Raw genomic sequence first — 288,358 nt, 5'->3', positions numbered from 1 at the left:
GGAGAGTGGTGGTCCACACAGGCCCAGTTGTGGTACCGGGGGGAGTGGTGCCTGTCGTCGATGTTGGCGGGAGAGTGGTGGTCGACACAGTTTCAACGGTTGTGGAGCCGGGGGGACTGGTTCCTGAGAAAACACAGTGCTTTATTGCAAACCGGCAAACGGCGTTTGGTATTAACCTCCATGGCTTTCCAGCAACCTCAGGAAACGCCATCAACCTGAGCAGAGGAAATGCCGACAGGAATAAAGCAGCACCAGTTCTCCGCGTGGCTCTTGCAGAAGAACGTGGGGATCACAGACCGAATCTCCTACGGCTTGCATGGCACTCAGATGCCAACACTTCTGCAGGGAACAGCGCTGCATGCAACAGCCCTCTGGAGCCTGAAAACTCTACACTGCACAGAAGAGCTCAGCACTCCCAAATCCAGACGAATTCACGGAGTTCGTCAGCCAGCTCCTTGCTTCCTTCCCTATTGCTCTCACACTATACGCCATGGACAGATCCCCGCTCCATGTGCGTGAAATCAGGGGGCGTGTTCACTCCAGAAGCCCTTCCTCTTTGTGGGCCTTGGCTCCTCTGAGGCTGAGCAGCTGCTGCAGCAGAATCTGCGCTAGACCTCAGCCAGCCCTTTGGAAACGTCTCCCCCACATATTCCCATGCTGGGCTAGGAAAGTCGGGCTCACTGTGCTGCTTCATCCTTCTCTTGTGAGCACGCAAGCTCTCGCTCTGGGCCTGAATGCCACAATTGCTTTCCGTTACCACTGTTAGAAACTGTTGAGGACACACAGAGGCCTGCCTCAGAACCGGCTACCTTTGTGCTAGTACAGCGAGCCGTGAAGATATGCGTGGGAGATGCAGGAGCACTGCATACACCAGAAGAGCACAGGGCTAATGCAGCACAAGAAAGGGAAGGACGTCAGCAAAAGCAGCGTCCCAACAGCGCCTGGAACCACATGGACGCAAAAGACAAGCCCCCCTGGCCTCGCACACACCACCTCCCGCTCAGGACGTTCTCTCCAGCTGAAGGACGAAGCCCCGCAGCAGCAAACGCAAGACTTCCACTCCCATCCCTATCTGACTCAGCTGGCCAGAGGCCCCAGGCTGGAACGGCATCCACAGAGCCCTGCGGCGTCGGGCAACACCACAGCTTCTGCCCAGGACCCCTGCACCCTCCTCACCTCCACACAGCCAGCCCCAGGTCAAGCACTGGGCACCAGCGCTTTTCGAGAAGGCTCAACAACTCCTCCCAGCCCTCATGCCACACAGAAAGTGCACACAAGTCGAGGTGCTCACAGACCTTCATTTCTCCCCCTACAAGGAAACCCGTGTCCCCATGGCCTGACAATTACCTTTGCTTGTCGAGGACGGTGGTGTCAGGGAGGTGGTGTGTGTCGGGGTGGGCGGGGATGTGCTGGTAGTAGTCAGGGTAGTCGGGGACGTGGTCGGTAGAGGAGTAACAGGCGTTGTCCCCGGGGTGCTGCTGCTGGAGGACGTCGTGCCACTGGTGGTACTGCTGGGACCTGGCGTCGATGTTGGCGGGAGAGTGGTGGTCCACACAGGCCCAGTTGTGGTACCGGGGGGAGTGGTGCCTGTCGTCGATGTTGGCGGGAGAGTGGTGGTCGACACAGTTTCAACGGTTGTGGAGCCGGGGGGACTGGTTCCTGAGAAAACACAGTGCTTTATTGCAAACCGGCAAACGGCGTTTGGTATTAACCTCCGTGGCTTTCCAGCAACCTCAGGAAACGCCATCAACCTGAGCAGAGGAAATGCCGACAGGAATAAAGCAGCACCAGTTCTCCGCGTGGCTCTTGCAGAAGAACGTGGGGATCACAGACCGAATCTCCTACGGCTTGCATGGCACTCAGATGCCAACACTTCCGCAGGGAACAGCGCTGCATGCAACAGCCCTCTGGAGCCTGAAAACTCTACACTGCACAGAAGAGCTCAGCACTCCCAAATCCAGACGAATTCACGGAGTTCGTCAGCCAGCTCCTTGCTTCCTTCCCTATTGCTCTCACCCTATAAGCCATGGACGGATCCCCGCTCCATGTGCGTGAAATCAGGGGGCGTGTTCACTCCAGAAGCCCTTCCTCTCTGTGGGCCTTGGCTCCACTGAGGCTGAGCAGCTGCTGCAGCAGTATCTGCGCTAGACCTCAGCCAGCCCCTTGGAAACCGCTCCCAAACATATTCCCAGGCTGGGCTAGGAAAGTCGGGCTCACTGTGCTGCTTCATCCTTCTCTTGTGAGCACGCAAGCTCTCGCTCTGGGCCTGAATGCCACAATTGCTTTCCGTTACCACTGTTAGAAACTGTTGAGGACACACAGAGGCCTGCCTCAGAACCGGCTACCTTTGTGCTAGTACAGCGAGCCGTGAAGATATGCGTGGGAGATGCAGGAGCACTGCATACACCAGAAGAGCACAGGGCTAATGCAGCACAAGAAAGGGAAGGACGTCAGCAAAAGCAGCGTCCCAGCAGCGCCTGGAACCACATGGACGCAAAAGACAAGCCCCCCTGGCCTCGCACACACCGCCTCCCGCTCAGGACGTTCTCTCCAGCTGAAGGACGAAGCCCCGCAGCAGCAAACGCAAGACTTCCACTCCCATCCCTATCTGACTCAGCCGGCCAGAGGCCCCAGGCTGGAACGGCATCCACAGAGCCCTGCGGCGTCGGGCAACACCACAGCTTCTGCCCAGGACCCCTGCACCCTCCTCACCTCCACACAGACAGCCCCAGGTCAAGCACTGGGCACCAGCGCTTTTCGGGAAGGCTCAACAACTCCTCCCAGCCCTCATGCCACACAGAAAGTGCACACAAGTCGAGGTGCTCACAGACCTTCATTTCTCCCCCTACAAGGAAACCCGTGTCCCCATGGCCTGACAATTACCTTTGCTTGTCGAGGACGGTGGTGTCAGGGAGGTGGTGTGTGTCGGCGTGGGCGGGGATGTGCTGGTAGTAGTCAGGGTAGTCGGGGACGTGGTCGGTAGAGGAGTAACAGGCGTTGTCCCCGGGGTGCTGCTGCTGGAGGACGTCGTGCCACTGGTGGTACTGCTGGGACCTGGCGTCGATGTTGGCGGGAGAGTGGTGGTCCACACAGGCCCAGTTGTGGTACCGGGGGGAGTGGTGCCTGTCGTCGATGTTGGCGGGAGAGTGGTGGTCGACACAGTTTCAACGGTTGTGGAGCCGGGGGGACTGGTTCCTGAGAAAACACAGTGCTTTATTGCAAACCGGCAAACGGCGTTTGGTATTAACCTCCATGGCTTTCCAGCAACCTCAGGAAACGCCATCAACCTGAGCAGAGGAAATGCCGACAGGAATAAAGCAGCACCAGTTCTCCGCGTGGCTCTTGCAGAAGAACGTGGGGATCACAGACCGAATCTCCTACGGCTTGCATGGCACTCAGATGCCAACACTTCCGCAGGGAACAGCGCTGCATGCAACAGCCCTCTGGAGCCTGAAAACTCTACACTGCACAGAAGAGCTCAGCACTCCCAAATCCAGACGAATTCACGGAGTTCGTCAGCCAGCTCCTTGCTTCCTTCCCTATTGCTCTCACCCTATAAGCCATGGACGGATCCCCGCTCCATGTGTGTGAAATCAGGGGGCGTGTTCACTCCAGAAGCCCTTCCTCTTTGTGGGCCTTGGCTCCTCTGAGGCTGAGCAGCTGCTGCAGCATTATCTGCGCTAGACCTCAGCCAGCCCTTTGGAAACGTCTCCCCCACATATTCCCATGCTGGGCTAGGAAAGTCGGGCTCACTGTGCTGCTTCATCCTTCTCTTGTGAGCACGCAAGCTCTCGCTCTGGGCCTGAATGCCACAATTGCTTTCCGTTACCACTGTTAGAAACTGTTGAGGACACACAGAGGCCTGCCTCAGAACCGGCTACCTTTGTGCTAGTACAGCGAGCCGTGAAGATATGCGTGGGAGATGCAGGAGCACTGCATACACCAGAAGAGCACAGGGCTAATGCAGCACAAGAAAGGGAAGGATGTCAGCAAAAGCAGCGTCCCAGCAGCGCCTGGAACCACATGGACGCAAAAGACAAGCCCCCCTGGCCTCGCACACACCGCCTCCCGCTCAGGACGTTCTCTCCAGCTGAAGGACGAAGCCCCGCAGCAGCAAACGCAAGACTTCCACTCCCATCCCTATCTGACTCAGCCGGCCAGAGGCCCCAGGCTGGAACGGCATCCACAGAGCCCTGCGGCGTCGGGCAACACCACAGCTTCTGCCCAGGACCCCTGCACCCTCCTCACCTCCACACAGACAGCCCCAGGTCAAGCACTGGGCACCAGCGCTTTTCGGGAAGGCTCAACAACTCCTCCCAGCCCTCATGCCACACAGAAAGTGCACACAAGTCGAGGTGCTCACAGACCTTCATTTCTCCCCCTACAAGGAAACCCGTGTCCCCATGGCCTGACAATTACCTTCGCTTGTCGAGGACGGTGGTGTCAGGGAGGTGGTGTGTGTCGGCGTGGGCGGGGATGTGCTGGTAGTAGTCAGGGTAGTCGGGGACGTGGTCGGTGGAGGAGTAACAGGCGTTGTCCCCGGGGTGCTGCTGCTGGAGGACGTCGTGCCACTGGTGGTACTGCTGGGACCTGGCGTCGATGTTGGCGGGAGAGTGGTGGTCCACACAGGCCCAGTTGTGGTACCGGGGGGAGTGGTGCCTGTCGTCGATGTTGGCGGGAGAGTGGTGGTCGACACAGTTTCAACGGTTGTGGAGCCGGGGGGACTGGTTCCTGAGAAAACACAGTGCTTTATTGCAAACCGGCAAACGGCGTTTGGTATTAACCTCCATGGCTTTCCAGCAACCTCAGGAAACGCCATCAACCTGAGCAGAGGAAATGCCGACAGGAATAAAGCAGCACCAGTTCTCCGCGTGGCTCTTGCAGAAGAACGTGGGGATCACAGACCGAATCTCCTACGGCTTGCATGGCACTCAGATGCCAACACTTCCGCAGGGAACAGCGCTGCATGCAACAGCCCTCTGGAGCCTGAAAACTCTACACTGCACAGAAGAGCTCAGCACTCCCAAATCCAGACGAATTCACGGAGTTCGTCAGCCAGCTCCTTGCTTCCTTCCCTATTGCTCTCACCCTATAAGCCATGGACGGATCCCCGCTCCATGTGCGTGAAATCAGGGGGCGTGTTCACTCCAGAAGCCCTTCCTCTTTGTGGGCCTTGGCTCCTCTGAGGCTGAGCAGCTGCTGCAGCAGTATCTGCGCTAGACCTCAGCCAGCCCTTTGGAAACGTCTCCCCCACATATTCCCATGCTGGGCTAGGAAAGTCGGGCTCACTGTGCTGCTTCATCCTTCTCTTGTGAGCACGCAAGCTCTCGCTCTGGGCCTGAATGCCACAATTGCTTTCCGTTACCACTGTTAGAAACTGTTGAGGACACACAGAGGCCTGCCTCAGAACCGGCTACCTTTGTGCTAGTACAGCGAGCCGTGAAGATATGCGTGGGAGATGCAGGAGCACTGCATACACCAGAAGAGCACAGGGCTAATGCAGCACAAGAAAGGGAAGGATGTCAGCAAAAGCAGCGTCCCAGCAGCGCCTGGAACCACATGGACGCAAAAGACAAGCCCCCCTGGCCTCGCACACACCGCCTCCCGCTCAGGACGTTCTCTCCAGCTGAAGGACGAAGCCCCGCAGCAGCAAACGCAAGACTTCCACTCCCATCCCTATCTGACTCAGCCGGCCAGAGGCCCCAGGCTGGAACGGCATCCACAGAGCCCTGCGGCGTCGGGCAACACCACAGCTTCTGCCCAGGACCCCTGCACCCTCCTCACCTCCACACAGACAGCCCCAGGTCAAGCACTGGGCACCAGCGCTTTTCGGGAAGGCTCAACAACTCCTCCCAGCCCTCATGCCACACAGAAAGTGCACACAAGTCGAGGTGCTCACAGACCTTCATTTCTCCCCCTACAAGGAAACCCGTGTCCCCATGGCCTGACAATTACCTTCGCTTGTCGAGGACGGTGGTGTCAGGGAGGTGGTGTGTGTCGGCGTGGGCGGGGATGTGCTGGTAGTAGTCAGGGTAGTCGGGGACGTGGTCGGTGGAGGAGTAACAGGCGTTGTCCCCGGGGTGCTGCTGCTGGAGGACGTCGTGCCACTGGTGGTACTGCTGGGACCTGGCGTCGATGTTGGCGGGAGAGTGGTGGTCGACACAGGCCCAGTTGTGGTACCGGGGGGAGTGGTGCCTGTCGTCGATGTTGGCGGGAGAGTGGTGGTCGACACAGTTTCAACGGTTGTGGAGCCGGGGGGACTGGTTCCTGAGAAAACACAGTGCTTTATTGCAAACCGGCAAACGGCGTTTGGTATTAACCTCCATGGCTTTCCAGCAACCTCAGGAAACGCCATCAACCTGAGCAGAGGAAATGCCGACAGGAATAAAGCAGCACCAGTTCTCCGCGTGGCTCTTGCAGAAGAACGTGGGGATCACAGACCGAATCTCCTACGGCTTGCATGGCACTCAGATGCCAACACTTCCGCAGGGAACAGTGCTGCATGCAACAGCCCTCTGGAGCCTGAAAACTCTACACTGCACAGAAGAGCTCAGCACTCCCAAATCCAGACGAATTCACGGAGTTCGTCAGCCAGCTCCTTGCTTCCTTCCCTATTGCTCTCACCCTATAAGCCATGGACGGATCCCCGCTCCATGTGCGTGAAATCAGGGGGCGTGTTCACTCCAGAAGCCCTTCCTCTCTGTGGGCCTTGGCTCCTCTGAGGCTGAGCAGCTGCTGCAGCAGTATCTGCGCTAGACCTCAGCCAGCCCTTTGGAAACGTCTCCCCCACATATTCCCATGCTGGGCTAGGAAAGTCGGGCTCACTGTGCTGCTTCATCCTTCTCTTGTGAGCACGCAAGCTCTCGCTCTGGGCCTGAATGCCACAATTGCTTTCCGTTACCACTGTTAGAAACTGTTGAGGACACACAGAGGCCTGCCTCAGAACCGGCTACCTTTGTGCTAGTACAGCGAGCCGTGAAGATATGCGTAGGAGATGCAGGAGCACTGCATACACCAGAAGAGCACAGGGCTAATGCAGCACAAGAAAGGGAAGGATGTCAGCAAAAGCAGCGTCCCAGCAGCGCCTGGAACCACATGGACGCAAAAGACAAGCCCCCCTGGCCTCGCACACACCGCCTCCCGCTCAGGACGTTCTCTCCAGCTGAAGGACGAAGCCCCGCAGCAGCAAACGCAAGACTTCCACTCCCATCCCTATCTGACTCAGCCGGCCAGAGGCCCCAGGCTGGAACGGCATCCACAGAGCCCTGCGGCGTCAGGCAACACCACAGCTTCTGCCCAGGACCCCTGCACCCTCCTCACCTCCACACAGACAGCCCCAGGTCAAGCACTGGGCACCAGCGCTTTTCGGGAAGGCTCAACAACTCCTCCCAGCCCTCATGCCACACAGAAAGTGCACACAAGTCGAGGTGCTCACAGACCTTCATTTCTCCCCCTACAAGGAAACCCGTGTCCCCATGGCCTGACAATTACCTTCGCTTGTCGAGGACGGTGGTGTCAGGGAGGTGGTGTGTGTCGGCGTGGGCGGGGATGTGCTGGTAGTAGTCAGGGTAGTCGGGGACGTGGTCGGTGGAGGAGTAACAGGCGTTGTCCCCGGGGTGCTGCTGCTGGAGGACGTCGTGCCACTGGTGGTACTGCTGGGACCTGGCGTCGATGTTGGCGGGAGAGTGGTGGTCCACACAGGCCCAGTTGTGGTACCGGGGGGAGTGGTGCCTGTCGTCGATGTTGGCGGGAGAGTGGTGGTCGACACAGTTTCAACGGTTGTGGAGCCGGGGGGACTGGTTCCTGAGAAAACACAGTGCTTTATTGCAAACCGGCAAACGGCGTTTGGTATTAACCTCCGTGGCTTTCCAGCAACCTCAGGAAACGCCATCAACCTGAGCAGAGGAAATGCCGACAGGAATAAAGCAGCACCAGTTCTCCGCGTGGCTCTTGCAGAAGAACGTGGGGATCACAGACCGAATCTCCTACGGCTTGCATGGCACTCAGATGCCAACACTTCCGCAGGGAACAGTGCTGCATGCAACAGCCCTCTGGAGCCTGAAAACTCTACACTGCACAGAAGAGCTCAGCACTCCCAAATCCAGACGAATTCACGGAGTTCGTCAGCCAGCTCCTTGCTTCCTTCCCTATTGCTCTCACCCTATAAGCCATGGACGGATCCCCGCTCCATGTGCGTGAAATCAGGGGGCGTGTTCACTCCAGAAGCCCTTCCTCTCTGTGGGCCTTGGCTCCTCTGAGGCTGAGCAGCTGCTGCAGCAGTATCTGCGCTAGACCTCAGCCAGCCCTTTGGAAACGTCTCCCCCACATATTCCCATGCTGGGCTAGGAAAGTCGGGCTCACTGTGCTGCTTCATCCTTCTCTTGTGAGCACGCAAGCTCTCGCTCTGGGCCTGAATGCCACAATTGCTTTCCGTTACCACTGTTAGAAACTGTTGAGGACACACAGAGGCCTGCCTCAGAACCGGCTACCTTTGTGCTAGTACAGCGAGCCGTGAAGATATGCGTGGGAGATGCAGGAGCACTGCATACACCAGAAGAGCACAGGGCTAATGCAGCACAAGAAAGGGAAGGATGTCAGCAAAAGCAGCGTCCCAGCAGCGCCTGGAACCACATGGACGCAAAAGACAAGCCCCCCTGGCCTCGCACACACCGCCTCCCGCTCAGGACGTTCTCTCCAGCTGAAGGACGAAGCCCCGCAGCAGCAAACGCAAGACTTCCACTCCCATCCCTATCTGACTCAGCCGGCCAGAGGCCCCAGGCTGGAACGGCATCCACAGAGCCCTGCGGCGTCGGGCAACACCACAGCTTCTGCCCAGGACCCCTGCACCCTCCTCACCTCCACACAGACAGCCCCAGGTCAAGCACTGGGCACCAGCGCTTTTCGGGAAGGCTCAACAACTCCTCCCAGCCCTCATGCCACACAGAAAGTGCACACAAGTCGAGGTGCTCACAGACCTTCATTTCTCCCCCTACAAGGAAACCCGTGTCCCCATGGCCTGACAATTACCTTCGCTTGTCGAGGACGGTGGTGTCAGGGAGGTGGTGTGTGTCGGCGTGGGCGGGGATGTGCTGGTAGTAGTCAGGGTAGTCGGGGACGTGGTCGGTGGAGGAGTAACAGGCGTTGTCCCCGGGGTGCTGCTGCTGGAGGACGTCGTGCCACTGGTGGTACTGCTGGGACCTGGCGTCGATGTTGGCGGGAGAGTGGTGGTCCACACAGGCCCAGTTGTGGTACCGGGGGGAGTGGTGCCTGTCGTCGATGTTGGCGGGAGAGTGGTGGTCGACACAGTTTCAACGGTTGTGGAGCCGGGGGGACTGGTTCCTGAGAAAACACAGTGCTTTATTGCAAACCGGCAAACGGCGTTTGGTATTAACCTCCATGGCTTTCCAGCAACCTCAGGAAACGCCATCAACCTGAGCAGAGGAAATGCCGACAGGAATAAAGCAGCACCAGTTCTCCGCGTGGCTCTTGCAGAAGAACGTGGGGATCACAGACCGAATCTCCTACGGCTTGCATGGCACTCAGATGCCAACACTTCCGCAGGGAACAGTGCTGCATGCAACAGCCCTCTGGAGCCTGAAAACTCTACACTGCACAGAAGAGCTCAGCACTCCCAAATCCAGACGAATTCACGGAGTTCGTCAGCCAGCTCCTTGCTTCCTTCCCTATTGCTCTCACCCTATAAGCCATGGACGGATCCCCGCTCCATGTGCGTGAAATCAGGGGGCGTGTTCACTCCAGAAGCCCTTCCTCTCTGTGGGCCTTGGCTCCTCTGAGGCTGAGCAGCTGCTGCAGCAGTATCTGCGCTAGACCTCAGCCAGCCCTTTGGAAACGTCTCCCCCACATATTCCCATGCTGGGCTAGGAAAGTCGGGCTCACTGTGCTGCTTCATCCTTCTCTTGTGAGCACGCAAGCTCTCGCTCTGGGCCTGAATGCCACAATTGCTTTCCGTTACCACTGTTAGAAACTGTTGAGGACACACAGAGGCCTGCCTCAGAACCGGCTACCTTTGTGCTAGTACAGCGAGCCGTGAAGATATGCGTAGGAGATGCAGGAGCACTGCATACACCAGAAGAGCACAGGGCTAATGCAGCACAAGAAAGGGAAGGATGTCAGCAAAAGCAGCGTCCCAGCAGCGCCTGGAACCACATGGACGCAAAAGACAAGCCCCCCTGGCCTCGCACACACCGCCTCCCGCTCAGGACGTTCTCTCCAGCTGAAGGACGAAGCCCCGCAGCAGCAAACGCAAGACTTCCACTCCCATCCCTATCTGACTCAGCCGGCCAGAGGCCCCAGGCTGGAACGGCATCCACAGAGCCCTGCGGCGTCAGGCAACACCACAGCTTCTGCCCAGGACCCCTGCACCCTCCTCACCTCCACACAGACAGCCCCAGGTCAAGCACTGGGCACCAGCGCTTTTCGGGAAGGCTCAACAACTCCTCCCAGCCCTCATGCCACACAGAAAGTGCACACAAGTCGAGGTGCTCACAGACCTTCATTTCTCCCCCTACAAGGAAACCCGTGTCCCCATGGCCTGACAATTACCTTCGCTTGTCGAGGACGGTGGTGTCAGGGAGGTGGTGTGTGTCGGCGTGGGCGGGGATGTGCTGGTAGTAGTCAGGGTAGTCGGGGACGTGGTCGGTGGAGGAGTAACAGGCGTTGTCCCCGGGGTGCTGCTGCTGGAGGACGTCGTGCCACTGGTGGTACTGCTGGGACCTGGCGTCGATGTTGGCGGGAGAGTGGTGGTCGACACAGGCCCAGTTGTGGTACCGGGGGGAGTGGTGCCTGTCGTCGATGTTGGCGGGAGAGTGGTGGTCGACACAGTTTCAACGGTTGTGGAGCCGGGGGGACTGGTTCCTGAGAAAACACAGTGCTTTATTGCAAACCGGCAAACGGCGTTTGGTATTAACCTCCGTGGCTTTCCAGCAACCTCAGGAAACGCCATCAACCTGAGCAGAGGAAATGCCGACAGGAATAAAGCAGCACCAGTTCTCCGCGTGGCTCTTGCAGAAGAACGTGGGGATCACAGACCGAATCTCCTACGGCTTGCATGGCACTCAGATGCCAACACTTCCGCAGGGAACAGTGCTGCATGCAACAGCCCTCTGGAGCCTGAAAACTCTACACTGCACAGAAGAGCTCAGCACTCCCAAATCCAGACGAATTCACGGAGTTCGTCAGCCAGCTCCTTGCTTCCTTCCCTATTGCTCTCACCCTATAAGCCATGGACGGATCCCCGCTCCATGTGCGTGAAATCAGGGGGCGTGTTCACTCCAGAAGCCCTTCCTCTCTGTGGGCCTTGGCTCCTCTGAGGCTGAGCAGCTGCTGCAGCAGTATCTGCGCTAGACCTCAGCCAGCCCTTTGGAAACGTCTCCCCCACATATTCCCATGCTGGGCTAGGAAAGTCGGGCTCACTGTGCTGCTTCATCCTTCTCTTGTGAGCACGCAAGCTCTCGCTCTGGGCCTGAATGCCACAATTGCTTTCCGTTACCACTGTTAGAAACTGTTGAGGACACACAGAGGCCTGCCTCAGAACCGGCTACCTTTGTGCTAGTACAGCGAGCCGTGAAGATATGCGTAGGAGATGCAGGAGCACTGCATACACCAGAAGAGCACAGGGCTAATGCAGCACAAGAAAGGGAAGGATGTCAGCAAAAGCAGCGTCCCAGCAGCGCCTGGAACCACATGGACGCAAAAGACAAGCCCCCCTGGCCTCGCACACACCGCCTCCCGCTCAGGACGTTCTCTCCAGCTGAAGGACGAAGCCCCGCAGCAGCAAACGCAAGACTTCCACTCCCATCCCTATCTGACTCAGCCGGCCAGAGGCCCCAGGCTGGAACGGCATCCACAGAGCCCTGCGGCGTCAGGCAACACCACAGCTTCTGCCCAGGACCCCTGCACCCTCCTCACCTCCACACAGACAGCCCCAGGTCAAGCACTGGGCACCAGCGCTTTTCGGGAAGGCTCAACAACTCCTCCCAGCCCTCATGCCACACAGAAAGTGCACACAAGTCGAGGTGCTCACAGACCTTCATTTCTCCCCCTACAAGGAAACCCGTGTCCCCATGGCCTGACAATTACCTTCGCTTGTCGAGGACGGTGGTGTCAGGGAGGTGGTGTGTGTCGGCGTGGGCGGGGATGTGCTGGTAGTAGTCAGGGTAGTCGGGGACGTGGTCGGTAGAGGAGTAACAGGCGTTGTCCCCGGGGTGCTGCTGCTGGAGGACGTCGTGCCACTGGTGGTACTGCTGGGACCTGGCGTCGATGTTGGCGGGAGAGTGGTGGTCCACACAGGCCCAGTTGTGGTACCGGGGGGAGTGGTGCCTGTCGTCGATGTTGGCGGGAGAGTGGTGGTCGACACAGTTTCAACGGTTGTGGAGCCGGGGGGACTGGTTCCTGAGAAAACACAGTGCTTTATTGCAAACCGGCAAACGGCGTTTGGTATTAACCTCCGTGGCTTTCCAGCAACCTCAGGAAACGCCATCAACCTGAGCAGAGGAAATGCCGACAGGAATAAAGCAGCACCAGTTCTCCGCGTGGCTCTTGCAGAAGAACGTGGGGATCACAGACCAAATCTCCTACGGCTTGCACGGCACTCAGATGCCAACACTTCTGCAGGGAACAGCGCTGCATGCAACAGCCCTCTGGAGCCTGAAAACTCTACACTGCACAGAAGAGCTCAGCACTCCCAAATCCAGACGAATTCACGGAGTTCGTCAGCCAGCTCTTTGCTTCCTTCCCTATTGCTCTCACCCTATAAGCCATGGACGGATCCCCGCTCCATGTGCGTGAAATCAGGGGGCGTGTTCACTCCAGAAGCCCTTCCTCTCTGTGGGCCTTGGCTCCACTGAGGCTGAGCAGCTGCTGCAGCAGTATCTGCGCTAGACCTCAGCCAGCCCCTTGGAAACCGCTCCCCCACATATTCCCAGGCTGGGCTAGGAAAGTCGGGCTCACTGTGCTGCTTCATCCTTCTCTTGTGAGCACGCAAGCTCTCGCTCTGGGCCTGAATGCCACAATTGCTTTCCGTTACCACTGTTAGAAACTGTTGAGGACACACAGAGGCCTGCCTCAGAACCGGCTACCTTTGTGCTAGTACAGCGAGCCGTGAAGATATGCATAGGAGATGCAGGAGCACTGCATACACCAGAAGAGCACAGGGCTAATGCAGCACAAGAAAGGGAAGGACGTCAGCAAAAGCAGCGTCCCAACAGCGCCTGGAACCACATGGACGCAAAAGACAAGCCCCCCTGGCCTCGCACACACCACCTCCCGCTCAGGACGTTCTCTCCAGCTGAAGGACGAAGCCCCGCAGCAGCAAACGCAAGACTTCCACTCCCATCCCTATCTGACTCAGCCGGCCAGAGGCCCCAGGCTGGAACGGCATCCACAGAGCCCTGCGGCATCGGGCAACACCACAGCTTCTGCCCAGGACCCCTGCACCCTCCTCACCTCCACACAGACAGCCCCAGGTCAAGCACTGGGCACCAGCGCTTTTCGGGAAGGCTCAACAACTCCTCCCAGCCCTCATGCCACACAGAAAGTGCACACAAGTCGAGGTGCTCACAGACCTTCATTTCTCCCCCTACAAGGAAACCCGTGTCCCCATGGCCTGACAATTACCTTCGCTTGTCGAGGACGGTGGTGTCAGGGAGGTGGTGTGTGTCGGCGTGGGCGGGGATGTGCTGGTAGTAGTCAGGGTAGTCGGGGACGTGGTCGGTGGAGGAGTAACAGGCGTTGTCCCCGGGGTGCTGCTGCTGGAGGACGTCGTGCCACTGGTGGTACTGCTGGGACCTGGCGTCGATGTTGGCGGGAGAGTGGTGGTCCACACAGGCCCAGTTGTGGTACCGGGGGGAGTGGTGCCTGTCGTCGATGTTGGCGGGAGAGTGGTGGTCGACACAGTTTCAACGGTTGTGGAGCCGGGGGGACTGGTTCCTGAGAAAACACAGTGCTTTATTGCAAACCGGCAAACGGCGTTTGGTATTAACCTCCGTGGCTTTCCAGCAACCTCAGGAAACGCCATCAACCTGAGCAGAGGAAATGCCGACAGGAATAAAGCAGCACCAGTTCTCCGCGTGGCTCTTGCAGAAGAACGTGGGGATCACAGACCAAATCTCCTACGGCTTGCACGGCACTCAGATGCCAACACTTCTGCAGGGAACAGCGCTGCATGCAACAGCCCTCTGGAGCCTGAAAACTCTACACTGCACAGAAGAGCTCAGCACTCCCAAATCCAGACGAATTCACGGAGTTCGTCAGCCAGCTCTTTGCTTCCTTCCCTATTGCTCTCACCCTATAAGCCATGGACGGATCCCCGCTCCATGTGCGTGAAATCAGGGGGCGTGTTCACTCCAGAAGCCCTTCCTCTCTGTGGGCCTTGGCTCCACTGAGGCTGAGCAGCTGCTGCAGCAGTATCTGCGCTAGACCTCAGCCAGCCCCTTGGAAACCGCTCCCCCACATATTCCCAGGCTGGGCTAGGAAAGTCGGGCTCACTGTGCTGCTTCATCCTTCTCTTGTGAGCACGCAAGCTCTCGCTCTGGGCCTGAATGCCACAATTGCTTTCCGTTACCACTGTTAGAAACTGTTGAGGACACACAGAGGCCTGCCTCAGAACCGGCTACCTTTGTGCTAGTACAGCGAGCCGTGAAGATATGCATAGGAGATGCAGGAGCACTGCATACACCAGAAGAGCACAGGGCTAATGCAGCAAAAGAAAGGGAAGGACGTCAGCAAAAGCAGCGTCCCAACAGCGCCTGGAACCACATGGACGCAAAAGACAAGCCCCCCTGGCCTCGCACACACCACCTCCCGCTCAGGACGTTCTCTCCAGCTGAAGGACGAAGCCCCGCAGCAGCAAACGCAAGACTTCCACTCCCATCCCTATCTGACTCAGCCGGCCAGAGGCCCCAGGCTGGAACGGCATCCACAGAGCCCTGCGGTGTCGGGCAACACCACAGCTTCTGCCCAGGACCCCTGCACCCTCCTCACCTCCACACAGACAGCCCCAGGTCAAGCACTGGGCACCAGCGCTTTTCGGGAAGGCTCAACAACTCCTCCCAGCCCTCATGCCACACAGAAAGTGCACACAAGTCGAGGTGCTCACAGACCTTCATTTCTCCCCCTACAAGGAAACCCGTGTCCCCATGGCCTGACAATTACCTTCGCTTGTCGAGGACGGTGGTGTCAGGGAGGTGGTGTGTGTCGGCGTGGGCGGGGATGTGCTGGTAGTAGTCAGGGTAGTCGGGGACGTGGTCGGTGGAGGAGTAACAGGCGTTGTCCCCGGGGTGCTGCTGCTGGAGGACGTCGTGCCACTGGTGGTACTGCTGGGACCTGGCGTCGATGTTGGCGGGAGAGTGGTGGTCCACACAGGCCCAGTTGTGGTACCGGGGGGAGTGGTGCCTGTCGTCGATGTTGGCGGGAGAGTGGTGGTCGACACAGTTTCAACGGTTGTGGAGCCGGGGGGACTGGTTCCTGAGAAAACACAGTGCTTTATTGCAAACCGGCAAACGGCGTTTGGTATTAACCTCCGTGGCTTTCCAGCAACCTCAGGAAACGCCATCAACCTGAGCAGAGGAAATGCCGACAGGAATAAAGCAGCACCAGTTCTCCGCGTGGCTCTTGCAGAAGAACGTGGGGATCACAGACCAAATCTCCTACGGCTTGCACGGCACTCAGATGCCAACACTTCTGCAGGGAACAGCGCTGCATGCAACAGCCCTCTGGAGCCTGAAAACTCTACACTGCACAGAAGAGCTCAGCACTCCCAAATCCAGACGAATTCACGGAGTTCGTCAGCCAGCTCTTTGCTTCCTTCCCTATTGCTCTCACCCTATAAGCCATGGACGGATCCCCGCTCCATGTGCGTGAAATCAGGGGGCGTGTTCACTCCAGAAGCCCTTCCTCTCTGTGGGCCTTGGCTCCACTGAGGCTGAGCAGCTGCTGCAGCAGTATCTGCGCTAGACCTCAGCCAGCCCCTTGGAAACCGCTCCCCCACATATTCCCAGGCTGGGCTAGGAAAGTCGGGCTCACTGTGCTGCTTCATCCTTCTCTTGTGAGCACGCAAGCTCTCGCTCTGGGCCTGAATGCCACAATTGCTTTCCGTTACCACTGTTAGAAACTGTTGAGGACACACAGAGGCCTGCCTCAGAACCGGCTACCTTTGTGCTAGTACAGCGAGCCGTGAAGATATGCATAGGAGATGCAGGAGCACTGCATACACCAGAAGAGCACAGGGCTAATGCAGCAAAAGAAAGGGAAGGACGTCAGCAAAAGCAGCGTCCCAACAGCGCCTGGAACCACATGGACGCAAAAGACAAGCCCCCCTGGCCTCGCACACACCACCTCCCGCTCAGGACGTTCTCTCCAGCTGAAGGACGAAGCCCCGCAGCAGCAAACGCAAGACTTCCACTCCCATCCCTATCTGACTCAGCCGGCCAGAGGCCCCAGGCTGGAACGGCATCCACAGAGCCCTGCGGCGTCGGGCAACACCACAGCTTCTGCCCAGGACCCCTGCACCCTCCTCACCTCCACACAGACAGCCCCAGGTCAAGCACTGGGCACCAGCGCTTTTCGGGAAGGCTCAACAACTCCTCCCAGCCCTCATGCCACACAGAAAGTGCACACAAGTCGAGGTGCTCACAGACCTTCATTTCTCCCCCTACAAGGAAACCCGTGTCCCCATGGCCTGACAATTACCTTCGCTTGTCGAGGACGGTGGTGTCAGGGAGGTGGTGTGTGTCGGCGTGGGCGGGGATGTGCTGGTAGTAGTCAGGGTAGTCGGGGACGTGGTCGGTGGAGGAGTAACAGGCGTTGTCCCCGGGGTGCTGCTGCTGGAGGACGTCGTGCCACTGGTGGTACTGCTGGGACCTGGCGTCGATGTTGGCGGGAGAGTGGTGGTCCACACAGGCCCAGTTGTGGTACCGGGGGGAGTGGTGCCTGTCGTCGATGTTGGCGGGAGAGTGGTGGTCGACACAGTTTCAACGGTTGTGGAGCCGGGGGGACTGGTTCCTGAGAAAACACAGTGCTTTATTGCAAACCGGCAAACGGCGTTTGGTATTAACCTCCGTGGCTTTCCAGCAACCTCAGGAAACGCCATCAACCTGAGCAGAGGAAATGCCGACAGGAATAAAGCAGCACCAGTTCTCCGCGTGGCTCTTGCAGAAGAACGTGGGGATCACAGACCAAATCTCCTACGGCTTGCACGGCACTCAGATGCCAACACTTCTGCAGGGAACAGCGCTGCATGCAACAGCCCTCTGGAGCCTGAAAACTCTACACTGCACAGAAGAGCTCAGCACTCCCAAATCCAGACGAATTCACGGAGTTCGTCAGCCAGCTCTTTGCTTCCTTCCCTATTGCTCTCACCCTATAAGCCATGGACGGATCCCCGCTCCATGTGCGTGAAATCAGGGGGCGTGTTCACTCCAGAAGCCCTTCCTCTCTGTGGGCCTTGGCTTCACTGAGGCTGAGCAGCTGCTGCAGCAGTATCTGCGCTAGACCTCAGCCAGCCCCTTGGAAACCGCTCCCCCACATATTCCCAGGCTGGGCTAGGAAAGTCGGGCTCACTGTGCTGCTTCATCCTTCTCTTGTGAGCACGCAAGCTCTCGCTCTGGGCCTGAATGCCACAATTGCTTTCCGTTACCACTGTTAGAAACTGTTGAGGACACACAGAGGCCTGCCTCAGAACCGGCTGCCTTTGTGCTAGTACAGCGAGCCGTGAAGATATGCATAGGAGATGCAGGAGCACTGCATACACCAGAAGAGCACAGGGCTAATGCAGCAAAAGAAAGGGAAGGACGTCAGCAAAAGCAGCGTCCCAACAGCGCCTGGAACCACATGGACGCAAAAGACAAGCCCCCCTGGCCTCGCACACACCACCTCCCGCTCAGGACGTTCTCTCCAGCTGAAGGACGAAGCCCCGCAGCAGCAAACGCAAGACTTCCACTCCCATCCCTATCTGACTCAGCCGGCCAGAGGCCCCAGGCTGGAACGGCATCCACAGAGCCCTGCGGCGTCGGGCAACACCACAGCTTCTGCCCAGGACCCCTGCACCCTCCTCACCTCCACACAGACAGCCCCAGGTCAAGCACTGGGCACCAGCGCTTTTCGGGAAGGCTCAACAACTCCTCCCAGCCCTCATGCCACACAGAAAGTGCACACAAGTCGAGGTGCTCACAGACCTTCATTTCTCCCCCTACAAGGAAACCCGTGTCCCCATGGCCTGACAATTACCTTCGCTTGTCGAGGACGGTGGTGTCAGGGAGGTGGTGTGTGTCGGCGTGGGCGGGGATGTGCTGGTAGTAGTCAGGGTAGTCGGGGACGTGGTCGGTGGAGGAGTAACAGGCGTTGTCCCCGGGGTGCTGCTGCTGGAGGACGTCGTGCCACTGGTGGTACTGCTGGGACCTGGCGTCGATGTTGGCGGGAGAGTGGTGGTCCACACAGGCCCAGTTGTGGTACCGGGGGGAGTGGTGCCTGTCGTCGATGTTGGCGGGAGAGTGGTGGTCGACACAGTTTCAACGGTTGTGGAGCCGGGGGGACTGGTTCCTGAGAAAACACAGTGCTTTATTGCAAACCGGCAAACGGCGTTTGGTATTAACCTCCGTGGCTTTCCAGCAACCTCAGGAAACGCCATCAACCTGAGCAGAGGAAATGCCGACAGGAATAAAGCAGCACCAGTTCTCCGCGTGGCTCTTGCAGAAGAACGTGGGGATCACAGACCAAATCTCCTACGGCTTGTACGGCACTCAGATGCCAACACTTCTGCAGGGAACAGCGCTGCATGCAACAGCCCTCTGGAGCCTGAAAACTCTACACTGCACAGAAGAGCTCAGCACTCCCAAATCCAGACGAATTCACGGAGTTCGTCAGCCAGCTCTTTGCTTCCTTCCCTATTGCTCTCACCCTATAAGCCATGGACGGATCCCCGCTCCATGTGCGTGAAATCAGGGGGCGTGTTCACTCCAGAAGCCCTTCCTCTCTGTGGGCCTTGGCTCCACTGAGGCTGAGCAGCTGCTGCAGCAGTATCTGCGCTAGACCTCAGCCAGCCCCTTGGAAACCGCTCCCCCACATATTCCCAGGCTGGGCTAGGAAAGTCGGGCTCACTGTGCTGCTTCATCCTTCTCTTGTGAGCACGCAAGCTCTCGCTCTGGGCCTGAATGCCACAATTGCTTTCCGTTACCACTGTTAGAAACTGTTGAGGACACACAGAGGCCTGCCTCAGAACCGGCTACCTTTGTGCTAGTACAGCGAGCCGTGAAGATATGCGTAGGAGATGCAGGAGCACTGCATACACCAGAAGAGCACAGGGCTAATGCAGCACAAGAAAGGGAAGGATGTCAGCAAAAGCAGCGTCCCAGCAGCGCCTGGAACCACATGGACGCAAAAGACAAGCCCCCCTGGCCTCGCACACACCGCCTCCCGCTCAGGACGTTCTCTCCAGCTGAAGGACGAAGCCCCGCAGCAGCAAACGCAAGACTTCCACTCCCATCCCTATCTGACTCAGCCGGCCAGAGGCCCCAGGCTGGAACGGCATCCACAGAGCCCTGCGGCGTCGGGCAACACCACAGCTTCTGCCCAGGACCCCTGCACCCTCCTCACCTCCACACAGACAGCCCCAGGTCAAGCACTGGGCACCAGCGCTTTTCGGGAAGGCTCAACAACTCCTCCCAGCCCTCATGCCACACAGAAAGTGCACACAAGTCGAGGTGCTCACAGACCTTCATTTCTCCCCCTACAAGGAAACCCGTGTCCCCATGGCCTGACAATTACCTTCGCTTGTCGAGGACGGTGGTGTCAGGGAGGTGGTGTGTGTCGGCGTGGGCGGGGATGTGCTGGTAGTAGTCAGGGTAGTCGGGGACGTGGTTGGTGGAGGAGTAACAGGCGTTGTCCCCGGGGTGCTGCTGCTGGAGGACGTCGTGCCACTGGTGGTACTGCTGGGACCTGGCGTCGATGTTGGCGGGAGAGTGGTGGTCCACACAGGCCCAGTTGTGGTACCGGGGGGAGTGGTGCCTGTCGTCGATGTTGGCGGGAGAGTGGTGGTCGACACAGTTTCAACGGTTGTGGAGCCGGGGGGACTGGTTCCTGAGAAAACACAGTGCTTTATTGCAAACCGGCAAACGGCGTTTGGTATTAACCTCCGTGGCTTTCCAGCAACCTCAGGAAACGCCATCAACCTGAGCAGAGGAAATGCCGACAGGAATAAAGCAGCACCAGTTCTCCGCGTGGCTCTTGCAGAAGAACGTGGGGATCACAGACCAAATCTCCTACGGCTTGCACGGCTCTCAGATGCCAACACTTCTGCAGGGAACAGCGCTGCATGCAACAGCCCTCTGGAGCCTGAAAACTCTACACTGCACAGAAGAGCTCAGCACTCCCAAATCCAGACGAATTCACGGAGTTCGTCAGCCAGCTCTTTGCTTCCTTCCCTATTGCTCTCACCCTATAAGCCATGGACGGATCCCCGCTCCATGTGCGTGAAATCAGGGGGCGTGTTCACTCCAGAAGCCCTTCCTCTCTGTGGGCCTTGGCTCCACTGAGGCTGAGCAGCTGCTGCAGCAGTATCTGCGCTAGACCTCAGCCAGCCCCTTGGAAACCGCTCCCCCACATATTCCCAGGCTGGGCTAGGAAAGTCGGGCTCACTGTGCTGCTTCATCCTTCTCTTGTGAGCACGCAAGCTCTCGCTCTGGGCCTGAATGCCACAATTGCTTTCCGTTACCACTGTTAGAAACTGTTGAGGACACACAGAGGCCTGCCTCAGAACCGGCTACCTTTGTGCTAGTACAGCGAGCCGTGAAGATATGCATAGGAGATGCAGGAGCACTGCATACACCAGAAGAGCACAGGGCTAATGCAGCAAAAGAAAGGGAAGGACGTCAGCAAAAGCAGCGTCCCAACAGCGCCTGGAACCACATGGACGCAAAAGACAAGCCCCCCTGGCCTCGCACACACCACCTCCCGCTCAGGACGTTCTCTCCAGCTGAAGGACGAAGCCCCGCAGCAGCAAACGCAAGACTTCCACTCCCATCCCTATCTGACTCAGCCGGCCAGAGGCCCCAGGCTGGAACGGCATCCACAGAGCCCTGCGGCGTCGGGCAACACCACAGCTTCTGCCCAGGACCCCTGCACCCTCCTCACCTCCACACAGACAGCCCCAGGTCAAGCACTGGGCACCAGCGCTTTTCGGGAAGGCTCAACAACTCCTCCCAGCCCTCATGCCACACAGAAAGTGCACACAAGTCGAGGTGCTCACAGACCTTCATTTCTCCCCCTACAAGGAAACCCGTGTCCCCATGGCCTGACAATTACCTTCGCTTGTCGAGGACGGTGGTGTCAGGGAGGTGGTGTGTGTCGGCGTGGGCGGGGATGTGCTGGTAGTAGTCAGGGTAGTCGGGGACGTGGTCGGTGGAGGAGTAACAGGCGTTGTCCCCGGGGTGCTGCTGCTGGAGGACGTCGTGCCACTGGTGGTACTGCTGGGACCTGGCGTCGATGTTGGCGGGAGAGTGGTGGTCCACACAGGCCCAGTTGTGGTACCGGGGGGAGTGGTGCCTGTCGTCGATGTTGGCGGGAGAGTGGTGGTCCACACAGTTTCAACGGTTGTGGAGCCGGGGGGACTGGTTCCTGAGAAAACACAGTGCTTTATTGCAAACCGGCAAACGGCGTTTGGTATTAACCTCCGTGGCTTTCCAGCAACCTCAGGAAACGCCATCAACCTGAGCAGAGGAAATGCCGACAGGAATAAAGCAGCACCAGTTCTCCGCGTGGCTCTTGCAGAAGAACGTGGGGATCACAGACCAAATCTCCTACGGCTTGCACGGCACTCAGATGCCAACACTTCTGCAGGGAACAGCGCTGCATGCAACAGCCCTCTGGAGCCTGAAAACTCTACACTGCACAGAAGAGCTCAGCACTCCCAAATCCAGACGAATTCACGGAGTTCGTCAGCCAGCTCTTTGCTTCCTTCCCTATTGCTCTCACCCTATAAGCCATGGACGGATCCCCGCTCCATGTGCGTGAAATCAGGGGGCGTGTTCACTCCAGAAGCCCTTCCTCTCTGTGGGCCTTGGCTCCACTGAGGCTGAGCAGCTGCTGCAGCAGTATCTGCGCTAGACCTCAGCCAGCCCCTTGGAAACCGCTCCCCCACATATTCCCAGGCTGGGCTAGGAAAGTCGGGCTCACTGTGCTGCTTCATCCTTCTCTTGTGAGCACGCAAGCTCTCGCTCTGGGCCTGAATGCCACAATTGCTTTCCGTTACCACTGTTAGAAACTGTTGAGGACACACAGAGGCCTGCCTCAGAACCGGCTACCTTTGTGCTAGTACAGCGAGCCGTGAAGATATGCATAGGAGATGCAGGAGCACTGCATACACCAGAAGAGCACAGGGCTAATGCAGCAAAAGAAAGGGAAGGACGTCAGCAAAAGCAGCGTCCCAACAGCGCCTGGAACCACATGGACGCAAAAGACAAGCCCCCCTGGCCTCGCACACACCACCTCCCGCTCAGGACGTTCTCTCCAGCTGAAGGACGAAGCCCCGCAGCAGCAAACGCAAGACTTCCACTCCCATCCCTATCTGACTCAGCCGGCCAGAGGCCCCAGGCTGGAACGGCATCCACAGAGCCCTGCGGCGTCGGGCAACACCACAGCTTCTGCCCAGGACCCCTGCACCCTCCTCACCTCCACACAGACAGCCCCAGGTCAAGCACTGGGCACCAGCGCTTTTCGGGAAGGCTCAACAACTCCTCCCAGCCCTCATGCCACACAGAAAGTGCACACAAGTCGAGGTGCTCACAGACCTTCATTTCTCCCCCTACAAGGAAACCCGTGTCCCCATGGCCTGACAATTACCTTCGCTTGTCGAGGACGGTGGTGTCAGGGAGGTGGTGTGTGTCGGCGTGGGCGGGGATGTGCTGGTAGTAGTCAGGGTAGTCGGGGACGTGGTCGGTGGAGGAGTAACAGGCGTTGTCCCCGGGGTGCTGCTGCTGGAGGACGTCGTGCCACTGGTGGTACTGCTGGGACCTGGCGTCGATGTTGGCGGGAGAGTGGTGGTCCACACAGGCCCAGTTGTGGTACCGGGGGGAGTGGTGCCTGTCGTCGATGTTGGCGGGAGAGTGGTGGTCGACACAGTTTCAACGGTTGTGGAGCCGGGGGGACTGGTTCCTGAGAAAACACAGTGCTTTATTGCAAACCGGCAAACGGCGTTTGGTATTAACCTCCGTGGCTTTCCAGCAACCTCAGGAAACGCCATCAACCTGAGCAGAGGAAATGCCGACAGGAATAAAGCAGCACCAGTTCTCCGCGTGGCTCTTGCAGAAGAACGTGGGGATCACAGACCAAATCTCCTACGGCTTGCACGGCACTCAGATGCCAACACTTCTGCAGGGAACAGCGCTGCATGCAACAGCCCTCTGGAGCCTGAAAACTCTACACTGCACAGAAGAGCTCAGCACTCCCAAATCCAGACGAATTCACGGAGTTCGTCAGCCAGCTCTTTGCTTCCTTCCCTATTGCTCTCACCCTATAAGCCATGGACGGATCCCCGCTCCATGTGCGTGAAATCAGGGGGCGTGTTCACTCCAGAAGCCCTTCCTCTCTGTGGGCCTTGGCTCCACTGAGGCTGAGCAGCTGCTGCAGCAGTATCTGCGCTAGACCTCAGCCAGCCCCTTGGAAACCGCTCCCCCACATATTCCCAGGCTGGGCTAGGAAAGTCGGGCTCACTGTGCTGCTTCATCCTTCTCTTGTGAGCACGCAAGCTCTCGCTCTGGGCCTGAATGCCACAATTGCTTTCCGTTACCACTGTTAGAAACTGTTGAGGACACACAGAGGCCTGCCTCAGAACCGGCTACCTTTGTGCTAGTACAGCGAGCCGTGAAGATATGCATAGGAGATGCAGGAGCACTGCATACACCAGAAGAGCACAGGGCTAATGCAGCAAAAGAAAGGGAAGGACGTCAGCAAAAGCAGCGTCCCAACAGCGCCTGGAACCACATGGACGCAAAAGACAAGCCCCCCTGGCCTCGCACACACCACCTCCCGCTCAGGACGTTCTCTCCAGCTGAAGGACGAAGCCCCGCAGCAGCAAACGCAAGACTTCCACTCCCATCCCTATCTGACTCAGCCGGCCAGAGGCCCCAGGCTGGAACGGCATCCACAGAGCCCTGCGGCGTCGGGCAACACCACAGCTTCTGCCCAGGACCCCTGCACCCTCCTCACCTCCACACAGACAGCCCCAGGTCAAGCACTGGGCACCAGCGCTTTTCGGGAAGGCTCAACAACTCCTCCCAGCCCTCATGCCACACAGAAAGTGCACACAAGTCGAGGTGCTCACAGACCTTCATTTCTCCCCCTACAAGGAAACCCGTGTCCCCATGGCCTGACAATTACCTTCGCTTGTCGAGGACGGTGGTGTCAGGGAGGTGGTGTGTGTCGGCGTGGGCGGGGATGTGCTGGTAGTAGTCAGGGTAGTCGGGGACGTGGTCGGTGGAGGAGTAACAGGCGTTGTCCCCGGGGTGCTGCTGCTGGAGGACGTCGTGCCACTGGTGGTACTGCTGGGACCTGGCGTCGATGTTGGCGGGAGAGTGGTGGTCCACACAGTTTCAACGGTTGTGGAGCCGGGGGGACTGGTTCCTGAGAAAACACAGTGCTTTATTGCAAACCGGCAAACGGCGTTTGGTATTAACCTCCGTGGCTTTCCAGCAACCTCAGGAAACGCCATCAACCTGAGCAGAGGAAATGCCGACAGGAATAAAGCAGCACCAGTTCTCCGCGTGGCTCTTGCAGAAGAACGTGGGGATCACAGACCAAATCTCCTACGGCTTGCACGGCACTCAGATGCCAACACTTCTGCAGGGAACAGCGCTGCATGCAACAGCCCTCTGGAGCCTGAAAACTCTACACTGCACAGAAGAGCTCAGCACTCCCAAATCCAGACGAATTCACGGAGTTCGTCAGCCAGCTCTTTGCTTCCTTCCCTATTGCTCTCACCCTATAAGCCATGGACGGATCCCCGCTCCATGTGCGTGAAATCAGGGGGCGTGTTCACTCCAGAAGCCCTTCCTCTCTGTGGGCCTTGGCTCCACTGAGGCTGAGCAGCTGCTGCAGCAGTATCTGCGCTAGACCTCAGCCAGCCCCTTGGAAACCGCTCCCCCACATATTCCCAGGCTGGGCTAGGAAAGTCGGGCTCACTGTGCTGCTTCATCCTTCTCTTGTGAGCACGCAAGCTCTCGCTCTGGGCCTGAATGCCACAATTGCTTTCCGTTACCACTGTTAGAAACTGTTGAGGACACACAGAGGCCTGCCTCAGAACCGGCTACCTTTGTGCTAGTACAGCGAGCCGTGAAGATATGCATAGGAGATGCAGGAGCACTGCATACACCAGAAGAGCACAGGGCTAATGCAGCACAAGAAAGGGAAGGACGTCAGCAAAAGCAGCGTCCCAACAGCGCCTGGAACCACATGGACGCAAAAGACAAGCCCCCCTGGCCTTGCACACACCACCTCCCGCTCAGGACGTTCTCTCCAGCTGAAGGACGAAGCCCCGCAGCAGCAAACGCAAGACTTCCACTCCCATCCCTATCTGACTCAGCCGGCCAGAGGCCCCAGGCTGGAACGGCATCCACAGAGCCCTGCGGCGTCGGGCAACACCACAGCTTCTGCCCAGGACCCCTGCACCCTCCTCACCTCCACACAGACAGCCCCAGGTCAAGCACTGGGCACCAGCGCTTTTCGGGAAGGCTCAACAACTCCTCCCAGCCCTCATGCCACACAGAAAGTGCACACAAGTCGAGGTGCTCACAGACCTTCATTTCTCCCCCTACAAGGAAACCCGTGTCCCCATGGCCTGACAATTACCTTCGCTTGTCGAGGACGGTGGTGTCAGGGAGGTGGTGTGTGTCGGCGTGGGCGGGGATGTGCTGGTAGTAGTCAGGGTAGTCGGGGACGTGGTCGGTGGAGGAGTAACAGGCGTTGTCCCCGGGGTGCTGCTGCTGGAGGACGTCGTGCCACTGGTGGTACTGCTGGGACCTGGCGTCGATGTTGGCGGGAGAGTGGTGGTCGACACAGTTTCAACGGTTGTGGAGCCGGGGGGACTGGTTCCTGAGAAAACACAGTGCTTTATTGCAAACCGGCAAACGGCGTTTGGTATTAACCTCCGTGGCTTTCCAGCAACCTCAGGAAACGCCATCAACCTGAGCAGAGGAAATGCCGACAGGAATAAAGCAGCACCAGTTCTCCGCGTGGCTCTTGCAGAAGAACGTGGGGATCACAGACCAAATCTCCTACGGCTTGCACGGCACTCAGATGCCAACACTTCTGCAGGGAACAGCGCTGCATGCAACAGCCCTCTGGAGCCTGAAAACTCTACACTGCACAGAAGAGCTCAGCACTCCCAAATCCAGACGAATTCACGGAGTTCGTCAGCCAGCTCTTTGCTTCCTTCCCTATTGCTCTCACCCTATAAGCCATGGACGGATCCCCGCTCCATGTGCGTGAAATCAGGGGGCGTGTTCACTCCAGAAGCCCTTCCTCTCTGTGGGCCTTGGCTCCTCTGAGGCTGAGCAGCTGCTGCAGCAGTATCTGCGCTAGACCTCAGCCAGCCCCTTGGAAACCGCTCCCCCACATATTCCCAGGCTGGGCTAGGAAAGTCGGGCTCACTGTGCTGCTTCATCCTTCTCTTGTGAGCACGCAAGCTCTCGCTCTGGGCCTGAATGCCACAATTGCTTTCCGTTACCACTGTTAGAAACTGTTGAGGACACACAGAGGCCTGCCTCAGAACCGGCTACCTTTGTGCTAGTACAGCGAGCCGTGAAGATATGCATAGGAGATGCAGGAGCACTGCATACACCAGAAGAGCACAGGGCTAATGCAGCACAAGAAAGGGAAGGACGTCAGCAAAAGCAGCGTCCCAACAGCGCCTGGAACCACATGGACGCAAAAGACAAGCCCCCCTGGCCTCGCACACACCACCTCCCGCTCAGGACGTTCTCTCCAGCTGAAGGACGAAGCCCCGCAGCAGCAAACGCAAGACTTCCACTCCCATCCCTATCTGACTCAGCCGGCCAGAGGCCCCAGGCTGGAACGGCATCCACAGAGCCCTGCGGCGTCGGGCAACACCACAGCTTCTGCCCAGGACCCCTGCACCCTCCTCACCTCCACACAGACAGCCCCAGGTCAAGCACTGGGCACCAGCGCTTTTCGGGAAGGCTCAACAACTCCTCCCAGCCCTCATGCCACACAGAAAGTGCACACAAGTCGAGGTGCTCACAGACCTTCATTTCTCCCCCTACAAGGAAACCCGTGTCCCCATGGCCTGACAATTACCTTCGCTTGTCGAGGACGGTGGTGTCAGGGAGGTGGTGTGTGTCGGCGTGGGCGGGGATGTGCTGGTAGTAGTCAGGGTAGTCGGGGACGTGGTCGGTGGAGGAGTAACAGGCGTTGTCCCCGGGGTGCTGCTGCTGGAGGACGTCGTGCCACTGGTGGTACTGCTGGGACCTGGCGTCGATGTTGGCGGGAGAGTGGTGGTCGACACAGGCCCAGTTGTGGTACCGGGGGGACTGGTTCCTGAGAAAACACAGTGCTTTATTGCAAACCGGCAAACGGCGTTTGGTATTAACCTCCGTGGCTTTCCAGCAACCTCAGGAAACGCCATCAACCTGAGCAGAGGAAATGCCGACAGGAATAAAGCAGCACCAGTTCTCCGCGTGGCTCTTGCAGAAGAACGTGGGGATCACAGACCAAATCTCCTACGGCTTGCACGGCACTCAGATGCCAACACTTCTGCAGGGAACAGCGCTGCATGCAACAGCCCTCTGGAGCCTGAAAACTCTACACTGCACAGAAGAGCTCAGCACTCCCAAATCCAGACGAATTCACGGAGTTCGTCAGCCAGCTCTTTGCTTCCTTCCCTATTGCTCTCACCCTATAAGCCATGGACGGATCCCCGCTCCATGTGCGTGAAATCAGGGGGCGTGTTCACTCCAGAAGCCCTTCCTCTCTGTGGGCCTTGGCTCCACTGAGGCTGAGCAGCTGCTGCAGCAGTATCTGCGCTAGACCTCAGCCAGCCCCTTGGAAACCGCTCCCCCACATATTCCCAGGCTGGGCTAGGAAAGTCGGGCTCACTGTGCTGCTTCATCCTTCTCTTGTGAGCACGCAAGCTCTCGCTCTGGGCCTGAATGCCACAATTGCTTTCCGTTACCACTGTTAGAAACTGTTGAGGACACACAGAGGCCTGCCTCAGAACCGGCTACCTTTGTGCTAGTACAGCGAGCCGTGAAGATATGCATAGGAGATGCAGGAGCACTGCATACACCAGAAGAGCACAGGGCTAATGCAGCACAAGAAAGGGAAGGACGTCAGCAAAAGCAGCGTCCCAACAGCGCCTGGAACCACATGGACGCAAAAGACAAGCCCCCCTGGCCTTGCACACACCACCTCCCGCTCAGGACGTTCTCTCCAGCTGAAGGACGAAGCCCCGCAGCAGCAAACGCAAGACTTCCACTCCCATCCCTATCTGACTCAGCCGGCCAGAGGCCCCAGGCTGGAACGGCATCCACAGAGCCCTGCGGCGTCGGGCAACACCACAGCTTCTGCCCAGGACCCCTGCACCCTCCTCACCTCCACACAGACAGCCCCAGGTCAAGCACTGGGCACCAGCGCTTTTCGGGAAGGCTCAACAACTCCTCCCAGCCCTCATGCCACACAGAAAGTGCACACAAGTCGAGGTGCTCACAGACCTTCATTTCTCCCCCTACAAGGAAACCCGTGTCCCCATGGCCTGACAATTACCTTCGCTTGTCGAGGACGGTGGTGTCAGGGAGGTGGTGTGTGTCGGCGTGGGCGGGGATGTGCTGGTAGTAGTCAGGGTAGTCGGGGACGTGGTCGGTGGAGGAGTAACAGGCGTTGTCCCCGGGGTGCTGCTGCTGGAGGACGTCGTGCCACTGGTGGTACTGCTGGGACCTGGCGTCGATGTTGGCGGGAGAGTGGTGGTCCACACAGGCCCAGTTGTGGTACCGGGGGGAGTGGTGCCTGTCGTCGATGTTGGCGGGAGAGTGGTGGTCGACACAGTTTCAACGGTTGTGGAGCCGGGGGGACTGGTTCCTGAGAAAACACAGTGCTTTATTGCAAACCGGCAAACGGCGTTTGGTATTAACCTCCGTGGCTTTCCAGCAACCTCAGGAAACGCCATCAACCTGAGCAGAGGAAATGCCGACAGGAATAAAGCAGCACCAGTTCTCCGCGTGGCTCTTGCAGAAGAACGTGGGGATCACAGACCAAATCTCCTACGGCTTGCACGGCACTCAGATGCCAACACTTCTGCAGGGAACAGCGCTGCATGCAACAGCCCTCTGGAGCCTGAAAACTCTACACTGCACAGAAGAGCTCAGCACTCCCAAATCCAGACGAATTCACGGAGTTCGTCAGCCAGCTCTTTGCTTCCTTCCCTATTGCTCTCACCCTATAAGCCATGGACGGATCCCCGCTCCATGTGCGTGAAATCAGGGGGCGTGTTCACTCCAGAAGCCCTTCCTCTCTGTGGGCCTTGGCTCCACTGAGGCTGAGCAGCTGCTGCAGCAGTATCTGCGCTAGACCTCAGCCAGCCCCTTGGAAACCGCTCCCCCACATATTCCCAGGCTGGGCTAGGAAAGTCGGGCTCACTGTGCTGCTTCATCCTTCTCTTGTGAGCACGCAAGCTCTCGCTCTGGGCCTGAATGCCACAATTGCTTTCCGTTACCACTGTTAGAAACTGTTGAGGACACACAGAGGCCTGCCTCAGAACCGGCTACCTTTGTGCTAGTACAGCGAGCCGTGAAGATATGCATAGGAGATGCAGGAGCACTGCATACACCAGAAGAGCACAGGGCTAATGCAGCACAAGAAAGGGAAGGACGTCAGCAAAAGCAGCGTCCCAACAGCGCCTGGAACCACATGGACGCAAAAGACAAGCCCCCCTGGCCTTGCACACACCACCTCCCGCTCAGGACGTTCTCTCCAGCTGAAGGACGAAGCCCCGCAGCAGCAAACGCAAGACTTCCACTCCCATCCCTATCTGACTCAGCCGGCCAGAGGCCCCAGGCTGGAACGGCATCCACAGAGCCCTGCGGCGTCGGGCAACACCACAGCTTCTGCCCAGGACCCCTGCACCCTCCTCACCTCCACACAGACAGCCCCAGGTCAAGCACTGGGCACCAGCGCTTTTCGGGAAGGCTCAACAACTCCTCCCAGCCCTCATGCCACACAGAAAGTGCACACAAGTCGAGGTGCTCACAGACCTTCATTTCTCCCCCTACAAGGAAACCCGTGTCCCCATGGCCTGACAATTACCTTCGCTTGTCGAGGACGGTGGTGTCAGGGAGGTGGTGTGTGTCGGCGTGGGCGGGGATGTGCTGGTAGTAGTCAGGGTAGTCGGGGACGTGGTCGGTGGAGGAGTAACAGGCGTTGTCCCCGGGGTGCTGCTGCTGGAGGACGTCGTGCCACTGGTGGTACTGCTGGGACCTGGCGTCGATGTTGGCGGGAGAGTGGTGGTCCACACAGGCCCAGTTGTGGTACCGGGGGGAGTGGTGCCTGTCGTCGATGTTGGCGGGAGAGTGGTGGTCGACACAGTTTCAACGGTTGTGGAGCCGGGGGGACTGGTTCCTGAGAAAACACAGTGCTTTATTGCAAACCGGCAAACGGCGTTTGGTATTAACCTCCGTGGCTTTCCAGCAACCTCAGGAAACGCCATCAACCTGAGCAGAGGAAATGCCGACAGGAATAAAGCAGCACCAGTTCTCCGCGTGGCTCTTGCAGAAGAACGTGGGGATCACAGACCAAATCTCCTACGGCTTGCACGGCACTCAGATGCCAACACTTCTGCAGGGAACAGCGCTGCATGCAACAGCCCTCTGGAGCCTGAAAACTCTACACTGCACAGAAGAGCTCAGCACTCCCAAATCCAGACGAATTCACGGAGTTCGTCAGCCAGCTCTTTGCTTCCTTCCCTATTGCTCTCACCCTATAAGCCATGGACGGATCCCCGCTCCATGTGCGTGAAATCAGGGGGCGTGTTCACTCCAGAAGCCCTTCCTCTCTGTGGGCCTTGGCTCCACTGAGGCTGAGCAGCTGCTGCAGCAGTATCTGCGCTAGACCTCAGCCAGCCCCTTGGAAACCGCTCCCCCACATATTCCCAGGCTGGGCTAGGAAAGTCGGGCTCACTGTGCTGCTTCATCCTTCTCTTGTGAGCACGCAAGCTCTCGCTCTGGGCCTGAATGCCACAATTGCTTTCCGTTACCACTGTTAGAAACTGTTGAGGACACACAGAGGCCTGCCTCAGAACCGGCTACCTTTGTGCTAGTACAGCGAGCCGTGAAGATATGCATAGGAGATGCAGGAGCACTGCATACACCAGAAGAGCACAGGGCTAATGCAGCACAAGAAAGGGAAGGACGTCAGCAAAAGCAGCGTCCCAACAGCGCCTGGAACCACATGGACGCAAAAGACAAGCCCCCCTGGCCTTGCACACACCACCTCCCGCTCAGGACGTTCTCTCCAGCTGAAGGACGAAGCCCCGCAGCAGCAAACGCAAGACTTCCACTCCCATCCCTATCTGACTCAGCCGGCCAGAGGCCCCAGGCTGGAACGGCATCCACAGAGCCCTGCGGCGTCGGGCAACACCACAGCTTCTGCCCAGGACCCCTGCACCCTCCTCACCTCCACACAGACAGCCCCAGGTCAAGCACTGGGCACCAGCGCTTTTCGGGAAGGCTCAACAACTCCTCCCAGCCCTCATGCCACACAGAAAGTGCACACAAGTCGAGGTGCTCACAGACCTTCATTTCTCCCCCTACAAGGAAACCCGTGTCCCCATGGCCTGACAATTACCTTCGCTTGTCGAGGACGGTGGTGTCAGGGAGGTGGTGTGTGTCGGCGTGGGCGGGGATGTGCTGGTAGTAGTCAGGGTAGTCGGGGACGTGGTCGGTGGAGGAGTAACAGGCGTTGTCCCCGGGGTGCTGCTGCTGGAGGACGTCGTGCCACTGGTGGTACTGCTGGGACCTGGCGTCGATGTTGGCGGGAGAGTGGTGGTCCACACAGGCCCAGTTGTGGTACCGGGGGGAGTGGTGCCTGTCGTCGATGTTGGCGGGAGAGTGGTGGTCGACACAGTTTCAACGGTTGTGGAGCCGGGGGGACTGGTTCCTGAGAAAACACAGTGCTTTATTGCAAACCGGCAAACGGCGTTTGGTATTAACCTCCGTGGCTTTCCAGCAACCTCAGGAAACGCCATCAACCTGAGCAGAGGAAATGCCGACAGGAATAAAGCAGCACCAGTTCTCCGCGTGGCTCTTGCAGAAGAACGTGGGGATCACAGACCAAATCTCCTACGGCTTGCACGGCACTCAGATGCCAACACTTCTGCAGGGAACAGCGCTGCATGCAACAGCCCTCTGGAGCCTGAAAACTCTACACTGCACAGAAGAGCTCAGCACTCCCAAATCCAGACGAATTCACGGAGTTCGTCAGCCAGCTCTTTGCTTCCTTCCCTATTGCTCTCACCCTATAAGCCATGGACGGATCCCCGCTCCATGTGCGTGAAATCAGGGGGCGTGTTCACTCCAGAAGCCCTTCCTCTCTGTGGGCCTTGGCTCCACTGAGGCTGAGCAGCTGCTGCAGCAGTATCTGCGCTAGACCTCAGCCAGCCCCTTGGAAACCGCTCCCCCACATATTCCCAGGCTGGGCTAGGAAAGTCGGGCTCACTGTGCTGCTTCATCCTTCTCTTGTGAGCACGCAAGCTCTCGCTCTGGGCCTGAATGCCACAATTGCTTTCCGTTACCACTGTTAGAAACTGTTGAGGACACACAGAGGCCTGCCTCAGAACCGGCTACCTTTGTGCTAGTACAGCGAGCCGTGAAGATATGCGTAGGAGATGCAGGAGCACTGCATACACCAGAAGAGCACAGGGCTAATGCAGCACAAGAAAGGGAAGGATGTCAGCAAAAGCAGCGTCCCAGCAGCGCCTGGAACCACATGGACGCAAAAGACAAGCCCCCCTGGCCTCGCACACACCGCCTCCCGCTCATGACGTTCTCTCCAGCTGAAGGACGAAGCCCCGCAGCAGCAAACGCAAGACTTCCACTCCCATCCCTATCTGACTCAGCCGGCCAGAGGCCCCAGGCTGGAACGGCATCCACAGAGCCCTGCGGCGTCGGGCAACACCACAGCTTCTGCCCAGGACCCCTGCACCCTCCTCACCTCCACACAGACAGCCCCAGGTGAAGCACTGGGCACCAGCGCTTTTCGGGAAGGCTCAACAACTCCTCCCAGCCCTCATGCCACACAGAAAGTGCACACAAGTCGAGGTGCTCACAGACCTTCATTTCTCCCCCTACAAGGAAACCCGTGTCCCCATGGCCTGACAATTACCTTCGCTTGTCGAGGACGGTGGTGTCAGGGAGGTGGTGTGTGTCGGTGTGGGCGGGGATGTGCTGGTAGTAGTCAGGGTAGTCGGGGACGTGGTCGGTGGAGGAGTAACAGGCGTTGTCCCCGGGGTGCTGCTGCTGGAGGACGTCGTGCCACTGGTGGTACTGCTGGGACCTGGCGTCGATGTTGGCGGGAGAGTGGTGGTCCACACAGGCCCAGTTGTGGTACCGGGGGGAGTGGTGCCTGTCGTCGATGTTGGCGGGAGAGTGGTGGTCGACACAGTTTCAACGGTTGTGGAGCCGGGGGGACTGGTTCCTGAGAAAACACAGTGCTTTATTGCAAACCGGCAAACGGCGTTTGGTATTAACCTCCGTGGCTTTCCAGCAACCTCAGGAAACGCCATCAACCTGAGCAGAGGAAATGCCGACAGGAATAAAGCAGCACCAGTTCTCCGCGTGGCTCTTGCAGAAGAACGTGGGGATCACAGACCAAATCTCCTACGGCTTGCACGGCACTCAGATGCCAACACTTCTGCAGGGAACAGCGCTGCATGCAACAGCCCTCTGGAGCCTGAAAACTCTACACTGCACAGAAGAGCTCAGCACTCCCAAATCCAGACGAATTCACGGAGTTCGTCAGCCAGCTCTTTGCTTCCTTCCCTATTGCTCTCACCCTATAAGCCATGGACGGATCCCCGCTCCATGTGCGTGAAATCAGGGGGTGTGTTCACTCCAGAAGCCCTTCCTCTCTGTGGGCCTTGGCTCCACTGAGGCTGAGCAGCTGCTGCAGCAGTATCTGCGCTAGACCTCAGCCAGCCCCTTGGAAACCGCTCCCCCACATATTCCCAGGCTGGGCTAGGAAAGTCGGGCTCACTGTGCTGCTTCATCCTTCTCTTGTGAGCACGCAAGCTCTCGCTCTGGGCCTGAATGCCACAATTGCTTTCCGTTACCACTGTTAGAAACTGTTGAGGACACACAGAGGCCTGCCTCAGAACCGGCTACCTTTGTGCTAGTACAGCGAGCCGTGAAGATATGCATAGGAGATGCAGGAGCACTGCATACACCAGAAGAGCACAGGGCTAATGCAGCACAAGAAAGGGAAGGACGTCAGCAAAAGCAGCGTCCCAACAGCGCCTGGAACCACATGGACGCAAAAGACAAGCCCCCCTGGCCTTGCACACACCACCTCCCGCTCAGGACGTTCTCTCCAGCTGAAGGACGAAGCCCCGCAGCAGCAAACGCAAGACTTCCACTCCCATCCCTATCTGACTCAGCCGGCCAGAGGCCCCAGGCTGGAACGGCATCCACAGAGCCCTGCGGCGTCGGGCAACACCACAGCTTCTGCCCAGGACCCCTGCACCCTCCTCACCTCCACACAGACAGCCCCAGGTCAAGCACTGGGCACCAGCGCTTTTCGGGAAGGCTCAACAACTCCTCCCAGCCCTCATGCCACACAGAAAGTGCACACAAGTCGAGGTGCTCACAGACCTTCATTTCTCCCCCTACAAGGAAACCCGTGTCCCCATGGCCTGACAATTACCTTCGCTTGTCGAGGACGGTGGTGTCAGGGAGGTGGTGTGTGTCGGCGTGGGCGGGGATGTGCTGGTAGTAGTCAGGGTAGTCGGGGACGTGGTCGGTGGAGGAGTAACAGGCGTTGTCTCCGGGGTGCTGCTGCTGGAGGACGTCGTGCCACTGGTGGTACTGCTGGGACCTGGCGTCGATGTTGGCGGGAGAGTGGTGGTCCACACAGGCCCAGTTGTGGTACCGGGGGGAGTGGTGCCTGTCGTCGATGTTGGCGGGAGAGTGGTGGTCGACACAGTTTCAACGGTTGTGGAGCCGGGGGGACTGGTTCCTGAGAAAACACAGTGCTTTATTGCAAACCGGCAAACGGCGTTTGGTATTAACCTCCGTGGCTTTCCAGCAACCTCAGGAAACGCCATCAACCTGAGCAGAGGAAATGCCGACAGGAATAAAGCAGCACCAGTTCTCCGCGTGGCTCTTGCAGAAGAACGTGGGGATCACAGACCAAATCTCCTACGGCTTGCACGGCACTCAGATGCCAACACTTCTGCAGGGAACAGCGCTGCATGCAACAGCCCTCTGGAGCCTGAAAACTCTACACTGCACAGAAGAGCTCAGCACTCCCAAATCCAGACGAATTCACGGAGTTCGTCAGCCAGCTCTTTGCTTCCTTCCCTATTGCTCTCACCCTATAAGCCATGGACGGATCCCCGCTCCATGTGCGTGAAATCAGGGGGCGTGTTCACTCCAGAAGCCCTTCCTCTCTGTGGGCCTTGGCTCCACTGAGGCTGAGCAGCTGCTGCAGCAGTATCTGCGCTAGACCTCAGCCAGCCCCTTGGAAACCGCTCCCCCACATATTCCCAGGCTGGGCTAGGAAAGTCGGGCTCACTGTGCTGCTTCATCCTTCTCTTGTGAGCACGCAAGCTCTCGCTCTGGGCCTGAATGCCACAATTGCTTTCCGTTACCACTGTTAGAAACTGTTGAGGACACACAGAGGCCTGCCTCAGAACCGGCTACCTTTGTGCTAGTACAGCGAGCCGTGAAGATATGCATAGGAGATGCAGGAGCACTGCATACACCAGAAGAGCACAGGGCTAATGCAGCAAAAGAAAGGGAAGGACGTCAGCAAAAGCAGCGTCCCAACAGCGCCTGGAACCACATGGACGCAAAAGACAAGCCCCCCTGGCCTCGCACACACCACCTCCCACTCAGGACGTTCTCTCCAGCTGAAGGACGAAGCCCCGCAGCAGCAAACGCAAGACTTCCACTCCCATCCCTATCTGACTCAGCCGGCCAGAGGCCCCAGGCTGGAACGGCATCCACAGAGCCCTGCGGCGTCGGGCAACACCACAGCTTCTGCCCAGGACCCCTGCACCCTCCTCACCTCCACACAGACAGCCCCAGGTCAAGCACTGGGCACCAGCGCTTTTCGGGAAGGCTCAACAACTCCTCCCAGCCCTCATGCCACACAGAAAGTGCACACAAGTCGAGGTGCTCACAGACCTTCATTTCTCCCCCTACAAGGAAACCCGTGTCCCCATGGCCTGACAATTACCTTCGCTTGTCGAGGACGGTGGTGTCAGGGAGGTGGTGTGTGTCGGCGTGGGCGGGGATGTGCTGGTAGTAGTCAGGGTAGTCGGGGACGTGGTCGGTGGAGGAGTAACAGGCGTTGTCCCCGGGGTGCTGCTGCTGGAGGACGTCGTGCCACTGGTGGTACTGCTGGGACCTGGCGTCGATGTTGGCGGGAGAGTGGTGGTCCACACAGGCCCAGTTGTGGTACCGGGGGGAGTGGTGCCTGTCGTCGATGTTGGCGGGAGAGTGGTGGTCGACACAGTTTCAACGGTTGTGGAGCCGGGGGGACTGGTTCCTGAGAAAACACAGTGCTTTATTGCAAACCGGCAAACGGCGTTTGGTATTAACCTCCGTGGCTTTCCAGCAACCTCAGGAAACGCCATCAACCTGAGCAGAGGAAATGCCGACAGGAATAAAGCAGCACCAGTTCTCCGCGTGGCTCTTGCAGAAGAACGTGGGGATCACAGACCAAATCTCCTACGGCTTGCACGGCACTCAGATGCCAACACTTCTGCAGGGAACAGCGCTGCATGCAACAGCCCTCTGGAGCCTGAAAACTCTACACTGCACAGAAGAGCTCAGCACTCCCAAATCCAGACGAATTCACGGAGTTCGTCAGCCAGCTCTTTGCTTCCTTCCCTATTGCTCTCACCCTATAAGCCATGGACGGATCCCCGCTCCATGTGCGTGAAATCAGGGGGCGTGTTCACTCCAGAAGCCCTTCCTCTCTGTGGGCCTTGGCTCCACTGAGGCTGAGCAGCTGCTGCAGCAGTATCTGCGCTAGACCTCAGCCAGCCCCTTGGAAACCGCTCCCCCACATATTCCCAGGCTGGGCTAGGAAAGTCGGGCTCACTGTGCTGCTTCATCCTTCTCTTGTGAGCACGCAAGCTCTCGCTCTGGGCCTGAATGCCACAATTGCTTTCCGTTACCACTGTTAGAAACTGTTGAGGACACACAGAGGCCTGCCTCAGAACCGGCTACCTTTGTGCTAGTACAGCGAGCCGTGAAGATATGCGTAGGAGATGCAGGAGCACTGCATACACCAGAAGAGCACAGGGCTAATGCAGCACAAGAAAGGGAAGGATGTCAGCAAAAGCAGCGTCCCAGCAGCGCCTGGAACCACATGGACGCAAAAGACAAGCCCCCCTGGCCTCGCACACACCGCCTCCCGCTCATGACGTTCTCTCCAGCTGAAGGACGAAGCCCCGCAGCAGCAAACGCAAGACTTCCACTCCCATCCCTATCTGACTCAGCCGGCCAGAGGCCCCAGGCTGGAACGGCATCCACAGAGCCCTGCGGCGTCGGGCAACACCACAGCTTCTGCCCAGGACCCCTGCACCCTCCTCACCTCCACACAGACAGCCCCAGGTCAAGCACTGGGCACCAGCGCTTTTCGGGAAGGCTCAACAACTCCTCCCAGCCCTCATGCCACACAGAAAGTGCACACAAGTCGAGGTGCTCACAGACCTTCATTTCTCCCCCTACAAGGAAACCCGTGTCCCCATGGCCTGACAATTACCTTCGCTTGTCGAGGACGGTGGTGTCAGGGAGGTGGTGTGTGTCGGCGTGGGCGGGGATGTGCTGGTAGTAGTCAGGGTAGTCGGGGACGTGGTCGGTGGAGGAGTAACAGGCGTTGTCCCCGGGGTGCTGCTGCTGGAGGACGTCGTGCCACTGGTGGTACTGCTGGGACCTGGCGTCGATGTTGGCGGGAGAGTGGTGGTCGACACAGGCCCAGTTGTGGTACCGGGGGGAGTGGTGCCTGTCGTCGATGTTGGCGGGAGAGTGGTGGTCGACACAGTTTCAACGGTTGTGGAGCCGGGGGGACTGGTTCCTGAGAAAACACAGTGCTTTATTGCAAACCGGCAAACGGCGTTTGGTATTAACCTCCGTGGCTTTCCAGCAACCTCAGGAAACGCCATCAACCTGAGCAGAGGAAATGCCGACAGGAATAAAGCAGCACCAGTTCTCCGCGTGGCTCTTGCAGAAGAACGTGGGGATCACAGACCAAATCTCCTACGGCTTGCACGGCACTCAGATGCCAACACTTCTGCAGGGAACAGCGCTGCATGCAACAGCCCTCTGGAGCCTGAAAACTCTACACTGCACAGAAGAGCTCAGCACTCCCAAATCCAGACGAATTCACGGAGTTCGTCAGCCAGCTCTTTGCTTCCTTCCCTATTGCTCTCACCCTATAAGCCATGGACGGATCCCCGCTCCATGTGCGTGAAATCAGGGGGCGTGTTCACTCCAGAAGCCCTTCCTCTCTGTGGGCCTTGGCTCCACTGAGGCTGAGCAGCTGCTGCAGCAGTATCTGCGCTAGACCTCAGCCAGCCCCTTGGAAACCGCTCCCCCACATATTCCCAGGCTGGGCTAGGAAAGTCGGGCTCACTGTGCTGCTTCATCCTTCTCTTGTGAGCACGCAAGCTCTCGCTCTGGGCCTGAATGCCACAATTGCTTTCCGTTACCACTGTTAGAAACTGTTGAGGACACACAGAGGCCTGCCTCAGAACCGGCTACCTTTGTGCTAGTACAGCGAGCCGTGAAGATATGCATAGGAGATGCAGGAGCACTGCATACACCAGAAGAGCACAGGGCTAATGCAGCACAAGAAAGGGAAGGACGTCAGCAAAAGCAGCGTCCCAACAGCGCCTGGAACCACATGGACGCAAAAGACAAGCCCCCCTGGCCTTGCACACACCACCTCCCGCTCAGGACGTTCTCTCCAGCTGAAGGACGAAGCCCCGCAGCAGCAAACGCAAGACTTCCACTCCCATCCCTATCTGACTCAGCCGGCCAGAGGCCCCAGGCTGGAACGGCATCCACAGAGCCCTGCGGCGTCGGGCAACACCACAGCTTCTGCCCAGGACCCCTGCACCCTCCTCACCTCCACACAGACAGCCCCAGGTCAAGCACTGGGCACCAGCGCTTTTCGGGAAGGCTCAACAACTCCTCCCAGCCCTCATGCCACACAGAAAGTGCACACAAGTCGAGGTGCTCACAGACCTTCATTTCTCCCCCTACAAGGAAACCCGTGTCCCCATGGCCTGACAATTACCTTCGCTTGTCGAGGACGGTGGTGTCAGGGAGGTGGTGTGTGTCGGCGTGGGCGGGGATGTGCTGGTAGTAGTCAGGGTAGTCGGGGACGTGGTCGGTGGAGGAGTAACAGGCGTTGTCTCCGGGGTGCTGCTGCTGGAGGACGTCGTGCCACTGGTGGTACTGCTGGGACCTGGCGTCGATGTTGGCGGGAGAGTGGTGGTCCACACAGGCCCAGTTGTGGTACCGGGGGGAGTGGTGCCTGTCGTCGATGTTGGCGGGAGAGTGGTGGTCGACACAGTTTCAACGGTTGTGGAGCCGGGGGGACTGGTTCCTGAGAAAACACAGTGCTTTATTGCAAACCGGCAAACGGCGTTTGGTATTAACCTCCGTGGCTTTCCAGCAACCTCAGGAAACGCCATCAACCTGAGCAGAGGAAATGCCGACAGGAATAAAGCAGCACCAGTTCTCCGCGTGGCTCTTGCAGAAGAACGTGGGGATCACAGACCAAATCTCCTACGGCTTGCACGGCACTCAGATGCCAACACTTCTGCAGGGAACAGCGCTGCATGCAACAGCCCTCTGGAGCCTGAAAACTCTACACTGCACAGAAGAGCTCAGCACTCCCAAATCCAGACGAATTCACGGAGTTCGTCAGCCAGCTCTTTGCTTCCTTCCCTATTGCTCTCACCCTATAAGCCATGGACGGATCCCCGCTCCATGTGCGTGAAATCAGGGGGCGTGTTCACTCCAGAAGCCCTTCCTCTCTGTGGGCCTTGGCTCCACTGAGGCTGAGCAGCTGCTGCAGCAGTATCTGCGCTAGACCTCAGCCAGCCCCTTGGAAACCGCTCCCCCACATATTCCCAGGCTGGGCTAGGAAAGTCGGGCTCACTGTGCTGCTTCATCCTTCTCTTGTGAGCACGCAAGCTCTCGCTCTGGGCCTGAATGCCACAATTGCTTTCCGTTACCACTGTTAGAAACTGTTGAGGACACACAGAGGCCTGCCTCAGAACCGGCTACCTTTGTGCTAGTACAGCGAGCCGTGAAGATATGCATAGGAGATGCAGGAGCACTGCATACACCAGAAGAGCACAGGGCTAATGCAGCAAAAGAAAGGGAAGGACGTCAGCAAAAGCAGCGTCCCAACAGCGCCTGGAACCACATGGACGCAAAAGACAAGCCCCCCTGGCCTCGCACACACCACCTCCCGCTCAGGACGTTCTCTCCAGCTGAAGGACGAAGCCCCGCAGCAGCAAACGCAAGACTTCCACTCCCATCCCTATCTGACTCAGCCGGCCAGAGGCCCCAGGCTGGAACGGCATCCACAGGGCCCTGCGGCGTCGGGCAACACCACAGCTTCTGCCCAGGACCCCTGCACCCTCCTCACCTCCACACAGACAGCCCCAGGTCAAGCACTGGGCACCAGCGCTTTTCGGGAAGGCTCAACAACTCCTCCCAGCCCTCATGCCACACAGAAAGTGCACACAAGTCGAGGTGCTCACAGACCTTCATTTCTCCCCCTACAAGGAAACCCGTGTCCCCATGGCCTGACAATTACCTTCGCTTGTCGAGGACGGTGGTGTCAGGGAGGTGGTGTGTGTCGGCGTGGGCGGGGATGTGCTGGTAGTAGTCAGGGTAGTCGGGGACGTGGTCGGTGGAGGAGTAACAGGCGTTGTCCCCGGGGTGCTGCTGCTGGAGGACGTCGTGCCACTGGTGGTACTGCTGGGACCTGGCGTCGATGTTGGCGGGAGAGTGGTGGTCCACACAGGCCCAGTTGTGGTACCGGGGGGAGTGGTGCCTGTCGTCGATGTTGGCGGGAGAGTGGTGGTCGACACAGTTTCAACGGTTGTGGAGCCGGGGGGACTGGTTCCTGAGAAAACACAGTGCTTTATTGCAAACCGGCAAACGGCGTTTGGTATTAACCTCCGTGGCTTTCCAGCAACCTCAGGAAACGCCATCAACCTGAGCAGAGGAAATGCCGACAGGAATAAAGCAGCACCAGTTCTCCGCGTGGCTCTTGCAGAAGAACGTGGGGATCACAGACCAAATCTCCTACGGCTTGCACGGCACTCAGATGCCAACACTTCTGCAGGGAACAGCGCTGCATGCAACAGCCCTCTGGAGCCTGAAAACTCTACACTGCACAGAAGAGCTCAGCACTCCCAAATCCAGACGAATTCACGGAGTTCGTCAGCCAGCTCTTTGCTTCCTTCCCTATTGCTCTCACCCTATAAGCCATGGACGGATCCCCGCTCCATGTGCGTGAAATCAGGGGGCGTGTTCACTCCAGAAGCCCTTCCTCTCTGTGGGCCTTGGCTCCACTGAGGCTGAGCAGCTGCTGCAGCAGTATCTGCGCTAGACCTCAGCCAGCCCCTTGGAAACCGCTCCCCCACATATTCCCAGGCTGGGCTAGGAAAGTCGGGCTCACTGTGCTGCTTCATCCTTCTCTTGTGAGCACGCAAGCTCTCGCTCTGGGCCTGAATGCCACAATTGCTTTCCGTTACCACTGTTAGAAACTGTTGAGGACACACAGAGGCCTGCCTCAGAACCGGCTACCTTTGTGCTAGTACAGCGAGCCGTGAAGATATGCATAGGAGATGCAGGAGCACTGCATACACCAGAAGAGCACAGGGCTAATGCAGCACAAGAAAGGGAAGGACGTCAGCAAAAGCAGCGTCCCAACAGCGCCTGGAACCACATGGACGCAAAAGACAAGCCCCCCTGGCCTCGCACACACCACCTCCCGCTCAGGACGTTCTCTCCAGCTGAAGGACGAAGCCCCGCAGCAGCAAACGCAAGACTTCCACTCCCATCCCTATCTGACTCAGCCGGCCAGAGGCCCCAGGCTGGAACGGCATCCACAGAGCCCTGCGGCGTCGGGCAACACCACAGCTTCTGCCCAGGACCCCTGCACCCTCCTCACCTCCACACAGACAGCCCCAGGTGAAGCACTGGGCACCAGCGCTTTTCGGGAAGGCTCAACAACTCCTCCCAGCCCTCATGCCACACAGAAAGTGCACACAAGTCGAGGTGCTCACAGACCTTCATTTCTCCCCCTACAAGGAAACCCGTGTCCCCATGGCCTGACAATTACCTTCGCTTGTCGAGGACGGTGGTGTCAGGGAGGTGGTGTGTGTCGGCGTGGGCGGGGATGTGCTGGTAGTAGTCAGGGTAGTCGGGGACGTGGTCGGTGGAGGAGTAACAGGCGTTGTCCCCGGGGTGCTGCTGCTGGAGGACGTCGTGCCACTGGTGGTACTGCTGGGACCTGGCGTCGATGTTGGCGGGAGAGTGGTGGTCCACACAGGCCCAGTTGTGGTACCGGGGGGAGTGGTGCCTGTCGTCGATGTTGGCGGGAGAGTGGTGGTCGACACAGTTTCAACGGTTGTGGAGCCGGGGGGACTGGTTCCTGAGAAAACACAGTGCTTTATTGCAAACCGGCAAACGGCGTTTGGTATTAACCTCCGTGGCTTTCCAGCAACCTCAGGAAACGCCATCAACCTGAGCAGAGGAAATGCCGACAGGAATAAAGCAGCACCAGTTCTCCGCGTGGCTCTTGCAGAAGAACGTGGGGATCACAGACCAAATCTCCTACGGCTTGCACGGCACTCAGATGCCAACACTTCTGCAGGGAACAGCGCTGCATGCAACAGCCCTCTGGAGCCTGAAAACTCTACACTGCACAGAAGAGCTCAGCACTCCCAAATCCAGACGAATTCACGGAGTTCGTCAGCCAGCTCTTTGCTTCCTTCCCTATTGCTCTCACCCTATAAGCCATGGACGGATCCCCGCTCCATGTGCGTGAAATCAGGGGGCGTGTTCACTCCAGAAGCCCTTCCTCTCTGTGGGCCTTGGCTCCACTGAGGCTGAGCAGCTGCTGCAGCAGTATCTGCGCTAGACCTCAGCCAGCCCCTTGGAAACCGCTCCCCCACATATTCCCAGGCTGGGCTAGGAAAGTCGGGCTCACTGTGCTGCTTCATCCTTCTCTTGTGAGCACGCAAGCTCTCGCTCTGGGCCTGAATGCCACAATTGCTTTCCGTTACCACTGTTAGAAACTGTTGAGGACACACAGAGGCCTGCCTCAGAACCGGCTACCTTTGTGCTAGTACAGCGAGCCGTGAAGATATGCATAGGAGATGCAGGAGCACTGCATACACCAGAAGAGCACAGGGCTAATGCAGCAAAAGAAAGGGAAGGACGTCAGCAAAAGCAGCGTCCCAACAGCGCCTGGAACCACATGGACGCAAAAGACAAGCCCCCCTGGCCTCGCACACACCACCTCCCGCTCAGGACGTTCTCTCCAGCTGAAGGACGAAGCCCCGCAGCAGCAAACGCAAGACTTCCACTCCCATCCCTATCTGACTCAGCCGGCCAGAGGCCCCAGGCTGGAACGGCATCCACAGAGCCCTGCGGCGTCGGGCAACACCACAGCTTCTGCCCAGGACCCCTGCACCCTCCTCACCTCCACACAGACAGCCCCAGGTCAAGCACTGGGCACCAGCGCTTTTCGGGAAGGCTCAACAACTCCTCCCAGCCCTCATGCCACACAGAAAGTGCACACAAGTCGAGGTGCTCACAGACCTTCATTTCTCCCCCTACAAGGAAACCCGTGTCCCCATGGCCTGACAATTACCTTCGCTTGTCGAGGACGGTGGTGTCAGGGAGGTGGTGTGTGTCGGCGTGGGCGGGGATGTGCTGGTAGTAGTCAGGGTAGTCGGGGACGTGGTCGGTGGAGGAGTAACAGGCGTTGTCCCCGGGGTGCTGCTGCTGGAGGACGTCGTGCCACTGGTGGTACTGCTGGGACCTGGCGTCGATGTTGGCGGGAGAGTGGTGGTCGACACAGTCCCAGTTGTGGTACCGGGGGGAGTGGTGCCTGTCGTCGATGTTGGCGGGAGTGTGGATTTTGTTGTTGTTGTAGTGGAAGGAGTGCTCGTTGTCGTTGTAATGGTTAATTCTGTGGATGTGGAATGTTTGGTTGTCGTTGTAGTAGATGTAGTACACCACGGTGGTAGTTCAGGCACACAGCAGACTTTGATCTGGTAATTGATGCAGACTGGCATGGGAATCATGCCTCCTGGCTTCTGATCCTCATTTTTACAGAGGAGCCCCGTGTTAACGTTACATTCCACTTTTTGCCCTAAATCGGAAATGGGTTTGTCAGGATATTTCTCTGCTCTGCATGAAATATTCTCAACCTTCGCACAGTTCCATGGAGGCCTATTTATCTGAATGCTCTCAAAGGTCTCATCATCACCACCGTTTGAGCCATATTCTGGGTAACTCTCATCAATCCAGTCAGTCCAGGTGCAGCCCCCTGGTGGGACTGTGCACGGTTCTAATGGGGAACAAAAAGAAAAGCAAACAGTTAGAAAGCGGAAGGAAGGAATCACTTCAGACAGGTTTAGACTGATCTAATGGTCAGCCATAGCAGCATATATTAGACATAAGGGCTGCCCTAGAGTCCGAACCCTAGCAAAAGGTGGGCTGCCATCTGAAACCTTCTGCAGAATTCTGACAGGGAATATCTACCTTCCCAGAGCCACACCTACACTTCAATGGCAGTAACGGCCACAGAGGAAATACAAGAGAGGAAAGGGAAGGAAGTAGAAAACTTGTACGGCAACACCACCAAAAATGAGAGGCGGAAAAGAAAAAAAGACCCACTTCATTGGAAAACCAGGCATCAAACCAGGGTGGATATTTGTGTACCAGTGAAACCAGTTGTCGTGGAGGAGGTGGTGATGGAGGACGTCGTGCCACTGGTGGTACTGCTGGGACCCAGAGTGGTAGTTGACAGAGGCACAGTTGTGGTACCGGGGGGAGTGGGACCTGTCGTCGGTGTTGGCGGGAGAGTGGTGGTGGACACAGTTTCAACGGTTGTGGAGCCGGGGGAACTGGTTCCTGAGAAAACACAGTGCTTTATTGCAAACCGGCAAACGGCGTTTGGTATTAACCTCCGTGGCTTTCCAGCAACCTCAGGAAATGCCATCAAGCTGAGCAGAGGACATGCCGACAGGAATAAAGCAGAACCAGTTCTCCGCGTGTTTCTTGCAGAAGAACGTGGGGATTACAGACAAAATCTCCTACGGCTTGCATGGCACTCAGATGACTTCCACTCCCATCCCGATCTGACTGAGCTACCCAGAGGCCCCAGGCTGGAACGGCGTCCGCAGAGCCCTGTGGCATCGGGAAACACCAGAGCTTCTGCCCAGGACCCCTGCACCCTCCTCACCTCCACACAGACAGCCCCAGGTCAAGCACTGGGCACCAGCGCTTTTCGGGAAGGCTCAACAACTCCTCCCAGCCCTCATGCCACACAGAAAGTGCACACAACTCAAGGTGCTCACAGACCTTCATTTCTCTCCCTACAAGGAAACCCGTGTCCCCATGGCCAGACAATTACCTTCGCTTGTCGAGGACGGTGGTGACAGGGAGGTGGTGTGTGTCGGCGTGGGCGGGGATGCGCTGGTAGTAGTCAGGGTAGTCAGGGACGTGGTTGGTGGAGGAGTAACAGGCGTTGTCCCTGCGGTGCTGCTGCTGGAGGGCATTGTGCCACTGGTGGTACTGCTGGGACCTGTCGTTGAGACTGGTGGGTGAGTTGTTGTCCACAGAGTTATAGTCGAAGCAGTTCTTGTTGTTGTGGAGAGTGTTGTGGGCCTACTGGTGCTGTATTCTGTACTTGTAATGCAAGTCTCGTTCTGGATGCAGCAAATACTAATCTCGTAATTATGGCAGTATTTATTATTGCTGTTTACCTGATCTTTATTATTGCAGATGAGCCCTGTGTTAACATTACATTCCACTTTCTGCCCTAAATCTTCAAGGGAAGTGTTCGGATGCTCTGTTGCTCTGCATGAGATATTCTCAGCTTTTATGCATTCCCAGGTGTTGTTGTGGTTCTTGATATTTTCAAAGGTTTCGTAGTCACCACTGTTTACATCAGAAATGTTTGGCTTACTCACATCAATCCATGGTGTCCATATGCAGTCACAACTAATTACTGTGCGACATCAGAAAGAAGAACAATTAGGAACAGCAGGGACAGAAACAGCATACTCATGAGTGGTGCAATTGTCCTCCACCGCACACAAGGGTGCACCTTGGGCATTGCCACTCACCTACATCCTCCCCCTCCCTGATTCAGAACACTGGCATTGTCAACCCACATGTGATTCCCTCTCATGATAAGGGCAATGTGCTGTTTGGGGCTTGTTGTGGCAAGAAACTGGTGTAAGTGAAAAACATTAAGTGGAACACAACCAAAAAGACACTGCCAAAACTCTTGCACCTTCTCTTCCCCATCACAACACCTGTTCTATCTCAGGGCAAAACACGGGAGAGGATCATGACCACAAAGTGAGAAGGAAGGCACAGGACACACACTGCTGCCAAAATGTCAGGCTGCTTTCTAGCAGTGTGAAGAATGGTCATAGGAACTCTGACAGAATCTGTCTGCCCAGAGTCTTGGTCTGTAGCAAGGGTCTAGCTATGGTCTAAAGCCTTTCCTCAAACCTACCACTTAAAACCTGCCTTCCTAGAGCTAGAACTGCAGGTGAGTGGCAGGAACAACCACAGAGTCAATGCAGAAGAATTAAGGGAATAAAGTCTGAAAAGCCATGCCCCAACTGTGTCTGAAATGACAGTGCCACAAAAAACAACCCCACTGCCATTGCACACCACACATCCTGCTGTGCATGTCCTCTCCAGCTGATGGATGAAGCCAAATATCAGTGAAAGCCAGACATTTCATCAGCACAGCTGCCTAAGATGGGCAGAAGCACCATGAAAATAATATCCTCATGCTTAAGATAATCAAAGAATTGGAACTGAGACACAGAAATATGTTGTGCACTCTCACTCCTAAATAGAGAGCTTAGTACCCTAGAGCTCAGGAGCCTTTTTTTTTTTTTTTTTTTTTTTAAATCTACATCAACAGCTTTCTGCAAAGCACCACAGTGAAGACATATGTTAAGGAGCCAATAGATCTTTTCCCCCATACTAAGGCAACACATGACAACACAGAGCAGAGAATTACTTGGTAGTTTAGTTGGAGGCGGCTGGGTTTGAGTTCTTATTGTTAATGGGACCGTGCTTGTAATAGTTGGAGTGGGTACTGATGTGCCAGGAACTGTTGTTGTTGTCCCCAGGGTGCTGCTGGTGCTTAAGGTGCTCAAGGGTGGCGTGCTGGTGGTTGTGCTGCTGGAAGACTCCGATGAAGTTGGTGTGGGAGTAGTGGTTGGTACTGGGAGACATCAACAAGAGGAACAATTATGAACAGCAGGGACAGAGACAACAGGTAAAGGTGGAAGCAGATGCATGAGTAGGACAGAGGATTTACTGAACAGAAGGTAGGACTTTGCCACAAACCTACAGTGGTCAGCCCAATCTTGCTGCAACAAAGGTCTATAGGTCTATATCACTAGTCCTTTTCTGACTCCAGAATGCAGACTAGGAAAATCAGCCAAATCAGTATACAGACATGGTTGAGACACCCCTTAACTAGTGAAGACAGTTGGGATGTTGCTCTGGTCAGCTTCTCACTAGATGAAATGTACCCCACAGTAGGTAAGACATGAGGAGGAGAAAGGCCCTGTGGTTCTTCCCACCTTTGCCTTATCATTCTGAACACCTCACTATCTCAGAGATATCTCAGTGAGAGCTAAGAGGGGAAGGTGTAGTCAGTGAAGGAAGTACACACAGGGATATGTTCCTGTCTGAACTTCATGACACCTCCCTGTGGTGCAATGGCAGTCTGAGTAAGAGATTCAAAGAAGTACTAGTGAGTCTCAATAGCCAAAGGCCACAGCTCATGGCAAGTGACAACTGGCAGGGTTATATAGTTCTGTGAAGGCTACCAAGGCAATTCTTCCTCCCTAGACCTACAACCACAGTCAAGTATCAGTATTGACAGAAGGAAAGCAGGATAAGGGGAAGAAATTCTGCACAACCCTGCACAGATGATGCTTAAAATGATAGTACTCCAAATCAAGGTCTATTCTAATCTCACACAATGGGTCCTTCTGAGAATGTTCTCTTCAGTGGAAGGATACAGCTCAAAACCAGCAAAGTAAGATTTCACACCAGCTCAGTATCTGTCACAGAGATGGCATGCCTTAAGTAGCTGACAACGTGCTGTTTATCCTATGGCAAGGCAAGAAAAGAGAGTATTGGTCTGCTAAATACCTGTGGAGGCTGAAGTTACTGGGCTGGTAACAGATGGTGTGGTCTGGCTTATGGTGGCTGGAGTGGTTATTGGTGGGCTGGTAGTTGATTTTGTTGGCAGGGTTGCAGTAGTTGTGGGTATTGTTGTTCTGATGGTGACTGGACTTGTGGTTGAACTCACACAAGAAGTTTCCTTCCACTCACAACAGCTTACTCTGATTTCATAATTATAGCAAAGACGCCAGATACTTGTTTCTTGCTCCTCATTTTTACAGATGAGTCCATATGTAACATTACACTCCACTTTCTGGCCAAGTTGCTCTAAGCTTAAATCAGGCTTATCTTTAGCCCTGCATTCAATGTTTTCAGGATGACCACATATTTCATGTCCATGTTTATTTATTTCATCATAGGTTTCATAGTCACCACCACCTTCTTCAGGTTTACTAACATCAAACCACTGAGACCAATCACAGATTAATTCAAGGCATGGAGCTGCAAGAAAAGACAGAGGTTCAGCATCTGAGCTCACAGAGGAAATTCTGAGTAGGTTCATTTTGTATTGTACTCCATTAATGATTAAAGTGATGCATTGCAATTTGTCATTTTTGCAAGACAAAAGAATTCTAAAACTGGTTCAATGTTACCAGTTTCTTCAACAGGAAGCTTTACATAAAAATAAAATCACCAACCTGGAGGCTTTAAAGGTCTTTCTTCTCAGTATACTTGTCACATTTTTACAATTTCAGGTCTTTAAAAACAGATATTTTTTGGTTTTAAAACCAAACATTTTAAAAATGTATTTCTGTAGTAGTCATCTTCAACTTACTAATCCTTTAGAAGTTCTTTTGACATTTTATAGGAACTTTTTTTTTTAATTTATTTTTATTATTATTTAAAACTTACTTGTAGTTCCTGGAGTTGTAACTGAAAAACAAACAAACAAACAAAAAAAAACCCTTCATCATCTGCAACTTTTAGAAAACCATATAATACTAGTTTTAAATATTCTAATTACGATCTTTTTTGCTGTGACTACTAAGACAATTTCTATTATCAGCAGGATGCTAAAAGGAGGGAATCCTGTACATTTATAGTCACAATTTCTTCCACAAAATGTAAATCAATTCAAAGTATTAAAAATCTTTCTTAGTGCAGTGTGATAAAACTATCCGTAAGTATTGCTCTAGCTGTGTCAATTATGGTAAGCAACTATGAGAAGTATGATACTTGCACATTCTATCTTTAAAATATTTTCCTTAAAGAAAGTAATTTATAGATGTGGATCTCTGTTGAATATTTACCTATGGTTGTAATTGTAGTTGTACCACTGCTGGTTATAATGGTTGAAGTTGAAGAATGTGTTGAAGGTGATGTCGGTGTCGAAGGTGAAGTAGTTGATGGACAAGGAACAATCTTTCCAGGAACTATAGTTCCATTTGCTGCACAAATATATATTGTGCACATGTCGCCATCCTGTACTACTGCCACAGTTTCTTCCACTTCGTATCTCGTTCCATTGATGACACAAGGACATGCTGCAAGAAAGAGCTTTTATATGCAATTTGTCTACTAATGCTATCAGAAGACAAAGGCAAAATACTTATGGACCTGCCAAGGATACAAATAAGCATTTAAATGCTGTGTCATGCATGCCCATCTCATAGCTATACCTGAAGGTTAGATCTAATGCACTGATTTATCTTTACGTTTAGAGGAATGTTAAAACATATCTAACAAAGCCCTATATAAAGTGACTTGGAAGAACAGACTTACAAACCAGGCTTAAAAAGACATTGAGAGAAACTGCAACTTAGGTTTGTATCTGACACTTTTTAATAATACTACGTGGTCTGAAAGTGCAAACTCTTGTAGTGAAATCCATTAGTTTGGATATGGGACATGGGAGGAAAGAATACAGGGACATGAGAAAAAGATTGAACAAGTACTAACAGCTAGGTTCAGCAAAAGTGTTGCCCAGATTTCTTTGGCCACAGCTTTCACTTGCACTGGAAAGAATTATTCCAAATCAGTACAAAGCCTTTGTAGAAACAGACATAGCAGTTCTATGCATTTATTTCTTCCTGTTTTTCTAAAAACAAACAGACATTATTTACCTGGGAGTGGTACACAATCAATGGATCCTGAGGGGCCACAGACACTAAAAGCAAGAATTTCAAAAATTAAAATGTTACATATGTTTTATGTCTCCCTGCTAGCAGACCAAGAATACAGAAGTGTACAAATTTGTTGCTTAGTCTTCATTCATACTACTGGATACTTTTCTGTATAACATTTCTCAATATTGCCTATCACGATTTCATTCAAACTAAGTTATTACTTGCATTCTTTAAGTGCAGCATCTTAAGCTATCGTAAACTGCTTTATATTGCAAGTTGCAACATGGCAGTAATAAAAGACATTTGTCTGAGTGGTAAATGTTCAGCTAGATCAGTGTTTTTTTTGTTTTTGTCTTTTTGTCTCTGGTCATCATGTAGAGTCACAGATGGCAATTCTACCATTAATAAGGTTCTAGGAATGAGCAGTTAAGACTCAGCTACCTCCTGCAGGGCTAGTACAGATCATTTCAGATTACAGTAACTTTGAAATCCTAGTCTTAAATGAGAATGCAAGGCAAACTAGCCCCTCTCTTCCCAAAGAGTCATGAAAATCAAAAGGTTGTTCTAGAGACACAGCCAGGCTTCATGTCACTGTATCACTTATGACACTTCTAAGAGTATATTTAAAGGTTGTTTGTTTGTTTGTTTTACTAATAGACCTATTGGAAAGACACTATCAACTTGAAATCTGTATTATTATGGGTCTGTAAAATTATGGATGAAAAATTTTGAATCTGTATGTATTGGAAGTGCAGCATTTCTTAAGTTTATGTCTCATCTAGAATAAATGGCATTGTTACTCTGACTTGTATTAATAAATGTTAGAATATATCAGTTCTTCAGTTGAAGTTGTATCTCTGCTTATTAAAATACATGCTTAAGGCACGGTAAAGTAAATGAGGTGCTCAGCATACATAAATTATTTCCTGAATTGTTGCAAATATTTTTGCATATTTACACACCACTTTGTACAGTTTTCTGTAGGTATTTCTTCACCAGGGCGAACAGGACTACCATTGACATAACACCAACATTTATCTGAAGTCACACATTCCTTTGTCTCTTCATTATAAATGGGTGTCTTCTCAGGGCATCTGGGATAGCAACCTGTTGATGACAAGTAGCATAGAAAACAGAGTGAAGAAAAGTATAAAAAGTTAATTCTGTAACAGGACATCTTCTGAAAGTAAATGATTCTTGATGAGTCAGGCATAGTGAAAGGCCTTGCAGAGAGATCTGGACTGATTAGAGAGCTGGGCGATCACCAACCTCATGAAGTTTAACAAGAGCAAATGCTGGGTCCTGCACCTGGGATGGGACAACCCTGGCTATACGTACAGACTCAGTGATGAGACGCTGGAGTGCAGCCCTGCAGAGAGGGATCTAGGGGTTTTGGTTGATAGCAAGGTGATGAGCCAGCTGTGTGCCCTGGCAGCCGGGAGGGCCAACCATATCCTCAGGTGCATCAAGCACAGCATCACTAGTTGGTCAAGGGAAGCAATTGTCCCACTCTACTCTGCACTGGTGCAGCCTCACCTCAAGCACTGTGTGCAGTTCTGGGCACCACAGTACAAAAAGGACGTGAAACTATTAGCAAGTGTACAGAGGAGGGCTATGAAGATGGTGAAGGGCCTAGAGGGGAAGACATATGAGGAGAGGCTGAGGTCACTTGGCCTGTTCAGCCTGGAAAAAAGGAGGCTGAGGGGAGACCTCATCACGGTCTACAGCTTCCTCATGACGGGGAGTGGAAGGGCAGGCACCGACCTATTCTCTTTAGTGACCTGTGATAGGACCTGCGGGAATGATGTCAAGCTGCAACAGGGAAGGTTCAGGCTGGATATCAGGAAGAGGTTCTTCACTGAGAGGGTTATCACACACTGGAACAGGCTCCCCAGGGAAGTAGTCACTGCACCAACCCTGTCAGAGTTTAAGAAGTGTTTGGACTGTGCACTTAGTCACATGGTCTGAATTTTTGGGTAGACCTGTGTGGTGCCAGGAGTTGGATTCGATGATCTTTGTGGGTCCCTTCCAACTCGGGATGTTCTATGATTCTATGAAATCGAAAATTCCCAATTCAAATGAATCCTTGGACAATTAGCCTCTCCAAAAGACTTAAAATTTGATCAATTTTCATTTTTCATACTAAGGTGAGGAGAACTAAAGAAGAGTCTACTTATGAAAACCAGAGAAGTGTATTTTTTCCTAGTTCAAAATATCAGAGAAACCCTTATGTCCTACGGGTAGCTAGTAATTTTAAGACAGAGAAACATACCGATTTTCCTACAGATATTAAAATGTCATCACTATCTCAAATAATACTTTGGGGAAGAATATGGAAGTGGATTCAATAATGAACAAGTTTTTACTACATTTATTGGAATACTAGGTCTTATTTATTTGCCCTTAATAAACCAGGCATTTCCACCCCAAGCAGATCATTTATCTGCATTTTTTTTTTGTATTCTCAGTCAGTGACACAAACCCCACCTGCAAGGAGTAATTATCCATCAATCCCCATTGTATTTCTCATGTAAATACACTTTAGAATTATGTTCTGCTTCCAAATAAACTCTTGTAAAATTTAAGTCATGGTTACACAAAGACCCCCTTACACTGTAACTTCACACTGTAAGTCTGTACTAAAAGTGTTCTGCCATAAATAAGTCTGTCCTATGTTTTAATAATCTAAGACAATCCATTCCAAACTATAGGGTCAATTTTCTTTTTATATTTTATTTTTGATTTTGTTCTTTTCAATTTTGTACCATCAGTTCAAGGAGTAAAATAATGAAGTCAAACTCTGGGCATTTCTTTGCAACACCTAAACTGGAGATAAGTTCAGACCATAAAGACTGTGTGGACAAAAAATAAATAAAAAAATTAAAAAATTTAAAAAAGCCTATTTTCTTCTCCTTTATGACCCAGTAAAACTGAAAATACTTGTAACCTCATTGACATTTTTGGATCATTGCAGTTTCCATAACATGAAATCCTTTTCAGTTATCGAGCATATAACTTGACAGTTATCAAGTTGTATCATAATTATCAAGCAATGATCAGATTAAAAAAAAAAATAAAAAGAAACAACTATCAGTAACTTGCTTCTTTATCATGTAAAAGACTTTCCATTTCTTGAAACGTTCTTAGAATGTTGTTAAAAATAATAATGGTGTAATAATTTTACATGTTTCAGGATATTACCCAAGCAGAGACTTAGTTTTGTATCTAACATCCACTGGTGTTAATAAATAATAAATTAGGTTACATGAAAAGTTTACATGTGACTGGAGACACAAATTCAACATAACATATTTAGGAATATCTTGTCAAGATGAGTGACTTATCCATAGTTGTTAAACATACTTGGATGAAGTTTTATGAAATAGAAGACCAAAATTGCAAGGAATTTATTACCTTCCAGGTATGGTATTGAAAAATTGGTGCTGACATTATTAATCATCCTGCAGGTCATGACATCACTGCCACAAGGCTCATAGTGCCACTCACACACATCAGGAGGGTTATAGTAGTCACAAAATATTGCTGATGAGAAAAAAAAAAAAAAAAAGAAAGTTGATTAAAAATACAGTTGCCAGAATGCAGCTCAGCCCAGATGTTTAAAGGTAAAAGCTAAATGAATCTGCAAGTTAAGCTGGCAAAATTTCTCTTAAGGTATGGGACCTAGATTTTCTTCTACTACACACAAACACGGGATACACTCAAAATTTGGGGTCAAAACTCAGGCCTAAGATTTTGATATTGAACACTTAAGCTGAGGGGAAAAATGTTTGATTCAAACTACACACACACACACACACACACACACACACACACAAAAGTAAGAATTTGTATTTATTTAAATTTAAAACGAAGGGTGACATTCTGATTTTTTTTTTTTTTCTAAAAGCAGCTTGCTACTAAAAAGCTACTAGCAAGCTTCAAAAATCTCTTGCAGTATGTATTCAAAACAGTTCTACTTGGTATATCACATAGACAGTCACCTCCAGCAGACCATGAACAAGCATATGAGACATTATGAATACAACTTAAATGTAATTCAACTTAGTTGACTATGGACAGAGGTAGGAGCTTTCATAAACCTAGAAATAAGAGCTAACTGAAATTTACAACTTCTTACACTTGGAAACCTAAACTAGTCTTAATTCTGAATCAGAATGAATTTTTACAATTCAAAAATTTAACATTTCTGGCACTTTTTTGAGAGGGAAATATGAATTTAAATGTTATTTCACACATAATGGTACGAGCATTAGCACCACTAGTGGATGCTGCTTAATACAGTCAATACTGATTAAGTTAATGTACACAGGAGTACTTCTATGTACTTTTGTTAAAACCAAATTCTGAATAATTTGCAAAAAGGAACAAGAAGAAAGGAAACAGGACTTACAATTCACCAATTACCAAGCAAAATGGAAGGTTCACTTAACACCTAGCCTTAAAACAACCCCACCTCCTTCCCATCCCCACCCACCAAAAAACAAACAAACAAACAAAAAAACCTAGGCTAGATAAAAGATAATTGATATACATAAATTAGTAGTTCTATTTGTTCCCTTATGTGCTGTGAAAATAAATCACGCTGCACAGCTAGCACAACCCTGCAGAGGACAGTATTACAGTATTCATAGTTTATTTAATAGGCTTTCTGACAGCAGACAGAAAGATACAGTTGTGTTTAACTGTTACTCACGACATATATCAGGAGTTCTCCAGAAAACACAGGCCTCAGCCTTGGTACATTCTTGAGCATATGCAGCAACTGCAGAACAGAAGCAATCGCAGTCTCCACCACTGTCACAAGAGCAGGCATCATGAACACAAGCATCATAGAAAGGAGTTGGGTTTACCTGTTGGAGAAAGGAATGATGCCCCAGTTCATATCCAAACTAATAAGCTTGAGATACCTCTTGAGATCTGGGAACTGAGCTGGGCAGGAATGAGGCTGTTTCTACGAATTACCAAACATTATAGGCTAGAAACTGCTTAATGTATTTTGTATAGAAATGGACTTAAAGTAATATAGCACCTTTATAAATTGTTAGGATTAAAAATAAAAGTCTTTTGCAGTGTTCACATCTTCTGAGTTCCATTCTATTGCCCTTAATAATGAGTTGGATTAATGCCAGTGAAATTGTTGTTTTGTTTTGTTTTGTTTTTCAGCAAGCTTTGCCAGCCAAGTTGTGACCAATCTCAAAAAGGCTGCACTCAACAGGAAATACAAAGGAAAGAATTTTGTGTTTGCCAGTTTTTGGAGTTTATCTCATCACACATTTCAATGTTTTTGTTTGAGACTAGAAGAGGAGAAACTTGGATTGGATTTTAGCTCCTGAAGGAATCAATATAGAAGCTAAGGCTAGCTGAACTGTCCTAACACCTCTAGCTGAACTGAAGACTTAGCTGAACATCAGTCTACTTAATTCTCTTCATTCATTTCTGATATCTCACTGTTCCTACAGCAACAGAGATGCACTGTGCAATCCCATCACTTACTGCTCTCTACAAACCTTTGAGTGACACATTTTGAAGACATCACCCAGGATGAGGCTGCATTCTTTCTCTGCCCAGGACTTGCGATGTGGTTTCAAATCACAGGGCTTAACCTCTTCTGTGACATCTGGACACACAGAAGACTGTTTCCAGGAATTCCCAAATGTCAGAGCACTAGTCTCCTGCAGCCCACTCCTGGTTGTAAAATCATTGTTAGACTTGTCATCAAAGTTGCCACACAGGCCACACACTTTGCCCTGGAAAAGGAAATGAACATATCCACAGCTTTTAACTATATCATGCAAGTGAGAAGCAGACTCACATAGAGTAAGAACAAAACATTGACATTAAAAAGGACAATTGATTCTCCCTGTAAATGATGTATTTTCACCTTTACTTCCAACTCATTCATACAGAAATTAAACTTTAATTTGTCTGTGTACTCAAATTAAACTTTAATTTGTCTGTGTACTCAGCAAACTACAGCTGCCATGTCTTCCCTCTTTGAAACCAATTATATCCACCATATCTCCATGCCTGTGTCCCTTCATCCCACTTATAACACTGAAGAGTGGCTAAGCTTCTTTCAGCTGAGAAGAATGAATTTATTTTCCATTCTTCTCAATTTATTGTAACTCAGTTGAATGAACATTATTAATGTAAACCTGAGAGAATTGAATTCAGCTCAAAATTATTTTTTTCATTAAAAGCATCTGATGTATTTAACATCATTTCTTTATCCATGAAACAAAAAAAGCCAGGCACTCATTTTTCTTGAAAGAAAAAAAAAAAATAGCAACCTACACACAGTAGTGAAATTTTGGTAGTGATATACATATACTAAGGTATATCAGACCCATGAAGAATTATGATCCTGTTACTTAACCCTGCACATCCTCATTCAGCCCAGTGAAGTTAGTACTCTATAATTCAGTGCCCTGATTTTCAGAAATCTGAGCCATCTCCTGACATTGCACAGGGAGTGTGGTTTTGACTTGGTGCTGAGATTCTATGCAGGTTTCCAAGTTCTTATAAAATTGATTAACATCCCCTAAAATACTCTGGATGACTGGCTCTTAACATTTGCAAACTCTGAATGTCTTAGACACATAGCTTTATTGCAATCGTATGCTATGCATCCTCTGTGATGCACATTAATGGACTATAAGAAACCTTGCACCCCTGCAAGCTGTGATAGTAATAACATAAGCTAATCATTCATGTGGAAAAGATACAGGATTAAATTCAGAGTCAGAATAAAAGATTATCCATGTTTTCTTATCTCATTTGTCTATTCATACTACTATTTCAAAAAAAGACAGAGAGATCCTAACTTTGTAATCAGGGGTCAGCTTGATGAAAACTGTGGTCTTCTTATCCCAGATAAGCATCACACCATTGCTAGCCTCAATAACGAGGTAGAGGCCTACTGTCTTGTTCCAGTAATACACATCACCACCAACATCTCGCGGAATTTCTTTATAATCTTTGTTCTCCAACTTCAGTTCAATATTCTGAAAGTTAAAAAGATGAGAAATATTATAAAACTTTACTGATGAGATGAAATATTAGACATTTGTGACAGTACAACTTAGCCTGAAACTAAGAACTCAAAGTCTGTTGGATGACTTTCCAGGATGACAGAAAGTGGTGTAGCACATTTCCTTGAGATTACTAGAACAGATTTCAGTACCTAAAAATCTATACCTTAAATCATTTGATAGGGTCTCTAACCTTTACTTATTATAGCTGACTTTAATGGCTGGCTAGATATGGCTTTGTATCTGTATAAATTCGGAGCATTACTTTTTTTGAAATACTTGAATATTGATATACACTCATGAATATCACTACTCACCCCCAGAAACATTTTAATAGCCTTTGAGCAGGTGACACCTGTAGTTCCACAAGGGACGTTCTCTGTGATGATACTGAATGAGCCAACAGAATTTTTGTCACCACAATAATCCTATGGGAAAACAAATAAATGAGCATATGAAAATTGAGTAGGATATTTCATTTTTATTTCAATCTAATAATAATTGCAAACACTTAAATGTCCACAATGTATAAATAGTTCCCACTGCTTCATATATAAGATCCTACATACCTATATTTTTACAGATGCACTAACAAATATATTTTATGTATACAGAAATGTATGTATATATGTTTGGGCATACATATAGTATGCAGAGTCTCATGTTTGACAGAACCTGGGAAACAAGTAGTGCAATGAAACAAAATAAGCAATTGTCTTTAAATAAAAAATGTTTTTGTTTTGTAAACTCAGGATTTTCACTTATTTCAGATTATGATTATGAGCTGTTAGCGCTCACTCTGAGCTAGTCCTTTTGCATACAATTTATATACACTGTATCAAAAGAAAACATTCACAAAGCTTGCCTGTGCTAAAAATACAGAATTTATCTTGGCATAATCTGCAAACAGCTCAAGAACAGTGATGACAGCCAGTAAGAAATGGCAAAACCAAAAAGGAAATTATATCTTCAAGGCAATTGGAAGGCACTGCAAGATGCCAGTTCAGTGCAGATGAGCATTACCTGAGTAGCCACATATTCACAACTCCCATCAAAGTCATAGAATTTTCCATCAAATGTGATGTAGTGGCCACTGCCATAGATCATACAAGTCCCATAACATGCTGTTTCAGTGCAGCTCCAGACTCCTTTCTGACAGGTACTAGAAGAGAGCAGAAAAGTTGACTTTTCAGATCTCACCAACAGTGTGCTCTTGGAAAACTGCAGAACAAACCAAGCAGCTACCTTATACAATTTCACAATACCCACTTTGGTTTTATTGAGTGTCTTAAGTCTCAGCTTCAATAGTTTAGCCTGTTTTTAAGTTTACAACAATTTTTAGCTCTGACTAGCTACCTTTTTTAGATTGGTTAGTAATTATGCCTAAAAAATGAGTGCACTTATCCTATAAGAGATGCTTACTGAAAACAGAAGTAGCTAGTTACCCCAATATTTTCAATACAATCTCTATTTCCTCAGGCAGCAAAAAGTATGCCAGAAAATAAAGACTACATACTTGCAGCTATCATAGCTACTATAGTACTTAAGTCTAGGTATGGCTTTTAATTTAACACCTGGAATATATTCTAGAAGAGAACACAAAATAATGACTTACCAGGTGTTGCAGTCCACTGCTATGCTCCGTCCATGATTATACCACTCATTGTTATGAAAACATGGGCAGTCTTCTTCTTTAACACAGCCCCCTCTGCCATCATCAAACAAACCTTCAGGACACACACAGCCTGAGACACACTCTGCTTGGTACTAAGGAATAGAAGGAGAAATTTCTACCTTATTTAAAAGTATTCAATTTTTCTTCCACTTTTTTTTTCTTCACTTCACTCTGGCACAAACAAGCCTCACATTTATTTGTTTTTTAAGGTTTTTCTTTGTAGGTTCCTAACATTTTTAATTCTCTTTTTTGATTGTCTGAGAACCTGAATTGTATTTGCTTGGGAGGTACATCTCTACAGAACACTTAGTGAAAACAAAAACGAGAGGCTAAACAAGAGTAGAATCACCATTACTTTGGCAACAGATTAAAATTATTGGGGAAAAATAAAGGAAGATAAATAAGAAAGGGAAACAAAAATTTTTAGTTACAATTACTTTCTCTGAAATACAGTGTTGCATTGTGTTATTTATAAAATAGAGAATAAAGAAGACATGGAGAAAAATAAAGCACATACATGATCGGTTTGAGGAGTACCACAGCGAAGTTGTATAGGCGTTTGTGAAGACCAGTTCGGGAAGGCGTTGCAGTCAAAGTAGGTTTTGTTAGAAGGGCATTCTGTTATACCTGAAAGGTACATTTTTGGTTTAGGTTAACTGAGAAAAGGAAAAACAAATGTCTGTGAAGAGTGGCAGTCACTGAGACGGAAACCCCAAGGAATGTCTATCCTTATGAAACAAAAGACTCAGTAAAGACAGAATAAAGCAAAAATGTGTAACTCTTTTCCAGAAAGAGAAAAAAACACCAAGCAAAATAAATGGAGAATTCAAGTTGAAAGTACACTGTGGGGCTAGGAGGCTTGGGTTGTTTTTTTGTTGTTGTTGTTGTTTGTTTGTTTGTTTTTACTTTATATAATGCCACTTACTTTTCATTCTCATGTACATTGAAGTACACTGGACCTTTGCATTTCGGCAAACACTAGGAAAGAAGTGAAATAAGACAATTTCAGAAAAATGTAATCTCTGTATCTTTAATTTAAATTTAAGGATTTTAAAATAAAAAAGAAAGTATGTATCACAGACATCCTGAATAATTTCTACTGATATTTCAAGGTAAACTCTATTGAGGTGCACTTATGAATATTCACTTGGTGAAAAGGTGTGGGAAGATTTTAGTCATAATGCACAGAAATATTATGTTTTAAGGAATGAATGTTACTCTATTAATCCTTAATACAATGCTTCATAATAACTCAGTAAAGAGATAGTAATGAACATTTAAATCAAAGCATGCACAATGAATTTGTATGCCCATTCATGTCATATGCTGTAAATCTGTTGGCCTGTACACTTCTTCTCTCATTTCAGTCCTCCTTGGGAGAGAAGGAAGTATTTCGGAGTTTTCACTTATGTTTGCAGCAAACAGTTGTCAGAGTGTTCATGATAAAAAATACTAGACCCATGAAAACTGCTTTCAAAAGCCTATGGTATAGCAAATACCTATCAAGGGGACCTTCCTCCAGTGGAAAACATGAGCAATCAGTTTCTGACAGAAAAGAAAACAACAAAACATAGTAGCTGGCCTCTTATTACCTCATTTTTTCCCTTTGTTTAACAAAATCCTAATGACAGTGCAGCTTAAGGGGCATATTATTTGTGAAGGCTGGTAGTCGCAACTCCAAACAAAGCTGTACCTCTCACTTATTAGAGAATTACATTGCAACAGGATGATATTTTGCTCAGCATAAAGATAGTGTGAAACATTACAAATGTTCATTAAAGTACCACTAGTAGCCTAATTACTTACACTTAATAAGTAAATTTAAAAAGGGCTTTTAACCCTATGAATGAGAAGCCACAATAAAACATACCAACGCTCTCCATCTTTTATGACATATTCCCCTGGTTCCAGGTATGACCCCTTGTAATAACACGGGCATTTGGAGATGGGCACACATGTATCCTGGTTATCCAAGTATGTATTATCTGGGCAGCCACAGCCATCCACGGGAGCAAAGTCTTGCAAGCAGTGCTTTTCACCATCAGCAATGGAACGACATGTTTGCTCACACATTGTAAGATTGTAAAGGAAGATTTGGTTTCCTGAGCAGGCAGATAGTTCACCAGCTGGAAGGAAAATAGCAAACTGATATACTAGAAATGCAGGATAGACAATTTAATCTTCATGTTTCTATTTTGGTTTCTTTGGCTGTGCAGCAAGTAATGGTAAAAATACTCCGTTAGATTTTACTAAAGTGAAAAATATCATAACTCATAAGGAGTGCAAGCCTAACTTTGTTTGTCAGTTGAAGATTTCATTTTAACTGGTACTAATAGTTTAACTGCTACATAATACCCATATGTTTCACATACAGATAACCAGAGAGAGAACCTGTTATAATAAACTCCTATTCTCAACAATACTGCACTGCTGATTAAAAGGAAAGACAATGATAAATAAATACACTGATAGGCAAAGACAACGTAAAAGCAACGATGGCTGGGACTCCCTCAGTCAAAGATGGAAATAGCATTATTTAAAGTGGGGAAAGAAGGTGAAAGTGAAAAATACTGCTTTCTGAGTTTGAAATGTGTGTCATAAAAAAAAATGAGATCTAAAGAACACAGCATAAATTAGTTAACACTATAAGCATTGTCTATTTTAATTCCATTAGTCATTCCTAAAATACCCCACATCTCTTAACATTAAGATCATTGACAACCAAACTCAGAGAAAACCTACTCGTTTCTGATGGCTAATTAATTTCATGGGGAATACAGTTCCACTACTTACTGCAGATGCTTTGTCGCCAGCCTCCCAGTATGATCCCTTTGAAAGCACAGGCTCTTGAGTAAGAGGACAGGGCAGCACACAAGCATTCTTCATTGTCCTTGCAGAGGCAGGTGTCATATTTACATCTCTGAAGAAGGAATGAAGGGGTCAATAAGCCCGTAGGGTAACAATTAGCTATTCCAACTCAGTCGCTATGAAATATCCTGCACCTTTCTCTCATGTCATTTTTATTAATTCCCATGATCAACAAACAATAGAAGGAATGGACAAAGCTCAGAGACTGAACACGCTGCTTCATTTCATCCAGAATAAAAATGTTTGTATGCTTATCCTAACCTAAGCAAAGCCTCTTGAATCTTTAAAAAGCAGCCAGCTCCCTAACAACACCTTCCATAAACGATTTTGATACCACTCTTTCTTGGTTACCACTTAGAAAGCCAGAGATCCACAACTACAAAAATCATAATGGCAAACTATTAACCAGATTAATGAAGATCTTCACAAAATTTGAGCTCAGATTGAGTTCCAAGTATATGTGAAGACTTAGGAATTTCTTCTTTTTTGCTCAGGTAACCTTCACTTACACTTCTGTATATACCTGCATCTGTTGAATTTTCTTTCCAGTTCAGAAATCCAATCCACTAAAATGTACATTAAATACAAATCATAAATAAGACAGAAGAATAAAGTTACCTTTTTCTAAAGGAGCACACCATGAAAATCTTGTTATAGAAAATACTTGAATACACACTATACTTCCTCGGTTAATCACTGCAAAAACTTCACCAGCTCTTACAGCCAAGCCACTCAGTAATGTCTAAAACATTTGAGCAATGATGTAATCTGTATCATCCACCTGAAATAAAGCACTACTAAAAAGAGTGCAAGATTGCAATACCTTATAGTATTCTGAAGGATCAATGACTGAGTGACATCTTGCAAAAGGGCCCTCTGAGTTTTTCAGCAAAGAACACCAATGCTCAGCATAATTTGCTGCAAAAAAGGAGGAAAATGACATTACATAATCATATTCATTACATTCACTTATCTTCCTTATGCTGTCACATCAATAAATGCAATGCAACAATACACTCTGGGGAGTGGAGAAACTACATGCAGTCACTGCAGATGTATTTCTGTTCTATGATTCAGTTATCTAGCAGTAGACACACAATCATAAAATCAAAAATCTTACTGCTGCGAGTTGTCTACATAGAATCATGACAGCCCTTTCCATTTGGGGACCATAAAGCTAAGTTAAACATAATAAGAAATAATACTAGGAATTACGTGATGCCTTTGCAGGTAATATAAATTAATGTGATTGGTTCCCTGTCTTCCAACTCAGGATTCCTCTCCAACTCTCCTTAAACTTTCGTTCCAATTTGTTGTGAAATCAGTGCTGTTATGTATACATACTTGCAGAAATTAATTATTAATTTAACAGTCCTCCAAAACACATCAACGCCACAGTGTAACTCCTACATGCCTGTTGCAGCAATATACTGCAAAGACTGCTCTTCCTGGCAGGAGCCAACCATCCGACTTATTAGTGTGCTTACCACTTTCAATGCTGAGACTGCAGGGATCTTCCAGCCTTTCTGCCTGGTCTGCACAGATAGACTGAGCTTTCCATGTGTTAGCAAAGGCAGTTCCTGTAGCTTCTACCAACCCACTGGTTGTTTTAAAGTCATCACCTTCCATTCCATTAAAATTTCCACAAAGACCTATTGAAAAAGGAAACATTTTTCCTAATTATTACTCATTCTCATTCTGAAAGGTCAAAGATAAAGGGACAACCAATCTCAAACACTGGAGACAGAAGCTCATATAGCTGATTCTTCTACCTCAGCATTAATGCATACTGTAAGTACTCAAAATTTAGAAGCCCTGTTTTAAATGTTAAATCTCTAAGAAGAATAATCTTCTTAAACATACCTCTGACTCAGGAGATCACCCCCAAAATCTGTATTTTTTTAATTCTTTTTGGTGAAATTAAAACCATAAAGTCTACTAAGAGCCTCTTTGGGTGGATAGTTTGAAATTAAACTGAATAAAGAAATAAAGATGTTCTAAGAAACTTTAATTCACTGGCACAGGAATGATAAATGAAATTCAATATGAAACAATAACATATTTCTAGTTTGCTTGAGTCAGCTCTTTTCTAGTATTCTGGTTTCTGTCTTTACTCTTCTGAATTCAATAAATAGCATGACAGGACAAGGGATAGCAGTTTTAAACTGAAAAAAGGTTTTAAACTGAAAGAGAGTAGATTCAGATTGGATATTAGGAAGAAATTATTCATTATTAGGGTGGTGAGGCACTGGAAGAGGGTGCACAGAGAAGCTGTGGATGCCCCATCCCTGAAGGTGTTTAAGGACAGGCTGGATGGAGCTGTGGGCAAGCTGATCTATTGGGAGGTGTCCCTGCCCATGGCAGGGGGGTTGCAACAAAATGATTTTTAAGGCCCCTTTCAATCCAAACCATTCTACAATTCTATGATTTACCACCCATGTAAAGAATATATGACTCTTCAGCTGTGAAACAGCATGGCTTTGCTTCCCATTTGAGTGGACACTCACCTTGAAGATTTCCCTGAACTGATTGATCAACAGTCACAAACAGCTGCATGATTGGAAACAACTGGATCTGCAGCTGAAGCCCAAAAGAAGTTTGTACAATGAGGTAGTAGGAAGATGGCTTGAAAACTGAGAAGCTCGCTGAAAAACAAAAAATGAACTGTGTAGTAAATACACACATAGGTTGCTGAAAGAAACATTTTTTATTAGCTTCTGAGATATTGTTTATCATAAAAACTCCAGAGAACAGGATCAGAATTTTTTTTTTTTCTCTAAAAATCATTGGCCAGCTAGACACAATAGACTTACTAACTTAACAAGTTAATTACCTAAAATGACTCAGCCCTAAGATCAGAACCAAACTGAGGTTTTCTGCAAGGCAGATTCAATACAAACTCATTTATGATGTGCAATCTGAAAAGGAAGAGATTTTTTGAGATAGTATTATCCCAGCACTGCTGTATGCACAGAGTAATGGATGTGTCTCTACAAGAGATACACAGCTATATACTGCTTCTAATAAAATCTTAGATACTCTTTCCTGAGCAAAATATGGGAAAGATATAGACCAGTGGTCCTTCCAGTCAAATTCTCTCATAAGCTGTTGCTGCATACTTCTGGAAAGGAAATTAAAGCTGCATAATATGCAAAATTATAAACCCTATAACATGCAATATATAATAAGCCCCTGCAACATGCAGTACTATCCAAGAGAATGTCATTTTTTAGCTAGCAATCAACTTATGCCCTAATCCAGTGGGATAAGACTGCTTTGCCCTATTTTAAAAACTGCACACACAATAATATTAACAAAATAAAACCACTTAATTCTAAATGTTGTTTTAGTTGTAAGGTATTCAGAAAAAAAAAGGCTCTGGATTTTCTTACATTTTACACAGACAATAATCAAGCCATTATAGAAAACCCAGAAGAATTATGTATAAAATCAGCATAGTAGAAGAACTGGGCTCCCTAATTCCTGATAAATAATTTCTTATAGCAAATCATTTATTATATGCCCTATTTATCTATTTAATCCATTTATTAGATGGTCTACTTTATTGCCTAGAACAGTTTAATTTCTCTAAATGTTCAGCTAGACACTGCAATTGTTTTAAAATAAATATTCACAACCGTCTCCTCCCATGAATGCTTGTCCTTTCAGACAAAAAATTACTTCCTTGTGAGTATTTTATCATCTGCAGATAGGCTGGTAAATAAGAAGCAACACATACTGTGTCAGTGTGCTGCCTGAGCATATTTAAAAAGGTCTGATAAAGAGAAGTTCTACATTGCTTTCAGAAGTTACTCCGGGACCTCACAGCTGCTGTTTGATAATTACATCCCAACAGAAGTTAGGGTCCTTCATCTGAGTCAGTCTCTGGAAGTGTCTATGTCCACTGATTATATAAAAATATGTTGGTGTCTCAAGCGAGCTAGGAAGATAAAAGGGCGCTACATAGCACATCTCTCTTTCCTGCCTTGGTTGACCATAAAATATGGCAGTTATCTTGTGCTAGGCTTTCTTTCCACAGACAAAAGGGCATGGGGAAGTGGTAGGGTGGGGTCCACATGCCTGAGCCTTACGATGACTGAGAGCTAGGACATTCCAACATCGCATACCCAGACTTTGAAAGTGCTAAACGCTGCTCTTTATAAGTAAATTAATCATCTACTTTAAGTTTAAGCCATGACAATTCCTCTTCCTAAGTCACACGCCAAAATATATTCAAGCTGTATGAGGAAAGTTAAGGGACATTTTTTTAGTCATTCTCTGCATACATATTGAATCTGTCCATGAAATTTTCAGTGACAACTATCAAATCAAATTCACCTCAAAATCATTCAGAACACATTCAGTTCTTTTTTCAACATTTGAACATATTTCACATGCCCCTCTCCAACTTTTGTCTCTGAAAAAATACATGAGAAGTCAGCTGTGTGACAACACTTAAGGCTGTATCCCTTACCTGATACATGAGGTACATTCACTGTCATCTCATTCAGTAACACACTGCCATCTGATTTGAAAACTACCACCTGTACAAAAGCAAATAGGATCAATGAGCTTCCAGGTACTAAGAGGAACATAAATTGATAACAAATAATTTTATATGAGGGGGGAGAAAAAAGCCAACATCTTGCACATTTAGACTGTGGCTAGAACTTAAAATCTAGGACAGGAAGAATCTGTCTTAAAATTAAAGTGGAAGCAGGCCTGTATAACATGAGCAAAGTTTGGTCTTGCTATTCACTTGCCTACAACACTTGCCTACAACAATTCATGGCAGTAACAAAAAGAGTTGGTTATTGCTCTACAGTACAGGAAAAATGCTAATTTTCAAAATATTCAGGAGAACCCATGCAACACTTACATTTTTTTTGGCATCTACTAACAGCACAACAGTCTTCAAACAGGTCTGCCCATCTGTGGAGCCACAGGGAGCCAGCTCTGCCAGGAGGGCATGAGTATCATTTACAGTACCCTACAATGACAAGGAAATAAATGTCCAATCAAACATCTCACATACAAGATGATTTCCAAAACAATGACTAAACTCATCAGTCACAATAAAAATTACTGTAGAACAACAAGATCTTTGTCATTCTCTGGAAAACCAGGCACTAGATATTTTAGAGACGAATGAAATAGCTGCCAAGCTCTTTTCTCTAGCTGGTTTTGACACTCAAACACAGAAACAGTTATAAAGATCTGGCTGAGACATTTTTATCCTGACAACTGCCAAATTTTTGCAGTATACCTATCCAGGTAGCCAGCACGCTGCTTTGCTTTTTTCTTATACATGAAGGACTCCATTGGGTAATGACAGCATATGTAGTCTGCTAAGTAAGCCACCCATTGCAGCAAGGGCCCGAGTCCTCCCATGGGGCTCTTATAGCCAATCCTGAAATCTTCACTGAGTCTTTTAACATTTCTTCTTCCCTCATTCCATAGAAGTGGAATAAAAGAACAATTTACAGCTGTTACATGAGTGCACAGACACTTACTTGCCTTTATAAGAGTAAAGCCTTACAGTACACAGTACCTTGGCCAACACATAGTAACAGTCTCCATGGAAGGTGTATTTCTTCCCATCAAAGGTAGTAATATGGGAACCTCCTTCCACTGAACACATGCCTGCACAGGGTAAATCTTTGCATGTCCATCTGCCTGAATCACAGGTGCTATAAACAGAGAAATAAATAATCCAGAAATGCATGTTGGTATTATAGCAACTGAGAGCACTGAAAGCATCCGTATAACTAGCAAACAGCAACACATCCCCAGGTGTTTAAAACTGTTTATTTGACCATTTCCTTAAGATTTCTCCCTCTCATAAGCTATAGATACAAGACAACTTTTCAGAAAACTGGCTGTATAGACAGTCAACATACACATAAGTTTAGAATGTTTTCAGGAATTTTACAACTAAGTGGAATATTGAAAAGGACGGACCCATATACAATCATTCGAAAAAAGGTGTATAACTACGATCCTTACCATTCTTCACATTCATTGGTAATGCTTTCTCCAGGAGAATACCCATTTCCATGGAGTCTGCAGTGGCACTGGCTAACAGGTATGCAGCCTTTTTCAGTAATATCATCATACACAGTTCCTGTAAAGCACAACAATAAACAAACCATTACAGCTCCTTCTGAAATGATCAGTTTCCACAAAGAAGAAAATCTGAGAGTAGGGACATTCTCAACTTGGCACAGAAAACAGAGGCTGAGGTTAGCAAAACTGAAGAAAAGTGTTTCTAATTTTTTGTAATCTAAGACCTATGGAAAACACTTTCATCCAGCTTTGAGAATCTAAGCCTAGCCATTTGCACAACTATACACAAATGAAAAGATTAATAAAAATATAAAATAACAATCTCAAAATTTTACCTCTTCAACTTTTCAGACCTTCTGGCATACAGCTTACACTGTCATAGTAATCTTTTTTTCTAAATTTGACAATAAGTCCTAGAATTTAACTCAAAATAATGAATTGCAATAATAATTTTAAGGTACAATTTGATGACATTTAATATTTTAATTACACCTTCTTTGCTAGAGCTCCTAGATTTGTTCTTGTTTTGCTTTCTAATGCAAAATAAGTAAAAATAATACAGATGCATGCACATACAGGAACTAGAAATACACTTGCCTTCAGGGCAGAAACAACCATCCATGTAGTGCTCCTCACAAAGGCTGCTGATCTCCAAGTGTGAGCAAGTATCCATGCAGGGTGAGCCACTTTCCCTATAGATCATGTTGCCAGGACAGGTCTTGGCTGAAAAAATGAGAAAGACAGCAAGAGTTATTTGAGTGAGAAGTCCATTATTCCTCAAAAAAATACAGATCATATGACCCACTCCCCTCAAGTTGGTGGTGTCCCAAGGCAGACTCCATTTTGCAAAGCATGTTTAAGGTTTGTTTCTGAGTTACTTTCCCTACTTTTTACATTTTCTCCTTTCAGTCTTGAATAAATCAAGTTATCTCACTTACCTACAATATCAGAACATGAGTTTTTTAATGGGAACAGAATTTCTACCTGCTGAAAATGACTTCTTTATGATAAAGGTAATAGAAGAAGAAAACAGCAAATCCATAGTGTTTAGTTTATTGCCCTACTGGTATGCAATTCATTGTATGTGGCTATAACTTTGTAAAGGAGAAATTAATTTAAATGTTTCACAGTGCTGATTCATGAGATATTTGATTTTGTAAAATTGATATAGCTGCTTACGGCAAAAGGACTCTGTCCTCCATTCACCCGGCCGGCCACCTGCATGTGAACACTGACGAGAATACTCTGAGATGGTGCTGCAGAGGCAGAAGTTGTCCTCGTTTCCATTACATGCACACTTGTCCTGCATGCAGGCTTGGATGTACATTTCCAAATTAAGGCGTGACTGACAGTCATCAAATGCAGAGGAGGTCAGCAGCCTCTCACACTCATCACGCTAAGAAGGAAGAGCAAAATTATTTAAGAGATTTGTAAGCACCTGACCTCCTAGACACTTCTTTTCTGGTCATAAAAACTGTATTCTCCTGAACAGCAACAATTACTCAAACAGGGAAGAACCCTAGAATGGTAAGCCTTCCCATCTCCTTGCACACAAACTCTCCATAGTGCCAGGATATCTCCATGTGCCCATGAAAGTGAAGGTCACAAGTAGGATTACTCACATGCTCATTACAGCTTGGAAGAGCCAGAGTTTCATCAGGGTCTTCACATTTGTCATTGGGTTTGCTGATCTTCTGTAAATTCCCGTATGTAATTGCATTGTAGCTTGCAACTGTGAGAAAAAATTAACAAGAGGCTTTGCTAAGACCAAAAAATTGATAACAAGGAACATCTGATTCCTGTGACTCTACTGATTAAGAAAAACAGTTACTATAATACAAACTAGGTCTGTCAAATGCAGATCTCTGTTCTGAATTATCTCTATTTGACTTGTAGTTAGAAATTTAAACAGGTAACAAGAAAAGAAGGCCGGCAGAGAAGAGAAAAAGATGATGAACCTGGAATAAAGCAGGCTTAGACCAGGAATGCAGGACTGTAATATAATGCTTACTCTGGGACAAACACAGAGATATCAGAGGTAAAATATGTTCTCTTGTGATGCTCCTATACACAATGCTTATGATCCCATCTTTTGGGATAACTGTCAGTGTGGTATGATGACTCACCTCCACTGATAAACTCATTGTAGATTGGAATTCCATTGTAATCCCCACAAAGACCACAGGTCTGGTTGCTAAACTTGCTGTCCAGCTCCACCTAGGTAATGGAAATAAAAGGGGAAAACAGAAAAGAATTACTTTTTTTTTTTTCCCTACATACATAAGATTTAAGTCTTGCTGGAAATTCAGTAAATTGATGATAGCGGTCCTTTAAAAGGCAAATAAAGGAAAATGCAGATCAGATTGTGGAGTGTTACAGCAAAAACTTTAGCTATTTCTCAGGAAGCTCCCGTTCCCTTTCTTTTGACTAGTAAGATCATCTGCATGCCATACTACTACCTCTGTCACATTGCAGAGAAAGTAACTTTACCTTTTTAAAATAAGGTACACTAAGAGCCAGCTGGATGAGTCAGCCTAACACTGTAGCTCTGTTCAATCCACCAAATTCTACTTCTGTTCAGCCTATAGTAGTCTGTTAAACTCAGGAAATGCTAGATAAAAAGAAATGGATTATACATACCAGCAGTGCATCTTCCTGATTCCATATCAGAATTAGGCCTAACTTGGCATAAACCTTGGTGTAAATGTCACTGCTCTCAATAAGCAAACCAGAGCTGTAGTAAGGTGTTTTGGCTCTAGGAAAAAAAATAAATTTTGAATTAGTACAGAAACATAAAGGGTGGTGTGAATATCTGTGATAAGCCAAATACCCTAATGAATGGAGAAACCAGCCTCTAGAGAAAACAAAGCCTCAGGCCTGTCAGTGTTCAAGTGGCATTTGGATACTGCCTTAATGATATGCTTTAATTTTTGGTTAGCCCTGAAGTGATCAAGCTGTTGGACTTGATGACCTCTGAAGGTCCCTTCCAACTGTACTATTCTATTTTATTCTATTTTATATTCAATATTTCTATCTATCTGATCCTAGCTGCACAGGATTTAATGAGGTATAAAAAACTCCTTCTCTGACACTTGACAAGAAAACTCATTGCCCTTAAGTTGTAAAGCAACTTGAGAGGCAAAAGGCTCCTTGAGAGCACAGGTTCTTTAATTTAAAGAGAAAAAAAAAAAAAAAAGCCAGATTTCTTCAACATCATTATCACTGTGGTATTAATAGAGGATATTCAAATGCTCAGTAATCATTTACTTTTACCAAAGAAATAAGATCATAAATAGAAGCTTCTTTGTTTAAAAAAAAAAAAAAAAAAAAAAAAAAAAAAAAGGCAACCATTCCAGAAAGAAATTAATGTTCTTTTGAATGGATTTTCCTCTTCAAGAGAGAATTCAAAAAACACAGGCAGGTATGGGGACTGACAACAAAATTGTTAGAAAAATGTGTAGAGAAGGGAGCATGTTAAGAGAAATTCAGTAGTTTGTTTCAGTAGTTAGTCCAGTAGTTTTCAGTTGGCAGGACCAAGCTTATTAATGGTGACAGTAATGTATGTTAACGTGACAGAGGATATTTTGCACAAGGCTGAGTTTGGATGGTTTTTGTCTGATAAGGAATCAGTTCATGGGACATCTTTCCTATTTGTGTATATCTGTCTTATGGCACACTATAGAACAAGTCACACCGCTGAAATTCATTCAGCAATAAAGGGATTGTGTCAAGCAGCCTCATCCTATAAAACTGAAAAGGCTGAGTCTGTTCAAACAAAAGTAGTGTACGCTGGAGTCCAGTCAAAATAACCCGTACATTTTCTACAGATTTGCCAGTGGTAATTGTTATCTATTAGGATTTATATGTCTATGAATGTCTCTACTTAACTAGTGTCCTGCCAGGGAGAATTTTATCTCCTCATCTCCTGTCACTGGGATCTTTCCCACTGTTTACCTCAGGTATTTTTAATATGGCCACATGACACAGGTATCTAAATACGAGGCAAGAACTCAGAGGCCATTATTTCTACTTCTGGCTGCATTGTTTGTCCTTCACAATGAAGCCTTACTTGATCATGTTTTTAGAGAGGATTATAAAACATTGGGCAGCTTTTCACCTCTTAGATATCACAGCATGGAATATTCCTATTTCTTCTAATACTACAACATTCAATTAAGCAGTGGATCAGGCACCAAAAGGCAAATTCATAGATTTATCTGCTTCGCAGGTTTCACTTCAGTGGTGTGAAATGGTATTGTATATGGAAATGGATCATACCCATTTAAAGAGCAATATGGGAAATTAAGTTCTACAAAAACTAAATCCTGCATGCAGCAAAAACCTGTTCTACAAGCCTCTGTTTATAAAGAATCTATTGTTTTATGAACAATACTTGAGATAAAAAGAGGCCTGGTTCAAGAAAAACAATTTTTAAAGGATTTCTAAACATGTTTTTCATGGAGTTCTTTTTAGGACCTGAGTACATGGTGAGGGGCTTTTTCAGTTTGGGGCAAGAATGCATTCTGTGTAACTTCATGTTATTTTGTTATGCATTCTGGTATGATCTCTGGAGAACAGAATGCTATTTTCTGTCTTTGAACAGATTTTTATCACAGTAAAGCCCCTCCCCAAAGCAACTTTTATGCTGGATTTTCAATGTTTTTTGGCTTGTAGAAATGGTTTTAGCTATTAACTTAAGAGGTATACAGACAGATGTGTAAAGAATCACTCTTGCTTTTAGCTTCCCAGCAGTATTACACTAAAGGTACTTACATCTGCCCATCCACCACAGTCAGTTTTGGCTGGAGGTACACTGTGAAATCCTGGGTTGTTAATAGAATATACTGGATCTCAGGGTGGTTATTGCTGTTCAGACCACGCTGAATGTGGACAGAGAACTCCTTGTAAGTCTCTTGGCAGTCAGAAACAAAATTATACTCGCAAATGCCAGGAAATTGATAGATGTCTCCATCAAATGTTTTGAAGTGGTTGTTCCCCCACGTGCTGCAGACATAGTTTCCATGATTTCTTGCCCTTCCTGTTAAGTTATTAAAAAGAAGTACTCAGGAAAAAAGTGAAATGAATAAACTAGAGTTAAGAGAAAGCAAGTGCTGCAGTATACAGTAGAAGCCATTTGCAATTAAATGCTTGGTGACTCCATATCTCTAGCCTAATCAAATATCTGCCTATTAAGCAGAAGAGATGTGAATATCTGATTAAAAACAAGACATTAACAAATATTGCTGGGACCTGTGTATATCTTGCAATCCTCACTGAGGTGAAGGAATCTGTGAGGTGGGGAAACTTAACCCTCTGACCACTAACAAGCTGGCGCATAAGTACAATAGAGGTTGCTTTGCCAAATATATGAATTTATTCTGAATCACAGTGATATATTAGCAGTATTTAGTATTTCTAAGAGTTATTTCCTTCCCTGGTGCCACAAGCACTAGAAAAGAAACAGTTAAGAAATCAAGCAAGTGCCACTACTACTCTGGAGGACAAATAGGTAAAATCTGTGCATAGCAGGAGTTTTTAAAGAATTCTTCATTTTCCTAACTGAAATAGTGATTTCTGTTACCACAGATAGCTCTGCAGAAGATAGGGTAGAGAATAACTGTGGTAGTAGCAGCCAAAAAAAAAAAAAAAAGTAAAAGAAAAAACAGATAAAGGTGATGCTCTGAAATGTATTCCCTTTCCAGCCATAGTAAATCTCAAGATGCTGCAGATTAGAGGTGAGCATAGAAGCTGAGCATACTTGGGCAGTTTGCCAAGACCACAGGGTTTTCGTGCAGTGTTTAATCTGAGAAAACAGAACTACCATCGGGACCTCAAAGTTACTGTACTTTGATGGTATTGATAATATCAGATGCATCCAGCCATGATGGTACTAACCAAGCTGGTATGCTTCTCTCCCCAAAATGAAGGCTACACAGAGATTTGCCCACAGCTCACAACTAGGATCCAAAATGCAAGATAATGCTTTCCTCCTAGTACTAAACTCAAGACACAGCAAACCAAGATCAGTATCCCAAACTCTAACACTGCACAAAATTCATCACCTATTTCTCTAAAATAATTATCAGTACAAACATTCAATTTCAACACTTCAAAGTGATAACATATAGAGTAAACTGGAGTTTGTAGAGAAGGATTATTCATGTCCTGAATGACAAAATAAGCTTTGTCCAATGTCAGTATGCTCACTTCTGAAGAAAGCATTTATGTTGCTCCAAAGTAACCAAGTAATGCACAATCATATGTTTTCTTCATTGTGTAACAATGAACCTAACAAAATTCTGTAATTTCTTTCTGTCAAGTAGTTTTAATGCCAAAGAAACTCTCAACACATGGAAAGAAAAGTAATACTAAAAATATTTTCCAAGCACTTCATACGAGGGATTAATGCTGTAGATATAGGCACCAACCTCTCCAAAGGAAGAGAACAGTATCTGCCTATGTTTGGCTGAGCCATGCAGCCTCAGCATTTGAAAGTTAAAGAAATTCAAGACACCATAGAACTCCATTGTGATATTTAAATACACTGCCTCCTTCTACCTTTGCTGTAATATTTAAATTCTCTCCTCTCTCTTTTTCAGGAAGTGATCTACCACCATATCATTTCCAGAGCTTACCTTTTCTTATTTCATTTGTGTTGGCAAGAGCCAGCCAGAGCATAAAGAGGCTGGCAATTCTTAGCCCCATGGCGGCTAAGGTGGGTGAACTGTGAACTCCACTGAAAACTTTTCTTTATATAATATCCACTGATGCAATTGATTCTATCACAGGGGAGGAGATGCAAAGGGAGGGGGAAAGAGGAGGGGTAACAAAAATAGGTGTGATATTTACAGAAGATAAGAAGTAAACAGGCAGGTATTTTTCACTGTAAATGAAAGAATTTAGTATACAGGAAATGGCATAATATTGATTCATTAATCATTAAGTTTTTTATTGCTCTATTTCTTTCTCCTACAGGATGCTATGCTTTTAAATCCTTCTAATGCTCACGCCAAGTTTAACCTTCAGTAACTCCTAAAACAAACAGTGAATTTTGGAGTGGTTGAGAAAGGAAATCCCTTGAATGAATTTTAAAGTGAGATACCCTTAAACAACAGCTTCAAAGCCAAAGGACTTTCATTTTTCACCATCACATAGGATGATTTCCCTAAATATGAAATATGTCTTGTGAAGCTCCTATTAGACAACTGTAACCCTTATAAATAAAAATTATGACACACTATGCATGGTAAAATTATTTTGCAGACAATTGTTGGACTTTTGTTGGAATTTTAGAGCTTTGGGATGCATTTAAAACAATATACAGTCCATATGTCATCATATTGTGCCCCAAACATAATTTAAAATGGGTATCAAGAAAAGTTAAAGAAATTCACAGTACAAGAGATGCTCTACTGAGCATTGCTGCGATGCAACAGTAAGTCCATCAAAAATTGGTAAAGTATCTCACAAAACACTAAGCTTTAGTTAAAAAAAAAAAAAAAAAAAAAAAAAAAGGAAAAATGGGAAAACATTATTGTCTATACTGAATAAAATTGCATGCTTGTTTTCAGGCAGAATCCCCCTGAACAGTTCATTCTTGCTTACCTTCTACACGAACAATAAATATCCAGTGTACTGTCCCATGCCAGATCCTACAAAAAGCTATAGGTTCAGCTTTGCTTTGTGCAGAGAAAGATGTAGAGGATCCTTGGGAGAAGAAAAAAGCAGAAGATGGACGCAGGAACCAGTGCAGAATGCTGCTTCAGAAATAAAAGTTTTCACATGCACTGCACTTTGCTCCGAAAAATTCCTCCGGGGAGACATTTCTGCAACTCTCTTCAGAAGATATAACACAGGTTCCTTGAAGTACAATATATTTATTTAATCAGACCTTTAAACATACTTGCTTCAGAGCACTAAAAGTTTACTTCTTCCAGCTCCCAGGCCAGGCTCAATTTTCTTGTCATAAGTTTCTCATTGCAGTGTCATGAAATCTCTAATCCTCTTAGTTGTTCAGAGTGTTCCTTACTTTCATTGCTCAAATTACAACTAAGTAGAACTTCTGTATTTTGTAAAACTCTTCACTTAGCCCTTTTGGCTTCTCAAGTCAAGTAGAAACACCCCTTTGTCATGGAAGCATGGTTTTTAGCTGTTGTTTCCTTTTATTTACAATTTTTGACAAACAGATGGCCTAGACTCACGCCTAACATCTTACTGTTTTCCCTCAAAAGATCTTAGGCATTCTATTTTTCCTATTTGAGGATGCAGATTTGCACTTCTCTTACCCATATACAGGGTATCATTCACTTAACAGGCCTAACTGAATTTTAGTAGCTACCCTTCTCTCCTGTGGGAGTCTATCTCTAGAAGGACATAGAACTGATTTTCCCTCATGGAAAATAATAATAATAATAATAATAATAATAATAATAATAATAATAATAATAATAATAAATTCAGCAATATCCAGTTAGGGTAAAACATTCAAAGAAAAAAGAAGTAACCCTATAGAGATTTCTCCTTGTTGGTTATTGTAGCCGGTCTAACTTCCTATGTCACCTCAGAGGCATCCTCTGTCTTAGAATTTTCTTTCTTTTATGCCACCAAAGTTCTCAGTTCAGAAATGTTTTCTAAAAGTACTTAGGATATTCCTGAAGTACTTTATTCTCAGCTTTTCTTTTCCAGATAAACTCCTGTCTGGTATTGCTGTTGTCCCAGAAAAAAAAAAAAAAATAGGTCTCAATGACTAAATTCATATACAGTCTGGCAACTTTAGCAGAAAGTCCACATACAAAACAGACTTGACCTTTTTCACATTAAATTGGGTCTATAAACTGCAAACTTGCATATTTTCAAGTTTCTTTGCCACAAAAGTTCCTGATGTAGAATCTGCCTCATTTATTTGCTATGACTGTGAAAGGTAATCATCTTTCACAAAATGTAGCATGACTCAATTCAATATGCTGGTGGTTTTTTCCTCCTATGCATGGTGACAGATGCACTTTTCTTTGGGTTGTAAGGATAGGTCTAACTCCCTGAAGAGCTGCTCTGAGCCAAGCACTACTGGATTTTAGCAACTGATTTTCTCTGCTCGAGCTCTCACCTGTCTGTACAGGAGGCATGATCCCATTTTGGGCTATACAGATAAAATAACACTACTTCCCTTCTCCCATCTTTTCTTCTCAGCATGAACAACAACTTCTCACTGCCTGTCCTTTTGACACATAGGAAGCAGTGGTTCACTGTGACATCCCAACCTTGGGAACAAAGGAATGCTTTTTGAACGGAGACCACTCTTACAGAATTTGTACTTAGACCAGCATAGCTATGACAACCTGAGAATGGAGCACAGCTCCTTATCTTCATAATTCATAAGCATCCATACTTTTGCTAGCATTGGGAAGTGAGCTAAACTATACCATCTCTGTTTCCTTATTGTCAGAAAGGTAATGCTCCTGTCTACCAGCTGCTTTATATGCCTCTCAGAAATAACAATATTTGAGATACACAATCATAGCTTGCTTTATGTCATGATCAACTAACTTGCTTTACGCATTTTAATCCAGATGAATCTTAGTGGTAATGCGCAGATGAAGTGCATCCATAGTTTACTATAAATTGTTTGAGAATCTAAAGTAATCAAACCATTTTAGAACGGAGATAACTCTGCTCTACCAGTAGCATCTTTGCTTAAAGCTTATCTGGGTTCTCTACTGCTAACCCACATTTTATTGCCTCATAGCTGAGTTGATCTGTCTGCAAAATTTTGTGCTGTTACTTGTTTCTGGTCATCTTAATCAGAAGTCATCTTTCCTCTTTCCAGTACCAGCTGTTCATTTGCCTTTAATGCCAATGATATTTCTTAGAATTCAACATTGCACTCCAGTTCTCTCCCATTAGGGACACAACAATTGAGAACATACAGTAATCCTAACTGGATAAAAGCTACCAATGCAAGTGGTATCACCAGAACAAGTTACGAGCTTTTCATATTTAGGTCCCACTCCTGAGCCTTAACACAAATAGTTTCTTAAAAGTTCCTCAAGTCCATGAATAGAAACATATGTTTCCACGATCTTCCCCAATATGCCTGAACTAGGAGCCCCAACACCAGTGCCCCAACAGCAACAATAGCAACAGGCAACAATTAAAGTCAAAGTTAAAAAAAAAAAAAAAAAAAAAAAAAACTCCAGTGCTGAAGCAAAGGGCAAGGATCATGTCCTTTATCCTGCTGACAATACTCTGTCTCAGACAGCCAAGAATACTGTTAGCCCTCTTAGAGGCAAGGACTCACTGCTGGCTCGTGCTTATGTTCATTACAACTATATCTGGTCACTGAAATTTGTTCCATGTTTGGTTTTGCGTTTCTGACTTGCTGCCCATCGCAGGCTGTCGAGCATCATCCCATCAGTGAGGTTACCCTGCAGGAGCAGTCATGGGAATTCATTCTGCCACTCTCCCATCTATCAGCATTTACCAGAGCACACAAAGACTTCCACATGCCCATCTGCCTGCACAACATACACTGCACTCCATTTGTCTCAATCACAGAGATGGGTTCCCTGTCAGCCATCCTGAAACAGCAAAATACAGGCAGAGTATGAATTAAGAGATGCCTGACAAGCAATCACAGTGCTTCCTTCACCGAGGTGCCAGCAAGTACTCTATTGTGCACCTTGACAAAAGGAAAACAGAAAAGCAGCAGAATGCTGAATAGTGGGTGAAAAAGAGAGTTAAAGTGATGAAGCAGAAGTAATAAGGATGCATTTCATTTTTATATATATGTAGTCAACAGATTAACCTAGAATTATGAACATGAAATGGCCTGTCTTTATATGGAGGTATAACTGTTATAAACTCACTGTAGATTTATGTTTTACATGTTATTAAATAATTAAAAATAAATGGCAAAAACGTGCCTGTAATCAACTTTCCAACCTCTCAGACGTTCTAATGGGGAAATCACTAGTTACTATTTTTACAAACCACTTTAAAGCACAAAACGCCTACTTAAACATACTCAATTTCTTCATAGAAGTCAGACTTCTATGTTAAAAGAGCAAAGGAGATGTTACAAAAAAACACATACCTTTGACTGATGTTAGCATCAGTCTATGACCTCATATCATGTAATTAATTATTTTAATTTTATCCTAGGCTATTTAATGTCTGGTTGGACTAATTGCTGCACTACTACTAATTTACTCACTGCGACCTTGAGCAAGTCTTTGGTTCTTGGCATCCTTTTATTCAAACAAATATAATCGTGCAAGGTATCTACTGATGCTAGCTGGAATATACTATTTTTACATACCTTAAATGGTTTTGCACAGAAATTTTAAGATTAGCATCTACTTTTCAGTCATAATACTTCCTTCTTCTAGTCAGTAGCCCATAGTCTATTTGAGACAGAGGTTGCAAAACTTTTCATTCTCTTCTAGTTAGGTACCAATTAGGATAAATGTGTGACACAATTACTGGGGACTAGGAGTGGAAGTAGTAAGTAATAATTTCAACTAGTAAATTTTCCTGCTAACACGTCCTTTCTAGAAAAATGTATGTCTGGGAGAAGTCTCAGCATGATAGCTTCTATAGCAATACACATGAAAAAATAACTAAGCATTCAAAAAATGTTAGAATGGTTCTCCTTTGCTTGAGCATGAGTGGGATTTACTACAGGGAACTGGACACAGTGCCAAGAAGGGGTGACTTAGAAAGGGCATAAAGCAAATCACACTCATCATTCCCTTCACCCTGGCAAATTTTGTCTCAGTGGAGTGGTATTTTCTAAACCTTTTATACTCTCTCTAGGAAACACTGGAAAGAAAAGTGATGGCAAAATGCATTTTTTTTCCTTCCACCCTCTTAAGAAGTGCTTTTTCCCCCCCTGAAAATGCAGGTTGCTAAGAAGCTGGGAAATGTTCTATGCAAAGCATGTGCACCTAAACTTTTGTCCTCTGAATGGAGTCTGCAACTTGCATCAAGGAGATGTTAGGAGTTTGAACATGAAACAAAGTGAGCAGATAAGATTTAATATCAAATACCTGAGCTATACAAAAATATACAAGCCATGGTATGACTGTGGTGATAGTTTCACGGGAAGCTATGGAAACTTGAGTTCACCTGCATGAAACTTGCATTTCAGCTAAAACTTTGTAGTCTTCCTCCTCCCACTACCACATATTACAATCCAGCTGGTACAATATACTACAGTTGCCATAGCTATAGTAAACTTTAACTTCACCTGTTATATAAGCAAGCAGTTACATAATTTATAGCACCTTCTATTGCTTGTCGGGGGAAAAACTACGTCAAATGGAAGAATATATCTGATTCATATCCAAGTCTTCCAGCTGCCATGGACATTTTTTAATAACGTTACTTTATAATTAACTTTTGAATCATCAGAAAGACAATACTGTGAATAACAGAGTGCAGTATCATGGAAACATGGTGAATATACAGGTATACATTGAAGAACACTGCAAGTTGCTGCCTTCCTCACAGCAAATGAAGGAAATGTTAGGCAACCTAACATTTTCCTTCACAGACATCCACAATATTTTGCCCTGTTTGTATTTATTTTGTGTGCATTTGCAAAATTTAAATTGGATCACAGTACAGGTCTCCATGAAACTCCTGTCCCAATATTTACAGCTGCAGAATTAAACACACAGCCAGCGATACGGAGCAACAGAAGTACTTAGACAATCTACAGGATGGACTCAAAATCAGATTTACATAGCCAGCATCCTGAACAAGTTGTTGCCTGGCAAATCTCCCCTACCCCCTGCCAAAAAAAAAAAAAAATAAAATCTAAATTCTAGCTTTTTCCTGTCAACCATGGCTAATAGCTTCATAGACATAAGCTTCTTCATAAACACAACATTTCTTTACCGAGTGGGTGATGGAGCCCTGGTACAGGCTGCCCGGAGGCTGTGGGGACTCATCCTTGGAGATCTCCAAAAGCCACCTGGATGTGCTCCTGGGCACCTTGCTCTGGATGGCCCTGTTGAAGTAGGGGTGGGACCAGATGGACCCAGAGCTCCCATCCCACCTTATCCATCCCGTGGTTTTGTGACAGCTGCTTCATGAGTTTCAAGGAACAGAGCCATTTCTTCAAAGCAATTCCAGAGGAGAACCCTTCTTTCATCCTACACATCAACTGAGTACTCATTCAGAAAAGAATGATGTATCTAAATCTGTACTGGGGACACCTACTCACATCTCCTGTGAGAATATCTATATCCCTGGGCTCTAAGGCTCCCTCCTAATTTTGAAACTGTTCAGCTTTGCACAGAATATGTAAGGGTTTAATTGTTCTGAACACCAGGAAAGCAGAAGTGAGGATAACTACAAGGCAGAAATTAGAGGGACTTGCCCATGAGTAGAGGGAGGGTTTTGGCTTCGGTTAATCCAAACGTTTGTTATAAAATACTGGTCATGTCCCGGGAATAGCAACCTTGGTATGGATCAGATTCTTTTAAGATCATTTACAAAGATGTTTCTGAGTTTATGCAAAGGGAAAGATTAAACAAAAATACTTAAATTTGTATCTTGACCTAAACAGTAAGACTTATTCGAATACACCACAGCAGACTGTTGTTGATGCACTGTGATATGTGTAAGAGAATGTGCAAGTAACAAACTGAATGTAAATAAATCAAAATCAGCTTCCTCTGACCAGTTTGTAGAACAGTTATTTTTGGCAATGCTTCCGTATGTTAGAAGCATTACGGCGAAAAGTATTTCATAACTACTCAGTAAGAGATGTTTGCTGTAAGCAAACAGCTTAATAAAAATGCTAAATCAAAAGCAGGTCCAGGAGATAGATGATAATATCTTCTCTGTACTTTTCCAAGACAGAGCAAAGTTCAGAATAGTACCTCATCAATTTCACTTTAAGCTTTGCTGTAGTCAAGCAAACCTACAATTAGATAAAAAATTTTCTTCATTTTTCTGAATGTGGTGGGATAATCTTGGCTGGCTACCAGACACCCACCCAGCAGCTCTCTCACTCCCCCTCTTTAGAGGGGCAGGGGGAGGAAATAGGATGAAAAAGCTTGTGGGTTTAAAAGAAAGACAGGGTAATAAAGACACTTACGAATTACTGTCATGGACAAAATGGACTTGACAAATATATATACATTTATTGTGAATTAAAAAGTAAGAGTAGGATGCTGAGAAACAAAGAAACTAAAACCAACTTCCCACACCACCCACCTTCTTTCCAGGCTCAATTTCCTTCTTTCATTCCTGACTTTTCTACCTCCTCCCTACCCTTACTGGCATAGGTGGGTTGGAGAACGAGGAGTGGTGGTCAGCTCCTTTCTGACAGTCCTTCCTCCTCACAGTTTTCCCCTGCTTCAGTATGGGTCCTTCCCACAAGCAGCATTCCTTTGCAACCTGTTACAGTGTGGAACTTCCATGGGCTCAAGCAAAACCTGCTCAAGCGTCACCTCCTCTCCACAGGTCACAGTTCTTGTCAAGAGCCTGCTCCAGCATGGTTACTTCCCATGGGCTGCAGTTTCCTTCACAACATAGCCACTTGCTCAGGTATGGGGTTCTCCATGGGCTGCTGCAGTGCGGATATCTGCTCTGAGGTGGTCTTCCACCTTATCCATCATTCAGAAGTTGTTTAAAACAAGAAAAATGATAAAAAACATTCAGACCTTAAGGCAGATTTAACAGTTACCTTGAACAAAGTGTTCAAGTTAACTTTGGATGCCATGGAAACAGAAAAACTAAGACACATGAACATGAGCTCTTGAAGACTATTTTAATAAAACAACATGTATATATCATACTTCTGTCATATGAAAAAAAATATCTGGTAATGTCATATGTATTTTGAGGTAAACTGTTCCCCTTCTTTTTTCTCCAAGAAATTTGTGGGAATCTAGATATGTCAAAGAAAAACCCTGTTCTCAATTCTTTATTCTCCTAAACTCTTCACTTTCATCATCGTTACAGGGGAATTCAATGAATTTGGAAAGAGTGGTTCATTTCATCCCAAGATGGGATGCATAAACAAGATCTGCATGAATAGTGCAGACAATAATTTTGAACTAAGGGAATTTGGTTTTCCAAAGTTAAACAATATTTGTATAATCCTCTATATTATCTTGAATCCTGCTATATAAATCAGGCTATAACAAGCTGGTAAACAAAGTGAACATGGAAGTAATTGGTGCTTAACTTATGGCATTTACCTTTATTGTAAGCTTTTTAATTGACTAAGAAGGTGTATCCTCTTTGTGTGAATCCTGAGAAACTACCATACAACCTGGTAACTCCCATTTTACAAAGTGAAATTAAAAACTATAAAAGTTGACTGATGTGAATAGAAGATTAGTGTGTATTACTGAGTCACTGAGTGTACGCAAGTTAGGTATGCACTGTCTACATGAGTCTTAGGAAGAAGCTTTCTTATTTGATTAGCTGGAAGAGAAGACGACAAAAGAGAGGTCACGATACAAAGTGAAAATGAACAAAAAGATTTCAGTCTCTAACTTCCTATACAATCTGTAAACATGTATTTGTATTTAATACAAATCAAAGAACAAGACAGATATGTCAGAATAATGATTGTCTAAGTATTGCCATTGGACAGGAAAATGCGCTGGATTTTAGCTCCTACAAAATTGTCTTTGCTACCATTCATCTTCTCACAAAATCTCACAGATAACTCATGTCTGGACCTACCTGAAATACAAACACCACTAAAAATATGAGCCAAAAATTGCAAAAGAGCAATAACAAAAATTAAACAAAACAACAAAAAAGTGAGAGCGTGAGGAAAGAAAAAAAAAAAAAAAAAAAAAAAAAAAGCCTGGTCAGCACTATATAATACCATGAAGCACACAGCATTGAAATTGCATTTCCCGGGAACTTTTCTCTTGATTCCAGGGAAAACCTAGTGAAGACATTCAAACAATCCTGAGCATTGCTAGTTGCAGACATGTTTCTGGAGAGACAGCCTGATCTTTCTGTACCTGCCCAGATATACCACTATTTAGTTTGCATATGTTTTTTTATAATATAAGTCATGAAGTATAAGAAAAGGCAGATGATAGATCTATAACACCTAGGAGCCTATACCTCTATGTATATGCTATATACCTGCTTCAGGAAGTTGACAAAGTATCCTCTTTCTATTTCAGGTTTATGTCTCATCCTCATGGGATGTCAATTTTTCAGCTACTAAAACAGAAATAGTTTTGAGGCAGAGTTATTTTTATCTATATCAGCAACATGTCTTTTCACAGACAACTTTTGGTCTGGGTAGATTAAAAAATTCTAATATGTATGGGGACTTGTCCACTGTAAGTAGGAATGGAGATACGAGATGCTGTAATAACGCTTTAATATAAATAATTCAACATCTATAGGATTAGTAGAGCCATTAATACCAAATGTAACAAACTGCCAAGGCTAGATGGCATTCCTTAAATGTTCTAAAGAAGCTCAAGTATAAAACTGCTGAAATTCAATAAAAGCTCTTACATGGACAAGCTCAAGCTCACATAGAAGAGCCTGTTGTCTCCTGGATTAGCAACCTTCTTACGAGATTTATACAAACCGTAGGAAATTTCACAATGGACAGCAATAACTGATGGGTTTCATCAAGGTTTAAGAGAGAACTGTGAAGTTACACAGTTTGTTAAAATCCCAGATTATCCAGGATAGACAAAAATAAACTGAAAGAGAATTGAAGAATTATCCTGCAACACTGAGAAGGAAAAAATGACAGATAAAAATCAGTGACTACTTGTGTAAAGCAATGAATGCAACAGAAGAATTCCAGTTCACCCATACTGTCTTCCTATCTTCTGTGTGTGCATGGATGCCCGTGCACATGCAGGCACAATATTAGTTATCACCTCTCAGGAAAAAGGTCAGAAAACCAACATGACAAATATCAGGAAAATATCATCTAAGTGACCAATGACAGTCAAAATGTTAATATAATGATCATTTTAATCAGTCCATCCCAAAAAGCCTATCTTAGAACTAGTAAAAGTAGAGAAGGAAAACAAGAGTCAGGACGGGATACATTCCCAAAAGTGTCAGAAAAGTTGCCCTGTAACGTTCCAGCTATGATATGTGAACTGCTTGTAAGAACGCTGAAAGGACCAAATAGCTGTAGCTGCTTGTCTTCCACACCATTTTTTCCCTTGCTAAGTGTATATGTTATATATTATTAAGTGCCAGTGAGTATGGGTTACACCATTAAAAGGCTATGAGCTAGATAATGGTGAGATCCACTGATGTTCTGATAGTCAATTCTAAAAGCACAGTATTTGTCTTTAAAGATTGTTTCCTTAAAAAAATTTTAGACAGAATAAATTCAGCTCAGTGTAGCACACAGCAGGCTAGTACAGAGAACTGTATTTTATCCCTTGTCATGCATTTGACACAGAAATACTAATTCACCGTGTAACAGCACCAGGACAAGAAATGCACTAAACAATGTATTTAAAATGGGCAAGAGAAAAGCACTGAGCTTTAGAAAAATCTTATTATGTGCCTGACTTGCTCACCATGAACAACAGTATCTCCTGTTGAATACTCCTGAGATGCTTAAATGATGGCTATATCCTGAAAGGTATCATAAAAGCATAGCAAATTCCTCAGGCTTGCTCTTGCATTTGTGACACCGCATTTATTCACATAGCTTTTTTCCTCTGCTGGCCACAGACAGCCAACATTAACAACAATGTATGAGTCACAGATGAATTCTGCAGCCAAAACAGAAATGTCCATTCAATCAATGCTAGTTATGACTGCAAAAAAAAAAAAATGACCAACATGACAGATAAATGCAATGGCCCGTGGCAGCCTTTAAACAAAATTTTCGAATTCGTGACACGATTTGGGGGAGAACTGTAAGGACATGTAAAAGAAAAATTAAGAGTGATTTGAACATGAATGAAACACGAATGGAGATGTATACATGTATAAGCAGTGGAAAAAGCAGTAAAACAATGATAATGAAGAACATTGTTCCCAAGATGCTGCTGCCAAGCATAAAGCAGAAGAGCATTGTTTACTTCAAGAAAAAAGGCCTGCACTCTGCTAAGACCACAGTAGAGGTTACCAGCAAAGATGCCGCATCCTGCTCTCAGGAGGCTGACAATGAAGCAGCAACATGTTACATAGACCACTAATTTTCCTGCTAGTTTACCAAAAAAAACTGGCTAAAGACATAATCCAAATGAAGAAAAAAAGACAATGAACATTAATCAGATGTAAGATTCAGGAAAGTTGAGAGCAGACATATTCTATGGAAAGGATCACAACTGCCAATGATTCCAAAAGGATATACAGATCTGTCCAAAGCAGTTTGTCATCACCAATCAAGAAGAAATCCAGAAATGCAACAGGGATTGGACAGTAGTGTCTCTTGTCTACTTTGCACACCTGGTCCAACCTGACCACACTTAGTTTCCCAAGCTTAATGCTTGCACCTATGTAGGTGTGTGAGAGGAAATGAGTGAAACTCAGAAGAATATGAATGTAAGAGGATAAAATAAACTCATTTAAAGATTTTTTTTAAATAAGTACAGCCTGTCTTTTCCATAAGATACTACATTTTATCGTATAAAATTTCCTGCAGAGTGATTAAAAACCAATTTGTGGAGCAAGCTGAGTTAAGAAGACCATTATTACAATTGCAACTCTGAAGTAGAAAAAAAGACACTGGCATGCACATGCTTCATATTCTTTATTCACTTCCTGAAGCTGAACTACACCTTCAGATTCAGCTTTGAGTTTCTTATGCTCACTGTGTTCTCAAACTTGGAACAGATTTCCTAGGATAAACATTTGAACTCCTGATTTGTGGTGCTAAGGAAGAAACTAAACAAAACACCAGTGAAGAGACCGCTAGCGTAGTTCCCTTTGGGCCTATTTATAGTCCTGAAAAATCAATACCATCTTTCCCTTCAGATAAAGAGGTCATGAATGCTGCTGCAATTCACCTTACTTGCTGGCAGCTCTGATTTACAGGAGAGACGTACTGTTGACTATCAAGAGGAGGGAGCAAAAATCAAGCAGATTTGTGCCTGGCAAATCTATCTGACCATACAGTACTGATCATCCATGGGAAGTACAGCCAGAACCATACCAATGGCATTATAATTTTTTTTTTTCTTTTATTCCTAATGGTTTGAATATTCTGGTTGGTTTTGTTCCGCATTCCTGGCTTTGGGCCCTGCCCATGGTGCTGAAAAGAAAATCCCGCCAAGGCAAATGTGTTCTGCAAGTTTCTGTACTGCAGGAATCAAACACAAGCTCCTCACTGATGGAGGTGTGGGACTGAAATCTCAACTGGAGTAGAACGGTAAAGTTCACTGGTCCTACACAATTCCACACCACGTTGCACTCAAAGGCTTTAAGAACGTGTGACTAGTCTCTAGACAGTACTCTTTCTGAAGGTTTGACAGTGACACACTGTCATTTGCACCTGAAGAACCACAAACTGCAAGAATCCAGGCAATCCAACACTCTTTAAACACCCTGTCTCAGCCATTTCAATTTATGCAATTCCCACAGTCTTTCTATGAAAAGTGAGGTATACAAACACCCTAACAAGGTAATATAATAATTAGGACAGTCTTATCTCATTTCACAGATGATTTTTGATAGGTATTCTTTTCATCAAGACTTCTCTTCATCAAGGCAGCATACAGCATTGTAATGTCTGCAGCATAGGCACGCAGTCTGACTGGATTTTCTGATTTAAAACAAAACAAAACAAAACAAAAACAAACCAAAAAGAAAAAGAAAAAACAACACACACACACACACACAACACTGCCATAAAGTATTGTTTATGCAGGAGAGACATTCAGAAGTCACGTGCAGGATGAAAGAAGACTATGCAAGTAGTAATTAACCTTTCCTTTCTATGCTCAAAAAAGTAGGAAATAGTTGATCACGAGTAGAAAAGGGCTGGCTTGAGAAGTCACAGAGTAAGATGAACAGTCTACAGAAAGTATGTTTATTTAGTAATTAATTTTCCAAAATCATTGAAAAGGTTGTGGGCCTTTTGTTTTGTTTTGGTTTGGTTTGTTTTTTTTTGGGGGGGGAGGGTGCTGTGGGAGGATGTTGCAGGTCTATGTTACCAAGAGTTCATTTCCCCATCTTTGGGAAGAAAAAACAAAACAAAACAAAACAAAACAAAACAGAACAAAAAAAAAAAAAAAACACATGAGAAGAAGCAGTGCCAGTTCTTTTGAACACGTAACTGCTGTGCACATATACTACTAAGCAAACATGTACTCTCTGTCATATCCACTTTCTCGCTTCTGATTCCTTCCTCCATTTCTGCCTTTTCCTATGCTGTATGTATAATCAAAAGCACATGAACATAGTCTTAACATGTAACCAGCATCTTACATAAAGTAGGATCTGATTCTGTGCCTGATGTTAGTACCATGATTTCTGCTCATTTCTAGATTTCACTCTTTGGAGAAAAAGTGCTGAACTCCTCTTTGTGATTATCAGAAAAAAAATGCATTATGTAGGAAGAAAAAGATGCAGCAATATTTAGCACTTTCTGGCAAGACTGGACTTATGAAATAAAAGCCCCTATTTGCCCCATAATAAATACATGTGCTTGAGGCCACCAAGCAGTCCTCTCAGTCTGAGTGCTTGACAGCTTATTCGTGTCTCTTCCTTTGCAGTAATTAACATGTACCTTGGTAGCCTTCTTTTACAAGTTTCATTTCTTAGACAAGACTTGCCACTTCACCTCTACTTACCTACTTAGTAAATGTACCCTTTTTACAAACTAAGCTACTTATGTACACAACAGTTTTATAGACACTAGTGCTAGTTCCTTCTTACGTCATAGAAGTTAATTCAAACTATTGAAAAAAAAAAAACCACAAATAAATGTCACATTAAACAAAAGTCAATATAAAACTGTACTTTATTGGTCATATACATATTGTTTTTTTTCATATCAGGAATACTGACATTGATTGAAAGATATTGGCCAATTAATTGGAATGCAGAGACACACACTTCTTTTTATTGCCTCTGTTTTTTTTATGCAAACATGCTTGCTTTCTGAAATATACTTTTTATTTCCTTAATTCTAGCTGCAAATGACTCAAGTGTTGACATTTCCAGGAGCTTCCTTATGGTTTCCTTATTTCTGAATTCCAGAAATAATTTACATTCCACTTCTTGGCACCTTTAGACTTTCAGCAAGTGTGAGCAAGTGTTAAATTCCCCTTACAAATCTACAGTTGCAATGTTTCCTTAATCATCCCGGTACATTCAGTCATTATGTCCTTTCTAGATATATGGCCTGCTGTAGTATGTAATAAGCATACAAATTTTGACAGTAACAGTAGTAACATATATTGTTGATAACAGTATTACAACAGATTGTTAAGAACAATCTAATATTCTTCAGCAAAAAGAGAAGAATATATGATGTTGATGACTGAATTACAACAGAATGGCAATTATTTGGGGAAAAAAAAAAAAACTTGTAATAATTATATATGCATTTATATGCATATATAGTATAGTCGCTTCAAATTTGGAACCATTAGCACCACAAATCTCCTATCAGATTATACTGATTTCTGTTTTTTAAAGCAACAACTGAGATGGAATTAGGGCTGAGGGGTAATAATAGAACATGTCTTAATATAACTCGGTGGTTATATTAAATTATTTAAGCACCTAGATATAGCAATTTAGTCTATTCCTTAATAATATTGGTGCTTAGGGGACTGTTGGACCAGATGATCTTGGAGGTCTTTTCCAATCTTAATAGTTCTATGATTCACACATTTGCATGCGTTAATTTTTAAAAAAAAAATAAAAATTAGAAAATTATTACTAACTGTGCACAGAGCATGTCCTTCCAGTTCCACAAGTACAGCTTGCTGCTTGTACAGTTACAAAATCAAGCACCACAACTCTGTCCTTTGCAAAGTATTTCTGCCTTCCAGAATTGGACTTCAATAAGCTGCACTAGCATACAGCTCAACAGGTGAATGATATTTCATTCACCATAACACATGTACACACTTTCAATCTATTGGACAAAACACCTATTTTTCATTGTTTTGATTCTCAATCAAAAGATAAGGCCATTAACAGTCATCAAACTCTTTGTGGAGAGAAGCATCTCTGAAATTGTATCATTTGGTGCAGAAAAATCTCCAGATCTGGGGAAGAACACCGAAAAGAAACTGACAGTTTTCAAGAAGCAGGTTTCAGTTCTCAGAACACTGCAGCACTACTGAGATAATGAAAACGAAAACTCTTGTTGCCATGGGGTGAAAACAACATTCACACTGAAGTAGCTGCCTGGCCCAAGATTAACAGCTAGTAAAGAAAGACATTATTTAATCTCTGACCAGTTTCTTAAGGGAGCAAGCAATAAATCTTCCAAGTGTTCTGAAGAACTACCAACAGCTGTTTGCCACAGATGATAAAAACATAATGACTGTGGCACTGCCTACAATGGAGTTTGCACCCATCTCCATGTTTGTGACAAGATTTATGGCAAGTTCCTGGTGCAAGGGACAGGAGTTCCGGTTTTGTAAACAATGCCCTTCTCATAACTATATGAATACAGCACTCTACTTACCATTTCCTAAAAAAAAAAAAAAAAAATCAGCTTTTGCTGTACCATGAATTAGACAGTTGTCACACACAATAACATAGTGTATCTATGCCATCTTTCCATGTAACAGAGCATGTCAATGCGTTTTGAACAGGACTCCAGGTTAAAATGCCACAGTCAGTTGCACTGAGTATCTTGTTAGCTGAGTGAGGTCATTGCTAAAATGAAGATTGAAAGCAAGACTAAGAACTTGAAAATGTGAAAAAAAAAAACAAAACAAAACAAAACAAAAAAAAAAAACAGTATTATTTAGTCTATAATACAGTCTAAACTTAGGCTGTACTATACAATATAGGGTCCACTTAAAGATCTTATTCAGTATATTTAAGCGCTTAAGTATATTTTATTTTCTAACACTTATTTTTTAACCTTTTAATCTATGTGCCCTATTGCTGTTAAACTCATTCCTAAATTTACGGGAGGTTTGCCATTATTTTTTAATGAACACTTTGTTACTACATCTGTTGGGGAAAGACTTAGACCAAAACTTTAAAAGTACTTTAAATCTTTGAGTTCAATGTTGACATTAAGAGCATTCATACAGTGGTACCTTTCCCATTCTATGTATGAATTCATGAATTCTAGAGCAACTGATACCAGTGAATAAAAATGAATTTTGGTATATTCCAAGTATTCTGGAAAAAAAAAAAAAAATTGTAGAAGAAACTATTTTGCTTAAGTTTGACTGTGTACTGCATTTTATGTTGATGTACCTAAGGTATTTTAGCTGCTGTGGCCATGGCTGACAGCTGAAACTTCATAAAAGATTCCAGATGAATATAGCAAGAGAAGAATATTGGAAATGTAAGGCCATGTAAGGAGCTGTGGTAGAAATATCCCTAACAAACACATGGAATATTTTGGAACTCCTCATAGCTTTTATGAAAAAGAGTAAGCATCTGTCATTTGGAGAAGGATCAATTTTTGTCATCAAAAAGGTTCTCTTGACAAGCCATACACATTTCACCACTTTTTAAAAAAAGCTGTGATTGCCAACTTCAAAACACTCTTTTATAGAATTTGGCTTCAGATAGCATAGCAGAGAATTAAAGTCCTGAGTGTTCATATGCAGTGTAATTAACACCACCACCTCTCCAAAAAATAAAAATATAAAAAAAAATAGGGGGGTGGGGGGAGCTAAGTAAATCTTAGCTTCAGCAGGAATAAAATGTTATACACGAGTATTTATAATGCAAGAGACAATAAATAAATACAGGTATTTGTGCACAGCATTTAGTTTCTGCTGAGGCTAAATAGCTGTAAGGAAGTCAGCTAGTAAATTTTTATTTCTGTACGTATATATTTACATACACACACACACTCCCCCCACATGCAAAGATATGTGCACATACACACCCCACACACATTCCCACAACTCTGGTCACAAATGCACTCTCTCAACACTTATTTTTAAGTCTTCTTGGACTGCAGCAGACCTACGACATCAGCCCAACGTTTTCAGACTCAGTGTTGGCCTGAGTCCGACTGCACAGGCAGGAGGAATTAGGTGTGTTCAGAGCATGCCAAACATACCAGTCTTGTCTGGGAGTTTAAATGCAAGATCACTTAGTTCCTGGATTTATAGTACAGAGGCAGGAGATGGGACAGCTTAAAGTCACTGATAATGAAGCATGTACGTTAACACATCGTTAAGTATGGGGTCAGTTCCGCTGGATATCTCAGGCACAACACAGCATTTTAGGCAGGACTCGTCAGACTGAAATATTTTAGTGGCCTGTGTGCTATTTTAGAGTTCATCCTCAACCTTCTAATGTCATTTTATAACATCACAACAAACCTCAGCAGAGGTATCACTGGGCTGCAGTTCACCATATAAGCTCCCTAGGTACAATATTCCAACAACTGCAGCATTTCCAACGAAGAGAATAAGTTTATTTGCTGGTCTGCCAAGAAGAACATTGCACTGAAGTGATAACAAGTCCCCACACTGTTTTAGCAGAGTACATGATAATAAGGATGCCATAACTGGAGTAGTGTCTTCTAAACTTATGCAATGAGTCCACACATATATATGTTCTGCTGATATCAGTTATGGACTCACTTCTAAAAGACACAAGGAATAGTACTCAAGTTCTAGCTAAGGCAGACTGGCTAACTCACAACAGACTTGTTTAAACAACATAAGCAAAATAGATAGCATGATCCAAGAGGTATGCCTTTCAAGGACAAAACAGAAAAAAAAAAAAAAAAAAAAAAAAAAAAAGCTTAGGCATTATAACCTACCTTGAAACAAAACAAAATACAGGAAGATATGGAATAAGATTTATCTGTCATTCATTTATATTAAGACATTTTTGGGTGCTTCCCACAAGAGTCTGTCTTCAAAAAATTAATATGGGGAATTTGCACAATGAGCTCGTAGTTCTTAAACCTCACTGACGTTATTGCTAGTCTAATAGGTATTGCCACAGCTTAAAGCTGGAAGGATCCTATCTACACGCACACACAAAAACTAATCTCTATTAGACTTCACATTAAGGTCAGACATCTTTCAGTAAACTCATAGTAAGTGTCAATAAGCTTAAATTTGCATGAATGGGAAAACACACTGAACAAATATGAGTGAAAAGCACCAATACAAAACAGCTGTGCCCCAACTGAGAAGGTGAGAAAATAGAAAATAATAGTAACCTTAAAGTAACCACAAGAAAACAAGAGTACTGGCTATGCAAGGTTTTCAATTACAGTAACTGTATCGTAATTGTATTGTCAGTGTAACATACGGAAAACACATTGAACCAAACTACAGAAAGATCATAGAAAGGGTTTTTAATCACTGTTTTTGTCTGCCTTTATTTTCCCCAAGTCCCCAGTACTCAGACTTAACATGGCTGCAGAACAATCGACTCTCCAAAATATGGAGAAAAAAAGATGACTTGGACTTAAATAAAAGAGGCCTTAATGTAAAATTATGTTACAGAAAGAGACAGAAAAGTCTGCCTAGGACAGATCATCAAGATCATTAGTCTCTCCCTCCCATCACACAAACTCTAACTCGTTCTTTTTTTGTTCACCTCACCCCACTTATTAATTCCCCCCAAATTAACCTTACATGCTTTAACTTCCTGCTTAAACTCTGATGCTCCCGCTATCCTCCTCCAACCTCAAGGACCATCCACCTTCCTCCTGGGCCTGGATTTCCAATGATGGCAGACAGCTTTCTCCATCAACTACCTCTGGGGGGTCCCCTCTTCCCTTTTGTCATCCTGCTATTAGGAAACCGAGAGGAGGGAAAAGTAAAGGGAAGTCTGATTCATTTTCAGCCACATGGGGGAGTGGGGTGTGCAGGAAGGATTACTTTCTGCATTGCTTCTAATCATGTCTTTTCTTCTCTAGGAGGTTTAACACTTTTTCTCCAGTATAGACTCATCTAAATGCTATTCTGTTCACTAAAAAAAAGTTAAAGATGATTATTTCCTTCTTATGAAAAGAAACCATTTCCTCTAGTCCTTCTTTGCTATCACTACTCCTAGGAAGCAGCCATTGAGTGTTGCTTTGCACTTCCAGTACCGTTTGAACACCATTTTTTTCCTACCTCCACTGACTCCACCCCTGCTGTGTTAGAAACTCAGCAGGAGGCTGAAAAGGGATTGTTCAGGCAGTGTCTGTCAAGTGCTTCAGCTCTGAATAACATCATGGTAGGCTGTAAGTTTGTCGAGGTTTGGGCCTTGCTACTCCATGACATTTGCATGGTATGACTCTTCCACGATGGCAGTGGGCAGATTAACCTCTGATACCCAGGTCCTTTGCTTGGTTTTGCAATGCAAATAAGCATTGCATCTAGTTTGGTTAATGTATGCACTGCCTTTACTGACTATACCATACTTTCCATGCCAACAGTAGGTGGCATGTTTGGATAAGAAATGTAAGTGCTCTGCCTCAGTGGTGGAGGAGGGGTGGGGACAGGGGAAGGAGCACAGGGAATGGGAAAGAAATAATGCATTAAGATGCTCTCTCACTAATTTTCCATCATAAACTCAATCTGCCACTAAAAAGTTAAATTCTAGACGGGCAGCTCTTCTATGTCTCATTAATGCTGGTCCATCTGGAGGGGAAGGGTAACATTTTCCCTTACAGCAGCCTGGTAAAGATGCTCAGATACCTCAGCACCTGCCCATGGGATGGAGTGAGAATATATCTATTTTGCAACGGGGGGTTGCCACAGCTGATGTTTTCTAGACCTTTGTTGAGGTGTGATGGTGAGAGCCCACACAATGTACAGAAAGAAATAACAAGAGGAGCTAGGAGTGGACACTGGGCTGTAATTACTTATGTGTTCTCATTTGAGTAATGAGTTAGACCCTGCTTTCTCACATCACTCATATGTAGGGTCTGAGATGACAGACATTTAATGCTTCTGATTTTCTATACCAGAAGCGGACCCAAATTATTTCATAAATGAGAGGAACAAAGGCCATCCTCCCGGACAGGAGAGGCAAAAGCATCTCCAGAAAATTCATCTCATTCTTATTGAAATACACTCTGGGTTTATGCAACCTCATGATGAACAGCACAGTTTAGAGCAGGCCTTACCTGAACAGGCTATTTGCAAGCTCCCAGCCAGGAGTCTGGCTTTTTCCAGGTATTCTAGGTCCTGCAGCAGCCTTTGCTCCCCACAGCATCATACCAGTGTAGCTTAAGCCTAATCTGTCTCATGTCTGAAGCCTTCACAAAGGACACAAGGCTCATCACAGCCATTTAAGCCTGTGGCAAGGAACAGAGCTCAAAAAAGGGACAGTACAGAACTGAACAACAGGGTAGCAAATGTATATTTTCTTTCTGGGAATCTGGCTTGGCTTGGTTGTATGCGTGGGAGTTGATTTCAGTGGGGCAGGGTCAAGGAGAGTTAATTCTTAGATAATCAAGCATTCACATCTAAACACATGTAGCAGTTATAAATAAAGAGAAAGAAAATACATGTAGAGACACGGACATATTAGAACAAGTCCAGAGGAGGGCTGTGAAGATGATCAAAGGGCTGGAGCACCTCTCCAACGAAGACAGGCTGTGGGATCTGGGGTTGTTCAGCCTGGAGAAGAGAAGGTCCTGGGGAGACCTTACAGCAGCCTGCCAGTACCTAAAGGGGGCTGCAGGAAAGCTGGGGAGGGACTCTTTGTCAGGGGGTGTAGTGATAGGACAAGCAGTAGTACTTTTAAACTAAAAGGTAGGTAAATTTAGGTTAGACATTAGGATGAAAGTCTTCACTCAGAGGGTAAAGGCCCTGGCCCAGGCTGCCCACAGAGGCTGTGGAGGCCCCATGCCTGAAAATGCCCAAGACCAGGCTAGATAGGGCTTAGTGCAAACTGGGATGGTGAGACATGTTCCTGCCCATGGCAGGGGGTTGGAATTAGACGATCTTTACGGTCCCATCCAACCCAAACCATTCTATGATTCTCTATATGCGTTCTCAAAAAAAGGACTGTACGGAAGTGAGGGACAGGGAAATCCATGTGTATATATAAGCATAGATAAATATAGACACAATTTTCAGCAACACCAAAGAATCAGTTGTCAGAACTGTTTAAACACCAAGCAGTAGGCAGGAGTCACATCATTGGGTAAACTAATGCCTTTCTGTTAGAAATGAAGAGCCAAACTCAGGCTGCTCCAGGCCAAAGGACCATGCTATCTGCAGGCAGGTCAGGTGCTTGCATACTTCCTGTTAGAGACAAGCAAAACAGTCTATGTGGGAGAAATTATTCCCAGCTGCTGTCAAACATCACAATCTGTAAACAAAAACAGCCCAAAGTGCCTGCACTTATGCTGTGGTTGATGACAAGGATAGAAGGAAAGACATGTTGAGGATTCACTTTACTGTGTCTCTTCTCCCTGAAATGCTAAATCATCCCCATGCCCTTGCCCTGGCACCATGCAGATGTCTGCAAAAAAGGGATATAAGGATAACATTTGCTTGTTTGTTTTTATATATGATCCTTTGATCCTCCTGGGCATTTGCATTTTCCCGATTCTCATCTCTGGATTTGCAAACCTTCTGTGTTTACCTCCAAAGAAGAAAATTTATGAGCGATTAACTTAGTTCTAAAAAGCCAAACCGGTCTCACGATAGTGAAACAGAAGGGTCACAGGAGAACAGGGTTCTTTGGATACCAGACTATCTACTTGCCAGTAGAACCCCTCTCATTGTCACTGGATGACCAAATATTCCCATCCCCACCTTCCAGATCAGCATAAACTGCCACTAAAATGGAGGATTGGGGTTGTTCATCCTTCTTATGAGGATTTTTCAATGATATGATTTTCAATCTGATCTCCCCCAAATTGTCATGAGATTTTTCACAACCATTTTCCTCCTCTGATATTGTTTCATTAAACCTGGAAATCAGATTCTAATTGTTCAATTTTTCTTTATAAATCATCTTTATCATTCTCAGACACCCTCCAACAGCAACACAGGAGTTCGATCAGACCTTCCTTTTTCTTTGCCTAATTTATTTTTCTGGCATTAATGTCAGCCCACAGATTGTTCCCAAACATTAGCAAGGTCAGAGCAATTTGATCAGGTCCAGTCCTGACTACAGGACAGTCCCTTCCAACATCCCTTTAGACATCTCCTCCAAAGCATTCCATTTATCGTTAGTCATTTTGTGCCTGGTATCCTTCCCACTATGCCAAAAATGTCACAGCACAACAGGGTTCTTTGGATACTAGACAACAAAGGGGCAATCAACTGAGTGCCAAGTAGCAGCGAGTTTATTGTAGCAGTGAGCCTTAACTACACAAACAGCTATATCTAAGCAAAATGTAAATGATTTAAGCATAAGCATCCTAAACAACATGCAAACAATCCAAACATGAGTGTACTCAATTAAATGCAAATAAATAAATAAATAAGCATAAGCATACCAAAGCATAATACAGCAGGGAGAAAAGCATGTCAAACTGACAAGAGCTGGCTCCTTTAATGATTAATCTCACCCACTGATGAGCTATAGTCGGGGAAGTTGTCAACCTCTCCTATTCCCCATCATGTTGGATGAGATTCCACCTCATAGTTACTGGATCAGGCACCAAATAAATTGCTGCTATTGCTACACAAAGTTGCTTAGCAGAGATGCTGTTTTCTTCACTGCACACACATACAAAAAAAAAAAAAAAAAGTATATACACATATAGGTAGTATTACTGCAATGGAGGCTCATTGTAGGATTCAAGAGTCAGCTATGGTAGGAACAACAGCTGTAAAGCTACCTTCCCATATTAATCTGCCTGTATGCCCAATGGTCCTTTTAACAAGGCCAATGCAGCCTTAAAGCAAAAGGGGAAATAATCTGGGTTCTGAATCAGGACCCTGAAAATTGTATTCTGTTCCTGGATCTTCCTTTTACCCCATCTTAAGCAAAACATTGAGCCTTTGTGTGCCTGTACATGGCATACCTGCTGAGCTATCACATTTGGTCCATGTGTGGTTGGTTATGGGTTTTTGTCCTAGACTGGCTTTGCACTTTAGACCCTTGTAACATGGTTTTGTTAATATATACATATCACTGTTCTTTCTTACTCATGCTTTATCTCCTCCCCAGCCTTAAGTTACTTAAAAACAAACAAACAAACAAACAAGCTTTTCTGTCTCCAAGCATGGGCTTCAGACACTGCAATGCTAGAGATTTTTGAAATCCAAATACAGATTCTCATTTTAAATTTCTCTGCAGCTCCAAGTATTGCTGACACACAGATACATCCAGCTTTATAAATACATAATTTGTTGTTAGAACTATTACCTTGTGATAGGACACGTCTGTGAAATGGGATAAGTTATGTCTGTGTTAGCAGAACAATTCTGCCATAACTGCAGGCTTTGATCTCCAATGGATGTTCCTCACATATTTGGGGGCATTGACTGCTCTCTCTAGCCTGTTGACGTACCTGACATGTCTTTGAGGAACCTGTCCTCAAGGATACCTGGAGTCTTTCCTTATCCTTTTTGATTTATGTCTTCTACCTAGTTTTTGTTTCACAGTCAATTCTCTCTCACTCCACAGTTACAAACTAACAGAACTGCTTTTTCTTATTAATCCTCAATCTATTTTCTGTGAAATGACAGATACACTGAGACCTGTGGAAAAACAAACACTTAAGGCCGATAACAGCTTTATGTTGTCAAAGCTTAGCAGGCACACTGAGTTTCACTTACGTTTATGTAAACAACACAGATAGAAACTTGTTTTATAGACAGGAAAAGGATCTACATGTATAAGGCCTTAGGTCAAATATTACATAGAATTTAAGTTGATAGTGACTTAAATGGGTCCCACTTAAAAGAGAGAAAATGCTGGTAATGCTGAGGATTTCAGTCTTTCTAGACACCTGAGTTCCTGAGTTTTGGAAGATAGTACAAGTATAAAGCATTTCTGGGTTTCTGTTCATTCATGTAGGAGAGACTTATGAATTGTCTGATCTCTTACATTGCATGCTACAGAGTATCCTTCCATGCAGAAGAAATACCACGTAATAATCCTGTCTAGTTTTAAATATTATGAAATATAATCTGACAGATTCCCAAAAACAAAAACAGTTGCTATAATGTGAGTGAGAACATGCTACTCCAATCAAAAACCAACCAAACAAATCACTAATCCACTTTCAAAAGAAGTAATTCAAAGCATTTGAAACTACTTTAAATGACGCAGAAAATAGAAAAGAAGTGAGAATTCTTTTTAAAATGACCACCACTTACCTTCTTCAACCAGAGGTAACCCTTTAGCAAAATTGGAAGAGAAGATGCTGTCTCTTTGTCAAAAGCCCTCTCCATAGTTTTATGAACAAGGTGGAAAGTCAGCCTATGCCTCTTCAAGTTTCCTTCCCCAACCTTAGCTGCAGTCATGTCTTACTGAGGTTGCAGCAAGGAAATCCAATCCTCTCTGTTTTAAGACCGTGGAACTTTTGTCCCTACACCTGTTGGTCATTTGACAGCGCTTGAGCTCTGAAAAGCAATTCTGGGGTTTGACTGCAGATGTCTGAGCGATTCTAAGCATTTCCAGTGAACACTATTTCTCACAATGCCCATGTCACGACAGTGGGCTCCCAAGAGCACATATTACTTAATCTTTTCAACCCAACACCAAATCCCAAGTCTCTAGGTTTGATCCTCTACGTGTATTATCAAGGAGAAGTGGGCTTCTGTTCAGTTTGGCTGTCATTTTAACTTCACCTGCCTGACAAAAATACATTAAAAAAAGAAAAAAAATACAGATCTCATCCAGTCTAGCAAAACCACAGAGGTTAACGCTATGAAGTCCGACTTTTTTTTTACAGATGCTGACAATGTTGTGGTGGACTCTATAGTGTAGTAACAATTGTAATCTTGAAGACAATCAATTTTCCAATCAACCCCTTCACCTCCTTTCTCCGTATATTTTAAAATAAAAACAAGCAGAGAGCAACGCTATCCTTACCAAACAGTATCTAAAACAATTGTGACACTGGTTAGTTATCTCTACTGCAGATGATGAAACATCATTGTTCATAAAAAAGGGCTGCTAATTGAATTTTTTAAAAGTATTTATTATAAAACAAAATCCACAAAATCTATAATACAAATGCAGAATCTGTTATCCTTACATATATTTATACAAAATATCAGTTAATTTTAACAAGACTTCAGTTTTGTTAACATAAAGAAACATGGCAGTTTCATGACTGGAAAATTGTTTATGTGTAATTGTCTTAAATGAGGAAAGCCTCAAAAGAAGTTTTTCTTAAGACTTTACCACTAGGTTCATTTGTATGCTGGAAGGCCATATGTGGAAGAACAGTTGGTAAAGACTTTCTGTAACACAATAAATGGCTTTAATGAACAACACTGCAGTGACAATCTGAAAATAACGTCAATTTAATCCCCAAATACATAAGTATCACTTGTTGGCGTTTCTTTTTAATGTTATGCATTTAACAGGTGTCGAGATTGTTGTTGAAACAGATATGAATATATAAAAGTCCACTTGAAATAATGCATTTCAGACAAATTCCAAAATATTACAAACTTAAGATAAATACGCTCAAAAAAAATCAAAAGTTGTCAGCTTTCACATCCACTTGAGGCTGTACGTATTTTAACTGAGGAGAACCCTAGCAGTAACAAGATGCTGTGTTAGAACCAGTGGAGTACAATAAACCTATGATTCTAGGGACATTTGTAATTTAAGGCTTTACTTCTTTCCCCAGTTAATGTTTGAGCTGTTTAAAACACACAAGGCACATAAGTATTGGGTTTGGTTGTCCTTTGTAGTAACAAATTCTATAAAATGATACACATATAAAGCTGTAATTATTGGCTTTTTGTAGAATACACATTTTAATATAAATATAAAAAAGATTGTGTGGGTTTATCATAAAAATTCTTCGTAGTCTTTGTATATTCATGTACATTTACAATAGCAGCAATTACAATACAATTAGATAAGTATGAAAGCAGTCTGGGTTAGAGTTTTTCTTTATGATGCCCTCCAAATTTCACATCCAACAGCAAAGCAGTCCTCCTGTTTTCAACAGCTTTTGTTTTTATCTCTTTAGGCTGATTAATTCCATTTACAACTATTGCAGCTGTAGTTGCAACTAAAACACTTCCATACTTATTTACACGCTGCAGCATCTCTGTACAATCCAAACTGGAACATCACTCCCTTTGTCAAACGGAGTTACCCAGGGAATGCTGTCACAAGAGCAGTATTACTCTTTTCTTAGAGAAATGGGCATCAGTGGGAGTACTCGCTTTTCAAAGACATGAACGCTGGTGAATTGGGTTGTCACTTACTGTAGCTGTCAATGTCGCTTTTCTCCTCTGATAACTCCTTCAAGGCATGTTCTCTGCATTCATTTCGTGAATATAAAACGTCCCATTTAGGAATGGAGATTGTGGTCTTTTAGCCACCAGGATTCTGGAGAGAACCAAGCCCCTAACTCCTGAGGTGGGCTGCAGTGAGGGCTGTGGGTTGTTGTGGGAACAGCCGAGGTAGGGTGACTTGCTGCCTCGGGCAGCTGAGAGCATGGTCAGCATGAGGCACACCAGGGATTTTGCTGTGGAATGCAGAAGCTGCTTGTATCAGACTGGTTTCCATCATTCCTATCAGTAGGCTCATTTAAAATCAATTTCTCCTTTCCCCCACTCCCAACCACCCCTTGCCCAGGGGATATGATTTTATGTGAAGAGACCCACAGCATAGTTGGCCAAGTGCAAAATAAACGTAGTAAAGATCTCCTTTACATAAAAAAAACTTTTGTAAATTGTTCTCCGGAGGGAGAGCTAGCAGACATGACAGAACTGAAAACACCTATGTATATGACTATTTCTTTTTAACATTTGACAAATACCTTGAGCTGTTTAGCTAAACTCCTAATAAATGAAGAAAGGGCTCTTTACATTTAATGATGAACAGAAAGCATTGCAATGCATAATGGAAGAGTAACAGAACCAGCAGGCACTTTCAGCATTTAGGACACAGCCTTCCCTGAGCCTTTTACAGAGAAGTCAAACTTCTGGTGAGGACTGCACTCAACATTTATAATGCACTCATAATTGATAATGGAAACAACTGAATATGTGATCTGTAAACGACTGTCATCTTTGACTGTGGCTTGTCTAAGGCTCAGTCCAAACATTGAAGTTTATAAAATGTCCCTCAGCACTGTAGCAGCAAACATTCAGGGCTCCATGCCAGGCACTCTTGTGTGTTATTAATTATTGGGAACATGCCTGCCTTCTGTTTTCATTTCCTGACATTAATGGATATCACTTGTAGTACAATTATAAGCACAGCTACTCATTTGGAGTGACTCAACACATACCCCAACAAAATGACTGACATCAGAAAAGATCTGCTTCTGATAATGCTTGAAGCAAACAAGATACACACAACTTTTGTGAAGTCTGACTGACCACACTCATAAAGTACTACAACATGCTCCACAGGCTCTGATGAAGGGCAGCACTGGAGTTCTCTCTAGTAAAGGGATCTACCCTGCAGGCAATGGAGAAACGTTTGTGTGATTGACATCGGCCCAGCACGACCAGCTTTGAGAAGAATCAGAACTTTTAGGGAAGTGCTTGCACTCTTTGCAAACCAGAGTGATCAAACTTTATTACCAAAAAGTCAAACCCATAATTGAAAGAGAAGAAATTTTTCAATTATTTCACCTTTCCTCTTTAGATCATGATGATAATGGCACAAGTTCATTTTTGGGACATTTTGTACTCTGACGTTATCCTAAAGAAAACACAGTTTGTTGTACATACAGACTTAATCTTAGCTTGAGTGCTCTTTAGCAATCTGTCCAAGCAGGCAAATTGAAGCACTAAAACAACTACGCAGTGCAAACAAAGTTTACTCAAAATCATCCAGCAGTCGTGAACAAATCAATGACACCCATTGTAAATTTCAGGGTGCAGTGTCTGTTGATCAGTCCAGCTGAAGTCCATGCATAACTTACACAAATCCTTTGCTTGAAATTAAAGGATACTTCAGTTCTGAAGACCATGATTTAATTTTAAGTCTGCCTATTTACCTTACAGCTTCACACTGCTGCTACATCTGTTCTGCGAACAGGACAAAAAGAGAAGATGTCCCCAGCAGCAGCTTTTATGACTGCACTGGAAGGCAAATCAGCTGCTAGGACTTCTGTCCTTTCAACGTGACACTGAACCAACCAGATCATTTGCCTATCACTAGCTGCCATCCAGACACTGTTCTATATTACATCCTGAGCTACTTTAAGTGGTGATATGTAGTCATAATGGGCTTGGAAAACATTTGAATAAACTGATACAAGTACTCACAAGTTCACACTGATAGTCTAGTTGCATGCATTCCCCTGCAGGTTCTCAGGGCAGAACTCCTGGGATATTTCAGCCTGCTTTCTCAGACTACATTTTTGCAATAGTAGAATTATGCTTAAACCTCAATTAGACAGCTCTTCCCCACTTATTTCCTGTTTAGCCCTGAAATGCTACAATTCATCATATGCATTCAATAATTCCAAACAACTCTTTCCCTCGTCCTGATCTAGAAGAAACTAGTATCTGTTTTTGAAGTTTTAGCCTGAAAGTTCACAGGATAGAAACCACACTTTCCTAAAAATTTGCTGAGAGATACTTCTGGGGAGAAGTAGCTCCTCTCATTCAAATATATTTTCTGACACCAGGAGTGCATTAATCCATTATATAGTAGTAGGCCTACAGCAATTCAAAAGTAATATTTTAGTATTTAAATGTTTTGATGCTAAATTTGCATACAAGTTCTTTTTAGAAAGGCTTTTAATCAATAGTATGGAACAGAGTGGGACTTGGACTCTGATCACAAAACCTCAGGTCCCTCAGATGAAGTAATTTCTCGGCAAATATCAGCAGCAAGAGGATCTGAATGTCCAACTGAAATAAAAGATTTAATTCATTCATGCTTAATTCATTCCATTCAGAAAGTGATTGCTTCCTACTGAATACCTAAGGCCCAAAAGAATTTGACCCTTAAGACAGTTTAATTCTCAGTAAGACTGATAATTTTCTTGGACTCAACTCCAAACTTTGTACTAGGATACAAGATGAAGTGGTTAGGACTGCTACAGTTGTGGCTCTTTAAAATGACCAGTGGTTTAATTAAAAAAAAAAAAAAAGTCATTTTTCATCCAGTGTCATCACAGGAACACAGGAAAATTAATGATGTGGTCCTAAGCTAGAACTCTAACATGAAACAATTAATGCATTCATTGTAAGTGGTAAATGGTTATGCACAGAACTACAGATGATGTGAAATTAGACCAACTGCTGTAACGCAGAACAAGTATTCCTTCATATGATTGACGTGATACATAAAATATCTGTGGATCTAAAGTCACGATTTAGTTCACTGAAACATGATCACATGAAAGTGCTCTTTTTTTTTTTTTTTTAACCAAATCATTGACACTTTTTCAGAGGTCTGCCAAGTCATCCTAAGAGTTACAAGCTATGACCTTGTCTCTCCTGGCATGCTATAGTTACTAATGTTGACAGGGGATGGGAGAAGATAACCCGTTCTTAAACTCCTATCTCCAATACTGTATTCTCCAATTCTGTATTTTTCTCCACAAAGAAAATGGTGGGCATTATCTTTTTGCCAAACGTGAATCTCAGAAGTTTAGCCATGAAGTTAATAAAGGCTACTTAAAAAGTTTCAGTAATACACCAGTGCCAGTACAAATATTATCCTTGAGCAACGTAGGTCGGGAGACAGATCTGGACTAACAAATCTGTAAACACAAACTGGATCAGAACACTGTAGTCCCAGCCCCTAAGACCCCAATTCAATTTTGAACTAAATTCAAAAAAGAAAAATTTTTCATCATTGCCACCAATATTAAAGCTGTCAAAGACCCAACACGTCTGTTATTCAGCAGCTGCAGAAACAGGTGCAGGTCTGCATATTCAGATCTTCCTTCAGATGTCCAGGTAGGCACTCACATTATCATAATCAGAGCTGGATTTGTGAGTGACACGCAATACCCAATCCTTGTTGTTACAGCAAAAGAAGAATCAAAGCAAAATATACATACATATATATATATATATATATATATATATATATTGTTAAAGGCACAGATTCTAGCCCTGCATTCACAAAGGGGTTTTTTTGTAGGAGCTGGAATCATGAGCACTTCACTGATTGTGGTGTCCTGAGGATACAGCAGTTTGTTGGAGAGTTTTGTTGTTTTATTGTTATTAAGAGAATTAGAAATATGTCTTCTCTAATTCCTGTGCTTTTTATGTTTCTAAACCTGAACTAATTTGGTGGAAAATTTTGATGACATGACTAAATTGTTCAAATGGCAGGCGTTTTGTTTTTGAGCTAGGCAGGTAATGTTTTCTACAAACACAGATTAATAAGCAACAGCTTTCTCATTTAAATGAACACAGGTCACTGTATCATCCCACTTTGTGAAATGAACATCAAAGACGAAGCAATTCTCTGATCAGTTCAACACACGTAAACACCTCAGAGACACAGCACAGTGAATTACTGGTCTTTTGGATAAAAACTGAAGTACCACTGGTTTTTGAGAAGCAGTTGACTATCACAGCTCCTTCTCAGACAACTCACCAAAGCCTCACAGAGAAGTGGCTGCTAGGAAAGGATGAAGGAGCCTGGTTTCATCACCATTAAAATGGTGAGTCTGAGCAAAGCTGCAGCTCATCAGGCATTTCTCTCTGCTTAAAAACTACATTAAGAGCCCCTTGATCTCTATGACAGGTCAGTGTAACTGCTTTTACTACCACACGTTCAAAGTGGGGAACTGACTGGAGCTAAAATAAGCTTTTGGGGGCTGGATATCTTTTTAGCTAGAATCAGTTCCAGAACTGAAAACATGCACTGTTGGCATCAGTTAGGACATAACTGTGGGCATAATTAAGCTGGAAGGTTTGGCTAAAATGAGGACTCTTTCAGTTCAGTGCTGAGCAAATGGAGAGTGAGGTTCAAAATCCAAGTCTCTGTATACACGTTCTGCTGGGAAGCATTCAGCTCACTTGAAATAGGAGCATTTGACGGCGGTACTCTTTGCATGTTTTGACCCAGTGGTGGAGAAAGGATGAGATACTGACAAACAATTCTATTTAAGCATGTCTTTTCCATGAATATTAGTCTTTCTTTAGTGTCCTCCTCCCACAAGCCACTTAACTTTCTTTTCTCACATTAGCAAAAATAATTACACACATTTTGCATATAAAAAGGTGACAAAATTCAAAAAAGCTCAACATCCTCCCCCCACCCTCCAGTCCTTTGGAGATTAACTCAGTTCCAAGATTTCAAAAGGCAAATATGGCACAAAAGAATGGAAATTAAGTTAAAAAAATCAATTTTATAAATATTCTTCCTCTGTACAATTTTCACAGCCCCATCCCTCCCACCCATTTTTATTCACATTTTTAAAAAAAATGTCCCACCCCTATTTAACTTTAAATCATAAAATATATATTTTAAATCTGTTCATATTTAAAAATATTTACAGGAAAAGTTCCTTCTGTTGAGGTCATGAGGAGTCTGTACAAGGAGAGGGTGGAGGGGGGTAGAGGTGAAAATAGCTTCGTTCTGTGGCAGGAGATGGAGGGCAACTTTCTTCTGCCGACATATACTGGCTGCGAGGTGTGGGTGGAGGGGGATAAGGGTCTGAGTCTGAATTTAAATCTATATAGTATTTGTTGGCCTTCCATCGGCTGGTAGTATAGTCACTGTCACACACATCTGTGCTGCATGGGGTTGTGGGTGGAGCTATCCCTCGTATAAGGTAAGGCCTGCAAAGAAAATGAAAAAGAAAATGCACGGGCATTAGTTGTAATTTGGGGAAAAGGGAAACAAAGAGATTGAAAACGAATGCCTTTGTGTTCCCAGTCAAGAGAGCTGTTTATTCATTCTATATGAGCCATAACTATGGCTTTCATAGAAACCAAACAAGAAGTACTTCCACTGTGCTAAATTTGAATGGCACAGTCACCCACAGCCAGCAGAGCATTATGATAGCCCCTGACCAGATGGATCTATAGATCTGGACAGCCAGAGAAGACCACCATGACCATTTAGTCCAGTCACTAACAAATAGGTCAATCCACCAAAGTTTTAACAGAAAACACCGAAATTCTCTACACAGGATGCTAAGGCACCATAACAAAGCAATATATACATTGCACATGTTTTATTCTTAATCAGCAACACTGTGTTGAAAGGTGTTAAACCCTGTTATATCAAAATAGGATGCAAATCTATTGTTTAAGGTCACAGCTGGCATAATCTAAATTTGAATGGTCATTTATGAATGGAGGGAAAGATGGCATTTTTACCTTGTTCAAAACAAACAAACAAAGTCCAAACAAGAACATTTTGCTTAAGATCCAAAACTAAAGGACGGGTCAACAGAAAATTTATCTAAGCTGTACCTGTAAGATCTCGTGGTTGAAGGAATGTTTGAGGAATAAAACATCTCTGCATTATACAGGGAGCGATCAGTAGCTGGGGACGGAGGTGGGTTCAAGATCTAGGAAAAATAAAAAGCAGTATGTAAGTCTGAGTTCATTATACAGCTCTATTTATTTTGAAAAGATTACTCATGTCTTCAACAGGTCACTCTGCCTTATTTTGGTTTCATTCCCTTGCTGTTTGGATAGATTAATGCATTTTTTAAAGGTCACATAAGTTCACTATGAGAGATTAACTCTGGTCTTAGGTACATTGCAGGTCTTCTGTGTTCTCGTGGTAAAGGGAATTTTCTTCCTTGCTGCACTCACTGTGCTGCTGGAAGGCTGATGTAAAGCTGGAAACTGGACCCAGTTTTTATGAATCTCAGTGCAGTTCCTTGGACGTAAGGACTGACATCATCCTCAGCAAATGCTAATAGGAAAAAAGTCTGTTCGACCTCCAGGTCTTAAACTTACCACCATACAATAGTAGGGTCAGGAGGCCCAGTTTGGCACAGTTCACAATGCGAAGAGCCTAGGAGCTAAGAAATAGTCACAGCCTGCCCTAGCCTGTGCGCGCATGTACATGATTGCTGATAACCCTTAATCTATGAAAACAGCTTGTTATGATTCAGGATAAATAGAATTCCTTTAGGGTTCTTACCCCTCTAGCAGGAAGCAGAACCTGTGACATGGCCAGCAGGACAGTGGCCTAAAACTAAGGAGAGTGCTTCATCCCTTCCAATGCAGAAAACCATTGCATCGCTGCTGATGGCAAGGCCTTGCTACTGTTGTGAGCATCTTCTGAGCAGCCTTTCTAGGGCATTCTGCTGAGCTACAGCCTGCCACAGTAACTGTGACAGCATCCTTCCTCAGCCTCTGTCCTTCTCTCGCAGTAATACTGTAAGATCACTGGAACAGAGATCATCCTTTACGTCTTCACTGTGCAGTGTCTATCAAAATGACTCCTGGCCATTGAGCTGAGCTCATCAGCACCTACAATAATACTGATAATGTGACTAATAATGTCAAGCCCAGCATCCAGACTTCATGTGAAGGCAGACAAGCTTGAATACCACACATTGCCAGCTGTGGGGGATGATAACTAATTGCCCCAAGAACCTCATCCAGAATTCTACTTCTGAATCCTCTTGGTCTATCCTGATCTGCATCAACAACACTCCACATTCAGATAAAATACAGCAAAAAGTGTCAGCCAGGATGCCTGTGGCCAGGTTCTCAGATATATAAACTAGCATAGTTTCTAATTCTTCCCTAGTCTGTATCAGACTATCCATCAGTACTACTAAGGTGTATTAAACAAATATTGGGCAGTGAGGGGGAAGCCAAGACATCTAGACACTCAGACCACTTGTCTTTGTTGTCAACATAAAGCTAGGTAATTAGTTACCAGGTAGAACTGACCAAAACATTTGGATCAGCAGTAAAGCCCTGACAACAGCCTCTGTATAAGAATCTGGCACCCCACCTTTCCTAAACAAAAGGCTGATATTGTCCCTTAAAGTCCTGGCTCACAAAGCCCTGAACTGAAAGGACAGAAGAATTACCAGTAGCAATCAGGTTAGTTTAGGCCAGCAGCCTTATTGAAGAGTCTGGGTCAAATGTAGATACTATATAAAGGCAGAGCCAGGATCAGCTTTTGGGCTTCTTTTGTCTTTCAAGATTTAAGATTTTTTCTTTTCAATAAATCCACCTACATTTTTTCTATTCATCCTTTTTAGTGTGGCACTGACACAACAACCATGTACTAGCATGAAATTGTTCAGCAAGTTTCAGAGATGCTGGTGAAGCATGAAACAAACTAAATTAGGAGGTCCGCTGAATTCCAGTATCTGCTAGCCATGACTAGCCTGGCTTCACTGAGAAGGTAACGTAGAAAATACGTCTAACCAATTTTACCTTTTCAGTTAATAAGCTCATCACAGTCATCTCTCCTCCATCTTTACCCTTCTTTAAGGGGAGACAACATGCCTGTCACTAGGCAAAACCCCATCAATCAAAATGCCCATACATAATATAACAGTTTACATGTACACAAAGGCACATACATGTACACCCACACGATATGTGGGCTCCCAATTAAACACTAATGAAAAACCACCTCAGCAGCTAGAATATTAATTTTACAAACTTGTGCAAACAGAAAAGTGAATGGATTTACTGCTCAAAAGCACTAAGGAAAAAACTGTCATATGACCAAATACTGGCAATGAGTAAACTTAGATCTCTCCTATGTATTCTTAGAGCTTCTTTTCCATTCATACTATACATCTTTGAAATCAGGAAATTGATTTGGGGACTAAAATTCTGTCACTTCCAACAGTTAAAAGCCACAAGCAGGTTAAGTTAAAACTGAAAAAAAAAAAAAAAACAAGCAAACATAACCACCTCTTCAGGTACCAGCATTTTCTCCCAGTGTGAACACTTGGTTCTTTGATTCAATAATCATCACTTCAGGTAAAGAGCAAGCTGAGCTTATTTCTTATGCATTTTCATTCTACTCTTTGTCTTTTCATTCCATGTGTGCCTGCTGTATTATACAGCACAAAATGTCATTGGGCCACTGACATCAGTTCACAAAGAGCAAAAGAGGTACAAAGGTATCTCAAGACAGAAGAACAGAAATGCTCAGGAACAACCCAACTGAGTATCACTCTAATAACAAAACATTTTAGACATTATATAGTATTGTGTAACCTTGGTGAAATACAACAAAGCCCTTTTGTGAAGTTCAGCAGGTGTTGGACTAGGCCTGTATTTTTCATAAACAGTACCACCCAAGAACAACTGTTATTAACTTCCTATGTAGTAGCAAAAATTTTCATCTTCATTTTCTTGAGAAGTGGATCTAATTCACATCTATATTTTCAAGACATACCTGAGGGTAGAAAGTGGCTTTAGTGCTGGATGAGCTACTAGAAGAAGCTCCAGTAACGTGATTTCTGTCATACAAGGGGGCACCACTGCTTCCTCCCATGAGGCTCATGGAGCTAATCATAGACTTTCCACAAGAGATGCCTACAATGAAACAGAGACAAAAGCAAGGTTAGGCAAACCACAACTTCATAGAATCACACAATCACAGAATTGTCTAGGCTGGAAGAGACGTCCAAGATCACCTAGTCCAACCTCTGACCTAACACTAACAAGTCTCCCACTAAACCATATCACTAAGCTCTACATCTAAACGTCTTTTAAAGACCTCTAAGGATGGTGACTCAACCACTTCCCTGGGCAGCCCATTCCAATGCCTTAACAACCCTTTCAGTAAAGAAGTATTTCCTAATATCCAACCTAAACCTCCCTGGTGCAACTTCAGCCCATTCCCCCTCATCCTGTCACCAGGCACGTGGGAGAACAGACCTATTCCCAGGTCACTACAGCCTACTTTAATGTCCCTATAGAAAGCAATATGGTCGCCCGAGCCTCCTCTTCTCCAGGCTGAACAAGCCCAGCTCCCTCAGCCGCTCCTCATAAGACTTGTTCTCCAGACCCCTCACCAGCTTTGTCACCCTTCTCTGGACTCAGTCGAGCACCTCAAAGTCCTTCTTGTAGCGAGGGGCCCAAAACTGAACACAGTACTCAAGGTGCGGCCTCACCAGAGCCAAGTAAAGGGGGACGATCACCTCCCTCGCCCTGCTGGTCACGCTGTTCCTGATACAAGCCAGGATGCTGTTGGCCTTCTTGGCCACCTGAGCACACTGCTGGCTCATATTCAGCTGACTAAACAGCTTTCCAACCACTCATCTCCCAGCCTGTAGCTCTGCTTGGGCTCTGCCCCAGGTGCAGGACCCGGCATTTGGCCTTGTTGAACTTCATACAGTTGACCTCAGCCCATTGATCCAGCCTTTCCAGATCCTTTGCATCTACCGATGCAAAACAGCAAACAAGTCCACAGCTTGGCAAACCCATGCAACTCGGTCATCACTTTTGGAATGATCTTTTATATAAAAACTTCAGGATCACAAGGAACAACATATTTTCAAATTTATGTTTTGTAAAGAAAACATCTCATCCCCAGACCACCTATTGTGTCTCTGCAGCAGTGAACTCCTCAAAAACAACCGTCACAGTGCCGAGGAAGGGATCTCTAGAACAGCTGATCCAAACTTTCCACAAAATCGCTAATTAAAAAATTTTCCAATTAAACAAACTCATGCATTTGCCAAAAACAATCAAAACAAACAAACAAACAAACATTATACATTGCTTAAGAGAAAAAAGGCAGAGACCTACAAAGTTTTAATTTTTTTCATTTCCATCCAAAGAAATTTAACTGCAAATTCATGAACAAGAGCAAAAAATAATTAACCTTACTGAAAAAAAATATCATTGCTTAAACTGAAAATCAACAGAAGAAAAAGGAAGGAAATCTGGGTGACAGGAAAAGGGGAAGAAAACATCCTCCAATCTGTTTAATTCCATGATGCACTTAAATCAGGCAATAGATTTTCAGCTTCTTCCTATCAGAATATCCAGTTCTAATGAAAGAGTTTAGTTTGGAAGTTTTCAGAAATTTTTGAGACTTGGGACATAATATATTACAAGCAGTGAGCATTTGTGAGCATCTTTTATGGCCACTTTGCTTTTTTGAAATGCCATGCTATTAATAAATTATGTCTTCTCTTTAGAATTAACATCAATGATAAGATTTTTCAGATGTTGTAATTAAAAAAAACAAACAAACAACAATACAGAGACAAAAATCTATGGTAGCAGGATTAGGAAATAAACCCAACAAATATGAACAGGGATCAGAATGACAACTCAGATCAGCACCCACGGTGCTACAGATTAAAAACCACTAATACTTTCTTTAATTAAAAAAGCTTTTATATGAAGTCCAATTCAGAACACCACTGCAAAGATTTCACCTGCAATGATTTCATCTTCAAATTTTATTTCCTACCACAAAACCTCCTGATAACCATAAAAGCATAGTTTAAACAGGAACAGCTGACCACAGTCATTAAAAAGCAAAAAAGAGTATCTGGTTGTCTTCAAAATCATGGCTAGAAGAAACCAACAGTTAGCACATCTCAAAATCTTGTTTATATGAAGAAATGCCACATCTTTTCACTGGTCTGTGAGTTTATCATTTATCTGATTTTAAGATGACAGGAAAAACAGACTCTAAGCACTCTGAAATATGGATTTCTTGCATTCTGACCCAGTCTGGTAGGTTTACAGGTGACCATTTACATTACAGCTTCCTGAATAAGAAATATTCTTTCTTCTCAGGCCTTTATAGTTAGGAAATTATTATTTCCTCTATGAAAAGTATATTTTATATTTGTAAAATCATTCAAAATACATCACTTAATTGTTTACTTTGGGTTGTTATCTATTAGCTGAATATCCCAGCCTTTTTAAGTCCTTCAGTCTCATCTTAATATCTGCATACAAGTCTCTGGATCGGTGTTTTGATTACTTTGCAAGGTAGAGAAGTTTTGCTGTTTTACAGATGGAGGACTGAGACACAGAGAGAATACAAATACTTTGTCCAAAACAAACAGGAAATTTATCTCAGAGATGGACTAAACCAGAGGGGATGTTTTCGTTACATTTCAGGCACTGAGCAGCCAGACTGCAAAACCACACCCAGACTGCTTATGTTCTTCCACATTTGTTGTTGTAACTTTGGGGAGGGATGTTTAGCCCCTGCTTTAATGTATTACATTAGCCTAAGCTTCTTCACTTCTTTTCTCTGGTTCTTTCCACTGCGAAAGAACTTATCCACCCTGAGCACACAGGGGAAAGCTGTGTGAAGACCTTTGAATGTACAGGACAGAAACAAGGACATCGGAGTACAAGGCACAAAGAACAGAACAGAGCTCTCACTAAGACCCTGAATGGCACAAAGCATTCTTAGTTTCCAATACTGTGCATGGTTCACTACTCTTCATAGTGTTTTGCAGGCCTCAAGTAAGAAGTATTATGCAAAACACAGACTCCATTACATACACCAGGAAGTTAAAGGGGGTGTTTTTCACAGGCGAAGTATTTATATAGTGTCTATCTTCTTTGATAAATGTGTACATGCAATCTAGGGAAAAAATGTAGTTAAAAATCTAGTGATTTTCTAGGTCCATAGTGAACTGCATCTAGTAGTTTTTGCAAATTTGATCCAAATCACAGATTTATACCAAAACCACAGAGCAGATCAACAACACCATTTCTGCTCTTTGAAATCCCTACCTCTAGGACGATTAACCTGCAAAACCTGTAAAAAATACATATATCTAGACAATGTAACTCATTAGGGTTCTTACCATCCTTACCAGTAAAAGTGCCATGCTGAGAACTTCCTGGAGCGATAAAGTTAAGAGGGACGTGAGGGGTTCCACTGACGTACTCATGTGGAAAGGGGCTATTGGGCCCGGCATAGCGCTGACACACCACTCGCTGGCAAACAAAGTACATTCCTCCCATGACAAATAGGGACAGTATTATCCCAATGACAGGACCGATGGCACTGCTGTGGGGTTGTGGTTCATCTGAGGCTGGCTTTGTTTTTTCTGGAAAGAGAAGGAAAAAACAAGGAGGTTATTAAACATGGCACTACGTATGACGCTGTCCCAGAGCATGTGCAGCACATCAGTCAGCTCCCAGTCATTCACACAGTGTCTTTGAAAGTCTCTGCACCAAACTCAGGCATAATTTTATCTATTCTGATTTAACACACAACACACCACCATGCCCTTCCTTACCCTCCATGTACTTAAAGAAGTCATACCAAGCTACTCTCCTTTCTGTCTAGCAATTCATCTCGTAATAGGATTCCTTATCATGTTGATATAATAATAGCCCATGCAGTTTTATTTACTCTACACCCTCAAAATCTGTTAGAGGACGCTCATAAACAATTCCTTATCCATAGAGGAATCTGGTCTCCCAAAAGCCATTTGGACTAGCAATACCATTAAAAAAATAAAAGTCTTCACTGGTGGGGAAGCTATGGTGGATCTCTTCATACCTCAAATATCCCTTAAACAGAATACTTTTCCCTCCTAAAATGTCACTAAGTAACTTGTTTTCTAAAAGGAACCTTACAAATTGGAGGAAAAGCACAACTCAAAATACCTTTAATACTTTCTACTTTTTATTTCTTTTCCTCTTATTTACAGCCTAGTGTTAAATAATAAAAAGTGCTGCAGTATTTGAGATGAGTTTTGTACTTCATCTCATATTGACTATGGGCAACACATTCCAAATTATTCCCAAATTCTTGCCTTTCAGTTGAAAGAAATGCAGAAGAACTGAAATTTGAGAAGGAGGATAAAGGAAATACAAAGATCTATCAATAAACTTTTAACAGCTCAACAAGAATTCATTTCTGTTGTACTTATTAGTTCATAACAGCTTTTATTGCAGCTGAGGACGTAATCTTTAAATAGGCAGATTAGTTCAGATATGATACCAGAAAAAAGCGAAGACAAAATTAAAACATATTCCTAATTTAAAGCACAAAATTCTCAATTCTAGCTTTTTTTTTTTAATGCAAGATTCTTATCCTGAAAGTAGCAAACATTTTTACTACCTACTTGACTACCATTATACGCTCCCTTAATCTGCCCCACTGCGTGAAACTTCATGCACTAGTCACCCAGATGACACAAAAAAGGGAATATGCAAGCAGAGCAGAAATAGGTAACTTTTACTGTTAACTCCAGACTGTACAATAAGATCCAGCTAAGGACTAATACAGCAACTGCTGTCAGCATGCCTGTAACTTGCATATACCTCCTACTGCCCTGAGAATTCAAAGTAACATTTTTGTCCAGAAAAATCTAGGTTTCTCCTTATATTCTTTTCCTACCTGCACTTTAAGAGACCAGCTTGTGGTCTTTGTGGACACTTGCATGTTAGTTGCTCCACATAATTAGCCTCCAGCTCGAGTCTGTAATTGCAGTAGATAGGGCTGCATATTTTTAAAAACTACCCCAAGCTTAGCAGCAGCTGTGCATGTTCCAAAGAACTCAGTGGAATAGCACATAGTGGAATCAGGTCATTCTGGGTGTAGATCTGAAGGCATATCCAAACAAGGCAGCATTATCCCATACTGGATTTTAGAACTAGCCTGAATTAACACTGGGATTTCTGTTTATCTTCACTACTGCTATTATTGCATTATCTTGAATAATGGCACTGCAGACATGCTGTGCCATGCTGCAACCTCACACTCTTTTGCCACACAGATCAATGGAAGAATGTGGGTATGTATAGCAGCCAAATACAACTGCGAGAGTATAGGGCCAAGACTCACTGGGTTTCCCTGAAGGAATATTCCTACCCAGAGTCTGAGGTTCTGCATATAGTTGCAAGGTATTACGCCTGAAAACAGAACTCTTGAATCTGAAGCAAAGACATCTCACCACAAATGAGCTCATCAGATCCATCGATGCAATCTGGAAAGGAGTCACATTGTTGCTTCAGGAGGATGCACTGGCCACTGGCACATCGAAACTGATTGGGCAGACAAAGTGCTGCACAGAAAGAAAAAAAACATTAAGCACTACTGGCATGGCAGCACCTTAAAAAAAAACAAAACATGAGACATGTCAAGCCACAAATACGAACAGGTATGAACCAGAACACTTGTTTTGCTGCAGTAGGTAAAATGCAACTGCATTTCTCTGATTCTTCCTTCTTCTTATACATCCTACTTAGTGGGACTAAAATAAAATTCTGATCCCAGTAACACCACATCCTTTGTCAATTTGGTCCCATTGGTGCAAAATTGGGAATAAATCAGCAAGGATCTTTTACAATAATTAAGAAAGTGTAACTGATCACCTGCCATTTAAAAAATGCAGTAACTCGATATATTATCAAACATTATATACTCTATGCTATCTTATGCCACCCTATGAACTCTTACTCAGCTAAGTAACTGTTAAACTTCTTATCTATATACAGAAGTCTCCATTTTAGTAAAAAGGGCTTGTTAATTAACTCTGGAATCTCTGTGATGTCAAAGTATATTAAAGGATCAGTAAACAGAGTTCTTATAGTAACCAGCACCCCTGGAAGGTTCACTGTATAGAGAAAAACAGAATCATTTGATAGCTTAGCTAGGCTTATGGGTAACGCTTTTTTTCCCAATTTGAAACTAAAAATCATAAATGTACATCAGGAATAATTAGAATCCCAAGTAGGTGCTTATGTTAGAGCCAAGAGGTAAGGAAAATGAATCTTACTATCACAGTCCACTTCATCAGATTTATCTTGGCAGTCAATTTCTCCATTACACCGCAAATGTGCATCAATACATTGTCCTTTCTCACACTGGAACTGGGATGCAGAGCATATGGGGCAACTATCTTCATCACTCTGGTCATCACACTCTGGAAATCCATCACATCGCCACGCCATTGGGATACAGTCAATTTCTCCAGTTGCACAGGTAAATTGGTCTGGGGAACAAGTTGGAGGTTCTGGAGAAAGAGGAAACAAAGCACATGTGTGCATTCAATTTTAGCCCTTTTGACACAGTAAAATGAGATAGACTTTTTCCACAGACGGAGAAAATCATGCTTATGCATTCACTTAAGTTCTTCTGTAAAAATGCAAGCTATTTTTAAAGTGCTGCTATCCTCCTTCATTAAGGAAGAAACGTTCAAGAATGAGACGAAGTATAATCAAGAGCTTGAAAAACAAAAATGCAAGTAAAAATCCAAATGTGCTTGATTTTTCAAAATCCTATGATTTCTAAGTTTATGAGTTACGATTTGGTGTAGCAATACTGAGGACTGCAAATAGAACCAGTGACCTGGCAGCTGTAGGTAAGATAAAGATTCCAAATATACACATCAAGGTAGTTCTTGAATTAATTTTGATAGGAACGTCCTGTTCAGATAATTCAACAGCCAGATTACTAGTTCTGTCTGAATCAAGAGCCACATACGATTCTATCACAGAATCACAGAATCACAGAATTTCTAGGTTGGAAGAGACCTCAAGGTCATCGAGTCCAACCTCCAACCTAACGCTAACAGCCCTCCACTAAACCATATCCCTAAGCTCTACATCTAAACGTCTTTTGAAGACTTCCAGGGATGGTGACTCCACCACTTCCCTGGGCAGCCTGTTCCAATGTCTAACAACCCTTTCAGTGAAGAAGTTCTTCCTAACATCTAACCTAAAACTCCCCTGGCTCAACTTAAGCCCATTCCCCCTCGTCCTGTCACCAGGCACGTGGGAGAACAGGCCAACCCCCACCTCGCTAAAGCCTCCCTTGAGGTACCTAAAAAGAGCGATAAGGTCACCCCTGAGCCTCCTCTTCTCCAGGCTGAACAAGCCCAGCTCCCTCAGCCGCTCCTCGTAGGACTTGTTCTCCAGGCCCCTCACCAGCTTCGTCGCCCTTCTCTGCACCCGCTCAAGCACCTCGATGTCCTTCTTGTAGCGAGGGGCCCAAAACTGAACACAGTACTCGAGGTGCGGCCTCACCAGAGCTGAGTACAGGGGGACGATCACCTCCCTCGCCCTGCTGGTCACGCTGTTCCTGATACAAGCCAGGATGCCGTTGGCCTTCTTGGCCACCTGAGCACACTGCTGGCTCATATTCAGCTGACTATCCACCATCACTCCCAGGTCCTTCTCTGCCTGGCAGCTCTCCAACCATTCCTCTCCCAGTCTGTAGCTCTGCTTGGGGTTATTGCGCCCCAGGTGCAGGACCCGGCACTTGGCCTTGTTGAACTTCATGCAGTTGACCTCAGCCCATCGGTGCAGCCTATCCAGATCCTCCTGCAGAGCTTTCCTACCCTCGAGCAGATCGACACACGCACCTAACTTGGTGTCATCTGCGAACTTACTGAGGGTGCACTCGATGCCCTCGTCCAGATCATCAATGAAGATATTAAAGAGGACCGGCCCCAGCACCGAGCCCTGGGGGACGCCACTAGTGACTGGCCTCCAACTGGACTTGGCTCCATTCACCACGACTCTTTGGGCCCGGCTATCCAGCCAGTTTCTAACCCAGCGAAGCGTGCGCCAGTCCAAGCCAAGAGCAGCCAGTTTCTTGAGGAGAATGCTGTGGGAGACGGTGTCAAAAGCCTTGCTGAAGTCAAGGTAGACCACATCCACAGCCTTTCCCTCATCCACCCAGCGCGTCACTCTGTCATAGAAGGAGATCAGGTTCGTCAGGCATGACCTGCCTTTCATAAAGCCATGCTGACTGGGCCTGATCGCCTGCTTCCCCTGCAACTGCTGCATGATGACTCTCAGGAGGATCTGCTCCATGAGCTTTCCTGGCACTGAGGTCAAACTGACAGGCCTGTAGTTTCCCGGGTCTGTCCTCCGGCCCTTCTTGTAGATGGGCGTCACGTTTGCTAGCCGCCAGTCGATTGGAACCTCCCCTGATAGCCAGGACTGTTGATAAATGATGGAAAGTGGCTTGGCCAGCTCCTCTGCCAGTTCCCTCAGTACCCTTGGGTGGATCCCATCCGGCCCCATCGACTTGTGCACATCTAAGTGCCGTAGCAGGTCACCAACCAGTTCTTCATGGATAATGAGGGCCACATCCTGCTCCCCATCGCCTTCCACCAGCTCAGGGTACTGAGTATCCAGAGAACATCCGGTATTGCCGCTAAAGACTGAGGCAAAGAAGGCATTGAGCACCTCCGCCTTTTCCTCATCTCTTGTAACTAAGTTTCCCCCCGCATCCAGTAAAGGATGGAGATTCTCCTTAGTCCTCCTTTTTGTGTTGATGTATTTATAGAAACGTTTTTTGTTATCTTTAACGGCAGTAGCCAGATTGAGCTCCAGATGAGCTTTGGCCTTCCTAATTTTGTCCCTGCACAGCCTCGCTACTTCTTTAAAGTCCTCCTTAGTGGCCTGCCCACTTTTCCAAAGCTTATAAACCCTCTTTTTCCTCCTAAGATCAAGCCACAATTCTCTGTTGAGCCAGGCCGGTCTTCTTCCCCGCCAGCTCGTCTTTGGGCACGTGGGGACAGACCGTTCCTGCGCCATTAAGACTTCCCTCTTGAAGAGCGCCCAGCCTTCCTGGACCCCTCTGCCCTTCAGAACCACCTCTTCCTGGCCTCGCCAAGAATAGTGAACTCCACCATTGCGTGGTCACTCTGCCCAAGACAGCTCCCGACGATCACGTCCTCCACCAGTCCTTCTCTGTTTGTGAAGAGAAGGTCTAGCGAGGCACCACCCCTGGTAGGTTCACTAACCAGCTGCATGATTTGCTACATTACGGTTTCTTTTGGCAGGCACAAGCTTGCATTTAAAAGCTCGACAGGAGTGTTCATGAGGGTACATGGACAAATATTCTCTAATCAAAATAGCTACAAATCTGCTTGGAAATACTTTCTATGGGCTGCTACTACTGCAGACCAGATAGATCAAAAAGCTGTTGCAGGTTTACAGAAGGATTAGAATAAAAACAAACAAACAAAAAACAGAGACTGAAAGGAAGGCCCCTTAATTTTTACATTTATAGAAGATAAAGTAGTGAGATATAATCTCCCATAGGCCATGTTTTTGTTTTTAAACAAAAGTACAGCAACAAATATAAGTAGATTGTTTTATTTTCCCTCCTGCAGATGTAACAGCCACTACTCTGAAACCACATAGCATGTTGTGGTCATGGGAAAGAAAACAGTTTATAATAGAAAGGACTGTCCCATGGGAGATCAGAGCTCAGCCAGAAGAATGAAACCCACAGCAAAATGAGTATGTAAAAAAGCCAAGACAACCAAAAGGGACAGATGACTGAACACAGGATACCACCCAAAAAATAAATATTTTTTCCCCATTTTAAATCCCCTCTACAAGAGTAAGGTAACAATTTTCAAAAATCCTGGGACTGGAAGATCGAAGTCTAAAGGGAAAGCCACATGGAAAGACAAGAGCTACCTTAATTAAAAAGGACTACAACTGAGTTTTTGGCCTCTCATTAACTAGACAGAACAGTGTTTCATGTTATCAGGCCAAATTCATTTGAAAGACTAGAGTGGTGTGGGAATCACATGCACAGTTTCTGCTACTAGGTTATCATGGGTTGATTCAGTATGATGTTATAAGCAGTTGTTCATAGCACAAAGCTGCCACATCATAAAACCTTAAGAAACTCTCAGTGGAAGATGCAACTGTTTTAAGGTCTAACACAAGTATTCTGCATGCAACGAAAAGTCACACGTCCAAAAACTTAAGCAGAAAATCAAAAGGTCACATTTAAGACACAATGCAGCATATCACGTCTAAGAAAACACTGTGTGTAAATTCATGTTCTGGATTTGAATGCAACCTCCTGCAGAAAGTTCATATAATTTTATACCATATACAAGTCACAAATACCCTGGTGGACAAGTTGCTTGCATCAGTTACCAACTGATTTTGATCACTCTGACTTCGTTCATTTAGTTATTTTTGAAAATATCTTATTTTAGAGAGAGAGTTCTCAAGACCTATCAGCGTATCAGCTTGTGACATAGTCAAGACCAATTTTCTGATGGTTCTAAGATCTCCTCAACCCCATCTTTTTTTTTAAATTAATATTATTTTTTTTAACCTTTAACAGTTGTGCTAAGAAATTTACATAACTCACCTCCACAAGTTAAGAGATTCTGTAGAAGCACAAGGTGCTCTGGACATGAACATCTTGGAGTCCCATCCCCTTTGGCAATGCAGATGTGCGAACACCCACCATTGTCACGGGAGCATGGATGTGCAGCTGCAGAAACATACAAGAAGGAATATTGGTATTAAAAAAAAGCCTAACTACTAGCTAAAGCAAGCTCACAAAACCACTCATAAAGCACTTCTGTTTTTAGTAAATAAGATTTCACTAAAATTCATAGGATGATAATTGCAGGATTTTTCAGGTCTGTGCTCAAAAGCTGATTTACTGCTACACAAGGACTACGTTTCTCCCAGACACAGTGATATGGAGACCTTTAAAGGACTTCTAAAACAAATTTGGGAGCTCAGGTGAAAAGAAGTGAGAAAGCAGATTTGAGAAGGTCACACTTAAGACGTACCTACATATCCCATCTGTACTTCTAGGGTAGTCAGGCATGAAGAATTAACATATATTACTGCAGAATGCCACCCTCCCCCAAATCCTCAGGAACTCTCCTCTAATTTCAGAGACCTCTTAATATCCAGCCCTACCACTCAGCTCCTGTTCCCCCCAATAAGCCCTCACCACTTCCCTGTTACTCACAAAACTGCAGTGTAAGAACACACACCTGGCGGAAGACACATGGTTGTGTTCCCAAATCAGTTATTCAGAAGCACCGAGTACCCAAGAGCTTGTAATGGAATCAAACTAAATTAACATTAGTTGGATGAGAAACAGGCACAGAGAGGTGAAGTCACTGTCTGAAGACCCCAGCCCGTCTGAGTGAGAACAGAGCCAGTCTCCTGCCTGCTTATCTCATGTCTTAAGCGTGCTGAGCATCTGCTGGAGTGATCTGTGGAGCAGGAGCCTCTGTTATTCTTGATGCCACCGAACAATGCATTCTTTACTACTTGTGAGGAGCAAGAATTTCCACAGGGAAGAAATAGTATAAATATAATTATTTCTGTGCCAAAGTTGTTTTCCATCTGTTCAGACTTCTCAGTGGTCTGCTTTCGCCCTTAATAAATTCATCAATTTAACATAGGGATGGAAACATTACTATGTGAGGCACAGGTTAGCAGGTTTTCTGCTAGCAGAAGTGCATGCATATACTTGTGTGGGCATGCACACACACTCAAGTATTTTTTCCCCATTTGTAACAGAAGTCACCTATATTGGATAGATTTCAGATGTAAAAAGTGATTTGCTTCAGTGCATCTCTGAATAAATATTACTCTTGCTGTAAAAAACAGACATTTTAGAAAACACATTGATATAAAGTCCTCTTTTTTTTTTTCTTTTATTAAACATAAATGTCCCCCAAGTACCCTTTACAGATTAATCCTACACAGGGTCACCATACAAGTTCAACTCATCACCGTCTAAAGAGGCCTTCTGTTTCCCACATCTTGTGCTTCTATATTCTCAGCAGGCCTGGTAAAAGCAGGAGGAGCTGCAGGTTGCCACCCTGAGGAGCGACTGCTTCAAGGGGATTCTGCACTCTCCCTCAGGGCACTGGAACTGAGGCACTAGGCCAGAAAAATAAGGTCCAACCATCAGTGACCCCTGTCAGAAGGGATCAGCTCCACCTCGATAGGAGAGAAATTCCACAACCACTGAAGCTCGTTTTAGGAGCTTCCCGCCTATTCCCCCTCCCTTACTGGAGGCTTTTATGTTATCAATTGTGCTGAGTCAAACCAGTCACATTTTAGAAATGGGTCTGAAATGCTTCAAGAAAAGGCAATTACTATCCTCTCCTTTATTTTTAAAGATTTTTTTGAACTCTGTTACTTGGTTGTACTTATATATACACATAAAATTAAAAACCGTAATTCCAAACAACTTTTAGAGTGAATTCAGTATCACGTGAGCTCGTGGAAAGCAACTAACTAAGGTGTTGTGAAATTGCACAGTCTAGCTGAACAGGAGGACTCCTCTGGACAAGAGTAAGAAACTTGTTTATCTTTCTGTTCTAGAGTCCCAGCCCTCCAAGTTGAAAGCACTCCATGTCTTAACTTGAAGCCCACAGGGCAGTATTATTAAAACACACGGCTGGATGAGGAATTTGAGAGACAGTGGCCAAGAGTCACAGAGAGATATTTAAATAAACTCACAGAATTCCTCCATATCGAGTTCTTCCACAGCATGAATGCCTGTTAGGTGAGCGATTCGGCCTTGAATTCTAGTCCTTTTGTACCCATTAGTCTTCTCCACTCTCTCAATCATCTGCTGCTGACGATCAATCCAGTACAGGTGATTCCCCAGCACCGTCAGTCCCATCGGCTGAAGGATGTTGGAGTCCTCCAGGGTCACGCGGTTAGCACCTGAGATCAACAGAAACAACTTTTAACTCATTTCAACAACAACAAAACCAAACCAACCAACCAAAACAAAACAAAAAACACACAAAGAAAAAAAAAAAACACTACATTCTGAAAAATGCTCTGACATGATTTTGGGGGTTTCTAAAACCAGCTCCAGTACATTCATTTCAGAAGGAGCTCTTAGGTTAACGCTCCACTTGTCTTGGCAGACCATGGCAGTACTTGTTGAGTTTCATTTCAGGTAAGTGCAACAAATTATTACAAGGGCAAGCAGATCCAGTATGAAGCACAGCTCATCCTTGGGTACGTTGGCTCGTCAGCCAGCCATGAAGAGCCTCACATTGGCATGGTCTGTTATAAATAACTGTGAGCAGTTTTGTTATGGTTTTGGCTGGGATAGAGTTAATTTTCTTCATAGTAGCTGGAATGTTTTGGATTTAGGATGAAAACATGTTGATTATACACCTATGTTTTAGTTGTTGCAAAGCAGTGCTTACACTAAGTCAAGGACTTTTTGGCTTTTCATGCTGTCCTGCCAGGGCGGAGGCTGGGGTGCACAGGGAGCTGGAAGGGGACAGAACCAGCACTGCTGACCCAAACTGGCCAAAGGGATATTCCATACCATGTGCATCATGCTCAGTCATCAAATTGAGGCTGCCGTTGCTTGGGGACTGGCTGGGCATCATTCAGCAGGCAGTGAATGTGCATTGTGCATTGCTTGTTTCATTTATTTTTATTATTTTTAATCATTTTGCTTTCCCTTTTTCTTTCTTATTAAAATGTCCTTATCTCAACCTGTGAGTTTTTGCTTTTTGCAGTTATCTCCCCTATCCCACTGGGTTGTGGGGGGTCTCCTCTCTTGGAACTTTTTTTTTAAAACAATACATTCACACACCTAGCAGTAAACTTTGTTAGAATGTACAAGCAAGAGTGAAATAGAAGTAATTACCTTTACTGCCATTCCTCTCATAAAACACAACACACAGTAATCACACAAAACAAGAATCGAGCAATCAAATCATGTCATATGCTGTATCACATCCTCAGAGATGATTGCAAAAAAAACCCCTTATATTCCAGCAAGCGTACTCCTTTCTTCAATTTCTTTCTTTCTTCAGTAACCAAGCAGAAAACCCAAGTTCCATGTTTAGCAAAAGTGAAATGTAACTCAAGAGGCTTTTAAACAAGATCATCATCAAATGTTCAGATTTACTGCTCTACAAAATAAGTCTCAATCAAGGTGTAAAAATCAGGTTAAACAAAAATGAATTTTGACTGCTTTTAATTTTAATTGCTTGCAGTCTTCTATCATGTGCTGCACTACTGTTAGTGGCACTTAATTGTTGCTTTTGTTATGCTTGCCTAGGGTGAACAAGAGGTCCCAGATTATTCTATTAATTCACAGAAAACATTTTTAGTGTATACCAGACACATTTGGTTTCAAAAATGAAGAATACAAAACAGAATTATAACTTGGTGCTACCTCTCGTCTGCTGTTTCATTTTGGAATAAAGGCCTTATGCCTGCTTGCATTTTACAAAAAATTGAAGTTTTAAATATCTACTCAAAATGAGATTATTGAATCTGGATACATAATAAAAATGCTAATGAACAGTAGATTCAACTAACTTGCTGCATAAATTATGTGGAGCTCAGCCAAGCATAAGAATATGACATTTATTTCAATTACAGACTATTAATTTTGCACATAAACTTACTGCCCACAACTCTCGCTTGACTGCCATGTTGAACGTTGCCCAGCATACATTACCGTGAAATTTAGAAAACAGAATAAAGAGAGGTCAGAAATTCTTGTACTTGCAGTTGGTGTTTTAGTTCTTTATCCCTGAATATATTTTGCTTTCAAACCAATGAGCAAGAGACCTGTTTTGTTTCATTTTCAGAAGGAACACTCACAAGTGTGTCTGATAGCACAGTCCTGGTTGTAATCTGATGCATCTTTTATTGTACATGCTTCCACTGGATTTTACTCTTGTAAGGACACATGTAGAACAGAACCAACGCACTTGCACTGGTTTCACTAAATCAGACCCTTAGTACTACTCTCTAGGAGTGCAATTCCTGGCATGTCCTTTGTCTTCTCTTAAATGTACAGATCTTAAAAATTAGAAATACTGTGAAACATAACATTTTGACAAAAGAAGGTATACAGTGAAAAAAACACAGGCTATTTTGTTCATTTGCTCTGCAGTCTGTGAGCACCCTTAATCCCTATGAACTTCACCAACGTTGGACCATCAATGATAACTGTTTTTCTGTCAGACTCTGGGGTCAAACTTTGAAAAAGCACAAGTTTCAGATGTATTTAAAATAAGTCAAGAATGGGAAAACCTAATTTACAAATTATATAATGAAATCCTCCTTTAATTTTCTTAAGTGCTAAGTTGGTAACTTCCATTTAGAAATAAAAGGCAAGCTGGTATCCTGAGGACATCCTAAAACCATGAAGACACAAGGTGTCTAGTGACACTTGCAAGCTAGCAGTCCTGCTACAACCCTAGCCTCTTTGAACAGACTCCCAGTCAGGCTACATTTAACGGTTTTTGGGATATACCTTCAAGCATCATCTTTTTCCTCCCTCATCTATAAAAAGCTGAACATTGGTGATTTGTGAAGCTCTGGAGATAGCACTGGAGGTGGTGACTGATTTATATTGAACTATGCTGGATTTGATCTTAAGTAAATGACAGTCCAAATAGTAATACTAAAAGGAGAGGCAAAGAGCACTGATAGCACTGGATGACACCATTAGATTGTTGTTTAGAAAAATGAATAAAATGAAAAACAGAGTGAACAGAAGGATATTTTCAGCAGATACGCTTAAAAAAAGGTAAAGAAAACATGCTACAAGTGTTGAATTTCCACAGTGATTAAGTATTCTAGTTACCAAAATGAAACAGATGTGTAGTCTTTTCAAGACTGAAATTAACACTTAAATGTAAATAACATTAAGGTGGAAGGACACCAATTGCTGTATTTAAAATATTTGAAATTAAAGCATTTTTATAGATTTTTCCAGTCACTTCAACGATAATATAAAATGCTACTTTTTAATTGACTGATATCACAGACAAGTTATTTGCAAATGTTTTATGAGTGTCTGAAAAGCATCAATAGCTCCAGCTGAAAAATCCAACAACTTTGCAAGTAAGTGTTCACTCTCTGGACAGGTTTGTAGTTCTTTCATCCCTCTCTGAAAGTTAATAAGTTGAGTATTGGTCAGCCGAGCATTTAGCAGGCTGCTATTAACTATCAGGGTATAGGGAAAGCTTCAGAAACATATAATCTCCCCAAGTCTGTGAGGGAATAAGATTGTTTGGAACTGTCTAATTAGCAAGGAGGACACTACGTAGAACTTCAGTCCATTTTTTTCAGCAGCCTCAATTTACACTAGAAATCCTTTTGCTAGCATATGACCTATTTAAAAGTGACAGCTCAAGAAATACTTTTTGAGGAAATAATTCAACCCAACCTAACTTCGGCTATCAATTTTTTTCTGAAGCTGTGATACAAGACTGCAAAATATACAGAATATTTTAAAATAAAAACGTTAACTTCTAAAAAAAACAACAAAACAACTACAAAACAGCTCAGTGGATCAAACTACAGCGAGCTTTAGCTAGATCAACCATAACCATAGTTCTCTGGCTACATGATACGTGGCTTCCAGTTATTGCTTTCGTTTAGTCCTGTAGCTTTCCTCCCCTTTATCTTGCGTTTAGGGTTTGATTCTTCAGTTGTAACCCCATCGAATAAATGTGCATGAAAAGCTTTGTTTCAATATTAACCAGAGAAAGTTTAGTTTTCTCTGTAAATAAATGGATTAAAATATAAATCCAGTATTCAAACCTATGCTTATATGGAGTTTCTATGCCACCAAAAGGAGGAATGCATACCACATACAAAGGAAATGGCAACCACAGGATACAAACTACCAGAGTGTGATGGCCTAGCTGCTAATTTACTCATATATCACTTTACTGAAGCCCTTTTGCCTTAGACTTAGATCTAAAACAGTAATCTACAGACTGCTTCTGCCTTTTATGCTCTACCACGCAAGGACTCAGCTTGTCTCCAGCAAGAAACACCCACCTCTTGTGGTCCTCCTTGCCTGCTAGCTGTGACTCAGCCTTGCATGCATGCTAAATCCAAGGGGAAAAAAGGCATGCTTTTTTACATATATGTAAAAGCCACAGCTAGGTCCACTGTGTGCTACAGCTTCATTAAATAATACGGCTTTCTGTTACATGGGGGTCATCTTTTTAATCTATAGCAACACTAGTTACCAGCCCTCTCCTCATCTCATTAAATGCACTTCTCACAGATGCATCTACCCTCTCCGAGGCCATCAAAGTCTCAGTCTCTCAGTCTTCCTTGGTACCTCTTCTCTCCCTCCTGTTCTTGTAAAAAAGTGAACAATTTTCACCTATTTTAGTTCATTGCCTCACAAGGGAAGGGATTAAGAGAAAGTCCATCAAAAATTGGAGGCTCAGCTTTTTATGGCAGCTGCCAATCACTAGAACAGCCCAGTTTCTACTCCCTGACACTCATTCACTTCTCTCTGTACTTCCTTTAGGAGTTTAATTTTTTCACACAAAGGAAGAGAGAAAGAATCACAAGTGACAAGACACAGACATTGGATCCTCTGCACTATACTGCCCATTTCTCCATTTTTCAGCACTGCCAACTGCTTTAGAATTCAGTGATGAACAGCGCTCTGTAAGAAGCACGTGGTGCTACTGCTATAGATGTGGAATAATGCCTTATTTTACTAATATGGAAAAAGTGCAATGAATTGACATCTCTCCACTGTTTTACAACACTGGTGTTCCAGGTGAGCTGCCTTATCATCCTTCTTAGAAAAATGTTGCTACCCCTTCCATTTGTTCTTCTGGTTACCTTGATTTAGTAGGCTGTAACTTCCAGAGAAAAAATATTGAAGAGTTATGCAAACTTCTAAGCCAAAAGAAAATAAAAAGCAGGAGTAATTTAGTGGTGCCATGACTAGCAACACCTATTTTAATCTGATCTTCCAAGAGTTGCTTTCAGAACATATCAAAAATCAAATGTTCCTCTTGGAGGGTAGCAGTCATTACAGACACATTTATTCCAATCACATCAAAGACAGAAGCCCACCAGCAATTGTTAGCTGTGCCTGCCTGCACAGAACTGGCAACTGTGGAAGAAGTTACTGGGGTCAGTATCAAAGAGGGAATGATGTCCTATACATCACACACGCTGCTCCAAATGTTTAACTGCATACCACATACCTGACAAGTCACAGCTTTCGATGCGCTTCAGATCTGCATCCACCCAGAAAAGCTTTCCAAGTTTGTTGTCAATCACCAATGCTACGGGGCGGATCAACCCAGTGGTAAAAAGCACTTCTCTCTCTGTGCCATCGAGGGCTGCACGCTCAATTTTGGGAGCTCGCTCTTGCATGTTGGTGAAGTACATGTACCTGAGAACAAAGCCACCAGCTGATTAACTAAAAGCTTCAGGAGTCAAGGGAAGCAGCTCACCTTCACACACAGGTTCTCAGTTGTAAGTGGGGATGGTGTACACAAGGATGACTGGTGACTATTGCTCCCAACTGCAAAGATCCAGATCTACACAGCTGCAGAAGCTCCAACATTTGCTAAATGGCATATTGAGACAGCCTAAAAATAACTCCATTTCTCCTGAATACACCAGGCCATAAAATGCTTCAGCATTCAGCACTGCTGCCCTGCAATATTCCTGCAGTGGAGGTAGGGATTGTAAGAGGCCAGCACAGAAGACTTCCTGCAACTGTCCTTGGGTAAAGCTCTCCCCACCTTCTTTCTGACAAAAAAACAAATTAACAAAAACCCACAACACAATTACCTCCTTTCTGGGGTTCCTTTCTTCACAGCAAGTGTAAGTTCCTACTAAACTTAAGAGGAACAGTGATCACAGAAGAAAGAACAACCGAGAATGTCGTGTTCCTGATGGCATAGTTCCATGAATACTTTATATCTGCCTAAGCCAGCTCAGCTGCAAACAGGAGCAGCTTCTGCTCTCCTCTGCATAATTAAAAAAAAGGCTTGCACATCCACACAGTGAACTGAGAACTCCCTCAGGGAAAAATCTACCATTTCTTCAGTGATACATAACTTGGGCAGATTCACTGCTGCATAGGCATTCCTGATGGCATGAACGAGGAGATGCAGCAGTGAGAACGAGCAAGCCAAGGGAGAGCTGGAGAGAAGGATTTCTGGAACTAAGGCAGGACAGTGCACAGATCTGATTCAGCCCTCCCAGGTAGCCAGTGTGTTCTTCTACATTGTCTCTTTCCCATTTTTACCTCTTTTAATTTAAAAGCAGGTTTATCTTTAATTCATTTTAAAACCCGACCTGAAAAGTTGAATGTTTTAGTGATCAACAAACCCAAACTCCCATTTTAATGGGGAATGAGGAAAGTTTTTATAAATACTAACGATGTCCAAGTAAGTTAGTCCCAATCAGATTAGAATCTTTTCTCTAATCCCCCTCTTCCCACAGCAGCTTTTGAACCATGCAGTGAGCATTGTACAAAATAACAGTCCCACAAATGTTCCACGTAGGGTCTCTGAGTACTATTGTGTCCACACAGTTATGAAATATTGTCATCCAACATCTGTCAAACACATATCAAAGCCACCTAAGAGTAAACTGGGGTTTAAGCATCTAACTTATTCGAAGGAACAGCAAAAGGGCCATCTTTGACCTCTAAGTATAAAGTTACCTGCCACTTGAAGTGGAGATGTGGGTCTGCTGAATCTAAACAGAACTGCTTTACAGCAAAACTACAAATTTTCTTCCTGTGGGAAATCACTGCACTGCCTTTACCTGTCTTAAATCATTTCAGCATTTTTTGAGATACACATCAAGGCAGAATGGACTTTAAAATGTCTAGAATGTAAGGTTATTTTGATTTTTTTTTTCAACCTCTATACTATTACATTAGCAGGAGTATTTCTATCATATGAAAGATCCCTTTTTTCTGGAAATACGTGTTTTATGGTAACTGAACATTTACGAGGTGGATCCTCAGCTGCTGTAAACACAGTTTATAGCAGTTCCTGTTTTTTCTGGATTTGGTGGTGAGGTTGTTGCCTGCGCACTCACACAGTGAACAGAATAAGGTTGTTTTGTTGTGCTTTCCCCATCCATCTCAGTTTCCCATTTTAACGTACCACACGGCTGTGTGAACATCTAAGTTGGCACACCAGAGGAGGCAGAAAAGGAAAGAACAGGAAGAGAAACTTGGATAACTTTAAAACCCAGAATCAGGCTATCAATCACCTATAACCTGAGCAATTAAATACGCAAAATTTCTCCTTTTTAAAATACACAGATGCATCACAAGATTTGCACGCAGCTGACATATCCCAGATGTGCTCTGTGTGAAGAACAGAAAGGAATCTCACCCTCGCTCTGCATTCACCACAATGGCTCTGGGCTTGTCGTGATCTCCTCGCAGCACCATCCCAATTGACTCGCCGTTCAGTCTGTGGACATTGACTGAATTTGTGGCCTCACAGGTCCAGTATAAGGTATGGCTGTATATATCAATGCTGAGGTCATGTGGCTGCTTCTCGGGATTCTGGCTTTGGTTTGGAGAACTCATGACAGTAAAAGGCTGCAAGACAACATATAAGGAATGACTTCTAATAACTGTTCTGTATGAACTCTGATTGCACAAAAAGCACAGTTTACCTATGTGAAAGGTCCAGAAATACCTAAAATCACAAGGAAGCAAGTACAACAAATGTAACAAAATACACAGGATTCAAACTGTGGATGAGAGGGAAAATATCTAAAGAAAATCTGTAAGGTAACTGTAGAACACACTAAGGTCTCCCCTGAGCCTCCTTTCCTCCAGGCTAAATAACTCCAGCTCCCTCAGCCACTCTGGAGTACTTGAGCATGTAAGAAGTCCCAAAAGGAAAATAACCTTTCAGTTTGACATTACAGAGGCTCCACTAGTCTACTGCTAATCCCAGTGCCATTGGGATACTAATACCACTGGCAGGACTCCCAGCATCAAAGTAGGTTTCAAAGGTGACTGGTTTTGGTCACATCAGAGTGGTCACGGGAAAGTGGTGTCTTCTTTAAAGCGTCCTGATATGGCATTCTCAATCCAAAAACAGAAACAGCAGCGAAACAAAAGGTTGTATGGGTCAAGAAAGATGCATACACTATTTCACACTCAACTTAAGCGAAATGAATTACTCAAAACAGAATTACGTGAGAAAATTACAATATATTTCTATAGTTTGGTTTTAAGCCACCAAGTTCTACATTGTGATGGAATGTTTTCTTTTTATTTAAATCTTTATCCCTATCTTTTCTTGTCAGCATGCCCAGAAATAAAAAGAAGTAATTCTTATCTTGAAATCGATGATAATGTTATGCAAGTATATCACGTGCATTGTTTGCAAGAAAACAAGAGTTAGCAAATTTCAGTAAAAATAGTTAGTGAAAATTGGAAAGTTAAAATTTGCAGGGGATCTGCATCTTCAAAGCTGTCCGCCAATGTAGCGGAAAACACAGAGCAGACAAATCTCCATTGCAATTTACACCTAGCAAGTACCAAAGAGAAGCTAGACTGCAACAATTAGCACCTAGCACAATCCAAAAGAGCAAAAGAAACACTCCTTCAAAATTCATCCGCAACCCAGCTAGCTGCTTATCCTAAGATACCTCTTCCAATCTTAAAAGAAATTGCCAAAAAATCAAACCATCATCTCTTTTGTTAAAGGGCACTGTAAGATCACCAATTCCCCAGACACATGAAAAGACCAGCTCAGTTCCACTGAAAACACATTACATTGTTTAGATATGACTGCCCAAAGCTAAGAAAATATACCTCGCCCATTCTCCATTTCCTTTTGTATTCTTATTCGAACTACAGCTTTAAAAGAATCTGTTATTCTGTCCTGGGAGTTAAGCAATATTAATGCATAACACTGCCCAGAAGAACAGCACACTTCTTTCCACTGTTGTATGAATAACTAGCAAAGAAAAACATTTATGCACCTAATTCAGTAAAATGATTTTGTATGCACATAAGTCTACCCCTATGTGACACAACAGTCGGCTTACTAAAGGTTTTAACTACAGCTTGGATAGCTGTGAGAGTTTTCATTTTGTGACAGCTTTACAATGATGACAATATGATCACACAACTGTCATGCACAATATTGACTTTAGAATACAATTTCTGTTTCTAGTATAATTCAGAGATAGTGAGCCTGCCTTACTTCATTGCCCACCCTTAGCTAAATATCACAGTTTAAGGGTTCACAGTCAGGTTGGAAATTAGGAGGAATTTCTTCTCAGAAAGAGCAGTGAGGCATTGGATTGAGTTGCCCGGGGAGGTGGTGGAGTCACCATCCCCTGCGGGTGTTTAAGGAAAGGCTGGACGTGGTGCTTAGAGCATGGTTTAGTGGGTGACAGTGGTAGGGGAACGGTTGGACCAAATAGTCTTGGAGGTCTTTTGCAACCCTAATGATTTTAGGATTCTAAGGCTCATCGTTTCAGGTACATATGATATACATAGACTATTACACTTCCTGGTGTATAACTTAAAATCAAAATCCTAAAAAACAAACAAACAAAAAAAACAACCCTCCAGTAATCTTTACATATAAACAGAATATACATGAATAAGCACTAGCAAGAGTAAAGTTTAAACTGATGACTCCCTGGTGCAGGGGACAGGAGGGGAAAGTCAAGCATGAATTGCAAAGAAAGACCCCTCCCCTCTAAAAAAAAACAAGTATGTACACCATGTAAACTTGCCTGAGTGCCATCATCTTTGGCTCTTTTTATAATATTCTGACGTCCATCTACCCAGTAGATCAGTTTATCTAAGGGATCATAATCAATAGCCTTCACGTTCCTTAGACCATGCATAGGCAGGATGATATCTGGACTTTGCTGATCATCTGGTATCATTCGGCTGATTGCAGACTTCTGACTAAATAACAGGAAACTGGTAGGGGCTGAAACAAGTCAAAAAAAAAAAGAGTATAAGTAACACCAGCAATATTGAGAAATACAAAGTTGCACAGTTTTCCTACATTATCCTTTTATCTAGTTGAACTTACACAAATACGCATAAACTTCCACAAACTTCAAGTGCATGTGCATGCTGCTCTTCAGACTACCAAGAAAGCTGTTTTTTGAGTGCTATCTTTGTTGACTTCAACAACATTTAAGACAAAAAGAATTTCTCTTCCACCCACCTACACACTTAGTTAAAGACTGGGAAAGCTTCAATCACACAGTTGAATCACCTGGAAAGCACTTCCAGCAAAACAAGTAGGACCAGACTTGACAGTGCTGTTATTTCTAAGACTTTAAATACAAATCTTCATCCCTAATCCATATCACAAAAATGGACATAAAACTCCACATTCTGTCCTCATATTTCAGATTACCTTTAAAGACAGAACCTTTGAAATGGATTTCTGCTACCCCTTCCCTTTCACAGTGGTTTAGGCAGGAATGGCTTGCACAAACTGCTTTTGCTTTACCCATTAAACTGTCTTCATTTCAACCAAAAGGAGTTTTCTCACCTTTACCCTTCCATTCTCTTCCACATCCCACAATGGGAAATGAGTGAGCAGCTGCACGGTGCTTAGCTGCTTACTGGGATTAACACACAACAGTCCTTTCTGGTACCCAACATGGGGGCTTGAAGGGTTTGAGATAACAAATTTGAGTGGAGTGGCCTAGACTGATTTTTTTAGTTCTTAAAGCTTTTTAGCTACTAATTGGCAGGCTGCTGCGCTTGCCACAGGACTTGCTTGCTTACTGTGTATTGCAGTGCTTGGCAGTTAGTTGCTTTTTGCTTTCGCTGTTTGCTGCAGTCCTTATCATCTTACTTTGCTGTGTCTGGGAACATTTTGATAACAGCAGCAGCCATGCGCCTGGGCTGGCAGGTAGCCAGGGAACTGCTTCTGTTCCCGTGCTCCTGTACTGGACAGGCTAGAATCCCAGGCTGAATTTGAGTCAGAGGGACTGTGACCTGTGGACATCGTTAAGTCCACACTGGTATATCTCAGGTATACCTCAAAGCATCTGTGGCTATGGAAAAGGCCATCCTAGATCACCTCAAGGTGGCTGTGGATAAGATTATGATGCAGGAAATGTGCCCCTCAGGGGATTGCAGCCCATGAACAAGACCATACAGGAACAGCTCCACCTCTACCCATGCAAAAATCCATGCCAGAAAAAGGGCAAGGGCAGAAGTACATTGCAAAGTTAAACCCTATACAATGGTCCAAACAGACCAGGGATGGAGATTATATATACCTTTAAATGGTTGTAACTCATGATTTGAGTTGCATGTTACAGGAAATATTATAGCAGGAACCATTCAAACAAGCCTCAAAGAAGCAGCGCAAATGCAGCAGTGACCTGAGATGATCTGGTTTTGACGTCCAAGAACTCCACACAACACTGTTTCTCCTGTCCTGAGTGACCACCTTAACACACAGAACCCAAGTCATGGGCTAAATGAACTAATTGGACGTTTTACGGACATCTTTATGTGGGAAGCCTGTAGACTAAGGGAGTAATATCAATGTATGAAAATTACAGGACAGAATGGGAGATGGTTGTTAATGGAGATGTCTTGGATACTGCTGGACCCAAGCACGACAAAGTGTATGATGTAAGGGGTGCAGATTGTCCTGATTTTGGCTGGGATGGAGTTAATTTTCTTCACAGCAGCTCATACAGTGGTATGTTTTGGATTTATGACCAAAACCGTGTTGATAACACACCTATGTTTTAGTCATTACTGAGCCTCCGGGCCCTTTCTGCTTCTCATGCTGCCCTACCAGCCTGGGGCTGCACAAGAATTTGGGAGTGGACACCATTTGGGAGTGGACACCACTGACCCAAACAGACCAAACACCAAATGGCTATTCTGCATCACATGGTGTCATGCTCAGCAATAAAACTGGGGGAAAGAAGGAGGAAGGGGGTGGCATTTGGAGTTATGACATCTGTCTTCCCATTTAACTATTACACGTGATGAGCCCTGCTTTCTTGTAAATGGCTAACCGTCTGCCTGCCAATGGGAAGTAGTGAATGAATTCCTTACTTTGCTTTGCACAGCTTTTTCTTTAGCTATTGAACTGCCTTCATCTCACCCCAAAAGTTGTCTCCATTTTATCCTTCTGACTCTTTCCCTCAGGAATTAGTGAGAGAGCAGCTGGGTGGTGTTTAGCTACCTACCAACATTAACCCACAACACTTTCCTATACTGAAAGAAATCACAAGCACATGGCATCCACAAGCAATGAGGAATAAACTAGCAAACAAAAAGGCTTACAACTACAGTTCCTGCTGTTGGGATCCAAGGTATAGTGAGCAGCACAGCCGCACCTAAATCCGTTTGGTATGGCAAGGCACAAGTGACCACAATGGCCATTATTTTGCACACAATCATTCAAGCCATCCTGACGTGAAGAATGAAAGACCAATATATCCATCACAAAATCCAGATGGCCCTGAATAAGTGTCCGGTTCTTCCCACTGGTCTTGTCTGCTCTTTCTATGCTGTGAAGATTCCAGTCTGTCCAGTAGATGTAGTCACTGTATTGAGTTAATCCGAATGGATGAGGTAGATCATCTGCTATGATTTCTCGTTCTTGTCCTGCAAAAATAAATATAATCAACTTAAACACAATTCCCAAGCCATGAAGCAGAGTGTGATGGACACTAAGAAAAAGTTTTTTCTTCCCCTTTTAAAATAAAACCTCATTTCACCAGTCAGCATCACGGGATTCATTATTAAGCAGTACCTGCTGAATAAGTAACCTGAACAGCACTCAAAAATGTTATCCTGGTAACTTCTTGCCTATAGAGCAATCTGAAGCCGTGCCAATGTGTTGCCATTTAAATAAATATTGCTCTATTTCTTACATTTAACATTGCAAATAAATACTGGAAGAAATATTCAAGAATGTTATCAGCTCCAAGACTTAGGCCAAGAATAATAATAATAAAATAATATATACAACAGCAACATAAAGGAAACTTGGGATTCGAAGAGAACAAGCTTTTAGAAATTACAGTGTTTCACTCAAGAAACAAATTATTTGCAGTGCAATTCAACATACAGATACCTCAAAGGATTTGGAAACCATTTGTTTGGCAGAAATCCCAGTACTCTCACACTCAGTGGTTCAGTTAGCAACATTCAAAACAGATTTAACACCTCTAGAGCATTAGATGGCCTCTGCCAGAAATTCACCACTAAAGTAAGGTCTTCCTATAAATCAGCCTCCTAAACATTTTCAAGCACAAAACACCCTGAATCTCTGCCACTTTATATCAAGTGAAGATTCATCAGCATCATCTCTCCCTGCCTCAAACAAATATTCAAATGCTATATTTTACAGAACATCACCTCTTTTCCCCCGCTTCACTTTACCTTTAACCCTCTCTCATTCAGACAACACTGGAGAAGGAATGGAAAGCATACAATAAAACTAAAAACCCATTAAGCCATTTTTTTCTATAAAATACTAGAACTAAGTATAGAGGCAAACTTCACAACTACTTTTAGGCATCTGAAGTGTCCAAGTTAAGAGCACAGATATCCTGAACACTCTCAGGTACTTATATCAATCCTGGTCTATAGTGATGAATTCAGGGTTGAGGTTCTTTTGAGGGAAGCAAATAAACTACCTGAATTTTACTAGGCACTAGATGGAGAAAAATCTCCCAGAACAGTGATTTTGGCCTGCTGGGTAACATTTATAATGCCTAAGAATAAGCTGGGACACCATTCAATCATCCACTTCAGAGTACATTATTTATTGCTGGTAGGGTAGGTGCTTCTATCACCAGCTCCCATGCATATCCATCCTGGCCAGGAGGCCAGCAGTGCATAATACAACTCAAGTTCTAGTCCAATAACATTTCCTTAACCGATAAGTCCACATGCTAGAAGCCTACCCTACAATCTGCTAACTTAAAGGACAAGCATACAACGTTGTTAGCTTCAGCAGTCCTCCTCTCCTACTTTCTCACCACAAATTAATGTTAACCATAGGTTCAGCTTTAGAACTAGTTTAATTTACCACAGATTATTTGAATATTGTGTTTCTTCTCGATACCACAATCAGTTTCTAATCCAAATTTGCCTCTGGCTATTTTGTTTCTCCAAGTATAATGCAGAAGCTTAGCTTTGATAGATCATGCATTAGATGAAAATAAACAAACAAACAAACAAACAAACAAAAAAAAACACCCACAACTCTAGATAAAGAAAAAACCTTCATGCAATTTCTAACTGGCATCACCCATTCAAGCAGTTCTTATCCCAATACAATGAATACAAGTGATGCAAAATCACTGTTAGCCTTGGAATCCAAAACTGCATAGCTTTGTTTTCCAGAGATTTCATCCATTTTTGTTATGGCTTTTCAGAATGTCCTTTTCCTAAACATCCTACTCGAATGCCAACTTGTGAATAAACAATTTTTTTTTACCTGTAGATGGAGAGCATACATAAGCCAAAACTGACATACAGTCACATCATCAGAAGAGTATGTGGTTCTTTCTAACGCTTCTTTTTCTTGGACATACACAGTGGCCTAAGAAGCTATCAAAACAATTACTTCAACTCATTTAGGTCATCGGCTAAAAATGAAGTCCTGCAGCTCAGTATGTGTACAGAAGCATAAGAAGGTGCAAAGGTTAAGTCAAAATGCTGATACAACTTTTTTTTTTTTAAATGTTCATTCAGAACATGTGAGAAAGCCTTTTCTCCATTAACAGATTTTTCCATTTTTTTCTCTCTCTCAACTATAGAGTAAGATCTTCAAATAAAAGCATAAAAACCTTGTAGTAGATTCTCCATACTCTGAAGATATGCACACACAATAACACCTTAAAAAAACATCTCTTTGTAATACTAGCTTTTCACAGAAGATTTAAAAATAAGTGAGTGAGTTGCAGGGAAACCGCGTGTGTCATCAACCAGAGCATTGCTGCAACAATCCTGTATGAGTTTTCTTAAATACTGTATGTTTTTCCACACAAACCCTGCTTTTTATATTGGATTCCCAGAGGTGTTAGTTAATTCCCATCTAACAAAGACATCTCTTTGGAAATGGGACATACGACGTCAGGTCACAACCTTCTGGATTCCATCTCTGACGGAATGCCAAGCAGTACCTTGGTTTGGATTTCCAACTAATAAAATTAGTTGGAAGCTGGAAAGAGAGACCTGGATAATAGTTTGACAGAAAATCAGCATCAGGACTGGGAAGTCAGAGCTGGTTTATAATGAACCTGTTAGCCGTGTTCACTTTCTCAGAGGTCATATCTCTAATTTTGTAAAGTGCACGTAATTTCATGACAATGCAGAGAAACAAGATTAAAACAGTATTATATTTCACTATCATTATTAAAACTACCACATGGTTATTAATTTAGGAAGCTTTCATTATTATTATCACTGTCATCCCCTCAAGCATTTAACTTTCTGCTTACTCTCACAATGAAAATATACATGCAGATTTAATATAAATCATATTATTTCAATCTTTCAAGTTACTACTTACCACAAATTGGTACGTACATGCTTTAAGTCTAATAAATTTAACAGACTTAACAATTTAGAGAAAAAGACAATTGATTTAACAGTTCATTATGGAATCACAGAACTGTAGGGGTTGGAAGGGACCTCAAAAGATCATCGGGTCCAACCCCTCTGCCAAAGCAGGTTCCTCAGAGCAGACTGCCCAGGTAGGCATCCAGACAGGCCTTGAATATCTCCAGAGAAGGAGACTCCACAATCTCCCTAGGCAGCCTGTTCCAATGCTCTGTCACCCTCCCCGTGAGGAAATCACCACTCAAAAAAAACATCAGGGTTAGTCTGGAGACAATCATTTCAAGAATTTAATTAAAACACTCTAAAAATCTACTCAATTGTTTTACTGTGGCCAATGCATATTTCTGTACTGGATGGAGTAACACTGATGTAATTTAAAGCCAGAATACCTAGCATATTTGATGATTCGATCATGCTGGTGTCTAAGTCAGTCCAATATAGCCTTTGGTCTGCATAATCAATAGTCAGGTCATTGGCACGACCCACTTTATCCACCAAAGTGATGCTGTTTGTTCCATCCATATATGCTCGAACAATCCTAGGTTTACCTCCCCATTCTGTCCAGTACATGTACCTGAAATGAGAAGCGGAACAGAAAGATTACAACTAGGTGAGATTTGAGTTTGATTTGAGTTTGGCTCTATGTTTTCATTTTTCTTTTTTGTTTTTTTGTTGGTTTTTTTTTTTTTTTTTTTTAAATATTTGAATATCCCATGTGGTTATAGGCAGTTAATTACTGTATATTAGAGCACCCCTTTTTTTAAACATAGAGAGAAAAACATGATCAACAACTCCCAAATTTTCATTGAAACCTGTAGGGTTGTGGAGCTTACGAAACCTTCATTGTGTTTTCAGGGACCCTGAAGAAATGAAGCTATATAAACTGCCAAGTATCCTGTCATGTAAGAGTATGAGCACACAGAATTTTGAAAACCAACACTATCCCTTACCCTTTGGTAGGATCAAGAGCCAAAGACCGTGGGTTGTCCAAGTCCTTCCACACAAGGACCTGCCTATACTGTCCATCCAGGCGGGCTACTTCAATTCGGTTGGTTCCAGTATCTGCCCAGTACAGGTTCTTTCCCATCCAGTCTACAGCCATTCCCTCAGGATAATCTAGCCCAAATTCAATCACGTGTTCAACAGAGCTCCCGTTCATGAAAGCTCGGCTTATAGTCTGGAAAACAATCATGTAAAAATATTTCAGCATTTATAGATACTCAAAATGAGAAGTTATTATGAAGCCTGGCATACAAAAAGAGGTTAGTAGTAAAAACAACAATCAGTCAGTGTTACATTTTTAAAATAAATGTCTGTTTAAAAGAAAACTGTACAGTAATTCACAGGATAAAAAGACCTGAATATTCCGAAAAATTAACAGTACAGTTTCTGATGACCAGTTTAAAGCATCTTAAGAGGACATGACTTTCAGAAAGCACTGTATATCTGCAGATTCTTCCTTGACCCATCTTCCTCTCTGCCACTTGCATATAAAAGTATTTATTTTTTAAAAGTATTTAATTCTCTCTAATGTGTTAATTCTCGTGAATGCATCATAATTCAACAAAACCTGAATTAATTTTTCTCTCATAATCAGTCACCTTGAGCAAGTTAATTGCTCTCATCTACATTTTGGTTATATACAGTCAGCTAAAGAAGCCATAGGGTAAGGACTGCGTACATATAAATAAGCTCCTCCTACCAATGAACAATGCCCAAATAAACCTTTGGGAACATCCAGGACCAATGTACAATTACCCTCCCTTGTTATCACGTTAATGCTGAACATTTTACATTTATTCCAAACTGCCTGCTAAAATTTCAGGTATTGATTTCTTAATCGTTTAATAAACGAACATATAAGAATAAGAGATGTTTTACATTTTTAAAGGTAAGTGTCAAAACCATAATTCATGTGCTATATTTTTAGGGATAGAGTGGTCATCAGGGGAACTGGCTATGGAAACAGGAAGAGGGCTCTGAAGTTACACTGCCTACTGCCAAACTGCAGAAAGTGGGGGGACAGAGGGAAAGAAAGCCCAGGCATTCTGAAATCTATGCTGATACGTATGTGAAAACACAGTATTCCTGGATAATTCAGGAGGCCACAGACGTGTAAAATGTTGTTCAGTTCTGCACAGTAAGAGTGGGACCCGATTGATGCAGCTGAAGTGATGTATTTTCCACTACAAATGGTTAAGACAACCGTAGCCCCAGCTCTCCACATGCTTGCATGAGATTTATTTAGTAACCGTGTCTGCAGCACACTAATTTGTTACACTGGCACTGTTCCTAGGAAGGTATCCACACCACAAGCAGCACTGTTAATGCTGAAGCACAACCCTCATTAGTCTTCCCAGAGAGGCTATGAAAATTGCACTAGCCCTGCCATCACTACAATTGAGCTTTTTCCTATTATGGCTTTGGCACATTGGCAAAGAAACTTCAACTGCTCTTGGAAAAACCTATTAAGAGGCTAAACAGAGGAATTCAGCTCCAGTGAAGTGACTGTGTCATTTTCTACCATTACTTAATTCCCTTCAAAAAGTTAAGCAACACTGATGAACACCACAACGTTCACTTCAGCATGCACCTGGACATGAACCAGAACACATCAAACTGAAGTTTCAAACTGCTGGGGAACACAATGACACAGAGTTGGAGGCTGGTAGGGGGCAATTAACATGGCATGGAGAGGACTAGATCAGTACCCTAGCCTGCTCTGTGACAAGCTGGATTCATAGGCTAACAGCAACCAATACAAAGCTCTCTTGCCAATTGTTAATATTAAATAAGATTGTTTTCCAAGTCAAAACTGTAAGGGGGGGTAGAAAGCTTAGGGGGTTGCCAAGCTTGGTGCTTAAATTACTCTACTATGTGACATAAAAATAGCACTTCTAGGATAGGGACATATACAGATGCAGCCCACACAGCATCTGAGACTTCAGCACTCAGTATGAGCAAACACCACTTTGGATTTTTATTTGAAGCAGGAACATGCCTGTCACCCAACTGTGCATTCAACAATGCAACTGTCTTCATCTCCAAGAGTCTCCTTGGATGCAATTCAATGACAACACTAGCAACTGCAGGATAGATCATGTAACAGAGACCTTTGTTAGATCAAAGGAACTGCTCTGTGGCATTATATTCAGGGAATTCACATGTCAGTAATACCTTCAAACTAACATCAGTCCAATAGATTCTGTTATCAGAGACATCAAAATCCAGAGCAGATGCCTCTTTGACTCCAGTAAGAGGAATAGCAACATCATTATTATTGGTTTCAAGGGAAATCCTATGAATGGCTGCTCTGCTTGTGAAAACTAAGAAGGCTTCAGGAATGATGCAAGTCTTCATGTCACTCAACAGCTCAAGGCCAATGGGACAGGCACACCTGGTCTCCTGGGGTGTAAAGAAACATAGATGGCTGCAGCCTCCATTGTTCTCTGCACACGGATTAGTTCCTTAAAAACAAAACAAAACAACAAAAACAAAACAGATATTAGTGTATTATGGAGACAGTGTGAAGGGGAAGGGAAAGGCTGAGAGGAAGTGCAATGTAATTACAAATCTTCAAAATACGTTAACTCTATGGGTTGTCAACAGAGAATTCTAAAAGAACCATTCAACATTGGATCCACCCAGCCCAGGCTTACCAAACACTTTGGCAACACTTGTTGCTTTAAGGCCCATTAAGTCTGGCAGCTGATCAATAATAATGTCTCTGCTAGCCCTTATCTTGTGAACTCTTTCAATGCTTCGTCTCTGCCAGTCAGTCCAGTAGATGTAATCTCCTAGCAGTGTGAACCCAAATATATGTGGAAGTTTATCTTCTAGGAGGGTTTTCCTCATCGTTCCATCAACATTTATGACCTGTGAGACACGTGAGAAAAAAGGAATAAATAAGTGCTATTTAAAAATTTTCACTATGGACAGCACCAAGTCCAGTAACATTTAAATCAAAAGACTGTAACTTTTATTTTCCAGTGCAATCCGATCTTCCATTTGCTGCTAGAAACACTTCAATGGTTTACAACCTGTGCTTTAACCTAGGCAATGCATTGCCTGTGATTGAAGTAGAAATTTAAATAATCTCTTTGCTATCATTCAGATATTATTTATTTATTTAGAACCAAGATATTAAACTTGTACCTTGTAGGAAATTAAGTTGTCTTCACTGTACAATGCTTTTATTTTCTTGTTGTTTAAAGACAAGCATGGTCATTTCAACACTGTATTCCCCAACATGTAAATTATTAATTGATATTTATTTCGTATTAAAAACATCCATAATTTAAAGGCTATGTAACATTAATCCATTAAATGCTTAACAATCTAATGGGCAGTCAAAATCATCAATCCGTTTTATCTCAATTCCATACAGAAACCAAAAAAACAGCACGTTGTAAGGCTCTACCCATGCATGGTAGACAGAGGGAGCACACTACTTTTATGTGACTAATGACAATCACATCTTATTAAATTTATGTTTGACTTTTAATATGTGCATGCACACCTGTGGTAGGTATCCAATTATTAATAACAGAAACCTCCAATTCAAAATCTGATGTTTCTATTACAGTTAGTTGTGTAATACTTTGTAGATTTGGGAAAGCAACGTGCATCTCTCTTTGATTATACAGTTAATTTGGGCACATTCCCACTTCATATAAATGCAAATAATATTGTCACCAATTCTATGTGAATGTTATCTGAAAGAGATGTTAAACGTTAGCATACATGGGGCAACCTACATTTTCCAGCTACCACCAGCCCAACAGCAGGGGTAAGCAGTCATTTGCTTCACCCTGTATTTATTTGCATTATATACACAAAAAACATCACTATAACACTGTCTATCTTGCATTACTATAGTGCAGGTGTCTTCAATTGCAGATTTAAAAAGCTTCTTAAGATCTTCAAGACTAACAGCTTATGTGAATATGAACACATGCTACAACATAATCTTTTGGGAGAGACAGCAAATATGAAAGCAGAACAAGAAAATATTAATTATTTGCAATGTTACAAAGTCATGATACAGAAATCTCTGCACAGTCAAGGAATAGGCAGCAGAAAGGTGCTTTAAGAATCACAACACTTTTCTCCCTTTTTTTATTCTCTCTGCAAAAGAAAGTGCACAGACTTTTCTTCCTTAAACCTTTTTACCTAAAAATTGGAGAAGTTGTGAAAAAGCACCGTTTGCAAGGAGAGAGAGATTTCCCAGCCACATGAGAACTGTGAGAAGGGGGGGTAAATCCAGGGATTCCTTCCAGCCAAAAAGCCTCCTGCTGGGGACAATTAAAAATAACACTGAGATTCCTTCAAAGTAAGATTTGGGGGAGTTTTGTGTCAACCAACCTACCATTTGATGAAGTAGCAGAGACTTAAGATTAATGTCTTTTTATTTTGTTAAGCTAAACAGAGCACATTAAAAAAAAAAAAAAAAAGTTTGTCTGCGGTTAAAAGCCAAATGGTTCTGCAATTATCTCATTACATCATGTCCAGGCAAACCCCAAATGCTCACTTATTTAAAACAGTATCAATCCCACAGGCAGTACTGCAGGTTCAAAAGTTCATCACACATACTCAGGTGCCAGAGACAAACTGGTGAAACCTTCAGTAAACAAGACATTTTCCGTACAAACACACCACTGCATCAACAGGATGAGGATCAAACTAGCACATTTCAAACTGGTTTTACAGATCTGGGCAGTAAAGGTACAGCTCAAATACTATACCTGTAGACTAAAATACACAAGGGCTAAGATTGGACCCAAAGATGCAGAAACATACATTATTTATATCCATGCACACCTGTGCATGTTGTCAAAAAACACAGTCTCCACTGAAATTACTAAATGAAAAGCCTGTTAGGCAATCTAAGCCCCTTCCTGTCCATGTAAAAAAGGATTCCTAAATTATATGACTGATCAAGCACAGAGGGAACGAAGATCAAATATGTTGAATCAGACAAAAAGAAAATAAAAAGAAATATTTAATGGCTTTAATGGCTCCTAAGAAGGAGATGGAGTAAGTGTTCTCCTGTTTTTCCCTCTCTGTCTCGAACACCCCCCTCTCCCCATCCAGGCAGCAGAACACCTATGAACCCAAGCAGGTTTCCCTAGGATGCAGAAGGGCAGCTCTAGGTTTGTGTGTGATGGGCTGCTGAGCCTTCCTGGTGGTATCTAATCCATGGCAATAGGCAGGAAGTGATAACTAAGTGCTAATTAGACTATCTTGCAGTAGCAACCAAGGCAAAGCTTGAACACAGTAAGCTGTCACATGCAGTTCAGTAAAGGTACAGACACGTTTTGTCTTTTGGATTTTGCTGTCATTCATCTTCCCTGAGATTCACCTCTACTCTAGAACATTAACCTAAACCCTGAGGACGTAGAAAAAACACACCTGTAAATGGGTTTCACAATATGACCAGAAACATAACTCCTTTCACTAAAACTGCACAGCTGACAAAATACCCTATTATCTCATCATTTAATGCCTGAAGTTGGCTGCAGCTTACCAGCTGCAGGTGGTAAGGGAAGCTGTAACAGTGCATACAGATTTAAGTGCAAAAATAATGCTATTAACAGAAATCTAACAATGCACTAAGAAGTACTTTCCCAGTTTAATTACCTAAGGACAACCTCATACTGAATGTATGATGTTAGGTATATTCAACTAAATAAATGTCAAAGAATTACAACTCCAGTGCAGATGAGGCAGCTGCATTACAATTCCCTTTCTTGCACTGATATTACTTGCACATTGAAGCTGCTCAGAGACGATCTGTGAAAACAAACAGTATTTCTGGGGAGGGCTTTAATGCAGTCAACGTCTTGAAATGATTCAATGTTTAACTGCACAAGCACTAATAGAAAGAAACAAAGATTTATGAGACAGAGCAGGAAAAAGCTACCCTGGACTTTTAAGCCCATCCGTAGGCAACAGTAGGATTGTTTTGTGAAATAGCTTTTCTTTTTCCCTCATTATACAGAATTTTTCCTCAAAACACCTGGAAGGTAGAAACAGAACCGTTTTTTTTCTACTCAGAGTTTTCATCCTCTTCCTATAACTGATAAATTCATCTCGACTTGGGTCAAAGGACAAATACAACACTAAGTCTGCTGTGCTTTCCACATGAAACACCAAAAGGTCCCCTTGAACAGCGGCATGCACTAAAAGCCCCTGATTAGTCTTTAGACTTCAATGACCATATCTTAATGAGGCATCAACAAGCTCAGCCAAAATCTGTTGTGGGCAAAATCAAATCAACATCAAACACTCTAATGAACTGAATTACACAAAAAAAAACATGATAAGGTGATAAGGTGTGCTTTTTCTTTTCCTTTTTTGGATGCTGCTGCACTATATGCAAAATGATTTAACGAATATTTCCAAATATAACATTCAAAAGCTCTTGGCTCTTTGAAGAAGATTAAAGTAAACAATGCAATTAAATTCTATGCATCGGTGTGATTCATGTAGTTACGATATATTTCAGGTGCATCTGTGAAAAACAACAGCTATTCAGCACATATAGAATCATAGAATATTGTTAAGTTGGAAGGGACCCACAAGGACCATTGAGTTCAACTCCTGGGTCCCCAAAGAACCACCCAAAAAATCAGACCACGTGTCTCACAGCATCGTCCAAATTCTTCTTGGACTCTGGCAGGCTCAGTGCTGTGACCACTGCCCTGGGGAGCCTGTCCAGTGCCCGACCACCCTCTCAGTGAAGAACCTTTTTCTGATATCCAGCCTGAACCACCCCTGTCAATGCTTCAAACCATTTCCTCAGATCCTATCACTGGTCACCATAGAGAAGAAATCATATATAGAATGTCTTTTTTTTCTTTTTTTCTTTTCTTCTGTCACAACTCAGACACCTTGCTCCTCTATTTAATTCATTAAGAGAAAACAATTTTTTCAATTGCTACAGACAAAGCTGAGAGAAATGAAAACCAATTATTGGGTTAAGCTAAATCACTACATGATCAGTAAGCAGACGTGGTAGGTTGGCACTGATAAAATGACATGATTGCCATACTATTAGGTTGGTAGACTTGCAGATCCATGTCTTTATCCAGAGCATGATGTTAGCCTGTGGGAAAGGAAAGCTCCTTGAATGGCTTCTATCAATTCTCCTCAGAAGACCCCAGAAGAGAGGAATCATCCCCTTAAGGGAATCATGCCCAGTTTTCCTTGGCTAGAGAAAGAACCTGAAGGAGCCACCATGTGGGTCGCAGTCAATAGGGAAAGAAAAAGATAAACGAAGAGAAGCAGAAAACTTCAGAGGGTCAAAAAGCCTGCCCCAAAAAGAGAAGAGTAAAGCAGCTGTGAGCAGTCTATATTCAGCTGAGTTTAAGCCATTCGTTAACATTTCCAACAGCTGAAATAAAACCACCTTTCATCAATGCTTCAGGATAAAAGTGGACTCCTCCTTTTTCATTCTGAAGGGGTTTAATGCCAGGCATGTGTTGGCAGACACTGGCAAACAGAAAAGAAAATAGAATTAAAACAAACAGGACCAGAACAGTATCAAAAAAGGTTGGGAGGATGGTTGGATGACAGACATATCTGGCCATTTTCCACATATGCACACACAAAAAAATAATTTGAAGCTCTCTGCAATCTGTTGGCTCAGACACTCTAGTGAGTCTTGAGAATTTAGAAAGCACTCCTCACTGTTGTCAATAATTTCAGTTCACCTTTACGATACTTAGATGACCTGGTAAAAGCTGCAAAATAAAAAAAAAAATAAAAAAATAAAAATTTAAAAAAATAATAAAATAAAATAAAATAAAATAAAATAAAATAAAATAAAATAAAAGCTGCATCATAAATATACTTCTGTAAGCTTTTATTGTCATTATGTTTAATGGCTTAATCATATACATCCTTCTGTGGCTCTTCTTTCCGAAATTCTCATTTCAGGCAAGTTTTGATGTAGAAATACATTTTTATTATTTTCTGAACTGTCAGATGCTTAGATATCAGCAAATACAAGTAGTGACATAATACCATCCTTTACATATAGATTCTTTTCTCCAAGAGAAATTTCATCATTTTTCACTACAGACCATGCCATTTTAGCTCACTGAGGATATAGCAGGAAAAGATACTTCTCTGTGTCCACACGTGTTGTGTCTTTACTAATGATACAAAAAACACTCTGAGATGTTCAGGGAAGAGAATCCCAAGCGGGATTACCAGATGTCATTACTCTTTTTGACAGCCTTGCCTCACAGGCCCTTCTACAATCCTCCTCAAGCTAAAGCACGGCAGTAATGGCAAACTCTCTTTTAAAATCCATGTTGATACAGACAAGCAAAGAAGTGCATAACACCAAACTTAAGCCATCCGTAAGAGTCCTCCTCATGTATTTTTCAGTCACAAGCAACTGACAAGTTCTATTAATCCTCCCTCTTTCCCTCTAGGAGTTGTTGGGTTTTTTTTGTTTCATTTAAATGAGTTATGTTCTGGTCTTTTTGTGTGGTAGATCGCTAGAGTCCAGTTACCTACAGGCCCAACACTTTTCCACAGGAGCAATCAACATGTCTACCCAGCAAAAACAGAGATACTGGAGCTGATGGAAGCTTTGTCACCTGTGGTTTATTTAGCTTGAATGCTAGTCTTTCAACCTCTCTCTGAAGTCAGGAAAGATCCCATTGTCTTTTTGAGGAGAAGGTGATCAATGCTTCCACAATTAGGCTCAGGTAAACTTTCCAGGTATCAGAGAGAAGCCTGTCCTGAAAACTGCCTCCAATTGTGAGACCCATCCATCAGTCAGGATTTAAAACTAAGTCAAAGACTGTATTGACAACACTGTCCAAAGATCTAGCTGCCAACAAAGTTTAAGTGTTCTTAAGCATTTCCCATTCTGACCATACAACGCTGTCACCTTTGGGGACAGCAGCAACCACCGCTCATATCCCCTTCATTTACATTCTTGAGTTCCACAAAACAGGCCGGATACACTCTTGTGGTTCATTCGTGTCATTTTTAACTCAACTCAGCGACAAATTACTTGGCAAGAGAGATCAACTTCCTCAATTCAAACACCGCATTTAGAGACAGTAGATAAAGAACAGTACTAGTAAAAATCTCAAAGGTGGGAGGACACCTCACAGTCTGAGGCACACACAGTACATCTTTGTAACTTCATGGCTATGGGAACGGTGTACTTTCCACATCGAACTGGGCAGAAACACACTGTCAGATAGGGAGGGCAGGTGACTGCCTGCTGGCACTAATGCAAAGAACTTGTGAAACACCATCTTCAGAGATGTAGTATAGGACTAATGGGAAAAATGCCTCCTTATAGCATGCCTCACTGGGTAACAAGAGTTTTTTCATTGAGCGAGTAGCAGTGATTTTATACGTAATATATCCCACAATTATTTTTAAATAATAAATACATTAAAGAATTGAATAACTGTAGATTACAGTTGATAACTGTAGCTGAGAGCACTGACAGTCTTATAAACAAATCATAAACTTACACTCCCGTTATTCTAGCAAATGGCCAAAAAGCTCATATTGAATGTGAATCCAGCAGCATGTGAATACACTTGATCTCAGATAAAAGGGATAAAATACAATCAGCTAAAACTTTGCATGTAAACGAGTGACCCACAGGGCATATTTGCAAAACCAAGTGATAAAAAGCTGACCAAACACCTCTTCACACCCCACTGATGGTTCTCTCCTGCAATAAAATTCAAAACTCCACATTTATCTTCAATATACTGTATGTGAAAAGTGAGGAACCTGATGACAGGAGGAAAAGAGCACTGTTTTTTCATCCTGAACTTGCAGACAAGTCAAGGATTCCACCTGCTTATAAGCCAAGATTTCTTTGTCTGACCTATATTCCATCAACTTCGCAAACACTGCCAAGGTGCAGAGTTCTGCTGCTGGGACAGTGTAATCAGTGTAATCCTGGATGTAGATATAAGTTAGGAATCTGTGGGCTTTGGTAGATGGTGAGCTCAACATGAGTCGGCAACATGCCCTAGCGGCCATATCCTGGAAGTGCATCAAGCACAGCGCAGTTAACAGATCAAAAGAAGTGACTGTCTCACCATGTTGAGCATTGGGGTAGCCTCACCTCAAGTACGATGTGCAGTATGGGGCTCCGCATCATAAGAAGAATCTAACAATGTTAGAACGTGCCTAAAGGAGAGCAACAAAATGATGAAAGGACTAGAGGGCATGACTTACAAGGAGTGGCTGAAGTCACTTGGTTTGTTTAGCTTAGAATATACTCATGGCAGAGGGGTGACCTATGGCATCCTACAGCTTCCTCAAAAGGGGGAGTAAAGACACAAGCGCTGACCTCTTCTCTTTGGTGATAGAACCCAAAGGTAGAGCATGAAGCTGCATCATGGGAGGGTCAGATTGGTTATTAGGAAAAGGTTCTTTGCTGGGATTGTGGTCAGGAACAGGCTCCCCAGAAAGTGGTCATGGCCCCAAGCCTGTTGGTGCTCAAGAAGCATTTGGTAAATGCTCTCAGATACACAGTTTCTCTCTTCAGTTACTTAGTGTGAGGGGCATCACAGGAGGTATCAGCTACACCCACCTCTTCGCCAGGATCTTACTAATGCCTCTTTCAAACAGCTCAACTCAAGTAAAAGACGACACAGAGTTGTAACTGATTAATGCAAAGCCAAAGTTGTTTCTCTTAGTAGAGGTAGGCTGAGTTCACATCTAGACTGGATGTGGCACTTCTGGTTTATAATGCTTGTAACAGATAGACAAATAAGGAGGTGAAAAGGAAGGGTGAACTGGAGACAAATGCAAATACCGTAGAATATTAAAGACCTGAACTCAATTATACAAAACAGAATTAAAAAAAAAAAAAAAAAAAAAAAAAACTGCCAATTATTATATGCACTTATAGCAGTAAGTACAGCATTCACCCTGAATGATACTCTATCTGCTAACATACCATAAAGGCATAACTTCACCTCAGCACTTGTTTGTACATGGCGTAAAACTGCTGGTTTTGTTTGTTTGTTTTTAAAGCAGCAATAAAGCATGCATTGTAAATTAAACAAAAATATTTGTAGTCATATTACTGGTCTACTTCCAAGTATCCCTACAGAAAGCTTACAAATTAATCAGAAACACATGTTTAAGCTTTATTTAAACCTGCTGGAATTTCTGACAGCAACAACAACAAAAAAGAAGATTAAAGAAATCATTGGAAAGTTGCCTACAAAAAAAATCGAAAAAAAAATCTAAAACTCTGCATGAAATACCTGAAAAAAGCATTTAGTTTCAAACAAACAGACAAAAAAACGAGCAATCACTTAACAATGCTTACTTCTGAACATGGATTTGAGCTATGAATACTTAATTTTGCAAACCAAACATGCTCATTTAATTTAATCCTAAAGCTAATTTATTCAACACACACTGCAGACAATTATTTTGACCTTGTTAAAATAGTCAAATTTCACACATTTAAAAGCTGTAAACTGTAACAGCAATAAACCATAAGGCCATTTTAAACTCAGTCTCCTTCACTGGCCTAATCCATTAACACACATGCTACTAGGGATTTAGCTTTAATTGGAAATGACAGCCCTTATTAATATTTCATCAAGATCCCCAGCTAACTTAACTCCAAGGCTAGTTCCTAGAATTTTAAAACATTAATTTGTTTCGGAGAGATAGACACCATAATTTAAGTCATCCTATGAGCAGGGCTGAATTACTTCTAATCTTGCTCAAGGAACACAGTTCACTTCTTTATTTTGTTCTAATTTAGTGGCATCAGCTTTGCCCAAATTAAGGTTTCAGAAAAAAAGCAACAGTTCATTTCAGTAGAGAGAATGAAAGCAATACAAACTTTTTTTTCTTCCCAATTTTTTTAAACAATAAATTAAAGAGAAGCCTACTCTAAGCTCATAAATTACCTAGTCTCCTATTTCATAGATTCGTTGAGGATTGATGTGCCCTGACAGAGTATTGTAACAAGGTATAAAATGGGCTCTGGAGGTGGTGTTAGAGAGAGGACTTTCTCTGTAATGGCATTTGTGTCAATTTCTCTATTTAAACTGATATCCTGAAGACTTCTGGCAATGAAAGAAGCCAATGTTACAATGCAAGATGTTCACATAAGTCCATTTAGGAATCACATATCTAACGTAAGGAAAAAATCAAATTCCACAGGAAAATGAATTTAGAAGCTGCTTCTTTGAAACCCATTAAATAATCAAAGAATGTTTGCTTAGAATATTTTTTGTTGAAAAGGAAACGAAACGTTACTATCTTCCAGCCAAGAAAAGTAGAAGCATAGTAATTCTAATAGTATTTCCTCTCAAGAGAGTACCCCTAGAAATGTGTATTAGATTTCCAAATCCCTTTTCTTTTTTCTTTCAGAGCTATGAGAAGGCATGAAACTGGTTCTCCTGGCTCTCACTGCTACCAGTATGAAACTTTTTGATATGCTTCCTAGGAAAAAGTTCTTCACTCTGATTCTCCCTTTGCTTGTGGCTCTGAATTAAGAGCTACAAAAGCCAGCAGAGTTTGACAGGTACCCATGAGAAGGGCTAGGTCTCTCCTTTTCTCAGGTGAACACTTGTCTGCACAAACTTTGGAAAACTTAAGAATCCTAAACCCGTACCTCTGGCTTATCTCTCTCAACAGATTCGTATAACCTGAGACTAGAGTTTTATGATGCAACAGCACTGCCGTTTCATGACCAGGTTAAACTGACACAGCTACTGGAAAGGATGGTCCAAGACCCTCTCCCTATACACAAGCCTTTGCAGCTCATTCTGTTGTCCTTCTATGCCATTACATGCATTTCTGTGGCTGTTCAGTCAACCAGATCAAGGATTTGATTCAGGATAAAATCAATTCCTTCTCCTGTTCTCTTTCAGCTACAGTGTTGACTTAAACCAGTCTCAAAGCTTTGGTGTAAATCTGGTTTGAAGGCTCTTGTCTCTATGGCGACCCGAAGCAAAATGCTCTTAGAAATTTCTTTCCACCAGTTTTGAAGGTTTAGACTCTGGGTGACACATCAGAAACACTCTTGTCTGACCTGGGTTGTATGCTATCAGGTGGCCTGTGTGATTAAGTGCATTCCAGTTCCAGCCTTGCTGGATATCCAGATATTGTCAAATATCCAGATATTGTCAAATGCTTTAAATGACACGATTATAGTAAAGAACTATATATAACGACCACCAGTTTCTTTATATGCTGTAATGTGCATTACACCCACAAAGATACATCTTCCTTGTTTACCCTCAGACAGATCAGTCACGTAGAACTGGAAGCACATACATGTGTAATACTACGTTTTCATTGATGTGTTTTCTGTGTCAACACTGTCACTCTCACTTTACATACAATGTGGCAATGTGTCTAAAGCCCAACGTATTCTACGGTTTGGTGAATCCCTTTTACCAATATTGTGATCCCTTAGCTGAAATTAATGTGTGTTCAGACATTCATTCAGTGTTTGTACCACAGAAAGGGTTATAAATGGTTCCAAAACAAACAAACAAACAAAAAACACGTAGAGATTAGAGATGGGCATTTCCTATCTCCATTATTTGCACTCTACCTTGTACACTGTAAACTCCTCCATGTTGTGGTCTCCAGCACATACAGGATGGACTGCAGTCAATCCATCAGTTTTCATGGAGACTGGGAACCGTTTATGAAACAAGAAGTTTCACGTGGGGGTAGGGGGGAATCTGCACCTTGGTAATTTGTTACATAACTTTTAAGTTTCTCCTGCTAAATCCAAAGTAGTCCTTTAAAACCTAGTTTCATACAGTAGAAGTCAAAATCCTTATATTTCAGATGTATTTCCAGGCATTTTTTAAAAACATACGTACTATTAACTATAGAAAATTCCCATTTTGTTTTGCCATCTCCGGGGTTATAACGTTCCAAAGGTGTCTTTGTACATATGTAGCCAGAAGCTACACCTAGAAAGATAGGGCTTGTAAGAATATTTTAAAATAATAATACTGTAATAGATGACAGACTTGCTCTTGAAATTTTATTTCCTTTCACAGCATCACTGCTCTTCACACAGTCGATGAACCATTTAATAGTAGAAGACGAGGTACCTGTGCAGTATTACCATAGATTTCATCAGACTTCCTTTTTGTCACATCTGTGTGATTCCATTCAATTCAAAAGTTCACCTATCACATTAGAAGTATTTGAGGAATTGTTGACATAGCAGGCAAATCTGCATGCCATATGTCAAACTATCAGGATACCTCATGCCAAGGACGTCCTGAACTAAAAGTAATTTTGCCCTTGTGATGAAAAGAAACAACACCTCTTGACTGACTGGTACCAAAGAGAAAAAGAATTGTGTCTCACTGGGTATTGTGGGGGCTCACAAGGCTCTTATAATCCTAGTTTGAGACACTGGGTATCACATTTAGCTTTTGAAAGGTAAGAGACCAATAGTTAACAAACATTTCTCAGATATGTCACTACTGCCCTCTTAGCATTTATTTAATATTAACTTCAGGAAAGAACTTATATACTTTAAGTCTGTATTTCCTCGAGCTTGTGGTTAAAAAAAGCAAGTGACTTAGGTGCTCTGTAATCCGAATTATAAAAAAAATACACTATTTCATTAGGGCAGTAGGGGGGTGTAATGTGCCTAACCCAAGACCATAGTTTCTCTGACTCCCAGTGCACTGTTCACTACACTGCAGGACTCATTTCCCCCACTCTTTAGAGGTTGTCGCACCTCGTTTATCCCTACATTTGTAGGGATAAATGCAAATGTGCTTTTCCCCTGAAAAAGATCTATTTTTATAAGGGAACAAACATATTAAAAATATAGAGGGAGTATCTGAATTTTAGGCTAACTTGCCACGTTCTCTTTGTAAGCTTTACCCAGTAAGCATCCAAGCTCTTCTGATTGTTTAGTCAAGACACAGTCTTCCTAAACATACCACAGCTAATATTCTCCTCATTCCTTTAGCCAGTTTTAAAACATTAAAACAAAGCAGCTCATAAAAAGGCTAGACAGTCTGTTTTAGCTACCTTCTGCCTTTTCATTTAAGAAGTCTGTTACAAAAAGCACACAAGCTATTCAAAATGAGACGCTGTGCTGCATTCATACTCCACGTGTATAAATCATTCCCTCCAGCATCTCACTCAAGGGTCAAATCCAGATCCAGAGAATGTTGGCCGACTTCCACCTCTCAGGAAACTTCCCTCCTGTGGGGCTGTAGGTAGAAGATTCCCAGTACCAGCTGAAGCACATTAATGGAGCCCCTGGTTTACCAGAGTTCTCTGCCAACCCCACATAGAAGTAATCATTCATTTAATGAACTCAGTAATTGACAACGTGTTGTTTTGTTTTGTTTTTTTTTCCCCCCAGTACAATCTCCACCAAATTTGCAGACCTGCAAGGAGACAAGGTTTCGGTTTTCATGGACGCAAATATTCAACTTCTTTTCTAAAGTTAGATTTAAACTTTGGCTCAATGTGCAGGGCCTCAACACTTGTGAGGCACCCTATCTCTGTTCCAAAATGGGCTCAGCATTCCTGCATTAGATCCAGCTATACATCTGAGCTAATACCTCATATAGCACTTTTAGCTTTAAGGCTGCTGTACCATTCATTGGAAGGCACAGAACGAAAGGATACAACATTTTCTGGGATCAGACTGACCTCATCAAAAACCTAGACCCATGGATGTCCACCTGCACATCTGTTTCTTTTGCAATTATAATTACCTGCAAAGGTTTAACTTCTATACGTCACTCACCAGAAGTGGTTTACAACTCTCTTGTAAAACACACTGAAATAGTGACAAAAACAAATAGCTGTAAAAACAAAGCCATACATTCTTAATGGCAATAAAGTGGCCCTGAGGGCGCTCTCCCATCAGACAAACCTTTCAGAAGGCTCTCTGGAGAAAAAGAAAAAAAATAAAAAGACATCTCTTAAACACAGAAGGTTTAAATACAATTTTAAGGCACCCATTATCTGTGGGAAGAAAAAACCTACAGTTAGTTACCCCTTAATATATTTCTACTTAGCACTATTTATAGAGAGAAAACAAGTATCAATAATTAATCTGTGATGTGAGCTCCAACTGTGATATGCATCAACATAAGATTTTCTCCTTAAAAAAGGAAATACTTATACCTTGTAGCCTTCCAGCAAGTAAATTTAGCTGATGCAACAGATTCTGCTGAGGCATCCTAGTGCCTCACCACTACCAATAAAGTAATGTCAATAGGGAACTGCAGGCCAAAGACCACCTAACAGACTTATACTCTATCACAGACTAATAAAAGAGCATGAGGAAATTTCAACTGTGATATTCAACACTATTCATCCAAGTCTTGGAATGAGGAACACCTGTGTGTTCAGAAGCAAATAATTAGTCGCATTTATGTGCGCGAGCAGACACTTGGTTGATTATTTGGGTAATTTGGTGCCAATGTCAGAGGCACATATGCATGTATTTATTTTTTTTTCACAGATGCAGGCTCAAATTTAAATACTTAGCAACATGGATTTGTTGTTTTTCAGATTCTGTTCTAACATAAGTTGTAGGAAGTTTATATATAAATATACATATATATAAATATAAATCACCCATTACCATATTGATAAACGCTTTTCAGAACCACTCTGATGGAAGGGATAAGAACAGGACTTGGCCTATTAGCACCTTCACGCTTGTGTTTCCAACCAATTAAAAAAAAAAAAAAAAGCCAAAACACTTTGCTCAGGAGGAGCACAAGATGGGATCTGGCTAGTTTCCAGTCTCTGAGAGGAGACAGCAGGTACGGGCTTTCTGTGATTTGTGTTTGTCAGTTTAGCCAGCAGCATCCAGGCAGAACTTTACAGTCCAACTTTGCTCATGTTGACTTCTGAAAATTGCACGATCTTTCTCCTCTTCACAGAATCACTTCTGATATGAGCAAGATCCACACCACCTCCTCAACCAGAGTGAAAGGAGGAGTTGGATGGCGAACTTGTGTCCCAGCAGAATTCAAGGGAGGGAAGCAAACCACAACTAGCGTGGCAGAGGCAAAGATGTCTAACAAAAATAAATCCACCAGTCCGTCTGGGGCAGAAAAGGGGAAGGCACGGGCTGCCATGTGCTTAGCAACTGCAGTTCTGTCTGGTTCAGGAAGCAGTAGACCTAAAGAACCTGCCTTTCCGAATCTGCCATCTCCTGAAGAATGAGCTGTAAAATAGGACAAAGGAGGACTGCTTCTATGAAGATAGTTCACTGACCTGATAGGAAAGATAAGGCCACCTTTGACCCACAAGGATGCATGTATCAGTGTAATACAGAGGTTGTATGTACTTTGTAATGGCGGAAGACTCTTGTTTGCTCAAAACAGAGGACCGTGCATTCAGTATGTAGGGATGTAGGTTTCACATAGCATGGAACTGATGATGTTTATAATTCACTAAGAATTCTTCCACAAGTTGGTATGAAATTCATTCCAAACACACAGAACTCCTTTTTTTTTTTTTTATTTCAAGGATGTCTGCATTCAGGGCTGCTAAGACCATTAATATCCCTTCAGATCTTTTAACAGGTTACAGAAATGATCAGTGCTGTACCTACCTATTAGCTGGGGACAGTTTGTCTTCACTTATCAAAGAGGGAAGAGAAATCCTGATCTCCTGGAATGCAAGCTCCAGAATGATGTTTGTTTATTGAAGTGGGGTATGTAGAAATGGATTTCAAAAGGGGAAGCACGTAAGATAAATCCAAATTCTCCATATTTAGGAGAAAGCTGAGAAAGCAAACAAGGAACGATAATGACCCTCACTTTGTTTTGATAAAGGAGAACCTGACCAGGTCAAAACAAATTTTAACATCTAAATCAAAGAACGGGAACAACCTCTTTGAGAACAAGATTAAACAAATTATCTTGCCAGTGTGGAAAAAAAAATAAAAAAAGAAAGGAAAGGAAAGGCGAATGGTCAGAACAGACTGGTTGGAGCATAGCCAATGTTAAATATCTATTAAAGAACGCTGCAAACAAGAACTAAATCACAAATTGTACCTGCACTGGTAACACTCAGCACTTTCTCCAAATCCCATCCCTCCTTCCAATGCTAGGCTGGGAAGAGTTCTTCCTTTACCTGCCACTGGCTACCTGCAAGACTGAGCTAGTCTCTTCCTTTCAGTGCCTCTGCCTCTCCCTCTCTTCTTTTGTTTTGTCAGTTTAGCTTTAGGGCTTGGTGGGTGGTTGCTTTTTTTTTTTTTTTTTTTGGGGGGGGGGGGGGGTGCTGGGGGGTGTTGTGGCATATTTGGCATTGTACTTAAATCTTCAGCTCTTGAGACAAACTGATTGGGTGGGAATCTTGGCTTAAATTCTAATATAAATGCTTCAAGTGTTCTTGGTTTTAGAGAAATTTAAAAAATGTAACATGAATCCCTGAAAGGCTCGAAAGAAAAGGGCAAAAGGCAAGTTATAAGAAGCCAGTTTAAGTCCCCGTTTTTTAGCAAATCTTCTTTAGGGAGAAGAGCTGTTTCATGCATGAGCTGTACTGCCTGGGGCAATGGGACAAACCCATCGTCTGGGTTTAGTAATACTGTAAGAGCCACACACTGTGTTTTCGGGCTGTGACTGGCATTAGCCAAATTCAGGCTTCATTAGGAAACAAAAAAAATACCTTCACTTTGTCTCTATCGGGAGCTATCTCATGAAAGCCTACCCTGAGTAAGGGCTGGGAGTTTTGGGACCTGGTGACATGTATGTGTGCATGCGTCTATATGCATACATACACATGTATGTGTGTGTCCAGCAGGACGTGTGTGTTTTTAATGTTTTCAGAAATCCTGTTTCCTGTTGGAAAATTCAAAGACATGAATAACCCACCCATAGACAAATCAGTTACATATTCTTTACTTCTCAAGCCAAATCTTCCTGGTGATATATAATGAGATTTTACATACTTTGTGCCTCATTGACTAATTAGATCAATGCAGGCTACTCCCCCTTTCCCCCCCTTCCTTTTTGTAGTAGGGACTTTCATTGCCTGTAGCTACACAAGTGTGGTTGCTTTTGCCAAATATTTGGAGATACTGCTAATGGCTTCATTTGAACTTAACATTGCTGGATATAAGTACGGAGGATGGGGGCTGTGTATTTTAATCCATATTGCAATTGCTTTGAAGTTGTTTGTAATGAGGAATATGTTTTTATTTATATATATCAGAGCCATTATAGGCATTTGTGATTCCCAAAGGATTAGATTTCCACTATCAACCAAACACAACATATACTTTGAAGGAGGAGTACAGCTAGAGGTCAGTTTTCCACTCAAGCTAGAGTGGTTAGCCTTTTTCACCATTCTTTCCATCCTCAGATTCAAGCACTTCATACAAAAAGCTACCACTTCTCTCAGTGCTGCAAACAGAGAAACTGAGTCAGGAAGCTACAGAGTGCTGCAGGACAGGCAGCTGCAGCCAGTAGAGTCACAAGATGTACTGCTGCCTCCAGACTGACACCGTCACCCCCACATTTTGAAAAACACAGGAAGCACCAGAAATAAGTATCCACAGTTTTTACATCCCTAACAGGCAGTGCCTGACAGGCCAGGAAGAACAAATTTGAAGGGAAGGTTTTGGCTGAAGGAATGTTTAAAAAGAATACAAAAAATGTAACTGGGGGTGTACATGTGGCTCTTGTCACTCCTCTGACTTCCCAGTGCTGCAAAGCTTTGTGCGCAGACAGTAAGGACAGACAAACACTAAGTCCACAAACTACAACACTATGTTTTTCTCCCTTCAGAAGTTCAAAGTCCACTTACAAATTATTATTGACAAATTATAGTTATCTTTAAAATACATATTTATGCCAGAATCAAGAATGCAAATCCAACTGTATGAAACAGGAAAATGACATCTCATTGCCAATCTCCAATGTCAAGTACTTAGTACCGAAGATGGAGATGACCATTTAAAAATAATAATAAAAAATCATTAAATGAAATTTCCGGATGAGCTCAGTTCCATGTAAATTAAAGCCTGAATACCAGGTCTTAACTGTATGGAAGCCTGGAAAGTAAATCTGTCTAGCCAAAGTGAGTTTTACCTTCCAGTTGTCATTTTTGGAGTGTTGCAGCAATTTTTATTATTTTATTTTCACAAACTTCTCTTAGCCTTATTTAAGCACTTTAACATGAGGATCTTTAAAAAATACAGTATCTGCAGTGCCCGACTCAGGAGAAGTATCTAGCTCTCCCAAGGCCAGTTTGATGGTTTACCTGGGAGATGGCACTGCTCTTCTCATCGCCTTATCAGTAAGAGGCTGTCTCACTCCAGCACTGTCTGATTTTGGCTACCTCAAGGATTGGTATGTAAGGTACAGGAAACTCCAGATGCTCAGTTCTGGATAAAAGTTCTTAAACCTTTCCCCCATGTTTTTACTCAGTAAGTCTGAAAATGAGAGAGGATAACCTAAACAGAATCACAAACCGGAGTAATTGATTTTTCTACTCTTTTATGTCAACTCCATAATTTAGAAGTAACAACTGTTCCATGCATGTATTAGAAACATATGGTTTTTGTTTTGAGCCTGAGGATATGGAAGGAGGCAGCCACTATGACTACAAAAATACTAGTTTCCTGTTTAAATTTGGGTGCATAGTTGGATTTGATGGTTTATCATCTGAGAGGTTTCTCTGGGTAGAGGGAAGGGTTGTTTGTTTGTTTGTGTTAGGGATAAGGCTGTTTCCTGATCTGGGTCACACTGTTTATATTTGTTAGTTTTATGCTGATTGGGAGTTTAAAAAGAAAAAAAAAATCATTTACTCAACCACTGCCAGTGGTGAATTTGTTCAGTACACCCAAGCCCAATTACTTTTAAAAAAGCATCTATCATCCCCACATGAAAAATATTTCAAATTTTGGAAACAACTGGGCTATGAAGCTGTTACATAGTAAACTACTATTAGATGCTCAAAGGATCTAATTCCAACCCCCTGCCATGGGCAGGGACACCTCCCACCAGACCAGGTTGCCCAAAGCCCAATCCAACCTGGCCTTGAACACCTCTAGGAATGGGGCATCCACAGCTTCTTCTGGGCAACCTGTGCCAGTGCCTCACCACCCTCATAGTAAAGAATTTCATCCATATTAGCATCTAATCTAAAAATCTGCCCCCTTGTAGTGTAAAACCATCTCTCTGATTTGTCAGGCACTATCTGCCATTAATGAAGCCATGTTGGCCGTCACTAATCACCTCCTTATTTTCCGTGTGCCTTATCAGAGTTTCCAGGAGGATCTGCTCCATGATCATGCTGGGCACAGAGGTGAGACTGACTGGCCCGTAGTTCACTGGGTATTCCTTTTTTTCCTCTTTTTCAAAATGGGGGTTATGTTTCCCCTCTTCCAGTCAGTGGGAACTTGACCAGACTGCCATGACTTCTCAAATAAGATGAACAGTATATGGATGTGTAAAACCTCTTCACTGTGCCTATGCCACTCCTACAATCTTTTGTTACAGCATGGAAAAAAAAATGAAAAACAAAGCACATTCATTTGAATGTCCACTACAGCTTTATTTGGAGAAAAATCAATTGTCTTAACTATTCCAGCATTTGTTCATGGTATAAGGTATCCCATTCCATCTCAGAGACTGGAATGATCTGACATATTTAAGAACTTAGTCTGTTACTCCAAATCCAAATGATTTACATTTTACTGTCAGTCTGTAGCAACAAGTTATCTTTGATCTCAGACCATCTCTCCCTCCCAGTCCTCATTGGCAGTTTTTCCTCTTTCGAGAATTATTTGCGATGTGTTTTCAATTCCTTCCAAAAGATCTAAGCAAGCTGGGATAGTCGCAAACAAAAAACGACTTTAACTTTGCATTTACAAAGCTGTCCTGTGCAATCAGGTACAGTATTAGAATTGGAAGTTCCAACTTTCAAAAGTTAGGAAACGGATAATGGGGATAAACTGATGCAACCTTTACTTGGTTCTTACAGCTGGCTAGTTCTGAGCTACATGAGCTAGTTCTGCGGAACAAACAGGATTCCTCTTCCTTGGAAGACTGTCTCAACAGCAGAAACAACCAGGTGATAAGCAAGGCAGAACACTTGCTAGGGTGTTAGGCTCACAACAAAAGGTGGTCCCACCACATAAGCACCATAACAAATGCTCCAGTCTCATATTCCATAATGCCATGACTGCAAACTGTCAAAGACCTAGAGGAGAAGACATTCCTTTTGCTGCCTGTATGGCAATGCCAGAAACCTAGTGCTAAACAAGATTAAAGATAAATGCTTGTAACTAAAAATTTTGACATTTGGTGTCCTACTGAATCCTCAAGAGAGGGTTCACATGAACAGAATATTAAAACTAGACAAACCATAGGTAAAAAAGAGCAGGCCAAAGGAGAAGCAGTGGCACTCAACAAAGATGCCTTGATTCTCATTTCTTTGCGTCACTAAATTTGCATTTACATAGCATTCTAAAACATTAAATTAGTAAGGCTTCAATAAACTGCAAAATACTCCACTGCACGGGCACATGATAGTGAAACGCTGCAAAACCTTGCATTGAATAAGTCAGTGGAAGTACCAGCTATTTTTGTCACCTGGGAAACTACTTTGTGCTAGAAGATTTCACCAGTACTACTCAGCCTGAAACACCCAGTAGCAGAGAAACATCTCACACCAACAGGAGGAGTGCTAGTGCTCTCTGCATGACACGAGCACTGTGAGCAAACAACCTTCTGAGCTCTAGCATTAGGCTGAAGGGCATGACATTTTTACACTCCTAACCAGCTAAACTCTTGGACCTGGCCTGAGTCCCAGACCTAACCGCCTCCAGGCGATTCACTTAAACTGAAACAGGTGTCAATTTAATCATCTGTAACATGAAGGGTAATGATGCTCCCTACCTACAGAGCTCTTCACCTTCATAGAAGCAGGGGGCAGGGAGGATTCATCTTTCTAAAAGGCAAGTACTTACAGGATGCTCTTGAAAAGTCACTGCAAAATACAGAATACTACCTACTAGGCAGATAGACATCTCAATAAGATGATATCAGGGACAAAAACAAGACAAGACTCTATTAAATATCTGTTGGGCTATCAGAATGCAACCAGCTGTTAAGAGTAAAAACAGGAGTTCTGTAATTACTACTCCAGAAGGATCTTCAGACAATCCTGGTTCTAATGTCTGATGCTCCCAGATTCCCCGTGTAGCCTGGCATTAGTTGTTCTGGTGCCTAACATTTCAGAATCACTAAAGTAGTATCACATCTTAGGCTGAGCCTTGCCATTTTGGAGTGGGAGTTCAGCAGGACAACTAACATCTATGGCATTAGTTTGGCACTAGCAAAAACAGTACCCTCCAAAGCATGGCAATATCTTCAGGAGTAACCTCCTTTATAAGCATAAACTCACAAGCATGAGATTTTCCAGCTGAAATGATTTATACACAAGCTCTCACAGGTAGTGACAAGTTGAGCGCCAAAAATTTGCTTAAGTTGATATTATTTTTGTGCAAATAAAACCAAGGACTTCTCTTTTTAATGCTCATGACAAATATTTAACTTACACTTTAACAGAGACAGTTATTTCTCTGCCTTCAGTCCAGGTCCTGCTTCACGTTGCTACATGCAGGTAGTAGCAACTGTACATTCAAGCTGGTTGTAGCTTCTTTTTCAAGTATCTTGACTTGTTTTAAACTTATGCCATCTATCAAAGTTCAGGAAGGGCCTTGGTCTGACAAGACTTGGATAGTTATATTACTACCAGCAAGTTCTCAACCACCTCAAGCATATTCCTTCCTAACCTCAGATCAAGTCATCCTTATGACTGTGCATGCAAATAAGGCACACCAAGTACATGTTAAAAATGGATTTCCTGCATCACCTCAGACCACAGATCTCATTCAATGTCTTGCCTCTAGGTGCAGTCAAGCTGAATACATCTTTTCAGATATACGTGAGACAGAAATCCTCTGACTCCTACAGGCATACAGCTAAAGCCCTGAGCCATGAGAGTTGATAATAATGCTACCTCGTGAGGTTAGACTGAAGAAAAGCAAAGCAAAGAAATAAAGCACACACCGACGTACCCAGTTGAAACACTATTAAAGCAAAACCAACATTTTTATTATCTTACATCACTGGGAAAGGCGGTTCCATAGTTTTAACTGTTCTAAGCTTTGTACCATTCCCCTGACAGCTGAAGTTCAAATTGCAAGTCTGTCAGCAGTATGTATGACAGCACAGAATTCGGATGAGATTTCAACATCCCTTGCTTCTGGCTTAGGAAAACCTCAACATGACCAGAACAGAAACAAACTTGAGGAAGTAAATTAGAAGATCGAGTATCCAGGTACGATTTGTAAAGCCTACAAGCACAATTTGTAAAACCTACAAACACAATTTGTAAAAGTCTCCATTGCTATCTGAATAAGGAAACAAAACCAGATCTTTCATTGCAGACATTTTACGATGCATTCAGACTGGAAAGTAAGCTCTGCTATGCATGTTGAACTGTACACATGCCTCTCAGTGAGAGGACCAGATGGGATAAGCCCACAGTGGTTACATCACACAGTTTATACCAACAAAAATCATGCCTAGAAGATGCTATTCTAAAGTGATCTGTATGCATTCAGTCATTCAGATTAATACTAGGAAGCTATGACGACAAAAATGGCTGTTGTTCAGCTCCGCTCTTGAGATGTTTTAAGATCATCTCAAAGACATAAGATAACAAATGTTTGTTAAGTCTTGCTGATAATCTGATGAATTGAAGATCCAATTCTGAGATGTTTTTGTGAAACAAGGGACTTTCCTCACATAGGTTTATGCTCACTGCTTGGAGCTAAATCAGGACTCACAATAGGAACAGAAGACGATAAAAGTGCAGCTGGTCTACAGCCATGTCCCTTTAACCAGCTTGATAAGGAAGAACCCCAGGAGAGGGAAACAAAACCCAGTTTTGTTTTCCTAGAGAAACTTCACTTACCTTCTCTCCAAAGGCACAGCTTTCATGCTGTTAGTTTCTAAAGCTGAGGGACTCTCCCATGCTTTACCTGCTCAGTGAGAGCAATAGGGTTTTCAGGCATCCTAAATAAGACCACAATATCAATAATGCATATGACAGAAAGGAGTTTATGTTACAAGCAACTACCTGGGGGTTCTAATGATGCCATTTTCAGCAAGTTTATTCTTTTTGTAAATTTGCCAAATGTGCTTTGTGTTTTAACAAGGAATAAAACCAGACACATAGCTAGCAGAAAGAGGCACCCTGTGCTTACCAGCCATTGTAAAAATCGTAACGTTGTACTTTTCAATGTTATATACATACGTAATTATTAAATATATTATGTGTATACGCTAAATCAAAAAAAAAAAAAAGCACTTGGTCCAAAATTTTAAATTGAAATGGTGTGCAACATAAATAAAAATAACCCAATGCAATATTTGATCTAAGAAAAAATTATTTTTTGTATTTATTAATTTTTACCAATAAAGCGACCATAAGTCAAGCAAAGAACTCAAGGGCAACTTAAGTGAATAAGTGGCAAAATATAACCTAAGCAATTGTTAGATTTTTAAACTAAGATCTCTGCTCAAGTATATTTGTAAAGGTAAAACACATCCATGAAGCGAAGGCACTTCAAATTATGAGGAGGATAATAATCAAAGATAAAACACATCATACAAGGAGTTAAGATGTAAAATTTTCCTGCCACTATTCCTAGCTATGAACGGATGGTAGGTGCCATCAACAAAAGCAGCCTTAAAGGATGGCAGGGGCCTGTCTTAGGTGATGGATCAAGAGAAGGAAGTATCCACCTTGCATATATTTGTCTACAAAGCTCATCATTCATGTGTCCAGCTATGAAAAATCCTATTATAGTCACATTGACTGCGGGTCATTAAGGAAATTATAATTTACAAAACTACAAAGATATGATATATTCTAGAATCTCTTCTTTCCTTACTCCTTGGATACTCTTTATAATCTGCTTTCCTAAGCTCACTGAAGAGCATACCTATTTTTCTGCTTGTTTTTCCCTTTTAGTAGAAACCCCTTATACAAACAGCCACCTTATTTTTCACTTGTTCACCATTGCTCTCATTTTTGTATTAGCACTAATGAAAAAAGCACTACAAATCACTCATAGACCAAGCTTTAAGAAATGAAGGTGGGTGTTTGCCAAACTTTTAATTCCTTTGTTAAACAAAAAAGAGGTAAGAAAACACAAACAAACAAACCCAAAACCACAACACAACTAGGAATCCAGCAGATATGGAAGCAGCAATGCAAGGAATATATGGATCCGTCCTACGAAAAATTCTGAACAGGGGAAAAAAAGGTTCTGTGAAGAAGGCTACCCTTGCTAGCTTTCAGATGGCAGAAAAAAAAAAAAAGTGAAACAAAAGGTCTGAAGAGAAAATTAGAAGCAGCTTTCAAAATAACACTGCACAAAACACCAGTGTGTTAGGAGGGGAGAGGGGGAAGAAGAGAAAGGAGGGGGGGAAAAAGTGGAAAAAAAAGGAAAAAGAACAGGGGAAAAAATAAGCCATGACAACTTCTTGAGTGCTAGGATATTTAGCACTGCCAACTCACAAACCTGTCAAACATTTTCTTCCTGTCCACTATGCTGCTTCTTTCAGTACTGCAGTACTTCTGAAAAGGGGAGCAAGAAGAAAAATGATTGTCCTAAATTTGCATAACTGCACAACACTGGAGATTTGCGAGCATTTCTAACAGCCAAATCAGCCAAACAAATTGTCTGCAGAAATGCAACAGTAAGCTATCGGGGTTCTTATGTCGGTAACATCAGAAGCCTGTTGGGAGAATCAAATCTTTTATTATAAAAAAATCAATCACAATTCCCATTCTGTTCCTCAAACCCTAAAAACCTGAGTGCCACTAATTTAGCCTTCTTACTGAAGAATGAATGCCAGATAAAAAGGAGCCGACAGCTGGAAGGGAGCCAAAGGAAAGCATTCAGGAGCAAAACGCGGAGAACAATGTTTGTTCTGCGCCCAGAACCCTACACCAAACTCTGCACAGACAAGACAGGCATCTCTGGCTACATGGCTGAGAATATACATTTAGTGCAGAGAACACTGCCTTTAAAAGGAGAAATAAATTAGAGATTAACGCCTTTTATGCGAGCTGCACGAAGAAGAATTCCCGGAGCAATTCAATTCAGCTCGAGGAACAAGGTTCCTTTCAAAAGTCACCCTTTACTGGGAAGGGCGCTTCTTTGCAGGGAGTCTGAACTGAGAAATACACAGCTCCTAGCTTTCTATTTATAGTTATTCAGGCAGTGAATAGTCTCATTCCAAATGCCACAAGGCATACTCACAACCTTTTATTCCGGGGACCTGATTTGTGTTTCATTTCAAAAGTCCAGCACTATGAAGAAAAAAAAAGAGGGGGAGGGGGAGAAGAGAGAAACAGCAATGGCAACAGGCAACAGAAACACTTTTTCAGATTTTTTTTCTTTCCTTTATGAAGCTGGTGCTAGAGAGTGTGGAAAAGAGTTTTTCAGAAACTTCCCTATGGGAAGGAAAAAACGTGCGAGCTTTGGAGGCGCATGCATTTTTACTCATTAACGCTGAATACCAGCGCGCTGCAATTTAAGGGAGTCTGGGGGAAGGAGGAAAAGGAGCGAGGGGTGAGAGCATTTCAATTACTTGGCTTTGAAGGACCCTTCTGAATGAGAAAGAGACAGAAAACACTTGTCAAATGCAAGTTCAAGTGAAAGCCACTTCTGCCAATGAAGTGTGCAGATGGCTGTGGGGGTTCCACTGAACCCTAACTGGGCTTCTATTATGTCTTTATTGCTCACAAAAAGGCAAGGGTCACCTTCAGTTTAGAATAAGTTAGCTTCCTTTCCCACAGAATGACTCTGGTCAATCAAGCCAGCAAAGGAAGTCTTCCTTTGAGTGACTGCTATCCCATCAGCACACTGAAGAATTTTTAGAAAGGCTAAATAGACACAAAAACCTTTGGTCTCATCTACACTACAGACATTTATAAGAAAAATTTCCCACCGTTGCAGGCAACCTTGGGAGTCCTAGGGTAGGCTGGTGGTGGCCATCATGTATGTCCATTCGATTTCTTTCTTATTAGGGCCAGAACATAGGAGTCTAAAAATGGTGCTCAAAACTTTAAAAATTTTATTAATAAGATGTGGGACAAAAAAGCAAAGTTCTTCACCCCTATTTTTAGCATTGCATTCCTTAGAAATACAGGAATCCCAGTTCTGCATCAGGACAGCCCATGACGACAGGGCTCCTGTTTCTAACAGTAACCAGGTTTGCGCATTTTACAGTGTAAGGTTCGAGAAATTCAGTGATGGGCAGATTTGGTACCTTCTGCCCTCCCAGCAGCTGCACTGTGGGCTCACTGATGTAATACAATGGAAGGAGAGGAGATTTAGTGGCATATTACCATGAAACTTATGGAAAGAAAAAAAAAAAAGGAAAAAATTAAACTGAACAGAAAAGAGTCTAACTGAGATGAAGGGAGGTGTGAGAGTGAGAGGCTTTGGAGAAATATTCCAGCAGAAGGAAAGAAGGAACAAGATCCCTCAGCCCCGTATCATGGAAAATGAGGCAGAGCTATCACTAGTGTGCAACAGTATTAGTGGAGCTGAAGGCAGCTCAGCTTGTGCTTTGCAATATTCTCTCTGCTGTAAAGTACTGTGAAACACTATCATTAAGCTGAATCAGAAGAAAAAAAAAAAGACCAAGAAGAATGCTAAATTTTGTGTTCGTGGCACTTCACTCTGTATTCTTCATTTGAAAAGCTCACACCTAATGTCAATAAACACCAAAAGGGTGCGGTGTCCTCCCCAGTGGTTTCAGAGGATTACATAGGAGGAGAGTTCCAGGCACTGAAAGGTCAACTATATTCAATACTTTCCTTCCAAAACAGCAACAGAAAAATAATAGCTGGGGAAAGACTTCTTACCAGTAAAAAGTTAATGCCCAGACCATGGTGAAAAACGTGGTCTGATAATCTGATAGAGTGCACTGTGCTTATTGACACAGTTATACACAAAGACAGAAACAAATGTCTCTTGACCCCGTGATAAGACAATATTCAGAGGGTCACAACTCCTGGGCAGCTGCTCCTTATCTTCCAACTAGGCCAGAGGTGAGCTGTATGGCAATGCTCTCTATTATTCTTGGAAGAGAGAGAGACTGTGAAAAAAGCAAAATGGAAAAGAGTGCTACAGAAAATTCCTCACAGCTACTGGCAAACAGGTGACAGCTAAAAACTTTAAGCATCCTACGTGCTCGTCTGATAAAGGGAATAAAATTTACATGTGACATAGAACCCACCTTTTCCTCAGCATCTGGAATAATACACTTACTTATTCTGTGCCCCAAAATGCATTAGGCTCTCCTAAAAGTAGAGCCATTACAGCACTTCATAGGTATAGAAGCCTTCGTACAGCTAAATACAAGATCTTTTAAATACAGAAAGGTGATCCCAGCAAGGGAAGCAAAGCAGAATTCTCTCCCTAGCAAAACGGAAAAGGGTGATTTGATATCAGATAGCCTAAAATAATTCTTCAGTGAGAAAGGAGAGCCTCAAGCATGTAAAACTCAAATAATTCTTCAACTTTGTAGCTTAATACATCCTCAGGATTTCCTCTTGATAAATATAGCAAAAGCTGCACATACAGAAGTAATTCCTAAGCACTCTGCAAAGACCAAATTTAGAAGCTGTCTGTCAGCTGCTAAGTTTTTAAGTTGTCCGTTTACAAGAAGTAGTACAAAATAGAGTCCCTGGAAAATTGACAAGATTTAGAGGTTTTTATGACTGTAGAGCAACCCTAATAAATTATAAATGGTCATAGAGGAAAATAACTTCATAGTGGTATGGATTCCACCATGGAAAGACTCGGAGGAGTATTTAAACTGGCAGCTGCTAGCATTTGTGGATTTTCACTTTGAGGCTAATGGGTAAAATGTCAAGCTTGGCATATAAAAGTTTGGGAGAATCCCTGATCAAGAACATTCTATGGAGGCTCCTCATTCAATCAAATCATTATTTGAGAGTCCTCTACTAGCGCATTAGGTGGCGTGACTAACACAGGCCACATCATCTCTTGGATCTATTACTTGGGAAAAGAAGTCCTTGGTGTGACTGCTTCCACAGAATGGGGATTCACTGCAAGGCTGGATTTGCTTTACTCCTTTACAGATTAACATTTCTAGTTATTTACAATGGTGAAAGCAAGGTCAGCTAATAAGAACTTTGCACATGGAACAAAGAGCACTGAACTTTTTGATGTTTTTTTAGTTCCTGGAAATTAGGAAAAGGGGGGAAGATGGGAGGTTAAGCCAGTATCTCAGCATAACCTTTAAGAAAAAATGATCTTTACTACAGAAGGGATTTGCTTTTATTGTGGAAAATCCATTTATGCTCAAATGGATCTCAGACAGCAGTCTTCACCCCAGATGTGTAAACGGCCTTCTCATTATACTGGGCCTATAAAAAGAACTAAGGTCTTGAAACTGATTTGAGGTTTTCTGGGACATTTCAGATTGAAGCACTATGAATGTGCTCACAGCACCACAGGCTATTGATAAGACACTGGTCCAGGACATTTCCCTCGAGCACTGAAGCTTCCACATCCCAGTTTACTGGGCCACTTCACGTCAGCCAGAACATAAGGACAAGAATAATCGAGGCTAGACCATCATCCACCTGCAAAGAAACCTCCCCATCCCACCCAGAATGGCAAGAAAGGTTTTACTCACTGCTGAAGAATGGAAAAATAATATACTTAAAACAATACATTTCTCTAAAAGCAGTCCTGAACACAGGTGGAATTGGCCAAACTTTAGATGTGTCCCTTCTATAAAACACTGGCTGCAAACTCTTGCCAGTTTCCCACTCAACACTGTCATACCTTTCCTAAACTTGGGGCTCAGATACAAGTTCACCTGGTAGCTGACTCATTAAAAGGGGAGAGGAACGAATGCATGTTGATAAGTATGTCTTCTTTCATTTGGTAAATGAATTTCTCTGCTCTGTGAGCACTTCCTTATTACGTAGTTTAGAGTAGAAAGGTGCAGTGCTTGCATTCAGATCAGCTAAAGCCTCTCACTTTGTGAACATGGATCTCATTTGCTTCAGCAGCCACCACACTTGGTAACAGTCTTCTTAAAAGAAAACAAAGACCAAGTAGTGCAAAGTATAAAATAATACACGGAAATTCCTAATCAAGCAGCAAGCAAAACACAGACAACTTAGTCTTGTAATTAGAAAAACAGAGTCAGAAGGCTCTATGCTCTTAAAGCAGGTTAAGGCTGACTATATTTCTGTGCTCCAGAAAGAGGCAGTCTCACACCAGGAAATCCTGAACCAGAGCCTGTCTTAGAAAGAATTAACACAGCCAGAGAGTTTAAATTCATAAGAAAGTATTAGGATCTGAAACTATTCGGAGGTCTGACCTGCTGAACATTACAGTGTGTTTCATCTCAGCAGTCTCTGTTCCAAACTACATGTTGCTGTGCACAAAGTTCAAACAATTGCAATACCATTTCTATTAAGAGCATTGCAAATATACCTAAGCAAAAAAATCAGCATTTTTTAGCAGAGGAAGTTGAGACTCCACCAACATCCTTGTCAGTCTAAACCAAGGTGTTTATACTTGACTCCAAATCGGTGATAAGTCTGATAGTGCAAGCCGAACATTGCAAACAGGCAGACAGGAGACTGGGGAACCCTGAAGAGGAAGGAATAGAAGACCCTCTGTCCCCCTTGCTGCTAGATTTCTTTTTTCTTCCTAAAGATGCACACCGCCTTTTCACTGAAGAAGCCTTGTTAGGCTTTCTGTCTCTATGCAACTCTCAAAATGTATGTTTATAGTTGTCATCGCTAAAGCCCTGAAGTCAAAGATACAGATTTCATCCCTCCCAGAAATTTTGTGTTCCATTCCAGCAACGTCCCTCTGGGTAAAGCAATCACAACTAATTTGTCAGTCTTAAACTCCAAGAACTGACAAACTTGTAACAGTATTTTAAGAAAGTCCTGCCCTCAAATAACTCCTCCTATCCATTTACAATGACTACCTGGCTGCTGGCAAGAAAAATTGTTCCCAAGCTCACTACTAGAGATTATTCCCCTTCAGAACCTTGAAAGATAATTACAAACCCATTCTTTGGACACTGCTGCAAATCTAGTGCTCACACAAAAATGTTTGCTGCCTAGAACTGCGTGGCTCCCTCCAAGTAAAACAAGAAATCATCGGCAACAGCATTCATGCTTGCTTGCTCTTCAAGCAAAACATACAACAATAAAGGAGCCTAAAACCCATTTAAAACTAATAAAAACATAGCAGTATTTGATGACCACCAACTACACACAAACATACAACAACAACAAATATCCAATGGCCACAAATGGAGAGATGTTTATACACCTCATTCCCTCAACAACAGTTTGACCCCAGACAGAAAAGCAGTAATTTGAAAAAGAAGAACTTGAAGTGGCACTAAGAACAGCATTGAAAGAGCCAGCCAAGGCTACAGGAATACACTGCTGAACAGACCAATACAAAGACTAGGAAAGTATATGGGTTTGCTAGGCCTATTGCAATATATGCTCTTCAGGATCAATATCTGATCTGGCTTAGATATGTAGAACTTGCATCTAGAAAGTATACAACAGAAAAAATGATCGAGTGAATAGTATAGGAAAGTTATATTTCAGGTTAGGGACAAAACTGTAAGTACTTCAATTTATACTTCATTCCTAACAATTACATTTAGCTGACGTTTCTCAGCCACAGCTCTAAATCAAATCAAGCATCATTAAAAGTTTTAAGTTAACTGAAATAAAGGCCACTCACTATATTATCAATTTAAACGATTTTATTCCTGCAGATGTCTACTTGGACTGACATCTGTTCTTTAGATCAAAAAGAACCTGTGCTCCTTATTTCTACATCCATTTTACTTCTCTGTTCTCATGCATTTATACTAAAATGCAGTGTGGGGACTGTTCACAGAATCACAGGATGGGAAGGCAGCTCTGGAATCATCTGGCGTCCCCCCCGCTCCAGCAGGGCCACCCAGAGCAGGGTGCCCAGGCCCACATCCAGGCGGCTTTTGGAGATCCCCAAGGAGGAGCCCCCACAGCCTCTGGGCAGCCTGTGCCAGGGCTCCAGCACCCACACACAGCCATGCTGCCTGGGGTTTCCAGGGAACCTCTCACGTCCCACTTTGGGCCTGCTGGTTCTGGTCCTGGTTCTGTCCTTTCTGCACCCTCCCCTCAGGTAATATTTGCAGACATTGATAAGAAACCCTCTGAGCCTCCTCTTCGCCAGGCTGACCAGGCCCAGCTCTCAGCCTCTCCTCAAAGGAGAGATGCTCCAGTCCCTTCATCACCTTAGTGACCCTACATTTGACTCTCTTCTGCCTCTCTTGTACTGGGGGAGCCCAGAACTGGACACAGTTCCAGATGTGGCCTCAGCAGTGCTGAGCAGCAGGGAAGGATCACCTCCCTTGACCTGCTGGCAATATTTTGTGTAATGCAGCCAAGAACATCATCAGCCTTCTTAGTGGCAAGGGCACACTGCTGACTCTTGCTGAACTGTGTCCACCAGAACCAGATTTATTTTTTTTTCAATGTCTAATTAGCACATGGAGGTAAATTCAAAATAGTTGTTCTTTCCAAGAGATATTCTTATTTCAATAAATTAATACACAATATCTCCCAATGAGTTTATTACACTATATGGACTTTTTAGCCCCTTGGTGAAAAATGCCAGAGCAAAGAAACAAACACATTAAAATGTATCAGTTAAAACTCATCTATTAATATTGCCTTTTTTTTTTTTTTTTTTTTTACTCAAATGGGTGGAAAACAAAGTGTGATATGTGAAGTATACTCCAACTTGTCTAGAAAAAGCAGCTTTAAATTAGATTATTAATTTTTCTACCCCTCTACAATTCACTTCTGCAAAGACTACTCCAATTTAAGTAGCAAACTGTTCCAAATGACATTTTACCCTATTATGTAGTAGGTTAACAACAAGCTAATTATAAAATTGCTTCCTTGAATTTCAAGGACAGCCCATGTAACTGAATCTTGGAAAATTTTTGGTGAGTTCCAGGATTGTCATCTGATGCTTACAGATAAGCTTGAACACCCTATAAAATTGCAAAGAATCACTGTATGTATAATTATAAGTTTTCTGCAAAGATAAACGAAGGACATTTGTCAAGGGGGATACAGGAAAGCAGGAGGACAAAGAGAAGTTGCCAGAAGGGGTAGTCTGCGTAACACTTATTCCAAGAATACTGCACAAACTTAAGTAAAATGCATACATAATAACAGGCACCTGAGAATTCAGTAATTGCTCATTATGCAATTACACCTTAGGCACTTTAAGCAAATACTGAAGAAATAATACAAGGGAAACCTGGCTAACCACAAAATTGTTTTTTAAGGAGAATTAGGAAATTCTACACGTGGATGCCATTGGGTCTTTGCTTCTCTCCCTGCTGGAACTCAGTAATCCTTGTTAATCTATTGTTTGTTCCTGGAAAGTACCTTTTCTCTGTCAGTAAAATCTCAAATTCTCTTGGATTACTCTGTGCCCCTTACTCATAGCTGAAGCTGTGTGGACAAACACATGATTTCAACAGACATGACTCAAAATTTGCTATATATTTTTACTTGCCCTCGCCTCTGCCAAACTAAGCAGAAATTTAAAAAGCTGGGAACAATGTTACCACAGGGTGCCAAATTTGCAGTGAAAGCCTCACAGGCTGCTGTCACGCAAAGTTTGACAAGCCTTGCCAAATGGTTTCTTCAGGATACGAACTGCTTGCAAAGTGACTGGGCCCTTTGTGTTGCAGCTGAATGCTGCAGATGGGAAGGTCTCCGTCAGGAAAGAGTAACTGCTGTTTGCACCACGTGAAGTTTTAGGCACACAAATAAGAACATACTCTCCTGGTACAGGACACTGCTTGCTACCTTCAGCATCTCTGCAGTGTTCCTCTTCTGTTTTTCAAAGAGCACACTCAAAAGCAACGTCAAAATGTGTTAAAAAAAAAAAAAAATCAAAACCTACCAAATACACCTCCAAAAAACAACTGAGAAAACACAAAAAAAAAAAAAAAAACACAACCAAAACCAACTAAATAAAACAAAAGAGAAAAAAAAAATAATTGGAAAAAAAAGCCACAAGCACACCGGATATTCACAGTACATTTGAAACCTGAGGTCTAGCAAAAAGAATATCAAGCAGAGAGATGCATAAATATACACAAGCTAAATTCACTCCTGCTTTTTTTTTTTTTTTTCCCCTGAATAGAAAGCAGTTGAATACATAGGCTGAAAGCAATTCTATTCTAAAAGCAGCTCTTCAGAAACCTACAAAAAAGTGTACAGGTTTTTAATAGTGCACTTTTTACATTATCAGGCATAAGGCTTAATACTCATTTTTCCACCACCCAGACAGACTTTAATTGCAACTATACTCTGCAAAGTAGTAGAAATAATGTTTTCAGTTTAATTCAATTTTGCAATTTCTACACAGTCAGCTGGGACATTTTGAGGCAGGTGAAACTAGAGGGTTAGAGGAAAGTTTAGCCAGCACTACTCTTTTAGATAGTTTTATGGCCTCAACAGTGAAAAGAAAAAAAAAATCTTAATACTCAGCTAAGTCAACAACAGTAGAAAATATTAAACACATCCTCAACTTGCAGCTAAGCTAGGCTTTGTTTTTGACAAACTGTGGATGCAACAGACATACACAGACACACAGAAGAAATCACCAAGACACCAGCTGTGCTGGCAAGCCATATATATAGCATCCTCTTGGCAAAAGAACATATACATGAGAAGAAAGAGTTCATGTTAAAGTGAAGAATAACTTCAACACTAAGTGGAAATGTCCCACCTCATATACCATACACACAGGACTTCACATGTACTTTGGCTAGCAGAGCAGCATGAAATGTGGCTTACTAGGCAAACCTAGGGTATTGAAGGAAGCTCTCAAACAGAGAAATGTTTCAGGAAATAATTATAAGGCTGCAAAAGAGCAAGATAAACAAGAGATATGAAATTCAATCCATTAGATAAATGTTTCTATTCTGAAATATATCCCTACTGCAGTTTTTTGATCTTGCAGAGAAGTATTAATAAAAAGAAGCTCTACTGGAGACCAGTCTGGAACCAGCCAACACCTAAGCTGTGTCAATAACCAGTTAAGTCATGCAGTTCTTTCCCAAGTGAGCAGAATACAAATGTCTGGCATTTGTTCCAAAATGGAAACTGAAAATTTGTTTTCTAATGGACGTTCTGCAATAGACATTTAACATTCATTTCTACTGATGGCATGCCAGCGCCTTTTTAACTCATGCAGCTGCACAGTGGACCACAACAGGCCCCTTCACAGCACTGTTCAGAACTCCAGACAACGTCCATGATATTTTTCCCCATCACGTCCTAAATGGGCCTATTTAGGGATTTGTAAATGTCAGGGGTCTGTTCATGCTAACTAGCAAAAGTAAACACCAAGCATAAAGAGAAAAAATGTTAAAAAAGGGGGGGATTTAAAGCAGGAACATTTATACCTGTTTTAACCTAAGAACTCATTGATAGGCACATAAGAGATAAAATATTTAAATCTTTGTACTAACAATTATAACTGGGTTGCATGACATACAGCAATCAAAAGAGAGATGTTGCAATCCACTTTATGTAAAAAATACCTTCTGTTTCTGAGACCAAGTAAAATACCCTCTTCTCTCTATTTTTGAAAACAGAAGAGAACCACTAAAAGTATAATAAGCAAAAGAAAAACTGAGGGAATAAAAAGCCCTTTAGCTTCTCCAACTTTCCTAAACTTAGATGCCAAATCAAACAGTACCATTGGCTTTACTGTCTTAAAATGAAGTAAGGCAGACTGAACAGACTGCATAAACCAGGGAGATCAATTGCACCAGTACAGTTCCAGCTACAAACGGTGGAATCTAGAATGTTCTTCGCTACAGCCTGAAAGGTAAGGAGGGAGACAACCCCTCTACTAGTCATCAAGCCCAGTACATCAAGACACTGCCAGACAGCAAAGTTACATTTCTCAAGCCAGCAGTCTTGATTCACTTCTTCCAGAGGGCAAAAACTTTAGAGAGCACAGACATTACCAAAGGCCCCAAAATTTATTTATCCTAAAATGCTGCATATACTATTCCCCCAAGTAACATGAAAACTCAACTGACTTCACAGAACAAGGGTAAAGTTTCTATACTGCTTTTACTAAGTACTGTTACAAAAATGGACTTTTTTTTTTTTAATAAATATATAGTATAGTCAAAACACAACCTCAACAAACTAGCCTGCATTATAGGAAGAAAACCTACATTACAGGGAAAAAATCTCTCTAAAGCAATAGTTTTATCCCCTTCTTCATCCCATTCTGGTTTGGCAATTCTGTTTATGAATTGATTTCAATTAGCTAGGTTACCTCATCTTACTTTGAAGCCATTTCAAATTCCCTGGAGAATTCCCTTTTGAAATTAAAATACTCAGAGCTAATTATTTAGCACCTTTAATTTTCAAACTGCTTTTCTGACATCTTTGTGAAAGATAAACAACTGCTTCACAACAACAACGTACCAGAGATAGCTCAAGGAACCTGTTTCCACCAGATGCCCAGAGCATTAGAACAAGACATTAAAAATGAACGTTTGTCAGTATGACAAATCTCATCATTTAATGATAATAGAATAAAACTTTTCAAATTTGTCTGACCTCAGGTCATGTCTCATGCTGTCAACCAAGCCTGCGGATTAATTATAGCCTACTATAACAACTTTAGGTTGAGCTTCAAAATCCATTTTTTCCTTCCTTCTCAGAAATGCGAGCTAAAGAAAGTTTAGCAAGTTCACCAGCAATAAAGTGACCTTGCTAACTATTTTATTAAGAAACAACTATTTTACTAAGAAACCAAGCACTGAAAGTGGAGGGGAACACAACAGCATCTAAATCAAATGTTTCAGACCTCCTCACAACACCTGGCTGTATCCATATTTTTCTGTTTTCTCTTGGAAAATTTCCTCTCTTCCCCATCACCTCTGCAGCATCCTGCTTTGCTAACATCATACCTTTTCTGCTGGCCATAGAAAAATAGTGAAAAGCTACACCTATTGGCCTGAAATTGGTATTTCTGTCACTAACACCTTATTAAATGCCTTACTGCCAGCTCTCTTATAAACTGTTTGGTGCTCCTACAGCAACAATTGTCCTAGGCCAAACAGTATTTCTACGCTTGCTAGGTAAGATGTCAAATTGGCTCAATATGCATGGGGAGCTGGAAGTTGCAGGCTGCAAGAGAAAACACTGGTGAGCTGCGTAAATAACATAGCTGTATCTTCTCAAGCTAGAATTTCCTGGGAGCTGGGGGTGGAAAAGCCACCAAATCTCACTGGTATTGGGCCTAAAATGCCACAGTTTACAGTCAACTGTTAATAATTCAGTGAAACTTCAGAAGCTCATGGACACGACTTCAAGAGCCCAAATACCCTGGCCCCAGAACCTGATTCCACATCTTTCAGTTATTTAATTTATTATCTTCTCAGTGAAATTACTTCAGGACTCAGTTGTTGTTTTTTGTTTGTTTGTTTGTTTGATATATCTAAAAGCTGTTTCATTTCTGTGGTAGCACACTTCACAATTATTCTTTTAGACTAAGGTTTAATCATGGGATACTGAGGCAAAAACAACAGGGGGAAAAAAAAGCATTTCCTTTATGAGAACATCTCCTGGAACATCTCAGGCCTTACTTGTGCAATTGTCAACATCCATGACTACACCAATACCAGATGTCTGCTTTGATCATATCTTAAATTTAAAGCAATGAATCTCCAGAGACACCTCACAATCTTACTGCTGGAAACACACGTAACAAATAAGCAGATAATTTTTCCAGCTTTGTCTAGCATACAATATGTACAAAGCAGGTTGATTAAAAATAAAAAAAAATAAAGGAGTTTGAAAACAGGTAGACAGGATGGATTTTTTGCATTTAAAAAAATTTCTTCCCAAAGAAAGGAGAACAAAAAGAAATTCTGCCATACTCTATCAGAAGTTCTTTTAATAACTAAGAAATGTTTAATATTTTCCATAAACACTCATACAGAATGCCTACGTTGTTTTCAAGGCAGGCAGAAGGTACTTTTAAGTGTCACGGTACATGGAAAACAACTTTTCTCCCATGCGTCTGGACACCACATAATCATTAAGGTACCAAAATATGGCTCTCTAGGACCTCCACATCCACTTTCTCCCATACACAAACCTTGCATCAAGTCTTTTGCATGCAGCAATTTCAGATAGTAATTCCAAGCACCATAGAAAATGCAAAACATTATTAAAAGAGGTTGTGCATGAGTGTTCCAATTAGTTTCAAAAGCTTCAGATCAAACCTGAGATTTCAAGCAATTAGATTATACTTCCAGCAATGCAGAAGTTTCTGACTGCATATCCCTTGACATAGCAGTTGATGTGAAAGTTTTCGGAACCAGTACAGCATACAAACATACTTTTCTTCTTCTCTACTGTCTTGTTTTGATAAATCTATTGTAAATATTAATGAAACAAAAAACCTGCCCCCTCAAAATGGTTAAATATATCCAAGACAAAAAGCTGCATATAACAACATGTTTTTTGAGAATGTAAACAAGAGAGGTCTGTTACTCACCTCAATTTTATCTGTTTTTGCATCTCCCCAGTAAAGTTTGTCCTCTTCAAGATCCAGTGCCAAGCCATTAGGCCAACCTAAGGAGGTGTTCACCAGAACTCTCCTCTCTGAGCCATCCAAATAAGCACACTCTATCTTTGGACTTTCACCCCAGTCTGTCCAATACATGTAGCTGTAAAGGAAAGGGCAGAAACAGTCAATGCATATAACATTCCAGCCAAAAAGCATCAAGATCTGTTCTGCTTTCGACAAAACATCCTAGCTTTCTGCTTTCCAAACAAACAAACCAACCGACTTTAGCTGTATCCTCTCTGCCCAAAGCACCTGTGGAGTCTCCCTCCTTGCAGATCTTCAGAAAGATGCCTGGACATGGACCTCAGCAACCAGCTCTAGATGGCCCTGCAGTGGTTGGACCAGATGACTCCAGAGGTTTCTTCCCACTTCAACCATTCTGTCGTTTTGTCATCAGCAATAAATTAAACTCAGTTAACTGAATTAAACCACTGAAAATGTGAAGCGGTCCAATTTTTTAATAGTTATATTACTGAAGACGCAGATAAAAAAAATCCAACTGAACATGCAACTTATAGACTCAAAGAACACTGCATTTAGTAGTCACCTCTTATAAAAACGCAAGTTATTTTCAAATCAAAAACAACATTTGACAAATAATCATCTTGTAACCTGCAGACTTTCAGTTTCATAAAACCACAAGCTAGACCCAAAGACCTACCACAGGACTACTAACGAAAATAAAACTTACCCCATTACAGGATTGAGCACAATTGCTCTAGGTTCATCTAGGTTTTCTGAGATAAGGATCTTTCTTGATGTCCCATTCAACCGGGTCACTTCAATGCGGTCTGTTCCAGTGTCAGTCCAATACAGGTTCCTTGCCACCCAGTCCACCGCAATACCATCTGGATGGTTGATTTCTGAGGTTACCAGAGTCTGTGCTCCAGAGCCATCAAGGTACGCCCGACGAATTGCCCGAACATCATCATCGGTCCAGTAGATGTAGCCTTCCACGGGATCGTAGTCTATGGCTATTGCATGTCTGATGTTGTCTATCTGCAGAATAATGTCAGTGAAATCCGGCATGTCCAAGGAAATCCTTCTCAAGTCCGTCCTTCTAGCAAGCAGCAAGACTTCTTCAGCCCCTGGGGAGAAAACCATTCATGGTATCCTTTTCTTTTTTTCTTCAATACCCCCGCAACACAGTTCTTTTGCTATCAATACAAACACTTCAATATAGTACAGCACTTTCACTGAAATAAAGCCTTGTCTGAATAGGGAGTTATTCTTAAACAGTTCTTCTCAACTGAATACTTGTGCTGGCACTCTTAATTCACAATGACAGTATCCTTCTCCCAGCCTCCTACACTAAGCATGGAACACAGCACCCTCAATCTAGAATAAGGGCATCCATGCAGGTAGTTAGCTGAGGACAACAGATTTGCTTTAAATCAGCAGCCTCCATTAGCCAAACAAAAATGTACATGCAGGTGGAATTCCCAAGAAGCACACCAACAACCAGATCCAATACATCCTGACCAATGCAAATGTGCAGCTTGAAAACACCAAGCTCCAGCTTCCAGCTAGTATCACAATTTACTGCATTCTCCATGAAAAAGGACTGCACAGCACTAGCAACCTTGTCTCTAGTGGTAAAATAGAGTTGGTATGAATGCACATCTAACAAAGATTATAAATCAATATTCATAAAGCTAGCCTTGAAAACACTGCTGGCATCAAATAGCACCTGTGTCTTTATCTACCACTCCTCCAAGTAAAAAAAAAAGATCAGGATTTTTTTTTTATTTTTTTTTAACATTGGTTACATAAACAGTTTTACAAAACTACTTTTTCCACTATCAGGAAAGAAGTAATAGGAAAAAAAAAAGTTATGCAAGTGTAGATCAGCCAGGCTGCATACAGAACAATGCCATTCCTTTCATTAGGGTGAATCAAAAAAAAAAGTGGGATATGTCCAAATATTTCATCATGTTATACAGAATTTCCCAGCTCAACCAAACTTCCCACTAGTTGCATGACTGCATTAGACATGTTTTTCAACACACAAACACTACATAATAAATGACAGCGCTAACAGAAGACTTCAGTATGTTAAAAAAAAAAAAAATTTACAGTAGTAGTACTCTAGACAAACTAATAACAACAAGTCACAGGTATAGCAAGTATTTCTTACTTGGTGAAAGCTGATACAAAACTAAGGCAACAGGGCAGTTTTCTCTCTACCCTACTCCACCTCCCCATTGCAAAGTTTCATTGATGGTGGAAAGGATGCCAGCCAACACCCTGGAGCACACTTCAAAGACAATGGAGTCTTCAGCATTGTCTTTCCGGCAAATTCTTTTATCAGAACAAACCTGAGACACAGAAGAACATCCAGCCACTTCGGAAATTTTGCCCACATTCACCCACGTGCTTTGCACATAAAGAGCGAGCATAGTCTTTTCCCTTATTGGTTACTAAGTTGGTGGCATGTAGTTTCAAAACTGGCAATGAGTTTTTAGCCACACTACAAAACTGGAAAGCAGAACAAAGTCACTTGTTTCATTTCATCTGGACCAGAAAACACCAGCTACCAACATTGGATACGCTTTTTTGAGACTACTAACAAATACAGAAATTCAAATCCTCATAAGTCTTCTAGGAGAAAATTGCACCTAGGCATATGCATCGAGTTTTGGAGAGTTGGAAGTTTAATCTATTGCATTTCAAAACCAAATGATATTCACTATCTGCTATATTCACTATATTCACCATCTGCTCTTGAAGTACTGCTCTCTACTTTTGGGTTTGGAAATCAGAGTGTAATCTCCAAATAGTATCTCAGAAGCGCTGAAAAGAAATAGTGCTTAGATTGCAAGGATGTGATAAAACACAAGGAAGGATCTAGGAAAAAAAAAAAGCGTCTGAACACACCCAAGCTATTTTGCTATACTGCATGGACATAAACCGATGCACACTTCGAGCTACCTTAAGCCGCCTTCTCTTTGCCATCGGCTGCTTGTCCTTACTCCTGTATCAGTCCTTCTCAGGTGCAAGCACAACAGGCAGCAAGGCTGCATGTTGCAAACTGCCCTAAAAAGAGCTGATCTAAACAAAAACTAACTCAGCAGAAAGAAGTCAGAGTTTTTAACCAGCCTAGTTCACTGCAGAGCTCCACAAACACTTGTGCTGGCAGGGGGAGGGCCACCAACATGAATGTTTCTTCCAGTCAATGTTGGCTGACAAGGTTTGATAACTACAGCATCATTTGCAGCAGCAGACTTGAAGAAAGGCTGGGCAGAAGGAAAGCAACAATAATTCAGACCCTAAGAACATGTGGAGAAATGGGAGGAGTGAGAACCCACACATTCTTGATAGCAAAGCAAGAGAGCAATCTGCCATCAAATTTCGTTAAGATTTTCCAGCTTCAAAGGTGGCAAGATTAAAACAGTTTTCAGGAACAGTTTTTGGTTGTGCCTGAAGCTTCTGGTTACTTCTCTGAATTTATCAAAACTAGTAACTTGCAGTCCAAGCTGAGAAGGGAACAGTCCCAGGTGACAAGACAAATTGTAAGGCTTCTTTCCTCCATCGCTCCCTTACGAAAACACAGCATCAGGTTTTCTTTCCCCCCCCCAGGTTTCCTTTCTGTTAAGGGAACAACTTGTACCAGCAACTGTAAGAAGGCACTGCTAGGAAAATTATTCATTTTTAAAAGCTTTATAAGATTCCTGGAAAGAGAAGAATAGTGGAATACCTAAAACATTATTTGATATTTTATATCGTGCTCAGAAACATCGGTTTCCTTTCTGAGCAGTGGGGGAAAAAAAAATCAACTGCTTTTTTTGGTTAAAAAAAAAAAAAAGAAAAAAAAAAGACCATGGTGGACAAAAATAAAAATATACAACTTACACCTTCTCTTCTACAATGCTTCTTAGCTAAATGATCTTTGACTGATTAACTACATATAATGGCAGAGAGCAAGAATGAAAGGCGACACTGTTAACTACCCCATCTACTCTACCTACTTCTGAGTATATCAAATGCAAGGCAGTTTTCTTTTTTAAACAAGCATAAGAACTGTAGTTATTAGACTACTTTAAAAAGCTGTCTGGGAACAAAAGAAGTTCATAGCTTGAGATACTTTTTTCTCTCTACTTCAAGGATTTCCCCAGAAACAGTCATGGGCTATGCTGACATTTCTGGATTAGAAAACAAGCCCCAAACAGCTATGCTCATTTCAAACATTATGATGAGGATCCACTTTAAACAGAAAGGGAGGACCTTCAAAATAATATTGTTGAATCCAAGGGTTGCGTTCAAAGCTGATTAATGCGGTTAAAAAGGACGTTTTTATGGAGCCTGTTCAAACAGAAAGGCTTTTAGATGTCTTTTGTTTCATTAAATTGTGGGTGTTAAAATTACGTTCTAAGTACTTAATTGGTATCAGGTCCCATTGTGCTAAGTATTAAAAACACAGATTTTTCTGACAGTACCATCTCCAAAGAACTTGCAGCGTCACCAGACACAACACAGTAAGGAAGAAAACATGTTGCTTGTCCAGAGCATGTCAGCTTGGCAAGAGAAGAAATGAAAAAGAACCCAGATTGCTCGAATCCTGCACGTTACCTGAAATAGTACAGAGTGTCCACCATCACGTGGATTCTTTACAGGAAAAAGTTCCCAAAGGTCCTGTTTCTTACCACATTGAAACACACACAAAATATTTCATTTTCTAATGTAAAATGAGATTACACCTTAACAGACAAGGTAAAAAAAAAAAAAAAACATCATTACAGACATCATCTGCAGACCCTAATCTGCAACTGCAGAGGTCAGGCAGCAAGCTACAGCAGAAACACATACCTCCTGTAACAATCTTATGTCTTGCTTCTGTGTTTCTGAAATATTTCACTTGTGGGAGTCAAAATAACTTGCTCTAAACATGAGAATTTCAGTAAAAATTCAAGCCCCAAAACTCAATGTGGAAAGGGGTTGTGCTTGGTCATCAAAATGTTCCACAAAACCAGAAGAGTAAGAATACATTGTTTTAGCTCAACTGGGTCAAAAAATGAGCAGCACTGCAGCTGTTCAGCCACCCACAGCACTCAGTTTCATAGCCCCTTAACCTCCTAAGTTTTTATTATACTAATGTCTGCAATCATAATCTTTAATATTAACTATGTGTAGTGTGAAGCAGAATAACATCAAACATACGCGTAGCAACTGATAACACAGCAATTACCAATATTACATGCATTTCCAGGACTACCAACATTATGAGCATCGTTTCATGGGAACAGACAGATAAAAATCACATGCAAGCGTTTCGCGTCTTCACACAAATGATTGCATCTTCGCCTTGGTTCATGGTGAACAAGGTCAGGGTTGAACATACCAGAGGAAGGAACTAGCAGATCAAAGTTAAAGGCCCAAATTATACCTACAGGCACTGGCTAGACAACAGGCTGTTAATATTCCCCTAAAATCCACAAATAAAACCAAAACAGTCTTCAGTTCCTCGCAGCAGCAATAACCAGGCTCAACTTTATCTCATTACCTCTGTCCTATGTACACCTGTGTGTATGATCACACGTTTGCTTGCATACAAAATAATATTTTGACCAGGGAGAGGAGTCACAGGGCAGCAACTACTACCCCTTGAATCAGCAATTGCACGATGACTACAACCTCATTGCACAGGGAACAAGCAACCCTGCTTCTAATGTACTCAGCCAATCAGGCTTTTTCTGCAGGCAAGCACTAGTGGAGGAATATTCCCAAACTCAGTTCTGCCCCATGGGCATACACAGCTAAAATGAACATGTAGGATACAACTTCGCAGCCCAAGATTTAAGGATTAGATTGTTTTTTTCCTCTATTGACCCAGCTGACCAAAAAAAAAATCCTTCATTCCAGTTGACAACTGGGACAGTTTATTGGTAGTTGAACAGAATGCTTCTTGGAAAATTCTTCTGATTTTTAACATGCCTCTAACCAAGACTTATGGAAAAAAGAAATAATAAGAGGAATGAGCTACTTGACTGATTTAAAGTTCTGGTTGCTTAGCAGTTTTTATTGGAGAAATGCAGCTGTTCAAAATGAAGTCAAATTATTACGCAACAAGACCTCATGACAGATGTGTATCTACATCCTTCGCCATTACAATCCATGTGACCTGAGAAAATGTTAACATAGCATGTCTCATTACATTCTGCCCTCCTCCAGCTACTTTTAAAAGTTGCTGAAATATCCTTATTGTGGGCAGGTTTCAATAGGTGCAAAAATCCTGGCCTTTATTGCAGTGTAGTCCAAAAAATACAGTTTTTGTTATAACCGTATTTGACTCTCTTAATAAATTCCTGCTAGAAAAGGAGAGAAAATTGGCAGTGGGCTCTGCACAGCTCTAAGAGATGAGAACTTATCTCAGCACCGTCGCTGGTTCTCCCTAAAAACCTGGACAAACACGCTTGTCTGCCTCATTAGTTTTATCTGTATCATGTAGGCATTTTGATTATTAATGTTGGTAGGAATGTTTTGAAAGCTATGGAAGTGTTATGCTGTGACTTGCCTGCTGTAATATTAGAAACCCCAGAACCTGTCTAATATGTTACAGTGAACTAGTACTAGAGTGCTACAGCATTTATTTAATTAAATTGATTTTCACAAACCTCTCTCACCGCACTTATGTAACCACTGATTAAGAAATTCCCAGCAGAATTACTAACTATTAAAACACAGTCACATATAACACCACACAATCAAAAGCTTTCTTTTTTTTCTTCTTTGGGGATCGGGGGGGTAGAATGCAAGCCATTCCTGGTACTACCGTATCACAGCAAAAGTCCTCCATGCAGACAGAAAAAAAGAAGAAATGAGGTCTCTCTGAAGTTTCCATTTGGAAAGCATTTTAAAAAACCCAAGTACAAGCTGCTTTATTTTTCCCACTGGTTTAAACTTTTAACTGATTAATTTACTCCAGCATTGTTGTTTTTTTTATTCACCAAAAGCTTTCTGCAGACCTTCCATAGAACTTTTCAGACAGTCTAACATCCATAAATACCCATGAACTGTTCTGCTTAACATGCAGAACCAATGCTAACAATATCTCAATTTAAAAAACAAACAGAAAAAAAATAATGCTGTTCAAAGCAGTTATTCTCCCTTCCTGAAGACTATATTCTCTGTTTGCAATCAAGAAGTCCTATAGAAACACATTAAGAGATATTCTTGTTTGTACATGTGACACAGTCCCTCCCATACCCACTAATCTATTATTTTTAATACCCATGCTAGGTATAGTGTTTGCTTTGATTTTGTTGTTTTGTGCACTTGTTATTAAAAATTCATGCTTCAGTGCTGAAAATGGCAGCTGTATTCAATTTGCAAAATTAACTGCAATCAGAGCTGACAGCAGTGAAACGGGCCATCTCATCAGCTTGACAAGAGCCTTTTTTATTCTTCCCTTGGCCCACTTCACATTTGACAAGTGACAAGACATCTATAATACAGTAACAAATGCTCCAATTTATTCGTCCAATCTAAACAAATGTAGTCTGCAGTGGTTGCTTCTGCTAATCTATGCCAGAAAACACCACGCTATTCCTTTCCCATTTGTCTGTCTGCTAATCAGGCGAGAACAATGCTCCATTGTGGGACTCTTCCCCTAGTTCTGCGTACACACATGTGCATGCATATGCACATACACTCTCAGTCTATTTAAAGGCAACTTTCGAAATCTCTCTATTTGCGGGGAAAATCAGATAAACTGTAATAATCGTAAAGCTTTTAGTTCTTTGTGGAACAAAGCAGTTAGCTCTTTTTGAAAACAGTCCATTAGAAGTACTTTGACCGCAGGCAACTCTTTTACAAGCTGTTTGAAATAAGGGGGTGGGAGAAAACTTCATTATTCTGTATGGAGTGGATGAAAATAGGAAATGTTGCCATATTGTTTAATAATCTTGCCAATATTCAAAACAATTACATCTTGCACAAGTGTTTAGCATTAGCCAGTCTTCACACCACAGGAAGAATGATGTCATGAAACGACGAGATGTTTAAATATGGTATCAAACCCCACTCTTGCTATTCAACTCCTGCAGAATGTAAAAATATTTACAGGAGTTGAAACAAACTTTGGTCACACCTAGAAATAAATGGAAATTCTTTTTACATTCGCTCCTTGTTGTTGTTTTCTTTATTTTTTTTTTTTCCTGTGTGTGTATATCTTAACAGAGCCAGTTGAAACAAGAACACTACTGTGTATCCCAGTTCAGCTCTTCATTTATGTACCAGTTTGAGAGTAAGAGACCACTGCTTCACACTGCAGCGGTGATGACTCTGTTGGGAAAAGCAGGGAACATGCTCTCCTCCTACTTGATATTGTGGACCAGGGGAAGCATGCAGCACACATAAGGTTTACTAGTTTATTACTGAGCATTGCATGCAGTGAGAGTAAGCAACTAACAAAATAGAATTAAGAAAGGTTTATTTGAAAAAAAAAAAATGTTTTGAGTGCCCACATTTAGACAGAATTTGAACTGAAAGGTAAGTAGGCATAAGGAAAACTAACACTTATGACAAAGAAAGGAAATACCAGAGCACTCACGTAACTCACAAATTACATCATATCTGCCTGCATGCTATAGTGAAAAGCTGGTGTCCAGTGCTTCTTCCATTATCTCAGCAGCAGACCTCTAGATTTCCAATAGTTACTTTGCCTAAACCAGAGAAGATCTAAAATTTCAGGCAGCATTATGACACATTCATATGACCACTGGAAGGGGGGGGCGGGGAGAGGAGGGGAGGTGACAAAACAACAACAAAAAAACTCAGAGTATTAATTAAACTTTACATCTGATAAAATCATTAGCACAAAACAGCTGACTAAGACATAAAGCAATGTTTCTTCCAGAGAAAGCTGTTGCAACACAGAAGACACAGTTAACACCCCATTCTAATTTAGGACCTAGGTTCTGTGAAGCATCTACAGTTCGTACGTACATAATACATACATATTATATTTGTGAGCACAAAGCTCTGTGAAGTTACTACTAACAAAAGAATAGCTAAGTCTTATGAAAACTTTTCAAAATAATGCAACAGTCATAACTGCACTGGTAGTAACCTGAATCAAAGATCAACACCACTGTGCGTCTGTCTCAGTTCCAAGAAAAGAACTTGCCCTTGTACAGACACTTCATCCAAAAAGCACTTGAACAATTAAGTCTTAACGCTTACGCTGAGGTTTGACTGTCTGTACCATGTGTGCCTTAAAAAAATAATGTTGTCTTATGGATATCAGTCCTGGCTTCTACTTTTTATTACTAAAAAATTAACACCTCTTTACACAGAATTATTACCAACAGTCCATTGGTAACAGCTATAGGAAATATGATGGGGAAAAAAAAATGTGTGCCAGGAATTCCTACTGCTATAAAAAAATAAAAAGGTACAGTCTTTGGATTCTGGTATTTCCTTGCAAAGCATGGTTTTAAAGTTTTAAAGCACCTATTCTCCCATGGAGACATACAACCCTTCTGGCTTAGACTATAACTTCTGGCTTAGACACTAACTTTTAAAGGGTCTCAGCCACTTAACTAGTTTCTGTTAAACAGAGTATTGGTGGTGACACCTTCAAATACATGCCATCAAAAACCTACTAAAACCCAGCAAGATACATAATTATCACTTTTTTGAAATACTGAACAGAAACACACAATAGTTTTACTGCATTCCCACTCCTGTGCATTCCAATCAGAAATGTTTTCAACTCACCAAGAGACCTCATATGCATTAGTTTCTCTGCACTGTTTTCCTCCTTAGAACAAACAGGAATAAACATTCATGTCCCATGGGCCCCCTCTGAGGATGATAGATAGCTATGTAATGTTTTGAAGTTTAAGTGTTAATTATTATGCTTCAAGTAAGATGGAGCCACAAAACAAAGTAAGTTGTGAGCTAAGATCATCATCTGTCACAGGGTAAACATCACGGAAAAAGTTATAAACAACTGTAAACTGGGGTTTGCAAATCTCAACCTTATTGCTGCTACTTTGATGCAGTTAAAACAGAGCTTGGTCACAGTATGAAGACGCAGCCAAGCTAGAACAGCTTAACAGCTTAGCACTAAGACTTAGTAACTTTCCATGTGCATGTACTTAGCCCATGGAGAATGCAAGATAAAGTTTACACACAAACCTTTTCACTGCAGACACAAGGTGTGGCTCTACTGCAGTATAAAAACTATGCCTAGCTAGAGACTCTGCATTGCTGAGAAGGGGAAGTGTTGCTTTGTCTTCTCTACACACATCCATACACACACAAAATGAATTAGTTACCAGCTCTGAACCAGACTGCTTTTCAGAGTTTTTCAAAGTAGTCATCAGTCTGAAACACGTCAAAGACCGAAAGGAGAATTTCATTCATTAATCCTGTAAACTCACTGAAAACAGAGCTAGAAGATGTGGCAGACCTTCCAGAATGCTCCACACTCCCTCCAGGTTTGTTCCTTACAGCTTGTTTCTCATGGCTTCTATCCAATGAAATTTTAAACATGGCCATTACCATAAGAGGCTGTTTCATTTCTTTGCTACACAAAGTACTCCCCATTTAGGAGGATAAAAGATGCTATGAATAGAAAGCAATGTAATCTTTTCATGCAGATCAAATGAAATCATAACCATAACATACTGACAAAAGCAAGGGGAAAAAACAGATTCAAAACAAACAACAGCTACAAATGAATGAAAAAATAATCATGAAATTTTTATGAAATAGAGTAGAAACAGAAGGGGGAAACTCCATTGCTTTACTTGACAGATGCAGACAAGGTTCATGACTAGCACATAAATGGACAGATTTTCCACTATTGTGATTTTGCTGCACGCAGAAGATAAAGTTTCCTAAAACTGAAGGGAGGAGTATTTATCCTTGGCAATAAAAAACATGGAAGAACCCTAGGAGAAATAAGTTATGGAGTTTATATCAAAACAGATGGCTCACTCATGGATTTCTTATTTGCAGAGTAGCCTGCAGATTTCCTAGATCATCCGATACCCATTGCTGGACAGCTTTTACAATCCTTCCTGGTTAATTGCAAAGGCATCTCAGTGAAATGGAGTTTCACATGTGGTATTTCTAACGTAGTAAATAACCTTCTGTCCCATTGTTTTAGTGCTAAAGAGTCAATGGGGTGTGTTCCTGTATTATACATCATGGCCAATGTGGAGTCTGGATGTAGGGAGTGAAATGTTATTTTCTTTCAACCTACTGCACCTCGTTTTCATGCCCAGAATTTGGCTAATTCTCCACCTTGCTGGAACTCCACCACTGTCCACTATTTGCAAGCTAGATTTATTATCCAAACTCTCTCTCTCATACCCATGGATCCTTTGACTGCATCTGCTGTGGTGGGGGGGGCACAGAAATAAAGCAACTAAGAGTACAGAACTAAAGTGGCTGCAGATACTTAGGGTGATACCAATTACACAAATCCCTCACTCAGAGAAGGAAAAGCTGCAAGGGGAGGAGACAGGTATGCAGGCACCTCTTCAATAGTATTCTCCACAAACTTTTTTTTGGTAGAAAATAGGTTTTCTATTGTTTATTTTCCCTCAACAAACATATGTACGTGAACACTCCTTCCCAATACAGCTCTTCATCAATACCAGAATATAATCAGAGTTTATCTACTAATCTGCAAGATTTATCTTCTAGCATCTTCGAAGTACCAGAAGCCTCCTGCCAGTTATTGTGTGTTGTTCACACAACTCCAGGAGATGCCTTCTCAGGAAACTTGAGGGAGCTATTTACAGCAATTATCCCAAATAACAATCGACTCCTTAACTGCTCCCTTTGACAAAGAGGCTGTTCATCTGCAATTACCAGCTGACATATTTAATCAGAAAGTCTGGATTAGTCCATACTGTTTCTCTTTAGGAAGACGTGTGAACAAAGGGATCTTCTCCTCTGGTAGTCACAAGGGTTAAATTGCATTGGAAGAAAGACTTCACAGTGGAGGTATTCATCCTCCTGCTTGTCTTGCTTGGAAGCTTAGTTGCTCAAATAAGTTGATGATTGCTCAGCGAAGGAACTGTAGACACCAAATTTTCAAAATGTATAATGTGTACCAAGAAACACAGAGGAGATGAGAAAGAAATGCCTTAACATTTCTTCCTTCAATACTATCCTATTCCCTGCATAAAAAAATAGCATAATCCTGCAGTATGAGCCAGCAGGTCCCAAGAACACTGCTGTTTTGCTTTATGAAAAAGGGCAAGGAGAAATACCACATTTGGGAATATTGCCCAACCCTGACCAACTGCCTCAACAACAGAAACAAGGATAAAAAAGGAGAACTGAATATTCAAACACCTGAAGTTGCCGCCTTCTTCCCCAGCTATGAAAATGTTGATTTTTTTCTATATTTCACTTGAGAAACCACAGCTGTCCTGTCTTCCCAGCAGAAACCCTACAGCTCCTACCACCATATGAGACTGATTCAAAAGCCCAAGCTCTCCCACTTTCAAGCAAATAACAGTTGTTTTCTCCTGCAGAAATGCTTCTCTGATGAGTTGAGGTGAACATGCCGTACATCCCACATAACCACTCACATTCATATAGACAGTAAAGGTTTCTGCACTTGAGCATTTGTTGCACACATCACGTGTATTTTTTCCCCTGAAATATTCATATCTACCTTATAATCGAATCTAATCCAATCTCCTCTGACACACCAAGGCTTATCCTCCTCCACTCCATTTAAGAAAAATAAAAAAATGAAATAACAACAAACACTTTAGGGTTATTAAAGGGCATCACAAAATATCCAGAGGTTCTTGGATGCTATCCCTTGTCCCAAGTAAACTAATAGGAGCCTTCCACTGAGCTTGGCAGGGCCAGGTTTCCATCCCCATCACAGAATGAACAAATAACACCTCAGTGTACTTTACTGAACTGATAATTTCACTGTGAAAGCATCTCTAGCTTAAGAAGAGAAATTAAACCTTGAAAGGGTCTTATAAAAACCTTATATGTTCATATACAAAAATATAAAAAGCCCCTGAGAAAAACAACTAAAATTTCACAGAAGAGAAAAAAAAAAAAAAAAGAGCAATGCGTAAATAACAAAATAACATTTTTCCATTGAAAGCACCAATCAGACACTCACCATTGCACAAAAATTAAATGGGAAGACATGTCATAACTCCAAACGTCACCCCCTTCCTCCTTCTTTCCCCCAGTTTTATTGCTGAGCATGACACCATGTGGTGTGGAATAGCCCTTTGGTCTGTTTGGGTCAGCGATCCTGGTGGTGTTGTCTCCCAAATTCTTCTGCAGCCCCAGGCTGGTGGGGCAGCATGAGAAGCAGAAAGAGCCTGGAGGCTGGGTAAGCACAGCCCAGCAATGACTAAAGCGTAGGTGTGTTATCAACATGGTTTTGGTCATAAATCCAAAACATACCACTGTATGGGCTGCTGTGAAGAAAATTAACTCCATCTGAGCCAAAGCCAACACAACAATTAAAATGAATCAAAAAAGAACGATGCACTGGCTAAGTAAAATTGCAATAATTAAGTTATGCAATGCGTAAAGCAAAAATATGTAGTTTTTACTGAAATATTTTACCCATATTCTGCAACAAAGCATTACACATTTATTGAGAAACAAAAATAAAAATGGAACATTATTTTTAGAACCTTGGGGTATGCAGCTTCCAGAAACTGCATGGATCCGAGACTAATTCTGAGCTTATGTAGTGCTGAGCACCTCTACTGAGTTTAAAATATATACAATAAAAAAAAAAAAAAAAAAACATTACTGAAGTCCTAGTTTCTTCTTATTTCAATTCTCTATAGTCATAGATCCAAATTTTTAAAAATTTTGGAGGGTGAGGTAGGGACTAAATTTTGAAGTTTTATTCAAAATGTTTTGTGGTATCAAGTGAATGTTTTTTAAATTCTAAGAAATTCTATTTAATATGCAGTTGACTTACTTAGTACCATGGTATCAGAAAATGATGCACAATGGGAGTAAGATCCTTTGGGAATGCAACATGGGGGGGGGAGGGGATGTAAGAATAGGGGTAACCACTTACTGGGAAACATAACCACTTCTAATAAAAAAAAGATGAGGTTTTAAACATTCTTTTAGAAGGTCGGCAGCAGTGGCTGTATGCCAGTAACATTGAATGCTGCAGAAAGAAATTACATATTTTCCAGAAACATAAAGAGAAACAAGCATGCTGCTGAACACAGTTTGCAGAAATGGGCTCGATCTTGGAATAATGCATACAGCTATTATACGAGAGACTGGGATGATGTAGAGCAAGATGGATAGATGATGGCTCCATTCACATCAAGTGGTGCAAATTGTACCAAAGGCGCACCAGAGCTGTAATAAGATAGAGTAACAGCATTTTGAAACCAGAACAGCAGCAAAGATGTCCCAGGTTCTATTTGTTACAAGCTGCTGTTCTACTGAACAGTTAAAAATTTAAAGTTAAAAACAAAACACCAATTACTACTTTGTCCCATACCATTTAAATCTTGTTCCCAGCAACTGGCAGTACTTTTATATAGGCAAACAGGTCCATTTGTTTTCAGTATCTCTGGTCATAAGCCTCCTTGTCCTCCCTTCCAGCAGTGGTCCAACAGAAATTCATTTGTAATTTTGAAGATCTTGGCTTGAAAGATCACTTTTCTGAGTGCTTACAGAACTGCTTAAGGGAACACTTTGTTGAGATAATGAGCTGCATGTGGTTGCAACTTCCTCATCCGTCTCTACAACAGCTAGAGAAACGCTCACCTTGCCTGTACCTTCAGCAATCAAAGACACCAGTCAATAAGATTGCCACTACAGAGACCAGAACAACCGTGTTAATGCTTTTCAAATATTGCACTCATCTCTTGCTACCAAATCCAGGTAAGGGTATGTACAGAGGAGAAATCAACTGACTTAAAGTTCATGCAACAGGTGCTTTGTTTTCATGCTAAGCTGCTAGTTTTGGCTTTTCGGCCTTTACAGTTACAAAACCCATTCTTGCATTGAGAATGGCTCTACACAAGCAGTCCTCTTGGAAGTACTAGTTCACGTTATCAATGAGCAAAGAAGACATCACATACCAACAGAGTAAAACAGATTAACGTAATGTGTCTGGAGGGAAGCAACACAAAGCATCTACTTACACAGAACAAGTTCATGTTGCCAGGGAAGACTTTGTACTTGATACCAGTTGCCAATCTGTCCGTGTATTTAAAATTATTAGTGATGTATATCTACCATACAACTTTTTAAATTTATCCAGAATAACTCTTTAGCACCAGAGAGAAAGCAGAAATGAATTAACACTGAAAGCCAAGACTGCAGAATAATGAATCATTCATTTAATACAGATACAGTTAGTAATGGCTTCAGCATATCAACATTTATGTGTTTACAAAAACGCTAAAAATCCAGACTTCTGAAGTTCCAACATATACATAAGACACAACCCAGAGCAAAACAGTGGCACTGCCTGTTCTTGAATTCGTATTTTCTTAATTACTTAGGTCCATTACCATTCAACACTTACACTACAATGAGCTATACAGAATATTTGAATATGAGAACTATATGTGTATTTTCTGCAGTATTCAAGAAAGATGAAATTGCTTAAGAATCTCGGGGCTTTTTTGCACAACAATACTTTCTGACAGAGCTTTACAGTAACATTACATAACTATATTTGTACCGGTGAACTCCCCATACAGACACAGATTTTGAGAACAAAATGATTTTTCTTCTTGCACGCAAATCCCCAGTACCATTTTTGCAATTGCCTTAAAAGCCTAATGTCAACAAAGCTGATATGCCGAAGTGACTTAGTGCTCTAGCTAATAGGGAACAAAATGGAGAGGTGGTCAACACTGTTGCATCCGTAGTTCTTGATACAGCTTTACTACAAAGGACTCGTGCAGAGAACAAAAAGTCAGTTCCTTGCAACCAAGGAGTTAATTAATAAGAGTGGAAAGAGAAGCACATGGATGTTGGCATAAGGCAGACAGGACAACAAAAGATGTGGAGCTTGGGAAAGAAATAATCCATAAAACTGAACCAAAAGGCCACATTCTTATGCAAAACCAGATTTCCTGTTCCCATCCCACTTTTTTGCCCTCCTTTGACAGAACACCCTTGACAGATTGTCTGCCCTGACAATGGAAAGGTGAAAGCACAGTATAAGCAGTCACTCCTGCTTGTGCTATCCGCCAAAACGCCAAAAGCAGGCTGACCTTCATTCCCACTGCCAGAAACATAAGGTCAATATGAACGTCTAAAAAGGTTGTCCTGCGTATTCAGCAATGTTTTTTAAAGGCTGTGAAAGGGAAACTTTCCAAAGCTGGAAGGAGGAAAGAGAAAGGTCTTTCAGCAGCTGCAAGAACTACCTTATAAGCCTTTCAATTGCAGCAGGATGAGCTAATAAAGCTGGCCCTTAAACCCTGGAGGTTCAGTGTTCAAATTCTGCTTCAAGTTCACAAATGAAAGGAGTCTATTATACTTGCTTTAGTAGTCAGAGGAATCAAGGCACATCAGAAAGTGACTACACACTTTGACTAGCCTCATGAAAACGCAGCAGAGACAGGCAATGGAGCGTCTTTCAGTCTGTCAGCAGAACCTTGTCTAAAACTTGCCTCCTAGCATCTCTATGACCATGTCAGTGTTAATCCCGTTTTTGTAAGATGAATTTGTACAAGAAGCTTCCTGATCAATGACAAAGCCAAGTTTTTCAAGTATACCACCTGTCTCACTCAACTTACCAATATGAATATGCATCTAGTTATACACTTCATTTAAAGCATATGCTCTAGCTCTTAATTCTCTGAACAACTTATTATTATTATTATTATTATAGTAGTACAAAAAACTCTTCACCTCTTTTCCAGTGACAGGGAATAGGCACCTAGAACAGTATTTTCTCTACCTTCATTATCTCAATCAGCAAACTTTGTAAGTTGATTTGCACAACACCTTGGCTGACTTTTTAAAATTAATGTCCAAAACCACAAACTAGACTCAGCAAGAAAAAGTTCCCTGTGTAATTTCTTCATATATCTCTTCACAAAGAACAGCTCAAAGAGAGGGATTCATCATCTTCAGCAACAGAAAAATGGTATTTTTAGTTTAAATCTTAACTTTGCATTTTTCTGTTCGGATTATTTCATTACAAAATTAATTGAATCAGGCCCAACACACAGGTTTATCTCTGAAATAGTACATGGGCGCATGGACTGTGCCTTGAACATTTTTGGCATTTCAGTATACAGAATGTATCTCAAACACATTGTTCTTTGAGATGCAACTGGAAGGCAACTACCTGGCCGCCACTATGCATCAATAGCTACAAGCCAATGAACAGGAGGGAGCAAACCTCTCTGTCCATGGTCCTCAGTCAAGATGGAATGAGGTCCTAGAGTAAGTTAATTCTAATTCTTGCCTCTGCATGCCTCTTCCTCTCTAGAGAGAATTGGTGACACAGTCAAAAGGCACAAAATTTGTGATCACTCAGAGATCTAGGTGCAAAGTTTCTGCAATTAGGACAAAACCTCAGCAATTTCAGAGCAACAGTTAAATTTCAGCATGTCAGACAGTTCTCAATCTAATTCTTCATGACTCAACTTTCAAGCAGCAAACCCAAGCCAAGCCAAGGCTACTACTGTAGAAAAGCCAGGCTCTTACCTGATTTGCATGTCCTGCCATCATCTTCTAGCTGCACACCAGTGGGACAAGCACAGCTGTAGAAGGGGTCTCTGGGAGATAGCAGGCACAGATGGGAGCAACCACCATTGTTCTCTTCGCATGGAGTGTGAACTTCAAGAAACCAAGCAAACAATCAATAAATTTTATTTTCCTTTTTTTCTAGAACCCCTAAAGCCATTCCAACCCTCCCTGAGGAAGAAATTATAGATCACAAATGACTGGCACAAGTTTAGTTTTTAAAGACAGAAGAGCCATGAAGTATTTGATTCCCCACCTCCCCAGCAACTTCTTGCTGAGGGTATCTCATTTGAGACTCATGCAAAGCCAATTTCACAAGAGCTGACAACTCTGCACATTCTCACTGTGCAGTTCTTTCAGTGTTTCTCAGGTTCAGTACAACTAAGAACTACAGACACCAGTTCCTTTCCCTGCTGATACATTTAGGAAATACTTCTCTCTGCTGTAGAGCTTTTTCAGCAAGACATATCCCTGAATCACCAGGAAATGCATGAAGGGAACATGTCATATCCCTTGCATATTTCATCAACATTAGGAAAAGTTCAAATACTAAAAAGATTACAAATAGTTATGTTACTCTTTTCTCTCAGCCTCCCATTTTGAAAATGTAAAATACATGTATATAAACAGATAAAAATAAGGAGGGTGGGGGGTAATGACGGGAGTGCAACTGCACACACCTATCTCATTTACCTGGAGCAAGTAACAACTGCAACAGATTAAACTGTAACAATAAATAAAGACAATATTGCCACATTAAAAAAAAAAATCTTGCAAGCTGTGCAAGACCTCTCCAAAAATCAATCTTAGTTTCAATAAGCTTCTGAATGACTTTATTATAAAACTAAAAACAATTCAGCTAATGTGATTTGTGGTATTTCCACTGACAGGCACTGAGAAAGAAGATGGAGAAGAATTTGAGCCAGATCTTAATGAAATCAACAGCATTTGAGCTATTTTTAGCAGATGCTGTTTCCCTGTGCATCATATTTTCTTGTGACTGACCCAGAAATACTGTGACCCAAGGCTGGGACATAACCTTAGCTAAAAGCAATGACAAGAATTCAGTATAGCTGAACTCTTATCTGGAGCAGTGAGATAAACCAGGGTACTGCTCATACCTGACAACCTCAGTGAAAATTTGCACGTTCCATCACCAAGATGATCTCCAAACTCCTTTTGCTTACTTTCAAGCCTGTTTACTGACATCCTGTAAACTTTACTAGGAAAACAGATGCTATCTTCAGGGAAACTAACATCATAGTTGGCATAAACAAAGAAGCCAATCCAAACAGCAAGAGTATCTCCTCTAGGCAAGAGATGGTTCTTCCCACAGCTACTGAATTACATACATTTCCACTCATTTTAAAATCACATTTCCACATTCCTACCCAGAAACCTAGACTGATCTCTACATGAAATCACTCACATACAAAATACACATAGGCTCTTTCAGTACTCCATTCTCTACACCCAACTTTCTTTGAAGGACCACACACAAAGAAAAAAATATAGGCATACATGTTTCTTATAAAAGCTCAGGATTAAATACCTTTCACACTGAAAACATTCATGAACTATTTGTTACATATTGAAGGCAAGCAAGATCAAGTCTGGATTTAAAAGTTACCCTTGTAAGTACAAAATTAACATGACATATTTTACAGTAGTTGTACTTATTATGATTGTTTAAAATGCCATGATATGCACTTTGTCTTTAAAATTATTGTATTAAGAAAGTTGTGAGATAAGTCTTTATCACTCTCATTGCGCTATCCAAATCAAAAAGATGTCACTGAAGTACTGCCCTGGATTTTGGATTTTGTTACCAACTGGGGTGATGAATGAGATTCTACCTACTTAGATTGGACTTTTCAAAGAGATGTACAGGACTCCAGTACTTATGTCTTTAGCAACCAATCTCCCCAAAAGTTTTCAGAACACTGAAACTTTCCACACTGACCATTTTTATGATTAATGTTATTTCTGACAAATAAATTAAAGTAATGCAAAAAGCTTCAGCGAAAAGTAAAACATACAGTAGGGCTGCCGGTCAGGACTTAAGACCTGGATGTCCATTGGCGAATACAGGGCAGATAGTATTTCTCTCCTTTTCTCTCCCGTCCTTTTGTTGCAGGCATGAATGGAGCGCGTCTGCCAGTCCGTCCAATACAAAGTGTCCCCAGACAACGTCAGTGCAAACGGATGAGTAAGACTACCCTCAACCACCTTTTGCCTAGATAAAAGAAAGGGCAAGGATTAGCATGCATTGCTTTCAGAAGGTGCCATTTTGAAAAAAAAAATAAAAAAATCTGGCTCTCTTAACGCTTGTTAGAATTGTCATCTTTTAATAAAAACAATGGACCAAAAGAATCATCTGGTGATAAAAACAACCACACTGAAATGTAGAGTAAGTTTTTACAGTAACCTAGAGGAACTTAAGCCAAGCAGACGCATAACCAGTACATTCATTTGCATATCTTTGCAAATTGTTTTACATATATCTTCCTCTACTGCACATTAAATGCACTCATGATACAGATTTTTTCCTTTTTTTCTTCCAGCCTTTATAACTTGAAAATTAGTTTTCTTCACACATCAGCTTGAAAATGCTTTCAAATAAATCACTGTTAGCAGCAGCCACCGTAGGACAAACTTAACAATTAACCTTGAAGGCTGCAAATTAAAGAAAAATAGTAGTTTTAGCAGCCACGAGTCACATCATATCAGTATGCCCACACAGTATGATGGCAAGCACCTCCCATATACATAGTTAGCTATGCAAAAATGCAGGAATGAAAATTTAGACTTTGCTCCTTCATAGCAATGAGGAAACAAATACACTTTGTTTCATAGCAACACGCTATCTAATCCAGCTGTACACTGACCTCTGAAAGGCCACACCAAAGTTCCTCACCAGGGCTGTGCAAACATCCAAATACAATTGACATTTGGAGGAAACACAGGTCTGGAGTGTGCTCCTCCAATTAAAACCTTAATTTTTATTTATTGGTCTCCATTTGAAAAATATTATTTCTTTGCCCAGGATTTCCACATTTTGGATCATCAGCTGCACCCAGTCCTTTCTCATAGTAGGAAAATGAAAAAATTACGTGTCTCTATAAGTTACCCCTCTTAACTTGGCCAAAAGCAGAAACAAAAGTTTTTCGGTATCCCTTTTGAAATGTAGAGCAAAGGCTTGCCCTAGAAAACAACCTAACAACAGCACCTGGAAAAATATCCTGCCTACTTCGGGAACCAGTTTCCTTTCCACTGCAACAGCTCATGCCATCTCAGAGCCACATGAAATACCTAGCTCAGCAGCTCCCAAAGCCTAAAGAGCATCTTCTTTTCTCCCTATAAGGTTCAAACCCAGTAAGAGATTTCTGCCAACGTATTCTTCTTCCTTCCCCTCTCTCCTCTCAATTAAACACGCCCTGCCTGGATACCTTATTTCTCACCCAGTTTTTCTGGGGTCATCTCAAATACTAGACACTTTGTGAGGTTTTTGATGTGTTATTTTTGAGTGTTCTCTCCCTAAAGGCAGTAAACTGTTTGTCTCCTTGTCAGTTATACTTTGTCTAAGACTAAATATTTGTGATGAAAACAAATTGGAAACACTTCAGATGTTTTTCAGCACACCCTCCTCATTCAGCGACACTCCTTTGCTTCTATGGATGCATGCATTTTCACATTTTCACCAAACACATGACATTACCAACATGTTTTCTGAACTCACAGGATCCACAAGTTTATACATATCACAATAAATTTTGGTAATTTAGATTCATCAGTCTCGGAGGCATTCAGTCAGTGTAAACACACTTGACAACAACTCAGTCAAAATAACACAAACTCGGTTTTCACAAATTTCATGCGTTTTATGTGTGTACAAACAAAAAAACATTCACATGCCTCCTAAACCAGTGCTCTGATGCAGCAAACCAGTATTCAAATTTATTCAGCATACAACTTGGAGAAACCTTAAGTCTCAGCATCATCCTGGAGGAAAGTAAGGAATACATTGTTCTTATACCTATATTCAGATTTGAATTGTTTCCGTAGATGAGATTAATGATAACAATAAAAACATCTAATGCTTGGGAAGGAAAGGATTGTTTCATTTTTTATCAGCATTGCTACCATCTGCAGTTTCCTGAGAAGGGAATAAAAAGTAGCCCTAGAATTCTTCATATGTATTCAGACACATCTTGAGCATAAAGGACAGATTTAAAACTGATTGGTATATGCAAATAAATATTCCCATTCACTTGTATAAAACAGGCAGTGTGGAAAAACAATATTATTCTTCCTGTTCCAGATATAAAACTAAAACTGCTCTAACATTTCTGAACTTCAAATTATCACTTCTCTCACCAGGACATACTGCAGAACAAATAGAAATACTGATTTCACTTTCCATGTCCACTCTCGCCTTTGCTGTTGCTTTCTCTTTTTTTTTTTTTTTTTTTTTTAAACTAGTAGCAGTAGTGACTGGACTTGTATTCTAGTATTGTCTAGTATTGTAGCAGCTGTTTTCCACTGTATAGTGTACCTATTTCCATCATTCTTAAATATCAAGTCCCACCCCCCTCTCCCGTAATTACATCCCTTGAAAAAGTTCCAGCTGACATGCTTGGAAACTGAATCTTGCTAATGTAACAGGCAGATTGATCCAGTAGCATTAATCTACCATGCAGAGGGTACATTTCCTTTTTATTTGAATTCTGAAGCAATTCTGGGATGGGAGGAGAAGGAGCATTTGAAACTTCACAGATTTCACTTCTTTGAGCGTTGAAAAAGAAGATTAAGATCAATGTTCAGTGGATTTATTAATAGGCATAGCATTTTAAGAAGGAAATTTTGTCATCATTACAATCTAAAACATACACAGCTAAATGACATTTAAGCTATTATACTAAATAATGCCTGAAGCCCACATGCAGTTAGAGACAAGTAATTTCACAGAATGCATCCTTCAGAGGAGTGTCCTGACATCCAGTGTGACATCAGCTCTCCAGCAGCTGATAGTAAAACATGTAAGAGTGTGCATCAGTAAGCTAAACTTTTTTTTTTTTTTTTAAATGCAAAATAGCACATACATTAATTTTTCCTAAAATACCTTTTCCTTTATACAATACCGCATGGGAGGGGGATGGAGTGTAGTGCACCAATTTATCACAAAATAATTTGGACTGATTGCTGGGATACATGTATTCAAAGGCTGGTTCTTTTACAGGTGGTCTCTCTCTACCTTAACATGAGCAAAATAAACTTGACCTACCAATTCCAACTCTTAAGTTGTCATACAAACTGAGAAGTTATGTTTATTAAATTTGCATGTGTAAGAGAACTGCAGAAATCCAAGACTGAGACAGGAAATCTTACACTCTGACACCCACCCCCAAGCTAGAGAAACATATTTACATGCATTGTCTGAAAAACTCTTAGATTTAGAATTTTGAGACAGTATTTTCTTTCTATGAACCTGTATCAAGCCTTTGAGCTTCCACTCCACTTCTGTAAAGGCCTTTTCCCTCGTCTATACTTCTGACTGTCACTTAGTACTTGTCACTGACTACAATGCCACCATTATCTAGCTCTTACATAGTACTCTCAATAGAACTTAGAGCGTTTTATAAAGGATGTCAATATTGTTATGCCTCTTCTATGAGTGTGAAAATCAGGCACAGAATGCACCTCTGCAAAAAGAAATGAAAAACACTACAATAAAATGCAGTGTTATTTGGAGGGGGGAGGCATGTAGACAGGCATAAAAACAAAACTCCAAATTTTGATCAATATTAAATGATTTCATAACAAAGACATTTTAGATGTTTTAAAATGCAGAGTTTATGTGCATTATATAAAGGTCACTGCAATTTCCAATTTGCCTTAGGGTGCTGTTGACATATCGGGATAGCAACCTTCTGACTATGCACAATTTGGCAGAGCACTATACCATAACCCAACATCCCTCTCTATTTCCTCAAGGTAAACTTCTTTAGAACAATTAACAGAATCTCAGCATCTGAACTTGTGTTTCAGGATAAGACAACGCATTTACCTCATTCTTACAGTGAAGTGATAATGTAGTGTCATAATTTGCTGCTTTTTAAAAGAATATCAGCAGAAGGACTTCTGCACTGTGAGCTTGCTATCCACGCAACCCAAGCACATACGTAAGTCTTCATGTGAAAATCTAAACCTAAGATCCAAAGAGTCGGGTAGGCTACATTTAAGAAGGTATAATTCTGATTGCCTCATCCAACCAAATAAAATGTGATTCTATTAATTAAATGGAAATCAATCGCAGCATGGCATTCAGTATTCTACTGCCTATTCAACAGGTTGTTCCTTGAGACTACCTCAAGACCAAAGCTGGACCAAAAGGCAGAGAACTGCATCCTCAGCAGGACATTTCACAGGCAGATGGCAGCTGCCCTTCAGAGCCAATGCAACGTGCCCATTGAACACTGCACTGCGATTCAGGTATAAATTCAAGTGCCCAAACTCTGGCCTGTCTAAAGGGTCATCTCTGCCAAAAATCAACAGGGACCCTTGGACAGAAGCCCACCAACCATAACTTGTATACTGGGCTTTGTATCAAGCCTTAGGAAAAACATACTTGCTCACAACCTGAAATAAGCTGAATTTGGTTACTTTATAGGCGTGTCACAAAGTACATCTTTGGACAGGGCCAAGGACAGGTGTCTCAACATATATTACCCCATTGTAAAAAAAATACAGTAAAATCCTTTAAAATCCCCATAAGCATTAGTTAAATGTTAGATTTCCTGGAGCCACGGAAAAGCATTTCCAATTATTCTAAATATAAGTATGAGCCTTAAAAAAAAGCAGCGCTGTACAAGAAGGCTAGAAACTATCTGGAGTAAAATAATGATACAAATACTCTAAATTTTCAAGTCAGTTTTATGGCATGTGGGTGTTTCATTTTTGCAAGGCTATCAACAATTGAGGTTAAAATTAACAATAAGGCATTTACATTATTATAGATTACTGAAAAAAGTCTCAGTGCAAAACAAATGCAGAAGATGAGGAATAATTCACACCGTATTACAGACTAAAGGAAACTTACCTAAAGGAACCATCCAGATTCGCTCTGTGAATGAAACTTAATTTCGCATCAGCCCAGTAAAGTTTCTGCTCATCAAGATCAATTGTGAGTCCATTTGGCCAATAGATATCTGAATCAACAATTATTTTTCGTGTGCTGCTGTCCATTCCTGCCCGTTCTATTCTGGGTGTTTCCCCCCAGTCAGTCCAATACATGTATCTAAAAAAGAAAAAAAAAAAAGAGAAAATATATCACAATACATGTTTGTTAGCTTCAGCAACAGAAGGAATAGTGGCTTTTATAAAGTTCTGAAGTGTTTTGTTTTGATTTTGCTTATTTTGTGTTGCACCTTAAAGTGGTGTATATGCACAAATACATATCCCCAAAATACATTAGCACTTACCCATTGAAATCAGCATTCCAGAGAGCACAAAAAGAAAGTCCTTCATTAGAGCAGGTCTCAGAAGTATTGCCTCTGCTTAACATATTACCGTCATATTTTAATGTTGGGCACCACCTGATTGTCACGAGCATTTATAACCAATGTATGCTCAGTTATTACAAGTTGCATGGCCAATTATTACAACTTGATATCCTAAATCACATTCAGAAACAACCAATTACTACCCAAACAGGCAATTTCCAAAATGACCATCGCAGTACTTCCTTTGGAAAGTTGGTACGCCAAAAAGATCAGAAAGCAACAAATTCCAGTGCCTGGGTGAGCTGAGACTGTGCAGTTCGGAGAGATGCTTTCTGACTGAGAGAGGACAGTCAGTTTCCAGCCAGCATTACCCAGAGACAAATATCCAAATTGCAAATTAGGCACACCAGGGGTCCAAACACAACACAGCTAACCCTACGCATCGCTACCTCAGGCCACTCAGAAAAACCGACTGCTTTCCCAGTGCCAGTACAGATATTTCTGGCATTGTCTGTGCCAGCAAACTTCAACTTGAGTGAGCTCTCAAACAAAATAATTTAAGTGTCTGTACACCAGGTTCTTTGTGCTGTATCACCAGCAGCGCTGGACAGGTACCAGCTGGGTATTTGAACTAAATAAGCAACATTTAAGCTAAGTCCTGCTACCAGGAGTTCAGACAGAGAAAGAAATGACTCGTATCACTATCAACATACATTTGAGCGTGGGAGGGTAAAACAGGCTATTTGCCAGCTGAACTAGTAACATTTCCATACAGATGAGGCCTCAGGCTTCTGATTCACAAGCTGAGAAGGCTTACCTCAGGATGGCTGCAGTGGATTCCCGTCCCCAGACGCCTTCCCAAAATGTCTCAGCTCCCCCAGCCAGGCCAGGCCAGCTGCTCCCGAAGAAGCAGAAGCAGGAGCTGAGCTGCCACAGCTCACAGACCAACATATGAATGTAAATTGCCACTCATTTTGGTTTTCCTTAACAGGTCAGGCTGTAATTTGTGGCAGTTCAAACTGTGTGGTGAGGCAGCTATTGACAAACAACTGAAGCCAGAGATGGGCAGACATGAAAGAAACCGTGTATACAACCAGCTGGTGAATCAGCCTGAGGGACTGATCCGGCCATTTTTTGTCGAGTCATTTTTCAGTCAAATCAGTTCTCTGATTTGGCTCACACCATTTGGCTCACCCACTCATAACCAAGTATTCAAAGCACACCTTGAGACCTCTCTACAGAAAAGAAAATGAACAAGGAGCAGGGAGACAGAGACGAGTCCCAGTACAGCTGTCCCAGCATGTTCTTGCTCCTAGAAAAAAAAAAGGTTATCCAGAATTCCTGAATTGGAAATCCCACTTGAAATTTCAAACCACAGAACAGAATTTCCTCTCTCCTGCATCTTCTCTAGCTCACAGATTTGTAGCACCTCTGAATTCACTGCAAAGTGAAGAATCAGTTCAGAGCAGTCAAAACCCTGACTGCTGAATGAAGAAAACCCTGACTATCTAAAGGTGATGTTAAGCTATTTAATATGGTTATGATAATGCCACATTCATTTATATACTTAAATGCATAAACACAAACCAAAAAGTAGCTCAGACCTGAATCAGAAATCCCGCAATAGTTACTTAAAAAAAAAAAAAAGAGTTTGTTTTGTTTTGTTTTGTACCTAAGTCCAATTAAATCTTAAAAGCAGGCTAGAATAAAAAGGATGAAAAATATCCTACCTACACAAAATATTACCCTGGAGCAAACTCCCTCTTCTCAATTCTCTTTTCTTAAATAAGGCTTGCAGCCTGCCCTGAAGCTCAACGCATTCAGATGAAGAAAAGTCTGTAAGCCAAAGGGCCCTTGTGGCTTTTCTGCTATATTAATGGAGCTCAAGCTCCAAAACCTCTCCTCCTCTGCCCCCTGAACCTGTTGCCCTATTTCATAGTTGATATGTGCTTTCCCACTGGGCACATACATGGTCATGCAGAGACTGCTGGATATAACCAGCACTTTCAAATTCACACATAATTTGCCACAGAAAAACTACATCCCTTCTTTTTCGCTCATCAGCAGGAACCAAGCTCAATCCTCAGCAATGCTGCTGCCATTCAAAGGTCTAAACCCAAAGTAACAGAACTGCAACACCATTTTGGGGGTGTCTTAACCATGTCAAGACTGAGCTGGGAGTTTAGACATCATTATAAGAACAGCTGAACTGTTCCTGCAGCAGGGAGGGGGAATCTCTGGTCTGCGTGAGCCTGTTTAAAACCATGCCACTGCCAAATGAAGCAGTTCCTTCCTTCCCTGGTCCCCATATCTGCTTCTGACATGAGGACCCTACAAGAAAGCATTCTCAGCCACCTTAGCAAATGGGCAATCACTAGCTAGGGCAGCCCGCTTCATCCCCCTTCCACGCCATAGCATCCAGGCTGTTTTGACTTTTTTTGGTCAACACAAGGCACAACACAGCATTTGGCACGAGACATTAATAAGGCCATAAAATGTCATGTTTTAAATGCATGCCTGTGGGGGATTTTCAAGAATGCAGTGTCAAACTTTCCTTTTTTTTTCCACTCTGTTTTGCAAGAGTGACAAAGCTATTTTGGACCAAATTAAACACAAACAGTATCCTGGCTGAGACAAGCTGCACTGAGATTCAGCTGAAGACAGACATTTTCTGGACAAGTTATAAATCCTGGAAAAAATCCACTATTATTGTGGAAAGAATGACACAAGCTTAGCTTGAGCAGCACTGCAAACTTTTTTTTTTCTTTTGGTTGGTTGGTTAAGTGTAAGTTGCACAGTTTTAAATATCCGTGGGTTAGGGCACACCATAACAACTGGGAGAAGCTAAAAATACCAAAACCACTATCTTGTGTTTTAGCACAAATCCAGTAGATTGTGTTTATAGGGCTAAGATTTGGCACCCCAGGAGTTTTGTATCCCACCTGGATTACAACAGGTAAATAAAAGCATAACAACAGTGAGGCTATGAAAGCAAAAGAAAACATGCATTCCTAAAGAGATAATAAAAAGAGCCATTGCGAGCAAAACTCACTGCTATGCAACTATCACAAATTGTTACTCTTAAAAAAGAAAAACCAAAGAGCACCAGAGAAGCAACCCTGGGACAAGTTCTCTGGTTCCTTTCTTCAGTTCTTTGGGGAATCTTAATTGTCATTTACTACTTCGCCTTTGCTGGGTATTAGGCTTTAACCCCAAACTTTCAAAAAAAGGAAAAAAAAAAGTGCAGGGTTGTGGGGAAAGAAATTCACATCAGCCAGAAATTTACCAGCCAGCAAATCACTGGATTTTGGCATATACTTGGATTACCACACTGAATCAGGGCTTAAATGGTGCTTCAGTAATATCAGAAGACCGGGACTGAAAGCCACCTTGCAAAATAAACCGATTATAAAATTGGTGAACTGCACCCCAGTGGCCTTAATTTTGCCAGCTTAACTCATTTTAAAATCCCAGGTGCAGGAGCAAAAACAGGATGAGGACCGTATTTCCCCTCGGCTGTAAAGCCGCAGGTCATTTCTTATTTCCTGCTGCTTCATCTCTGTTGTCATCGTTCCTGAAGAGATTAGAAATCACGGCTATGCCCTCAAAGAGCAGCCGATCAGCCATCCGAGCTGCAAGGTACCGTGGTCATAATAAAAAGAAGCCACACTGGCTGCACACTTTTTCCACCTCCCCAAATGCAATACAGTTGCCAAATCTTACATAACCTGCTTACACAAAACGGGCCAGTCATACAGATGATGGAAATCAGCACAGACTTCTCCAATTTCAAAGTTCTCCAACTTATACAAGCCCAAGGCATAAAACAGGAGTTTACAGGAAATTGCCATGAAGTTTAGAATCCTGCACTTTCAAAACTTACTTCCCTCATCCAAATGCTTAAGCTCCAAAAACTCGACTGCTGCGTGAAATAGCGCCAATCATCTACAGAAGAAAAAGAATGGCTGTCTTGCATAGCAAGAAGTTGCAAGACGCTTACTCAAGTTGCCTCCTTTTTTCAACCTGGATGATCTTCATTAATATATATATTAATTGATATATATATATAAAAATTCTGGAGCCCTGCCCCAGAATGGCACCTTTTTCACAGATACTCAGATACTGAGAATTGCTCAGGTTGGAAGGGATCTCTTGAGATCAGCTACTCCAATCCCACCACTCCAAGTGGAGTCAAGCAGGGCAGGTCAGCCAGGACCTCATTCAGGTGGGTTCTGAGCACCTCCAAGGATGTAAGTTGTACAGCCCCTCTGTGCAACCTGTTCCAGTGTTTCACCACCCTCAAAATAGAAAAGATTTTTTTCTTTTGGAAGTGGAACTTTATTTTGTATTTGTGCTCATTGCCTCTAGTTCTTTCACTGGATAGCACTGAGATAAGTTTGGCTCCATCTTCTTTACTCCCCTTCATCAAGGTATTTATACACATTGTTAAGATCCCCCTGAGCCTTCTCTTTTCCAGGCTTAACAGTCTCAGCTCAACTGGCTTCTCCTTCTATGGCATATGCTCCAATCCTAAATGATCTTTGTGACCATAAGGAACACTGGATTACAGTGTGTCAGGACAGTCCAAGAAATGATACCTACACATTGTACTGACTTCATAGAGGGCAGGGATCCAACAAACACAATGAACAACAGCAATTCAATCCTGCAAGGGAGGTGTTGCTTGCTCTCTTACCCACAGATCTCACACAACCGCCCTTGAATTCTTGACTCAAGCCAATGGATTTGATCGATATCAGCATTTTGATGCAGGTTAACTCAAAATTTGGGACAACAGGACACTCAGATGACCATCAACGATTTGTCAAGGCCTGTTCGTTTACAAGCTTGTGATTTCAAACACAATGAAACAAACACAATCCTGTTTAAATTCACATTCAACAGGTTACATGAAAAAAGCCGTACTTCAGCTTATATCATTGCTTAATTTTACATGAAAAAATTAAAAACATGTTTTGAGTCAAACCAAAGTCACCCATTCACGATGAACAGAACAACCCCCTGTGCATTTTAAAAACCAGCATTGATCGAGACTTCTCATCAAAGACAATTCCAGCTTCCACCATCTCTTTGGGCTCAGGGCCAATAACAAAATGAAGACCACGTTCCTGGTCACCTCAAACACCAGCACTAAGGGAACTGAAGCCATCCTCTTGCTATATGGTATCAACCTCCTCCTGCTCCCTAAGAAATGGTGCAGAAATCATAAAGATCAGAATACCATCATTTTCCAACTACATAAGAAGGCTAAATGTGTACAGGGCAAAGAAGCTTCAGCTTCTTCTCAGTTACCTCTACTCTTTCCAGGATGCGAGGAATCACAGAACTTGTAGTGAAAAAGAGTGCTAATGGGGCAGAGAGCTCAATGGGGTTATTAAGGAAACGTACACACTTCTACCTCTCCCCCATGCAATCTCAGCTGTAAAAGGGAAAGAAAAAATAGGAAGAAAAAAAAAAAAAAAAAAAAGCTTCCTTCTGCCTTTTCTGAACAGGCAGCTCTGCTCTGGGATGAAGCAAATGGTCTTTGAACAATTTATGCCCTTTATAGCTATGAGCAGGAAAAAGGGGAAAAGCAACCAAAAAAGAGAATGATGAAACATTTACGTAGAGGCTGTCACCATCAAGGGCACCCATTTGAAAATTAGAGTAAATAACACTTCCCACAAGAACTTCAGGTTTCTCGTGCATGAGACCATTTTCAGCTATTTGGCCACATAACATATCAAAAGCTTTCCAACTCCCAGAAATTACAGCCATACCAAGAGACTGGATGCAACTCGTAACTAATTTTATGGTTGAGTACCCTTTTTACATTTTAAGAGAACAACTGTGCTACTCATACATTCATTCTCATTACAGCATTTTAAACAATTAACCAAATGCTTCAAAATATTTTTATACTTTAACTTCATTACTATATAGAAACACAGGATATAAACTAATCTCTAGCTTTCAATGCAGCAATAATGTTTTACTCTAAATCAGAGCATCTTCTATAGTTTAATAAGGTGGCCATAAGTAAAAGTGAGTAAAAAAACACACTCTTTGCCCATACAGTGTTTGATGATTTTCTTCTCCCCTATTTTCAATTGTCACAAGTGTGTAACAGTAATCCCCCTCCTCTCAACTATTCCAAAGGAGATAAGATCAGATGATACACTGTTCAAACACATTTCACCATACCTAATAATTTAAATTAAAGTGTTTAAAAACCTGCTCACTACAGCACATATAAACATCAGCTTCAGCATACAGACGATCCCACTGATTTCAACACAGCAAGCCAATATGCTTAACCTTAAACACACAATACACTTCTGCGTGGGACCACGGTCCTGGTGAATCAGCAGTCAACACCACTAAAAGTTTACTTAAGTGCTGTTATAAAGAGAGCTGCTCTTACATGATTCACAACTATAGGTCATGGTTTTGCTGTGACCCTGAGGAAACACTGGATTACCAATTAAGTTTGTCTAAGGCTTCTCATTTCAGACACCAAACTGATGAATTTTCTATTCTTGATAGTTTTTCTTTCTAAAACATTTTGAAAATCCCACAGTTGTTTTAGTCACCCCATCCTTTTCTTCCTTTAGTGACAAAATACACCTCGTTAGTCAACAAGAGATGGCTCCAGCAAGGCAGCTTTATGGTACCCAGGAACGAATGCCATCTTACATGTCAAGTAGCTGCATGTTAATCATTATCGAGGCATAAGAAAATCCTGTACAAATGAAGATTTGTCACTAGTGCTGTGAAGAGTAAAGACTCACTGATGATCAAAACCAGTCTCTCATTGCTTGCCTTAAAAGAAAGAACTTCCCGAAGTGCTCTGAATGATTGTTTGAGGCTAGGTGGTGGATGACAAGGGCCTCTCTTTCAAGTTATACTCTAATTTGTACTGCTGCCTTATTTGAAATTCTTTCCGGGTAATATTGCCTACTCCAGGTAACAAATCCTTTACAAATAACATAATTGAACTTTCAGAGTATTCAGTTAAATTCCACTGCCATAATATAGAAAACTTTAGACAAGCATTACCTTTAAAGAGGGAATGCCAGGTTATTGTGGAAATGATGATGCTCTCTTTATAAACGTCATTATGTCAAAACAACCAAGTGACTATTGTGACTATTTAGCAGTCCTGCCAAAACATTCAAAAAAATCATATTCATATATTCAAATTTTTGAATTTCAGCTGGAAATCGCAGAAAAATTGGCTTTAAAAATAACCTCTAAGTTATCTAGTCCATCTCTACACCCTACGACAGTCAATTACACCTCCAACATTCCTGTGAGATGATCAAAACAACTGTTCTTAAAGCCTTTAGTGATGAATACTCCATAAGCCCACAGTAGACCAGACTGAAATTACTAAGCTTAAAAAACATCTAGAAAAGAGTAAAGAGGATTTAAGCTTGTTATTAAGAAAGCTTTCTAATGGTAAGGCTACTTAAACACCTGGAAAAGATAGCCCAGAGAGGTCATAGAGTCTGTAACACTAAACACTAAAGGTTTTAAGAACAACTTTGCTATCATCTGCCAAAATCTCTATGTATTTGAAATCTCATGTTCCTCTCAATAGCTTCTGTCACCTCCTTCTCTACAAACAACATGAAACCATTTGATCTTTCCTCAGAGGCCACGTTTTCAGGTTTACTGTACATTCAGTACATTCTCCTCTATTCTCTCAAATTAGTCTATGTCTTGAACTGCATTCAAAATGGAAAAAATACGTATATTATGCAAATACCAAACTGGGCACAATATTGCGATGTGAACTCCCAATTATGAAACTGGGTTTTCCATTCATCTCTGCAGAACAGCCTCACTGAAGCTACAAGGGAAGTAACGGTGTCACCTATCTGCACAAGGTCACATTTCGTCATTACAAAGAAATTCTAATGACAGAAATTCTGTTAACATATTGATACGATACGAGAACATTCTTGACAAACCCACTTTCCTACCCCAGAAAATACTGGTCAATGAGCAACAACTGTTTCTAGAGGAGCTCAAACCCAGAGCCTGCTGTGCCTAAGTCAAATGTCATGTCTACACCTATAAAATATTTCAGATCTACCACCTGAAATTGGTTGTAAAATCACATTAAATTCAAATTTGTCATGCCACGTACGTGATTTGTTGACTTAAGTTCACTGCATTACACTAACAGACATAGTTATTTGGCCAAATCTGCTTTTAATTCAATAGGATTCTCGTGCAATTAAGCAATACTGGATTTTGTCACTTTTAACCAGAACAGCAGCTCTTTGGAGGCTGATTTTAATAAACCTTAATGGGGGTGAAGCAGTTAATTATAAAGGATATATATATATGTTCATTTTCACAGACTGCTTAAGGTTTAATTTACTTTGCTTTGTTGCACTGGATTAATACTTAAATCCGACTAAACATTAGAAATATCTGCCACAAGTTAAAAACCAATGGAAGTGTTTCATTTAATGCTGCTGCTCCCAATAGAAAAAAAAAAAAATCCCCTACAGACTGAACTAATGCTCAGCAAAGCTACACCAGCAAGTGAAAAAATTATCTGTGTAAAAATTAGAAGAACTATCATTCTCTCCTCACCTCAAGTAATAACGATAATCAAAACCAAAACGTTGCAAGGTGACCAGTTCACCTGCAGACACCTACCATTCTGGCAAATAAATGTTGTTCCCTACATTAGCCCATTCCACAATAATTGTTCATGTTTGCATACTTTCTCTGGAAGACTAAATGCAAGATAATTAGAAGTGGACAAGTCCTCCAGGAAAGAAAGAGAAGGCTACCATGGGACCCATAAAAAGGCAAACCCAAGGTATGATGCCTAGCACACAGCAGGCAGCTAATGCCAGGTAACTTCCCTGTATGCTGGCACTGTATTCTTAATCTTGGAATGTGGCTCATAACCAAAAAATATTGAGCTGTAAACTGGACACGGTACAACTCCCAGGCAACAGGAAGCAAGTGTGAAACAAAGTCCTCTATTGTTACACTTGGTGAATTTTGTGTATGCTTAAGAAATACTGCACATCTGTTCTGAACAGAGTACTGCCGCCGAGATCTGTCTTTCAAAGTCATGCAAAATGAACCACACCTGTGCCGCCTCCTCCTTCCAAACACAACCAAGGATTAGATCTGCAGAACACTACAGCTTCACCAACAATGCCAGTGATTTTTATAAAAGTTCTCCATTTGACTGTACCAGCCACACTTTTTCTCCCAGTTGTTTTAATCCAGTTTTTATTAAAAAGATTAATTTTGCATTTCCCGTAATATAGGAGGAATGTTACCAGAAATCCCCAATTAAAGCCATCAGTTTTTCAAAACAGTCAGAAAGCACCTAAGAAGGCATGAAATGCATTTCCATGACCAACATGTAGGCTACTCTAAAGAAAACAGTCAAAAGGTGAGGAACTGGATCCACTTACGAGATGTCAGCCTGGCATTAGTATTGCTGGAGAGTGCCATTCCACTATTTCTGATCTACTTCATTACGAAATACTGAATTTAACATCATATTCTCTCTTTACATTATCCTACTGAACTCATTTAAAGTTAGCGTACACTGTTAATTAAGCATAGATTAGTTACTGTTAGGATAGACATAGGATTCCAGCTAATTTACTTAAAATATTTGCATACAATTTGCTAGGGGAAGAATTTTACAGATTTCAGGTTTTGAAGATTTTTTAATCAATATTTTACTGAACTTCTTGACCCCTGAAGGTAAATTCTCTCCTGCCTTTCACCTGAAGGCATCAGTAGCAGAAGTGAAGTCAGCATTAAGAGAGCAAAGTCTCTCCTGAGACTTGTCCAAAACAGTCTCTCCACTTTCCTTCTTACTTATTATAACTTCCCCTTCTATCAGTTATCTGGAGAACACTGGCAGCTCTGGCACTTGGTATGTCAACAAAACTAAGGATTGTGTTTCTTTGGCTGCACACAGTTTCATTTAGTTCTTTTGTGTCCTTCATATGTTAATCAGAAATGTACCCATAACACCTCCCATTCATCTGAAAATCCTTATGCTAAGATTACTGCAAAAATAACTTCTCAAAGCTTCAGTCTGTAGCATATGGCAGTTGCTAACATGGCAATCCCAAGCTGCACTCTTTCATTGCTCTGTTTCGGTATACACTTCTCACACACCTGAAGAAGATCATTTCTCCAGAGACTGCTGGTCTCCCAGAGCAGTCAGTTCCATTTTACCAATAAGCAATAAAATTACTTTCTGTCTGTGGTCTATGCTAAGACCATTCATTAACTCAGCATCCCTTTACAAAGAGGATGGACTCAATGAAACTGTCAGCTGATGTCCTGAAGATGAGAAACCTAAGGGCACAGACCGTACAGAAGAAGATAAATACCCTCAGAAAAAGTTGTAAAAAAGGGCTGCAAACTAAAAACAGCAAATAGCCTTGCTTGTGAACATAATGCTTCTCCTTGCTATTCCCCTTACCCACAGTCCATCACTGCTGAAAGTATGATTTCCACAAGGGGCAGGGACCCCTTCAATCATCATTGCAATGAATACAGGGCACAAAGTGAACATCAGTACTGTTTGTGCATGGGGACAGCAAATAGTGCATGTGCAGGGCTGGGGGTTATTGAAGAGGGAGGGACGGATGAACCATACAGAGACAAGTATTTTCGGGAGTACTACAAGCACCTGACTGGTCATTGCAACAAATCCAGCCTCTTCTCTTTTTACTGCCTACCCTGGTCATCTTAAAGCATTAAGAGCCCCTGATTTCACCTGGGTTCTTTCACTTGCCAGCACAAACATAACCATTCTAGTCACCACTTAAAAATATCCTGGTTGTGTTTACCAGAGCACAGCAAGAGAGAATTTCTGTTTTGACACACACAGATTTACACACCTTGCTGACTGGACACATTAGATACCGTATACCAAATAAGGAATTTACCAGACAAGATAACTGAGGAAATAATAAAAAAAGGCTGGAAAAATTAATTCCATAGTGCTTCTGAAACGCAATAAGTTAGGCAATCATACTGATCAAGTATTTGACTTGGCACCTAGGAACAGCTGTATTTTTCTTTTTGGCCCAGGACTCTTCTTTCTGACCACAAAATATTTAAGTTTAAACATATGTTCAGCTACAGATCTTGAGAAAAATACCTTGGGAAAAAGTAAACTGAAACAAAAGACTATGTTTCTCTTTCGGAAATGAAAAGCCAACATAAATCACGACTGTACCCATTTAAGCATTTAAGTCAAATTAATATTTACCCGTGAGCCGGATCCAAAGCTATTGCCCTGGGCTGATCAAGGTCTTGCCAGAAGAGGACTTTTCTGGATGTTCCATTGAGATTAGCTACTTCTATCCTATTGGTTTCTGAGTCTGTCCAGTAAAGTTTTTTCCCAATCCAATCACATGCCAGGCCATCCGGGGAAACCAGACCAGAAATGATGACATTCTGCACCACATTCCCAGTTTGGTTAATGTAGGTTTGCTTGATGGCTTCTTCACTCACATCTGTCCAGAAAACGATGCCTTGCGAATACTGGAAGTCAACCGCAGCAGCATCCTCTAAACCACTGACCACCACAGTGGACTCCAGCTTCGTGCCTCCAGCATCCACGAGTCGAACGTCCCGACGGTTGGCAAAAAGCAGGAAGGGAGATGCTACAGAATAGAAAAACAAAAACGTATTAGCATTAGTAGCATCTACAGATGTTCAAGTGCCAAGTATGACTACTGCAGAGGAAGATGTATTTTCCCAGATCATCAGGGAAGGCAGTACAGAAAGAGGAACACAGAAGATTCATGTGAGAGAAAAATGCACACTGTCTGTAACTTATTGCCTCTTTTTGTCAGACAAAGGAGTAAAAGAAAAGACAGAGGGACAAGTGGGCCCAATTCCTTATCTACAATAGGGCCCTTCACACAGCTGAAGGGTTTGGACTGAGGCCCTTCAATAGTTTAGTCCAAACTCACCTAGAACTCATTCTTACATATTAGCAAGTGGGTGAAAAAGCATTCAGCAGAGACTATCATAGACAAGATGCCAATATTAACACAGGAAATACCTTGCCAGTTCAGAAAAAAAAAAAAAAAAAAAAAAAAAAAAAAAAAAAAAACTCTTTGCTATTGTACTCACACCCTCCAATGTAATCATGAATACTCCAACTCCCACGCAGATCAATCCGTAAACCCAGGTTTAGGACAAATTCTAAAAAGCCAGGTTATAAAACTCCAGGAAAGGGAAAGCTTAAGTGTCCTCTGAAGGACCCACTACAGATGGGACAAAGGCATGATTCAGTCCCGCTGCTCCTTCCAGAAGAGGACATTAAGTAGCCATATTGCAGAACATGCTTTCCCAACCATGCCAGTCAGACTGATGGTCAAATTAACTACTTCATCTCTCCCCCAAAAGTAAAGTCTTTCTTATTCATCCAGCAGTAAAATAGAAAATTGCTTGTTTTCAGATATGGCTCAGGAGACAGCAACCAAGTACAATGGTGCTACCGTACCTGTCACGGCTGCAAACACTACTGGCAGGTTAGGAGAAGACCAATATTCCAGAAGAAGTCATTAACTGCTGGAAGTAATGGAGCTCCCTCAGCTTCTCCTCAGACTGACCAAGTCTGGTAGCGATCTTCTGTCATCAAATGAAGAACTATTTTCATTTGCCCCTACTTTGGCCACCTTGAAACCCAGTACTCTCCCCATCCCTTCTTCCAGTTCTTCTGTCTCAAACAACAGCTGGCAGAGGTCTGTGCTGGTCAACTGTTGACTTCTGGCTTCATCATTTCACTTCATGCTTTTGCTTCCAATGCACAACCAGCAGAGGTCCATAAACTTGCCACTCATATCAAGGCACAACACACAGAACAGAGCAGCAATGACAGATGTTATTTTGTCTATTACTTCAAGCCTATGATATAAATACCCCCGGTTTCAAATCCACATTACTGTATATAATATCAAGAGCTAACTTTCATATGTCTTTTACATTCAGTTCCTCCAATCCTTTAAAAAAAAGACGAGAGTTTGTACAAGTTCTGAGTTGCAGGTCTGCTATGCTGGCAGCCTGATCCCATGCTATTGCTCCTGACCTCTGGCTCCAACTACAAGCGCACTGGAGGGCACCTGGAACTGCATGGGCCAAAGCAAAGTACACCCAGGACAACACTTCATGTATTTATCTGCAGGCCAAGGGCTCAGTCGGAGTCTACGACTCCACTTCAGATGAAATTAAAAACATGCTTAAAAACTCCGCCGTTTTATTAACATTCTGCACTGTCTTTTTTCCCCCAAGTCAGGAAAGAGATGGCTTTATTTTTCTTTTTAAAGGAAGCCTGAACTGATGAAAGTAACAAGGAAAATTTAATTCAGCTGCAGGTTTTGGGGAGGATCTCGGACAGCACAGAGACAGACAATTGTTATCGTGTATGTTTTATTTTCAGTGAAGCATTTTTCCTCTACAACATTTATAACTCAGAAAAGTTTATACAGCTTGAAGAGAATTATTTATTAAGAAATGAAGTCCCAGTATCGCTTCCATCTCATTTCCTAACTTGCCATGTCCTCCCCTGTCATCTTTAAAAGCACTAGCAATATCACAAAAGCCCAACAGGTTAGTTATTGAAAACAGAAAAAACATCTAGAATGCAAAGTGCTTGTTTTCTTCTCTGCAACTCATTGTTTCCCCATAACTATGTCTATTTTAAGTGGCACTGTACCAAACCATCTGAACACTTGGAAAGTTTGATGATAGTGGGCTCTGTTTAAGTCACAAGTTCTTTGGGACAGGATTTTTCAGTTATGCATATTGCTTCACCAAACCTGTCCCATATCCAGCCTAAGATTAAAGCCATAAAAGGTCTACGTACAAAATTAAATATATATATTCCCCAAAATGTTTTAAGGAATATGAATAGACAGATTTTCAACTAGACATTTCCACACTGAAGCCATCATTAATACTGCTACAAAGGAAAAAGGAGCCTGATATATCAACTCCAATCAACATCAGAGGAACTCAACAGCTTCTTAACTAAAGATCAGACATGAACAACGTCTAATCCAATCAGTATCAATATTATCCCAGTTCCCCATCCCTTTCAAGAGATTTCTTCCCCACTGATGCACACAGTAGGGCAACAGCATACAGATAACGCATTAACCGCTGTGTTCACTGTCACTTCTGTGCTTCAGAGTTGTCCTGATTGAAGTACAGCTGCATTGTCTTCGCTATGAACACCCAGCAGGGAAATCATACTGCCCTGCTTGCAGTTGTGTTAAAATTTTACTGCATTTGTACACAGATGTAAACCGATTGATTATTGAAAGATGTCCAGAGTTCATCCCTTTTAAAAACAAATGAGTATTCAATTTCTTTTGGAAAAAAAAAAAAAAAGATTTGGCGGAACGCTGATTTTAAAAATCATGTTCACTTCTCTGCTCCTCCCCGCTAGCATGTTTTATGCAGACCACGTTCTATAAAAATCACCGCAGAGCACTTTTAGAGCACTGATGGCATGGAGAAGAAAGGGGAAAAAAACAGGAATCAAAACAACAAGCTGGTTCTCAACGCTGATTCTTGCTCGGAATGCTGCTGAAGAAACACAGACTCTCCCAACTTTGCAAATAACACAAGAGTCAGAAGAGAGATTAAATGCTCCGTTTCCTTGGACTGGCACTTACCACATTAGGTCTGAACTCTTAACGCTGTGGCACGGTTAGTTCTGCCAACTCTGCAGCTTTTCAAGTAAATACAAACTCTATGGTGCCCAAAGAAAAGTTGACAAAATTTTGCAAACTTCCACCTTTCCCAGAAAGAGTAAATCTGAAAGAGACGCCCAGGAAAGCAGATGCTTTGCTAGAACGATAGGTAAAACAGCAGCCTTTATACATAGCATTACTTTCAAAACTAGGAGATGTGCTCCTCTTGGTAGAGAAACATACCTGCCTTTTCAGACTTCGACCCAACCAAAGAGAAATCAGTTCACACTTGTGAACAATTCACTGAATTGTAAAGTGGACAACCCAGGGGTGTCTGGGGCACGAAAAGGAAAGGCTACCAGTCAGCAGTCAGTTAACGTGACCTATGGCAATACCGCTGAAGTCATTTGCAACCTACAAAGATGGCCTTTAAGACATATGGAAGAGGGAGAAAAAATTGCCTCATACCTCAGCTCAGACTTCTAACATGCTGGCAACTGCTTCATGGCATTTAGTTTCATAGAATTACTGAATTCAACAGTTTAGCAATTCAAACGATACATTCAGCCTCTATGTGATTATAACCAGTTATTTTCTAAAGGCATTAGAACGAGAAAACAGAAAGCTCAGAAAAAAACAAAACAAACATGACTGACAAAAAAAAGACAACTTGATTTTCTGCGCCATCATCAGAACAACCAGAGATTCAATATCATCCCACCAACACATAGTACTAATTTGTTTATTTTTAATCCCGTCTTTATGTAGAATGGAAGGTTCATATCTGAAAACGTGAAGATCCTTACGAACAAGTCTTACTAATATACTCAAATCCTGAGCCGGGCTTGAAGCTTCCAAGAACAGTTCATCTTTGGTGCATTTAAGTCTACTGCACAGCTCTTAAAAAGGCAAACTGGAAACACGGTTAATAACAATTTCTGCTCTTACCACTATCTGCTCCATCTTCACGCCATAAACTCTGTCATGTTTATTATGTCAAACAACCAATGTGTTTCTGCAGAAATCTGAGTGAAAGCAACTAATTTGTAAACACTGTCACTGTGGGCTGTATTCAAAATCCATCTGCGGTCAAGCTCATTTTGCATCCTACTCCAAACTGTTCTGAAACCTCTGACCCTTTTTACTAAGACAGGCTAGATGTGAGGGCACATGAAGCAGACCCAAAAAACTAGCAGCAATTTTGATTACTGATTACCTTCAAATAGGCTTATCTGTTAGACAACGAGATGCAACATAACTTCTCAAGCAAGGGATTTCATTAGTAGCAAGTTAAAAGACATTCAATGAACACTTGGTTCTGTGTTCTGTTTTGATCAGCAACGCTCCTGACAACTGCAAAATGCTGGAAAAGGGAAACCAGCTTCTATTTTGAAGAGAGGAAAGAATAAACAGTAGGAGGATGAATGATGAATGTGGAGGACAAACTGTTTATATGCAGCCTATTACCACCCAATTGAAAGGACAACATTTTAATGTAGCTACTAAAAAAAAAAAAGTTGTATTTTCTTCAGTAAAATTAGAACAGTTCATATTTTTCCATAATAGGCAACATTTAAACCTCCGTACATAGTTGGAGATCACAATCCCTTGACAAAGAAAAAAAAAAAAAAAAACACACCATGAAATCCCACAACATAACAAATGAACTCTAACCAGGTAAAAACTACTGCAGTTCAGGTACAGATCTGTAGTAGTTCTACAACCTAATCTGGATTATGCAGTGTCTGAAGAACATCGCTTTATTATAGCAAGATACTACATTTTTAAAACAGGATTTTCCTGTTGTTTTCTGCTTGTTGGAAAACACACCCTTGAGTTCATGGGGGAGCTGTCTACACAGAAACTTATTGCACAGGAGTGTGAAAATACAGCTTCTCATCAGTCTGTTAGCTGGAAAAAACAGTCCTGATCAGCCTGCTTGGGTTCAGTTTCCAGCCTTGCTCTAGATCTTCTGAATGCTCTTGGGCACATCTTCTGTTGATGCCATCATGTTGATGCTATAACCAACTGCCTTCTAGCAGGGCAGGCCAGTATGTGCCTCTTGTTCCCCAACCTGCTTCTGAATTCAGTCATTAACATTCATTTGGGGTTTAACTTCACCAGTCCCAGTTACAGCACTTAAAGCTTACGCTATCCCTCCGCTATCCCCAGCAGAAGTGCTGTGGGACAAACGACTGCCAACTGCACTTAGATGACTACGGGACCTTCAGAAACAGCCTTTGTGCTTGGTTTCAGCAAAAGTCAGACACTGCTCAACTCATTGACATATTAAGACCAAGATGACATTAAGTAGTACCAAGAGAGCATGTTATCAGTTGCTGGTCAGTTGTAAGGCTGTAGTAGCCCTACTAAGATGAGCAGAGCTATCAGGTTTTAGGCAGTGATATTTATACTACTGGCTCACAGTTGTTTACGTGCCTACAGTTTGTCTGCATCCCCTGCAAGCTGAAGGCGTGACACCACTGGACACATGCATGATTCTTACTCTCGAAAGCACTGGAAGACGCACAAATCCTATGTATAGCCCAGGAAAAAAGCCTTACTTAACAAATCTTAACACAGCTAACTAGGCTAAAGGTCACTGAAAGGTTTGGCTGCACTTTTAACAGACACAACCGAGGATCACAACACAGAACGAAGATCTCATTTTAACAAGCATACAACCTAAACCAGCTATCCAAAATAACCGTACGTGCAACAGCTGAAATTTTAAACATTATAGCAATTCTTAACAGGACAAATGCATCGGAGACCTCCGTGGTTAAGCTGTCTGTGCTGCTGGACAGAGAGAATAGCATCTAATTATTTCTGCAGTCCATGTCCCAAACCACAAAAACACTCATTACCATGGAACAAAAACAACCCCCACACCCGATGCCACAGGCACACAAGATGGTAAAAACAAACATGTCAAAACTTTTGCACCCAAGTGTGTTACAGTCTTATGCAAACTCTAAGGCGGGATACGGGGCCAGCGTGCACCAGCTTTCTGGGCTCAAAAATAGCTGCTGCGCAGAAACAGCCCGAGTCAGTATGGTCCCACCAGCCTGAAATTCAACAGAGAAACCAGATCAACAGCACAGAGTGATCCCTTCCCTCGTTCAGCTCTAACACTTTCGGAACATAAGGAGACTAGGCCTTTGATATGAAGCATAAGGCTGCTTTTAAACACCCAGAGAAGGAAGTTCTTCCACATGCTGTCACCCTTTTGGGTGTTAGCCCCATTTTTCATGGCTTAGCTCAGGGGGTGAGCCAGCAGCTGGTGGCAGCGGGAAGCTCACACGCCAGAACACACAGATGCTACAAGAGCCATAAAGACCCAGAAAAGAAGGTAAAAAGGAAAGGGATTCAGGCGTGGAAGAGAAAGTATGGGAATCAAGAGTTTTGCCAGACCCATTTCCAAAAATCAAGCACAACTAAAAATAAAATTCTGACAACTCACTATGCAAGAAGACAACGGCATGCACAAATCCCACAAACACAAGTTGCTTTTCCTCTTTTAACACAACTGTTATATATTCAGCAGGAAAAAAAAAAAAAAACTTTCTTAAAAACCCTAAGCTCTGCATTCTGGACCCCAGTCCTTTTTACTGGCAGCTGTTGCTGCAGAGAATCTGAAATCCATTGATCACCAACTTCAAAAAGAGAGATTAAATGTTGATCTTGTACTAACTGTGCATATCCAGCCCGAGTTTAAACTTGCCAGATACAGTCCTCCAAAGAATAGAAGGCTATGACTTTCATCCTCAAAAACCATTATTCTAGATAAGGTGAATTCCCAGTGCAATTACTGAATTAAAGAATATTCGTGCTGCAACCCAGAGGTAGGTGGTAGCAGTTCATGGACCTCACTCAAACCAGGGTTCCCCAATTCTCCTCCCACATACACCACCTCCATGAGCTTGGGCAGGTGCTTCAGCAGCCTACTCCTTGCTCCATTTGTAATAAATTAATCAGGCAGTGAGCATGGGGGTTGAGGAGCTGTAAAGGCACAGCTATTTGGTGATGGCTGGTTTGAAGTCCCACCTTTGAGAGGAAAATATGTTCCTTCTCCCACATTCCACCCCATTCCTCTAACTCCCCACTCCATTTGCACCCACTCCACACCTCCTACTCTCCGCTCCATCTAACTCTCCAAACCCACTTGGTGGTAATTTTCCCCTCTAAAATGTGAAATTAAGCGTTCTGGTTATCACAGAAGGAGGATTCATTTGCAATTTATCTAATTTTGGGTGGAATTGAGGTCTGAAACTCTGGAGAGACTGAGGTGCTATTTAAAACCACTAAGAATATCCCACATTTATGCCCAGAGTGTGTAGCAGATGTCAGGCAATTTTCATAAATTTTACTCTTTAAAAACCTATACTTTAAATTGTTTACATGGTTACACTAGGCATAAATCAGTGCAAAGTAATCCTATCCACACTCGTATCCCAAAATACGAACCCATTTGGTGCCAGTTTTATTTATATATGCTAAGTATTATATTGAGTATCACTGCTAAGTATTAGAAGACAACCAGAAGCTCAGTCATCTATTTGCCACCAGGCTAGAATAAGAGAGCCTGCTCAGCCATCAATGTACCTCCAAGAAGCAAAACAGCTTTGGTTACACATATGTTAGAAGGAGGGTTCGTGTAAATTAGCTGTAAGTTTAAAGGAAATCTAGTTTAGCAGCAGCAAGTTGGAAAGGGTCCAGAGAAAAGCCTAAAAAATAAGAAGTTGTAACTGGCTTCAGAAAACAGATGAAGTGAAAGAATTAAGGGATTTGTCCTCCTTGTTTAGGAGATGTGCTAAGGTGGTCATGGAGAAAGAGACGAGTAAAATAACAGTCCGACCAGCAAAAACTTTTATGAGAGGATCACAATCATTTATTCTTAGACCCTGGAGAAAAGGCGCACTGAAGAAATTAGATCTGGGCAGGCTTCGGGTTTTTTGTCGATGTGGATGGGGTACAGAGCAACACACGCACTGAAGACACTGGAACATGCTACAAAAACTGTAGAATTCATTGCAAAAGGTGATTTTAAATAGCAGTTGGATAGCCATTACCCTGAAGTTTTTTGTTCAATTGAATCTTACCCCAGCAAATGAGTTTCATGTGTGTCTCGAAATGCAAGACACACAATAAACACCACCACCAAAAACCACACACCTCTCCCAGTAACATCACAGTCACGATCCTATCAGCCTCCCAAAGCAGACGTATCTAGAACCTATTATTGAATACTAATGTTAAAATATGGTAAAATATTAAGATAAACTGCTATTTAGCTTTTAAATAAAATAAGCAAGTTTATTTTTTAAGATCTTGTTATATTTCTTAGGATTCTTCCCCTCAAATAATACCTGTGTCTGAGGAAGAAGAGATTTAGTTCAGTGTTGATTTTGTTTGGCAGCCTACTGTTTGTCACTGTTAACATTATTATTTACAATAAAATGTTATATTTAATTTCATCTCAACTGGCCTGAATTGGTTTATAGCACCTGGCTGAAAGATGTGAAAGGATTTCTCTGAAGAAATCCAGAAAAGCTGCCTTTTAATTTTCTTTTTTTTTTATTATTTTTTTTATTTTTCTTTCCTTATTTGTAACTTAGGATTTGTTGGGTTTCTCTGGGATGGCACTGAAGTGTTTCGAAACTCCCCAACAGCACACTCTGAACTTACTCATTGTTTTGTCTTGCTTCTAATTACATCGCCTGCTCCAAGTAAAAACCTTCACGCACCAGAAGAGGCAACTCACTGGATTCAGCGCACATAACCTAGCACACTTCCATCTCTGCAGAGGCTGGAAACAAGCTTTCCGTGTGTCTTTCAGACCACTTTCCTACAGACATACTTTTAAGGAGTGCTCCTCAAACTTTTCTTTCTTTTCCCACAGACCACCCATTAAGCATGCCACATGAACTCCCCTCCTGGTGCACAAGGCAATAGCTCTCAGACTGTCCTTAATATCCCTGCAGCAAATACTGAAATTGGTTACATGGAACAGCACATTTCATCATCTCTTAACACAGTTCAGCAGCTGGGAAGGAGGACAGCCAAGCCCATGCGAGCAGCCAACACGGCCCGGACCACCAAGCAGCACGCAGAACGTGTTTAGAGATGTGCTGGATAACTGAACAAAAACCAGAATATCAGCAGAGATTTGGGGATACGTATATGAAATTGCTCAGATGCTCATTAGATAAGACTCACAACCACCTTAACCATTTTATTTAGAGGAGAACACAATTCACTGGAGTATAGAGCAGTTTTCTTCTGCTCTGTTTTGTTAAATAGAGGAAATTTCTAAACATTATTGCAAAACTCCCGGCTCTTGGCAATCGCTCTCTCTGTAATGCAGAGCTGGTGCTCAGCCAAACAGTTGTGAGGACTGCAGTCTCATGCAATCCTGACTAGCTAATGCTAAACAGATCATCTCTCTGCAGCCTGAACCTCCACCTCTTCCTGACCTCAGATTCTCCATCTGAGCATTTTACAGAGGTTAAAGCATCCATAGGATTTTCCAGTTTCAACATACCAAAAGCAAAAGTATGCTGTTCACAACAGTTTGTCAGTTCTTCCGAGGATCCTGCTACAATTCGTGATTTTAAGCACAGTACTTCTGAAGAAGTAATCATTATATAAGCTTTTTGTGATAGGGTAAGAGGACTTCACTACTCAATAACCACAACGCATGTGACAGCTTCAATGCAAATACGTTGTCTATTTGGGATTAGGACATTTTTCCTCCAAATGAGGACCAACAGCAGGCTTTGAAAATTCCTATGCATTTTGAAAAGTTAAGCATGCTTGGCTCAAAAGTCTACTTTTTGGGTGGGTGATGGTTAGAGATTTGGATTTGTACTGAATTCAAAGTGAGTTTAAACAGAATTGCCATCAAATTTCAGTGATGAAGGCCAAAGCTCCCTGGCTCCACAGAAAATCCCACTCTAAATGCAGACAGTAAATTCCAGACCTTCCACAAGGAAGCTGAAAAACCTTTCCCAGTCTTTATGAACAACTGGACAACAGTAACTCATAGGTCTAATCTATCACTTAAGATAACAATTGCTGTCTGTAAGAATGTCTGACACCCTGAAAAACGATAGAATTGCATTAGCTAAAAAAACAACACACATCTGATTGCAACCTATCATTTAAAAAATACCTCCAGTCCCTCTGCTGAAGTTTACCTAATTCACCATGGACGTTGCATTTGGGTTGGTTTATTTTACTACCAAGCAGCAATTTTGTTTTAAGCTGTTCTGAAGCTGCCTCCCTTCCAGTTTTGCCCTGCAGTTTCTCAGTCTTCAAGGGATCATAGTAGCCAGACCCCAAGGTCCTGTGCTCCCAAATGCAGGCTCGCAAAATTACCTGCACACTGGAGGAATCGACAACAGCTCCAAGGGCAAAGCAACAAATTCCAAGCAGCCCTGGTTTGTAAAAGCAGCGGTTTGCTCAAGTCTGCCACTGCGTCCAAAGGAAGGAATTGGATAGGAGAAGGAAACCCACTGCATATGTGAGGGCTATCCACTGACCCCCACCACAGCCAGCTGCAGCTAGCCTCCAAATCCCCTCTATGTTAAATTAAGAACAGTGTGACACAATGAGGGCTGTCACAGGCCTCCCGCACCAGCTGCTGTCTCAAAATGCGAGGAGCAGACCGCTCCAGAGACATCACAGAGCACTGCACTGCATCTCGCTTCCTTCGGCTCTACCAAACCACAGTCTCTGCTATGCCTTTTGTAGGAGCGGGAGATGCAAACATGTAACCCTGGCTCCAAAACACAGGTTACTTGCATTGTGGGAAGGAGAGTATTCCTTTATAGTGCATCTCATACAAGCCCACGGTGACCCTACCTCAGCAAGAAACGCAGTTGAGAAGTCTCAGGACCATACTGTGAGGCATCAGTCACTCTGCAAGTCACCAAGATGACACAGGCATAAAAAAAAAAAAAAAAAGTTGCTAATGGCATGCACATTTGCTTCAAGGCCAGGTCTGTGGCCCTTCGATGTGAATCCATTTGCTTCTCTACTGCAGCAGCACTGAGAGCATTTCTTAAAAACCTACTGCAACAGTAAAAGTTTTTTCCATTTGCTGCATTTTTCCATTTGTGCTCCGGCTGCAGCTCAGTTGGGCGAAGAAGCTGCCGTAGCACACTGTAACACACGTTTTTGGGCTCGCCTTTTCGAACTTGGATCCTTTTGGCAGAATCCTCCCAAGGAAAGCAACGGCGTGTGCAGTCATGCTGGCAGCTCTCGGGGCACCAAAACATCTGCAAGGCAGCAGAGAGGCTGGGGAGCAGCCAGCAGCTGGGGACGGGCAGGAACACACAGGGAAGTCCAACCAGAGGCGGGCATCGATGCTTTTTTTTGTTGTTTTTAGTCTCCTTTCTGGGACTATCTGCTTAGAAACACCGTATGGTAAAGGCAGCTTTACCTTTGAACCTGTGTGTTGAAGAAACAACACCCCCGGGGAGGCCCCTCCTGCAGTCTCAACAGAGATGAGCTCCTGGCTGTGCCTGCAGAAAAACCCGCCTGTTTTCATAGAATCAGACAATATCCCAAGTTGGAAGGGACCAACAAGGATCATCGAGTCCAACTCCCAGCACCACCCACATAGGCCAACCCAGAAGTTCAGACCATGTGACTAAATGCACAGTTTTGCCAGGAACTCAAGAAAAAACACAAACGAAAGGCAACACCCCAGGGCTGAGGTCTCACCTCAAAAGTCCTGGGACCTCTAGTTTCCTCTCCTGCCCATTATACCCTGGCAAAAACTGGTTTCCAGTCTTGGTGCCACCTGCCCACTTCAGTAGCTCAGCCTTCTCACACCACTTGTGTTTGGGCTTTAGCCTCAACTACGTATCATACTGCAGGCACGAGGCTACAAGCACCAGAATTGAGACACTGAAGAAGGGACCAGTTAATAGCCACATCATTAGGCAGAGAAGTAATTAGTCAGCTGGAAAGAAAAACAGAAAAAAGCAAAACTGAAAAACACACAGAACAAAACCATCCAAATAGCTCCTTCATAACTCATCTTTAACTCATCTTTTAAGACTCCAAGGTCCCAAACTTCCGCTCTCTTGGGGATTTTCCTCAGTTTCAAATCATGATCTGGACTCAGAATCTTTTCCAAGAAAGCCAAGGAGATATTCTGGGGCTGAATTCCTGAACACATTTCCCTTCCTCCACACTGGCACCTGTACTTAATAACTTAGCTCTCTATTAGAGACCCTTTTTTAGGCACTGACACACTGAAAGGATTTTTTTTTTAACCACTTTTCCAGTCTAGAGTTGAGCCTGATCCTCACTAATCTGTGATACAGCAGAATTATCAGAGAGCCACTCCAATTGAAAAGGAAAATAACTGCATGGAGAAAACACCACTCAAGCTCTTCTGTCCAACAGAGACATGCCACCAAACCTTAGCTTGGTAGTAGGTCTTCTTTGCAGTCTTTTTACACATACCAGAGTTGCCAATGCAAAACCTGAAGCAATCCAATGGATAGGTCCTCCCCTTTCTTCCCCATTTTATTGGCAAGACAGCTTTTAGACCTCTACTAATGATTAGCAACATCACAACCAATAATCTTCAGTCCTAAAATTATTCTATACGTTCTTGCAACTGTAGTAAGATAAATGAACACATAAGCATTGATTCTGAAGGAGAAACTTGAGGCAGTAGCAGAAATTGTTAATCCTACCCAAATGATGGAAATTCCTAGAATTGAGGCCCTTTTTAATTGAAGGAGCACTCAAATCCCTACAGATCTTGGAAGCATTTTTCTACTCAGTTTGTAACACACTATGAACATTTTAACTCCAAAATAAAGTCAGATTTATTTTTTTCCAGACCCTTGGCAAACTTCTGATATGAAGTGGGAGAAGATTTAGTGAAATTTTGAACACGCCCTCTCTTCCAGGGAAACCACTCTTTTTGACCAGATGCTTGAAGGAAAAAAAATAAATAAAAAAAAATCAGAAATGTCATGTGTTTGACTCCACAAGACTGAGCACCACTTATATTCACAGAATAATACAGAAGACAGTAGAAAAAGTATTCCTTCATGTCATTGCAGCAGGACAAACACTGGCCTTACAGAGAAATGAAGGAGCCATAAGGAACGAATTTAGTTTAATCAATGATCTTGGCTAAAGCAGAATCACCCCCAGCAAGGAATGATTTACAGAGCTGAGTGTAGATTGCGATAGTTCTTTGCTACATCAGAGGCTGTAAATGAAATATTATCAGTGCTATAAATATAAATACACTATTACAGATTTCATTATCTTAAATAATCCTTTCCACTTCACCTTCTTTTTGCTCTCCTTCCTAACCAGCTAACACAAAACCAAAACATTGAATATTTGCTTGGAAGACAGCAATACGACTGGCACAGAAGTGCTGTCCACAACTAGTCACTAGAAACTTCTCCCCACTTCATACCTTCTAAAGCACAGCACCATGGGGCAGGTTCCACCTAAAAAACAATTTTATTTGGGAAGACTTGCAACAGAATAAAAGCCAGTCTTATTGTAGAGCCTACATTTGAGACCTTCATATCTGACTCAACTATACGTTTGTTCCAATGAATGACATTTGCCACTAGTCAAATCTAGCATATGCTCACTCTTCACAGTTTTAGTGATATTATATATTTAGTGCAGGCAGAAGCAAGAAGTTTTTTGTTTTTTGTTTTTTTTAAGATGTGTGCCCTTTGGAGTTAATATAACATCTGGAACTAGGAATTGGAAACAATTCAGATTAGAAACAAGCATACCTTTGTCAAGCCTATATTTGTTGAAGTCCTGAAGAAAATTTGAAAGCCAAATTTTCCAAATGATGTAGAACCACTATTTTATCCATTAAGATTTTGGAACCATCATCACTGCATAATCTACTATTATTGGCTAGACAGTTGTCTGCCAAACCAAGAAGGAATAAAATAAACTGCAAAAATAACAGAAATGGACCTTGCTCCCTTCACAAACATTTGGCATCCAGAATCTAAAAGGGGACACCACAGGTCTTTTGTTTGTCGTCCCCCTCATTTCATTTTAAACAAAACTACTCTTTAGGTGTTCACGGAAGTAACCCCTTCATCTGCATTTTTTCCACACCAGTTTCTGCATCAATAGGACAAATTTTCAGTTTGCACTAAGCATAACACTGGGGGTGAGGGAATCCATGCCTAGTACATTTAAAATAACAGCAGCGAAATAAATTATTGCCATGTACTCTTCATCATAGGATGTGAAACATCCAAGTATGGTTTTCTCCTGCCACAACCCCCATCCGTATTTTTAAGCACTGCCTTTGCACTTACCATTTTGGCAAAGCCCAGCTGCAATACCACGTAAGAGACTATTTCGATGCCACTTCTGCTTATTCTAAAATCAGAAAATACCAGAAATCTCAACAGACAGGCTGTTTCCAGTTTTTGTGGTCACAAGCACAGTGCCATATTAATTCTCACAAAGAAAACTGTCTCGAGTCAGCTGACAGATAGCTCCAGTGTGGTTTGAAAATGGTAAACACTGCTATGGAATTTAAACTAGCGCCCTATTGTATTAGGCAAATGCAAGTTTGTACTTGAATCCTTAATCAAAGTATGAAACTGTTTCTTAGAAGCAATGCAAAGAGGGGCAATATTTAAGCAGTGGTTGCACGAGGTGGTCTGGTAAAATAGAAAACAAATTACAATCTGCCAAGTGGCTTACCAGTACCGTGACCCCAAAAACATCCATTCCTAATGCAGCTCTCTGAGTCTAACACAGTCCTATAAGGAATCTATGCACAATTTACCACTTTGCACAGAGAGGTTAATGGGGTGGACTTCGCTAGCAAAGGCACATAAACACCACTACTCATTTCAAGTTGAAGCCATTCATTTCTTAAATTCCACATCAGAACAGGTCAACACAAACATGATCTGAATAAGCAGTAAGCAAAACTTTTATTTAACCAGCCTACCTGTATAACAGGGTCAGGAGAGGGGTTAAAGCATTTGTTCTGAAGTGTCTGAACAGCAACGCGTAATGCAAGTCTGATGTCCAAACACAGACCTGGCCACCCACACATACACAAAATTAAGATTATAAAATAATTTCATATAGAGCTACAAATTACAATTCATCTTTGATTTTTTAAATTATGCTTTTTTACCTTTTGAAATTTGCATCCGAGTCTCAACAGCATACTACTGCCAGAATAAATTAAATATCTTCATTGCACAAAGAGGAGGAGCTGCCAAAAGTTTGTCAGATACTCTCTTATTGCAGAAACACGAAGTTGTCCTAACAGCGAGCTGGAAAGGTCCTAGAAAGCAACTAGAAAGGTCTTGTGCACTTCAACTAGCACTTCAGCAGCAGTGTTAAAGGGAAAAAACGTATTATTCTTTTCTTCCTAGTTCACTCTGAGAAGCTCTCTTCTTCTGCCCACATGCTTCCCCACCTGTATAAACAGCCCAGCCTAATTGTTGTTTTAACCCAACACATATCTGCCTTTCCCAAACAAGAAAGGAAATGAATACCTAAGAAGTTTTCAGATCATCATAGAAGAGGTCCAAAATGTGAAGGAATTCAATACACTCCCTTCAAAGGAAGTATGCAAGGGGAAAAAAGCACAAGCCTTACACCATCCATCAGGTTAACACCTAAAAGCCAGAACTGAGATTCTCACCCTCAACATACGACGCAGACACATCGTGAAAGACTCACACCTGAACTTGCCATCTAGAAACACAAGACAAAGAAAGGAAGCCCACAGAAGACTGGGATTAGGGGTCTGACCCGTGGCTACACATTTCAGGCTGTGGCAGAGCTGAGATGGGAACCCAGATGCGCCAAGAGGAGCACTACACCATAACCAGGGTTTCATTCCAGACAGAGTAAGGATATACCCCACCCCATCCCTTCTCCCATCCCTCTGGCAGTCTAGACAAGGTGCACTGCAAATAATGAACTGGACTCCTGATGTACAAAACATCCGGAGAAATGCGACTGAAGATTTTTCCATCTCTCTCCTCTCCGATTTCAGCAACTTTAAGCACATAGAGAACTCTGGGGCTTTGCTACAGTCAGTTGTTTCAAATAGAGGGGAAAAAAAATCTAAAAATGCCAGAGTCAGATTAAAGAAAAATGAAGATACAGGCTGCCATTTTGGGAATGAAAAGACAGCTGGCTCATCTGCAAAATCAGAAGACCACAGATACAAGCAGCACACTGCTGGAATGATAGGGAGAGGAAGAACACAGTTCCCCCCACAAATAATCAAAGTATACAAATTCTGAATCTGCTCAAAGAACACAGGTGACAAAACACATTGGGGGGGGGAAAGAGCTTATTTGTTTTTTATTATTTCATGTAATGCTCTAACTACCCCTTATTTCTGCAGAAGGAAGGGTGCAAGCCTATGAGCATTACACGAGGAAGCAGCAGCGTGGAGGGCAGAGCAAAATACATTTGTTTATACTAAAATGAAGCCAACTCAAACAATGTGTTGCTGTCAGTGATCTGATTATACTGTTTTGTGCACCGTATCCCTTTCCTCTCGCCTTCATTTTCACTATTTGGCTGTGCGCTCCTTGCTAAAGATGTAATTATTACACTGAGAGGGAGTTAATATGCTCTGAGTAAGACGCGTTGAGTAATGCACTATTTCAATTTTAAACTGCCAGCAGAGAAAAGGAAACTTTTACATCAAGTAAAAAGCCAGTGTCACTCCTCACCTGAGATTTCATCAGCTACATGGAGCCACATTGACTCCCTCTATCTGGATTTTTACAGCAGGATTGCTTTCCTGGTGTAACAATTACACCTGTTTCAGCACTGCAGACACGACTCTGGACCGCATGCCTTTCAGAGCAGGAAGCAAGCTCCCTTTGTGTCTGGGAAACATCCACTACTTTTACAAACAACCACCAAGCACCATTCTGCAAACATTCCCAACTACGTGCTATAGATTAGAAAAGAAAAAAAAAAAAAAAAGAAACAAACCACTGCTATGATTCAGGAGCCGAACCAGGAAATTTCTTCCATTTCCAATTGTTGCGGACTGTTTTGGAGTTGCAATGCCATGGATTCTGCCCTCCCCAGTATGCAATTATAAAACACACTGCATGCCACTTAATACAAAAAGCTACAAGCCTAAAATCACATTTCCAATCCAAAAATGTGATGCATGTGGCACAGTGGCCATGCCAGACAGACACTAGGACATCATTAGCATTTAATAACTGCATTTTACCTTTTCTAAAGAATCCCCTGCAGTAGTTTGTTAATAAACACGAAATATACGCAAGAAATGACTGCTTTTAAGTAACTCCCTCCAGGTATGACCTACAATGACTAAATACAGAAGTAAACACCTACTTCTTGCTAAAAAGCAATGGGGGCTTACGAACCAATTACGAACAATTTAACCCACACATTTACATGCAGAGGAGAAGAGCTGTTCTTCCTACATACTAAAGGGGGAAAACTTGTTTAAAAATTATGTTTTGACCCAAACATAAGGTTTATGTGAATATTTTTTAACAAAAACAACAGCCCAAAAGATACCTTAAAATTCATTAGTGAGTTGCAAGATTGCACACTGTGTCTGAACTCTCTCAGCCTCTGCAGCATTGTCAGAGACAAGGCTAAACTAAAGGGAAAACCTACCTTCCCCAAAAACTAGATGTAAAGTAGACCACAGAAGCACTTGCTTTTTATGAAACTCAACTTTCTCCTGAGAACAAAAACAAAAAAGCAAATAAAAAAATCCCAACCCACACAAACAAGCACAAACTTGAAGCAGAGCCGACAGAAGTCCTTCGCTTCTGTACTAAACTTAGGCACCTCCATCTGTAACCAAATACTTGCTCGGAGTTAGGGCAACCTCCACTTTCTACTGGCAGAAAGCATTGCAACATTACACAAAGAGCAAAAGCAGTACAAAGTGAAAAGGAATAACTCCCTCATCAAGCTCATCTAGTGCAAAAATCAATCAATGAAGATTTAAAAAGAAATGAAGATTTCTTTCTCCTTTAGTAAGCAGACTGGAAACACCGAATTCCCTGTTTATGTCAGTCTTGTAGTAATTACCATGTGCAATACAGGCCAACCTTGCTGTGAACAGACCTTAGCTAGGTGACAAGTAAATCACTTTCAAGGGCAATTCAGGTTGGGTGTGTGTGGTTTTTGGTGTTTGTTGTTGTTCCCTTTGCTGATGCTACTGCTTGTACCATACAGCAGCACTGTGAGAAACACCTACCGATTCAGCAGGAAAGAGATTCAGAAGCACCAACTCCTTTTCTACAAGTCATTGAGGAACCAGTAACTCCAAGTCATTACCACCAGGCCACTTCCTCTTCTTAATAATTGCACCACAAGCCACTGCAGCAAGACGATGCATTTTATTTCCTCTCCGTTCTCAACACGTGAAAAACATCTTATGTTTTACTTGGAGGCAGTTAGGGTATCTAAAATCTCTCAAAAGCATGTGCCCCACTGATTACAGCATTATGTTGCCTCCTTTATGAAACCCTCGAGTGCCTACTATCTTTACATATATAAATGCGTGCGTGTGTGTATACACTTCATATGGTTGTAAGACTTGACATCAAATGACACCAAACGTTTCTTAAGGCTACTTAAGTTGAAGCTTTCAAACTAGAAATTTCGTCTCATGCAATAATTGTCCAAGCACACCACAGAACAACACAACATCAAAGAAGAGAACGGTTATCTGCTCCTGCATAACAGTTAATCCATACAATTAACCCTCTATAACATCACACTGTAAATGCAAACACATGCTCCATTTCTGTGTTCCTTAGAAGATTCTCCAAGATGCTAGTCTTGTCGCTAATGAGGTGCAGAACAAACAATTAAAGACTTGCAAAAATAACACATTGAGTTTAGATTTAAAAAAAAAAAAAAAAAAAAAAAAAAAAGAACAGAGAACAAAACATCATAGGCTGCATAACATCTGAACTGCATGGAAACACGTGGCATTACCCTTCCTCCAAAGCTGAATAAGTTAGACCCATCAAATCCTTGATCTTGCACTATCACAATTTTTATTAGACTAGAGAAAAAATGATTTAAATTGTGTTTTGCCCAGTATCATAAAGCAACCCCTCTCTCCCCCCTGATGCAGGTATTTGTTAACACTACACCTGACGGATGGCTCTATGCCTACACTCACAGTACAAGCATTGCTTTTGCTTTCCAACCACCCGAACTCTGACAATGCAAACACAGCACCTCTTATTCAGGTAGGCGAGTTACATACTCGCTACCACCTTCCACTTATCAGAAAATGATTTCAAAAGGATGCCAAGGGATGCTGGCAAAAGTCATTTCTAAACTCAGGTTTCCCTTCCACATGCAGATGTTGTTCCTGACCTTACTGTTCCGAGGATGGTGCATCTACATCTTCTTTGGGCAGCCTATGCCAGTGCCTCATCACCATATGAGTGAAGAATTTCACTGAAGAACAAACCCTACCTAAATCTACCCTCTGGCAATTTGAAGCCATCATCCCTTCGGCATCACCACCTGCCAACAAAGAGTCCCTCCCCAGCTCTCCTGCAGCCCCCTTTAGGTACTGGAGGGTCTCCCCCAGAGCCTTCTCTTCTCCAGGCTGAACAATCCAGCTCCTGCAGACTGTCTTCATAGGAGACGTGCTCCAGCCCTCTGAGCATCCTCATGGCCTCCTCTGGACTCACTCCAACAGATTCCTGCCCTCCAACAGGTTCCTATCCTTATGCTGGGGGCTCCAGAGCTGAACACAGGACAGCAACACCACTAACATAACATCATAGCTGCATGACTGCAGCTTTGGAGCAAACTGTAAACCACGGTGTGGAACACTTCTATACTCTGATTTCATTATGTGCATACAAATAGAGACATGCTCCACTCTCCCTAAAACCCACATTCTGCATTAGTTTACAGGGACTTGGTCAGACAGCACATTATTACTGAAGAAATAAAGTCAATCGGGGAGAGGCTGGGTGGCTGAAAGAAGCACCTGCAGTCTGGAGACGTTCAGTGTTATTGCAGTTTAACACCGGCAGGCAGGCTCAGCACCACACAGCCACTCGCTCACTCTTCGCACAGTGGGATGTGGGGAAGAATCAGAAGGGTAGAAGTAAGAAAACTGGGCTGAGATAAAGGGAGATAGATAGGTAAAGCTAAAGCTACACATGCAAGCAAAGCAAAACTGGGAATTCACTCACTGCCTCCCACCAGCAGCAGATGTTCAGGCACTTCCAGGAAAGCAGGGCTCCTTGTGCCTAACAGTTTCTTGGGAAGACAAATGCCATCACTCCCAACATCCCCTCCTTCCTCCTTCTTTACCCCCCAGTTTTCAGAAGAGCCCTCAAGTCCACGTAAAAACTTCTCACAAGGACATCAGTGTGTTATCACCACCATTTTCATCACAAGAGAGCACCACACCAGCTACTATGAAGGCAGCTAACTCTATCCTAGTCAAAACTAGAACAAATATACCTAGATATCTTTGTGGCTATCTTTCACCCAGTGGTTCCCCTGCTATCACAAGCTATACGTTAATGCTATCATGTTTCTGTGAACCAGACAGGAAAACGATTTGGCTGGGGAAAGGAGGAGGAGAGGAAGAAAGTTAGAAAAAAATCCAGCAAGGAAAAACCTTCCCACAAACCAGCAGGTAATGTAACAGCAGGTTACTTTCAGCCCAACCAGTCCTCAAAATCTGATTTGCCATGCAACCACACTTGTTTTGTACTGTCCCTGCATGGATCACGGTACAGAAGCTGGGAGCTGCTTAAACTAGAGCCACTGCACAAAACTCTCCTTTAGAAGCAGCCTCTTCCTAAACTATGCTGGATTTTGCAACCAAATTCCTTTCCACTCAGGCTTAAAGCAACACAGATAGTTAAGAAAATGTTCCCAGTAGGGTCTAGAACATTTAAAATTAGTCCACTGAGTGGAATGACACTGTTGCAACCCCATTTGCAGTAATCTGTGCCTAAGTATTGATTCAATTGTTTCTTAAAACAAACAAACAAACAAAACTACTGCATTCAGGAAGCAACGAGAGAAGCACTTGCTGAATTCAATTTAAATATCAGGGAAGAAGGAAAAAATAGTCTCTGAACTCTAAGTTGCAGATAATCCAAATTCTGTGCTATTTGGGGTTTGCATGTAAAGTTCTGCATACAATTTAAATGCAGCCTTTTTTGTTGGTGCCAATTTTACAACTGTACAGAAAGATGGCCTTTGAAGTTGCTAATAGACAAGTTTCAGGGATTCTTGCTTTAAGATCAGGTTTTTAACATGAATTTACCACTGTCAGGACTAGAACGTTCATGCCATTTCAGACACTGAGCAGTGTTTTGGAAACTTTACTGCTTTAGCAATGCATTGCTGAAGCCAGTGCAACAAGTGGAATCGAAGCTGGAAGATCTGTAGCATCTTGCAGGGAGTCTGCTCATACGTTTGGCATATGCTCAGCAGAACCTGGGAGAAAGACAGGCACAGAATGCTATCTGCTGGAGGCTGATCTATTTGTTAATGTTCCAGAAAAATCATCCTCTTAGGAACAAGCAATATTTATGACTGGACTTAAATTGCTGTTCCTCGTTTCAAGAAGTCTTTCTCAACAAAGATAATAAAACACTCGCTTCTGGCCATATATACGACTGACATCATCCACACCAAAAATAGAAGTAAAAATAAAAATAACAATATTATTTCCCAGCCATCTCACCTTCCTGACTGAGGCCGAAGTTTTAAAATTGAACTTGGATAAAAAGTTAAACTTTCAATGACAGAAACGTTGCCAAGCTCACTAAGCAAACACGACTTGCTCAAATATTCACAGTAATTGGTTTTGTGTCCTGCTGATGTTCAAATAGGAAAATAATACTGCAAACTCCATTCTATTTTATAAACAGCCAACATTAGTTCAGATTTTATAACAACAAACTAGTGCTAAAGCTTCTTTTTACAGTCTTAAGCGTATGCACGTAATGCTTCCCATCTCCCACTGAGCCCGAATGCGCTATACTTGCATACTGAGACTATAGTTAAAAAAAATCAAAAAATTTCAAAATTTAACTTCCCAGACAAAACAAGGAGATTCTTGTTGAATCCAACACATTACTTCTGCCTCACAGAGAAGCAGCTGACAAGTTATACAGGACAAAGCATTGCATAGAGGTATAATCCTAAGAATGGCAGCTGTCAAGTTGTATTTTTCTCTGCAACCTCTCCACGTACCTGATGATGCCCAAGTCTCCATAAAGCACACAAAGGCATTTCCTATGCACCGGTACACAACCTCTCAATTGCTCAAGTTTTACTGAGCCAATGATGAGGTTCCGTCAACACAGTGGTTTGCAACTGCAGTGACAGTCACCCAGGAGGGAAGAGAGACCTGAAGTCATTTTGGTTTCCAACACAGACCAAGATTTTATTTATAAAAAAAAAAAAAAAGCAACTGCTGCTAGTCTCAAAATGAGCATAGGAAAGAAAGTCTAAAGCAGCTTCTTTCCAATTAATATCTGGGGAACTTTAGTAAAGAGAAACATGTGGAGAATTCAGCAGCAAGTAAAGAAGAACAAATGCACGTCACGTACTAGTTCACTGCTTTGAGCATACCTGTCTTACAGCATGGACTCCAAAGCAAAGCATTAGTTTTTCTGCTGTCCACTCAAATAGTCCTCCCATCTACTCCTAGCAATGACAAACAAGTATCAAACCTCAGCAAAACATGTCCAGATGCTCTTCTCTGGCTGCATAGCCCCAAAGATGTTCTCACAGTCTCTTAGCATTGTGTTAAGACATGAGATACATAGAAGAAGGCATCCTCCATCAGAAACTAGCATTCATAGACAAGAGGGTCTTAACAGGCTGTCAAAAATCATATGGGCAGGTGTTATGTTATAGACAACCATGCTAATGAATCAGTTTATATCATGATGTGACCAGAAGATGCTCAGAGTCAATATATGAACCTGTTATACAGCCCCAATTCCTGTAGTCAGAAACAAGCTCCAAGGCTAATGCTAAGAAAGAATTACAATACAGTATTCTTGAACAGAGCTTTGTATGGAAACCATTTTAAAATAAAAGCATTACTGGGGACTTTATTGTGCAACAGCTGTTAAATTTTGAATGCATATTCCATCTCAAATGAAGTACATTCTGTTACCCTACAAAAGCCTTGTAATCTATACAAACAGGTCCCAAGAACATTCCTCAAAGTCATGCACTACAGCGTATCTCCTTTAAAAAGGAAACTCCGTGTCCCAATATGATATTGTAATATCGACCCCACAAAATCCTCGGAATCAGAAAAACACAAATGCACACCAGAATCTTTACCAAGATCTACCAACTGCCTTCTGGATGGGCCCAGCAGCCTTTACACACACTTTCTGCATATGTAAGAACTACAGTCCCAAGGAGCGAGTATGGCTGGAGGTACTGAGCTGGCTGCATCGAGAACTTAACAGTGCTCCACATCCTCCCTCACTGCACACAGACTTCCTCAGGAAAAAAAAAAAAAAAATCAGGATAACCAGGCGAGAGGCCAATGCTTACAAAGATCCCATAGCCATTGTTCAGAGAAAACATGTCACTTGCATCATTCCCCACATGCAATAAGCTCTGAAGCTCTGGCTGACTGAGTTGTGCCTCTGAGGACCAGCGCCAGATGTGCTCTATCTCCAGATGCCAGGAGTTCCACACCCTGGGGAGCAGCAGCCGGAGTTATTTTCCATGAGCCGTAATTATTATAGCAGTATGGAGAAGGGCTGGATGTGTTGAGGTGATAATCCCCAAGGTAAATGAATCCTAGATCACTTAAATCTTTTGCAGATAACAATGAAGACCTTAATTTGGACCGTGCAAGTTGAGAGACGATTTGGAACAGAGGTCACAGATGTAAAGTACTTCTACCTACTCATCTTCTCTCTGTTGTGCACATGGCTGAACACCAAACAGCAATCCTCAAATGTAAGTTGTACCTTCTCCATTTTTACCAATTCTACCATGGGCAGGCAATGTTAGCAGAACCACATGCTAAGGGGACAGCAAGCAGTCTCCTCAAGCTGCCAGAAAAAGGAGGGTGGTGGTTTTTTGTTTTGTTTTTCTTCCATTCAACAATGCTGTCTCATCATCCTACTTAGAGAAGTAACCCAACAAGTTTCCAAGAGCTCTCTTGACCACTGTTTTTAATTACACACCTACACACATTACAGCCTTTAGCAATCGTGGTTCTTCAGACAGTGGGAAAAAAAGCAGAAAGCAAGCAGGTAAAAAAAAAGTCATACAAAACATCCCTGCCTAGAAGAGCTTACAAGCTAAGAAACACTACTGATGCAGAAGAAAGTTACACCATGTAGAAATTATAAAATAAAGACTGAAAAAGTTTTGGAAAGTGTTGGTTACACAAGATCAAAGATTATGCTGCACAAAATTGATCGGGTATACAATTCTCATTAATAAAACACATCTTCCTACCTTTTCAGGGACACTTTCCCTATTGTTCTGCTAGTTTGCAGCTTCATTTTCTTCTAATGAAACACCATTTACTGAGAGACTAACACACCGCAGTCAAATGGAGCAGGTTTATTACCAGAACATTATTTAAAAAGCATTGGTATAGGAAAAGATTACTCCGAGGTGCTGCTCGAGTAAAGCACTCCAAGATGCAATCAGGGAGATCATTTACATATCGCTGTCACCTTTTCTAAGACGAAAAGCTGGAGTTCACAGACTTACAGGCATGCTTCAGTAACAATACCAAGAAGAAACCCAGGTGTACTGAATTCCAGCGCAACGCCTAGCAACTGTGAAACTTCCCTCCTTAAAATCCCGTACAAAGACACAGAGTTGAAGTCTACACAAAAAAGCATTTTTTCCCCCTTAGAAATGGAAGGTTATTGAATAACACAAACATTAGAATGGAGGGAAAAAAAAACAGAGCAGGAGAAACTGGTTAATCAAGTATTTAAGCACATAAAAACATACATATTGTATACACACTCACACATACATACATACAGGGAACGCATTCCCCTCTCAAACATCTCACACACTTCCCCACGTACGTTCTTCAGCATAAGCTCACCAGGACCTTGTAAGAGATTTCTTCTGCCTATGTCAGCACTTCCGTGAACTATGAGCAAATCTGTCTCTGCTCTGGGGAATTCAGTTATCTGGTAGCACATTTCAACTCTGAGTAACTACCAGTCAGTAAACAAAATCCAAGCATTTTCCAGTCCTCTGGCTCAAGCAAAATGTGTTCACTTTCCACAAATGTCTTGAAGGCTCTTTGAAGCACTGAAATTCACGAACAGCAGAATGACCTCTGTGTTAACAGGCACGCAACACATGGGTTTTGTCACAACCATTTGGGATTCCTTCAAGTAGAAGGATTACCGCCCCTCACCCCCAGCAAACATGTTGGCGTCTACTGCTTTGACAGCAGAAGGGAAGTTCTGAAGTAGCTACAATAACTTCACGGCCAACTCCCTGCCCTTTAAAGTAAAAGTCTTCGGAGCCGAGCATTTCATTTTTGCTTGCAGTCAGATGTGACGGTAGTGACCAGTGGGAAATGAACAGAGACAAGAAAAACACTTGAGAGAATGAATTAATCACAATGTACATCACATTTTTGGGCAGTAACAGACACATGGCCTTGAACACCTCCAGGGATGGGGCACCCACAGCTTCTGGGCAGCCTGGCAAGAGCCTCACCACCCTCCGAGTGAAGAACTTTTTCCTTATAGCTGATCTAAACCCACCCTCTGTTAATTTAAAACCACTATCACCACACCCCCTTACAAAGAGCCCCTCCCCAGCTCTCCTGCAGCCCCCTTTAGGCACTGGCAGGCTGCTGTGATGTCTCCTGGGGGCCTTCTCTCCTCCAGGCCGAACAACCCCAGACCCCTTGCCTTCTCTTCACAGCCAGCCTTCTACTTCTTCAGCCCTCTGATCATCCTCATGGCCCTCCTCTGGACTCAGTCTTATACATCCATGTCCTTCTCATACCAGAGGCCCCAGAGCTGGACGCAGGGCTCCAGATGGGGTCTCACAAGAGCAGAGCAAAGGGGGAGAATCCCCTCCCTCACCCTGATGCCCACACTGCTTTTGGTGCAGCCCAGGGTACGGGAGGCTTTCTGAGCTGCAAGTGCACCTTGCTGGCTCACACTGAGCTCTCATTAACCAACACCCCCAGGTCCTTCTCCTGAGAGCACACAATTCAAAGTTCAAATAGTACACCTTGGTTCCGCAGGCAAGCTACAGAGCTCACTCTTGCAGTCGTTTGTCTGCAGCTCTTCCGTAACACCTCCCAACAGTGGCGTATTTACTGCAAATATTATCCAATGCTCACGTAACTTTTTGCTGTTTTGTGTGCGTTTCTCCCAGTCACGTCATTAGCTACAATATTGACCAAAATTTTGATCTCCCTTAGAGTTTGATTTACACTGTTCAAAAAAAAAAAAAAAAAAAAAAAGTCTCCAGGAATATTTTCTGTCTCCTTATGGCATGCATTGCTTCTTCTCGTAGTTCCCATATCTGACTTTTGCAATTGAAAAATGCAGCTTTTAATGGCATCATAGAAAACACTCTCCTTCTGTACACAAGCTCCCAAGTCAGAGCTGCCATCTAGTGTAGTGGGGCTTTGTGGTTCAGGGTGGGTTGGAAGGGGATTATAAAGAAAGTTTTGATGGGATGAAGATCTAGGTTCATGCAGGTTTTGAGGAAGGCAAAAGGGAAAGCCTTGCAAATGATCCAAGTTCAATTTATTGAGGCTTCACTATGGTTTTGCCTGCAATAGCCACTCCCTACCTAAATCTCACCATGAAGTTTGCCTAAATTGGTCCAGATGTTCAACTGTTTCTGGGTATACACTCTCTAGCACTTAAACACCTGCAAACTGAGTTTTAGAGCCTGGATAAGTCAGTCTTAGCTTTATCCAGATAGTAAAAACAAGCTGTGAAAACCCACAGACAAAAATTCTCCATAGTACAGATTTCTTTCACTCAACTATTGAAGACTCAAAAAATGTATAGATTTTTTTTTTTTAAACCCTCCACAGCTGTGTAGACCCTCTATGTAGAAAGTGCTACCCATGTGTATTTCCATCCTCTTGGCTCTGACTTGGGAATGTGAACTCTAACACAGCAGTTTAATTTGCTTTCATAGATTTTGCAAAACACACATCCAGGTAGGTCACCAATACTCTTTTCTGATGCTAATGCATTTTCCCCTGAAAAAAAAAAAAAAAGTTTAAACACATACTTTAAGCTTCCAATGCTCAAGTAGAGGAAGCAATGAGAAAAATCTAAAGAAAGAAAAAAACCACTATTTATATGAGAAATTACGTTAAAATTCATTGATGTAGGCAGGCAGCTCTGATCTGAGCTTCTCAACTGATCCAGAATCAGAACATTTCCAATGACTAAAATGAAACTAAAGTGTGATAGAGAAAACAGGTAATTCTGTGGCCCGAGTGACCTTCCTTAAATGGGTTCAAATTCATAAGTAGACCACGCTTTACCTGAAATAACTGAAGTTACATAAATGAAAGAAAGCCTCTGAAGCAACTTTAAACCAAGGCAAAATTTGCACAATACACGCGTATCAGTCACAATGTATTACACTGCATAATTTATGATTCAGTGGTCAAAGGTGACACTGTCTATAAAACAAAGGATTCATTTTTTTTTAGTTTAAATTCTGCTCTTTTTAAAAAGTTCAAGGAACAGCATTCTGGCTTTTGTATTAATGTTCTGTCTTAGCACTTTTAGCTTATGTATATTATGCAGACATCCCCTATAGTTACACATCAGGTAATAAATCTCATAACCTTCCATTCCTTCTGAATTATTCACCATCATCAGTCAGCTTCTTATCCAAAAGCCAAACTCTTGCTTTTTAAATTCCTTTATAATGAAAGGAAAAACAAATACAAATATAGACGTCTAAAAAGGAATATAACATGCTCCAAAGAAATTAAGCTTTAGGTGGCATATGCCAGCTACTCCAGAAAGGTAAAAAGCTCACAGAGATGCGCCAGGGAGGGAAACCTGCAAAACACCCACAGCACGCACAGCCCAGCTCCTTCCTCCAGCAGCATGCAACAACATAAAAATGTGGTACTGCAGAACACCGCTGTCACACAAAGTTCACTTTTTTTCGCTTTTTCTCTCACAGCAAGGTCAAACCCACATCTTTAAGAACCACCTGGAGAAAACAGCCTGGCAGAAGTGGGGCATGCAGTGGAGTACATGGGCACAGAAGTTTAAGGTCAGGATGTCCTACGCACTGGATAATTTACAGCAATACAAGTTATCACAAAGACTTTTTGCTCAGCTGATCCACAACTGATACATTGTCAGTTAGGCACTCATGTTGTTTTTTGTTTGTTTGTTTTTAATTCATATGAAGACAAGTACACCTGTTAAGCTTAGGGTTACATTTTCCTCTCAATTTACAATGATATTGCAGGAAACAACCTTCTTGACAGCCATGCTCTATAGCAAGAAATTTTGCATAAAAAAAAAAAAACTTTGAATTACATTTCTGGTCTTCTGAGCATTTTTCTACCCTCTGAATTCCAGCTAGGACAGTTTTAATTTGGAACAAATAAAGAAACAAACAAACAGCAACAACCAGAAAGAATGTGTTCATGCAAAACGCAAACCAATAGAAGTACAAGGACTGGACAAAGTATTCATGAATCAAATCCAAGTGAAACTGAAATCTGCACAGAAGGTACACTGAAGTTATTGATAAGGATTTAAGAGGATTCCTGCCATTTGGCATAACCTGTGCCTAACTCAAAACCTGAGGTTTCAGAAGTTTCTAAGTTAAAGCAGCACTGTACCATCAAATTCTCACATTCTCCACTCCTTTTCTCTTTGGTTTAGTTAAAACAGCACAGAAGAGTAGAAAAGAAAATGAGCATCACTACAGCATGATTTTGTAGATGTTATCTGGTCCCCAAACACACGAAAAAGACAAGAAACTAACTCAACAAGTCCACTCAATCAGCCAATCTTCCTCATCAGCCAAGAGGTTTGGAAACACTATGTAGACAATGTTTCCTTCACACTCTAGCTTTTTTTTTTTTTTTTTAATAAATTATAGTGATAAAAAAAAAAAAAAAACACCTCAAACATCACAGAAAGAGGCCAAGCTTCTGTCTTCACTTGCAGCCACCTCCTACTTCAGATCAAACCTATTCTTGCAGACTGAGTATCTAGAGTCCCTCAAGGCTAATTTAACACCTTCATAATCATATGTACTAAGTCACTTGCAAAAAGAAGGTTTAGATTAATCAGTCAGATTTAATGCAACACTGAAATTAACATCAACATAAACTCACGACAACCCAAAAAAAGGACAGCAGAGAACCTCTGAAATCATAAAAAAAATATATATATATATTAAATACTGAGCCTAATATAGCTACATAGTCCACAAGTCAGCTGCCTCAGATAAAACTCAAGCCAGTGGTGGTCCTCTATGAATGAAAGGACAGAACCCCCAGATTAATTATTCTGGGAAAGCTCAATTTCCTTATGTATTAAAGATAAATAATAGATGCTATGCTAGCAGAATATTCAGAATTATCAAATGCACTTCAGAAACCCACAGTGCCAAATGATATTCAACAACTATATTATTAAGCAGGGGCACTACTAAATACATATACCAATATTTGATGGTTACAGACCATTCACAACTGCACTGGGAACTTGCTATTGCATCTGCTGTCAGCACACTGACCTGAAATGAAACAATACCTGTATCTGATGATATATTTTTAAATATTGTTTGATATATTCTTATTCCCAACAGGCCAGCCTGAACATAAAACTGTCCTCTTTCAGCTAATTTAATGCAACACAATCACAGAAGTTATTTATTTGTTTAAAAGTTGTTTTGGTTGCTTTAACTATTTTATTATCCATAACAAACTAACCAACTGAATCCTAACATGTGTGAATTTACTTGTGTCCTTGCAAGTCACCATGGATTTACAATTAATATAAGACCACAACCTCACATCTGCCTGTGCTGGCAGGTAAAGGACAAGTCAAGAAAGAGCAAAGCAATCTGCAGCAATCGAATCAAGCCATCAAATTAAAAATCTTGTTTATAACATGGACCCTCAGCACCCTTACCAATGCATCACCCATTCTTTAAACTCCATGGAACATCACAGTAGAAGCTTGTGGCTTGACAGATAGTTTCCATCTATTCTTTAGTGAGCAGAAACCGCAGAGATGAAACACTGGTGGGTTCCACATTCTATTTTTTCCAAGAGAGAGAAGGAACCAGAAGAATTGTTGGCCCATAAACTCCTAACGAAAAACCATACTGAACAATACCCTCTGGGGCATACTTCCAATTTTCTCTCTTCCTCTCACCACAACAGTTTAATCACCCACAATCTCAAATGCTGCTCAAAATATCCCTTAACTCTATTAGGATACATTCCACGGCCTAACTTAATGAGCGTAGGGCTCTCCAGAAGTGTTTTTCTAGTTCAGAAGTCCCAGATGTGCACTGTCAGATGCACATCTTCGACACCTTCACAACATCCCAAGTGTCCAAACAGCACGGGACTTTGGCCAGCCAGTGTCCCCAGCCTATATTCTCATTACCTGGTCATGCCCTAAGTGAACTTCATCTCTCAAGGATCAGGTTGACACCTATTTGATATCTATTGAGTTGTTCACAGAGATCCCAAGCAAAAAATAACAATTTCCTTCAAGTATTCTCAATGCTGTGTTTTTTCTCATCCATATCAACTCACAGAAGAAATTCTGCACTAAAAAATAGTCAGATATTTTGAAAGTTTAATAGCTCTTATGTTAAAGATGTAAGGGGAAAAGTAAGAGGATTTCTTTGAAAAAAAGTTACCTACAATGTGCAGCTTCTTTCTAACAATAGATTTAAACCTAGTCATTGTTCTTAACCTCAACAAAGCAGGTTGCTTTCATACAATATACTAAGTTCACAAAAAATACAGACCGAATATGAAACTAAACAAATTGAACTGTTGCCATTAAAGCTATTTCTGAAAATCATGAAGAGTGATTTATTATTCTTGTTTATGCTTTGACAAAAAGAGGACAACTGCTTTTAACTTTACATTACTGGCCAAATTTTGATGAAATACATTCACACTCTTCTACGGTATTAACTTTGTGTGTCAAACTGATATATGTATTATGTAAACATCTACCGTAAGAGTAAATTTAAAGCATCCAGAACTAATGAATGAATTCAAACACCATACCAAAAAGAGAGAGAAACCTTTGTGTCTGGACAGAGAAGCAGCAGTGCTCTGAAAACATGAACTTAAACTTCATGGTTAGTCTGAAGTTCCAGCATTTCTTCACTAGTTCAGCGGATTGATGACCATAACTTGTGACAGACCCTGAGACCATGCTACTAGTAGCTACTAGGAAAATAGCTCCCGAAACCAGCGACAGACTGACTGAAACAGCTCTGAAGTTGTAGGGACTCCTACGTAGCACATTCCCTCATCATAAAAGTAGCACATGTTCTATCTTGCTGCGTTCTGTGTTTAAGCAGAGTGATAAGTTTCATTACTTTTAGCTTATCTCAAGAAAAGTGCTATGAATTAAAAGCCATTTTAGTGCTGTGCTCAACTGCATTTTTTATTTCACACTGCATCCCTGGTTTCAAACTTTCGTAAATCACCCACACACTTCTCTGTTCAGCTTTCCTTATCTTGCTTTTCTTAATGTTAGGCAAATAATCATTCCATTAAATAAAGTTATGATATAGTCCCACAATTTTGTCAAGCATTCTCATACACCATAAACAACAGCTAACCAAGCTCCTGTGAGTTTAAGAAAGAGCAACTCTTGCTTAAGATAACTTTTTAGCAAGACTTATTTCAAATGCATTTAGGTTTCAAGAGCTACACATAAAACATCTGCTATACAGTATTAAGCATTTGGAACTTAAAATATTTTCAGAAAAACAAAACAAAACAAGACGTGTAATAATGTAACAGTAACATGCTATAGTTATCCTGTTCCTGAATACTTCAACAGGCAAATGAACCCCCTTTCAAGGAAGTGCTAAATGCAATAATCATTTTGTCTCACCTCGGTGAAAACAGTCCATCATAACACACATCTTGACTATCACTATTTCAAGCCACATAAATAAAACCTCTCCTGACACGACCACATACAGAGCAAGGACATTACTCCACAGCAAAAATTATTTCATGGCCAAAGTATTCAGAATCTATTATAACACGCTAAACTTAGCAGAAGCTTTAACACCAGAGAAGTTCCAACACATCCCCCACCTTGCAGGGATCTATTTACATATTTGTAAGATAAGCACATCAAAATAATTTCAAGAGGTAGAAGTCCCTCAAAGTCAGGCATCTGCTTCGATTCTCAGGAATGGAAACAGAAAGCACGAGCCTCTTCAGATTGTTTACAGCTGGTCTGTCTCACATGCATGAAAAACATGCTGTAATTCTTCAAACTTGGAGGAATCACAGCTTTATGAACATGTCTGGAAGGTGGAAATACAGTACATATTACACCTCTCTGACGTTTTGCAGTCTACGAATACAGAACATACTGATAACCGAGACTACTCCACTGAAAATGTGGGGAGCCCCTCATAGTACATTCATGCTCTTCCCAAAAGGACAGATGAGCTGTCCTTAAAAGCACTATCCAGACCAACCTAACAAAGAATCACATACCTTCCTACTAAGTACTCAGAACAAAAGCAATGTCACAAAGATTTATAACCAAGACTCTTCAGCTAATTACTAAAAACCAGCACATTTGTAGAGGAGTTTTTCCACCCATTTTTCAGGAAGGTGACTGTTGATACAGAACGTATACTATATTAAAAGAATCACTGGCTCTAATATGAGGTGAATCAAATCCAACCTTCACGTTACAACATATTTCTTAGTTTTACTGTGAATTGCATTATGTTTCTTCCCTAGGAGTTCCAAAAGCAAACTTATCTCCTTTTTAAAATGTTCCTTTCGATTAGAGTCCATAACATCGACAAGTAAATGTGTGGATACCCTCAAGGAGCACTATCAGCCTGTTCCCTCTCCATTTAAGACTCCCTAGAAGTTAACTTCCCCCCCCCCCTTCCTAAAGCTACATAGCTGAATTCACTCAAGTATGAACTTGAACATCTTTACACAAACAGAAATGCTCAGAATGGAACAAGTCACACTTCAGGTTTTCTGAAACATTTTTAAGAGACCAGGGCGATGTGTATAGATAGAGAAGGTACAGTCTGAGATGCTAAGGACATCTTTTTCCTATAATTATGGCAGAATAAGCAAGGCGCAGCATACACCTGCGTACAGTTCCAACTAAAAATGACGAGCAACGATGCCAGCAGAAAACGGTCAGTTCTCCTGCTCTAAATGACAGTTCTAATAATTACAGATGGTTTCTAAAGGTGGGTGGCCTAATAAAAAAGGCCCTGAGGTGATGTTCTGCCAGCCTTGGCCGCGCTGCCGAGTTTTCTAAACTGCCTAGGAAATTGCAACAATTAGGCTTCAGCTTGCTAAAGCACTCAGGTGATGGATCCAAGGGAGCTGATGGATCCAGGCGGGCCAGATGCAGCAGCAAGAAGCCAGAAGTCTCCCAGAGGAGGATGTTACGAACACGGGACTGAAGCAGTGGAAAAGGAGAGGAAGAACCCCCAGTCCCTTCCCCAAGGATGTTGGGGACAGAACGCAGCCTTCGTTTATCTCTCCATATACATTTTATTTTTCAAGTGGGAGCACTTTTACTTTAAAGTAGCGTTGTGGATCACTGCGAAGAGCAAGGTCCCAGCAACCTGGGTGCCCAGGTCAGCACACTGGGTGGGAACGGGGAAGCAAACCGGGCTCGGCGGGGCCGGGGCCCACGCGTGGCAGCCCCCCAGCCCGCCCACAGCCTGACAAACGGAGCCGGGGGGGCTGCGGGGGGGCCCTCGCCTTCCTCCCACCCCCTTCGGCAGCCGTGCCAAGAGGTTTGATTCCGCCTGGGAGCGACACCCGACACCAGCTTCCCCAAACCCCGCAGAAAGCCGCGGCTAGGACCGCGGAAGAAGCACGGCGCAGGGTGGGTTGGGGTTTTTCTGGGGGCACGACTTTTGTGGGGTTTTATTTATTTATTTATTTATTTAGCAACCCTACGAGTTCACCAGAGTTCCCCCCACCTCTGCCCCGAGGGGAAAATACCCTCGGACCCCAAGGAAGTGTCCCGAGACGGTGCAGAAAGAAGGCCCCCCCCCACTCCCCACCACACACGTGCCTTTAGGGGGAGCAAAGAGGGGATAGGAGCAGGAATAGCAACCCGTGGCACAAGCACCCCCCCCACACCAAAACCCCACTCACCCCAAATCCCGCCCATGTACCCCCCACCAAAACCCCCTCTCACCCCATTCACCCCATCCCGGGAGGGAAAGAGGGAAGGGGGGGGGGGATAAGTTTGGCGAAGTCCTACAACAAAAGGGGCTGAGGCTCCCCCCCACCGCCGCCCCCACGGGCCCCGCGGCGCCCAGAAGAACTCACCCCCGGCCGGGCCGGGCTGGCAGCGAAGCAGGGAGGCGGCCAGGAGGCGCAGCAGCAGCAGCAGGAGCGGCGGCGCCGCCGCCTCCATGTTGTGCCGCAGCAGCAGCCGCCGGAGCGTCTCAGGCAGGCTCCATGCTCGGGGCGCTGCGCTCGGCGGGGAGGGAGGCGGGCAAGGGGGGAGGCGCTGGAGACGACCCTCCTCCTCCTCCTCCTCCTCCTCCGCCTCCTCCTGCTCGCACCCGGGGAGGAGCCCCGAGCCCGGCCGCCCCACGCCCGGGGGAGCGGCCCAGGCCCCGAGCCCGTGGATCCAGGGGACTCCGGGCTCTGGGGGGTTGTTGGGGCGGTTCTTTCTTTGAGGCTGCTTGGGGGGGAGTTAGGGGTGTTTTCTTTCCTTCTTCCCTTATTGTTTTCTTCCTTCTTTACTTCTTCAGTCCTTCTTCCTGTCTTCTTCCCTTCCTTCCCTCCTTTCCCTCTTCTTTCTGGAGCACTTACTCTAAAACCAGGCAGGAGGTTGCAAGGGGGGCACAGGAAGGGTCAGAAAAAGTTGCTTGCCCCATGTTTAAAAAGAAAGGTTTCTGCAACTGATGTAGAAAAGCAGTGTGCAGATGCACGCTCCTTTACCTGTCTCCAGGAAAAAAGGTGGGTGCCTGCTCCTGTGAAGGGGAATTTTCCTTTCTCTTCTCACCAAAACATTTTCTGAAAACACTTCTCATCTACCTTACTTCTCAAATAAAGGCACTTTTCAGCAGCAAGTTTGTGTTGCTTTTTCAGTTAGATGTGCTGCCTGTTCATATAAAGGCATTACCAACAAGAAAGGGGCAGAAGCATGTTATACAAAAGTAGAGGCTAAAAAAGATAAAGATGGCACTGACTGGATTTAGACAGATTTCAACAGAGAACACATTTTCCAAGGGAAGGTATCTGCTATAAGAGTAACTCTTTAGACTAGAAAAAGCCATTGGTGACCAACTGGACCCACGCAGCAAACCAAGAGAACTATTCATGGGCATAAACTGCAGTTTCATGCCATGTGGAAGTTCATTCTTCACAGTAGCATGGAACTGGAATAAAATATTTGAATGTTTCTTTTTAGAGAGTATACTCACTTGGTACCACCTTTCCTTCCTGAATCAGCCTGCCTCAATTAACAGATTGGGTGGCAGACTTAAAGCTAAAGCAAAGGGGAGAGAGACCAGGCTATGGAGGTAGGCAACTACAGAAAAAAAGTCTTACCAGAATGCTTTTTGGGGGGCTTTGATGATAAGACCTCTGCTAAAACATTAATTGCTATCTAAAGTGCTGGCAAATCTAGTAGCAGTCAGGAGGAATGCAGTATTCCTCCAAACTGGATTATGCCATTTTAACCTCAGCTAATAAATTGTTGGGGTTTGGGGAGAAAATTAAACTTGGGCAACTCCAAAACGAAGTCTGACCTGTGTGCTGAGAAAGCTGCCTCCCACCTTTTTGCCAGCCCTGCAAGAATTCCTCCAGCAAAACCTGTGAGAGCAAAGCTGTGACGTTCCTGAAATATCGGACACATACATTTGTGAGGAAGTAAAAAACTGGTTAAAAATACCTTATTGGAATAGCAACAACACAGTGTTACTCTTTTCTCTTTTCCTAATAGAAGAAAGAGGCACTCCTTTCAGAGAAGGTTGCATGCACACAGTACCCAAGTAGGACTCCAAGAACAGAGCCAAGAAAACGTAGGTGAAACAAGGCATCGAGTAACCCCCTGGGCAAGTCACAGTCTAGCATTTCATCAGTTTCTCCTTTCATGAAAGGGGCAGGGGGAATAATTTTCCTTTCATCCTGTCCACATAGTGTAAAAGAAGCTGCAGCAGGTTTAGGGCCTGGCTATAGGAAGAAGGAAGAGGAGAAATGCAGACTGCAAGCCCAGCACACCCCCTCAAAGTTGCAAGCAGGCCAGTTGTTGCGTTCTGCCATTGTGGTCATCCCTGACAGAGAAAGGAGGGAAGTGCAGAGGCATAGAAAGGAAAACAAAGAGCCCAGCTGTATGTGAACTCTGAGGGATGTCCTTCGGGGTAGCCTAGCCATCCCACCACAGCTGGAAAACTTGGCTTGACTGAATTGATTTAAATGCTTTCTATGTATTTACTCCTCCTGGATTTCTCCCTCCTATCCCAGTTTACAGCATCCTTCTCTCCCAGCTGCCAGAGCTGTCTGAGCTCCTGTAGAGCTAAACACTTAATGACAACTGCAGAAGCCCCTAAAGTGAATTTACTGCCTTATAAATGACACACAGGTTTATTTTATGGTGAATATCAGTACCAAGACATGCATCTTTATTCCTCTGGGGCAGCACTGTTGAAGACGAAGTCACTAGATCCAAATCCATTGAGGATATTCTGTGGTGTTTTACAAAAAGAATGCAAAGTGAACAAAAAATAATAATAAGACTACATTTTCCTTTACTACTTCTAAGACCATAAGACTGAATCACTTTCCTTTTTCAGCATCTCAAATACACTTCTTCATACTTCCTCACCCACCTTTTGGACAGAAAGCAGCCTCAAACTAGAACTATGTAGGGACTCAGTCCTTCTCACCCTTTATCACAATAGAAAATGTGTATAGGTAACCTAGAATAAGAAAGAAATGACTGAGGAAAATACCATCTGGATGCAGGTTCCCTCATCTCCTCCAAAAACTCAATGCAAGGAGTACGCCATGTATACAACAGCCACAGTTACGATTACACCTACTGAGAAGACATCTGAAGAAATCTTCGCGTGGGATGAGTGTTGTTATGGGCTCACCATGACATGCTTCAGAAAATTTCAGCTTTGTCTCCACATCCATCCATCAGACTCTATAGGAACCACTCAGTGGCTCCCGCAACATCAGTTGCTTGTATTCTGCCCACATGGTAAATTTTTTGCTCTTCCTTTATCTGTCTTGCCAGTTCAGAGCATTATTCCCTGCAGATGCTAGCACAGTCCAAGCCAGGTCTGAGGTTGCGCAGGACTTTCAGGCACTGCTTTGAAAAAAGTCACTTGTTGAGCATTAAATGACATTTAAATGTTTAGAACTAAATAGCTGCACTGCCACTAATTAAGCTGCCTGACATGGTAAAAGACCATTATCATTACTACCTCCTAATCCCTAGAAAAAAAGGCCATAAGACATACACATTTGTTTACATCATGCAGGTTCCCTGGCATTGCACAGTCATAAAAGTAGATTTTGTTCAGATCAAACACTCCCCAAAATATCTCCACAACCCAACATTCTTTTTTTAAACATGGCCAGTTTATTGTTTCTTCACCCTCCCCAGATAAACTATAACATGAACTGAACAGTTAAAACAGCAAGAATCTGTCATACAGACATAAAGATATGTGATTTAAGTTAAAGCTAGTGATCTTTCAGCCTCTGGTTTGTATGCTTTTAAGACACTTATGAAAATAACAACGAAAAGCAAGCCAAACTTTATGTTAAATTTTCTATACAGGACTTGTTATGCTTATTAGGAGAGCTATAAGGGTTCAAGCACTGAAAAAGGTTAAAAGGTTTAGGTTGGTCAGGAAAGGGTTATGGTTAAATATCAAAAAAAGCTACTCTTTTGGGGCCTAGGCAGCCAAGTGAAAGAGCGTGTGTGTGTTATAGATACAACTGTAGAACACTGTGCATTATACACGTATAAACTGGAGAACTTTCCTTCCCAGGCAGGGTTCCAGTGCCATGCATGGAAGTAAAACCCTGACATTTCTAGTGCAGCCATTTCCAGTGTCGTGACCCCAGTGAGGTTACGGCAGCTAAACAGGGCTGGGAGCTTGGAAGAAAAAAAAAAAAAAAAAAAAAAAAAAAAGTCAATTTTGTCAAATAGTTATATTCTAAGGAAGGGAAGTGCTGTAAGTAATTTAGATGGGACTACAGAAGGAAGGAGCCCGAGAATGGCAATCTTTAAGCATTTGCCAGTGCTTGAGACCTTCCACAGTACTCAGGGCCCATCTGCCAAGAGCTTCTACTCCAACAGAGACAAAAAGAACACACATGCCAATAATGTAAATACAGGAAAATCTGGAGACATTGCAAGTCAAGAGATCAGAGTGCTATGGGACAGACTTCCTGGAAGGAGTGAGCTTAGGGAGAGACGGCTGACAGGTTTGCAAGAGGAACACCAATGTTAAAAAATGTATGAAAGGCATCCTGGTAGTATTAATTGAAACAATAGTTAAGGTTGTCCTGTGTTAGTGAGATGGTGAGGGTAAAGAGCCTGTTCCCAAAGCCTCCTGCTGGCCAGCAGCCTCAGGAACAGAGGGGCTGACACTGCCTGAGGAGGAGAAACATGTCACCATAAAAAGTTATGAAAACATAAAAATAGTTCAGTGGGTTTTTTTGGTGGTGATTCTTGGATTCTGAATACTTTTCTGGTCACAACTAAACTCCCTGCTACAGCTACCAGACCAGCAGTCATCACATTTCTCTGCGCTGTACAAGCAAGAGTTGCTGTTTAAAATTTCCATGCAGCTACCTTCGCAAAGCCAGTTGTAAAACTATTTGAGCTGCACTTTACATTTCATTATTGGTCACCAAAGTTCTGTATCAAAGTGAGGAGATATCATCCCTGTAGCAGGAAATAAGGGAACTGTGAAAGGAGAGTGATTCTGCCTGGAGAAACACAGAAAGCCAGCTGCAATTTTTTGCCCTATATTCCTCATGGAAGACTTTTTTTTTTTTTTTTTTTTTTTTACAAGCAACTCCAGTATTCCAGTGGAAATCTAAAGTGACAGCAAAAATTAAAGGAGTCAGCACAGAAATAAGTATTGAAGTAGCACTATAAAAATCCCCAAATTAAATATATATATATATTTTTTTTTTAAGAAATTCAGATAAGTTGAACATAATACGTTCTGCCTGGTCCAGACTGCAAGGTCATTAAATCTAGCCTATGCTGCATCCACATAACTGACCAAGTAGGTCCATTCACAGAGCTACGCATCTCCCTTTTTCCAGTGCTTGCAGGGACCTAAAACATTAGGTTTGCGCAGCCATTAACACAAGGTATCACCTGAGGCCTTACTACAACAGCCAGCAGCAGGTTTCTTCAGTCTCACTCCAATGCTATATTCATCACATGGGAACTTCAAGGAGTATCTCAGCTCCAGTCATGAAATAAGATACAGGGTAACCTGAGATGCCTTCTCCAAATGCAGCACTGATTGGAAAGAACTGGGCTTGAGATAGCGAGAATGTAAGAACAGATCCTGAAAGGGTCAGAGAGGTGTTGTGATTTAGGGTGGCATCTTTACATGCCTCTACACTGCTCCAAGCATCTCTGCACTACACAGGAGTCTTGTACCAAGCAGAGCGAGGAAAGATTCTTATGAAGGATCCTGAAGCCCCGGTAATCTCATTGTTTGAAGAAAAGCATTATGCAGTAATTGATGTCTAAAAGTGATCACTCCACATCTCCCATCTGACCATAATAACATCTCCCATGATAACTGGCTTTTCACTACAACATTCAATTCACTGCAAACTTCGGTTGGTGTATTTGCCTTCTTTTCTCTATGCACCATAGGTTTGCTACAGCTGGCAGATTACAGTCAGTGGTTGCAAACAGAAGCTCCACACAGTCATACTCGAGCTGCTGAGTAGCCCATACTTCTCATAGTAGAAGAGGTAAATCTGGCATCCATCTGTCTTCAGAGACACAGCATTTATTCATACAACAGCCAAGTCCTGCCTCACTTTACCCCCAACCAACTGTGGTTGATACATCTAAAATAATACTATAAATATTATAAAATAATACAATAAAAATAAGCTGCTACAATGTGTGTGACAGGCCACAGAATGTGCTACATTTGTAGTGTGATTACCCTTTCAGCAAGCACATGGGTGTAGAGAGGAAACATTGCAAAACACCATGATCTGTTAGCACTAGTATATGCCTGTCATATTCATTCACACCTTAAAAGACAAAGCTCACCTCCAACCATTAAAAGCATCACCAAGTCAAGTAGTGTAGGATTAGAAGATGTAAAAATAGTATCAGAGCAAACTGGTGGTAAGATGCTCCCTTAACTAAGTTATAGCTAAGGTCACAAAGGTCATTTCTTTGACATTTTCAGCACGTAAAAAGAAAATTCTTTGACTTTTCAAAGCTGCTTAAGATAAAAAGTGTTGTAAGCAGGGGTGAAGCCATGCTCGACTAGTTACTGTCTGACTAATTTTTGTGGGCGGTTAAGATGCCAGGCAAGACTTGCTTTGTCCTGGCAAGATGCGAATCTTTCTTGTATGCAGTGGGAAAGGCCCCACGACATGGCTCAGTGCCATGACTATTTAGATATTAAAATTGTGGATGTTGAAACTGGTCCTGAATGCAATGTTACATGAACCCTACGTGCTAGCTGCCTGCTGACAGCACTTGGAGTGGTTCTTGCTGGGATCGCACCAAGTGCTCCTGTCGGCTGCCAAAGAAAGGAGGTGGAAGGTAAGGGAGAAAAAATAATGACGGTGACGTGCAAAGGAAAAGCTGCAGACAGGTGTAAATGGGAAAAGAGTCCTGACTTCCTATAATATTTCTATAGTATTTATGCAAGCATCAATACATACACACGCAAGTTTCCTACATTTAGCATTCTCTTGAACATTATCCTCTTAGCACTTCGTAAATAGGAGAACCTATAATATGCCCACACTGAGTTCACTGTGTTGCAAGTCAGTTGACTGAAACTCTACAGAAAACTTAAATTATTTCTGTGGTGGCGCAACAGCGTGAAATGTGCCTGAAGGTCGGTAATGGCGAATAACTTCCCGTAGATGGCAGCATTGGTGAGCATCACCAGCCACACCGCAGCTCCGGGTAGTCCAACTAATACCTACGATTTTTGTAGCACCTTTCACTGTTGGAAAGCAGGGTGTTGTTGTTTTTTTTTTTTTAATCCATTAATGATTCCAGACACTTCACCGCTCGCGTTCACCGATATTTCTCTGATGCTAAGATCATACATTAAACAATATTTGCACAGTACAAATACATAACAGACACGTTTTGGTACAGCACACCACATACAGAGGCACAGGAATGTGGTGCTGAGGCACCACTCAGGAGTTCAGAGCTTCTGCACAAGAATTTATTTGAAAGCTAATACTTGTACAAATGAAATATCAGCATAGCATCATCAATTAAAACAAAAAACTTATGACATTCAGCTTAGGAAACAGAAGTGTTAAGTATTAGGGTTTCATTAACTGGATTTCTATGAGATCAAACCAATTGCTTAAGTCAAGATAAGAGCATTCATGCCAAACATGACAGTGTTAACATCTTGGACTTCTTCACTTCAGAGGAAAAAAAAGTGTCTTTACAAGAAATTTCCACCAGCTCTATCTTCAGTTTACTGTTTGACTTCACTGCAAAAACAGGCCAGTCTTAAAGTTAACTTTGATTTACTGATTTCCACCTCTCCAGCATTTCTGGGTTTTCCTTGCTGCTGCGTTCCCTGAGGGATTTTGTAAAGTAAGCATCTGAATTCCTCAATGTGGCTGGTAAATCAAGAATAAAACCTGACAGAAGTGTAATTTACACCTGGTATAAATTCAGGCTATAAGAAAACTGTTTAGAAACCAAGTTATAAAACTCCAGCCAAATTGAAATATGGCAATTTTCATTATGAGAATACCTTTAATTGCCAGGGGAAGGAAGGGACTAGAGAGACAGGAATATCACAGAGCATGGGCTGTTCCACAAGTTCCTCAGCCGTACATGAGGAGAAACACTGTGGATGCAAAATCTTGAGAAACCACACAGAGGATTGAAGTCCTCCCTATTTGATGCTAGCAGTGTTGAAACACACTGAAACAGCAAAGGAGGAACACAAGCTGATTGAGAGTGACCAAACAAAGCCTCAGAGCCTTAAGAAAGAGCGAGAAAAAACAGATTAAGCTATTGTAAGGAACATGGAATTAAATGAACAGAATTCAGAGGAAAGATCCCATGGTAAAGAAGCTCAGACAGGTCTCCTATCCTTAAAGAAAGGGTACCTAAGACACAAACTACCCTAACATAAAAGTTGCAGGGACAGAGACCAAATCATGACTTCTTCAGCAGCCCTCCCCACAGAATGAAAGCCTGTGGATATAAAACAACGGTACAAGTATACAGAGATAATCAGGGAGGCCATGGCAGAAGCAGAAATACAACTAGCATGGAGAAGAAAGATGACAAAGCTTGCCTCATTAGAATAACAGAGAAAGGAAAACAATTGAGGAATTGATTTACTACAAGACAATGAAGTCTCTTGTTAGATGTCATGAAGCAGGCATAGTTTTTAATAGACACTGAAGCAAAAAATCATTTAAAACCACTACGGATCAGGCAGTCAACATAATTAATAACAATGTATGGGAAAACCTCAGGGTAGAATTCAGGAAGAACAGAATAGACTGGATACATTGTTCTTAGTTGGATATTATTAATCCTGGGAAATTTAGGAGAACCTTCAGAGCCATCACAAGTAATCTCTGACAGCTTGTGCAGGACTGGAAAGTTTCTGGAAGACAGAAGAGTCATACACACATTTTGAATGCAGACTGTATTCATCTTTGAAAAGGGAAAGGGAGGACTCAGAAGCATGACTTGCTTAGTTCAACTTCAATTCAAACAGAAACCAACACAAACTGTTTGGAAGCACCCACCAGGTAAATCATGAGGTAAGTAACATCCAGCACACATCTGTCACAAACAAATCACTTGAAGCATGTTTAAATTCCTTTTTATGATACAGACAGATGACAAGCACAGGAAACCACATACTTTAACTCTGCTAAGGGCTTTAGCACTGTTTCACATGACCTCAAAAGCTAACCAGAAAAATATGGGTTGGATGAAAATGCTACAGAGTAGCTGTGATATTCATTGGAAAATGGCATCAGTAGCTGCAATAGTCATCAGGATTGGCTGGTCTATAGGAAAGAGAACTGAGAAAAGTGAGAAGACTATTAGCTTCTTTAAAGAGAAAAGAAAAAAATTTACACCCTTGGTAAACAGGTCAAGAAGCTCAAATCACAGCAAGGGAAGTCCAGGTTAGAACTGAGGAAAATTATTATAAGGCTAGCTGGAATAGATGCTAATGGAGAGTGAGGAATCAGCCCTGCCAGAGGTTTTAAGCAATCCAGTAAGACACACACCTCTCAGATTTATTGCACACAGTCAGTTCTCTCCTGAGGCTGGGTCATGGGACAGCTGACCTCTTGCGGTCCCTTTTTCACCCTGATTTTAACGACTCCTTACAAAAGAATTGCATTAGTTTACTAGGACGCCCAGTAGCCCAAAGGGGTAAACCAGTGCTAATGAACTGAAGTACAAATTGACTAGCTTCTCTCTCTTGCCCAGGCTAATACTCACCAAGAGGGGGGAAAAAAATAAATAAAATAAAAAATTAGATAAAGCTGTTAGGCTGCTTTACATTAGTAATCTCAGAAGTCATTAAAAAGAGAAGTCATGGCATTAAGAAGGGCTCTGCCACACTGCAAATTGCTGATGCTGCTCTGTGGTTTCATGGGGTAACAAGATGCCCATCCAGCCACTGCACACACTTTTCCCTGTGCAGCAGACAGATTTGGACAGCAATGGAATGAAAATAGAGGCAACGTCACCTAATGATGAGGGCATGGTCTGAGGTGCTGGATGCTTGGGTTGTATTCTCAAGTTCAGCATCTGATGAATACTTTTACTGTGTGCTTTGCTTTAACCGCCTATAAAAGGTGGGAGAATCCTACTTTCCTCTGAAATGTTTTGAAGTCCATACATAAAGAACACTACATGACAACTACACCACCTTCCATCAATTCATCAGTGAGGAAAACAAAAGATTCCTCATGTTAAAATCATGTCTTTAACTTCCTTTAAGTCCCAAAGGACTTTTAGGATGCACTGCCTGCTCATATGAAGAGGCCCATTTCAACAGTGGTCAATCCTGTTTTGGTCTACACAGTCTATGACATGGGACAATCCACACTGACATCTGTTATTATAGCAAGAAGACACTATAAATTCTGAAACAACCCAAAACCAAATGGAAAATAAAGGGAAAACACAACAGAAATAAAGGCCCCTTAGCAACTGGGCAATAAAAAGCCAAAGTGGAAAGTATAAAGCAGCTACTTGCAAACAAGGAGCTCGCACTTTATCTGCCAAGACTAAAAGACTAACCTCAGGAAAGCATGCCAGGGAAAAGAAAAAGAAATCTATATAGGGGCAATAGCTCTGTCTGAGACCATTAGTAAGTATAGGCTGCAACAGGTTATTAAGCAGCTTGGATTTGGGGGCGGGGGGGGGAAGGATTTTCAAGCCTCCAAAAACTTCAGGCTGAAATCTAACCATGACTCTTCTTAGTATAAAACACCAGAACTCCTCCTACTTGAACTAAAAGGTACGTCTTTGAATAATTGCAATTAAAAGAAGGCAAGTGGTAGCTAAACCTATGGCAGTCAATTTCAGCAAGAAGCTGTGGAATGCACTTTGTATTGCTACTTGGTCAAAGGGGGAGCACTCACATTGCTTGTTTGGAGAAAATGGGTGTGGGGAAGTCTGCCTGCGCCTTCTCTCTGAAGTGGTTGTATTTGGAGTATGGAAGTCTCATCTCTGGAGGACTGGAGAGGAAAAGCAGAGAAGCCACATCCCGTGGAATTTCAGCTGACTGGGAAGCAGGAGCCAGACCTGTTCTAGTTCTGTAACCTGTTTGAGAGGCCAAAAAGAACAAAGAAAGACAGAGAAACAACAACTAAGCTATCCTTCCAAAATTCATCAATGCCTTATTGATACCCTCTCCTTGGGCAACTTGACCTGCATATTATCTTTGTCCTGTCTTTGCCAGGAGAAAGGACACAAAGCTTGTTGCTTTCTCTGTGTTCCAGCTCATGCTATCTGGATGGGAGAGGCTGAATCCTTCTTTCCATACCTCCCTGTTATTTTCAAGCCTTGTAAATGAAGAATAATCATTACTTGTGACCCACGGGGAAAAATAATAAAAAATAAGTTGGAAGAGAAGAGATAGGGGAAAAGATTGAGGGAAGGAGGTTGTCTGAGCTGTTGACTTGTTGTTACAGCAGAAATGAAAAAGCTTGAGCTCTTAGCACTCAAATTTCCAAGAAACACATGACGTTAGAGACACAGTCTGTGCTCATCAGCCCTTGCTTAAATATTTTCTTTGGCTCCATGACTGTCCCTGGCCTGAGCTCCTGGCGCCGTGATGTCACTGTAAGAAGCCAACACCAGAGTCCTGGTAGGAGTGGTGGTCATCATGCTGGCTTTCTGGTACTGCCCTGGGTTAGTCATCAGCTCCCCGTTATCACAATAACGTGTCCTCAGGGACAGGCCAGTTTTTGGTTCTAACGTTCTTATTTCCCTCATAAACAAGAGGAACTCTCGTTTATTTGCTCTTTAACTATAAGAAATAATCCAAAAGGACTCTGAAGGAGTTTGTGGGCATAACCCAGTCTGGAATAGGTGGGAAACAAACAGCTTTGAATTCAAAGACCAAACTCATTAGTAAGCTGGTATTCCTGTAAGGTAGGACATCAGTGCTGAGTCTTACTTAGAGGACAAGCAAAAAATCATTCACCTCCTTCCCTTAAAATAGGAGGGCAACCAGGAAGAGTAAAGTGAAATATCCCAATATCTTACACACACACACAATGCAAGGCCAGGTATGTAGACTGGCAGTCATATAAGCACTGAAATAAAAGGCTGGATTTCTTAAACATCTCAGGGTGCTAAGGATGGAAAGACTGGGCCCGAGGGTGGCACTTCAGAAACTCAGGCCTAGTTGCTGGGTGTTCACAGCACCAGAATACCTGGCCCCACTTCACTAATGTTTGCACTGTCTGGAAGTGTCTCCTCTTCCCCTGGGGAAGGTCTGGCCAACTGACTAAGCCAGCCCAAGTCTGCTGAGGAGAGGATGGCTCACAGAAGGTGGCACAGCTGCAGGCTGATCTCCAGAGAAGCAGCCGCACAGGTGGTGACAAACAGAGCTTCTGTCCCCTGTGTGGGACTCTTCTGCACAACCGGCTGGTAAGGGGTGTCTCAATGTTACTGGACATCCTTGTTCCAACACTGGGATGACACACTGAATTTGCCTCAAAGATGAGGCCAGAGCAACTCTTGACCTGTGAACAGCCTGTGATAGTACATGTGATAGTGACCTGCATATGTGCGCCAGCACATTTCTAGATCAGAGCTACAGAGCTCTTCTCCACACCTCTCATCCTCCCTTCTGCCCTCCACTCCCTGTGGTGTAAGTTTTTGCAGAAACTCAGCATAGCAGCCATAAATACCAGTATTTCTTCCACAGTACACATTCAAGCTGGCCTGAGAACAGACTTAAAAATATAATTTAAAAAGCAAGCAAAATATTCTTAAACACAGACTATAAAGAGACAAGAGTCCAGCCCCTGGTACAGCTGGAAACTGCATTGCAGTTACTGCCATGTGAGGTCAGCAATTTATTGTTTCAGTGGAGAAGGGAAGGAAAGGACAACCCTATGCCAAGCTCATTCAAATACCACCTGGACTGTTTAAGTGATTTCCAGCATCTTCCAGCCTCTAACCCTTAGCCTGCCTTTTACACCAGCTCTACCACAGCATAGAGTGTTCCTTGTCACCAAGTCCTCCTCTTGCTCTCTTATAATGGAAAACAGCTGTGGCAGGCATGTCCCAAACAAAGCCTTACACATTCCTGGTGGAACTGCCTCCTCACCGCCAAAACCCCCAGACTTTATATTTACTACAGAAAATTCGAAAAGGCAACCACTTTTCCTCCTCCAAGCTGTAATTTCCTCCCTGACAGGCCTGTCAAATTTAAGATTTCATGTGCTATTCTTATCTTGAATCCCTGCTTACCCCCTGCCCCACAGCTTAGGAAAGCTGACATCCCTCCAGCACCATGAACATTGCTATAAGTAGCTTCTGTGGAGCAGAGCAGCACATTCTTCTTTCTCTAAAAAACACCACAGAGGGTGGTTTGAAGTAGAGATAGGAAAATCACTGCGGAACAGCAAGAATCTGACTGAACCACACTACAATTTCTCACCAGGTAGAATCCTGATTAAAACAGGCAGGTGATGAACAGCTCTTCTGTTTCACTTTGCATCCCATTTTCTGATAGAAACTGTTATGGCGAAATTCAGAGAGAAGGTTTGGGCATGTGACCTTTCAGGTTCAGTTCTACAAACTGAACAAGTTTGGGTGATTGTGTTTAGGTTTCAGTACAGAAGAAAGTGCTGCGTACCTACTGAACAGAAGGCTGGCAAGAATTTTACCCCTCTGGTTTTGCTGTGAAAGTCAAGTCATGATGTGGCCCTTGCTGGCACAAAAACAATTGAATTCATTTTGGTGGACTGCACTCTGAGGAACCCAGGACAACACAAATTGATTTGAACCACACTACCAACCCCAGAAATCTATCATCTGCCATTTTTGCTACTCAAAGGAAAAAAAAAAAAAAAAAAGCATGTGCAAGCCATTGACATAGCCAAGACATACTGAATGATTTCAGGCACCAGCAACACATTTCAGTGCACCCTCTTGTAATGTGGTGACTTTCAGAGCTGCTTAGGGATTTCTTTTTTTTGTTTGTTTTTCCTTCCCAGAAAATATTAGTTCCTGCAATGCTGAGGTCCTGCCTGCCTTTTTGCTGCTCAATTCTCCTCCCACCCAGCAATCTCTGTTTCAAGAGCAACCTGAGCTACTGGCAGCCAGGGCTAGGGAAAAGGAGCAGTGACCAGGCAGGGAGAAGCACTGGCACTATACTTTCTTTCCTGATATTTTTTTCTCCAGTTTTCTGAGCTCCAGGCCAGCAACATAAGTTATAAAAATTTGTTCTAACATTACACAAAGAACTGAGGGAGAATGTGAAAGCAAGGCCAAACAAAGGAGGGTCACAAAGCAGGCTCTTCTCCCACAAGACCTTTCTTTACTGAGGACACTAATAACTAGGATGTACTAAGACTATCTCAAGGCTTGCTCTTCTGCAAGCTAGCTTCAGGTACTAATTTCCTTAACAGTGGAATTCTTGTGGCTTAGAAAGACAAGCTTGCTGTCAGCTTGACAGCCAAAGAGCAAGTTTTCCTGCATTTTAACACCTACCTTGCTCCCCTTCTCAGCCCAGCAGCATTGCTACATGGGCAGCATGCTAGACCAACTGCCTTCCTGGAGAAGATGAGCACACAAATACAAGCAGGCCTCCTGGATTTCTCCTCTTGCTCCACCTACAGCAAAGTTTGACTGTCCTGTCCATCACACCTGCTAAGCTGGAATGGCTACAAAAAGGCTGATATTTCTTCCCCTTCCTTTAAAGGTCATGAATTTCATGCAAACAATGGTTTTCACAAAGGAAATGTTAGTTCTATTGTCACCTCTGTAGACAACACTGATTCAATGCACAGAAACAGGTGGCTTAGACGCAGGGGGCTCACCTGTGACTAAACAAGCCTGAAGGTGTGCAAGGAACCCCATCCTTTCAGGTCTGCTTTGAAAATGGCTTCATTGATTTAGGTCAAAGGAGGAAAAAAAATCCCTACCACCACATCTTTTCAGAGGCATCTGCTAGGCCTTTGCCTTTTCCTCTATAGGGATTCATTGGCTCTGTCTCTCCACCCAAGTACATCATAAGGACCGATGTATAGGTGAGACTAAAGGTTCACCTCACCTCTTTCTCCCTCCAGACAGAAGCATGTTGGGATTTCTGTGGTTTACAGGAGTCAACGGAGAAAGCATATGAGACAGATTGTGTATGGAACAATCCTTCCCCTGCCACACCCTCCTTACTCCTGATGATTAGCAAATCACTCCTGTATCCCACAAAGGTCATTCGCACCAGAGTACCTAGAGGCCATAGCAGCAAATACCAGCATCCATGGGACTTGCTGGAGCTTGTACTCACAGCTATATTTTGAGCAGGTAAGGCCATCCCAGCTCCATCTGCAAGCATCTCAAAGTTCACCTCCCACAGGGGTTTTCAGCCAATTCAGTGCAGTGGGTTGGTGAGCCTGTTAGCAGAAGTCCCTGGAGTAATAGTTTGTGAATACTTCCTCCTACCTACCCCTCCCAACAGATTTTCATGACTAACATCAAATTCTAATACTGAGACTTCTCCAATGAGGGTGTGCATAAATATATATGAAGTTTTAATACCACAGTACATGGAGCGAGCTCACATCTGGCCTAAAACAAATCTACCAATAAGATGGGATCAGGACAACCCATTTTGCATGGGCAGGGAAATGCCATCCCCTGCCCACTTGACCTCTGGCTGTAGCATTTGCTGCAGCCACAAGCAATCTGCCTGCTCCAGTGCCTCTGAGCCACCAGGTGGGTGGCCTTAGAGAAAACTGAGTCACAGCTCATTTCTGGCCACCAGTTGACAATCAAAGCCAATCTCAGCAAAATCTACATAGGATGCAGTGGTCAGCATTTGGTCTGTAATTTCCTGTTACACATAATTATATTATCCTTAATGTAGAGGTAGGGCCACCGTATGTTTTTCACATCCCCCACTTATATCATCACCAGCACCCAGCTGTGCTCTACAGAAGATTCCCAGTAACTTTCCTGAGGTCAGATATGTAGAATAAGTAGTATGTGAATGAGGAACAAAACCCTTTCATTAATTCTATAGACATAAATACAGCATTTATTACAATTAAACCAGACATAACATTACTGAAAGAACGTTGAGGGACTGCAAAGAGCTCAGAATAAAGGTTTAGTACAGCAGCACCCTCCAGATATGACCGAGGTGAAAGAAGTGACAAGTGAGCAAGCCTATATAAGGATGATGTGGACACATTTACAGAGCACAGGTGCAGCCATTTTCTCCAACCCTCCTGATTTTCCAGCACCAGGCATATGTACCAAGCAGGTTTCTACTACACACAGTAGGGAAGGCAAAAATCCTTTCTCAAATTACATGCTGTCCCCTTCCCACAGGCAATTACTTCAGCAGCTGAAGTCTGTGGTTAATTTGTGCAGGAAACTGCAGCATCTCACCCCATTTCAGCAGGAGATTTGTGGCATTGCAGAAAGGCAGGAGCAGCTGCTGCTGTATTTTAAAGAAAGCATGCAGGACACTTCTCCGCAGGAAAGAAGTTACAGAATGGGGCAAGGAATAGTCACAACTTCCATAAATGACAAAGGTTTGGTTGCTCCAAACTGTAATCACAGCAGACCTCACAATTTTTTCATTACCCTCATAAATTACCCAGTGAGAAACCTCCTTCCTAAAACCTTGTAAAATCCCATAAGATATGTCATGTTGTTCCAACACCACTGTCTATGCAGTGTCCTGCACAGAATGCTGGCACTTTCATCCTCCAGAGAAGCCCATAACAGTGGGTTACCTGCAGGTCACTTTGGTCCCACTAAAACCCTGCAGAGCCATCCTTAAAACATTTGGACCAGAGCTGAGACAGCAGCTTTCCAGCTTTTAAAATCGGTGTTTTAGAAGTATGCACGTAAGAGCGAGTGATAAAACACACATACCATTTGCAGGAAGAAGTGGAACGAAGAGGCTGTTTTGCCTCTCTGAATGACTGCTATGCAGCTTTTTTCAGCTGCAAAAACTCACTTCCACAAAGCACCAAAGGTTATTTAATCACAATCAATGCCATTAAATCAGGCCACATTAGGAAGAGAGGTAAGGGATGGCAAAAGCCTGCACTGGATACCTTTTGTAACTGCAGTAGTTTTAGCTCATCCAGCTTTATAATCTTACCCAGCACATACAGGCGTGCACACATGCAATGTCTGCAGCAGAACCTGCGCCTTTCTGGTGGCCATCCTCAGCGTACAACAGCCCCTGGAAAGGTTGGAGAGACGCTGGAGAGCCAAACCCAGGTCCTCCGAGAAATTTACCCTCCATCTCCCTCTGGTGGCTCGGTGCAGCACTGTGACACCGAGCCCGAGGTTGGCAGAAGGCAACAAGATAGCATCCAGCTCTCCAAACAGCAGCTTAAACTCCAAGACACTGGCTCCTGGCAGCAAACAGGGATTTAAGCGAATCATATGCAACTTAATTTTCAACATTACCCCCTCCCTAAGACTTCAAGAAATCATGAATTTCCAATGAAAAATATAAACATAAAATTATATTTTTACTTGCCTTTAGGGATCACATCTCCCAGCACTTCTCCTTAAGCTTTAAGATGAAAAGTTTGACCCTTAAGTAATCACCTCATTTGTTTAGCTGGAAGGAACTGTTCAGGTGAAATACCACATATGATGCGAGAACTGGCAGACTAGTTTGACTGGGGCCCAGCATTTAATTATTACTTTCTGTTGTGGAAACAGCAATCAAAGTGGGTGAAAGGTTCTCAGACTACTCTGGCAGAGACAATAATCCTGAATTCTCAAAGTTCAGGCAATCAAATCCCCAGATGCCACCTACCTATCCAGAAGCACGCTCTTATTCCTTGGCACTAATCAATGGATTAAATTTAGGTAGCTTCATAGAGACAAGCTTCTGGTTTTTGTTCCTGAAAAATAAATAAATAAACGTAGAAGTAGACAACTAGAAAGAGAACTGTTGGTTAAACATATCTTGTGATACAGAGTTTTGGTGCCCTTAGTGAAGACACACAGTACTGATTCCAGTGATCCCTACCTGCAGGATAAATGCCTACTGAACTTTGTCTTTCATGATGCAAAGAGAAGTGTGAAGTCCTATGATACAGATGAGAAAGAAAAAAAAAATCCACCTATTCACAAAGGGGACTAACTTCCCTGAAGGAAATGGTCAGGACTTAAACCAAATCACAAACTGAACAGGAGCCCAGAGTGCAAACCAATTGTTATAATTTGTCTAGAAAAGGTCAACCTCATTCTAGGACTACAGGAGCAGTACACATTTGGTACTAGAAAAGAAGCATGCCACAGGTCTGTGCAAACATAAGTGATAAGGAAGACGTGGAGAACATTTGCTATTTCTCACGATGCAAGAGCTAACGGGGAGGGAGGGAGCAGTGGTTAAATTGTCAGGCAAACACATCTGAGACAAGCTGTGGGAAATATGTTTTTTGTGTGGATAGCACGTAAATTGAGGAACTCAGTGTCACCAGATGCTTTGAAGATTAACCATAAGATTTGTCTAACTTCTTTTTCAACCAATTAGCCCATCAGGGCCTATTAAATATGATGATGCAGATGCAACCACCAGTTCAGGAAGTTTTTAAACCACTGATTGCTGAATGCAGAGACAGACTTATGGATTAAGTATAGTAGGATTCTTACATTTTCCCTATTCATTACTGAGCAGCACTAGATACCTTATAGTGCACTGAACTGTTGTGTATGACTTACTATTAAGTTACATGTATTTTTCTGCCATTGCAGATTTAATCTCTACCTTAGCAGAGTTTTAATCTCTTCTAGGCCTCACACTTACCCAAAATGCAACCTAGTTAAAGGAAAATTAGTAATATTGATAGTTTAGGAATTACAGTGAACAACAACAAAAAGTTAGAAAGAGCATACTTGTTTTGCCTCACACAGGAAAGACTTAAGGAATATATGGCAAAATATCTTAAATGTATAAAAAAAAAAAAAAAAAAGAAATTTAAGAATATGGCTTAAGTTCTCTCCATCTAAAAAAAAAAAATAATATTAAATTCTGAATTTATCATAAGCAAGATTTCAGTTAATCAGTGCAATAAAACTTCATAACTGTAATGTTAGTTAAGCATTATTGTAGACAACTTTACTTAGACTGTGGGATCATCTTCATGTAGGATCCAGGAACAGGTTTAGACAATCAAAATGACTAGGTGTTCTATACGGGTTGGCCTAGATATGCCTGACACTGCCTTTGTACAGAGGAAGAACTGCATTCATTTACTAAGATTTTTCCCTGCCTGCATGTCTAGGACACCCAAGGATTCAAGTTGCCAAGAATAAATCTAGTGAAGACAAGAGAATGCAAAGTGCAGACTAGGCAATACACAACGGGAGTCAAAGTCTCCCCCAAGACAACAGCCTCTGAGTATTTCTAAATAATACCTCTCTGGATATTTCTAAGGCCTTGTAAGAATATCCAAAACAAACATTATAGCCTGTTTTAGAAAGGCTCAGTAGCAAAAGTATAGGGAAAGCTATATCTGAAGATAAGTAGCTCTGAAAAAAAAAAAAAAAAAAAAAAAAAAAAAAAAAAAAAGCAGAATGGAAGCAACCCTCTTTCCAGGGAAAGAGCGTTTCTTTTCTTTACATCCCACGTTCACTGTCACACCTCCACAATTCAAAACCTTGCAGCTTCCCTGTTTCCTGCCCACCAGACAGGAAATAATGCCTTGCAGCCAGTCACAGCTATGCATAGCACCAGCTGGCCAGCCCACATCATGCTGTTTGACAAAACAGATGCTGGGACACTGTCACAGCTGAGCTTTGCTAGTCTCATCCTCAGTAAGGGCACCAGTCTGTGTTTCTCTCTTCTACCTACTCACATCTTTCACTAGATTTATAGGTGCTTTACTATTGAGGCAGAAAGACCTCTGCCTAATTCATCATCACTGATAACTAGGAAATAACTGATTCAGGTGATGAGTAGTTCACCCACTGGTTTCAATGGGCCATATCTTTCCTTTAGCCTGCTGAATAGAAGGTTAAGAGATAACTTGACAACAGTCTAGATGCACCTCTGTTTCATAAGAGGGCCTTCTCTTACCGCTGCCACAGACACAATAAGCTCAAGTGGCCTCATACCAAAATCCTGACTAGGAACATAGCACACCTTCTTAACATGGACCTTTACTAACCTTGTAATCTAGCTTAAAAAGTTGCAGATTCTCCTCCCCTGGCCATTCTTGAATCAAAGCTAGATTATTTTCTAGAAAACATTTCATACAGGTTTATGTTAGGCAGTCAAGACCTAACACTCATCTCAGTGCTTCTTGCGGCTCTTCCTTCCTCTGCCCCTTCAGCTTGATGTTGCTGACCTTCTGACTAATTGAAGGGGGCACAGTGCTTGTGGCTGGGCCTTTCACACAAGTATCTCATTATATCTGTGACCTTATTAATGGTGCAGACTGTCAACAAAGGTAGTGTGTCACCTGTTCTGTTCCAGGTCATTTTAGGTCATTTCCCACTTACTCTAATATTTTCTTCTTCAAAGAAAAGCGCAACAGACTCACCCAGGCATGCCTCATATCCCCCAGCAGCCTCCAGTTCCCCAGCATCACAAACAGCTTGTTTCTGGCACAGTTTTCTTCCCCAGGCTGGCAACTGTGGTGCTTATAGCTAACAATCTATTAGCTGTAATTAAACAGCAGGTGCTGCCTCAGGAATCAGCTGCTCTAATCTGTTGTAGCAAAATGGTGAAAACATCCTCCATTTGGGAGATTTGAGTCAGATGGCGCAGAGACCGTGGGTTAGAGGACAACAGATGAAATGACAAAGTGATCTTCAGTAGATCCAGTAGTATAGCTGCATTAAGCTGCAGGCCTTGGTCCAGCGTGCAGAATATGGAATTAAGTCTAAATAACCTCCAACAGACCAGTAGCGTTTGCTATCCTAAAGCATGGATGTCCCCCTGCTAAAATGAGAGCTTGGCACTGCCTGAGCCCTTGGCAAGTGACAGTCTGTGGGCATGATAGGTGAAGTACAGTAGAGAGCAGGCAAGGAATTTTGTTTGGGGCAGACTCATGGCATGCCAGGCCCAGAAACCTGGTCGTGTCCCCTTCCCTCTGCCAAGTCTCCACATGAGACCGGGCTCCACACATTCAGGCAGGAATATCTCAAGAACTGCCCACGTGCCTCTGGCAATAATGCTCTACCCTCTTGCAATAAAAACAAAATGATAGGCAGCTTTAGTCACCGACAGCTGTAAACACAGCCCCTCTCACCACTGCTACACTCACTTAATTGTATCATCCTGCCCCCTCAGAGCACACACACTGCCTGCTCATTGAGCACGGGAAGGATGTGGTTCACCAAGAACCATTTTCCAAATTCATCCCAATTGCTCAATTAATTATCCTTTAGCTTTGACATGAGGAACTAGTTTCTACCTTCTGCAGCAGGACTATTTTTAGTAAAGCATCAATTTTCTCTGTTTTGTTATCCTTTACTGTGTTAGTCCTGCCCATACAACAAATCTGGCATTGATCGCTTGTGGTAGACAAATATTTTGGCTTAAGCTATGAAAGAGGCAACAGGAGGAGGGTAGAGAAAAGGAATTTGAATAACCAGAAAGAGTATCGCTGTAAATCAGAGTTCCCACGGAGAAAGCAAACCTAATAGAAAGAAATTAAATACATATATATATATTTTAGTATGTAGAAGCGAGTAAGTGTTTGTGAATGTACAACCACATATGTGACAAGCACCCCTCAACCTCTGCCAGTACAAATTCAGGTTAGTAAAATATACGTGCATATGAAGGGAGGCTTCAGTTTTGGCTAGTGTTCATGGTGTGGCAAAGACAACCCTGCCCACTACACAAGATCATCCCTTCCTACCAAACTATGGACCTAGATCAACAGGAGAGGCAAGACTTATGGATCATTTTGTGGGCACTTCATATCCTCAAAATGATTTCAGACTCTGAACAGCTGCCAGAAAAGGGATTGATCTTATCAGAGATCTCACCTCTGTGCTAATTGCTTTCCTGGCTGATTGAAATGAAAATAAGCAGTAGGGGTACTAATGGGACCCAGATACTGTATTCAAGAAAACACTGCTTGAATGCTGGTTCTGCTACTTGCACGGAAAAAAAAAAAGGGGAGAAGTCAAAAGGAGATGTCGTCCTTGTCAACATTCATCCAGCTGGTAATGACATTAACACCTGAAGTGATTTGAAGTGAATGGCTTTAAGGCACAATCCAGCTCTGCTTGTTACCTGCAAGGTCTCACTTTCCATGGGTGACACCTGGTGCCACGTGGCTGCTGCTGCCCCCCTACCCCAGCAAGAGCCTTTCAGGAACTGTGTCACACAGTCTCAGCCTCTTAATTGCATGTTCTGTCCCTCACCCAGGTCCTCAGAGCACACCCTCTTTCCTTAAAAGAGGCTCTGTGCATGAATCCAGAGCTCGACTAACATCCTCTGGTGCTTACCTGTTCTGTGGCTGGAGGATACAAGTGAGGAAGCAGCATAAACACCCAGCCTGTGAGTGCAAGGCTTTAGAAGCAAAAGGCCTCCCAAAATCATGCAAACGAAAGAATGCCTGAAACTTGACTTTTTTTTTTTGTTGTTGTTGTTTTGACTCAAGACAGCAAGGAGCAGACTTGGCTCTGGCTGAAGATGTCACTAATGCCATATAGGTTCTGTTACAGACTGAGGAACCTATAGCAGAATGGGAGCCAAAGACAGAGGCACCAGAAAAGATTGAGGAGGCAAAATGAGAGTACAAAGTCTTCACAAACCACTTGTCATTGCGTACATACATGCCTACCACATTTCTTCTTCAGTCATGATTTTGATTCGTGCTAGTCCTGAATGTTATCTCCTGCCATGGTGTGTGCATGAAAGGAAAATAATCCTCATGGGATCTGGAATTCTTGTATTCCTGACTCCCCATGCTTCTCAGGACCACCAAAAGAAACAACTGCTCGCACCCAAACCAGGTGCTGGGATGCACTGCCCAGTGGAGACACAGTTTAGCAGCAGCTGAACCTGGAGATCAGCTGGTGTCCCAGACTTTAAGCCTTTCCACAAACTCAGTCTTTCTGTCATCTTGACTGCGGTGCTCACAGAAGAAGTGCTTCAGAGTGCTCTTGGCTGTGATGAAAGGCCAGGGATCAAGGGACATGCACTCAGCCTGTGGGATGGCTTCTGCAGACTCCTGCTAGATCTCTGTCTGCAGGCAGCATTTCACCAGGGGGATGTGTGAAAAGCAAGACCGTTGGGATGTGTGTGGGCATGAGGCAGACTGGGGAGGAATCTCCCTTCTAGAGAACAGAGGAGTTTAAACCAAACCAGTAACAGAAAATGGGTATCAGAGATGTCTGTGATCAGTCCAAATACACAAGCTGTCTACAGCTGTGGATATGTCTCTTGCAAGACATGAATACAATGCAGAGACAGAAAGGAAATCCTGTAGAAAAAAAAAAAAAAAAAATCTTAATGATAGGCTCCACAAGAGTTTTCAGGCAAGGAGCACGGTTCGGGAGACAAATTATCAACCAAAGCACAGCTTCCAGGACTGCTGTCGGTAGCTCGGAGGAACAGCAGGGGAAGGTTATTAGGCTCCACCTAGAAGCCTGCCCCAGAGCCTGAGGCCAAACGCTGCGTGCCATCCACTCCCCTAGGTGTGGCCGAAGCCGCCAGCACCACCGCGCCCTTGCCAGCTCTGCGAAAGGTTGCCGTGCACTGGAGGAACCCTCTTCCCATCCTCCGCCTCTGCAGAGCCAAGCAAACAAACAAACAAAATACCCAAAATAATGCCAGCAGATTTTTTTCCTCTGGATTCCCATCTTCCCTGGCATGGAAGTACCAATTCAGCACTTTTTCTGCTCACAGAGAAAGATTGATCTGTTTGGGATTCTGCCAAGAAGATCTCAAGCTGGACTTAGCTTAGACTCTTAGGTCCTGTTTTTCCCCCATCTGTAAAACACAGGTAGCCAAACATCTCATTCCTCCACGCCCTTTCTGTCTGGCCAGAGCATACATCCTGCAGCTGAGATCTGGTTATGGTTGTTGTTAAGACTTGAGGAGGCTACGGGTTCACAGTGGAGCTGAGTTTAACCCAAACTGCCTAAGAAAGCAAAAGATCTTTCTTTTCACATTAAGGTTTGCATTACTCTTGTTCACAAGGAGCAGCACCCATACAGAGCTACTGCTGCGGTACCACCCGCTCACATTGTGCAATCCTCCCCAGGAGGATGAGGGTAAAACTCTGCAAATGAAACCCCCACCCTTCCCTGTGCTAATCGGCACATCTCGGGAGGGCAGAGGCTCGAGTCTTTGCTTCCTCCACTGGCACCACACCTAAAATATAATTTATTTTTCAGAAGGTGGGGGATTTTTTCATTTTTTCCCCATTTTAACCTTTTGCAAGGGTGTGGAAAGTGAATAATTCCAACTGAGCATTCCTTACCTAACAAACTTACAGTTTGCTTCTTAATTAGGAATTTAATAAATGCAACTTAATTATCTCTTAACACGATTACTTTATTAATGCCCACGGCCATAGCCCTTTAGGGCTCTTGATCTTGTCAGATCTCAAAAACTAGGCTGAGTCAACACTTGAATAAACAGCTGCCAATAAAATACCTGGTGCTGCCAGAGGTGGCATTTGCATTTCACTAGATGATTCCCTTCCCAGCCCCAGCTCTGTATCTTCATCCAGTCCCAGTGCCAGGCAAAACTTTGCTCTCGGAAGCTCCGTTTCTGTGTCAGATGAAAAGTGACAGAACTGACCATTTTCGATGCAGTTTGCAGCAAGCAAAATTTTAGAAGCCTGCTGGCCATGCCCCAATCCAGCTGGAGTAATTACAGTTCCCTTTCCATGCTTGAAGGGAACTTCAGTTTTCACCAGGAACCAGTTTTCTCCGCTCCTCAAGAGCTGTTGTGCAATGCTGCCATATACTGTTAAGACCTGTCTAAATGACAGACTCCTGGAAACTTTTTAGATACCTGAAGTACCTATAAAATGTTCCTTAGCCATCTGTAACTTTCTGGCTGTTAGCATGTATTAGAAGAGAAGCAGGTATGAACAACTCTTTTTATGGCCACCTAATCATTTCTGTTCTCAAGTGGCTTTTTTCAGTTGCAGGCAACTTCATTAAATTTTAACTTTTTCAGCTGGAATTCTGCCCTTCTGGTTTCTGCCTAATATTTTTGGAAAGTTTGGTTCAGATGTTTTTCAGTTTTAAGGCAGTGAATAGGCAAGGAAAAATAAAACTGCTGCCATCATTTAAATGTTAAAATAAATTTTCTGTAATCTCATCTTGAGCAATCCTGTTCTTCAGCAAGAGGAGAGAACTTTTAAAGTTGGCTCAGCCATGCACTTGTTAGTTTTCCAGTGAAAACACATCTCAAAATAGCTGAAACACATCAATGCCTACTGAGCTAACCTACCCAGGATCTGCTACTTAAAATCCAGGAACAAATCCAGAGATGAGTCTCTCAGGCATTAATTTCTCAATAGCAGTAATGGTGATGGAGTTCATGACACTTCAGTGCTAGAAAAGACTTTCTGTAGAGCCAGTTCTTCAGGACAAAGGAAAGCAGTTTAAGGGAAAGGTTGCATACAACATCAGGCAAGAGAAAGATGGTGGGAAAGAACAGCCTATTCCTAGGATAAGGAGGTACAGCTCACCCCCAGGTTTGCAGAGCTGACAAGGTGAGGCTCCTTTCTTCAGCTCCACAAGGAGTATCTGTCTGCTCGAGTAGGTTTCACCTGGTCACAGAGTGACTGGGACTGAGAGGAGTGAGTTATTGCAAACCTCTGTAGGGAAATTATTGAGGTGGTTGTTGGATCATCCCAAACCAAGAACAGGAAAAGGCAGTAATAGGGTAGAGCAATATTTAGCCTTCCACACAGAGAGCTCAGAGGGCCAAAGCACTTCTGAGCAATGACTTCAGCATGACAGAGAAAACAGAAGTGGAGCAAGGGAACACCAAGTCCCTCTCCTTGGACCCCACTTCCAGGATGCAATTTGATGTGAGAGGTCAGTGCTCTGATTCAGGCTGCTCACTTCGTCTGCCATGCTCCTCTCTTAGCGCTAATGATCCCCCTGGGGACAGCTCATCTGTAATGCACAGCCATGAAATGAACCAACTCCAATTAATTTTAAAGATTTTTTGGTTGAAACAGTACAAAACAAGCAACACTGTCCTACCCCCAACAAGCCATGCTGTTAATTTTGCACAGGGCACAACAGAGGACGCAGTAACCCCTGGGGAACTAATGCCTGACAAAGTGACACCTAAAACTGGATTTACAGGTGACACTGCTGTTGTGGCATGAAGCCACAAGATCAACACAAAGCTCTTATCATCCAGCATGAGAAGAAGAGTAGGTATCAGAAAACGAAAGGTCCTTTTTCTTGCCCTGGCTACTCACACCCCAGACCAAGATAAAAATCATTTTTTATGAAAATGTGCATGTTCTGAGACCTTCTGCTCAGAATACCATCTCTGCTCTGTCCATTCAAGGCACACTGTGCCTTGGTGCCTCATTCCCTCTCCCATGATTCAAAATAGACAGTGTTTCTTATATGCAAAACAACTGCAGCCCTGTGCACATTTTCTCCTGGCCTGCCACAAAACGAAGGCGTGTTTCCTGGCAGCCGGCTTGTTGCTCTTCCAAACCACTCTGAGTGGTCTGTTCAGTGTCACAGCCAACGCAGCCTGCTGCGGAGCAGCACACTGAGGAAATGTCCTGGAACAGTTTTATTTGGAGCTGACATCTTTGATGGTGAGCTGATGCCTTGTGGAAAGCTTCGAAGCAGGACTAATGCTGCCTCTAGAGCACGGCAGCTTCTGTTCTCTCCCCTCCCTGTTGCAGATTGTTCTTCTTGTACAAAAACAGCAGAAGCCATATTGTGAGGGGAGGATGGGGGGAGAAATAATCCGGAAACCAGAGGCCCTGCCACTTCTCTGGATTTCACCATTATCATGCTCTACATCTTTAAGTTAGTTGCCATTTCTCTCTGTGCATTCTCTTTCTACTTCAAATCTGTCTGCTCTGTACCAGTAATAAGCTTTTCAACCCATGGGCAGCAGCATCTCAGTATATGTAAGCCTCCAGCCCAATGCATGGAGCATGGCTAAAATATTTAAATGCAATCAAAGATCAACTAACAAAAGTCACGTTGAATAGAAGAGGTTTTGGTCAACTTCTCTCATTCTTATGCACTTGAAGGCTAAATACTTTGTGGTACATCCACAGTTGTTCCTGTGTCAGTTATCCAGGACAGTGTAATACCAAGGAAGCATCTCTTGTTTTCTATCCCAAGATCTTAATAAAAATACCTTTGAACTTTGGGAGGCAGCCACAGGAGGATGGAAAATGGATCCAACTGGTAAGGTGTCCTGGAGCATGGGCAACAAGGCTGGCACTTCTCACACATTTCCAGGCACCTGCCCTACAGGAAGACAGCAGTGCCACTATCTGTTAGAAGGCTGCAGAGGCCAAGTGACTCTCTGGTCCTGGTTCCAATCTGACCAACCCAATAGGGTGAGCTCCTCTGGCTTCAAGTTGCCTGCATTCCCTCTGTGACCATATCACGAGACACAGCTGACTGGTGGCATTTTCAGGCACACCTAAATCTTGCTGCAATGCCATGCACCACATCCTGACAAGTGATCCATCAGGAAGCACGTTTCACCAGAGTATTTGATCACCCTGCACTGCAGCTGGGATGCATAAGGTGTAGCCCTGCTCCCACTGCTCTCCTTTTCCAGCTGCCTAGGCTCATTGCCTCCAAGCAGTCTTACAGGCAAGAGGAGTACCTGGTGCTCTTGATCAGCCCATGCTCTCTGCTTATACCCGCAGATGAGATGAGCTACGTGGCTGTATAAATGCTCTAAGAAGATGAAGGAATATCCCTCCTCTTGGGCAATGGCACTGGTGTATTGTGCCCCTACAGATGCACACCCCCTCACCACAACGTTCTGCCAGGCTTTGTCATCTTCTTGCCACCCAGCTCCAGCCAGGTTGTCTGCAAAGAGCACTCTTCCTTTGAGTGCAAAGTACAGTGGACACGGAGCTCAGTAAGAAATGTGAGGGACCCATCTCCTTTACCTCCTGCTCTCTATTTTTACTGCAACCTGCAGAGCAGGCCCACTTTTGACCATTCCTTGACTCTGGTGAACACAGCTGCAAGACCCAGAGCGAGAAGAGCTTGTCTCTGCCTGCTGAGCTGCCACCTGTCACAAAAGCCAGCAACAGCTCCCTCGGCCCATTTTCAGTTCTCCTAGCCCTTTCTCTTCTGAGCCAATAGGAGAAACCCTGTCCTGACACCAAACCAACCTTCCACTTCAGCTGCTCGCACAGGCAGCTTACTCAGAGAGCGACACTGAGGGCAGGCCGCTGTTAAGGCCCCACAAGCTTTGAATCACTGGCCGCACAGGGACGAAGTGGTTATCGGGCTCCAGTATCAGCCCAGAGTCCTCACTAGCATGGACTTCCTCTTGAGACACCCATTTTTCCTTAGGTTCAGCTGGCTCAAGAATAGGTGATGCTGTAGCACATCTACATAGTCTCAGAGTAATGGACTCCCAGGGACCTGCCTAGCCACCTCAGCCTCAGTTCGCTGCACAGCCTGCTCTGCCTGTCCCACACTCCTTCCCCAGCTCTGCCAGTGCTGTGCAAAGCTGGCTGTAAGAGGCACCACTCTAAGGCAAAAGTCTCTTGAAGAGACTTTGAAGCCTCCTTAGACAAGAGAAAAACACACAATGAGGGGAATCTGTACTGGAAAGCAGCCTTCAGCAACACTGCAAAGGGAAAAAAAAAAAAAAAAAAGAGAGAGAAAAAAAAAAAAAAAAAGTGAGATGATTTGAAATCCCTCTTCCCCGGAGCTAGTACTGTCTCCTGCACAGGGACTGTTTTACCTCTCCAGAGTGTGATAACCTCAAGGAACCAATGATGCCCGTGCTCCTACGACCTCCTCTCTCCCAGGGCCTGTGGGTGGCCTAGGCCAAAGGTTACACAGAAATAATTTTCATGTTGTCAGAGGCTAAAATTGTCTATGTAAATATTACAGGGGTAGGTTAACAATGCAGACTGAATCCCCACCCAACCCACACAGTATCACAAGGCAGGCAGGTCAGTTCCAGCCCAGGTTTCAATTAAAGAGAACTTTGTGGTTAAAACTGTCCCTGCCTGCTTTTCTTTTAGGTTTAAAGCTCTAGAGTGCAGCTGCTTTTACTGCAAGTTTATTATTAGTCTCATCTGTATTACGACTTCTTCAGCTCACTGGAATGACCAGGAAGCCCACTGAGAAAACAAACAGCACATGGCAGCCCCAAAAAAAGGTATATGATATAAAGGTATATCCTTTGATAAGCAGTCTTTAGTTTAAATTAGCAGTAGTAAAGGGGTTTGCAGGTGTAATAAAAGCTCAGAATATGGATTACCCCTTCCTGTGGCACCTTGCTGGTCAGTTTGGGCAGGAAACGGCAAGACATGAAGGACTTGAACCAAACAGATTCAGAGATGTGGAAGAGACATCTCACACATGGTGTTTTGCTTTGTTTTGTTTTTTAATATATATAAAACATAAGGTCTGTGTTGGCAACAGGTAAAGCATATACACTTTAAAGCTGTTGTGGGATGACAATTCCTAGACCAACACATGAACATGTGAACGCAGTACATGCTACGGAGTAGGAAGTAACAGCCATAGGGTATCCACACAACCTAGTGAGGGGATGAGACAGTCCCACCTTGCAGCTGCAGTGCTCTGTCTGTAGTGAGAAGCAATCAGAAAGAGCCTTAAAGCTGAGCTAGGAAAAGGACAACTTGATGAAGTGAACCTTTACACAGTCTTGTGGCCAGAAATGACCTATGACCCTGCTACATGGAACAAAGCAAAGCTAGCAACTCAGCTAGCAACTCAAGTCAGCCAGGGAGCAACATCTCTTCAGCACTAACATCAGGTACCTCACAGGGTGCTTCAGTTCTGGGAATTAATTCCTTCTGCAGACAGTTCTGTACAAATGTATGCAGAGGTGTGTTTCTCTTTCATCTGACCAGCAATCTTGTATACCCTGAAGTATGAAGGCTAATAGCCCCATACAGTTAAGAAAATACTATTCTTCATGGGAATGCCTGGTCTTTTTTTTTTATTATTTTACCATGCACACAGTTCTCTCCAGCTAATCTAATTTCTTCATCATTCACTGTCTCTTTGCAGAAGAGTTACTAAATCATCCTATTCATCCTTAGGATTTTTCCTGTGGCACTTCATGGTTTTGAACTCCCATGGGGCTGCTGCTCCTTCCCTTGTGAGATGATTACAGTCTGACAGCTCTCACTAAGAGCCTGACATTTTCCAGTATTCCCTGCTGGTTAACAAAACTGCAAACACTCACAAAAAAGGACACTCTGCTCAGCCCCACACATGCTGATGGCAGAATTGAGGCTTACAGCTGGAAAAACACATGGGTTGTTCCAGTGCAAGCAACGTGCATGTGCTGCCCATGTGGAGCCCTCCATCCCTTTCAGCCACTGCTCCCCTGCCTGCTTTGGTTCACATGCATGTGGTTTTAAACTGATGAGCTCATCTTTTGAAAAAGCTTTATGTTTGGCTACAAACAGAACCCAGGGCTGCGTGTGATCTAGGAGTGGCATGGAGGCTGTGTTAATGAGGCTCACCATTTCCTTCAAAAAAGGATGCTCACTGCATGTCACAGACTGCTCAGGGACCTAATTGTTCTCTCCAACAGAGTCTCTCCAATTTCAGAAACAGAAAGGAAGGTGCAAATATTTTGCAGAAATTTCCAAGGCAGTGCTGGACTACAGGAACATGCATGACCACCTGTGAAGAACTAAGAGATACATTGAGATCAACTGCCCTTGTCCTTATGGGGGCCTTCAATTTGCCAGATGTCAACTGGGATTACCACACAGCCAGCATGAGCAGGTCCAGGAGGTTCCTAAAGCACTTTGATGCCTCTCGGTACAGGTGCTAAGGGAGCCAACTAGGAAAGGTGTCCTCCTAGATCTGTTGCTGGAGAACAGAGAGGGTCTTGTGGGGAACATGGTAATTGGCGGCCATCTTGGTCATAGTGACCACAAAGCGCTTGAGTTTAAAATTTTTGGTGACGGAAGGCAAACTGCTACCAAAACTTCAGCCCTGGATATGGGGAAAGCAGAGTTCAGGCTGCCCAGGGAACTAGTCAGCAAGGTACCCTGGGAAACTGCTTTTGAAGGCGTTGACATCCATCAGTGCTGGTCAGTCTTTAAGCACTGCCTCCTAAAAGTACAGGATCAGGCAATCCCAAAATATCGGAAGCCAAGCAGGCAGAGCAGAAGGCCAGCCTGGTTGATCAGGGATCTTCTGCTGGAGCTTAGGCAGAAAAAGAAAGTGTATGGCTGCTGGAAGCAGGGTCAGGCAATGTGGAAGGAATACAGGGATGCTGTTCGTATTTGTAGGGAGAAAATTTGTGCGGCCAAAGCCCAATTAGAGTTGAAGATGGGCAGGTCTGTGGGAGACAATAAAAAGATTTTTTTTTAAATATGTGAACAGAAAAAGGAGGACCAAAGAAAACAGAGGTCTGTTACTTGATAGGGAAGGTCACCTCACAAACAAGGACATAGGCAAAGCAGAGACATTTAATGCCTTCTTCACCTCTGTCTTCAGTGCTGATGATGGGCTTTGGGACACCAGGTGCTCTGAGCTGGAGGACCATGATGAAATGATAAACTCCCAACCAACCCTGAATGTGTGTGGGATTTGCTGCTCCAGCTGGATCCATACAAGTCCATGGGTCCGGATGGGATTCACCCCAGGGTGCTTAGAGAAATACGATGACGTCATCGCGGGACCTCTTTCCATTAATTTTCAACAGTCTTGGGAATATGGAGAAGTCCCAGTAGACTGGAAGCTGGCAAATATACCAATTATCAAGAAGGGCAAGAAAGAAGACCCTGGCAATTACAGGCCTGTCAGTCTCACATCTGGTAAAATTATGGAGAAGATTATCCTTGAAGTTAATGAAGCACACCTGGGGGACAATGCAGTCATTGGTCCCAGCCAACATGGGTTCATGAGGGGTAGGTCCTGTTTGACTAATTTGATTGCCTTTTATAATAAGATCACCCACCTAGTTAATCAAGGGAAACCAGCTGATGTGATCTTTTTGGATTTCAGTAAAGCTTTTGACACAGTTTTCTATAGGATTCTACTGGACAAAATGTCCAGCATACAGATAAACAAATACATCGTACGATGGGTGAGCAATTGGCCGATGGGCAGGGCTCAAAGGGTTGTGGTAAATGGGGCCGCATCAGGCTGGCAGACGGTCACTATTGGGGTCCCCCAAGACTCCATTTTAGGGCCACTCCTCTTCAATGTTTTTATAAATTATTTGGATGTAGGATGAGAAGGTGTTTTGAGCAAATTTGCTGATGACACTAAACTCGGAGGAGTTGTTGACTCTGTTGAGGGTGAAGAGGCCTTGCAGAGAGATCTGGACAGATTGGAGAGCTGGGCGATCACCACCCACATGAAGTTTAACAAGAGCAAGTGCTGGGTCCTGCACCTGGGATGGGGCAACCCTGACTATACATAGAGACTGGGCAATGAGACACTGGAGAGCAGCCCTGCAGAGAGGCATCTGGGGGTTGTGGTTGTGGTCCAGAGGAGGGCTACAAAGATGGTGAAGGGCCTAGAGGGGAAGACATATGAGGAGTGGCTGAGGTCACTAGGTCTGTTCAGCCTGGAAAAGAGGAGGCTGAGGGGAGACCTCATCATGGTCTACAGCTTCCTCATGATGGGGAGTAGAAGGGAAGGCGCCGATCTATTCTCTTTAGTCACCAGTGATAGGACCCGCAGGAATGATGTCAAGCTGCAACAGGGGAGGTTCAGACTAGACATGGGGAAGAGGTTTTTCACTGAGAGGGTTATCACACACTGGAACAGGCTCCCCAGGGACATAGTCATGGCACCAGGCCTGTCAGAGTTGAAGAAATGTTTGGAATGCAATTAGTCACATGCTGTGAATTTTTGGGTAGACTTGTGTGGTGCCAGGAGTTGGACTCAATGATCCTTGTGGGTCCTTTCTGTCCTGTGGGATATTCTATGATTCTACACTAGAATTTGGTTAAATCTTGACTTTCTTTTTCTTCCCACCCAGCCATGAATGTGAGCATGACCTCTAAACGTGAGCCTTTTCAGGCTGACTCAGCCTCTCCCTCTTTCTTCTCTATTCCTTAGTCTTACAGGAATTATGCTGGAATATTTAACAGTATTTACTCTCACAATCTTGGATTTTGTAATTTCATCTGCTTCCACTAAGAAGAGGAACCACTTACCCAAGTCCACTTACCCTCAAACTAGCATAATTGGTTTCACTTGTCTCAGCTTGAAGGGGTTAAAACATTTATCCACTTTACATGAAGACAAGTTATTTGTTTGCTTTTTCAAACACACTCCTGCACACTCCTGTCCAAATAGTTTTTTTTCTTTTTTTTTTTTCTTTTTTTTTTTTTTTTCTTTTTTTTTTTTTTAATTGAGAGCAGCAGGATGTTGGGCAAGTTCTGTGCACAAGCAAAGGATTTCTCCTTCCAACCTACTTCATAATTCAAACATGGTTCCAGCCAAGGCACAAGCTGAGCATCACCCAAGGCTAACCGGGAAGTCCAAGATCAAGCAGAGACTTTTTTTTTCCCAGACCTTTGGGGTTTCCCTGCCAGAGGAAGGCTGAACGGGAGAGCTCCATAAGAGCTGCACCGCAGCACAGCCTGCTGGTACGTCTCAGCCAAAGCAGGAGTGCTCTCAACACGATCAAACCCAAAAACAGCACAGAAAGACAAGATTTTAAGAAACATGAATGCAATGAAGGATAACGGCCTGCTACACATTCTTGAACCACAGCTGAACTACAACATTTTGACGCAGGCTGAACAATTAAGCTGAACAGCGTAAGAGTGGTTATAGATCAGGTTTGTCAGGGACAAATACATGAAACCACAAGGAAAACAGCCCAAAATGGTGTATAGCAAACATCAGCTTTGTCACAATGTCAAAGCAGAGTCCTGACCCTGAACGACCTAGGCCTTCTAGCAGATAGGAGTCATTCTAGTTCTAGGTTTTCCTGTTGTGGAGCCTGCTTTTTTTTTTTTTTCTTCTTCTAGAAAAGCATGAACTTACAAGCCCATATTTTGTGCAATATGAAAGTATTTGCTTTTGAACTCACGGGCCAATTTCAGTCAAGTGCAACAAAGATAATGAAGTTTCATGAGACTTAGAGGCTGTGGAAAGGAGACAAGTAGAGTTGCCTTGGTCAAGGGAGATGCTGTAATATGAACTTGTCTTTACTGCATACCAGAGAACCCACAGTGGAAAAAGTCCTTAGAAATGCTTCAGTAGGGCAGGGCTGGCTCAGGTTTCTTTCTTTGATGCCAGAAACTCGCAACCACCAGACAAATCCAGAGAAACCAATTCCACAGATACCTCTGTTTCCAGAGCTCCCCATGTGTCTTCTGACTACCTATGTTAGCTGTTTTAAAGATAATGCATGAGAGTTCTGCTTATGCTCCCCAACTCTGGATACCACATGGCGTAGTACAAACACACATTTTCAGTCTATGAGTTCTTTATTCCTATTTTTCCATGTTTCAGTATTCCATTATTTCCTTTTTTCTCTGCTGTCTAGAGCATCATACTTCTAATACAGGCAATTAAGTAACAGGGAGATGGCATTTAGAATTAATCAAACCTAAATTTAATTCCAGGATATTCCTGTGTTTCATTAAGAAAGAGGCCATGCAACAGGTTGAAACCAAATGTGGATCAGATATAGTATGCTTCACAGCAGCGGTGTTGTTTTTGGCAGTGCCTTGGCAGATGTCTTCTAGATAACTTGGTAGGACCCCATCTATTGTTATACCATGAATTCATCAAGCAAACTTTCAAAAGACGTTGTATTTCCTTGTTTAGTGTACTAGCTTCTTACTGCAGCACTGTACCGAGAAAAAGGAATTGTTTTTGCCACCATTTGCAGACTCAAAACCAAAACAAGCAAAGCCATGCTGGGAGGCAGGCTTTCACCCACACAGAAACAAAAGGTTTGAGGTAGAAATTACCAAGTGACTGGTTGCTGCTGGTGGCCTCCAACCTAAAAAGACAGCAGGGAAGAAGCTCTAATTCTTTCTGACCTGCATATCAAGACACTTTCAGAGCAGAGCCCTTGGGAAGACAGCATGGGCAGCCCAGCTTCTACAGTCCCACTGCCCTCCCGTTGAGTAGCTAGATGCAAAAGCATTACAGAACGAGCGAAGCTGCCAAATTTTTACAACTGGTCTCAATAAACAAACCAGCAAATACACCTTGACTTTGGGAGGCCAGGCTGCAACCTAATACTTTTAATGCATAAACTGAGCTTGTCTCACAAAACCCTTGGGATGCAGAGACAAACCTAGTTGCCCTTTCTCCAGCTGGCACCACACTTGGAGTATTGTTATGGTAAGTATGATAATCTCTACCTTGTTGCAAAATTGCACTGAGGCAAGACATGATCTAGCACTCAAACTTACGCTAAAAACCTCAGTTTCTGCTGAGACATTAATTCACAGCTGGAAGTGCCGTAACTCAAATAAGAACAAAAAAGACAAGCTGTGCCAGTATCTGAAGAGGAGACTGAGATGCAAACACACACAGGCTGTGGGAACTGCAATAAGCTTCTGATGAGTAGTTACCTTCCTGTAAGAACCTGTTAAGAAGCCACAAAGATTTTTATGGTAGCGGTTTCTTTTAGCTATGATGCAGTTGTAACATTCTCATTCTGTCCATGAGAAACTCCCTAGGACTATTGTAAATACAGTTGTAACCCAATTCCAACTCTCATAATTATATTATATATAAATTATCCCTGAAGGCTTTTTTGTTTTTTAATAAACAAACCCTAGAAAGTCTGTTTTTAGAAAACTGTTTTCAGAGTCTAAAGTAATGGCCCCTTCCTCTCCTTTCCAGCTCTCTCACATAGAGCTACTTTAAGCTACTTTAAAAGGTTCTGCTCCACTCCACAGAATCCAGCATCCAACTTTTGGTCTTCCTCTATGAAGAAATCCACAGAGACCAAAAGAAATAAGGCCAGTTGGTGCAAAGTTCATTCCAAAAAAAATCCCGTTTCTTACAAGTTTAATGATCAGTTTGCCCTAGTGGAAATGGGTCAGGACATTTGGAGGAAAAAAAAAAAAAAAGAATTACTACAGAGCACTAGATAATAGCTGCAACAGCAGCTCCTTATGCAGGAAGGCACTTAAGGAGAATTCACTTACACAGTGAGAAATTAAAACGGAAATCACTAGTGCCTGGATTCAGCCTACCTCAATGCAAGCCTCTATTTAAGAAGCCCAAATGAGGAGAAAAGGTATAGAACTGAATCCAAGGTAACACCCAACTCCTTACCTGGGAGACAGCAGGGAGCTGAGACAGCTCTTATCGCAGTATCTGGAGCACAGCGCAGACCACAGGCTTAGCTCTGTGGTTAGTGACTCACCTGCTTAAGTCAGGCAATTGAAGGTGAAACCTGAGATCTTTATGTAAAGATCAGTCTTTGGACTTGGCAGTTGTAGAGCATCTGTCTGGTGTCTGCTAATAGCTCAGAGCAGCATGCTGAGAGGCCCAAGCACCTCAACTGGATGCAAGCATGCTGAGGGATGTTCGAGCGCTTTACTGCATCAGATGCTGCACATGGGCAGCTTTGGGAAGACTGAGGAAATTAGGGTTTAGTTCCATTCTTTAGAGGAGAGGCACCGATTAAAAATAACCTTAAA

The 288,358-nt window shown here is 42.8% G+C and overlaps 1 protein-coding gene across 1 annotated transcript; it reads right to left on the bottom strand.

Moving 5' to 3' along the window:
• Positions 1-107,066: 107,066 nt before the first annotated feature.
• Positions 107,067-252,072, bottom strand: LRP5 (LDL receptor related protein 5). The gene is made up of 23 exons (XM_084287838.1): positions 251,951-252,072; positions 216,912-217,308; positions 205,228-205,425; positions 200,168-200,364; positions 198,090-198,221; positions 181,126-181,522; positions 180,363-180,534; positions 143,308-143,524; positions 142,826-143,115; positions 140,599-140,825; positions 140,038-140,222; positions 136,355-136,678; positions 133,810-134,012; positions 131,433-131,644; positions 129,273-129,463; positions 123,772-123,981; positions 121,643-121,768; positions 117,288-117,524; positions 116,463-116,573; positions 114,369-114,605; positions 110,966-111,105; positions 108,049-108,146; positions 107,067-107,409 (listed from the first exon to the last, which is right to left on the bottom strand). Exons 1-23 carry the CDS (start codon positions 252,036-252,038, stop codon positions 107,148-107,150), a joined length of 4,851 nt encoding a protein of 1,616 aa, XP_084143964.1. The 5' UTR covers positions 252,039-252,072; the 3' UTR covers positions 107,067-107,147.
• Between the last annotated feature and the right edge of the window lie 36,286 nt (positions 252,073-288,358).

Source organism: Netta rufina (genome assembly GCF_964035555.1).
Source record: "Netta rufina genome assembly, chromosome: 5".
In the NCBI taxonomy this organism is placed as follows: Eukaryota; Metazoa; Chordata; class Aves; order Anseriformes; family Anatidae; genus Netta; species Netta rufina.
The sequence above is the reverse complement of the archived record's forward strand: the minus strand, read 5'-3'. Positions and strand labels throughout refer to the sequence as shown.

Bases quoted from the DNA above. Each gene is read 5' to 3' on its own strand.
- LRP5 (XM_084287838.1), bottom strand. From the start codon at position 252,038: ATGGAGGCGGCGGCGCCGCCGCTCCTGCTGCTGCTGCTGCGCCTCCTG. The intron at 136,679-140,037 runs GTATTCTGGCTT...TTATTTTTGCAG, and splicing joins CGAATCATCAAATATGCTAG to GACAAGAACGAGAAATCATA. The intron at 129,464-131,432 runs GTGAGATTCCTT...CTTTGTTCTCAG, and splicing joins GTGGTGAATGCAGAGCGAGG to GTACATGTACTTCACCAACA.